The 288,358-nt window shown below is 28.9% G+C and overlaps 20 protein-coding genes, 1 long non-coding RNA gene and 1 pseudogene across 53 annotated transcripts in view; 11 read left to right on the top strand and 11 right to left on the bottom strand.

Moving 5' to 3' along the window:
- LOC132947856 (acyl-CoA Delta-9 desaturase-like) overlaps positions 1–6,116 on the bottom strand; it is a 15,963-nt gene extending 9,847 nt beyond the window's left edge. Inside the window, exon 1 of the mRNA XM_061018090.1 lies at positions 5,631–6,116. The gene's annotated coding sequence lies outside the window, so the exon portion shown is untranslated. The remainder of the gene's footprint in view (positions 1–5,630) is intronic.
- A 19,557-nt stretch (positions 6,117–25,673) lies between these two features.
- On the bottom strand, positions 25,674–32,287 carry LOC132946588 (probable RNA-binding protein 19). 2 transcript variants are annotated; one of them, XM_061016632.1, is made up of 16 exons: positions 32,093–32,287; positions 31,807–32,011; positions 31,555–31,718; positions 30,524–30,688; positions 30,203–30,455; positions 29,934–30,143; positions 29,656–29,838; positions 29,391–29,542; positions 29,205–29,318; positions 28,404–28,539; positions 28,202–28,339; positions 28,015–28,133; positions 27,743–27,945; positions 27,556–27,669; positions 27,262–27,497; positions 25,674–26,545 (listed from the first exon to the last, which is right to left on the bottom strand). In XM_061016632.1, exons 1-16 carry the CDS (start codon positions 32,126–32,128, stop codon positions 26,481–26,483), a joined length of 2,493 nt encoding a protein of 830 aa, XP_060872615.1. In that variant the 5' UTR covers positions 32,129–32,287; the 3' UTR covers positions 25,674–26,480. The 2 variants fall into 2 exon arrangements, with proteins under 2 accessions (XP_060872615.1, XP_060872614.1); XM_061016631.1 differs by having other exon boundaries at positions 25,680–26,545; positions 28,015–28,136; positions 32,093–32,286.
- Positions 26,868–40,255, top strand: LOC132946589 (G-protein coupled receptor 143-like). Of its 4 annotated transcripts, none has more exons than XM_061016634.1 (7): positions 26,868–26,955; positions 36,506–36,658; positions 36,811–36,922; positions 38,237–38,325; positions 38,407–38,585; positions 39,070–39,397; positions 39,533–40,255. In XM_061016634.1, the coding sequence occupies exons 2-7, from the start codon at positions 36,509–36,511 to the stop codon at positions 39,719–39,721; spliced, it is 1,047 nt and encodes a 348-aa protein (XP_060872617.1). In that variant the 5' UTR covers positions 26,868–26,955; positions 36,506–36,508; the 3' UTR covers positions 39,722–40,255. The 4 variants fall into 4 exon arrangements, with proteins under 4 accessions (XP_060872617.1, XP_060872618.1, XP_060872616.1 ...); XM_061016635.1 differs by lacking the exon at positions 26,868–26,955 and adding an exon at positions 35,171–35,216; XM_061016633.1 differs by lacking the exon at positions 26,868–26,955 and adding an exon at positions 36,092–36,300 and having other exon boundaries at positions 39,533–40,254.
- A 14,550-nt stretch (positions 40,256–54,805) lies between these two features.
- Positions 54,806–57,258, bottom strand: LOC132946673 (uncharacterized; annotated as a pseudogene).
- LOC132947458 (rhodanese domain-containing protein CG4456-like) lies at positions 57,132–59,722 on the top strand. Of its 2 annotated transcripts, none has more exons than XM_061017763.1 (5): positions 57,132–57,779; positions 58,493–58,687; positions 58,763–58,922; positions 58,998–59,074; positions 59,218–59,722. In XM_061017763.1, exons 1-4 carry the CDS (start codon positions 57,665–57,667, stop codon positions 59,044–59,046), a joined length of 519 nt encoding a protein of 172 aa, XP_060873746.1. In that variant the 5' UTR covers positions 57,132–57,664; the 3' UTR covers positions 59,047–59,074; positions 59,218–59,722. The 2 variants fall into 2 exon arrangements, with proteins under 2 accessions (XP_060873746.1, XP_060873745.1); XM_061017762.1 differs by having other exon boundaries at positions 57,135–57,779; positions 59,215–59,722.
- On the bottom strand, positions 59,720–64,564 carry LOC132947456 (arylalkylamine N-acetyltransferase 1-like). 6 transcript variants are annotated; one of them, XM_061017757.1, is made up of 4 exons: positions 64,181–64,564; positions 63,834–64,087; positions 62,069–62,360; positions 59,720–59,952 (listed from the first exon to the last, which is right to left on the bottom strand). In XM_061017757.1, exons 2-4 carry the CDS (start codon positions 64,039–64,041, stop codon positions 59,733–59,735), a joined length of 720 nt encoding a protein of 239 aa, XP_060873740.1. In that variant the 5' UTR covers positions 64,042–64,087; positions 64,181–64,564; the 3' UTR covers positions 59,720–59,732. The 6 variants fall into 6 exon arrangements, with proteins under 6 accessions (XP_060873740.1, XP_060873741.1, XP_060873738.1 ...); XM_061017758.1 differs by having other exon boundaries at positions 64,185–64,564; XM_061017755.1 differs by having other exon boundaries at positions 63,834–64,093; positions 64,181–64,563.
- Positions 64,565–69,966: 5,402 nt separating this feature from the next.
- Positions 69,967–72,604, top strand: LOC132947460 (rhodanese domain-containing protein CG4456-like). The gene is made up of 3 exons (XM_061017764.1): positions 69,967–70,527; positions 71,115–71,277; positions 72,247–72,604. The coding sequence occupies exons 1-3, from the start codon at positions 70,395–70,397 to the stop codon at positions 72,305–72,307; spliced, it is 357 nt and encodes a 118-aa protein (XP_060873747.1). The 5' UTR covers positions 69,967–70,394; the 3' UTR covers positions 72,308–72,604.
- Positions 72,605–73,911: 1,307 nt separating this feature from the next.
- Positions 73,912–75,061, bottom strand: LOC132947461 (partner of xrn-2 protein 1-like). Of its 2 annotated transcripts, XM_061017766.1 has the most exons (4): positions 74,898–75,058; positions 74,586–74,763; positions 74,342–74,478; positions 73,912–74,216 (listed from the first exon to the last, which is right to left on the bottom strand). In XM_061017766.1, coding segments are annotated over exons 2-4 (309 nt in total). In that variant the 5' UTR covers positions 74,756–74,763; positions 74,898–75,058; the 3' UTR covers positions 73,912–74,214. The 2 variants fall into 2 exon arrangements, with proteins under 2 accessions (XP_060873749.1, XP_060873748.1); XM_061017765.1 differs by lacking the exon at positions 73,912–74,216 and having other exon boundaries at positions 74,334–74,478; positions 74,898–75,061.
- Positions 75,062–76,048: 987 nt separating this feature from the next.
- Positions 76,049–78,676, top strand: LOC132947463 (uncharacterized). Its single transcript, XM_061017770.1, has 2 exons — positions 76,049–76,165; positions 78,309–78,676. The coding sequence occupies exon 2, from the start codon at positions 78,318–78,320 to the stop codon at positions 78,570–78,572; it is 255 nt and encodes an 84-aa protein (XP_060873753.1). The 5' UTR covers positions 76,049–76,165; positions 78,309–78,317; the 3' UTR covers positions 78,573–78,676.
- A 27-nt stretch (positions 78,677–78,703) lies between these two features.
- Positions 78,704–80,085, bottom strand: LOC132947462 (uncharacterized). 2 transcript variants are annotated; one of them, XM_061017768.1, is made up of 3 exons: positions 79,905–80,085; positions 79,713–79,793; positions 78,704–79,083 (listed from the first exon to the last, which is right to left on the bottom strand). In XM_061017768.1, the coding sequence occupies exons 1-3, from the start codon at positions 79,948–79,950 to the stop codon at positions 78,923–78,925; spliced, it is 288 nt and encodes a 95-aa protein (XP_060873751.1). In that variant the 5' UTR covers positions 79,951–80,085; the 3' UTR covers positions 78,704–78,922. The 2 variants fall into 2 exon arrangements, with proteins under 2 accessions (XP_060873751.1, XP_060873752.1); XM_061017769.1 differs by having other exon boundaries at positions 79,713–79,766.
- A 31-nt stretch (positions 80,086–80,116) lies between these two features.
- LOC132947457 (probable ribosome biogenesis protein RLP24) lies at positions 80,117–82,125 on the bottom strand. Its single transcript, XM_061017761.1, has 4 exons — positions 81,888–82,125; positions 81,616–81,802; positions 81,323–81,472; positions 80,117–80,322 (listed from the first exon to the last, which is right to left on the bottom strand). Exons 1-4 carry the CDS (start codon positions 81,966–81,968, stop codon positions 80,195–80,197), a joined length of 546 nt encoding a protein of 181 aa, XP_060873744.1. The 5' UTR covers positions 81,969–82,125; the 3' UTR covers positions 80,117–80,194.
- A 1,283-nt stretch (positions 82,126–83,408) lies between these two features.
- LOC132946789 (52 kDa repressor of the inhibitor of the protein kinase-like) lies at positions 83,409–84,694 on the top strand. The gene has a single exon (XM_061016867.1). It carries the CDS (start codon positions 83,422–83,424, stop codon positions 84,643–84,645), a length of 1,224 nt encoding a protein of 407 aa, XP_060872850.1. The 5' UTR covers positions 83,409–83,421; the 3' UTR covers positions 84,646–84,694.
- A 4,835-nt stretch (positions 84,695–89,529) lies between these two features.
- Positions 89,530–94,421, top strand: LOC132947455 (m7GpppN-mRNA hydrolase). Its single transcript, XM_061017753.1, has 7 exons — positions 89,530–90,118; positions 90,197–90,353; positions 92,584–92,802; positions 92,869–93,128; positions 93,222–93,504; positions 93,567–93,710; positions 93,775–94,421. The coding sequence occupies exons 1-7, from the start codon at positions 90,027–90,029 to the stop codon at positions 93,955–93,957; spliced, it is 1,338 nt and encodes a 445-aa protein (XP_060873736.1). The 5' UTR covers positions 89,530–90,026; the 3' UTR covers positions 93,958–94,421.
- A 1,911-nt stretch (positions 94,422–96,332) lies between these two features.
- Positions 96,333–114,454, bottom strand: LOC132947454 (putative uncharacterized protein DDB_G0282133). Its single transcript, XM_061017752.1, has 11 exons — positions 114,063–114,454; positions 111,399–111,592; positions 111,190–111,335; positions 111,029–111,128; positions 110,676–110,761; positions 110,539–110,612; positions 108,412–108,479; positions 102,426–107,452; positions 98,998–99,039; positions 98,489–98,530; positions 96,333–96,879 (listed from the first exon to the last, which is right to left on the bottom strand). Exons 2-11 carry the CDS (start codon positions 111,588–111,590, stop codon positions 96,795–96,797), a joined length of 5,862 nt encoding a protein of 1,953 aa, XP_060873735.1. The 5' UTR covers positions 111,591–111,592; positions 114,063–114,454; the 3' UTR covers positions 96,333–96,794.
- A 1,745-nt stretch (positions 114,455–116,199) lies between these two features.
- On the top strand, positions 116,200–126,591 carry LOC132947193 (uncharacterized). 2 transcript variants are annotated; one of them, XM_061017420.1, is made up of 6 exons: positions 116,200–116,648; positions 117,619–117,789; positions 119,714–119,849; positions 121,082–121,230; positions 123,764–123,973; positions 125,507–126,591. In XM_061017420.1, exons 1-6 carry the CDS (start codon positions 116,502–116,504, stop codon positions 125,648–125,650), a joined length of 957 nt encoding a protein of 318 aa, XP_060873403.1. In that variant the 5' UTR covers positions 116,200–116,501; the 3' UTR covers positions 125,651–126,591. The 2 variants fall into 2 exon arrangements, with proteins under 2 accessions (XP_060873403.1, XP_060873402.1); XM_061017419.1 differs by having other exon boundaries at positions 123,746–123,973.
- Positions 126,592–126,685: 94 nt separating this feature from the next.
- LOC132947191 (sorbin and SH3 domain-containing protein 2) lies at positions 126,686–184,590 on the bottom strand. Of its 17 annotated transcripts, XM_061017418.1 has the most exons (27): positions 184,203–184,590; positions 175,388–175,484; positions 165,689–165,840; positions 159,903–159,949; positions 156,437–156,505; positions 154,067–156,118; positions 153,299–153,400; positions 148,016–148,218; positions 147,857–147,947; positions 147,689–147,769; positions 145,475–145,588; positions 144,845–144,981; positions 143,320–143,392; positions 142,035–142,073; positions 141,401–141,530; positions 141,198–141,336; positions 141,066–141,130; positions 140,827–140,999; positions 136,697–139,759; positions 131,411–131,615; positions 131,206–131,343; positions 130,953–131,067; positions 130,746–130,857; positions 130,345–130,467; positions 130,078–130,193; positions 129,908–129,996; positions 126,686–128,503 (listed from the first exon to the last, which is right to left on the bottom strand). In XM_061017418.1, the coding sequence occupies exons 2-27, from the start codon at positions 175,481–175,483 to the stop codon at positions 128,332–128,334; spliced, it is 7,896 nt and encodes a 2,631-aa protein (XP_060873401.1). In that variant the 5' UTR covers position 175,484; positions 184,203–184,590; the 3' UTR covers positions 126,686–128,331. The 17 variants fall into 17 exon arrangements, with proteins under 17 accessions (XP_060873401.1, XP_060873385.1, XP_060873387.1 ...); XM_061017402.1 differs by lacking the exon at positions 153,299–153,400; XM_061017404.1 differs by lacking the exons at positions 153,299–153,400; positions 175,388–175,484; positions 184,203–184,590 and adding an exon at positions 170,041–170,100.
- An 8,737-nt stretch (positions 184,591–193,327) lies between these two features.
- LOC132947398 (cathepsin B-like cysteine proteinase 4) lies at positions 193,328–197,156 on the bottom strand. 2 transcript variants are annotated; one of them, XM_061017674.1, is made up of 6 exons: positions 196,960–197,156; positions 194,942–195,157; positions 194,630–194,833; positions 193,895–194,036; positions 193,687–193,803; positions 193,328–193,574 (listed from the first exon to the last, which is right to left on the bottom strand). In XM_061017674.1, the coding sequence occupies exons 1-6, from the start codon at positions 197,086–197,088 to the stop codon at positions 193,369–193,371; spliced, it is 1,014 nt and encodes a 337-aa protein (XP_060873657.1). In that variant the 5' UTR covers positions 197,089–197,156; the 3' UTR covers positions 193,328–193,368. The 2 variants fall into 2 exon arrangements, with proteins under 2 accessions (XP_060873657.1, XP_060873658.1); XM_061017675.1 differs by lacking the exon at positions 196,960–197,156 and adding an exon at positions 195,727–195,869.
- A 1,670-nt stretch (positions 197,157–198,826) lies between these two features.
- Positions 198,827–200,850, top strand: LOC132946385 (mitochondrial pyruvate carrier 2-like). The gene is made up of 4 exons (XM_061016373.1): positions 198,827–199,156; positions 199,298–199,338; positions 200,032–200,228; positions 200,705–200,850. The coding sequence occupies exons 1-4, from the start codon at positions 199,072–199,074 to the stop codon at positions 200,757–200,759; spliced, it is 378 nt and encodes a 125-aa protein (XP_060872356.1). The 5' UTR covers positions 198,827–199,071; the 3' UTR covers positions 200,760–200,850.
- On the bottom strand, positions 200,738–213,453 carry LOC132946384 (dosage compensation regulator). The gene is made up of 23 exons (XM_061016372.1): positions 212,870–213,453; positions 212,450–212,616; positions 212,195–212,386; positions 212,000–212,130; positions 211,287–211,333; positions 210,987–211,213; positions 210,754–210,927; positions 208,072–208,269; positions 207,787–208,000; positions 207,478–207,717; positions 207,206–207,420; positions 207,020–207,137; positions 206,869–206,963; positions 205,201–205,413; positions 204,761–204,935; positions 203,978–204,154; positions 203,730–203,908; positions 203,473–203,646; positions 202,831–202,938; positions 202,455–202,570; positions 202,089–202,295; positions 201,799–202,025; positions 200,738–201,044 (listed from the first exon to the last, which is right to left on the bottom strand). Exons 1-23 carry the CDS (start codon positions 212,946–212,948, stop codon positions 200,995–200,997), a joined length of 3,723 nt encoding a protein of 1,240 aa, XP_060872355.1. The 5' UTR covers positions 212,949–213,453; the 3' UTR covers positions 200,738–200,994.
- A 14,941-nt stretch (positions 213,454–228,394) lies between these two features.
- LOC132946222 (uncharacterized) lies at positions 228,395–229,448 on the top strand. Its single transcript, XR_009664682.1, has 3 exons — positions 228,395–228,531; positions 228,859–228,959; positions 229,042–229,448. It is a non-coding gene; the product is annotated as an uncharacterized LOC132946222 (long non-coding RNA).
- Positions 229,449–231,801: 2,353 nt separating this feature from the next.
- Positions 231,802–288,137, top strand: LOC132946218 (protein pangolin, isoforms A/H/I/S). Of its 3 annotated transcripts, none has more exons than XM_061016098.1 (13): positions 231,802–232,771; positions 236,080–236,146; positions 241,284–241,384; positions 260,274–260,312; positions 270,164–270,284; positions 271,452–271,542; positions 272,567–272,659; positions 274,438–274,578; positions 279,820–279,902; positions 279,994–280,124; positions 280,316–280,490; positions 282,635–282,707; positions 285,563–288,137. In XM_061016098.1, the coding sequence occupies exons 1-13, from the start codon at positions 232,607–232,609 to the stop codon at positions 286,083–286,085; spliced, it is 1,803 nt and encodes a 600-aa protein (XP_060872081.1). In that variant the 5' UTR covers positions 231,802–232,606; the 3' UTR covers positions 286,086–288,137. The 3 variants fall into 3 exon arrangements, with proteins under 3 accessions (XP_060872081.1, XP_060872082.1, XP_060872083.1); XM_061016099.1 differs by lacking the exon at positions 280,316–280,490 and adding an exon at positions 282,021–282,174 and having other exon boundaries at positions 231,804–232,771; XM_061016100.1 differs by lacking the exons at positions 231,802–232,771; positions 236,080–236,146; positions 241,284–241,384; ... (3 more) ...; positions 272,567–272,659; positions 274,438–274,578 and adding an exon at positions 278,394–279,403.
- On the top strand, positions 268,119–270,110 carry LOC132946219 (uncharacterized). The gene has a single exon (XM_061016101.1). The coding sequence runs from the start codon at positions 268,796–268,798 to the stop codon at positions 270,056–270,058; it is 1,263 nt and encodes a 420-aa protein (XP_060872084.1). The 5' UTR covers positions 268,119–268,795; the 3' UTR covers positions 270,059–270,110.
- Positions 288,138–288,358: the final 221 nt, after the last annotated feature.

Below are 288,358 nucleotides of genomic sequence, written 5' to 3'. Positions count from 1 at the left end.
GTGAAATTTGGATTTTCAAAATCCAGATATGCCCACCACTAGTCAGTATTTATTGCCTGGTAAATATAGGTTATATAGGGTATTTATCAGTAATTAAACTGCTATAATGATAATATAATATTTCAATTACTTATTTTTTTTTTTTTTTTTTTTTTTTTTTTTTTTTTTTTTTTTTTTATTGGGTAACCCGCGGCAACATAGGCCATTGGGGTGTGGGGAGGGCACTGTAGGTTTTATATTGGGTAGGTTGGTACACGTGTGTGTTGTGTTTGGCAGAATTTCTAATGGGGCACCCGTAGGTTTCTGCCGTGCCCCGGGGTGGGGGGATGGCGGCACTTGTTCTCCGGACACCGTGACTTGCACGGAGAAAAATGCCGCCCAGTGGTCGAGGATCGAACTCGGACCGGCTGTGCCGAATCCGTCGCGTTAGACCACTCGGCCACCTCGTCCCCCTCAATTACTTATTATAGTATCACATTTACTAAATACCCGCCAATAAGTATTTGATTATAAATTTGAATATACTATATTTATAACAAAATAATTTCATGGTCATCAGTCATCACAATTATTATAAATATAATACCATTTTTAAACTAATATGTTTAGATTTACCTTGCATATTTAGAAGTGAATTTTAAATATTACATAAATTAGGGCCATAAAATAAATAAATTAATGACTAGACAAGTATTTGAAATATACATTTTTGAAGTATTTAATTTTTTGCAATTTATAAAAATGATTTTGGTACTTATACCCAACAAGATTTTGGAAATATATTAAGCTTTACCTTCCATTGAAAGATTATGGAGAAAATATGTTTTATAAAAAAAAATCGATAAAATACTAAGGATTTTAATACAAATTAATTAATATCAATTGAAATACAGTGAGACCTTTCCTAACAGACACCTTTAAATAGAGGACAAAATTCCACCTACCGAGAGTTTCCAGTATTCATTGTACCAATAAAAACTAGTATAATTAAGTTGGGTATAATATTTTTTTTAATATTACATTTTGAAATTGGTAATTTGAAAAAAATATGTATCAATTATATTTAACATGACAATAGGTTTTATCGTTTTATCTAAGGTCATATGTCTATAATGATGTATTATGTTTAAACCAATGTATTTTTATAAAAATTATTCTATAATTTATCTGTTGATTAATGATAAAGCAGATTAATACCTATTCCATATTTTTGTCATTATTATAACATAATAAAAGGGTAATTTTTTTTTACATTGATATTATACGAATAGCATTGACCAAAAAGATCAAATCATTTTGATACAAAATGTATGTAAAATATATTTATAGTAAAAATAATTTTATTTATTAAATAAAACTAAATGTATGAATGACATTACTATTTCATGTAGTTAAAATATTTGACCTATTAATGAGTTCACAATAAGTGAACATATTGTATCTAATAAATAACAACTACCATATAGGAGAATAGAATAACATAAAATACCTTGAACTACTATTTGATTACTACTTTACCTGAATAGTAAATACCATAATAATCAAGTTTTATTTAATAAAATCATTTCTTTTCCAAAATAATATTATTGGGTAAAATTAATTACATAGGCAATTTTTTAATTCAACTTTAAATAATTACAATACTAAGGGTGGTTTGCAAATGTCCTGTAGCAACTTACCGAACCGTTAATGATTCTGTAAATAAAACTGGGTGTTGCTTGTTAGTGTTAATTGTTCCGTAAACTATCGATTACCGGACCTGTAAACTACAGATCGATGAAATATCATTGATGTTATGAATGTTATTGGTGGATTAATTTATTCGGTAATCAGTAATCACGGTCATCAATAATTTAATATTTCTTTATGCAACACTATAAAGCAAATTTAACACAATCATTAACTTCATAGAATGATTAAATTACAGGGCCAGAAACAAATTTATAATTTGTTCTTCATACATTATTTTACTGAAAGGGCAACCCGCCCTTACAGTTTTACATAAAATTCAAGAATAATTACTTTTAGACCAGTACTCTTGCCAGAAACATTTTTTTCTGGGAAGGAGGGGAGGACTAATTTACTATTGCTAATTTTTAGAATGATAAAGCATGCCTTTAGTTAGTAATACAAATTTATTAGTTAAAATCAAATAAATAGCTTAGAACCAGAAATTAGAATTATATTAAATATTTTATAAAGAGGATAATAATAATAACTAAGATAAATTTTGAAATCTAAACAACTTTTTTTTAGAGGTAAGCTAATCAATATTTATTCCAATGTTGAATGCCACTATGGATTTTAATTGCCAAAATCATTCATATGATAATGCATACTTAAAAAGGTAACAATGTAAGACAGAGTAGTTAGAATGCTTGAACTTGATTCAAACCTTTCATTAATTATATTTTAATATTTAACATATTAATAATTGAATAATTGAGCTTTAATATTATTATGTCTGGTCCCATATAAAGAATTTCTCTCACTATGGAAGTACAGATTACATTAGATGGATACAGACAACCGATAAATATTTCTGTATACTGCCGCCACCGAGAGAGCGTTACTCGTTGGCGCATCCAAATGACCGGGATCCGCGTTCTAGTACCCAAATTTCTCCCACTCTACCATATAGTTTTAGCAACAACAGTGGAAGCGGCCAGCGTAAGGGCAGATTTAGTAATGGAAATGCGTGAGATCGAACGAGTTTTGGTAGCCGCGCAGTAGCAGTTTCTCAGTGGCGGCAGTATTAAAGTATAATTATTTTTAAATTATATTATGTTATTGATAAGGTATAATACCTTAAGGAAGCTTAAGGCAATATACCAACAGAATAATCTAGGGAAAGCAAAACAATATCAAAGAGAGAATATATCTTACCATCTCACCAGTTTAAAAATATTAAAATCATCATGTTTTATATTTTGTTCTCACTATTATTTTTGAAACTTTAGGAAATTCAAAATACCTACACCTTTACAGTAATTTTTCTGGAATAATCATAAATTGATTTAATTTCTACTTTATTCCACAAACTTTTGAAGACAATAGCTGGGAAAATAATTAGATCATAGTTGAACCTGATGTTTTAAAATCTAAAATTAAAAAAATATATATTTCAGAGGGACATGTCCAGTGTCATTGAATGTATTAATTAAAACTATTTTATGCTAAATTGTTTGATAAGTAGGTATAAGTAAAATTTAAATTATTAATATTGCATTTACATAAAATTAAAAATAAATCATAATTCTTTATGTAAAAAAGTAAACAATTTTATGTAAAAATACTTTACCATTATTAATTGTCGTACAAAATTAATGTTCTACAATATACATAATACATTTGAAATGATAAAAGTCTAATCAATCTTAGATTCTTTTAATAATTTATTAATCAACTCTAAAAGTTATTGAAATTATTGTATTTTATATTATTTGAATTCATTACAAAACAACATTTTTATAAACCTATTTTCTTACATACCTAATATTGTAGCTACCATTTTTTTTTGAAATGAGAAAATTTTTAATTTCATATTCCAAAGAATATTTTTTTTGAGAATTATGATACACAAAAATCAAATCTTGAACAAGTAATTATTTAGTTTTAATCTTGTAACTATTTTAAGTTTTGAGCAGAGTAATGTAACATTCTGCAGGTTACCCTGTGCCATTCCACTTCCACCGATCTAAACTTTACTTATAACTATGTAATTAAACTTGTTCAAAATTCAATTGTTATACATCAGTTCTCACTAAAAAAAAAACTAAAATTTATTAATAAAATGTTTCCAAATACTTTTTGAGATTATGTGTGTTAACTCTAAACACTAATTAGTAATTCAATATAAATTACTTAATGTTGGAAAGAAATTTATTTATAAATAGGTACCTAGTTTAACATTTGTAAACAGGCTGACCTTGATTTTCATAAGTTTTAAATTCATCGGAAATGGGTCTCATAAATATTGTAACATATTGTAATTTAAAAAATTGTTTTTATGTTATGTGTATGCAATACAAATATGTGCATTGGTTTACTTAACAATTGTTTCATTCATTTTGTAAATATTTACCAACCAAGAATAAATATTCTAATTCCAATCAATTTTTAGTTTATTCTAACCGATTATAACTATGATCTTAGGTTTAAGTATACTATCAAATCATATCATAATTTATCTAATAAACTTGTGGCCAACAACAATAATTCTGATAAAAAAATAATATTCATTTTTAAAGACGTCATTAGGTAGTTTATTCCATAACAATATGATGACTAGCAACATATTATCATGATACATAAAAGCAAAATTAATACTTATTACATAAAAATTGTATCAAATATTAATTTATGTAAGTACTTTATTTATAAAATACAAATATATATATCACAAGGAGGTACCTTAACTAATCTTCTTAAAATAAAGGCATACCTTATACAATTTTATAAAATTTTAAAATCATTACTTTTAGAAATATTTAATTTAATTTAATAATACCTTAAATCCTACCAATAAGTATAAAACATTATTTAATATCAAGCTAAAAATAGTTATCCTTTGGAATGTAATTAATAAAATAAAATAAAACCTACATAGGTAATTAAAAATCATGAAATAGATACCTAATGCATTTTTTTATTATTTTACTACTTCAACATAATGAACACAAATTATTAATACATAGTATTACCTTAGTATTTTTCCATTTTTCTACAGATGTATGTTTAAAAATAAATTACAATTATTGTACATCTAATATAGTTTATATGTATCTTAAATGGGGTTGCAGCATGATATGCCAAAAATATATTGCATTTAATAATTTATATTAATAATTATTGAATATTATTAAAGTTCTAGAGAAATTCAAAGAATAAGTTAAATTTTTTGATAATTATTTTTCTCTAGGCTTAACAGAAATGCCTTGCTTAAATTATAAATACATAATTAGTATTGTTAAGCTACTTTAATACTTTTAATTTTTTTAAATTTAATTAAATACTACATCAATTAACTCATTATAAAAACAAATTTAAGGTATTTTAAAAGAATAGACATAATTTTGGACATTGCAAGTTATAAATTATAATTTAACAAACAAAAGTTGCTGTTTCAAATGTTTGGTTAAATTAAAAACTTGTTATATCATTACTAAAAATTCATAACTCTAATTATATTTCTGAAATTTGATACAGTTCAAATAGTTTAATACCTACATAATATTATAAATAAGGTCAACCAATAAAGTATTTATTTAACTAATTGACCTGCTAATGTTAGTTAATATCATAGATAGTGATTATCAGTACAAACAATTACTTCAATAATTAGTATGTATAATAACACATAACTACATAAGAACATATTATTTACTTGTAATTTACTATTTTACAAACTAAATAAGTATGCCGTAGAGATCAAACATGAATAGGAACAAGAAATCAATTTAAGATGCAATAATTTATTTGGCAGAAGGTACAACAAATTTGATAACACTCCAAATTAAATTGATTTAAAACAGACGCCCAAAACAGTGGTAAGCAATAATATTATGAGAAAAATAAAAGGAAAAACAAATAAAATCATATTATATTAAGAATTTAGATAAATCATTTACCTGATATTCCGATCCAATTTATTGCAATATTTGAACGCGTATTGAATACACGTATTATAGAAAAATATACTTAATATAAAATATATGTTAACACACGAATTTTTCTATTTTTAAGACAGACCGCAATCAGAACGACAAAGGTCGTGAGACCAAAAACAGTACATATTTATTCCCGAAGTCGAAATAATAACGCCTCCAAGTGCGTCGTACAAAATGACAGGCCGCGCCGAAAATGAAACAAACCGAACGTCGTACGACGTGCGGTAATTTTTTTAATTTTAAATTGTAATTAATTACGTATGCCCTGAGACACCGCGAAATGTAATTGATACACGATATCGATATTACAATATTATAACACGAAAACGAGTTTGGACATAAATAACGGAATAGCGGTTGATACAGTTGCGGGCCGCAACGTCCGCGCAGACGGCAAGAACTGAAAAGAACTATTCTCTCAACTACCTATTAGTTAATAAGCAAATATACCTATGGACATTGGACACGACTGGGAAACGAAAAATTAACGGACGACCCCTTTCTGATAAAAACGTGATAAAAAACATGACGTAATCGCGGTCGTGTCCCCCTCCCTACTACCCCGTTAAAACGGAGCGTAGCATAACGTACCGTCGTACCGGAACAGCTGCTGCTGCTAGCTGCGAGCCACACGGCGCCAAGTCATCAATGTTGTACGATAATATTCAACGGTGGAAAAATGCGCGTAAAAGTGCTATGATTCTCGACCAGGAGGAGGTTTACGACGAAATACGAATGACGATTATCAGCATACGTGGTGTTACGTAGTCGTTTCGACCGCCCCAAAATGGCTAATGCCTAAATGCCTAATACTGGTAATACTTATTCATACTCTGTGCGACTATGCCCTAATGCCCTATGGACCGCCCCGATTTTCGGAATGATATCCAGATTCCAGATATTATGATATTTAATATCTAATAATAACAGTAATTTATGTCCTGATGTGAAAAAAAATTGAGTGTAAAAAATATAATACGTATTATTATTACAGATAGAAAATGGAAACTATGAGTCATATCCTCATATGTTAATAATTAATTCGTGAACGCTTTACGGTAACACGTCATGTTTTAGTACATAATATAATAATTTACATAATATTAAATAGTCAGATAGTCGTACACCACGGCCAAAGTAATTGTTATATTTAAAACGTACTAGGCGCCTTTAAATGGGGATTGCTCACATCAGACATCCACCCATCCACAAACTTATTACATAGTTATACGTAATACCTACAAAGGTCCATTATATAATACAATATTTATATTAATATTAATTATGCCCTTCATAAATTAATTTCTCCTCTAGTAATCCTAAATAAGTAATAAAACCATAATGCATATTCTATCTCTAAAACACCCTCTATAATGTTTTTACTTAAGAGTAAGTTCTGAAAAAGTTTATAATATGAATATTTTAAGAAAAATAATTGAAATAGGCTAACTGAGAATCTGATGATGCACAAAGTATGTAGGTAATTATTATTAATTGTACCAATTTGTATGACTATTGTAGAATAACATTAGTAATAAATTACTATATTAACATATAAGTACATGGCTTATTCTTAGTAGCGTTAAATCAGATATATATTTTTGCTAAATATTGTCTCAAAACAATTTAGACATAATTTAAATATACAAAATTTTTTTTTCTATCAAATACAAAGTAAAATAACAATAAATTTAAAATCTATATGTCATACCCTCAAAAATATTATTCTCTATCTTTTTGGTAATGGGTGATTTTACTCTAAAATTACATAAAACATAGAAAAAATGATTCTGCATTAATGTGTTTTGTCTATGTTGCGAGTGGGCCAGATAGAGAAAACAAATAGTGCGCTGACGTCCTCTTAATACTGAATATAATATGATAACATAAATAAATTATGAATGGAAAAATTGGAAATGATCAGACTCAATGAAGAAAAAAAATTAAAATAAATAGGTATACAATTGTTTATTGATAAGGCTGATCGCTGATGATGGTGGATATTTCAACTGCAATATAATAATTTTCCATGGGATTGAGCATAGTATAAGGTATAAGGAATAAGAAATATACTTAACTCAATTTGGGTTTTCGTTGTATTTTGCACATTCAAGTAGAAAAGTTTACAGTATGCACAAAATTACAAGGCAAAAAGTGCAAACTGTGATTGTGTTAAACATACTCATTACTCCTTAACTATGCTCAATCCTATGACAAATAATTATATTGCAGAACAATAAACAATTGTATACCTAATTGTCCCTCAAAAATATGTTTAGTCGTCTAATCATTATAAGTATACTTTGTATCCTTATGGATTATACTATGAAGATTGAGAATGGTCTGACATGACAAGGTGATAAAACATTATTTTAACAATAATATGTAATAGAACATTTCACTGCTTTTACTGAACATATTAATATAGATAACAATATTAACTATCAGTAACAGTAAATATATTGTTGAATCAAATAATAACATTTTTACAATGAGTTCAACCACCACAGAAGACCACTTTATTTATGATTATTCGTTCATAGAAATGTCAATTGGTTAATAAATTTGTGTAATGAAAAAATGAATTTTTTACTGAATATACATTTTAATATTAATAGAGCACACTAAATTATTAGACAAGTTATGATTGCCTCAGAAATAAGATAATACATAATAGTTAAAAACCAGTTATATGTTTTATAATATGGGTTAAGGATAACCAGTATCAAATTGTAATTTTTTTTTATAAGTTATAACTGAAGTATTGCTTTGTTTTATCTAACTACCCAAAAATATAATAAAAATGTTTAACATTTCAACAAAATCAATGAATTTTTTGAGGATCTATAGATTCTATTAAATAATATTCAAGCATTTGAAGCAAAATATGAGTTTATAGTTTATTATACAATATTATGATATTATTACTAAAATCAAATGTGATAAATAAAGGAAAAAAAATTTCAAATAAGTGCAGGTACATCCAGCTGGCTACTATCATTTAGGTAACCTGATTTATAGTATTTTAGATAACTATTTATTAAACTTGGCTTATATTTGTATATAATATGTAATTGTTTCAACAATCCTCCACATTTATTAAAAACTTTAAACGAGTTATAACAATCTAATGCTAATAATAATTTAATGCAGTAATAAAAACATATCTAAATTCAATTAAAATAATTGCAAATATTTGGTTTTATTGATTAGGTATTAATTTAAAATAATTGACATTCTAAAATTTAAAGTCTGTTTCAGTTTCACACAATGGTTGCGATTGTGTAGTACAGCGTTTCTTAAACTTTATTATCCGTGGAACACTTTTTTATGTCCACTTTTATGGTGGAACCCCTAATTTTTTTTATTTAGTTTTCAACAATAAGTTATTACAGCTTGATAATTAGAACTCTTACTTTGCTTCAATAGTTTTAATGCGTCATTTTATGTAAGGATTAATTGCATTAAAATTTATAACAATTTCATACAATAATAATGTGTATTGAGAATTTAATTCAATTTTATATTTTATATTTTAAATAACAGACAAACATATTTATATACTTCACAAATATAAATCTTACTGAAAGAAAGCACTTTTAGGAACCCTGAAGTGATTTCCAAACACAGTTTATGAAACGCTGGTGTAGTATACTATAGTATAGTATAGTACAATATTATGGTGTGAATAGTTAAGTTAAAATTCTAATACATTAGGTTTCAGCAAATATTTAGAATTAAGTATTTACATTAAGTGGCTCCTGTACATTCTAAATTTTAGTTACATATACCTAATATGTTTTGATGGTCATGATTATTCTATACCTACTCATTTTTTTTTTTTTTTTTTTTTGGTATCTGGTAAGCACTATTTTTATAACAAAATCCTACTACTTATTTCTGATTATCATTATGAAATAGTTAGGGCCAATGAAAAATATAATTTCAACATAATATTAAAATAATATAATAATATAAACTTATAACATAAATCATGATTTATTACAATTTATAACCAAATGATAATTTATCAGGCATTTGTAACGGTATACTGACTTATCTGATACACATAATAGAACTATGGAAATCAAAACTTTATAATTTATACTCAACCTATTTATATTATCGAGAATATTATAGACATTAAACATTATTATAAGATAATATCATAATAACGTGTTTGATGAATGGGTTTGACTAATAAGACTGATGAAATTACCAAAGGTAGGTGACTATAACAGCACTAAGACCAGTGACAACTTAATGGATATTTTTAAATTATATAAAAGCAATTAATTAAATAAAATTAATAAATTTAACAACCATCGTATTGTCGGCTAACATTGTTGAATTTATCACGAATAAGTGTACAAAACTTACCTTTCAAACAATGTATTTATGAATCAAATTCTTTTGAAAACCAACTACACACATCTAAAAATTACGTATGAATTTAGATTATAACACTTTTTGAATAGTTAAGTCCCCGATTAATCATTATTTTAAAAATAATTTGACCATAACTTGATAGAAAAATTCGGCACATCAAAAGAAAGTTTCTAGAAATTGAGGTTACGTGTGTTCATCGATTCCTCTTTAAATCTCCCTGGAATTTTACGCAGCGGTGATAGCATAAAACAATGGTATCACAAAATATGATAATATGATTCTTCTGATACCATCCTCGGGCATCGTCGCGACGTCGCATTGAGCACATATACGTATAATTGTATTACTATATTATATTATACGTCTATGATCGAGCATCATAGCCAAGGTTTATACAGTTTATAGAGCATATAATCTATAAACCTTGCATCATATTCATAGCATCGAGATGATAAACAATAGATTGTTAATGCATTTGAGACTTCAGTAATTGAAGTTCAGTTATAGTAGTTGTGAACTTGTATGCCAGACTATTATATATTAGTATAATTCTGTATTTCTGTTTGCTGTGTCATCAGTGATGACTGAATGACTGATGATACTATCGAGTACTGAATAGTGAATACTGATTATAACTATTAACTACTGGCTACTGCAGTCATGTTAGAAATACTGGAGAGTGGCGAGTGCAGATAACCAACATTTTAAATTTTAATGTCAATAGACAGATACTAAAATAGTGAAATACCAACTATTTATTATTTTGCCAATTTCCATTAATGATTCATCACCTAACAGAGTCAAATAAAAACTAATAAGTATATAAAAAAAATAAAATTCAAGTAAATATTTAATTATTATTTTTAAATTTGAAAATAACTGCTCATAAAATTAAAGTTTAAAAAAAAAATCTAATTTATTTATTTAAACATTTCAGTTTTATTAATAATTGTTGTAAATTATATTATTAATTCTATAATAGTATTCTATATAGTAATGAATGTATTGATTTTACAATGTGTGGTTTTTTTTTTGTGTCTTATTGCCTTTTGGGGCAGTAAAAATGCTTCGATTTTCAACTTCAGTATTGTTTGATGGGAAAGTGTATTTAGTTGGTGAATTGAGGAGGTAAAAATTCTTAGTAGTTTTCAAAAGCAAGATGACCAAAACCAAAAAAAATTAAAGAAAAACAGGAATTTTTAAGAAAAATCGGGTTTTGACAATAGTATATTTCATGAGGGCCGCATTTCGCCCAAGACTGAAATTGCTCACTTCCCGCACGAGACACACATACTATTTTTTGTCACGCCTGCACCGAAAGGTTAGTTTTCGATGACGGTTGAAGCATTGGAAACCGATGTTTTTCCGTCCAGCGGGCGGTAAAGTGGAAATCCCTAAAAGTACCGAGCGGTAAATTGGAATTCCTCAAAAGTACCGGGCGGTAAAATGGAAATCCCCAAGAGTACTGAGTTCAGATATCACGCGTATTTTCTGAATAAACAGACACTAGTACACTACAATTTAAAATAAAAAATACTACGGTCCTCATAAAACATAAACTTTTGGTTACATCTTATATTCATATTATAACCTCCTTGCTTGCATGACGCGTAAACATTTTTCTTTCATGAAATTGTTTTCGTATAATAATTTGGTTGTTGCATAGATCCCCACATAATGCATTACCTTTGCCTTGATTACATTTTTTTTATTCTTGTTTTATTTTAACATAATAATTATTATTTATACTGAAATCTATGCCACGGTCCTTACAAAACATAAACTTTTGGTCATATCTTATATTCATATTATAACCTCCATGCATAACGCTTAAAATAAATAAATCCAAATCGTTTCTTTCATGAAATATTGTTTTCGAAGAATAGTCTGGTTGTTACATAGATCCTAGCCTGAATTACCTTAGCCGTGATGGCGCCATCAATGAACGCAGAGGCGTGACAAAAAATCATTTTCAGTTTCCAATTTTTAAAAAATATATTAATAATTTTCCATATATGATAATAAACAAATAATAATAATTCAACTTAACCGGCTACCGTATTAATAATAATAATATAAATATACTATAAAATATCCTAGGCTGGCAAACCGTCTTTCTGGTGGGAAAATTAATGGTAAGTATCATATAACTTAATATATTTATGTAGTTCATACTGCAGTCTGCAACATAGATTTAAAAAAGAATCATCCTGTTATATAAAATAAATGTACATAATATGCACTAATATATTTAGGGGTAAGACATAAATCTGATGATTGCTAAATGCTAATTGCAATTATTGCTCATAAATATTATTAATTAGTGATTACTGCACAATATTAATGAAAAATGTTTTAATGTTGTACACATAATAAATGACATAAAATTTATTAAAATTTATTGATTTACAATTAATGGTCTCATATTAATACATATTTATGATTCATACATTTTCTTCGAACTGGAAAATATCGAGTAGCGTGCTACGTTTGTCATGTGATTTTTTCGTAGCAATCATCACCCATCAACTTTTGGGGCAGTAAAAACACTTCGGTTTTCAACTTTTAGGGTGGTTTCTGCCTTCTGGAAGCAAATTGAGTTAATAGTATAAGTACTTTGGGGAGTCAAAAGAAAAATTGATAGACAATGAGTGTGTACCGCTCTCGCTCTGCTGTACACCTGTAGCCAGTAGGTGTCGAGTGGATCACTGTAATAGATAATTATATGTTAAATTGAATACGAAAAACGATTCTGAGCGAAGCCGATCTTTCAACCTATATTAGTAACTAGTAACTAGTCAGTACTCAGTGGTACCTACATTTTTAATATTTTATTAAAGTAATTTATTACTATTTTTTGGTTACAGTATGGGCCAGTTATAGGAAAACTTATTTTAAAATTTCAATCCTTAGCCATAAAAAATAGAACATTTCATAGATTTTCACCTACAAAATTATTTAAAAAATACCGTGATTTTTACGGATTTTGTCGACATTAAATTATGATAAAACAAAATTGTTCACACGTATCTTAAATTCTTAAGGACCATTCTTACAATGTCTGGTAAAATTTAACCAACCCTTAACCGGCCGAATTCTGCCGGTATTAAAATCTGTTATATGTCGGTTAGCGTTAAACCGTTAACCGACGCTTTACTGGACATTGTAAGAACGGCCCTAAGTATTTTTAAATTGCAATATTAAAACGTATGAAGTACCTACTATTCAAATTTCAAATTTTATGAACCTGCCGAAAATTTTTTTATCGATATTTTTAAAACAAAAACTTGAATAGCCTAAAACCTAAATAGCTCCAAGCCTCAAACTGAGTCGTAATATTTAGAAACTTCAAAAATGAAAGAAGAAGCTAATATAAACATTTGGTGAAAATTTCAAGTATAATTTCACTTATTCGTTTTGGAATTACAACAAAATAAGATAATAGTTCGATGATAAATCGTTATTCTACGCGACAAAAACAATCCATTGACGTAAAAGTTAGGATTTCAAACGCTCATAAAAATAATAGGTATTTTCGGTAATTTTTTTTTTTGTGTTATTTAGAAAAACTTACTATAATAACCATAAACTTACTATAATAAAACATTCTAAGAACTTCTAAACACAAAACAATTTGCAAATTTTCGTGATTTGAACGTTTTTTGTCAAAGTTCTAACTTTAAACCTTTATAAAAAAAACGCTTGCCAAGCCAGGGAACGGCATGTAAAGTTTCTTGATTTTTAATTTTTAGAAATTTATTAACTGATATCACACCCAAGCGGTATAACAATTTGAATCCAGAAAAATGTCGGTGTGAACAGCACCACAAAAAATCATTTTTATTTTCATTGAATGAGATAGATCTCCGAAACCAGAGAGCGGATTTCGTTGTTTGAGGTCTTGTTAGATTCACATTGGTTAGGAGAACTGCAGTGAAAATTTTCAGAACTTTATCGTTAATAGTTAATTCACTACAGAACATTAAAAAAAATTGGGCGGTTTTTGATGGTTTTTAGCTTTACAGCTTTGTAGCAAATTAACGATTGGAAATCCGTTCTCTAGTTTCGGAAATCTATCTCGCTAAATGAAAATCTAGCGAAAAATAACTCTTTTTTTATCTGTAAAAAATTAAATAATAAAAAATAAAAAAAATTTTATTCCACATTTAGTATCTACTTGATGATTCTTTTTTAATAAATTATCAACCAACTTTCTAGCTATCATAGTTTAGGAGAAAAGTTAAAAATAGAAATTTTGGGACTGTTCACGCCGACGTTTTTATGGATTCAAGTGGTTTAAATACTTTATGGACGTAAATAGTGGAGGAACAGCTTTCGAGTCCAAACTAAATAAATCTTAGGCACCGTGAATTTTTATTTGCCTTGGGGCTCGTTGATCCTAAGCTAGCCTTAGCGGAGATCTATACCTAAATGGTATTAATTTTTAGTATCGTGTGTTGGACACAATCACAATAATATAAACAAACAAGTTATTCAATATTCATAATTAATATTATAATAAAAATAGATATGCTGGTCCATAAAAAATTTGCATTCCACACTACATTCCAACTCATCAAATTCGGATGGCCAGCCCACGCATTCGAAACTTGTATCCAACACTTTTATTCAAATATGCTTTATTATAGACTATTTTCATTAATTTAGGCTTTTTATTAGATTTGGAATTTTGTATTTAACTTTTTTTCTAGATCTATTAATTTTTTTTTTGTAATATTATATTTTTATTAAATCATAGATAACAATAGATAACAAAAATGTTCAAAGCTGTTAAAGTTTGGAGTTGTAACTTTCGAAAAGCGTGTTGCAATAAGTTGCAAGATATTTTTTTGGGGTTTGGAGTGGATTTGGTAAAGTCGGGGACCTAACTTCACAGATGTACCTATACAAATACCAAATTTAATAAAAAGCGTAAATTACTAAAAAAAAATTCTTAATTGAATAAGAAACCTAAATTAATAAAAATATTCTTAATTTTAAAAACGCTTAATTGAATAAAAATGTTTGATACCAGTTTCGAATGCGTGGGAAAAAACGTGGGCAGGCCCACCAACCTTGAAGAATTCGCACAGGTCGTAGTGTAGACTACCAAATTTTTTTTTTGGACTTGTGAGTTGCGATAACTTGCTAATAACAAGTACCTAATCGAACGATACCAATTTTGAACGTGTGGGTGAAATAAGATAGGCTAGGTAAAGTTGGTATCCCCAGGTAAGACATTTTTTCCTGGAAAAACCAAAGCCATGCAAATTCTAAAAACTCCATAGCAAATTCTATAAAATAAGTAGCAAACTTTCTAAAGAGGTTTGAAGTCTCTGGGTTAAAGGGGGGGGGGGCAACTTAACGCTGGAGACTTAGAAATATGACTTTGGTCATTTGATCATTAAATAACTTTGGCGAGCTCTAAATAACTTTGGTTAGGTCTCTAAATAATAATCAATAAAATGTAATATATTATATAATAAAAATGAGTCGCAATATTCCGAAAATGTTATGGTGCATTGTGCATAGAAATTGCTAATATACACATTCAGTGAAAATGTAATCTATATTCGGTTAATTTTTTTTTTTATAGAGTTACACTAAAAACAAAATCGATGACTCTTCAAAAACTGGTTTTGGTCATTAATATCTTTTGTTTGTTTTTCTAGACGCTTTTGAAAAATATTGAGAATTTTTTTACTTTTGACCTGCCAAAGTACGAACTATATATACTATATAGATTCACTTTTCTAGGTACCAGAAAAAATGTTGTTAAAGAAATTTAAAGCATTTTTACTGTTAATTTTTACTAAAAATTAAAAATAAACATCATTGTAAAATCAATACATTCATCGCTCCACCAAGAATTTAAAATATGATAAACATAATAACAATAATATAGTTATAACTATATTAGAATTATAGTTATAACAATATTAGGACGTATTCAATTTTTTTGTAATAATTATTATATTGGTCTGCTAAACTTTTTGAATTTTGACAAAATGTATCAAATTTAAAATTAAAAATTATTTTGTTGTTAAAAATGTATAAAATATTCAACTTTTAAAGCTAAGGATTGAACATTTAAAACAAGGCTCCACGTAAGTAGGTTATTCTGTAATCAAAAAAAATATAAAAACACAGTTTTTTTTATAGTTATTTTGTGTTCAAATTTGGACGAAATTAAATATAAATAACCAAGAATAACGATTTTATTTATTTTTTTGAAGTTTTATAATATTAATTCAACTTCCCGGCTACCGTATTAATAATAAATAATAAAAATATAAGTACAATACAAAATATCCTAGACCATAGACGTATATTATACGTCTATGTCCTAGACTGACAAACAAAACAATATTAACATTCAAAAACGCACTATTGCTGAATTTGCAAAAAAAAACAGCTATAAGTGCGTATTGTAATTTGTAATTAATTGTGAAAATACATTGTGATTTCCGGTTGAAACTTGTATTTGATAGTGAGCCATCAACTTTATTATTGCTTATTTTTTAATTTAAATTTTTTAATATTTACCTATGTTTTTAGTTAAACGGGAACTCTAAGTAAATATGGTGCACAGGGCCTATTTATTTGAATCAGTCTCAGCAGTCTGCACTCAAATTATTTTTAATTTAAACTGTGTTAACAGAATAACAGATAGATACCTATCAATGGATTGTGACAGATTGATGGACAGTTCTTGCTTATACATAGGTTCATCAGCCACAAACATGTTGGGCAAAAAACCATGATTAACTAATGATTAAAGATTACAACGATTACAACGATTACGTAGGTACGGTAAAATATACATCTATATATAATTAAAATGTGTAACTTTAAATAAACACATTCATCAAACTATATATTGACTATGTCAATGGTAAATAATTTGAGTGTGAAATATTATATTGTATTATTGTCTATTGATGTTCAAATAAATAAAATTAAAAAAAAAAAACATGATTAATTGTAATTGTCTATGATTAATTTTATTTAAAATCTTTATTTTTATTTATTATAATTAAATTGATAAATTCCATAAATTTAAAATAATATTATTTTTTGTATAGTGTATATATATATATATATACGAATAAATAATCCTAATATATGGCAGCAGTAGTCAATAGCCATCAGGTACTATATAAATAAAGAATACATATAATATATTTTGCTACATTAGTTTTTATATCTATATAATATATAAATATAATATTGATAGTATATAATATTATATAATATAGGTATTAGAATAGGTAGGACGGTAGGTACTAGCTAGGTTAAACAGTTATTATACGTAACATATAAATAGGTACCTACACATTATACAGATTACAGATACAGTTATTCAATTAGAAAACGACGGATAATATTATATATTATAAGTTATTACTTATTATTAATAATAATGCAAAATAGTATGCATCTATCATATAATTATAAAAATATTTAAAGAATAGGTTGGTATAGTACATAGTCCAAAACAAGAGAACAAAGTTTAAAAAAAATATAACTGAACTAATCGTAAGTAGGTATGTATTGTTATAATTATTTTTCAATACTGTTACGTAATTATAATTAGGTAGGTAGTAAGTAATAAACGCAATAAGACACTTAATTTCCATAATATGTAGGTGTACCTATATTTTATATTAATATGCATGACGCATGTATTACAAATAAAAAGGGTGGCTATAGTGTAGTAGTGTATAAATGTTATACACAACAGTGATTAAAATTTGAATATTTATATAGGTATAATCTATATTATGTGGCTTGTTATACTATTGGAAATATCCCCTATAAAAAATTCCTTATTCCTTTTTTCCTTTCATTGTTATTTATGATAATATAATTAACAATTATAACTAGGTTCTATTTTAACATGGATATGTTTTTGTTACTGGTAAACATTATTTTTTTTTTTTGTGACTGATTTTTGCTTACTAATTTCTTGTAACACTAGCCTAGCGACTAGCACCAAAAAAATATTTAAAATTTTGGCCGTGCTACATAAGGCATTAATGCTATTAATGCATTATATTATAGTAAGTTACTAAACAAAAAAGTGAGTGAGTGAGTAAAAATAATCACATGCAATTTCCACACGTTGGACGTGTGCGATAACGATTAACAAATCCCAAGACAGTACTGCATATTATAAGGTCTAATACAGTCGTGATTACGATTGTAATGACGATCAGCATCTTGTCTAGGTACGTCATATTGGCCATTGATCCGTGATACAACCAGGGGTTAAAGCGGGAGGAAGTAGGGGACTCAATCACACACTTTTTTTTTACTTTGCATAATTTACATATTTAGCTCTTTTTTTCTATAAAAGTGCATATTTTGTTATATATTTGAATTTAAAGTGCATTTTTCACATATTACCATAGACCTTAGGTATACTACTAGACAAGAACTGTGTATGTGTATTAGTGTATAACAACAGCATTGAGAGCGGCCATAGACCTATAAACTCATTTAGTTTATAGGTCTATGCGAGCGGCGTAACAACATCTCGCAGTGATGTAGCCAGTCTTGACGACAAAATACAATAATCTACATATCTATATATATTACCATACTACCATCATATTGAGTAATCAAGTAATCAAAAAGCGCCCTCATTTGTTACGCTTTCCATACACGGATTGCTTGTCTAGTAGTATAAGGTCTATCACAAGTTGGATTGATAAATTTGAAAATAAAAAACCAAACTATAAATCAAAAATATAGACTATATATTTAATTGTATTATAAAAAAAGGCAAAAGCAGTTTAAATTCCCCCCCTCCCATCCACATGCATTGGCACAATTAGGGGGGGGGTGCAAAAGGACTTATTTGCATTTTTATTTTGATTAATCGTATGATAAACTAAGTGAGCACAACATTTGTTTCATAACATAACGATTTAAACTATGAAACATGGTGTATTTTACTTAGTATATATTAACATTTATTACCAAATGTTTTTTTTTATTTTAAAGGCTTTACCTATTTTACGATTTGAATTGCATATATTATTATTTTATCTATTAACTAGTGCATAGTACTAAATTGGTGTTTATCTACAAATATTTTAAATAATTAATATTGTAATACTTATAGAAAAAAAATGTATTATATTTATATAAATTAATATAGGTATACTATCATATATAGCTCATAGCCCATAGGTATAAACGGTTTCACAAATATAATTAGGAACTAATTTTTTTTTATAAATTAAAACTACTAACAAAACACAAATGATTTAGGTACCTAAGTAATTTTATGTAAATTTCTTTTAGGATACATTTTTGATATTAATTGATTCCTATTTTTTTCTTATAGATTAAAATTACCTACAAAACACAGATATTTTAAAGAAAAGTATTTATAGCAGCGTTAAATAATTTTAAATTTATTGTTTTAATTAAATTTTCAGAAAATAAATGTATTTTTTGCTAATTTTTTTCATGCATATTTGAACATTTTAGCGCATAGGTATTTGGTTGGTTTTTAATGCATACAAATCCGGGATCTAATTATTAGTTATTAGGTACCTACCTATTGTTTTCATTTAGTAATTACTGCATTCTACAACATTAAAACTAAAAACCTACATCTATAATAGTGAATTAGTTTTGTACACAAAAAGTCAAAAACCCTTAGGTAAATTATTAAGGCATACAGATTACTGACATGTTCAATTGTAATTTGTAAATGAACATAAATTACAATTTATATTATGCATTTATTATTACTAAGTACTACAAAACTACTCTATAACATGCAAGAACTGCAATAGACAATGACCGTTATAATATATATTTATAAAGGTTATATTACCAAATGCAGTGGCGTGTAACATAGGGTCAAAGTGTTGCTCATGCAACACCTTAAGGGGATTAGATACCGCGATTTTCATTTTTTGTCTAACATACGCGCGACATAAGACTTTAATTGGTTTATCTGGTTCTTTGCTAAACATACCAATTGATCTAATGAAGTGATAAGAATTTTAAAAACAGATTTGAATTTGTCGTTAAGTCTATTTGAAATTAACTCTCCCACATTTTAGATTTTTAAACTTCTACAAAAAATAAAATATGACAATTTTTAAGTACCCTTTTTTAATATGACATTTTCAGGAACTTGGGGGATAATATAAAATATGTGGGAAAGTCGATTTTAAGTATTCAAATCTATTTTCAGAATTCTTATCGCTACAATAGATCAATTGGAATGTTTGGCAAAAAACATGTCTAAAATACTATGTCGCGCATGTGTTAGATAAAAACAGAAAATCACGGTATCGAATTCCCTTAAATATGGGTGGGTGGATATTGATAGAAGAAAAATAGGAAATTTAATAGGTCAGTAGAACAATATTATGAGGGGTAGATCACCTAAAATTATTTGCCACTGTACCTACCTATATTTTTTAGATTCCGAGTGGAGAGAGAAATGTCTGAATATATTGGATTTACACTTTTAATCATTTACTATAATGTGTGTTATTTTTTTTATATCTTTATTAATTTTCGGTCACCTTTAATGCAGTTAATTTTATTCAATGTTCAACCTTCAACATAATTGAGAAATTGGTTTCAGGTATAGTGAATTGTATCGATAGTTGGTGATTACAGATTTAGTGTACGAAATTCCAAGTAAGTATCTACTATTTTTAATACTAAAAATAAAAATATTTAAGAAACACAAGTTTTTGATAAAATAAATTTTATTATCAGTCGTAATTTAAAAAGGAATAAGCGTAGAAAATTGAAATTTTCACATGGTATTTTCTAGAAATAGTATAATTTTTAAAATATTTTCTCTTTTTTTGAGCATTAGGATTTAAAATTTAAGGTAGCTAGTTGTATGTTGGCTTATGTTATAGAATTTTTGTTCATCAATAAAAAAAAAACTTGTAAACGTAATACAAGGTTCTGCACAATAAGTCATACTTACAGCTGCTTTGAAATGAATAAACTTCCTCAAAATGATGAAATTTAGAAATTATTTGGTAGATAGCAGGAACATAGTTATAAAAAAAATCATAAAATGTTCAATATTAATTCCTAAGGATTGAAAATGTTATCCAAGGTTGAAGGTTCATGAAGGACGAAAGTTCATCATAATGCATACATGCGCATGTTTTACAGTAATTTAAAAATATCAAAAATAAATAGGTAGATATGCAATATTTTTTATAATAACGTATAATATTATAAATGTATAATCTGTATTTAGTTAGTAGCTAGTTAAGTAACTGTAGGATAACAACTAATAAACAATTCTTTATAAACATGAATACCTATTGAATAATATAATCAAATTTAGTATTAACCATTATTTTTGTTGTTGGATCATTATAGTAATAGATAATAATTAATAGTATGACAATTGACAATATTGTGAAATTTGTAATTGCGTCGAAATATTTTTGATTAGTTACATTTCGTGATAGGTGACGGTCGGTATACTTGGTACCTAGTGGAAGTCTTATACTCTTACTTCTTAGATCATACCCACACAATATTGTAGCCTGTAGGTATAATATTGTATATAATCTAAAGCAGCGGTTCTCAAACTCTGGTACAAAAAAGGCTGTGTGGTGGAGCACGGGAAATTAATAAATTAATATTTTTACTAATGCGGTGTATCGTAGAAATTTAATATTATTTTATGCCTTGTATAAATAGGTAGTTATTAAATGTATTATTTATATTATTTATTATGTTCCTTAAGTTAAAATTGTTATTTTTTAATAATTTATTTGTAAAATGTATTGACATTTTGAATAGGTAGTTCTATTTTTAGTCATTAGTAGTACATGCTTGAACCACAATTTATACACATGACTACATGAGTGGCACGCGAAAAAAAATGTTGCACATTAAATGTTCTCATTTTTAGAATGTGAAAATTCATTATGTGAAAATTTGGTTGTTTAGCTTAAGAGTACAGCCTGAGTGGTTCTTATACCCGTGCAAAACAGTTTTTCCTATGTTTTACATTTGTTATACGGAGACAACACGTCATGTGGGTGTACCTAGCGTCTTCTCAACAATCATACAGACTATTTGATTCATTGCTATTTACATATTATTGTATACAAGTTTAAAACTAATGTAATGCAGTTTATTATAGTATTAGGACTTAGGCGGGTGTGGAGGGCAAAGCCCCTCACGGACCTGTGTAACATAAATTATTCCAGCACCCCATAAATTCACACCCAATGTGCGCCCATGGCTGGAGAACCAGCATATTATTGAACTTTTTTTTTATTATAAATTACTATGATATTAGTCATAACGTAGAACTAAACTTATTAATTGTAGACTGTAGTAAGTACCAAAAAATATGTTAAATTTGTTTTTATCCCAAAGTTGTTAATGATAATACATTAATGCATCAGTAGCGTATATACGATTTTTCAAGGGGAGGATATATAATTTTAAATAGACATTCAGAATACTTAGGTACATTTATTAATATATTATAATAACCTTGATATGACCCTCATATTCCCTCTCCGTGGACACGCCACTGTAGTGTAATGCATTATTATCAAAATAGGACCCACCATAAAAAAATCCTAGACCCGCCACTGGTGAGGGGGGGACCTACCTATAGTTGTATAAAATGTTATAATAACGTATGTCGTATACAGTTATATTAAATAAAATCTTATACCAGATAGATAATTAATTTAAAGAAAAACAATAATTATATTTCTAACCTTTCAAAGAAATATTGGAAATTTGAACTCATAGTTAATATTGAAAGTAGAAGAGTGCGGTGCTTGGACTATAATAACTATATAATAACTATATCGATAGGTACAATCATTTTTACACTCTATAATGAGAAGTGGTTGATTTCATTATTATGGTTATATTTGCTGCGGCCTGCGATGGTACCTAATTACATTGGAGTAAAAAATAATTCTCGGAATCATTATCGACACTTATGAGTATTGTGATTTATTAATATTACTAATAATGATTATTCATTTAAACTAAAAACCATAACCAAAATGCTGCCAAGTACTAAGTATTCAGTATATTATAGGTAACTGCTACACAGTACATATGGAACAGGTACCTATCTATAGAGTACCTATTCGAGTTGATACACTCATGATGAGTACTGAGTACCTAGTACCGTCATAATGTAGGTTTCTCTTATAGGTGTGAGAATCTATTAGAATTCAATGATAAACAATTGAATACGATTAACGACGCTGAGGAGATTCGCAGACCTCAGGTCCTCAGCAGGTCCGTCAGCTTATAATACTAACTACTATAAGTATATTTTGTCATATATTTACGATTTTCGAGTATATAATATAGGTACCTACAACCTACTGCTATTTTTAGTCATTAGTTTTACTATTAGCAAACAGCAATACAGTACATTTATTATTATATTATTAATTATTAGGACTTAGCCTCCCTAGTTTTATTTAAGCCCCATTATTTTTTAAATATTATATTCATTCTTAAATCTAAAGTCAGTAGGTAGGTACCTAATAAAAAAACAGTCGAATTAAAAATAAAATAATGCCATTATGGGATTTTGTAGGCAACTCGATAATCAGTGAACAAACATGTTATCTATCTAATAATTAGAATCGCGGACGTTTCGTCCCCGTCCATTATTAAGATTTAAGATAGTACGTTTGGTTCACGTGTGTGAATAGTTGGCCCACCCAGCCAATAGGACTTACTTCGAAGCAGCAACAATATTTTGCAAGTAATTTGCAAGCACATTTTTAGAATTTGCAAGTAACCGGGTTTTGAGTAACTTAAGGGTGGGCCAAATTAACTTAGCCCACCCAAGTTGTTCGAAACAGCCCAAATCGATACCAAAGGACAATTTTTGATTTGCAATAATTTGCAAGTTTGATTTTAGAATTTTCAAGTCACTCAGTCTCCGCCCGTGAGCTTTTGAAATTGTGAAATTAGCCTATCCAAGTTGTCTGAAACGGTATTTTAGTGTATATGATTATAATATTGTACACAGTTCTGCATAGGCGCAATTTGGACAATTGATTTAGGGGGCTGAATTTATAATATCAATACAGAGCCGCATCATTTTTTTATTAGGTGGATTTAATTGTGAATATATTTAAAAACTTAGGGGGCTTAAATAAAACTAGGAGGGGCTAAGCCCCCCTAGGCCCCCCCAAACTGCGCCAATGCAGTTCTGTATACACACAATGACATTTTCAAATGCAATTTTTTTGGCAAAAATTAATTTAACGTACCTACAGTATTACCAATGCCTATAACAGTAAAATTAATTAATTTTATCATAATAATATCATACAATTTACTTAGTAATATAGGCAGACAGAACATCTTCACATAAACTTGGGTGGGCTAAGTTCACTAGTTCAAAAGTTTACAAGCGGAGTCTAAGTGACTTGAAAATTCTAAAATCAAACTTGAAAATTCTTGCAAATCAAAAGCTCTCGTTTGGTATCGATTTGGACCGTTTTGGACAACTTGGGTGGACTAAGTGAATTTGGCCCACCCTTGAAACACTCAAAACCAGTTACTGAAAAATTTTAAAAATATGCTTGCAAATTCTTGCAAATTACTTGCAAAATATTGTTGCTGCTTTGAAGTAAATCCTATTATGTGGGTGGACCAACATCACACATGTGTTTGGTCCCCCGGTATTTTAAGTCACTAAATTTATTTTAAATAATCATTATTTTTTTTTTAAATTTTTATTATTTTTATAAAACGTAAAATGTCAGTATAATTTATAGGTATTAATAAAGTAGTTTAGGTAAGTACCTACGTACAATATAAATTTCATCAGTCAAATTTAATTTTTAAATAATATGTTGTATAAGCTATATAAAAATATTATACATTTAGATACAATACAAAATGTACATTTACATAATTATTTATGTTTTTATATTTCATTCACTGTTTATTTTAAATTTCAATTTCAATACCTATCATGTTAAAATTATTTACAATAAAATTACTTATTCTTTTTCAAAAATATAAAATGTCAGTATAATTATTAAATTTAAATTCATTACAATTTAATTTTTATCAGTCAAATTTAATTTTTAAATAATATAATTATAAAACTATACGTCTTGTCTTATGGCTAAATAACATTTTATAACTCCCGGAGGCCAAATGTTCTATCTTAATAATTTTGACGGGGATGAAACGTCCGTGGCAAGGTGGATATCTACCTCGGTTCGTGGACTTGTTTTTTGCATAGTGCATACCTATCATGAACTAAGAAGAGTTCATGACAGCTATTAAAGAATATTATTAATTAATATCGTAAAATAATGTTTTTTTTATGGGGATGAAACGGTGTGAACGAAATGTCCGTTTACGGTTTACCCTAATAACTAATGTCAATACATAATACCTACATACATAATAATATATTATAAGTTATAAACAATTATTATTAATATTATATTTATGAATGTTGTCTATTGTTAGTATTTAAAATCAATGATACAATTGATTTTACTTTGTTAACTTCATTCGTTTAATACATTTATTTATGGTATTAGTATTTTAAAATGTTGTAACAACCATGTTTGAACATTTACACAGTGTAATATAGGCAACCCGATTGACGGGAAATTCACTTTAATGTTGTTCCTCTCTAATTATTTAAATTTGTTGTTTGTGTTTGCTATCTGGCCTACGCTCATTAACAAAATGCATGCAAGAAAAATTATTTATTTATGTTTTGAACAATCTTTAGAGTAAAATCACTTATTACAGCAACTATAGAAAGTAATATTTTTGAAGGTATGACATGTACATATCCATCTAGAAAATTATATAAACACAGTTTTGTTTAATAGATATTTTAACTTCAAATTTGGACAAAATTAGATATTTAAACAGGGAATAATGATTTTAGTTACTTTTTAGTAATTTATAATCGTATAAATGATGTATATATCAATATCATTGAATTCAAATTTAACACAGCCATTACACAGTGATCTTACATTCTACATAAAACCTAATGTATAGCAGAGTGGTATAATTTCAATTTTAACCTCTCAAAAGGATCAACTATAAATTTAACTTTTCATCTAAAAAAATATTGAAGTTGAATGTATCAATTTTTTTTTTTTTTTTATGTTGTATACAATATACATAACAAAACAAAAAACACATTGTAAAATCAATGTATTTATCGTTCTGCTCAGAATCTCAAATATAATGGATGATAATAATTTATTATTCAACTAATCAGTAGTTAAATTATAATTTATATAATAAAATATTGACATATGTGTGTTTGAGGTGAAAATAATATAAATTAATATTACATTTAAAACAATTGTCACTTGTCATTTATTTACTCTAATAAAATTAATATAAAATTATTTTTTTTTGTGATTTTTATTCTTTAATTTCTTCTTCATCAATTTGTATATCAGAAACACCCTTACAGTGTTTTTTTGGTCCTGAAAAAAATTTAATTTTAGTACCAATAATTAATATTTTTTAGTAAATGAACATCAGTGTCATAACTCATAATTTTAAAATGGTTTCTAGTGTTTCTAGTTGGACCTTAGATCATATACTTCAAATGTCCCGATAACTTAAAGTACATATTAACGACAAGTCTCTGACTGAGATTCTGATGTGAAAAGAAATTTCACATGCTTATCTGTATGAATTTATATATATATATAAATATAAACCAACAGCTAAATACCCAACGATTCGCCTCACGCATGCACACTTCAAGTATCTTAGTCAGACTTGTCTCATATATGTGCTTTAAATTGTTTATAAAAACAAATGACAATTGCTCAATCCATAGTATATAATCTAAGGTTTCTACTTAACCCTTTTTCGTCATGTATGTGATGTGAGTATCCCATGTTTTTATTTACTAACATAACAATACCCAGTATGGCATGGTCCAGTAAGTAGCCCATGCCATTCCAAGTTACAGATCAATATAAAAGTATATCTATAAAGTTTTAAAATGTTTTGTACTATTAGTATATGGGCGGACATTTGGTTAAAACTAATCTAAGTAAAGAGGCTGCACCACAATTACTATTTACACTAGATAGAATGTGATCTACGCCTTAACACCTATGACATTGTAAGACATTTTAAAACTTTCTAAACACTCTAAACACTAAATACAACTTCTCAAAAATCTAACCTCCAGGTAACTGATATTGATCTGCAGTTCTTTTACGCATTTCATCAAGATTTTCACCAGCTTGTGCCCATTCAAGCACCAATCGCCTACCATACAAATGAGTGCTTTGGCACATGGACTCCATAGCTGCTTTTGCTTCGGTCTTAGAATTGTATTCAACAAATGCAAATCCTCTATGAGTGCCAGTTCCCACCATTTTCTTTGGCATTCTCAAACCTTTAAGTTCTCCAAAAGTTCTAGAACATTAACAATAATACAATTTCTAACCTAAAAATTATGTTACAAGAAACATACTTAAACAATTCAATAACTTCTTGAATACTCGCTTGGAATGGTATATTACGTACAAGTATTTTGGTGCTTTCTTCATATGATTTACCTTGTTTTCGTTCTGCAACTGCTGCATTTCTGTAAACAATTAATTTATTTATTAAAATGCTTTAAATATAACAATATAACTGTATAACATTATACTACTAACTGTAATGTTCTATTTGAACGTTTAAGTTCAATGGAATGATCATCTAACATTGACAATTGTTTGGTTTTCAATGCTTCATTGACTGATTTCTGTCGGTAAAATTGAATGAAACCATAACCCATTGACAGAAATTGTCCTGGAAGATTAGGGTCTTTTTTTCGAGCAACAGTAACATTCGCAATTTTCCCACAAGGTTCAAAATGCTAAAAATAAATTGAATGATCATGATGGTTTTTTTATTTCTAAAAACTAATAAATTAATTTGTTTATACTTTTGTGATATGTTCTTCTGTAGTATTGAAATTTATGTTTTTAATAAACAATGTGGTATCAGACTCAGGCTCATCAATATCATCTTCAGTATTTTTATTGGTATAATTTGGAAAGGTTTCTTCTAAGGTTAAAATTAAAATAATCAATCATTATTTTCTTAAATGTAATTTTTTAATTGTTATTTACCATGAATGTTCTGAGGAACATCAGTGAACACTTTATCTGGAGCCCACTCTAAATAAAGTGGTAGATGTTTGAATTTAGAATAAGCAAGTTGACGAAATGCTGTTTTTGCTTCTGAGTTTTGTACAAATTCTATTAATCCTATATCAAAATAATGTCATTGTTAAAAGTTAGTTCAAACAATAAATATTTTAACTTAAATTACCAGTGACCCCACTAGGTGGTAATACTACTCTGTTTACTAAGCCGTACTTGGAGAAAATGTCTTTCAACTCAAGTTCAGTTGTGTCAGCAGGCAAATTTTTAACCAATATAACATTTTTGCTTCGATTTATTACAGTCTACAAAAAATAAATATTAATTACAAATTGCTACAACTACATAATCTTACAATAATAATTGTTAATATAAAATCCAAAATTCAAAATTAAAAAAGTATTAATAGGTTACTTAATTACTTAAGTATACTTTTAATTTAGAAAATTCATTAACACAAATTTGTTGTGTGATTAATTTTTTTTCCACAAAAACAAAGAAGAAGGAAGATCAAACAGGATTATTTAAACTTGTTTAATTTGACACTCATTATTTCAAAAATGATAAAGATTTTTAAAATGTTTTTTTACAGTATCATTTTATTACAAAACAAAACATTAACACTATTTTTAGTAATCATTTTTTAAGCTTTTGATATTTTTAAATTACAACATAAATTTAAAAATGTAAATCAAAAAACTTAAAAATTAATATGATAAGTAAAACACATAGTCTAAAAAAAATATTTTTTTACTTCTAGTTTTGGAAAAAAAATTGTAAAATAATCTGCCTACATATAATTGTTGATAAGTCTAAGAAACAAAATTCTCAAAAGCTATAAAATGTATGTTCCTATAGCTTAACCTGACAATTTCACATACCAACACAGGTATATGTGTAATATGTATTTAGAATAATTAATTAATACATTTAAAGAATATTAAAATGGGTAAATTAAAATAAGACTTACTTGATTGAATATATCTAGTTTAACACCATGATTTTCTAGGTAAATTTTTGTATCTGAAACAATTTGTGATTCACCTAGAGCTAATCTGACAGCAGCATTATCACCAGTAAGCACCTGATAACATAAGATGAGATTAGTTAGTAGTTACTTGTGTATACAAATAATAGTTCTTTTTTAGTGTTCTACATTTTCTTTAGTCGTGTTATAAGTCTTAGCAATAATGTCAGCAACAGCGTTTTGGCCTAAAAATAGACTGTTCCAGTTGTGAGATAACCCTGCTTCAGATTTAAGTTTTGCCATTTTTTTCTTTTTGAATGAACTACCTTCGTCAGTCGTTTCTATATGGAAAATTAAACAAATTTATTGAATATTAAAAAAATTAATTAAAATTTTTTTTTAGTCATTACAAACATGAAACAAACAATTTATCATACAATAATAAAATAATTACCATTTTCTAGATTAATTTTGGCCTTTCCGGGTAATAAATGCATCATTCGCCCATGAAATATTGTACCGTCCAATTCAGTATATGCTTTTACAGCATGTTCAGGCATAAGATATGTAATTAAACCATAACCTTTGACTTGACGAGATATTTTATCAATAGGAATTATTACTTCAGTTACAGGACCTATAGAGTATTACAGTATATCAGTTTAAACTAGTGGATATAAGTTATATATATTAAAATAATTACTACATATTTAAAAAACTAAAAAAACAAACCATATTTTTCAAACACTGTTTGTAATTCTTCCTCTGTAGTAATGAATGGTAAATTTCGAATAAATATACGACCAGATTCTGCAATACTTTCTTCATGTATCAAACTATCAGTTTGTTTCTGCCAATCGGGATTTCTTTTATTAAGGTTATTGTTTTCTTCTAGATCATCAGTTTCATTTTTCATTGGGTATAATAGTATTCGTTTTCCATCTAAAATGATCAAATTGTTTAAATATAAAATAAACTAGTCATTGTACATCTGAACATACTTAAGAAACTCTTATTTTTAATGAGACATTGTTCAGCATCACATTTATTTTTGAAACCAATATAAGCCACGCCTTTGATTTTTGGTGGTAAACGTATAGAATCTAATTTCAGTGGCTTGAAAAATTCTTTTAACATGGCCTTTTTTACTTTATATGGTAAACCACGAATTACAATTGTATGATATTCTGTTTTAATTCCTGGATTATTCAAAATCTCTGCCTCAGATTTCTTACCACTTTTTATTTTCAAATACTAAAAAACATTATGTCATATTCAATAATATTATATTATGTATGCATATTTATAATAATTTAACATACTTCAAAGTCAGATATATTGGCATTTGCAATTTTGTTTGTAGGCTCTTCATCTATTTCTTTTTGAGTGGATGACTCTTCAGTTTTATCTTCATTGTTTAGATCCTTAAGAATTTTTTCTTGTCCGTGAGCTTCCAAGAATTCAGTAAACATAGGATCACTTAAGTGCTAAAATGTGTTAATTCATTTAATATTTTAACAAACATAAGATACAATTTTTTTAACATCATTGTAGAAATAGATTTTATAGCACAGATTTATCATTTGTGTACAGTAGAAATTGTTTATAATAATATACCGGATTAAATGGCCTAAAATTTAAACTTTAATTATTTTATTTAATGTTTTAAAATATGAAACTCGTATACAATCATTTAGAAATATGTAACATATATTCATTTTTACCCAAATATGCAAACACAAAAGTATACTATATTTAAGCATAGAATCTGCACATTATAAAACGTCAGAATATTCAACCATCAAAATTAATTTAAATTGTATTTGTTTTTGATATAAAGTTTCAAATTGGGTTGAATAAGGAAATAAAAATAATTAGTATCCTTTTCTATAAATGTTTGATCTATACCTAACGTCTATTAATATGTGTATTTTAGAAGGATTTGCACCGGTATATAATCTGTTCAAAATGAGATCAGTACCGGGTGGCCAAGTTGTGCGCATAGGCGTGGTCTCGTAAAAAGACGCAAACATATGCACCGCCATAGTAAATATCTAATTTTGAACAGAGTATAGCTGTTTTTGATGTGATTTATAAAATAAACTATTACTATATTTTAAACATAACAATACATATTATTTACAATAATTAATGTATTTATTCAAGATTATTAGAAATATTTACTTATAGTTCAGTTGTATTGAAATACAAATTAATAATAGCTTCCAAAATATGTAAATCACCAAGAGGTTTTGATTAGAGATAACTATTTTATTAAACAGTTGATGTAGGTATGAATAACATTCTAAACAGAAATTATCTATGGTAAATTACAACTGTAACCCTATAATACCTGTTTTAATTTTTCTTCTACTTCAGATTTGAGTTTATTTTTTTTTTTAGTCTTGGGTTCTGTTTGGATTATAACTTCTTCCGATTTAGGAGAACTGTGCTCTATTTTATAGGCAGTACTATCAGGCGCATATTTACTCCATGATCTGGGCTTATTATCGTCACCTAGTGTGATCAATTAAAAAACATATGAATATTATAAAACAAGAACAGTAAAGTTATCATAAAATTCATACTTATTTGAAATATTTACCTAATTCGGTACATTTCTCTACCTTTATACGTAAAGAATGGAGAAAGGTATTGTCAAAATAATCTAAAGCTGCTTTAGCTTCTTCTTCGTTTTGAAAACCCACAAAGGCAAAATGACGAAATTTACCAGCTTTTGTATATTTAAGTTGGACATCAGTAATAACTCCTTTTTCACTGAAAATTTCCCTTAATTTGTCATCAGTTATCTAGGAACATTAAGAAATATTAAATGTATACTTAATTATTTAAATTTGATGATCTAGAGCTCTGCTCACTCCTAAACTTACGGCTTTTGGTAAATTTTTTACGATTAAACGAGACATTTTTTTATCAAAACTTTTGCAATAGGTACTTAAGGAAAAAATACTTAATACTTAGTCGTTAATAGTTAATTCTTACAGCATTTCTGCGTATTATTATCCTGCTTTATTTGCAAATTTGCAATAATGGTAATCACGTGTGTTTTGAAGTTTCAATATGATAAAAGAGGCCAAGGTGTGATATGCCAATATAATAATATTGATACCATTGTTAACCGCAACCACGGACCAAGATAATATAATGGACTGGAAACGACATGGTGGGCGGGTGACGGGGGACAGCCCGCAAAAGGTTCCTCTGTTATCATCAACACACATAATTGAATGTTTTCAGCGCTACCAGTGGTTTTATTTAGCGTCAAATTTTGTATCTCAGTCCGTGTTTTATACAGATGGCGCTAAATTAAATTAAATCTCAATTATGATTGCGCATTTGCCTCGACTTGTAGTCTTGTACAATATACTTTCGAGGCCACTGATAAGCTGCTCGTTTCCAGAGGAGCGTTTAAATACAGGAATGCACCGCTCATAGTGCGCATGCGCAATATGGTATCGTCTGCATAACATAGATATTAGATAACATGTTGATTATTGATTATCAGTGATTTAAGCGGCAAACTAAAATTTTGAATAAATACGATATTATGGTGTGGTATTCAAAACTTACCAATTCTTACCCAAACAGGTTTTAGCTATCTTTATGATGCTATTTTATTTAAGGTCACTGGTAAAACACATTTTACCTGACACAGTAACACGCTTATGACATAGGAATTTAGAGTATTTAGACATGTTCTATTTCCAACACATTGATTGAAGTAAGATAATAAAAACGTAATAGGTGGGAATTTCTGAATATGATATACTAAAATTCCATTTATATTAGTTAGTGTAAAACTTTTTTGTACTTTACGATATATTATATCTTTTTACAAATATTACTATTGACTAAAACTATTATATTTCTATATTATTAAAAAATGTTGTACCTACCATAGACTAAATGTACCAAATTGTATCAGTATAACTCAGTTAAAACTTAAAATATACTAAATTCGCAAATTGCAATATTAATAATTTTATTTAAGTTCAATAGGTATAATATCACATTATCAGTTATCACTGAGTTATCAGTTACTATAGTTATGCGGACGATACCATATTGCGCATGCGCACTATGAGCGGTGCATTCCTGTATTTAAACGCTCCTGTTTCCAGTCCGTGACCGCAACCATGATTTAAGATATTATATCGTGACTGCAACCATGGATCTTATGAATACTACTTCATCTATCGTTAATTACTACCACTACTTTCGACCATATAAACCATAGGTATAAAGTTATATAAGTAACTATTTTTTTTATAATAAGTATATAAGGATAATAGTATATACTTTAATACTTAGGGCCCGTATATGACTTAGTTTATATGGTAGAAGACCACTACTATATACTAAATAGTAAATAGCGAATTCAAGAGTTCCAGACATAGAGTACTAGTCAGTGGCCGATTATTTTCAACATTTTTCTGGGGGGGGTGTCCTAAAAAATAATATGGATTTCAAATGTATTATTTTTATTTTTATAAAATTAATTGGTTAATCATATATGTATATATCAGTTTCTTCATCACTCAAAAACTTCTGTGCATGATATCATTTTTTTCTATCATGTTTCTGTGCAAATGAAAACCATCGTTGTTTTATAGGCCTAAAAAGTAAAATTGCATGTTTGGCACGAACTAAGATATCTTAGTGTTAACACAACTATTCACAATTATTTTTCATATGCATTTTATTAATTTTTTTTTAAATTATTAAATTTATTTATCAATTATACAAGTTACAACTTACAAGTACCTATGCTAGGATAACACATAAGAATCGTTTTTCGTATGCGATAATAACTTATCGCATACCTACAACCTACTATATAATTAAGAGGACGCTACACCTGCATTTTTTGTCTCCGTATTACAAATTTACAACCAGAGGGGGGGGGGGGGGGGTCTGTTAGACCTGGATTACAGGGCCCCGGCTATTTTAGGGGCCGTTGAAGTGTATTTTTAATTTTTGAAATGTTGATAAATACTTATTTTATAGTAATTTTTTTAATGCTGTGGGTAACCAATTATTACTTAGAAATCGTGTATAGAACACCCATATCGCTTTTAATGGGTTGTATTTTTTTGGAAGTTTTGTATAGGGTCCGCAAAAATCTTTAGTACAGGGGGCCAAAATTTGATGTGAGAGGCCTATGTACAACAGCAAAAACTGTTTTTTGCAGGCTGTAGTGATAGTTTCTCTGCAATGACTCCAAATTGATACCTATACAATATAGTTGAGAACATTATCTGTGAAACATCGTTTTTATTTTCTTAATATTACTTATACGAAAAAAGTTCTTATTGTTTCAAAATCCATTATTTTTGTGTTTTTCAAACTTTAATAACTTTTTTTGTAGTTTCGTTATCGTAAAAATAAAAACGATATATCACAGCCAAAGTTCTTCTTTTTATGTGGTGAAAATTTCGTTTCTTATAGATATGATTCATAACCATAGCCCATGGGTAAATAAATCTAGTTAGTATAACATAGCACGTGTGTCAATGTAAACAATTGATCAATGTATAATTTTACTTGTTTCTGTTTAAAACCATTTACTGATTATCATTTGGTAGGTGAAAGAACCACAGATCTAACAATAATAATAATAATAATAATTCTGTGAAACAACCATTGAACTATATAATATTATATAGCTATTATATTTAACATAATAGTTCAATGGAAACAACAGTTGTTGTAGAGATTAATAGATTATCAAAAAAAAAGGTTATATAGCTGGTAAATATTGTATAATATGATCAGTGACCTATGGATGCATAACCAACATTATAACCAATATATTACATACATCGATCATCGATGTATATTATAATGACTAGGTAGTTATAATCTTCACTAATTTATTAATTACCTATTTAATAGAAATATTTATAATTTGTTATTTAAGTTGTATGTGGTTTATACACTGTTAAAGATTCCAATTTTTCAAGTAAATTGAGAGTTGTTACTTTTTTGTTATTGGTATGTATCAAATTAAATCATATTCTTATATCCGAATATTTGGTCATGGAAAAATGTACAGTTCGAGATGCGTGGCTCTTAAAAAATGATTATTGTAATAATACAATTTCAACATGGGGGCAAAAGCATTGAAATACACAGGTTTTTTCATCGTTTATGCTAATTTAAATAGTCACTTTTATGTCACCTAAAAAAACAATAAAATTGGTCCACTGGCGTAGCCAGGAATTTTGTATGGTGGGGGGGGAGGGCTAATTCTCATAAAAAAATACAAATACAATATGTCTTTTATTTACACTTTTTATTTTTTATAAAAGTTGATAAAATTCTAAGGTCAACACAGTCAATGCGGGGGGGGGGGGGGCTATAGCCTCCTTAGCCCCTCCCTGGCCTCGCCACTGAATTGGTCACTTTTCTCACTTTTTTATTTCATTTTTTGAGTTGCAACTTGCAGCCTTGTATTATATTACCATTACCTATAGTTAAAATCAATTAAGTAAGAAGTAGAATTAAAAATGTGTCACAATAAGATTTGTCCAGATTATGAACTGATCTATTGACCATATTTCATTACATCGTACTCGAACAAAGCAGCGTGATGTATCCCACAGTTAAATTAAAAGATAAAATAATAATAATTTTATATTTTTATTATGGTATATAGCATAAGAATATAAGATATTAATTCTAAAGAAGTCTTAAAAACAAAGTTGAATTATTATGGAGATTAGATACTTTTAATTATTTTGTGGTATGTTTTGAATGTTTTGATTCTCTTAAATATATAAAAAGTTATGCTCCTATCTTGGATCCGATAGTAATACATATTATTATCTTTAATCTTATTTTCAATTTATATCGCGATGACCGGCAAAAACTGATAACATATTAAGTACTAACATTTTTTTTTATTCGTTTGTTCATTATTGTGACTGCGTTTATGACGTACTAACGTAGTAAAATTAGTTTAAAATTTAAAATTGCTGTTACTAATTAATTTATTATAAATTATAACATATTATGTAAATTAATTAACAAATTCTAATCGCTATTCTGATTAGAAGATAAATTAACCTTATTAATGGTAAGATTAGTATTATAAATTATTATCATGTTGGTTAAGATGTACAATAAAATAAATATAATATATTATGTTATGTAATAACTAATAACCAATAGGCTATAGAGTTTAGGCATGTGTAATCAATTTCTGTCTTGAAAAATAATTTAATATTTATATCCGATCTAATATTTACAATTTGAAATTTGAATTCTTTTCGTGTTTATAGAATATGGCTGACCCATCCATTCAAACTTTTTGTTGCCGGAGAGCTCTTGATTATCATCCGTCTTATAAACTCATGAACGAATTCAATACAGACCGCTTTAACATGGTGTGTTTACTGTCTTCAATAATAGGTATAACTGGTGCAGCATACCAGGTAAATGATTGTTTAAATTTTTTTGTATGTAGTTTAATCAATTTTGATTTGATTACCTTGTTTTCAAATAAAAAGATTAAAGAAATATATTCAAATACCTAGATATATAATATATACATGTAATACCGAATCGTTAATTCATTTTTTTTTAGATATTACCAAAAATCGAGCTAAAAGTTCCAAATAGATTTTATTCCAATATCATGCGGCGAGGAAAATATATTATAATGTGGTTAGCAATAGCAGATATCTGTGCATCATTGGGTAAAATAAATTTTTTATGAATATTTATTTTGGTTAAATCCATCTATATTAACATACAATCCACACATTTTTGTTTTTATTATTGGAATATTTATTATTTACATATCATCTGAAAAACAAATTATAAGACTTATATAATATATTTATTTACCTAATTTTTCGAACTGAAACGCTATGACCAAATTTTTAGGAACCTGGGACTCCTTTTTCTGTGGCAATTAGTGAATTTGATTATTTTTTCAGTTATTATATTGTAAAAAAAAATAGAATCTACAGATTTTTATTTAATATATTTTATATTTATTACCTCAATATTTACGAAATTGACAATCTATAAACTAGGCGCAGATCCAGAAAACTTTAAAAGGGAGTAATAAGAAAAAAAAAATTAGTTTTACCTTTCTATTTTAGATTACATAATTGTTAGTACAAATTTATACCCCCCCCCCTAAATTAGTGCTTGCTGTAAACGATTATGGCCTACATATTGTCTGTAAAATTTACAACAAAATTTGAAGTATCACTTGATCAGAGGCCTGCACTGCACTCTGAACTGGAAATCCGTATATTTTTAAATTTTAATCACAGTTATATCAATAAATGCTTAAGTGCATGATTATGGTAATTAATCACAATGTCCAATTACTGTCTATTAAAATGAATAAAAATCAAATTGCCTATAATTGTTTACAACATTCTTATCAAGACGCCCGGTGCCAATGTAATTGCGTCCACAAAAATACGCTCTTAGAATAATGATCATGTTTTGTAGAATCAACTAAATTTGATAATTTTTTTTTAACTTAGAGTAATATTTTACAGATTGCTTTGAACTCTGTTTTTTAATATTTCAATCTCAAACTTAAGGTATAATATTATGTCTTTAAAAATTATGCAATTATTAATTTTTTGTTACTAATTATATTATATAATTATTTTAAATAAAATAAAAAATTGTAGTTCAATGCAGCCTGTTGGAAGTCTTTTTCTTTCAGATAAAAAAAAAGTTATCAAAATCCGAAAAGTCCTGAAAATTATTCCTGTGTAGTCATTTTTTTCAATACAATAAATTGTATCAACCTTTTTAAATTTTTATAAATTTTGATGGAAATAAAGGCCAAAGAGTCCAAAACTGATCTGTTTTAGCACTGATTTTCCTGTTCTGAATAACTGTTAAATCCAGTTAGAGTATTCTTGAAAAATTGAAATATTGTACATATTTATTATGCATAAACAAAATTTAACTATCTTATTTTAAAGTATAGGAATAATTATATATGTTGGAAAAATACCTCTATCTTGTTTTGATTTTAGGTATACTTTTAAGGTCTTGTTTAAAACTAATGCATCATTTTCAATGGTACGATGGACAACCTTATACAGTTTCTTGTATATTTTTAGCAGTAAGTTTTATTTTTTAACTTTTAAATGATAAAGTTTCTATGTTCGTCAAAAGTTTAATATTATTATCTTATTCATGAAAGGTTTGGATTCAATACTTTTACATTGTAACTTGGTTTTGGACTTTGTCATATGCTGTAGACATGTGGAGAGCATATCAAGATAAACACTCATGTAGAAAATTATACCATATGGTTGCTTGGTCAATTCCTGCCATATTTACATTTATTGGACTTTCTGCTCTTTATAGACCAAATGCAAAGTATAAACTGTTTAGAGGATGTCAGCATACTATTTGTTTTCTGTCTCCGGTCCATAATAGCAAATTTGTGTTCAGCAGAATAAATTCTGTGTTTTTAGCTTTAATATTAAAGTAAATTAACCTATTATTAAATTTACAGGTAAGTATATTGTCTATGTCACCTCGTAAGCTTTTAGTGAGTTATACTAAAATATTAATTTGAAAATTCCCATGACTTGATTTCAAATTAAAATATTAAATATCCCTATAATATAATATATATGATATTATTACCATAGGCCTAGGTCTTTGATTATTGATTATTATCTTTAAGTTTGATAATAGATGAATTAATTAACTAACAACATAAAATTGGATTTGCTGAACAAAATTTACCATAAGTTAGTCAGAAATGAATGTTGTACTGACATCCACTTAAGAAATGTTAATGTTTGTGTAACTTGATATAATTCTAAATGTCTTCTACATTTTTTATTTTTTTTAGTTGTCACAATTTGAGCCTCAAAGAAAATATTGTTATGAAGTTCCTTCCAAATTATTTTTTTACATTTTTGCCAGTGATCGTTGTTATGGTAGTCAATCCAGTGCTCTATTCTTTATCCACTGGATACATATACCACATAATAACTTCATACATGGCACAATACTCAACAAATGAACGGAAAATGTTGGACTTATTTAAACAAAGATTTGCATTAATTAATCTAGCATTTTACTTGTGTTGGGCGCCCAATTTAATCAATGCAGTAATAGTTTGGACATCTTGGGATAATCTACCAAATGGTGTGATGCTTACACTTTGGTATCTAATGGTATCTACATGACTACATACATGTTTATTATAAAAAAAAAATTATAGTTTTGAAACTCATAATATTTTTATATGAATATCTAAACTAAAATTATGGATCATTAATGTCTATGTAAAATATAAATTTTATTTTCAGGCTATTTTGAATCCTATGCAAGCATTTTTCAACAGTTTTCTCTATAACTTACTTGAACATACGGAGCAAATCTGTTGTAAATGTTTTGGTGCCCAAAGTCGAGTTCAAGAAATGGTAGAATGTAGACCTTTATTAATAGCTAATGTAAAAGGTTCGTCAAATTCAAATGGTTATGAAATAATTGAATGATTTAAAATAACAATTAATAACTTAACCAATACAAATATTTATTTTAAAAATGTTCAAGATATATTTTGCATTTATAATATTAGTATGTATTATGTTTTTTTTATTTTACCCTAAAGGTATATTAATAATTTATACCTCTGAACAAAACATTTTTTTGTTTGGTATTTTCATTGTATTAATTTTTTATTATGTATGTAATTAATATATTTTTTAACAATTGCATTTACTATTTTACTATAATATTAGTACACCTCAGACTGAGAATAAAATATATTAGTGTTATTTTTTAAATATATATAGTTCTACCTCTTTATTATATTTTATATATTAGAAATTGATAATCCATCCAAAATATAAGTGTTATATCCATATTTTATTTTATTTCTTGTTTGTATGACTTATTTGAATATGTATGTTTTTTTTATAATTCAATTGAACAAAATTATTATAACCTCAAATATTTAATTAAATTAGACTAATATTTGTAAATGTAACATCTAAAAATAAAACAATTTTGTATTTTATATTCATAAATAAAAATAATTATACATTAAATATAATACAAGTTGTTTTAGAATATTCCAATTGCCTATTTAGTATTTGTTGAAATTATTCTTAATTTGTTTATTTCAATCTATAATGGCTCTAAGGGCTATAATGCTATATAATATGATTGACTATTAAATGATTCTCTAATTTTACAGTAAAATCTAAACAAATGTGTTACTTATATAATAGTCGTTGAAATTATCTCCCCAATGGCATAATTAGGAATTTGTCCTGGGGCGGATATACATTTTTTTACACAAAATATTAAATTTTCAAATACATTGGTGAGTATATTTTAATACAATATATAATATTGTGAAGGCTCTGGGGCGTATCTATCCCTCTCATCACCCCTTAATTACGCCCCTGTACCTCCCACTAAATATAAATGATTGCGGTGTTACCTATTACCTTTTTTCGTCTAGATAATGTTATTAGTTATGACTTATTATAAAATTGATAATTGTAGTATATAATTACATATTAATACTTAAGTTAAAAAATCATTTAAGATGTTAGGATTCATAAACAGGAATACGATTAATTTTAAAAATATTAACTCATTTATAATATAATATTATTTAATTTCAGTATAATATTTGTCAAATTGAGATTCAACTTACTGTACTTTTAATTTTTATTACTAAAGGGTATACCTAGAGAGCCTATATAAGCTTATACAGGGTGTATCTTATATTCTTATATCATTGTATGCGGGGTTTTTTAACGATTATGGATCGATGACATAGGATTTCGTTAAAACAAAAAAGACGTGTTTCTTTATTTTTAACAGGCAATTTTTTTAAACACGCAGGTGAACCAATAGCAAAATCAACTTAATTTTTCCAAATGGCAACTACTATATTTTTAATGGATTATGGTAAAGCTTTATTTTCTGAAAATGTTGACAGTCAAATCATCAATTTTGGTTCGCTAGTTTATTAACTATAGTCCTCTAAAGTTTAGTAAAATCTGCATTAATACTTTTAATTGAAATAATTGGTATAGGTTTAATTGACAAGAGCTAAATAATTTTTTCTTATAACTACCTTTGTATACACTTAAGTACCTAGTTTCATCAGTGTAGTAAACCGACGGTATTACTAATATTCTAAGTACATTCTCACGATAGGACAACAACAACAAGAAGGTTAACTACATCAACGATTCCAGGAACCACGTACAATGTACGTACCTAGAGTTGACAGCGCGATTAAAAAACATTTTGCATTTCCACGATAATACGAAAACAACCTATGAAAATAATCCGTGAGTGACAGCGCAATTTGAGGATTAAGTAAACGGATTATAAATATCTGCAAAACTTAATTAACTTGGTACCAATAAGTGCCAATCATTCGCTCGGGTTGTTTTTGCAATAACAACGTCCAGCCCGGTTCCTTTCAAATATCCACCTCCTGGACTCTACCGTGTACGTTTGTATCCGTATAGATTTTATATAAATATAAGATAGAATCTATAGTAAGATTAGATTTAGTACAGAGTCTGCACTACGCACACGCTGAGTCTCGGGCAGATGCTTTTCGCTCTGTCCTCAAATTTATATATGAAATTAATTACTTTTTAAATAAATTACTTATAACTAACTTGTGCAACTTGTCTCTCTACAACCTTCTCTCCTACATTAAACATCAACGTCGACGAACTCAAAAATATAAGCGAGCAGTGAGGGATCACTACACATCTTTTGGTGTCAGGTGTGGGGTCACCTGAAGGAAGAATTTTGGTATCCAACCCAGAATCAAGTACATCAGCGGACCTCGAGTTCAACCACGTTGCTGAAACCTAGGAAGGAAGGAACGACCGAAGCAAGCCACCAACTACACTCAGCATAGCCAAGCGGAGCATCAACGACGAGCCAGCAGAGCCGCCAGCACGCAGAGCAGACAGGACCAGACAAAATCGCAATGAATACTGCATTGTAAGTTGTTGTTTTAAGCAAATATATATAGTAATGTCTGAGAGCTTTACTAATTCGTAAATATTTTGTATGTCTAAATCAGTAGGTAAATCGGTGCCCCCAGGTAATGACACTTTAATGTCCTTAATGTTTTCTAAAAGTTCGCGTGGAGATATTAAACTGGTATGAATTATTCCTATTTTTGCTTGTTGTATTATTTCAAGTAATGTATTGGTTTCTAACATATGTTTTGTTATTAGCAAATTTATAATTACGAAGTGCTTTAACAAGTAATTTTTTGTTTGTTGTTCCCTAGATATATTAATAGATTCGTTATAAACAAAAGTTGTATTATAGTTTTGTAATCGTCAAACTTGGTTTGTAATTTAACTATTTTTATTTGTTCTTTAACGATTTTTGTTTGTGTCGCGTCGTGCGTTTGTCCTATATTAAAAGTAAATCGTTTTACACATTCCAGATTACATATTCCGTATATTAATCTGGCCTCTTTTGCTATTGTTCCTAACGTTGTACTTCTTTTGGAAATTTTATGTTCTACGGATTCTATTACTAGTTCCCTTATTTTACGTAGTTCCTTTACTATAGTATTATCTGTGTACACTAAGTTTTTACAATTGTTATCGACGTTGTGTGCGATGGTTATACATAGTGTTTCAGTTTGGTTCATAATATCGTCAATATAAACAAACCGTTCCTTATACTAAGCAAGATTAATATATGCAGTTAGGTCCCATTGAGACGTAATAAGTTTCAAAGGTCCCCTGTTCTCGTAGTATAGGCCAGAGTGTCGTGTTAGTTGTTCGTCGGTGTATCGAAAAGTTCCCGACGTGAATGGTATTATCAGAAGTATAAGTCTGAAAATCGTTTCAGCTTATTAGTTAAATATAGTTTTATAATAAAAGTTTTACTTAATAGTACTCAATATACCCGTTCCATTGTTCAGGAAACTACTAATAAGAAGTAATATGATTATGAGTGTAAAATAAATAGAATGATAATAAAATAATATTATAATTAATAAAATCCCGTAACCCTCATAAAATAATTTGATAATAAAATCTTAAATACCGTAGTATATTATAATAATAATAAAATAAGAAAAACATAACTAATATTATTAATTAATAAAAAAAAAAACATAACACTTGTAAACTAATTTATACTATAAATTATATTGGTGCGGACTGCGGGGAGAATATTTCTCTTTTTGTTTTGTTTCGCCCGCACCGCATCGTTAATGATATCCCTATGTATTTTATATAACTGTAAAAACAGGCACCTTGTCCATTGAACGTCTGCTCGGGGGTCGTGAGCCTCAAGCCCCCCGTGAAAAAAGAGATCGCTGCACATAAGAGTGTGTGCCTCGTTGAGTTTAAGTGATCGCCCGTTCTTTTTGTACTTTCCTATCGGAATAGATGCTATGAGTTGGTTGTCCCATAATTGGTTAGTAATAATACAAAGTTGCCATCCATATGGAGATCCCAACCATGTAATGAAAATATGGGTTTGTCTATTTTAAGGAGTTAAAGTATTTGTTTATCTGTACTACCCTCCCAGGTTAATATTGCGTCATATTTGTCTAGATGCTGTTTGATTTGGGGCTGCGTAAGGTTTGGTGAAAGAGTATGGTCAGAATCGTAAAGTTGTGCAAGTATCGGGTATAGTAACTCAAGTCTGTCCCTAAATATAGATTTAAAATGTTTCACTAAGTGTTTCCACTCTTTGTCCGTTATGGATCGATTCTCTTGTAAAAATAATGCGCGCCCCTCTAGTTTTGTGATGATACCCGGCTGGTATCGGCCCATGATGGCGCCCGATATGAGTACTAAGTGGTCTCGGCTGTAGCTGCAAAATTCGAAATCTACGGTTGCGTATTCGGGTATCTTACTGTAAAATAGATTGATTATATAAAAAAAAATTATTTAGAAAAAGAAAACACAAAAAAAAACTTCATGCTTCACAACAGAAACCGTATTAGTCCTATTGTTGCTTTGGATATATATATAGTATTAGATAGTTGCATTTTAGTGATTAAATAGAGATATATATATATAAAATAATTAGGTTGATTAATTATAGAAATGTTAATCGTTTGTAAACAAATATGTCCGTTGGGTCCTCTGTGTTATCAATAAAATCCTTTAGTACTAGGCACATTGGTTTTCTAAGTGATTGATTTCCCTTCATCAGGTCATGTGAAAAGTGATTGAGCGTACGAGTAATTCCCAGTATTTCGGTGGGTGAATACGGTTGAAGTAAGTTTTTGTTTGCTGTGTCGATATGACATATTAAACAACTTGAAATTTCGTCATGATATAAAGCGTTAAGATTATGTTGTTGAAACCCGATTACCGTACTAAGTTCCTTAATGAAAATGTGTTGTTTCACTCTAAAACAATAAAATAGAAATAGAATATAGAAAATAGAGGAAAAGAAAATATAAAGATTTATGATTTATTTATTCATTATCGTCATCGTCGTAATAACGCTTAACGTTATTTTTATGGATACGATATTCGCGACGACCTTTTTGAATAGTTATGTTTTCATTGTCATGTACTAACAGAACTTCGAATGGCCCTAACCAATTTAAACTAAGCGCGTTCTTTTTATTCTGTTCCTTAATTAACACTCTATCGCCCACGTGTAGGTCGATGGCGTTCATAGTTCTATCGTAATATTCTTTGTTAGCTTCCTTCTTTTGAATAAAGTTTTTCCTAGCTATTTTATGCGTTTCTTGCATAATGCGTTTAAGATCGAAAACATAATTATCGTAATTATATTGTGGTTCAGGTTCCTTATGAAACGCTGACGGAATTGTAGGTTTGGTTCCAAATACTAATTCGTATGGTGTAAAGTTTGTAGACGTATGCACTGTCGTGTTATAACAGAAAGTTGCGTAACATAGAAGTTTATCCCAATTACTGTCCTTGTCCACAAAGCTACGTAAGTACGCTTTTAATGTCTTATGGGATCGCTCTAAAAAACCGTTTCCTTGTGGGTGCCATGCAGTCGTCTGAATCTTTTTAACGTCTAACAGTTTACACATGCTTTTAAAAATGTCTGATAAAAAGTTGGTTCCGCAATCGGTTAAAATGGATTTTGGAATTCCGTATGTGCATATACGAAACATTCGACAAAAGCTTGTGCCACGGTTGGAGCGTCAGTCGAAGAGAGTGCGATAGCGAGTATATAACGAGATAACTCGTCCTGTAGTGTTAGTATATACATGTTTCCCATCAGAGTTTTAGGTAGTGGCCCGACAATATCAAGACAAATCCGTTCGAAAGGTTTGACTACTGTACTGGTAATCATCATAGGTTGTTTTGTCTTAACATGGGATTTATTTTTCTGACATAGTTCGCAGCTTTTAATATAACGTTAAACATCTTTTTTAATATTACGCCAGTCGTGATTAAGTTTTAATCGTTTCAATGTGCGCGATATACCGGAGTGTCCGCCCAGAGGTGAATTGTGGTGTTCATAAATAATTTGTTGTTTTTCCTCGTCGGTAAAACGTTCACCTGTATATATTTTTATCACAATTTCGGTCGATCGAAACACGTACCGAAACATTGTTCGAATTCTCAAGTAGTTTGTTAATGAGGTAGGTCCGTCTTTTGACCGTGGAGAAAGATTTAATCTGATTCGAGATGCAATATTACCGAATATTTTGTAACGCTGAATAAATAGTTTCCGCTTTGAGCGGTGTTGTATGTGTTTTGGTGATGCCATATAACACTATTAATTTCGGTCCATCGGCGTGCGTGTAGAACTGGTTATCGTCCGAAAATTGAATTTTACTAAGGTCAATGTTTTTTATGATTTCGCGCAATAACGGTTGTGTAATTATTTTGTCTTCGGAAATCGTGACGATAATATTTTCGCTCTCCGTAACCTTGCTAATGTCTCCCGTAGTTTTGAGAATTTTAGAATTGAATATCGGTTTACTTTCTGCGGCACAGAATTCATCGAACTCAGCGTTGACCTTAGTTGGATCCGTTTGTACTACTCGTATACGCGATAAACAGTCGGCGTTCGAATGTTCGGGTCCCGCCCTATAGGTAATAGTATAATCGTAATCAGCGAGTTGCAGACGCCAGCGCATAAGTTGCGACGACGCGTCCTTAATACCAAACAGGTATGTTAGAGGTCGATAATCGGTAATAATATTGAAATGACGTCCATACAAATATGGTCTAAAATATTTCACGGCCCATACAATGGCTAATAACTCTTTTTGAACCACGCTATAGTTACATTCATCTTTATTTAACGTCCTAATTGCGTATGCGATAGGTTGGTCTTTGGGGACTGCTCCCTGTGATAAAACGGCCCCTATTGCGTATTGACTCGCGTCGGTCATCAAGTTAAACTCCCCGTTTTTCCAATCCGGATAGATTAGTAATGGCGGGTTCATTAAAGCTTTTTTAAGTTCCTCAAAGCTATGTTCACAGTTATCGGTCCAGTTAAATGGTACGTTTTTTTTAAGTAAGTAAGTTAGTGTTTTCGCCGTTTTTGCAAAGTTGTCGACAAAACGTCTGTAATAATTAAGAAGCCCTAGAAATGATTTAATATCTTTTGCGTTTTTCGGTTTTGGGTATTCCCAAATGAATTTTAATTTACTAGGATCAGGCGATACCCCGTTTTCGTTAATTACATGTCCCAAATATATAACCTCTTTCCGTAAGAAAGAGCACTTTTGGGGTTGTAATTTAAGTTTATGTACGCGTAACCTATCGAATACCTGTTCTAGTTTTTTCTGATGGTCATTTAAGCTGGATCCGTGTACCACTATATCATCTAAATATGCGGTGCACATTTCCTCAAGACCCATAAGAACGGATTTCATAGCGCGTGTAAATGTTGCCGGAGCTGAACTTAGTCCAAATGGCATACGTAAATATTCATAATGACCGGACTTAGTAGAGAAGGCGGTCTTGTGGGTATCGGCTGGATTTACATGTAACTGATGATATCCATTTGCCAAATCTAGAGTAGTGAAGTATTTGGAGGATCCTAGGGATTCTAGAATCTCAAGTAAGTTCGGAAGTCCATAGGCTACATTTTCAGTTACTTCGTTAAGTTTACGAAAATCTACGCAAACTCGTAATTTTGGTTTCCCTATCGCGTCTAAATTTTTCTTTTTAACTACTACGAGGGGGAAGTTAAAAGGTGACTTGGAATCGCGAATTATATTGTTCCGTTTCATTTCTTTAATTTGTTTTTCAATTTCTTCCTGGTAAGCCCAAGGTAAACGATACGGTCGTATATTAATTGGTTTAGTGCAACGCGGTGTATTAATTTCGTGTGTCACGATTTCGGTGGCGCTTAAATAGTCCCCCGGTAAGTAAAATAAGTCCGCGTAGCTACAGCATAATTCTAAGATACGTTCGCGCTCCTCGCGATTTAAGTCGTCCGTGTTAATTTCGTTTTTTAATACTGTTATGCGATTGCTACTTTTTATGTCTACGAAAGAAGCGGTTAAGACCGTTTCGAGGTATGGTTCCCACTCAATATGTTGAGTGGTTAACTCATCAATGACAAAAGGTTCCTCGGAAATATTTATTATGTTGCTTATAATTGTATTGCTATTAACAGGGCTAATACTGTTAGCGATAATGACGTTTTCGTTCACGTCTTGTTTTTTTATAGTTATATTTTTACACGTGATGTGTTCGTCATTTTTGATTAATAATACACAGTTACTGCGAGGCGGTAATATAATTTCTTTCGAACAGGTTTGTTCGGGTATGGTCAATAAGTTTTGGCTATAGTCCATAATGACTTTATTTTGTTTTAAGAAGTTACGCCCTATGATTCCTGATTCTGTAATTGGAAAGTCGTTGAACACGACGTCGAATTTTATAAGAACGTCGACTGAGTTAATTTGCTTAGTCGTGACCACCGTTCCTATAGTGAAAATAGGTATTTCATTTATACCTTTAATGGTACGTTTTTCGTATTCGTTTATGACTACCTGTCCGTCGAGTGCCGAAATTTGAATAAGATTCATTTCTGCCCCGGAGTCAATTAATAACTTAATGTTATGCGGATTGAAATTATGTGATCCGCACATTATGTGTTCCTCTTTAAAATCTGTGACCACTCGTACGTGATTTTGATTAATTTCGTTTACCGTACGGGTGCCTGTAGCAGTTTCGTTTTCGTTTTTACTTTTATTTTTTTCGTTGTACATGCGTTTCCTACAATCTTTTATGTTGTGGTTAGTTTTTTTACAGTACGCGCAAAATCGAACTTGACCCTGATATTCACGTTTGACTATACTAGTTTTGTCATCGCGGTTATTTATGGGATTTCTAAAATACGTGTTAGACGCGGTGCCAATGCTACTGCGGCATTCGTTCGCGTAGTGCCCCATTTTATTACATTTATTGCATTTAATGTTTCTTTTACTATTCGTATTATTTTTTCCGTGAATTTTGTCCATGTTAAATCGTCGGTTAATGTGTTGGAGGTCTTGTTCCTCCTCAATCGCGATAGTAATTGCTTGTTCGAGAGAAGCTACGTCACGCGCACGTAAAAATTACCTAATGGCGGGTTTCGCCTTGTTAACAAATGCAGTGAGTGCCCCTGTTTTATGGGATGCGGCCACCGCGGCGGCTGAGCCTGGCTCTAGTCCTAGTGTTAACGCTCCTACCAATTCGTGATAACATTTTTCGGTTCGTCCGGCAAAACTACGTATGTCCTCGTCGGATCGTTGCCTAATATTACTCAGTTATGATTGTAAATAATTAATCGAATGTGGTGCCCCAAAAACGTTACGAAGGTGGTTTTTAAGTTCGGTCCAGTTTGCGAAAATTCGGTAACGTGTAGCCTGATATGCGTCTCCCTTTAATTTAGCTATAATATTATGAAATACTATCGTTTTAATACTTTCATGGATATTATCCATTACATTCTGTTATGTATGAGGACAATTCTCCCTCAGTACCTCCGCTAAAGTTAGGTATGCCGCGCAAGGCGGTGTCTATTCCTAATGTGGTACTCATTATAGTAGTAAGTAATGTTCGCGGATTATATTTTACTACTTCCCAACACCGATTTGGACTCTCAGACATATACTATATACTATGCAGATGACAACTTAGTGTTTATACTTACTTTACCTCTAATCTATCAAAATGATTTTATTTTGTATAATTTAATACCTGTGCCAGTGTGCACCGGAAACGATTGTTATTATATAAAACCTAGTAATAAGTATCTAGCTATAAGTAAGACGAAAGAACACTATGCTCTTTATGACGAATTTTATTACACACATTGTAAACACGCTAGAGACTTCCTTTTGTGTCCTGAAGGTAATCCATTACATCCACGTACTAGTAGACCAGCGTGCGAAGTACAATTACTCCAAGATCCTATAAAAGTTCCAACAAGCTGCGAAATCATGCACGTACAAATGGGTACATCCATTTTTCACAAAAAACGATTCAAAAACGAGTGGATCCACGTCACTAACTATGACATAGTATTCATTACCTGCGACGAAGATAAAGAATCCACCAGCCATACACTAAGAGGTGTAGGTATCTTAAGTTTAAATGAAACTTGTAAAGCGTACGCCGCTAGAAACGTACTCATACCAGGAAAAGTCGATTACAAATCTGAATATATGGATTTCAACCAGAAATCAGTTTTAGAACACATAAAGGATATGCCGTTCACCGACAACAACAACTTAATGGAAGACTACCATGTTAAAACAAATAACATGGAGGACCTACATAAAGTGTCAGGTTCAAACAAACAATTAGAAAAACAACGGAAAGTCGACAACAAAATCGACGAGCTAAAAAACAAGCAGGAACGCAACGATTATATACTATATGTAATAACAAGTAGTATTTTTATGACAGTAATCATATTAATAATAAGTATGGTTAAAGCAAAAACAGTAACAAATCACACGGAAGTAGCACAGTCACAGGAAGAAACAGAAGAACTTGACGCAAACCCAATGATGTCACCAAGAGGAATCGACATGGTCGAGTTTCCACTCGCACCAAGACAGCCCTACCGGCTACCCAACACTTCGAACATTCTTGAATTAGCGGAAGTCAGGGACTTCCATCTTCGAGGGGAGGAATGTAGTAAACCGACGGTATTACTAATATTCTAAATACATTCTCACGATAGGACAACAACAACAAGAAGGTTAACTACATCAACGATTCCAAGAACCACGTACAATGTACGTACTTAGAGTTTGACAGCGCAATTAAAAAACATTTTGCATTTCCACAATAGTGCGAAAACAACCTATGAAAATAATCCGTGAGTGACAGCGCAATTTAAGGACTAAGTAAACGGATTATGAATATCTGCAAAACTTAATTAACTTTGTACCAATAAGTGCCAATTATTCACTCGGGTTGTTTGTGCAATAACAACGTCCATCTCCGGTTCCTTTAAAATATCCACCTCCTGGACTCTACCGTGTACATTTTGTATCCATATAGATTTTATATAAATATAAGATAGAATCTATAGTAAAATTAGATTTAGTACAGAGTCTGCACTACGCACACGCTGAGTCTCGGGCAGATGCTTTTCGCTCTGTCCTCAAAATTATATATGAAATTAATTACTTTTTAAATAAATTACTTATAACTAACTTGTGCAACTTGTCTCTCTACAACCTTCTCTCCTACATTATCCATCAACGTCGACGAACTCAAAAATATAAGCGAGCAGTGAGGGATCACTACATCAGTAATCTAATGACACTCAAAAAATAAAAAACATAAACAAAATTGTTGGCAAACATAGTTCATTATTTTTATTTTAACATACGTCATACAATCATCAAAATAAATATTATTTTAATTTGTTACTATAGGTAATCGTAATTAATTACTTCACAGTTACTTTTCTTACAATATCATAAATTATGATTCTTTATTAGGTGGCTAAAGTAATAATGGTTGATTGGTAAATGGTAATCGATTGTTGAAATTAATATCTTAGGCATGCATGGAAGTTAAAAAAAAATTGTGTAATGAAAAAAGTGTAATGTTTTGTGGTGCTCTTCTCGTAGTGGGATAAACTTGAAATTTGAATCATATAGGTTATACTAGTAAATACTAGTATTTATAATCAATGGTTATACTTATTGGTAGGTATCGCATGCAAAGTATGAATTTAGGAGTTAAAATTCATAACCCTTCTTATTTTTTAGTTTTGGACATTTAAATTTTATTTCATACTTTTCCTATCATAAATTCCTATCATACTTTTTTTTATTTCTGTTATCACCATTTGGGACAGTAAAAACTCTTAAATTTCCTTCAACAGCATATTTTCTTGTAGATAAGTGGTATTTCGTACATTTTGTAAGTAGAACATTGGTGGTTCATAAATAATAAAACAGACTAGAAAAACAAACAAAAAAATTAAAGATAAACTTAGATTCTTACGTACAACCTGTTTTCGAAAAAATGGATTTCGTTTTTTAGTGTACTAGTGTTACTCTAAACATTACCTATAATTTATAAATTGGGCAGTGGACCATTCCGTGAAATTTATTTTTAGGTGTACCGTATACATACATGTGTCCTTAACCTATGGTATTGTTACGTGCTGTCCCTTCAGGGATCCAAAAGATAATTGTTTTAATTAAAAGTAGTCAATTTTGAACATTAAATGAAATGTTGTTTATTATAACAGTATAAATGTATAATATCGACGTTGTTGTGCAGAATATGACTGAGTGTGTGGCAAGTAGCTCTGTTCTTGGTGGCTTTGGTTCATCTAATTATGCTCTGTCTCTAGCGTCCCTATTTACGATGTCGGCTACTTTGATAATGGTCGGCGCGTGGACCCGCAGGTGTCCTCCAAGTGTAGCCGCTCAAAAAGTGGTTGTTTTCGCAAAGATGAAACTGTCGCCTCGTATGCCAATTATGTTATGTTCGGTAATTCTGACTAGTTTGCCAAAATGTCATATTAACTGGATTGCCAAAATGCAGGTACCTTATATGGATGGGATTATAGTTTATTTTATACATTGTGCCAGGTCTATGGACGTATACAAATTAAAATAATCTATAAAAAAAAAAACCATTTTGAATAATAGATAATGAGACTTGTCATTGTCATTTCACATTTGCCAATACGGTTGTATCAATGTATTATTGTATTAAAATTAAAAATTAAACTATTAAAAATATTAACACGGATATTTCAATATTTGTTCTAAAAATAACGTAGTTACATATCAAATTGGTATTTGTGTGGGAGAGTGTATTTCCTCGAAAATAAATCACCTGTATTTTTAAATGTTATATAATTAATATTACATGTAAGTTGTAGATCAAATATGTAGACAGCGCACGATTGACAAATGAGTAATGACAATAATATTGTTAGGAAAATACGTAACAACAAAACATCATTTGCAGAAATGCGGGATACGATAATATAGTTTTATAAATTATTTATTATTATTTTTCAATTGTTCAGGAAAAAACTAGTTTTTATCGTCAAAATCATTTTTTCCGGAAATTTTAAATGAAACCATATTTCACAACTTTTCCTTTTTTTCGGAAATTTTGATCCCTAGCGATTTATGTAAAATAAAACCATACGGAAAGCAGTATGTTTGATTTTAATGCTAATTGACATTTTAGAATTTTTAAACAACTGTGTCTTCTGCAACGACTTTGGCAATTGCCATAGAATATAATTGCGATAGGTATTATAATATATTAATACGTCATTTTGAATCCACAGATATAATATAATGCTACTTTTATACCAAAGAGTTCCGTGTTAAGGAAAAATGTCTTCATTGAAATTTGATATGACAATAATCAAAATAGTTAATAATTTTGAATTTAAATTATAATAATATAAGATATTATAATTTCAATGAATCCCATTGAGGCATTGAATACCGTGATTTTCTGTTTTTGTCTAAAACAAACGCGACATAGGATTTTAGACTAGTTTGTTTGGCAAATGACCAATTGATCTAATGAAGCGATAAGAATTCTAAAAACAGATTTGAATTTGTCGTCAAGTCAATTTGAAATATAATTTCCCAGATTTTTGATTTTTTGATTTTAACTTCTCCAAAAATTAAAATACGACTGTTTTTAAATACTTTTTTTTTAATAAGACATTTTTAAGAATTTTGGGGATAATATCAAACATGTGGGAAAGTCGATTTCAAGTAGACTCAACGGCAAATTCAAATCTGTTTTCATAATTATTATCGCTTTAATAGGAATGTTTGACAAAATACACGTCTAAAATACTATGTCTCCTTATTGTCTCGCATGTGTTAGACAAAACAGAAAATCACGGTATCGAATCCCCGATTAATCTGAAATCGAGTTATGAGCATTAAAAGATGTATAAACAATTTATATTTAGCCAGCAATGTATCATTTAAGGTTTAAACCATTACTGTTCACTCACCTTTTCATAAAAGAAATTCTGACAAAAATTGTTTGAATTCATTGGAGATAAGTACAGTGCTAATTGCAAAGTAATTTATGTTATTATGACATTAAATAAGTGATTTAGTAGATATCTGTATAACAATATAAAATCATATTAATATTATCACATAGACTAATGATGTATAACCCAAAAATGGTGTTTGAATATTTTCAGAACGGAGACATAGGCTTAGGTAATACATAGGCACAATTTTTTTTATAAGCACTTAAAGTTCCAATTTTGACAAAATTTAATAATTATTTTGTTGTTAAAAATTTATAAAATGTTCTACTTTTATAGTTAAGGATTCAAAATTTAAAACAAGGTTAAATATATAAATTACTTTAATTGTTTGTTTTAATAATTTTCAAAACTGCAGAATTACATTAGATTGCACTGAAATTTTATGTGATATTCCTAAATCACTTTTGGTTCAAAAATTAATATATAGTTCCTATAAACACAAAAACACTTTAAAAAGATTAATTGGGGTGGCTCCCAATGGTTGTATAACATATGCAAGTAAATTATATCCTAGGTCTACATCAGACAAAACAATTGTTGATCATTGTGGTGTGTTAACAATATTGCAAGTAGGAGACCTTGTTTTAGCAGATAGAGGTTTTTTAATAGCAGACTTAACTTAATACCACAAGGAACTTCTTTAAATATTCCTCCTTTTTTAATGACACCCCAATTCACTCCAAGTGAAGTTATGAAAACTAAAAGTATAGCTAGAGCCAGGATTCATGTAGAAAGAGTTATGGTTAGACTTAAGAAGTTTAAAATTTTATCATATATTCCAAAGGCACTATACACCACTAAAATACTAAATCATCAGTAGTATTTCAACTATGCGCTACATTGGTGAATTTTCAGAATCCAGTCATAAAAGAAGTACAGCATTTATACCTAAATGGATATCAATTAGAAGCCTAATTTTAATACATATATAATTAGTAGGTACTATATAAATAAACATAGGCTTTTATATTTTGTTTTTTTTATTTATTATATCTTGTACAATTAAACAAAATTGGAATTAAAAACTAATTGTTTGTCAATATTATATAAGGAATAAATTTATCATGATACAAATTTAAAAGTATTTCTATATTTACAAACTAATTAGGATTTCTATCAATTTTAAAAACCACTAATGATTTTAAAGTCCATATAATAAGCATTGCAGATGATACTTTTGTCATATACATTTGACCTTGTATTTGATGGTAATACTGATGATTAGAATTCAGAACAAAATCATTTTTAGTTGTAACAAATGTAACTATATAATCTTTAGTGTTAGAAAGAGCAGTGTTTAAATTTTCATTTCTAAATTTGTAGGGACACTTAACTTCGATACAAAACATAATATCATTCTTAAGTAACAATCCATCTGGACTTGCATCTAAAAATCCAGATTCGTGTAACCAAATCTCTGTTTTTATTACATTACATTTGTATACCTTTTCAAATTCCTGTATTGCAATAATCTCATGTGTTTTACCCCATGCAATACTTTTAACACCTTCTACCACATACTTCCCTAACAACGTTTTAAACAATGAGTTGGGATAACGATTTATTTTTGATGCGTGAATTATTTTATGGAAGTTACTAGAAGTTAACCTAAAGTTACAATATAGACACCACCCACTTAATATTTTCAGCTTGTCCAATAGTTTTTGATGATATGTCTTTAATATTTTCAGCAGATAACTTGCATACCTCTGACAATATAAGTCTGCGATTTTGAGAAATACTTAACTCTTCAGAATGAATAGCATGTTCTAAAATCAAAATATCGCTATAATCTTCAACAAGAGGTTCTGGACTTAGCAACCATGTAAATCCACCAGTTTGCTGTACAGCTAATAGTTTACTTAAGCATAATGTTTTGAAATCTACATTTTGTGTATCCGTGACTGCTTTAAAATTATTGGTATACAAATCATCAATAGTATAAACTTCTTCATTGGCTTGAACATACTTTTTTGACCAGCTGCATGATATATCTGTGACAGATATATTTGTATGTCCACGTAGTAGCAAGGAAACCATATGATGGCATTTAATTTGGCCAGTTGGACAGCTTGCTTGCTCTATTGTTTTATTCTTGAAGAATATCTATAATAGGTAATCGGTTTTGTGAAGAATTTGAAAAATACTTTTTCATGTATTCAATAATTTTTTAAATATTTTCAGTAAGTGTGAAGTAGTATTAGTAAATTTCTACTTTACGGGATACCTTTTTTTTGCAGTTTTATTTTTGAAACTTATGTGGTTACGTATACTGAAAACGATGATGAAGTCAGAAATTAGCACTTGGGCATAGTTTCAAAGTAACAACACTTCAAAGTTAGTATATTAAGAGTAGGGAAAATTATTAGAGTGTATATATGGCGGTTACCCTGTGACCAACTTATTGCATAGCAAGTCGAGGGATATTTTTGATTTTGTCCGAGCGCAGCGCAACGAGCGATTGCAACGAGTGGCAATGTGGGCATCACTGGCATCCCACAAAAAATGTAGAAAAGTTCCAAAGTATTTACTATGAGATTTTAAAATATTTTATTTTTGTATTAAACACTTGTGTTTATTTGAAATATTTTATTTTTATTTGAATATTATTAAGTGAGTATTTAGTGTGAGTAGAGGGAATATGACAAAAAACTAAAACTAACATGTCAAACAATAACCTTGAATAGATCATGTTTCAAAAGTACAAGGAGCAATTTTTTTTAAAAATAAGCTACTAAATACAAATATTATAGAGATACTATATAATGTTAATTACAAACCTATAAAATAAAACTAAAAGTATTTGATAAGTATTCCAAATACTTTACAGTAAAAGTATTTAAGCAGTATTTTAAATAGTTGAGAAAAAAAGGTATTTGAGTATTTGCTATATCAAAACATAAAATAAATAAGAAGGTAAGTAAATACTTCATGATATCAAAAGAAAAAATAATTTATCATATAATCTATTTTTCATACTGGCATGTACTTGACCACTTAATATACCTACATCATGTAAATAATTAAAGTTTACCACATAACAACATTCAAATGAGTTTTCTCCCTTGGAATATATTTTAGTGTATTGAAGATATTTTAATTATGCTATTTGATGTCATATTGATGGCAGTGATATAGCACAATTTGTAATCATCAATTATATGACGAAATAATAGTCTGTTCAACGAGTAATTTGTTTAAAAATAAGTAAAAAATTGTAAACAATACGTTTCCGATACTTAAATTGTTAAAAAATTGACCGGAATACAAAAAAAAAATGTTATTGTACGTCTAGGTATTTTAAACGGAATGAACCGTGATAGCAGTTTGTTTTGAACCGTCGTTCTTATCAATCATTGACGTGACGTCACTACTATTTGTGCCTATTGTATATTATGATCGAAGCCCGAAGGTCATAACTCTTGCTAATGGTAAATGCTAATTGCCTATTGGTATTGAATATTTACTACTTACTGTAGTTACTACTACTAATTGAGTATGAGTATTTTAAATCGTCTACATTCAATAGTCCGAACTCCAAAATTTCATACATTTTGAAACTTTTATTTGACCGATTGTCGACAGACATAATATTATATTCCTGAATCCCGATGTAGCGATTTTCATTAATTGTCGTTGTAGTGTTTGTACATTTATTTCATATTTTTATTTATCAAATTTATTTTTCAATGATTATTATTGCAAGTGCTTACATGAATTTTACGATTGGATAATTTGTATTTTGTTGAAATTAATATCAAATTTTTCTTTTTAGTTAGATAATATCTTCTTATAGATAAAAGATTATCTACTGCACTCTGCAGTATTTATATTAAGATTCAAGATATATACTATATTTTAGTTCATGATTAATATTATATTTTAATTAATATTATAAGACAATTACTACAATTATTATATAAAACAGTAATACATAGTACATAGTAGTAATTTAAATCATGTTGAACATTTTAAGAAGTAGATTTTCTCCTTTCATGGTACAAATGCACTACTTTTCATCTGGGACAGTAGTAAACAAACAGCTCACAAAGACAACGAAACCTATGATACTTTGTAAGTTGGTTAATTTAGTTGATAATGATTTAAGATTATGATAAAAATGCATATAAAATAGATTGACCTGTATTATGTTCAATATGAAATAATTTGTATTCAATCAATTTTATCAGAAAAAATATGAGAACATTATTTTTACCCTATTAAGGCTTTTACTAAACAAATGTTAAGCAAAAATTAACATTAAAATTGTGTTTAAATTCTCATTTTTTATAAAAAAAAAAAACTTAATTTGATATATATAATATTATAGTAAATAATAATACTTTTATCAGATTCCTTGCATGTTTTTCTTTACAACTTTTATCAAATTATTCTTTTTCCTTCGTCTTGTCTTTCTACGGGCCATTTAGGTTCATTTCTACAATAACTAAATGCCTCAATCTTTAATTTCCTTTCTTTACTTCTAACAGTGATTTCTCTTTCATGATCCTTTTCACTACTGACTGGTTCATGGTCGTTTTGTTTCTGGCTTCCTTCTTATATTGTAGCCAACCCAAAACCCTTCTGATCTCCCTACTATGTTTTTGTACTTTTCAGTTTGTTCTAAGTCTAACCTTATATCCATCTTTAATAAAAATTAATATAATATACTACAACAGTACAACCTAATCTATTTTTAAAATTAGGTTCATTACTCTAGTTCTAGTGCAAAAGGGTTGATTATATATAATATTTATAATAACCTGAAAATATTTTTAATGTTCAAGATAATACCAAATCAAACTTATGTTCACTTATTCAAAATCGCAGTTTTGCTGGTACATCTCCACCATTAATTACAGATATTAATTATGAAAGATTTAAAAAGTTTATTAACCAAAATGAAGTGTTAATTATTGATGTACGTACTAAAGAAGAATTAGCTGCGACAGGAGTTTTACCAAATAGCTATAATATTCCACGTGTGTATAAGACATTATTATTTTTGTAATTAATATCATTGTGTGTACCTACCTATATTTTTGTTTTTATTTTAGTCGATGAGTTAAGTACTGCATTTGAATCAACACCAGACAAGTTTTTAGAAATGTACAATATTCCTAAGCCAGATAAAGATCAAAAAATCGTTTTTTCTTGTGCCAAGGGAATAAGAAGTTTAAAAGCATGCCGTTATGTTGCAGACTTGGGTTATAAAAAGTATATATATTTTTGAATGACCTAAATTGTATAGACTTGATAATATGAAACTTATTTTACTTATTTGGTTTTAAGTCTTTTCAATTACACTGAAGGATGGTTTGGATGGGAGTCACACAAATGAATAAAAAATGCCTTTTATATGTGTATGGGTAAGTACTTACTTGTAGTACTTACTACTCAGCCTATATCTTAACAGCCAGTGGACTGTTCTTGTTTTAAAATTGTGTTTTTGTTCTAAAATTAAATAACAATATTCAGCATTATTATAATCCTTATTTTTGTTTTGCAGCAGCCAGCAATGTATCATTTAAGGTTTAAACCATTACTGTTCACTCACCTTTTCATAAAAGAAATTCTGACAAAAATTGTTTAAATTCATTGGAGATAAGTACAGTGCTAATTGCAAAGTAATTTATGTTATTGTGACATTAAATAAGTGATTTAGTAGATATCTGTATAACAATATAAAATCATATTAATATTATCACATAGACTAATGATGTATAACCAAAAATGGTGTTTGAATATTTTCAGAACGGAGACAGTAAATATTGCTTTAGACTAACATCATACTTTAGTCTGTATAAATAATAATTTGTTTGATATAAAACTAACGTTTATTTATATATTTTTAATTTACAGAAGAAAATTATAATAGCATTTATTTGTATGACCGTATCGGTATTGACGTACTGTACTGTAAGGATAAATTAAAGCCTTGCATTAACATAATTATATAATTATTAATTTATATGTATCACAATATTACAATAATAATTTGATTATATTAATATTTATTATATTATATTAATCTGTATGCAAGTATTTTTCAATAGGTAGTACATAAACTTTAAATTGTTTGTGAGGGGGCAAAGTATTAAATATCACTTCACCTTTTTTATTTCTATATTCTTCATAATGCAGAGAATAGATACATTGAAATCCAAGTCTTTCTGCTGCACCAGCAGAAAAATGACTACTACAATCGACCCGAACCATTGAGCATTTGTTTTCCAATGCCAACTGCCTGCAATTTAAATTAAAATACTTACTATTGCTTATTTAAATTTAAAATTGTATATAAGTTAATAACAACAAATAACAATATCACAGTAAAATAATTTAAAATTAATATTTTTTTTATCAATAATAAATATAAAAGCCAAATACCACTTGGCACTCACTCATCACTATTTCTGAAAAATTTCCATGGGCCCCCACCCAGACGGAGACGAGATTCTTAGCGGGGCCCAGTATTCTTGTTACCGAGAAATGAAATAAATAAATATACCTAATTAGGTACCTAGCCAATAATTATTACTTTATTATGTAGCCGTGTAGGTATCTTTGATGGCACTTTAGCAGTAAGAAATAAGAATACCCGTGGCTATAAAATAAGGGTAGATAAAAAATACACCATAGACTATTCAGATAAGCTAGAATTTGGGATAAAACTAAAATAATATTAAACTTATAGTTTTAATACGTCTAATAATGTACCTAATATTGATATCAAGTTTCTGTTGGACGAGTGTTGTTTTTAAATTTCGAGTCGATTTGAGATCAAAATATGAGTACTCGACAAATGACAATTACTAAAAAAATTCGAAAACTAGACAAATGCAGAGTATGAAAAAATTTGAGTACTCGATATTTGAGGTCGAGCATCGGGAATTGCTCGAGTACTTTAAATTGTACTAGAAATAGATTTTCCAAAAATTTTAAATTGTTCTAGAAATAGATTTTTCAACAATTTTAAATTTTCTTTCACACAAACCTTTCCTGACAATTACTTGCGTGAACAAAATTTAAAATACGAAATATTTGTGTTCTTTCGGTTATTTATAGTTTTAACATTTATTTTTTAGTAAAATAATATTAGTCTTTTTAATTTTAAAAATACTATATAGTCTTGAATAGTTGAATCGAGTACTCATAATTACAAGTGTAAAAAAAATTTTTGTCGAGTACTCGAACTTGACTCGAAAATTTGGTGCTAATTCGGTATGCGCTCTACCGGTTTTGGCGTTCTACACTCGGTCTACGTTCGGTACGCGGATATTGGACTGCAATTACTGTATAATATGCGTTATCTGCCTCTCTAATTATCTTTACATTAAATTGGTTTTACTTTTATTACAGTCGTCACATAACGATTAATAACATTATAATTAATAAAATAAATAAAAAATAATAACGCTCAGGAAGGTTGTTCGTTACGAGTATAATATATATTTATTTTTAAATATTTTTGGTATTTTGTGTAATATTTATAAATTGTAATGGCTGTGATGATGTTTCGTGAGTTTTATACTACTGCAGTAGTGCCAAATGAGCCAATTGAGTGTCATCGGTTTTTAATAGAAAAAGGATTGTTGAAAAGTGCCCGAGACAACGACCCCTGTCATAAATGTGGCACAGAAATGCAGGTAAAACGACGAAAATGCCGTAATGTGGAGTAGATATCGATTTTTCGGTGTCCAAAAAAGGCTGTCAGACAACAATAGATCACCGCGAGCTAGTAGCCGCTTTTTTTTCATTATACCGACTTGAACCAACGTTGCAACAGTGGGTTAACACTTAATCGAATTGTTGAACTTGTATTTATGTTTGTATTGGAATTACCCACACAAATGGTAATGGATCGAACAGGAAGAAGTAATGAGTGTGTCACCGACTGATTTAACATGTGCCGAGAAGTATGTACAGGTGTTTTGAAGACTAAAGGAAAAATGGTTGGAAATGTACAAAATCCAATTCAGATTGACGAAGCTCGTTTCGCTGGCCGAAGGAAGTATAATAGGGGTAGATTATTAGCTGGTGACGCTCCTCCCGCCTTGACAGATATAAATGCTGAAGTAATTAATAACCGAAATCACGGTGCAAGGGTAGATGGCCCCTGGGTATTTGGTTTAAAAAATGGAAATGATTGCCGTTATTTTTATGTTCATCGACGCGATCGAAAAACACCCATTTCGGTAGAGCGCATACCGAAACAGAAACTTGTCGGTAGAACGCATACCGAATTAGCACCGAAAATTTTTTCAAAGCCAAGTTCACGACACACTAATGTCAACCATTTTTATATCATTGTGCATATGTAACTATCAATGGAGTTTAAGAACTGTGTATGTGTAACGTACTTGCTTTTATAAAAAAGAGCTTTGCACACCCCTTGGCCTCTAAATGCTTCATTCACAGCGACAACCTTAATATCCATTACTCGATTTACATCTGGGTACCGTTCAAATATATCTGATTCTTGTTCAATTTTTTTAAAAAGTGTCATGAACTCTTTGAACTTAACGCTGCCTTCTTGGTCCTCCGTGATGTCACTGCTACAATTGCTCAGTTCTTCACTATCTCGAGCCATTATTTCGTTGGAAATTACACCAATCAAATCTCCGACCCTAGACACGGCTTTGAAAGTTAAACCTAGATTTATAAACAAGACATTATTTGTTTTTACATACCTATTAATTATTACCTATGGTGCATAAATCATAAAATAATAATAAACATTTAGACAGTGAACACCTAGGATGTACTGAGTACGAATTGGGAAATAAATTAATCGGACGTAGTATAGTCTTAAATCTTTTTAATGGAAAACTGAAATGGGGGGTCATATTTAATCAAAATTAAAAAGTTAAGACGACGTTTCACGGTCATTGGTTGTCTCTATCTTACAAGTGCGTAACATAGCCCATATAGGCACATACCAAATTTACGCTCAGCAGATCACGTTTAGCTTCGTTAGTTTCTAAATTAGAGTTAATCGACCCATTATGAAACTTGATTATAAAAACATTATATGTGTGTTTCTACGATAATTTCGTTTTCAAGAGAGTTATGAGCATTTTTAATTTACGCTATATTATACATGCAAAACTTGCTAAAAATGTAAATATAAAAACCCACAAATAATGTTATTACCATAAAGTTTCACATTAGGTCGAATCACTCTAATTTTTAACTAACGAAGCTAAACGTGATCCGCTGAGCGTTACATTTTCTATCCTACACATGTACGGCATACCAAAAACGTTTTGGCGCGGGAAAAAACCGAGAAGGCTAGTCATAACTAAAAAACGAAATTTTTACCACATAAAATGGAAAACTTTAGCTGTGCAATATCGTTTTTATTTTTCTAATATCACTTATACAAAAAAAATTCTTACTGTTTCAAAATCCATTATTATTTGTGTTTTTCAAACTAATAACTTTTTTTGAAGTTTCGATTTCGAAAAAATAAAAATGATATTGCATAGCCAAAGTTCTCCTTTTTATGTGGTGAAAATGTCGTTTCTTAGTTATGGCTGTAGCTTTCTCGGTTCTTTCTCGCGCAAAACAGTTTTTGCTATGTTGTATATTTGTAAGACGGAAAGAACGCATTCGGGTGCGACGTCCTCTTAAGCAAATTTTAGATTCTGAGTGGAGCGATGAATGTATTGATTATAAAAATGTGTGTTGTTTATTTTTTTTCCCATCCATATTTGAAGTTATAAACAATATTTCTTATCATAGTTAACATTAATTGAACTTTTTGCTGTAAATTGTTAAGCAGATGATTAAAACTCGATGATGTCCCTACTTATACATATACATTGAAATTTTAACAAGTAGTTAGATTCTAAATTATTAAATTTTACTATATTATGTATAGGTACCTACCAAGGATAATAGAATAATTAGAATTCATTGAATGAAAAATTAAGGGTAAGGTTAGATTAGGATATATGCATGTAAGCATGTCTGTTGAATCACCCATCCAACGTGTATACAAAATGTAGGCACTGCAATACAGTCGAAAAAACTAATTACCTATTTGAAATTAATATATAGGTACTGACATACATTTCGCTATTTCAATTTAATATTACCTATAATTTATTTATAATAGCTTACCATTATCCAAAGTTCTGAAAAGATAATTTTGAAGTTTTTCCTCTGATTCGATATCCTTGAATAATTGTGCACACATTATCAATGGTTCGTGTTGAAAGAAATATTTTATTATAAACTCTATAACAATTTGTCTATCATTGGAAGACATTGGCACGATATTGTAGCTGAGAGTGCTGGGACATAGTTGTTCTATGTTGGACTTGTTCATTTTTTCTATTAGTATAAATACCTAGGTACTGAAATGTTTGTACTAGCTGTAACTATAATAATATTAGTTTTGTTTTAATTTATAAAATATTATACATATGTATATATGTAGGTTACACAAAACTTAAACGTTCACTTACCTACCTGTATACACTGAAGTACAATTTATACTATAATGTATAGTAATTATACATTTACCTATATAGCCTATATAATATGGTCAATAAACGAATGTTTAATATAAAATATATTGTCCTATATAATATTATTTCTCAAAAATCAAAATATTATGGTATACTGCAAATATTAAAAAGTATTAATTCCTGTATATTAATTCTTATACATTGCTATTATGATTATAGTAGTAAATACCTACGTACTATGTTGATAGATACCTACTAAACATACTCGCAGTAGGTATATAAAATGTATGTATCTTAATTAACAGCAATGCGCGTATACTTCAAATATTAAAAAATATTGTTGTTATCTATAAGTGACTATAACAAGATTAACACTATGTTTATTGAATTCAACCTATGTCCTATATAATATACGAATATGTTAAATATTATTACGTGTATCTAAAAGTGAACAAATACATTGTTATAAATTATAATATCATCTAATATGAATCATGGATTTCTATATAATATTGTTATTTGTCTCTAAATAACCTTGTAATTAACTATTAGGTATACAGGGTGTAACAGATAGAACTGACTTTTGGAATAACTTTTGTTCTAATCAATATTTTTAAATGTTTTATAATTTATAGTCACATGCGCTACACGTGGAATAAAAAAAAATTATTTTTATTTTTTAAAACTGAAAATGAAAAATTTGATTAAAATAGCTAATTTGTGAATCTCATTATAAGAACGATTTGGATGGTAAAAACATTTATCTAAGTCAAGTAGTTTATTTTTTAGAATTTTTTTAAATATCAAAATTGTTTTGATTAAATTAACTTGGAACGCAATAACTTTTTTAAAATATTATTTTTGGAAATTTGCTAACATGGGTATATTTCTAAATCTATTTACTGATCGTATAATTTTATCAATTTTTGTCATACGTTCAAGTAGAATATTTTTATTTTTTTTTGGTCAGTTCTTTCTGTTACACCCTGTATACTGTATAGTCATATATCACTTATCATATACCTATATGAGAATATTAATTGTTCAGCGGTTGCAGTAAGTAATACAGTAATACCACTAATACCCAATGACTACTTTTATTTGATTTTCTGTATGCACACTTGTATTTGATTTTTATTACTAATGAATAATGATTGTGTAGGTAGTGATGAATGAAAATGGTGAATACAATATCGTATACATTCTTACAAGTTACATTATGTTTATTATTATTACAATTATTATCATAGGCGCACATAGGGGGTTGCTAGGGGGGTTGATTAGTACCCCCCAGGCTTCAAATTAGCATTCCCAGTTCCCTGTAAAATTTGTTTCAGTATTTCACCAATCATTTGTAAATTATTGTGGTATAATTGGTAGGACATTTTTTTTTCCATTACAAATAGACAAGTTCACGAATTCACGATTAAAACAATATTGTATATGAATACCTTCATTGTTATATGCATGATATAATGATATAATAAAATGCAGAATGACAAATATAAATAAATAAATAATTCCAAGATTGGGCATTAATGAGTTAAAAAGTTGAAGTTAAGTTACTTTTGTTTTAGAAGTAATACTTCTAACTTAACGATTCCGGGAACCTTTGATGAATAAATATATGGCTCGCTGGCCGCTGGTAATTTGAGTTTGAGACCACTGACGTATAGATTTCAATAGTGGTCAATGGATATAATAACATAAAGTCATAACCCATAAACAAATAGTCTGCCGACTGTGTCACGTGTGGTTGAAAATCATTTTTCACAATCTTGTTTTTATAATTTTTATTGCCTTCCGAGCTGTGAACTGTGTAACCAATTTATTATATTCTAATAATGCATTTGATTATTATAATATTTTGTATAGACGTATAGTTGAGGACCATTACGTAAACAAATACATAAAAATAATTTAATTATTTTGTTGGATTTCATCATTGATTTAAGTATATAAATATAAGTACCTACAGATAATTAATTTTAATACATATATTTATTTAAAAATTATAAGACATTTATTAAATAAATTACTACGCTATTTGTTAGCTTTAAAAAAGGCATGTATAATTGATTATTTTACATGAAAAAATAAGCCACTGATTTTTAACTCAGTGAAGTTACTTTTATTTTCTAATTAACTTGTAATTTTTATAAGTTAAAAAGAAGTTAAGATAACTTTAAACTTTAAACTTAATTTACAAGTTACATTTTTCTATAATATTAACTTAACTTAACGAGTTAAAAAAATTAGTTAACTTGCCCAGCCTTTGAAATATTAGGACGCTACAAGTTACAACCGCAGTCCTCACGTGTTGTCTCTGTTTTACAAAATTTTAATGTAAGACGGCAAAAACGGGTTTTCGCGAGTAAGAACCACTCAAGCTGTAGTGGACAACCAAATGTTCATACTAGAAAGAGGAGAATATTGACTGTGCAATGTTATTTTTAATTTTTCGATATCAAAAATATAAATAAAGTTCTTATTGTTCAAAAATTTATTATTATTGTATATTTCAAACAAGAATAACTTTTTTAGATTCTGAGTGAAACGATGAATGTATTGATTTTACATGTGTTTTTTTTTGTGTGTCTGTGTACACGATAAGTAGTTGAAATAATGATTGGATTTTCAACTTCAGTATCTTGTTCGATGGGAAAGTGAATATCGTTAATGCATTGCAATGGTGAGGTCAAAATTTAAAATTTTCAAAAGCACCGGGAAAAACTACATAGAAATTAAGGAAAAACTGGAATTTTTACTCAAAATCGGTTTTCCACAAAATCGATTTTGGTTTTTGGTGTAACTCTAAAACAAATGAACGTATACACATGACATTTTCACTGGTCATTTATATTAGCATTTTCTATACACGATAAAATTTTTAAAATATTTTGATTTGTTTTGAGTTAGGAACATTTTCAGTTTCCAATTTAATTAGTTTTTTTTTCTATGGATGTCAATAAAACTTTATTTGTTGGGTAAACAAGTTTGAAAATGTATTACAAGGCTCCTACTATATTGTTACAATAACATTTGAAAAATATTAAAAATCCTTAGTCACAGTTTTTTTTATAAGCATTTAAATTTCAAAAATTGACAAAATATGGAAAAATCACAAAAATTACCAAATTATTTTGAGTAAAGAATTCATAAAAATTTTGCTTTTTAAATCTAAGATTTTAAAATATCATACAAGATTCCTTATAAGATTATCTACCTTTATCAACAAAAAAAATGTCTATAAGAAAGTCAAATTTAATTTTTACGAGCGTTTGAAGTTCATATTTTCCCAATATTGGATATTCACTCGATTTCTCATGTAGCGGTTTTGTTATTTTATTGTTATTCAAAAACGAATATTTTTAGATACATGAAAATTTTACTGAATGTTTATATTTTCATTTGCTATACACCATAAAATGTTGAAAATATTTTGACTTTTTTGAGCTGCTTATAGACATGGTCAGTTTTTTTTGGTTTTTTTTCACATAATTATCAATAACATTTTGTTTGTTGGGTAAAAAAGCGTGAAAATATAATGCAAGGCTCCTGATATGTTTTTACAATAGCAGTTAAAAAATATTAAAAATACATTGGCAAAATTTTTTTTTATAAGGATTTTTTTTTTTTTTTATTCATTTAAGTAATTTACAATCTATACAACGTATGTACAATGAGCAAATAGGATATTTAATATAGTATAAGTAGCAGAATTTAACATTTTTGGGCAGGCACTCAGCAGCACCACCCAACCGAGTACATTTTAGATGTCGTGGTTTTTTTTTTTATTATTTTAGTAGGTCTCTAGGCCACTGTCTTTTGACTCTTCTAATTACATTGCCAGGAAGTGAGGTGGAAGAAAGTTTCTTTATTAATGAATTACTGTGAGAGTTTAAGTTGGAGTGAAATTTAGAGTAATGGGCTTTTGCTAATTGATTGAGTGTAGGCATTTTTAGGTCTTTGTGAAGATTATTGTTTGTGAAATACCAAGGAGAAGATGTTATTAATCGTAGGCAGATAGATTGAAAAGCTTGAAGCGTGTTGGTGTTAGAGGGCTTTGCAGAGCCCCATAACTGGATACCATATGTCCAATCTGGTCGAATTATTGATTTGTATACAGTAAGTTTATTGGAAAGGGAAAGTTTAGATTTTAAGAGTGGTCTGAGGATATGAAGTCTAGAGTTAACAGTTTTACGTTTAAATTTTACGTGTGGGCTCCTGGTTAAGCGTTTGTCGAGAGTTAGCCCTAGGTATTTAACTTCGTTTGCCTTAGGAATTGTTATATTGTTTAACGTAACAGGTGGAGAATCGAGATTACGTAGTGAAAAAGTTACTTGAACAGATTTAGTTTCGTTTATTTTGATTTTCCATCTGTTATAAGGATTTAAAGTTCGAATTTTGACAAAATGTATCAAATTTAAAATTTAATAACTATTTTGTAGTTCAAAATTTATAGCTAAGGATTGAAAATTTAAAACAAGGTTCCACGTAAATAGGTTATGTATAAATTACTTTATTCACAATAATATCATCAAATATACTTGGTAATATCATAGGCTGACTGACCGTTTTCGCTCAGAATCGTTTTTCTTATACAATAATATTATATCATTGAATTCAAATTTAACACCATCATCCATTACAGTGACCCACTTGTATACCTACTGTACAGCAGAACGACATCCACTTACCCACTTTTCTTTTATTTCTGATATCGAAAAAATAAAAACAACGTTGCTCAGTAAATGTTCTCCTCTTTATAGTGTGGAAATTTGGTTGCTTAAATTGGACTACAGCCTGAGCGGTTCTCAGTTCTTACTACTTACCCGCGCAAAATGTTATTTGCTGTTTTAAATTTGTAAAACGGAGATAACACATGCGGGTGTAGAGTCCTCTTAACAATCATACTGAAAATTTGATTCATTGCTATTTACATGTATACAAATTTAAAATTATTGCAATGCAGTTTACTATAGTATTAGGGGGGGTGTGGGGGCCCCATGGAGCTGTGTACCATAAATTATTCCAGCACCCCCTAAATTCACACCCTATGTGCGCCAATCATTGGTGCAACTAGGAGGGCTTATAGCCCTTCAAAAATATTTCTTAGTTCGTGATTTAGATATAAGCCCTCTATGGGTTATTTTAAATAAATAGTTTTGTTAGCCCCCCAGAATCTTAACCCTAGTTGCGCCTATGGTAGATCTTCAAGCCACATTTTTGGTGTCAGTCTATTACCGATATCAATATAAGTTATAACGGTACCTATATACTTATGTATAATATATGTAGGTATACAGTGGCGTACGCAGGGGTATGGTTAAAATCTTATTTACTACCATTTTAATACACAGAGTCGATCAATTGTTGGTCATTTTTAATAGATATAAAATAAATTTTTAAAATTTGACAAAGACGTCGAATAACCATAGTTCCCGTTTTTTGGCTGATTTAGAACAATGCTAAACGTCTGCTATAATCGTCGTATGGTGTATCATCATGTATCATCGTACATCGATTATTACCACGTTTATTACGACCCGAAAAAGCTCTATGGATGACCAGGTGTCCAGGTTAAACACTTTATAGTGTTCTCAATATATACTAAGTTTGAGACTAATTATAATTAATTGTAATCACCAATTATATAAAAACTGTTTAGAAAAAAATTATGTAAATTATTTACTTGGGTAAAATTCTAACCGAAATAAAATCCTACGTACGCTACTGTATTTATATGATGGTATCTACCAATAATTAGTTTTATATTCAAGACTGCAGACTGCAATTAATTTTAATTATTTCATATTATAATATTAAATAAGGATCCATTCTCCGGTCTCCCTCTTCACGACGCGTCGACATTCACTACTCAAACTGTATGTATGTATAACGAATACCTCAGTTATCTGGTCACATTCGAATATTATGGTAAGGTATTACGTGCGATCGTCACTCGTCACGACGCCTTTATAAGAATTATATATCATCGTTAGTGTAAACGTGCGCATGCAAATATTTGGTCTGGCGAGTGTTATTTCATAAATCATAATAGTTACCAATGTTATATTGTTATAAGAGCTGATGCGACACCGTAATAATTGCTTACATATTTATTATTGTATACCTAAACAGTAAACATACGTCGCCACTGGTAATAGTTAATTGATCGTGTAGGTACAATTTAATTAAATCGGTTGTAATGTCGGTTTATGAAAACGTAGACTATGATGGCTTGTTGGCGAAAATGGACCGAAAATCGTTTGTGATCGATGTCCGCGAATGTCACGAACTTGCTGCAACTGGATCGTTACCAAACAGTATAAACGTTCCACGTAATATTGCACATAAATCATAATAATATATTATACAATATGTCAATTTATACATTGTGTATTATCTAACACTTATAACGATTAGCCATGATATCAGACTTAACTATATACTTAAGGAGATTCATCTATATAATATTGCAAAAATGAAAGTTCGTTTTATTTTATATAGGTAGGTAAAAATATTTTCTTGAAATTATTTGCATTTGGGGCGTTGGCGCGTTGTAACCTAAATTAACATTACGCACAAGTCAAGTGTCAACTAAAATATAGCCATATAGGTCATAGCTGGTGACCAACAATTACAAATTACAATTCATATTATTATACTCATGACGAAAAATTATTTATTTAATTAATTTACTGACTATCATTGTAATTTGTTACAAATTATTTGTAGTAGGTTTATTAATAGGTTATGATCGGTACGATATTTTATGTGGAACTAGTGAGTAGTGACCTATTATTTTGTCTTTTTTTAATTAGTGATATTAGTTCATTACCAACCAATTGCCTACAACTAACTAACAGGAAGTTCTCATTTGGGGGACGCAGGATTTGAACAACAATCTAAAAATTGATTATTTCAGTCGGCGAGTTGGAAAACGATTTAAATTTGCCCACTGACGTATTCGAGGAAAAATACAAAGTGCCCAAACCCGACAAAGAAAACGACGAAATCGTATTCTCCTGTGCCCGAGGAAATAGAAGTCGTCGTGCAGCTGAAATCGCTTCCAAACTAGATTATAAAAAGTAAATACCTTTATGGTTAACATAATTACATAAACTGCATCGCATAGGTCCATGATAGGTCCATGGATGGATAGCCTTATACAGTGTTTCACTGTATTCAAAAGTTAAAAAGTGCAATATGCAAGTATTGTATAATTTTTTAGTTTTTATGGATCAAATCCCATTTAGACCACAACAAATGTATAGATTAGGTTACCTATACATTATATTACATATTATTACCATTGATCATACATCTATGATATTTTCAATGATATTACCTACCTACCTTATAGGACAATTTGACTCCCATATTTTTTAAAAATTTATTTGAATATACACTTTTTTTATGTTTAAATGTGTCTCAGTGTGTATTAAATAAAATAGAATACATTTCCAAGTATAATTATAGATGAATATTTTAATTTCATTGTCTTTTCAAAAGTTTGAAACAATAAAAAGTACCTATTATAATAACAAGATAATAATAATAATAGTAGGTAATGTTTAAAACAACTACTTATAATAATGTTATTACTATAATAATGAATAATATTACAATATTTTACCCATTGCAATTATAGTAGGTAGGTTAAGTAGGTACCTACTGTATTAGGTACCATTGAAATTTAAAATTGTGTCCAAACTCCCATCAATTTTTTAAATTATTAAAATAATAATACATTCATGGAAATATTTGGAAACTTATTCTGTTTTATTTTAATATGTGCATAATATTAAAACAAAAAATAAAAATAATTGCATATTAAATTTTTTTAAAAAGTATTTTCATTGTACGGCAATATTCTGTTACACAGAAAATAGCTGGTGTGGAAGGGAGGGGATTGTTCATTTATCTACAGACCACAGCAGCGATACTATATGTTCTATTTTAATACATACAATATAGTAATATGTATAGTATTATGTAGTTATGTATACAGTATAGTCGTATAGATACCCACCTAATCTTATGGTTTGACATTACAGGTTATATAATTACACAGGTGGTTGGACTGAATGGTCGGTGAAATATCCAAGAAGTACATAATATTATTTAATATTGAAATACTAAATAACTAAATAAGTAGTATCATTGGTTTCTATTACAAATACTACCGTCTACTAATGGTACCTACTGCTATATTACAGTATTACCTACCATAGGTACTGTCATATTTTTTTATGTCTCATTCTAATTGTCTTAATGTCAGTAAACATACCTAATACCTATGATTTATCTTCTTATATAATTATTTTGATTTTTAATACCTACACATATTATGATTAAAGTTTATATTTTGTAACTCTTCATAAATTAATGAATAAATACCTACATATATTTTAATTTTGTCTCTTGTAATAGTGAAATGTTTTTTTTTTTTAATTTATCTTTTTACTAATACCTATTGATGGGTAAAAGACCAATTGTCATAACCCTCAGTTTGGTTGAAAATGATATTCGATCAGTATGAGATTTCAACAAAGTAAATCAAGTTTCATGAAAATTTATTTTGTTTTAAGTTTTAATTAAGTGTTATAACTTGTAACAAATTTGATTTTTATCATATCATTTTAGTATTTTTCTTTTTTTTTGAACTTTGTAAGCCATTAGCCAACAGATAGGTACATGGACAAACGCTGCCAAATGTTGTAAGCCAAGGTAGTTGTCACTTGTTATGAACATTAATATGGTGGCCAAATGGCTTATATATATTATATGCTAAGTCTAAGGTCCATGAAGCCACATTGAGATGTTATGGTAAGAACTATTATTCATATAATTGGCTTTTTAATCATTGTAAATCGTAATAAATGTTAAAAGCTTGGTTTTATTTTTTATTATCAACTAATTATTATACATTATTTACATTAACATACCTATACCACAAAATATATGAATTATACATTTATATTATGCAATTGATATTTCATATATCCTGTGCCTATACTAGCTACACTTATCTTAATCTCAAACAACAAAATAGGTTCCTATTGTCTTTACATATTTACTACTTTTGTTAGGTACAAAATGTAGTATTTTCATATAGTTTCAAGTTACGTATTATGAAATATTTATATATTTATTTACGAGGATAACATATACGCATTTATTGTCCCCGTTTTAGTAATACATAACACTGTAAATTTTATGTACAGATAAATTCATTTTACTCCGTTATTTTAAAGATTATAGTGAATTGAAATGACCTATCATCAAAAGGCAAGAGTATTATTTAAGACCTTTGTAGACTTTTTTTTATATTTTAATTTTGAAGCAAGTTATATAATATAGTTATTTTAAAATTGTCGACTAGTACACAATAGTGTAAAATGGATTATTCTGAACTTAAAATTAGGTAGATTTACTGTATTGCTGTGTGTCAGTTAGATGGAGACAATGTTATACATAATTGATAAATGCATATTAATATATTATAGATAATTTTAACCAAAAGACAATAAAATATAAAATAATATTGTATTAACATACATTAATTGTAGCTGATGCCCTATACTCCTATTGATTTCTTTATAAAATACAATGTACCTACAGTCGTATATGTGCCAGAGCTTACTGGCATTAGTCAAAAATAACTTAAATATAATATTATATTGTCTATAAAATCAGATTTACATATAAAACAAACAAAATTTGAAATACAAATTGTAATTATATTACATACCTATTATTATGAGTCTTCAATTTATTAGAAAAAAAAAATTTTACACAATTAATTGATCATAATGCACACAATGATATGTTGCAACACCATTTCAGAATATGAAACCGCCAAATCAAGTAAATCATTTGAATTGATAAATAATTTTTCATTTTAAATCCATTAGTTTTATCATTTTTAATAGTACAGTAATAATAAACATATAAATAATTATATTGGAATTTGTAATTTATTCGGGTGATACTGATCAGACATACATGATTTCATCATAATTTCCTGAAATACATTAATAAAGATGACTTTAAAATTTAGAATAACAGTTAACTATTTAAATGACACTTAGCAATTGTTTCAATATCTTTAGAATTATAGCAATATACATAATATTATTATCTACTTACAGCGTTTAGCTTTAGCTTCGGCAGCATCTGAGGCTGCAACAAAGGTTCTTTGTAATTTTCCTTTACGTTTTTCTCTTAAGTCATCAGCTAAACCTTCAGATAATGTTTCAATAAGATCCATGACTTTTTTAGGGTATCTTGAAAAGTTAAAATTATTAAAAAACAATAAACATACTGTAATTTGCAGCTTGATTAAATATATCAGTATAAGATATTGAGAAGATCAATTAAAATTTGAACTCACTGGCATCCTAAGAACTCAATGTTAAAAAAGACTTGGGCTAAACACACTAATCGATCTTCGGGAAATTTGTCTTGATGAGCAACTAAAAACTGACGCCTAAACTGCCAATGATCTTCATATTCATGTTCAGATCTGTATTTATCAACATCCCAAGATGTGTCAAATGTCATAATTATACCTTTAATAACAAAATAAGAAAATTAAATAGAGGCTATAACATTTAATAGCCGAAATAAATAAATAATAATAGGTAACAAATTCATAAATATTTATAATAACATGAACTCTGGACAATTGATTAAACAAACTTACTATTTTAGAAATCTTCGTGTATCACTTGATCTTCGACCTTTTAAGAAAAATCAACTCAAAATCCCAGTGCCGATCTAAGTCTTAAAATCAAAAAAGTAGCTTCTCTTTAGTTGTTTTTTTTTACGCTGAAGCCTGAAATGCTATAGTATAAAAGTAAACAAATAATAATTGTTGATGTTTTGGTGATAAGCACGATGTGATAACACGTTCATCAACCGGTATATTTTTAAAGCATGTTTTTATATAATAATCATAGACATATTAATATTTATATTTATATGTCTATGATAATAATTAATAAATATGTGCAATGTCTTATGTCGTAGAGCTCAATTTAGAATTTTTGAGGCCGGGGACAAAAGCAAAAAAACGAACCCATTTTTATAAATTGTAAATTAAATTTTTATCAGTAAATTAAACAATATTCGAATGTAGGGCATAGGTATATTACAAAACCAATACAATTGTTATAATTTTTTTTTTAACTTTTGTTATGAAAATGCATCAACAACATTCCCAAAATTAATGTTTGCAAAGATTTAATTATTAATAATTGATTTATTCTGAACTATAATATCTTCAAATAATTATAAGAAAGTTATAATTCTATTCACTATTTTTCTATGTTATTGGGTATTGGCGATTCATGATTACGGAAGCAAGTACGAATAGTATATCTGTATTCTGTATATACATGATAATACATTAATACCTATATGATTGTCAGAAATATGTCATACGTGTGAAGTACCGCGATTAAAGATAATCGTGCACCATTACACACAAGTACACGAATATTGAAAATAAAATACTTACGTTTTCCGATTGATCTAAACAAAACTCTAATCCACATTCCACATTTCAAATCATTGAACCAGATCTCTGGTATTTACAAAAACGTACGAAAAACGAAACACACTCATGCCAATGCCATCAAACTATCAAATGTCAGTAGTCTGTATGAATTTTAAATTGTAGTATTGACGTATTGTACAAATTTTGTACTTATCCGTGACGGAATGTCTGTTCTTCAAATTTCGCGGTAATCATTTTGCTTCATCCCGTCACATATTTCCTCCATAGACATAATTGTATTGATATTTATGGTTTCCTCCATGCTTCATATGTTTTTATAAACATTTTATCTCTGGAAAATTTTTTTATCAAGGTTACAGACAGTTTTTAATTTTCTTTACCTCATCCAGTTGGTCAGATCTATAACGTAAAGTAAAAAAGTCGAAGTTGTGGTCGTAGATCATCCATTAAAAGTAAGTACATTTTTATACATTAATGCATCATACTGAATTTAATACATTTATCACTGTAATAGTATTATAATATTACAAATATATATTTTATTGACAATTTGTTATGTGATCATTTACAATCGAGTTAATATTAAATTATTAAACCAGTAGAACCTACTCCGGTATTACCTATCTAATGTCATGCAAAAAATGTGTTATTATTTATAATTACATTTAATTCAATCTGTTCGTAATATAAAATAATTGGGTACCTATTTGACTTATTCAATAAGTGTGAGATGTGACCTACTCAAAATTGTCTTAGTGTCTAAAAAAAAAATTCGCAAATTTATTGTTTGAATAGGTATATTAATTGCATTTAACATTTTGTTATCTTTAGGTTTTTATCCAATCTATATTCTTAGTACTTGGACAACATCAATGAGTAACCTATATTGAGTTTTATATAAACTATAAAACACAATGTTTTAAAAAATTGACTACAACTGTTGGATTTTCCAAATATATTTTTATTCTATTTAAAGCATTGGGGTACATTAAAATGTATCTACAATAAGCAGCATCTATTCTTCCTGCAGGGTTGCTATGCACTCACTATTTATCAATTTTATCACTTAATGTGTTCATTTATTTCATTGATTTCCTTAAAACACTCACTTTTCTTATATTTTTTAGCTCTTTAAATGCAAATAAATGTTAAAATAATATATTCAACATTTTTATAATTAATTATTTTTTGGAAACTCGATGAAAATTTAAAAAAAAAGAAAACCTTACCATGTGATATAAAATATGATATCTAATATGTCTATAAAACTTGAACATAACACTGTTATTGTAAATATTAAAAATAATTGTTTTTATTAATATTATGTTATAGCTTGTAAATAATAAACAGTTTAAATTACAAGTGAAAATATTAAAAACTGTTGTATTTTTTCTATATTTTTGATTAAAAAAAACTTGCTTAAGAGGACGTACCGGGGAGCAGTATTATGCTTGGTGTTTTATAATAATTTTAACTCTCACTGATTATTATATTATTATTATATATTTACCATTATTAAGAAGACATAACACTGGCATTTGTTGTCTCCGTTTTACGAGTGCGTAACAGCAAATTTAGGCTCAGCAGATCATGTTTAGCTTCGTTAATTTAAAAATTATAGTGAATCAAACCTCTTATTAAACTTGATATGATGAGAGCATTATCTGTGTTTGCAATAATTTAGTTTTTAAGTGAGTTGAAAGCATTTTTAATTTATGCTATATTATATACTCATAACTTGCTAAAAAATTGAACAATCGTAAGAATACCCACACACAAACACAGATAATATTCTTACCATCAAGTTTCATAATAAGTCGATTCACTCTAATTTTTAAACTAACGGAGTTAAACGTGATCGGCTGAGCATAAATTTGCCATGTTACTCACTAGTAAGACAGAGAAAACAAATATGTAGCATCCTCTTAATTAAAAATAATACTCATTATTCTCAATTATTAAAAAAAAGAAAAGGAGTAGCAACCTTTTTCAAGGGGAAATGATGGGGATCAATAAAATCAACAGACTTGTAGAGGCGTAAAGCGGACAAATATTTTTAAAATAAATTTGATTTTTGACGAAGTACCTAATTCTTAAATATTTATAGAAATAATTTATAAAGTAAGATATTATATATTAGAATATTAAAATTTATAGTTAGCATACTTGATAAAATTAATTTACAATGTAGGTAATGAGTACCAAATTTTTTATTTCTTATGGAAAGATCGGATTAGCCTATTCTAAATGAACAGAAGGCCTATAAAAATTAGATGTGATAAATGTGCTCCCTTTGTCTTCCGCTTCCTATAAATACCACTACCTACAATTTAAGTGTTTACCCATTTTTTTTTAATTTTTAAAATATATTATAATCTAGGCAATAGGGATAATATGTATATTTTTTTATTGGATCTGCTGTTGACCCAGTACAAATAATTACTGTTAAATATTTATTATAGTAGATGAGATTTCTATAATAATAATAATAATAGATTTTTATCTTGGTATAATTCATAGCAACTACCTATACAAAGTTATTATATTCCAGCATTATAATAATGAATGTTGATTTATATTTAATTATTGTTTTAGACAAACATAATGTCAATCCGCAAAATATTGGTTGCAACTAAACCGTTGTCCAGAAGTATCCATGGAAGCAAACCTCTATGTGAAGATGCTCGTTTGAAAAATTTAAAGGAATGGCAAACATTATTTCAAAAACCTGATGGTGTACCGGTTTATCTGAAACGTGGAATGACTGATCGCCTTTTGGTTGGTTTTGTAGTCATTGGTACTTTTGCTGGACTTGCAAACTCATTCAAGTTCTTGTACGAAGAAGTAATTAAACCATGAATAATGAACATATGTAGATTTCACAGTTAGTTTTGTAATTATAATAATAATACAGTGAGCAAATGTTATAACTTATAATAAATCATGTATTATTATTCAAAGAATTTTGTACTTTATTATCAACAAAAAAAAAAAATTTATCTTGAATTATATTTTTAAATAAAAAAAAATTTACCATACAAATAATAATAATTCCTAGTTAAAATTGTATTGTACTTCATATATAAAATTATTATAGAATAATATAATTATATCTTTTAGCAAAACTAAAAGATAGATTTAATAGATTTTGTCTTACTTAAAATTATTAAAACTATAAATTTTTTTTGAAGATTAACACTTTAATAGTTCTAAGATGATGTGGTGAGTGGCACCGAGGAAGGCGTTTGCTGTGGAGGTTGATTGTTAACTATAATAAATTTTTGCAATACAGCAAAAATTATTCCTGAAATCCCTAATATGATGAGTCCAGTGAATGTGATTGACAACCAAGCAGGGATTCCTAAAGATTCTAAAAAAAAAAATTACTCTTAATTTATTAATTGGTTGAAAAGAAAAATATTTAATGTACTGATTTTGCTCCTTGATGTAGTTGATAATTCATTATTATTAGTCATTTATTTATATTTGTACGTGTGTGAAATCTAGTTTTTATTTGCTGAAGGCTACAAATGAAAATATTTTTATGAATGTACACTTGCGCAATTAACTATTTAGTATTGAAAAGTTATTTCACAAAGAATATCTTTGTTTGATTACCAAAAAGTTTTGCAATATTATTTCCTACAATAGAAATTGTATTGCAATAGAAAAATTATATTTTATTTAATTTGATGAAATTCAATTGTGCCTGATGAGTAATGGGTAAAGAAATTGATTTTAAAATATCAAATATAAAACCAATGCTACTAAACAATAAATCTTAGATCGATATGAAACTTCACTATCTTAACAAGTTATAATGTGTCATAAATTATAATATTATTTTTTAGTGATAGTAATAATAAATTGAATTATTGGTTATGACAAAAATATATAGGAGTTAATAATTATTAATAATCACAAGATTGAAAATTGTTAGCCACAGCTGCATGTAGATTCATTCAATAATGTTATTATTTACCACTATTTAGTACTTACTGTAATATGTCCTGGTAATTGTTTTTCTTCCCCTAAGGATCTTTCGTCTCGCTTCTGTTTCATTGAGAAATGAGATTATTACTTGAAAATATAACATTAAATTGTGGTTGTTACAATATAATTTGATAATTTACACATAAACAGATTAATATACATGTTATGTTTATTTAAATTACACCAAATATTACTTACCAATCGCCAAAAACAAAATAAATGTATAGAAACGCATTTTGAACATTTTGTATTAGTTTCTTTGAAACAATATTTTTAACTCTAATAAATAATAATACAGTACCTACTAATGAGGTTAAAATATATTTTTTATATCCATTGGGCGGTAAGATGTTTGTATAGTACCTTATCTGTTAGGTTTCACAGTGATGTAATAAATAAGGTTGGGCAGATAGCTTATGTAAATAATTACTCATGTATATATTCATAAAAATTCCATATTACAATACCATTGAACAGCTACAAATATTTTATATTTTTATGTAAGATAATTTACTATGATCAATATTATTCTCGTCTTCTGCAGCAATCATCTCCACATCATTTTCTTCTTCTTCTTCTAGTAGTTTTTCTTCAGTTGCCAAACGTTGTTTAAGTCCTGAAACAAATAAGTAATTTTTAAGCTTACATTATATTTTTCAATCATACATTAACATAAAGATTATTATGGTTCTTCCAACATATAGAACTAAATGTATAATAAATACAATATATTATGTTCATTTTTTAGCTATCTAAAATTGAAAAAAATATGATAAGCTACGTACAGCAAATTAATGATCTTCGACTTATTTAAACACTTTTCTTAATGTAAATACTCTAACTTATACACAGTAAAAATAAACATCATAAATCAATACAATTATAGATTTCTTGATGCTTAGAAAATATTTTCGTACCTCAAATATTCAACTGATGATTAATACAGTTTATAGATAAAGGATCTTGTCATCTTTTCCATTTGTTGAAAATTGAAAAGGTTTATTAAATTGGTTTATCTTTTAACCCACTTATTAATATGATGCAGTAAAGGTAATTGAGTTTTAGACTCAATAAGAAATTATCCCAAATTCACAGGAATTTAATAAAAATAATTATAGATAATCACAAATAAGATTTATTTTTTATAATTTTTTTTTCCTACTAAATAACTTAATAAAATATGGTATATACGATTCTGGCCCGTGAACAATTTGGTTTTATTTATTTATTGGACATAAAAAGGTTGACAACCCCTGCTCTAAAGTGTAATAAATTATGTTAATACGTGTTAATTGATATTTCTAGCCCTCTCCCCACACCCAGATTTTTAACCGTATTTACGTCTGCTCTTCTTGTGGAAGTAATAGTTAATCTATGTTTTTCTTTGACTTTACCGTAGTTCATAAATGAGCATGCATTGATGAATGTTTTAATCGTTATCATTGGTACTAATACAGTTTGATGTTTAATTATTAGTATTGGTAACCCAATCAATCGTTTTTTCAATGACAGTTATGTAAAACAATAGTTAACTCCCCAGAATAAAGACATATGCATGTCAATAAAAATAAGATCTGTGATTGAAATTAATTATGAATGAGTTCATAAATTATCACCTGCAGCAGGCGATCTAATCAGTGACATATCTCTTTGGACTTCTCTGATATCTCTGTGCTGTTCAACTTCACGTCCTTTACGTAATCGCTGCATGACATATGTAGATTGGCGTTTCTTTTGAATTTCAGTGACTTTCTTAATTGCTTCCACTGTTCAAATAAATATTATAAAATTTTATTATTTACAAAATGTATTCATTGTACACTAAAAACAGTTAATGAATGAATTTAGTTTTAGGTGTATACTGTAATTGGTTCATAACTATGTATATTGTATAATAAAGTTTACTTACTTGACATTTGCCAAAACTCTCTGTCATATTTCATGGGTATGTTACGTCGTTTTTCAATCTCAAATGATGGATCGACAGCCAGTTCCTTACCAACAGCCTTGCGGTATGCTTTGGTCCACCGTACACGCCTAGGGTTCTTCTTCTTTTGGAATGCTCTGTGACATTTTGAGCGACAAAATTTAAATACCTAAAACATACCAAAGTAATGAATAAATGTGTTCCAAGGCAGTACGAAATTTATATTAAATATTTTATGTATTTGATATACCTACCTTACAATCATTTCTTACGAAATGCATTCCATGTCCTGGATATATTTTGGACGAACAAAAATAACAAGTGTCAATACGCATTGTTTCGTTTTAGGCATTGGCTAGGTAGTTGGACAAAAAAAACTACAGAAGAGTAGTGACTGTCTATTGAAAATCGCAGATAAAAAGAAATTAAAGAATATTTTATTATTTTGTATTTCAATTCGTTTTTCGTATAATCTAATAAGATTTTTATCATTATTATTGTTATAATTTATAGGTATTATCATTTGAAAGCACGTGTACGTAGACTCCTTGTTGGTTGTTTTCGTGTTTAACCTAATTATACCAAAGCAGATACCATGTTATAAGAATCACTACCTTTTGTTCCACATTTTTTTTCCAAGTCAACTTATTCCAATGATATTAATTTCCAAATTTTACATTTGTTCCAATACCTAATTTTTGTCAAAACTTGAAAGACATTAATTGTTCTAATGGACATTCTTAGAAATTCTTAGAAATTAAAAATAATTATTAGCTCTAAATTGGTCGATTTTCATTAAATTTTAATATTTTTTTTTTTTAAAACTGTTTTAAAAAATATAATCAACAAAACGGAAATTAAAAAAAAATTAATTGCCTAAAAAAATGTTTGGTTATTTTTGAATTTTTAAAAAACAAAAGTTTGATTTAAGCCCCCCTAAGTTTTTAAATATATTCATTCTTAAATCCACCTATTAAAAAAATGATGCGGGTCTTTATTGATTTTATAAATTTAGCCCCCCCCCCCCCAAATCAGTTGTCCAAATTGTGCCTATATGACTGTATAGTAATAACAAATTATTTTTGAGCAGCGGCCCATCGGGAAAGTTCCCGGTATCCCGCCGGCCCAGTCTGCCCGACCGTCAATGGTTCATATTGTAACCAAAAAAATCTAACAAATCTATAAACACAGTTACTTTTTACTGACATTATAAGTTCAAATTTGGACGAAATTAGGTACATATTAAAACTAAAAATTACTATTTTAGTTATTTTGTTGTAATTTAAAAATAGTATATTCGTGGACAGTGGCGGCGTGAATAGCTATTTTATGAGGCAGCCGCCTCATGCAAAAGTGGGGTGGGTGGGTATCCCATTGACTCCTTAGTTTATAATTTACACTCACATAGTCACATACTCACATACGACATACATACCTGGGTAAATATTAGGCACTCTACGTTACATTATCGAGAAATGGATTGGTTAAGTACTGTGTAAGGTACTAAGGTGTAACAACTAACATTAATAAGATAGTTGTACACAGTGCCGTATCCAGGGGGTGGGCTTTTGGGCTTAAGCCCCCCCCGAAATCTCAGGAAAAATATTTTTTTAGTAATGCGTTATGCGTAATGGGTTCATATCACAGAACAATATCATATTATCGTTCATGTCATAGTAATAATGTTGACGACCTTTTAGTATATTATGGTTGTGGTGACGCGGTAGTCTTATCACCACGTCTTACTCACTCCGCTCGCGTTACCGCGGGTATGACGGTGCAGCAAACATGAGGTCTGCATTTAGAGGAGTTCAAGCAGTTATAATGAAACAATTTCCAAAAGCACTATACACGCACTGTTTTGCTCATTGTTTAAACTTATGTCTTAACGATGCATCAAAAGTGCAACAAGTGAGAAATGCTCTGGGTGTTGTACAGGAAGTAAGTGCATGTTTTCGTGCATCAGCTAAACGGTCAACTGTACTACGGAAAAAATTAGAATCTAAATCCTTTTCTGGGTTGAAAAAATTTTGCGAGACTAGATGGGTAGAACGACACGAGTCAATTTTAATTTTGGTTGAAGGTTTTATTGAAATAATTAGTGCATTGGAAGAACTTATGTCAATAGAACATGATAAAGCAGTTTTTCCATTACATAAATCTATGTGTAATTTTAATTTTATTATAACTATCTGTATTTTGGAAAAGGTCCTTGGAATAACTTATTTTATTTCAAAATATCTTCAAACAGAAAATATTGATTTATCCATTGCAATAGAATCTGTAGAATTGACAATTCAAAAATTACAAGATTTACGGACGGAAGAAACTTTTTTTTCTATATTTCATCGTGCTTGTGAAATCGCAAAAGAAGTTGGTACATCACCAACCATACCAAGAGTAGTCGGGACTCAAAAACATCGAGAAAATTATGCCATACTCAATAATGACCATGTCTCTTACTACAGACAATCATTATATTATCCATATTTAGATGATATTTTAGCATCATTTAATGAACGTTTTAAAATGAACTCTAATATTTTTATTTCTTTATCTTCTTTATTACCAAGCAAAATTGGTAATTTATCATTTAGTGATATACAGCCAGCTATTGATTTTTATGAAGAAGATTTAAGATCTAATAACCAAAACATTCACATGGACTTATTAAAAAATGAATTTGAATTTTGGAAGCAAAAATGGTCTAATGAAGAAAATAATTTACCAAAAAATGCATTAGACACATTATCAAAATGCCCCGAAGATTTATTCCCACATATAAATATTTTATTAAAACTTCTTGCTATTTTGCCTGTATCAACGGCATCGGTTGAAAGAAGTTTTTCTTCTTTAAAAAGAATCAAGACCTATTTAAGAAACTCTACCGGTGAGGCAAGATTAAACGGATTAGCTCTTATGAATATCCACAGAGACATACAAATTGACACAGATGCTATTTTAAATATGTTTGCGTCTAAAAAGGAAAGGCGTTTAGATTTTAAATTGTGACAATTTAATAATGAATGCATAATACATTAAAAACTATGTGTATATATTATATGTTTTAAATTTTTTCCTATAAAGTTAAGTATGTTAAAGCCCCCCCCGAAAACAAATCCTGGGTACGGCACTGGTTGTACAACATAGTTAACAAAACAAAAATATTTTTTTGATTATTAGTCATATGTTCATTTGGCTCGGTATTTGAACTGTTAGTTCAGTAATTGTTTCCTTAGATTCATGGTTAGCAAAATAATGATGGTTATCTTAATAATTTATATGAGGTATGAGGAACATAAACATAAGTAATTTTACTATTTTTACTTAAAACCTTAATTTAGAGCCACCATGACAAAGTATATTATTGTTGTAGAATTGTAAATTGGGGGTGTGGGGGCATAGCCCCCACGGGTCTGTGTAATGAAATTTAGGTGGTGGTGGTTAACCTCTAGCTTCTATATTTGCCTCATGAAATAAAATAGTTCACGCCACCACTGTTCGTGGATTTATGAAACTTTTAGAGTATATTATTAATTGTATCAGATATATTTTAGATAAGTATTCGTAATAAAGATTCGATTTGCATATATAATATACGTAATATATATGTAATAATTTGTTTATTTTTAGTTTCATTGTAGGTATTTAATATATAATAAATAATAATATACGAAATTGTGTTTTCGAATAACAATTTATTGTTTGTATTAGTATATTAGTAAGTACCTACGTCCTACACCATAATAAGGAACTAAAATGTTGACGAAATTTAAATTTGGTAGGTGTAATGCATTTATGTTGTACAATTGTAGTTTTGGTGTTTTTAGGCTGCTTTAAGATCAATTTCTGAGAATCCTTGATTAAATTGTTAGGATTTTTTTCATGAATAATCATTTTATAAAAGTTACCTATAGGTACGTCGATCAGAAACTATATTTATACTGAATGTTAATAGTTAAAAGCTATTAAAATATTCAGTAGTTGTATTTATTTGTTAATAATAATTAATATTAGCAGTAATCTTGTTCCTTTCACAAAATGTTTTTTTTATGATTCTTAATTTAATTTACATTTATACTTTTAGCATATAACCAAAAATAATAATTATACTAATAAAATATATAATTTCAAAATATTTAATAGGTTATATCTAGGGTATAAACTGCGCTTAAAAAGGTGTAGGTAAGTAAACTAATAAAATATAAAGATTAATATAATATTATATTGTTTCAAATACTTCGCGCAAACCTAAGGTGATGCCCCGGTACGTATTAAACTTGGCGTAATGGAGTGGTGAAACAAAGAACGGCCTTTGGACTGTTCAGTCTCGCGTATTTTATACATTGCGCTTTTGGGATTAAACATATGAATGCTTCTACGTCACGTCGTCACCCAGTTAACAGATTATATAAATATTTAATTTAAGTCTAAAAAGTAAATTTAAACTATTAATAACATGAAAATAAACTTACGCGTAAACATCGACTCTTCCGGTGAAACCTAGCTGGAGTTTCCGCCGCCGAAGAAACAGCTATCTTCATCCATCTTCATCTCACTCCGAACTGAAACTTGAAAGTATTGAAATATTTTATGAAAATAACCTGATCATAACGAAATGTGTGAGTTTGTGATAAAACTTAGGTATATTATAATATATGCGGCGGTATTATCCACTCCGTATAGGATTTACATATTTAGGGGAATCGTTTATGGATAAGAGGTGGTTATGTGTTGTGACTTGTGGATGTATATTGTTTATGCCTTATTCGATGGTGATTTATAATAGTTTCATCTTTCCTTTTCGGACCTGTATTTTGACATATTTGAATGTAGTTTTTTATTGTATTACGTTTGATATTTTATTTTATCCAATGATTTTGCCATTTGTTGTATTTGTTTGTTTTTTGTGCAAGTGTGCTAGTGACTAGTGTTTAGGATTGGAGTGTCAGAAGAAGTGGAGTAGTATATAAAGTGGCACAATATGAGTTTTACAATAGGGGCCCCTATTTCTGGCACTGGTGCCAACTTTTAAACAGGCCACTTCTTCATCACAGTAAGTAAATGTGCTTTGTGTATGTATGTATGTATGTATATATATTCGATTTCTCATGTAACAAATTTCTATACTTGATACAATTTTCAAATATTTTGACTCGTTTTGAGCTGTTTACGGCCCGGACATTATTTCGTAACGATAATATTATAATAGTATTATAATAATGTTATAATAATATTATTAAACAAAAAATTGCTGGGGGGACAATTTCAAATTTCGATTTCTTAGTTTTTATTTTATAAATGTCAATAAAATTGTATTTGTTGGGTAAAAAAGCGTGAAAATATAATACAAGGCGTCTGATATGTTGCTACAATGTTAGAAATACGTCATACGTGTGAAGTACGAATATTAGTGTCAAGTGTAATGGTATAAATAAGTTAAAAATTAGACGAATAATCGATGTACGATATTATATACACATACACTTTTACTGAATTTCTATAATGGACAATTTTTTTGTAAATGTTGTAAATCACAACTATATTATTACACTGCACCACGATTGAAGATAATCGTGCACTACTGCACACAAGTACACTACTAATGAAAATAAAATACTTACGTTTGATCTAAACAAAACCCTAATCCACATTCCACATTTCAAATCATTGAACCGGAGCTCTAGTATTTACAAAAATGTACGAAAAACGAAATACACTCATGTCAACGCCATCAAACTATCAAAGGTCAGTAGTCCGTATGAATTTTAAACTGTAGTATTGGCGTATTGTACAAATTTTGTACTTGTCCGTGGCGGAATGTATGTTCTTCAAATTTCACGGTAATCATTTTTCTTCATCCCGTCACATATTACCTTGTAATTCAAAAATATTATTGGTGAATATATGAAACTTTTAGAGTATATTATTATATTTTAAACACACAATGACATTTTCAAATGTCATTTTTTTAGCAAAAATGAATTTAACCTACTGTAGTAGATATATACTATTGCTTAATACTAAAATTAATTACTTAAATAACAATAATATCATAAAATATACCTACTTAATAATATTATATGCTGACAGACCGTCTTCGCTCAGAATCGTTTTTCGTATATAATAGTTTTATATCATTGAATTCAAATTTAACACCATCCATTACAGTGACCCACAATTGTAACCTACTGTAAAGCAGAGCTTACCAAACCTTTTTTAATTTATGCATGTATAATTCTATCAATATATTTTAAAAAATGCGTATACCTATTATGATTATTATTTTTATAAATATATCTGATATTATTATGTAAACTATTAATAAATAAATTCATTAAAATGTATGCGCACGGGGGTGGCCAGTTGGGCCATTTCTTACCCTGAGGGCTGTAAGACTTACAGAAAAAATTGGCCTCTTTAATTGTTTACACACCTTAAAAAAAAACTGAAATGGCGCCCCTGCTGTAAGTTGTAGTGTTGTACCATACTTGCAATATATTGAGACTTAGATCATATAGGTACATAGAAGTGGAAGTTATACTTACATAAATAAAAGTATAATAGATATCTATATATGACAGCATAAGAGCTATAATGTCTCCGTTTACTTTGGCTACCACCATACTTTAAATAATATGTCAAACGCTCGAATACAAACACGGGCGGCTCCAGAGACATGATTAGGAGGGGGACTCATAATTTTTAGAAAATTCAAGGATTTTTTTTGTAGTTTTGTTTTTAACAGTATAAAATTGTTTAGAGATACAGCTTGGGGGGAGGGGGGGGGTATACATTTTAAACATTGTATGCAGAGCTTTGTAAAAAGACGTTTTTAATAAACTGACAAGGACCAAAGTGTCAGTGATGCATATATTGTCTTTACATCATACATTAATACATTATAATATATTAGTATTACATCATATCATACTGTAATATATTATAGGTAGGTAGTATTACCTATATAATATTAACATAACATAATAGATCGTTGATACCCCCCTCACGACACATTATTATTCATATACACGAATATACACGACTCCTCTATTATGAACGACAAAAAACAAAACAGTCCAACATCACTTATACGCACAACGCACCGTTGTAATTAAAAAATATTATTCGTGGATAAATGAAACTTTTAAAATACCTATATTATGTCCTATGTTATTATATTTTACATACACAATGACATTTTCAAATGTAAATTTTGGAAACAATGAATTCAACCTACTGTAGTAAATACTAATGCCAAATATTAAAATTAATTATTTTACTTCAATAATATCATAAAAATATATGCTTAGGTACCTATATCTATATAGTAATAATGTAATATTATATAGGTTGTACATAGTCTTAGCTCAGAATCGTTTTTCGTACATAATGATATTATATCATTGGATTAAAATTTAATACCATCCATTACAGGGTGACCCACTTGTAACCTACTGTACAGCAGAGTGACATCCACTTGCCCACCTTTTTCTTATACGTATTTAAAGTTCAAATTTTGACAACATTTATCAAATTTAAAATTTAATAATTATTTTGTACTTAAAAATTTATAAAATATTCAAAGATGTAAAATACCTACTACGGTATTTTACATCTGTGAAAATATTCAACTTTTATAACTTATACCTAAGGATTGAAAATTTTAAAGAAGTTTCCACGTAAATAGTAGTTATTATATATAATATGTCTGTGGTAAAAATATACTTTAAAAATTATATGATGGTACCTTCTATCATCAGTGTGACCGCTGTACGGGAATAATCATGTATGAAAACCATACGTTGAATCAGCTGTTGGCTTTCTCTTTTTACTTGATGCTGATCGTGACGTCAAGAAATTGCGTCGCAACTAACAAGCTGCAGCAGGCCGCCCGAACAGGAGCGCACAACAATAACAATCGCCCGAGTGAGTGACTCTGTCTTCTTCCTGTTGGGAACATTTTCGATCTTAAATGGCCGTGTCGACCATCCTGTGTTTGAAACGTACCGATACCAATGAACATAACGTACACGCGGGGACTTAGTGATTGGAGACACAGTATTAGCTGAAGCATTTAGTCATGTAATTATTAATTATAATTTTAAATTATATTATAATATTAAACCAGTGTGATATTAATGTTACGACACATTTTGTTAATTTTTTAAAAAGACAAGTGCGTATTTTCGTTTTTTTTTTATATATTAAAACCGTTTTGCATTGTGTTTACAAATAAACGTGTTTGTTATTCGATAAGTACTCGCGTAGTCGCGTATATATTTATATTTATATTTATATATATATATATATATATTTGTATTTATTCGTTGAACCTATATAACCGATATACTACAATAGTAGTTTACATATCCGTTTATCCGTTGACAAATATGATCATCGAAATGAAGCCAGTGACCGTAAAAAAAGGAGACCAGATGATACAGAATAAGTTGACTAAGGAAATTCTAGATGACCTTAGCTGGTTCGTATTAGTAACATTTAAACTATATTGCTGGTGATATGACATTTATTTATTCTGTCGTTATTGTTGTTTTTTCAGTCGGTTTATAATCAATGTTCCTGAAGTAGAACGACAAAATTTGATACGGATTTGTTTCCAAATTGAACTGGCCCATTGGTTTTACATCGATTTTTATTGTGATGAACATAACTTAAAACCATATGGTATCAACCAATTTGCATTACATATGTTCCGGGTAAAAATTTACATTATTTTTATTAAAAACTATAATCCTAAAATAATATTCCATTCTAACATAATAATAATTATAATAATATGTATCCATTGCAATTATAAAAAAATTATATGAATTTAATATTTTTCATTTTGTTTATGCTTGATTAGACAATTTACTATTTAGAGCCAAGTATACATTTTGAAATAATAATTTTAAGTAATGTTAATATAGGGTCATTAATTAACTATGTAAATATTGTTTTTTTTTTTTATTTAAGTTAATCGTATAAAATTATTTGTTTACAAGTGACAAATTAATGATGAATACATGTACTAGGTATTTGCCATTTGGAGTTTTCTATGATTTAAATAATAAATATTGATATGTCATAGCTACACTTAACTTAAACTATAGGTTATGTTGATGATTTTAATATAGAACAAAATGATAATTTTGCCTTTCACTATCAAAGAATTTATAATAAATGTTCATAATTTTTACAAAAATAGTAACCATGTAATTAAATTCTTACGAAATTCCCACTATTTTTATATATTTTTAATCAGTCCACAGCATATGTATATAATATTAGGAACACATATCTTTGATATCTTCACATAAGTAAGATAACTAAGATTAGCAAGATTATAGTATAAAATTCATTAATGTATTGCATTTATGATTTATCTAACAGTTTTATTTACAGTTTGATATTCTTTACTCAGCTATCCTGATAAATGATAGTCTATTCTTTGAAAGAAGTATTTAGAATTCAAATTAGATGACTCGTAACAAAGCATTACATTTTATATTTTGTGGTGAATGGGCTATGAGTTATTAGTTTATTACTTATTAGTTTTTACAAACAAGTATCTTACGACTGAATGCAATTGAATTTGAAAATACATTTTTCTATTCTTAGTTTAAATCATTACATTATATAACCATAAGTTTTCAAAAATTAAATGTTAGTATGCTGTTGTTTTTAATTTTAGATTGTGTGTGGAGTGATTTATGTATTGGTTTTACAATGTATTATTTTTTTGTCTCATCACCTTTTGGAACAGTAAAAATGATAAGATTATCAACTTTGGTATCTTGTTCGATGGGAAAGTAAATCTATTTGGTGTATTGGGGAGGCCAAAATTTAAAATTTCCAGTAATTTTCAAAATCCCCGGAAAATACAAAAATTTTTTTCGGAAAAACGGGAATTTTTACGCAAAATCAATTTTGGTTTTTGGTGTAACACTTAAACCTCATAAACGTAGATACATGCAATTTTCACTGAATTTTTATATTTGCTTTATCTGTACACCATGATTTGTTTTGAGCTGTGAAATTGTTAGTTTTTTTTCTATAAATGTAAATAAAATTTTATTCGTTGGGTCAAAAGTTTGAAAATTTAAGACAAGGTTCCTAATATATTATTACAATGGCAGCTGAAAAATATTAAAAATACATTGCTATTTTAGTATAATCATTTAAAGTTCAAAATAAGACAAAATACGTACAAATCACAAAAATGTGCAAATTTTTTTGAGTTAAAAATTCATAAAAACTTATTTTTAAATCTAAGATTTAAAAACATAATAGGTATAAGTTTACTCATATGTTTGTTTACTCTTGTGTTTATCATTAGCAAAAAAAAAAAATTCTGAGCGTTTACATTTTTACAAAATTGGATATTCATTTGATTTTCCATCTAGCAATTTTCTCATTTTCTTATTTTCAACAACATTTATTAAGTTGAAAATTTACAAATTATATAGTAGTTAAATATTTATAAAATATTCAACTTTTATAGCTAAGAATTAAAAATTTAAAACAAGGTTTCTCGTAATTAGGTAAATAAATTATTATTATTAACAATAATATCATTGAACATACTTAGTAATATAACATAGGCCGACTTACCATCTTGGCTCTGAATCATTTTTTGTATACAATGATATTATATCATTGAATTTAAATTTAATACCATTCATTACAGTGATCCACTTGTAACCTACTGTACAGCAGATTGAAATCCACTTGCCCACCTTTTTCATATATTTTTTTAATACCATTATAATATTATATAATTAAATATTAAAGAAAAAATACCTAGATTATATTAGGTACCTATTATATGCCAAGCAATTGTTTAATACAAAGGATATATATCTAAATATATACATTTTGAAATTTTTAATAAACAAAAATGAAAATTGTATTGTATTTTAACTGATAATTTAATATTATTTGCAGCACATACCATTTTTGAGAAGTCGTGAATCCCAGGTTTTGGATGTGCTTAAAGAATGGCGTGAATATAAAAGATCAGTACCAACATATGGTGCTATTCTACTAAATGAAGATATGACTCAAGTATTGTTGGTCCAAAGTTATTGGACCAAAACATCATGGGGATTCCCAAAAGGCAAAGTGAACCAAGACGAGGATCCATTAAACTGTGCAGTTAGAGAAGTAAAAATAATGGTTAACAAAAAATATCTAATTGATTGTTTAATTCAACAAATATAACATTTAAAGGTTTATGAAGAAATTGGTTATGACATTGGTAGTGTGATTAACAAGAATGATTACATTGAAACTGTGTTGAATGATCAGATCAATAGATTATACATAGTGCCTGGAGTCAGCATGAAAACAAAATTTTCTCCTCAAACTCGGAATGAAATTGGATCAATTGAGTGGTTTGCGTTAGATAAATTGCCATCTAACCGTAGAGATCATATAGCTGCCAAAAGTTTAAATAAACATTCCTTTTACATGGTATTACCATTCATCAGGTAATAATTCAATTCAAATTTATTGCACATTTATTTTATTTTGTAACTTCAATCATTTTAACAATAAATATATTTTCATTACTCATTATATAGACAATTGAAGAGTTGGGTGGTTAAAAAAAGAATAAAAGAAAAGCAGAATGCCAAGCCACCCAAAAATTCTAAACATCCTTCCAAGAATTCTAAATTGCCTCCAAAGAGTTCTAAATCGCTGGTGGAAAATCCTAAGTCAGTGGCACAAAAGAATTCTAAATCATTGCCCGAGAATCCTAAATCGGTGCCTGTGATTCCTAAGTTGCCGCCCAATACTTTAGAATTAATTGATCCCGCCATCATTTTTACCCCGGATAAAAAAAAAGAAAATACAAGTTTTCTTGTAAGTATATTCTTGTCAAACTAAAAAAAAATAATTTTGTTAAGTAAAAAAAAAATGTTTAGACTTCTCAGACGCAAGAATTTTTCGCTATGTTTCCGGAACGTTACAGTTCTCCAAAATCTCAAATTATAGCACCTCAACCAAGTACACCTATACAGCAACCTCCTTCTCCTGCAACTATATTAGCTGAACCCAATGCAATTTCGGTTAGTATAAATTATGATTACACTTGTATAATAAATATTAGATAATTAAATTTATTAATTTTAGGAAACCAAACTTAAAGAATTCTTCGCCATGTTCCCTCAATGTTTGGATGTCTCCAAATCCCCAGTTGTGCAAAAGGATACTGTTGCCACAGTTCAGGTGACTGAAAATAAAAGCAGAATCAAGAAAACAAGTCCCTGGCCAGAGTTTAAATTTAACACGGCTGAAATAATGAAATATTTTTAAATACCTTTGACTTTAACTCCTCACCCCACCTATCATCCATTGAAACGTTATTGCTATTGGCAAGCTTTTAACAAAACAACATTTTTATTTTTAAATTCATTAATTTTTTTTTCCTTATCATTTCATTCAATAGTTTTTCTCAGTAAAACTAATAACATTATTCTCTTTTCTTTTCTATTTCTCAAAGTAAATATTATAAAATGATATTTATTTATACAATAGTATATAATAGCAGGTATAACTCATACAATTGTATGGTTGTATAAAATATATTTTTTGTTTATTTAACTATTATTTGAAATCCTTTCATATTGTAGATCCAATTATTTTGTTTTGTATTCTCTTTCTGTAAACGTTAACTCAAACAATTTTTAAATGTACTTTTTGATTTATTGTCACTACATAATTATTATTTTTTGATAAATCTGTTGTGAATCCAATAAACCAAATCACTCTGGCCCGTATTATGTTTAACTTTATTGAGTAAAAAATAAGATGTAGCTCATTGCTTTAATTTGGCTGCATCTATAAATTAGCCATGTCATTGATTTAATTTGCTATCATATTATAAATAAACTTAGATCTCATTATTGCAAGTAATCTATCAATAACTCTTAGGTAGAACTTATAATTCATACCACCTATTATATGGGTAATTAAAAGTTTATGTTTTTGGCCTTCTTGTTAGGGTTTATCATATTTTATATAAGTTACACAGATTTGAATCAAAAGATCATTTTAGTTATAGAGTTTAGTATTATACCAATAGACCTTATACTACTAGACAAGAACTGTGTATAACAACAGCATTACGAGTGGACTAACAACATCTCGCAGTGATGTAGCCTGTCTTGACGACAATAATCTATATATATTACTCTACTACCCCACACATCAACCATCATATTGAGTAATCGATTGATCAGAGAGCATCCTCTATTTTGTTAAACTTTCCGTACACTCATCGCTTGTCTGTAGTATAAGGTCATGGTTATACCGTAGAAGACAGTTGGCTATAAGCAATTACTATGTTTCCTTAAATGCTAATATATCTTATATTTTGTAAAGAAGATAATAGAATTTTGTAGGAATATGAACTGTTAAATAGGTACTACGAGAATTTAAGAAAAACATCATCACCTTAATATAGATTGATTTTATTAATTAAATATTATATAATGCTGATACCCGGGCCGGATTTTCCCGGCAAGTTACCGAGTACAACTTGGTGGGTCACGACAATTTTGGGCCGTTCAAGTCATGAGGGGCCAAGTTGACTGAAAATATGTTAAGAGTTAAAAGTTGATGATATGGAGACTATAAAATAAAAAACTGCACGGAATAAGAACATATACAAGGGCTGCCAGTTTGTAAGTGGGTTGGTAAAGTACGGAAAACTCGGTAGGCCGAATTTGTCCAATCCGGCCCTGGCTGATACTGAATATTTAATTATGACTTGAAAAGTGAGATTGTTACCATTTGGGGTAACCCCCCAGATAATAAAGGCACTATAATAGTTATTAAAATTTCTAAAAGCCTGAAGAACTACTTTATAGCCATTGAAAAAAACTATTCCTTACTTGTAAATGTGTTGTATTCATTTATTATTTATATTAATATTACACATCATTACATAGTTAATGTATACAAATAGACAAATAAAAACAATTTGCTCAATAAGTAAGTTTGATTTGGTGACAAGATTTCTAATCTAAGTTTATGTAAAAATAAAACGATAATTATTAAGGGCACCACATAATAGTGGCAACTAATACATACATTTTTATGACTTGAAAATAATATTTCTTTGATATTATATTAATGCATCATTTTGAATAAATAAATTAGTTTGCTTCTATGCTGTCTACACACCATTGGAAAATGTCTAGGCAGTGTAATAATGATGATGTGTAGATGTCTATCGATGATAACACTATAGTAATATTTCATCAAGGATTCTATATTATATTATACAACTATTGTAAATGAACAAAAATAAAACAATTGAAGGTAGGTAGTAGCCAGTAGGTACTTAAGAAAGTATATTTGGGTTTTACCTTAATATGCAGTTTAGGCTTATATTGTGTATTTTATTATAAAATGTTTATAACAATATTTAATTAAAATTAATTGTGTTTTTGAATGAACTGGGGCCTTGTCTTACACTCAAATGAACGAACCTAACATACATAATATTAAAATAATAAAATTTTATAATTATTTTATTTCAATAATTAGTCACACAGACATTAAGATTTAGTAGTTCATCTACATACTAAATGGCAAATGCAGTTCATAGTTTTGAGAAAAAATTTGTTAAATCACAGTGCCACCCTTTCTATAGTTTGGTTCCATAATAAATATGAACACTGAAATAATTGGTAAATCACAAGTTCTATTAATTGTATACTTAACAAGAATTTATTTTGTGTAGTAACTAAATTTTTTTGAAAAACAAATTCCAAATCACCCAAAATAAATCAAAATTTATACATTTTGTTGACACATAGTATATAATTAATTACATAAACAACCGTTTTATGAATCAACGGAATAATACAAAATTTAAAGAAATATAATAAACCATGATTGAAAAAATTAGTTTAGCTACAATAAATTGAAAGTTAATTAAAATAATTGCTTAAACAAGTTTAGCACTCAATTATATTAATAGTAATAATTAAAAAAAAAATATTCATAGATATTTCTAATCCTAATATCTTGTACAGTAAATATATTAAAAAAAAATCTATCTTTAAGAAAAAAGTCAATTAGTAACACAATATTAAAATTAACATTAACAATATACACGGACAAAAATATTCATGGACATTCGTTCACTTTTTCTTGTCCCTGACTCTTAGTACACGAGGAGAAATAAATGTCTCTTTATCCTTTGAAGCGACTTGTTTTGCTGCTTTTCTAAAATAAAAAAGAAATATATATATTAAAAATGTCATCATTCTAAACATAAACATTGAACAAAGTTAAAATATTTAGCTTAAAAAATAGGGAGCATGAAACACAAAAAATAAGCTTTACATAATTTGAAAGAATGTTAAATTCTAGGAAAAATGGTATAGGTTTAACGTTTCTATTCACATTATACAACGAGTTATGACTTATGAGGAATTGATTGGTGACACGTTAAGTCACTAGGCCAGGTTTACCATGATTGGCATACTTTAGTACCTTTAAAGAATATTTTTTAATTTTTGTTGTACGTATGTGATATGTAAGTTGAAGTGTTTAGTTTTTTTGAAATATTTAATATCTTATAATAGTTATTTTTGTTATGTACTACTCTGTAACCTCAAAACAACATAGCGTAACCGGCCAATATATCTTTTAGTATTTTTAATATTTAAAAAAATCTTGTGGTTTTGTCGAATTATTGATACTTTGATCATCTTTAGCACAGTCTTACAGTTATACGTAAATCAAACATCAAGAATAACATTTTTTAGATAGGTAAACCTAGCAACTTTAACAAATATAAGATAAGCAGCCATACAGAGCCTGCCCATTCTAAATATCCTTAACATTTTTTTTGTTACATTGAATTTTGCCTAAATTGTTTTGAATAGTCCTAACTACAATAATTTAATATCTAATAATTTAAAGAAATCATTTTTTTTTTCGTGTTGTGTGCTCCTTTAAAGTATTATTAATTTTAGATAGTAATTATTTGGCCAGGCATGTAGCTTTAATTTTATGAGACTAATAACAAAATAAATACAAATATTTTTTTATATATTATATTTCTGTTTAAACTTTTTGGTATTTTGGTTTACCTATGAAATCTAATTATTTTGTTTTCAGCTCAGCTCAGAATCTAAAATACATGTTTCAAGAGAGGTTTCTGGTAGCTAGTAATTGCCTAGGATGTACTTTGGGGGGTGAAAAGTAGACATTTTTCAGTAGGTTAGGTTAGGTTTTTGAAACAATCGAGGAAAAAAGGGAAACGGTTTAGTTGCAGTCTTTAAATTTTAATATGGTGTGCCAAGGTAAGTCAACAATCAAGTATCAAACGAGATGATACTTTTTAGTCAGGTATGGTGGGAGAATTTGGGTATCATAGAATTATAGCAAGACATTGTGCTTGTTTATAAGTAAATGTACTAAGTAGTGTGAATTGGTTTGGCTTTATTGACTGAAATAAAAATTTATGAAATTGTTATAAATGATAAATATTTATCATTAGTACCTAATACACAGCAATTATTTTAATTAGAATTATTAATGAATATAGTTGAATTTCCATATCTTTAGTTCACACTTAACATATAATTATAATAATTAATAAAGTAATGAACCAAATTAATAATTTTAACATAAAGCATGAATTCTATTAATAAAAGTTTTTAACACTTAAAATAATAAAGTTGACTAGGCTTTTCGAACAACTGCACGATTTAACATTTTAAAATTTGTCAACAAAACAAATTTCTGTTAAAAATTAAGAAACTGGTATCAACAAATAAGTTAAAAATAATTAATATTATCAACCAGCAAAATTGTAATTTTTTACCTTGTTTTTCTTTGTATGGGTGAAATTGACTTTTCAGCATTCCTGAAACACAAAAACAAATTTATAAAAGTACGGTTTAAACTTTTTTTTAGATTCTTTAGTTAAGTTCATATTGCACTGTGTAATATTATTATTTTTACTTTAATTTATATTTGTTACTTCAATGTAACTGTTATGTTTTTAATTCATAAAATCTTTACGAATAAAAGTGTGTTCTGTTAAAAGTGTCTTGACACTTCTTGTCTCTGGAATTTATTTTATCTATATCTAGATAGTATTTAAAGTAAAATATCCATATGGTATCTTAATGTATCTAATTACAGCACTGTTAATACCTAGGATACCTGAGTAACAAAACAGTATCAATAAGTCGAAAATATTCAACTCTTTTCTCAATTTATATTGATAAAATTTTAAGTTCTGTTTCTCATACGAAATGCATTAAAGGTTCCTTATAAGTTAAATAAATTAAAAAATATCAAAAATACACATATGCACAATTTTTTTACCTTGTTTTTCTTTGTATAGGTAAAATTGACTTTTCAGCATTTCTGAAAAAAATAAAAATAAATTTATAAAAGTACGCTTTAATTTATTATTATAGATTCTGAGCAAAGCAAGAATTGTAAATTGGTTAAAAAATGTGTTTTTTTTTTTTTTTATTATTGCACATTGGAGAAAACCCTCTGATTTAATCGGATTGAGGGTGGTCATAATAGTCAATAAGTTCTGGGTTGGGAAATTTTTGTTTATCAGACAAGATACTTGATAATGTATTATAAGATTTCTTATAAGTTATTCTTAAAGCAATTTAAAAGTACTAAAAATATATAATAGCATAATCTTTTGTTATGCGTTAAAGGTTAACATTTTGATAAAATTGGATTTTTAACAAAAAAATTCTTTTCTTTATATGTTTCATAGTTTTGTAATTCAAAAAATATTAAATATTATTATATAAAAATACTATTTATTATAATAGTTTACTCTGTCTCAAATAAAGTAACCAGCATTCTCGAAAGCATGACATTATTATTCTATTAGCATCTGCTGCAATATGTAACCTATAGTTTTTAAGTCATTTTATTATTTATGTTGTTGTTATTCATTATTATTATTATCTAGCTAGGATTGCTAAGATTAACACGGTAAAGCATTTTTTTTTGGCTATAGCCGATCGTCGGAAACCTATTAAATCGATGAGCATGGTTTGACAGAACCAGACAATAGCTAACCGTCGCCTGGGGTTACTGTTATTATAGACAGAATAGACTTTTTGCCATTATTCATAAAAATTTAAAAACAAAAAGTGTGTATTGCAAGTACGCGCTGAATAAAGTGAAACTTCTTTATAGAGGGTATGAAAAAAGATTATCACCCGCCATAGTCAAATATTAGATTCGTATAGGAAAAATATAAATATTAAATTTTCAATTGAAATTAATTTAGTATATTATCATTATTATACAAAGACTATTTTCTATTACCATAAAAATCAGTGTCATCACGGATGGTAATCCATTTTTATCGTACCCTCTGTAAAGGAATTTCACTTTAGTTTAAGTAATATATTATATTAACACGAATCCCTAAATTAAAGTCCATTAACACCCAAATTTAATACGTACATCAAATTACTGTTTGTTTAATTAAGTAAGTAACTATTTATATATATATATTATATAAACAGTACATTAAAAATTGAAACATAAATATGGCATTTATTTATTCGAGTTATGGTAATCCTTGAGGTAGGAGCTGATAGGGCGAAAATATCTTTAAGTAGCATGGTTTAAACAATAAATAAATTAAAACAACATCATGCTCCAAACATTATGTAAATTCTGAATTAAACGATTTAGTTTTTAACTCAAGTATGGTATAGGGCAGTGGTTCTTAAACTATTTTATCTATGGAATCCCTACTTTTAGATTCTGAGTGGAACGATGAATGTATTAATTACAATGATGTGTGTTTTTTTTTTATTTTTGTGTCTGTCATCACACGGTTTGGGGCAGTAAAACTGCTTCAATTTTCTTTCAAAATAGCTTGTTCGATGGGAGAATGAATCTAGTTGGTGCATTTTGTAAGTCAAATTTTAAAATTCCCAATAATTTTCAAAAGCGCTGGGAAAAACAACTTAAAACTTAAGGAAAACGGGAATTTTTACGCAAAATCGGTTTTGACTATAGGTGTATCTTTAAAACAAATGAAATTTTCACATGATAAAATTTACAAAATATTTTGATTTGTTTCGAACTGTTTAGGAACTTTTTCTTTTTCCAATTTTATTAGTATTTTTTTCTATGAATGTCAATAACTTTATTTGTTGGGTAAAAAAGCTTGAAAATTTAAAACAAGGCTCCTACTATATTGTTACAATGACGTTTGAAAAATATAAAATATCCTTAGTCACAGTTTTTATTCATTTTATAATCATTTAAAAGTTAGAATCTTAACAAAATACAGAAAAACACGAAAATTAGGAAATTATTTTGAGTTGAGAATAATTCATAAATTTTTTTTTTTAAATCTAAGATTTGAAAATGTAATACAAGGTTCCTCATAGGTTGGCTACCTTTATCAAAAAAAAAAATGTTTACAAGCCAATCAAATTAAATTTATATGAGCGTTTCAAGTTCATATTTTTACAATATTAGATATTCACTCGATTTCTCATGTAGTGGTTTCGTAATTTGTTATTTTAATGTTATTCAAAAACGAATAACTGTAAATACATGAAAATTTTACTGAATGTTTACATTTCCATTTTCTATACACCATAAAAAGTTGAAAATATTTTGATTCTTTTAGAGCTGTTTACGGACATTGTTAGTTTTCAATTTGTTTAGTTTTTTTTTCTATAAATATCAATAAAATTTTACTTGTTGGGTAAAAAAGCGTGAAAGTTTTAAAATTTAATACAGGGCTCCTGATATAATGTTGCAATAGCAGTTGAAAAATATTAAAAATACATAGGCACAATTTTTTTTATAAGCATTTAAATTTTAAATTTTAATAAAATTTACCAAATATAAAATTAGATAATTATTTTGTAGTTAAAAATGTATAAAGTGTTCAATTTTTACAGCTAAGGATTGAAAATTTAAAACAAGGTTCCACGTAAATATGTAAATATATAAATTACTTTATCCACAATAATATCATCAAATATATTTAGTAATATCATAGGCTGACTGACCGTTTTCGCTCAGAATCGTTTTTCTTATACAATGGCATTATATATATTATAATTGAATTCAAATTTAACAACATCCATTACAGTGATCTACTTGTAACATACTGTACAGCAGAGCAATATCCACTTAACCCTTTATTTATTTAGCTTTCAACATTAAGTTTTTACAGCTCGACAATTTGAACCCCTTCTTTGTTTCATTTTTAGCTTCATTTTATGTAAGGATTATTTGCAATTATTAGTATAATAATAATGTGTACTTATACTTAAATTAATTCAAAAATATTTTAAATAATAGACAAACAGGACTTCTAAATTTAAATTTTAATGAGAATTTTTGTGGTACCACAGAGTTTAAGAAACACAGGTGTAGGGGATAATTTTAGGATATGGCCAAGTTATAGGCTAAGTCAGGATATATTTAATATTTTATTAATCTAAAGTAAATTAACCTCAATCGTATGGTATTTTAACATGAGCCCCACTCCCGAAACAAATTTATTATAACTTTATGTACAATGTAAAAATATAAGTTAAATGTTGGTTTGAGCACATGTTAATTAAAAATAATAATAGTACCCGTGTAGTTATAATGTAATAACAAATATTGGATATTTTACTACTTTTATTTTTGGACTTTAATTTCATTAGACTTTTAAGTAGAATACCACTGAACATAACCTAGGACCTAGGTACACATTTTTTTTTAATCCTTTTGTGAGATTATTGATTACTTACTTGTTGTATTTCACTTTGAGTGAAGCATTAGACTCAGTAGAATCATCGGTATTCGGAATTTTGGATGTTGTGTATGTAGATGAATCGGACGATTTATTTTCACTTTCTGTTCCTCTGAAAGTTACTTGTCTACTTTTTTTACTGGTAGATGGAGCAGAGTCAAAAGAACAATTATCAGAATTCAGTCGACGTTTTTTGGTTTGTATATTTTCATTTGATTTTGGTTTTACTTTTTCAGTAGATTTTTTTCTTTCTTTTTTAATGACTATTGTAGTTTCAGGAAAAGAATTATCAGAAACTTGTTTAACAGTTAATTTGGACATATTTCGGGTACGTATATTTGGAGAGTTTGAAGCACGAGAAACTGTGTTTGCAACTTTGGATGAAATATCACATTTTTTGCCTTTAGCGTTGGGCTGAGATAAAGGTGATGTATCAGCTGCACGTTTGCGACTTTGTGTCTTTGGTGGCAGCAATGAAACATCTGAAGTTTTACTTTTTTCTCTTAGGTTACGTTTAGTTGATAATGAGGATAAATTATTATCAATACTAACATCCTTTTTCTTAGTTTTTTCTTTGGTAGATTTAGGTGGACAATGAATTGACTGAGGTTTTTGAGTACTTTCTTCGGTTTCAGTTATCAATTCATGCTCTAAAGAATCTTTTATATTTGCTTTAATTGGTTTATAAGATAAGAGACGATTAAGCTGAGAATTCTTTTTTGATTTTAAACCCGCAGATTTCTTTGTAGTTCCAGGTAAAGAATCATCAGGAACTAAATTACTAACTGCTGAATTTTGTTTAGTTACAATATTACTAGCCTTCTTTGGAGAATTTGAAGTTTGAGAAACCAGGTTTGCTACTACTTTGGGTAAAATATTCTTTTTTTTGTCTTTACTGTTTGGAGGTAAAGGTGACGTATTGGCTGCACGTGTGCGAATTTGTGTTCCTGATTGCAATGAAACATCAGACATTTTTGATTTTTCTCTTTGACTACGTCTAGTTGTTAATGAGGATAAATTAATATCAACATCAACATTTTTCTTCCGAGTTTTTTCTTTGATTGATTTAGATGGATGATCAACTGATTGTTGTTTTTGAGTACCCTCTTCAGTTTCACTTGACGATTCATATTCTGAAGAATCTTTTGCACTTGTTTTAATTGGTTTAGAAGGTAAGAGACGTTTTGACCGAGAATTCATATTTGTTCTTAAGTTAGTGGGTTTCTTTGTTTTTACAGTTTTTGAAATTTTGGTAGATTTTGATTTAACATTTTTATTTTTTTTATCTAACTTTATTATACCTGATTCAGATAGTGCATTATTATTGGTGTTAGTACTATATCTCTTAGTAGATGAGGTATTTTTTTGTTTTGATTTTTCTGTTGTTTTTACATTATCAGTATTTAATGTATTTGTCCTGGTTTTAATAGAGGAAGTATTGATACGTTTTCTTCTACGCAATTCTCTTTCAAATGTTTGTACTTCATTTGTAGAACTTGTAGAACAAGACCTTTCATTATCAATACTTGATAGTGAGTCTTTAGTGACTTTTAATTGTACTTTATCTTGTTCTTTTATAATATTATTTGACTCATTTTTATTCACACTCGTTGATGGTGAATTCAGACTATTTTTCTTTGTTAGTTTTTTAGTTCGGCTATATGTTTCTTCTTTTAACGAGTATGCAGTAGTAGAGTTATTCTCACTTTCAGAACATGGAACAAAATTTATTTTTGAATCAGTTTTTAAGACTGGAATTATTGTTTTACTTCTCATTGGACGGTTAGTGTTTGATTGAACAGTTTCATTGATTCTTTTATCAGTAGTTTTTTTATTAATGGATTTTTTTTTTCTTGGCAATATTTCATTACTGTTGCTAGTTTCATCTGAACAATAATTGTCAGTGTGACTGATTTGAGATTTATTAGATCTACTAGATCTTCTAACAATTTTAACAGAAGCCGATTTGTTTCTCAAAGATCTTTTAACATGACCAGATTCATATGAAGTATTATTAGACATACTTGATGACTTCATTGACCCCTGTGTAGAATTATTATTTTTAATTTCTGATGTGTTGTTCTCCATATTTGAGTCTTTTGTAGGAATTTGCGCAGATACTTGAGACAATTTTGATTTTGTAACAAACAATTTTTTTTTACGGTTACTTGTGTTGTTAATATTAACGGAAGCTTTTTTAACAGATTCGTTAAATTCTTTCATCATTTGAGACCATTCTTTTTGACTACCAAATGGTGTAACTGAACGAGAACGACTTTTATCTCTGGGTCTATCTTCATTTTCAGCAGAATCATCTCTTGTGGTTTCATTTGGCTGTATACTTGCAGTAGAATTAAAAGGTGTTTTTGAACTTTTAGAACAATTCCAAGGGGTAGATTCATACCGAGGTTTACCAATAGATGTATCCAATGAATGATCTAAATTTTTTTTTTTTGTATCATTTTCATCATCACTAGATGATAAACATAATTCTGTAATCCTTTTAGTTGAATCAATTTTATGATGCTTGTGTCCAATAGATTCATTTAATGGTGATCGTACAGATTTTTTAAATTCTTTAGAATTATTTGTGCCAAGAGCAGTTCTTAACTGTTCCAAACTGATAAATTTCTTTTTAATTGGTTTTGGAGATTTATTCTTTATAGAAAGATTGTCGGGGGGTATAGTTATACTTGAGTCCTTGTTATTTACATTTATATTCTGCATAGAATTTGTTTCACCAACTGATGTTCTGGCAGGCAATTCAGTAACGTCCGAACAGTCAACATCTGTTAAACAATTGTTACTAAGATTATCTTTTGCTGGGGATTTTTGTTTAGATATAATTTCTGGGGATCCAACAACTGGTAATGTATTTACGAAACTGTTAGATAGATTATCATTTATTTTTAAAGTAAGATTTTCTGTTACTTCAAGATCCAAATTTGATGTTAATGTTTTCTGTTTATTTAAATCTAATGTTGAATCTACCAGAATAATTTCATTTTCATTACAACTAGAGCTTGTATCATTATGACTGTGCATCTTGTCAAGCTGCACCTCAATAGCGTCCATAAGGCTTTTGTTCACAGGTTCAGCTGACAAAACACTGTTTTCACACAAGGTCTTATTACATTTGGCCGGAATAATCTTTTCAAATTCTTTTACCCCCAATGAATTTTGTAGATCATCTTTTCCCATCAATACATACGTTTCTACCAGATTTTCTTTATGTTGTGAATGTGTAGTTTCGTGTTCATCAATACTCGCATTGAACATTTCAGACATACTTTGAACTACTATTGATGGAGTCTCACCATTAAGGGTTTGTTCAACGACCTTTGAAACATAATTTTGTTTGTCAATTTGATCTAAATTCAAATCTGTAGATTTATTGATAAGTCTTACAATATCATTTTTTGATGGTTGGACTTCATTGGTACATACATCATCATCATTCTGTTTTTGAGTATGTTCTTTTTCTATTGATTTATTTTTTTCAGACGATGTTTCAATGTCATCAGTACATATTTCTTCATCTACAGTTTTTTGGTAACGATCAGATTTATCTCTCTGTGTTTCATCAATATTGTTATCATGTGTCGATGTTTTACTTAATTCATGATCTAATGTAGGACGTTCAACATTATGAGTCTTTGTTAGTAATTCATTTGGAGATGTTGAACAGTCTTCTATAATGTGTGATGATTTGTCAAGTTTTGAATTTTTATCAAATTGATTATCAATTATTTCAGTAGGACTAAAATCATTTTCACTATCAACAAAAGCTGAATCACTATCAATTACTGTAATAGAACTAGAATCGATTTTAGGAAGAATTAATGGTAAAGCAAAAGTGTACTCGCATTCAAGATCATTTGTATCATTTTTAGATACATCTTCAGTAAAAACATTGTCTGTAATTTTTTCTGTGTCTGTAATATTAAATGAATTTGTTTTAGGACTTGAAACTATTTCAACACTCTTTACTGGGCTTTCTTTAATTTCTTGAGCTATAGTTTCATTTTCAATATTAGAAGAAGATTTAAGAGAATCTTCGGCCTCAAAAATATCTTCCAAATTAATTCGTCTTGTTGAAGAAACTGATTCTTGCAATAGATTTGCATTATTTTGAGAATCATCATTAGGCGATGTTTCTACATGTTTTGATCCATTCATACTCAGCAGATCGGATGCTCGAATACTATGCTTGGAAGTTTCATTGGGACGCTTTTCAATGGAATTTACAAGACTCATTACTTTGTTACCTCTTGAACCTCGTTTTGACGATTTAATTATACTATTGTCTAAAATTGGCGAATTAATTAGAGATGAAACACTAATATCTAATGGCTGTACACCATCCAAATCATCATCATATTCTTCAACATCGAACTGCGTAGAATTTGTAGTACTTTGATTCAAATCAATCACATTATTTTCATCATCAGTAACAATAAAATTAAATCCCGGATTTAATCGAGTCTTTGTATTTTTAATCTTACTATCTGTTTTTGGTAAACGAGCAAACTGAACCATTCGACAGCTTGATCTCGATCGATTAGGTTTAGTGGTTTTTGAACACTTCAGAATAGAACGTCTTGGGGTAGGTGTAGTATTTTCTTCAATTACTATAGGTCTACTATCAACAGAGTATGTATCTCTTCGAGATGTGCCTGGTTCAGAAACTGATAGTTGATTTATTTCATTTTTATTAAACTGTAAAGTGTCATCATCTTTGTCGTTTAAATCTGATTGGTTATCATCTGGCAAAATGTTATCAGCTAAATCAGTAGTATTTATATCTACAGAATCTTCACTATTCAATACAAGATCGGGTGGATCGGGGGAATCAAATTCGACTTCTTCGTCTTCATAATGATAACTAGAATTAAAGTCAGGAGTAGAATCTCTCTTTAACCTTTCAGTAGATAATCTGTTATGAGCTCCAATTGAAGATGAATTGTCTGATGTATTAGTAACAATCCATGATTTTCTTTGTGTGGTTTTATAATCCCCGAGAAGCTAAAATAAAATTATACATGTTATTAGAATGATAATAGAATAATACTGTAAATACAATATATATAATCAATATTTTCTTTATGCATCAAAATGCCAATATGACAATATATTTATTTAATTTTAACTGAAAAATAATATTGCATCTTTCTGAAAATATAGGAAAATTAATTTAAGTTTTAAATAAACAGAAATAACTAAACTAAAATCAATCAAGACATTAATAAGTATTGGCTAAACTTTTCATTATGCAATATTTATGACTTGGAGAAGCGATAAAAGATAAAAGATATCATGGTTAAATAATAAATTGTGATAAGATTTCCATAATTGTTTTTTTCTAGACTTTGACACAATTCTATACTAATAAAAACTAAATTATTAATTTACTCATTTAAATTTTAAGCAAGATCCTTGGTCATGTATGAATTAGGCAACATAATTTATGTTAAATAATAAAATATATCTTACTAAAATCATTTAGCAAAGAAATTGAACTATTATAAATAATAAAACAAGAACTTTTTAGTTTAATCAATTGGTAACACTGTTATATAAAATCTTCAACTCTGTCGATAAATCCTATCAAGGTGTATTCAAATAAATCCAATGTATTCTATATTTGAGATATACTTTTTGGGTATATACTTATAAATAAATAAATATGAAAGCTTCCTTTATTTTAATTTGTAATAATATTCAGATATCTAAAAAAGAGTAGGAAAAACATGATAAATAATTAATTAACATTAATCAATAACTAATTAACATTCACATATTTTGTTTTATGTTGAGTAAACTATTATGAATTTTTTTTTTAGATTATAGAAATCGATTTGGTAATATCTATAGCAAAATAACTTTAGATATAATACTGATTAAATGTTTTTCAGTTATTTGAAATATGTTTTTTTTTTAAAATAGAAACAATTTAACAAGTATGATTTGTTGTTAACTATTACCGGTATATTTCGGACAGGAGTCATTGAATATGATTTCATAAATTTGGATTCTGCTTGATCAGTAGTAGCTGAAAAATATTAAACAAAAATATACATGATATAAATGATAATACTAAATAGATAAATATAAAGAAATACTATTGCAAAGTATAGCAACCAGCTAAATTGTTCAGGTATTTTTTCATACTGTTTAATAAAACATCAAATATTTAAGTTAATATTTTGATTTTACACAAGCTATACAGAAATAATGTACCCATGATAACTGGAAACACTCAATATCTCAATTAGTGTTCAACAATTGTAGTGTTATTTTGTTCACATAGATATTGTAGAATATTATGTTAGGCTATTGGTTTTTTTTTTTATACACATTAGTTTTGTACAAACGTATGGCTTTTTTTTTTTTTTTTAAGAGGATGTACCCGCAGCATGTGTTATCTGTCTTACACACGTATGACATAGATAAAACACTTTTACACAGTTTGAGTAGAAATCGCTCAATTTTGGTTCTCGAGTAAAAATACCTATCATAAAATTAAATTGTGATAATATTTCTGAAGGCAAGTCGTTACGTTTTTTTATAAAATTAAAATTTTGAAAAGTTTAAGGTATTTTAAAAATGATGATATTTTTGCTATTTCTAAACAATATAATGAACGTTATTTAGGTATAATGAAAAAAATGCAACAACTTTCCCTCAGAAATATTGTCAAAAATCACAATTCAATTTTATAATAGGTATTTTCACTCAAGAACTAAAACTGAGCAAGTTCTATTTAGACTGCACAAACGCGTTTTGTCTAAGTCGCAAGTGTGTAAGACGGAGACAACACATTCGGGCGTGATGTCCTCTTAAGTGACAACTACCCGGTATTTGGACATTCATCCCTGAATCAATATATATTTTTTGCCACATAATAATAGGTTCTCTTGTTTTACCTGATATATACGGTCATCACGTCATCCGCTACATCTATCGACTATCATCATTCACGTTATGGATTTATTAGTTATTACCAAATTTAATGGGTAATGATTGATAAACCAAAGTTATGTGAAAGTATTATTTAGTTAAGAATTATACTTATATATTAATTTAACAATTATTTAATAAAATATTTCATAAATAGTACATATATTTATTGGCATTTGTAATTCGTATATTATTGTTTAATATTTATATTAATGAATTTAGTATTGGCAATAGTGTTATTATGACATATTATTGAATTATATTTATATATTAATTAGGGTATTAATTTAATCATTTGTATATTTATTGATTTGCATTATATATTTTTGTTTAATAAACAATAATAATAATTTAACTTTAAATTTTTTGTCCGGGGGGGGGGGGGGGGCAAAATCCATCAAATCGGGGAGGAAAAGGCACGGGGGGGGGGGGGGGGGGTATGTCTTAAAATTCAACTACCCATTACACAATCAATTTTTTTTCTTTGTAATTTTTAAATTGAATATTTTGTATAGCATAATAGTTACAGATGTTATTTACAGGCTTTTTCAACTATATCGATAGCAAACTTTTTTTCTGAAATTTAGGTATCGATAATCGATGTAAGCTGAACTGATTTTAATGTTAAAGCTCTTGAATAATATATTTTAAAATAATTGTTAACTAATACCTACTAGTTACTACCTAGTAGCTAGTCAATTGAGTATTGACAAATCATGATAGTCATAGAGATATCAGAATATTGATATATCAATACCTAATTTTTTTTTCAATATCGCACAATTCAAAAAGATATCGTTGAAGAAGCCTAATGAGTATTATCAATCTTAAAAGTTATCTATGTTATCATTTATAGAATATAATATATTCATAAACATAGAATTGTTTGTATAGGTAGCATACATTGTAAATAACAATGTCTACTTCTCTCTCAACTACATGATAGGCCTTTCTTGCCTTAGACCTTTATAGAGCTCTGTACTCTATCTCTCTTTTACTGCTATTACAATAATGAAGCTGTAATAATTAAGCAAAACATAAATATACAATCGTATGGTGAACACAACCAGGTAATGCATGTATGATGTATCACATCATCTAAACTTTAACTATGAATACCTACAATTATAAAATATAAAAAAGGAACATACTTGAACTTTGATTCTGAAAGCTATTCTGCACTTCATCAAATGAAGATTTAGACATATTTTCTGTGGTGACAATACTATAGAATATAAATTAATATAAATTTTAATTAAGGTTTAGTAGATTATACATTAATACTTACATTGGTGTTTTATTTAAGCTTATTATTGTTTTTGAGGGAGTTTTGATGTTGCTGTAGGCCGAAGTTGAAAACATTTTGTTGTTGTCCTTGTAATTAAAATTAATTTATAATTAATACACAGAAAATTATCTTTTACAATATATTGGACACTAAATAATTAAGTTAAATATCATAAAAATAAACTATTTCGTAAACCAGGTAGATAAATTCTGAATTTCATAAACAAACACTTAATTTTTAATCTATCAATGGTCCTTTAAATACAATTTGTGACTCATGATTGGTCCATTAAATTAATAATTTTATCATGCATCCTGGCATAAATTAATTGATTTATGTAATAATTTAAGTACCAGTGGGGTGATGACTTGGTTTGGAAAACGTTCTGGTGCTCTTGGTGATAAATAATCATTTCTTAACCCGGACTTTTTGCATGATAAATTATTTAATTCTCTAAAATAAAAGAATATTATAACAATATTTAACGTATGAAAATTATTTAAAGAAAATTTACCCATGTGGCTTTTTAGGATATTTCCAAACAAATTTTCTTCCACAAATATCAATTTCATCTGAATCATGCAATAAAAAATTACTCCTGCCAACTTTCTTCCCATTGACTTTGGTTGAACCAGCAACACTTTTGTCACGAACATATGCCTAGAAAGTTTGAAACTAAAATTAATAACTGTTCATAAAATCATAAAAAGAGTCCACTTTTACTTTATTATCAACACATATTATGATACAATGTAGAGCTGACACTTTTTCTAAAAGAATCCTTATATCACAATTAATATCACGACCTAAAGTGCATTCCTTTTTTGTAACTGGAAAACGTCCACAAACGGCTCCACTAATTTTTTTGACCATTAAAAAACCATAATACATTATTATTGATTTTCGGCTGTCCATATCTAAAAAAAATTAATATTAGGTTAAAAACCAATTAAAGTTTTGGCTAAAACAAAGCAAATTTAATCAAACTAACTAAAGAGTCAAGCCAATATAACCTAATATACCTAGCTATATCTATAAATTTATATCATTGATGTAGATATTTAGAATTTAGATATAGGTAGACCTTAGTAAAATAATATTGATAAGAGATTTCTAAGTAGGTACTAAGAATTAAGATACATTCTGTTATTGATTCTATTGTTATTGTATGTACCAAAAGATGTGACAATGCACTATAGTAACAAAACTAAAACTAAGAGCTTCTATAGATTTGTCTTCCTTAATTTTTATGCTGAGAAAGTAAGATATGCCAAACTAAATTGAACAAATGCCTTGTAACTGACCGAACTTACCTACTTATCATTATAATCAGAACTCTAGTATTTGCATACACTTTGTTTGTACTTGGTAGTACATTAAAAGTTAGCTAATTAAACTATACATTTCTAAAAAGAATTCAATTACAAAGATTATTAGGACTTTCCATTGGCCTGACAGCTGTATTAAATTATTATTTTAAATAATTAGTATTTATTTATACAAACTTGTGTAGTACAATAAGTTTTTGCTTATTACTTATAACCAGAGCCCTACTTGGGGCAGCTCCGGGTCCTGACACAATTAGGGTTTCTATATACTACTATAGTCTGCAATACAGTCATATATTATGATTTATTTATAATCTTAAATTATAAATTGAAAATAAAAAAAACCAAAAACCAAAAAAAAAAGATTGGCCCAGCGAGTTACTGAGTAAAACTCGGTGGGCCGTTCAAGTCATGAGGGGCCAAGCTGATTGAAAATATGTTAAGAGTTTGAAGTTGAGGAAATGGGCCAAGGGCCACCAATTTGTAAGTGGGCTAGTAAAGTACGGAAAACTCAGTGGACCGAATTTGTCCAATCTGGCCCTGCTAAGGGCCCCATCTAAAATTAAGCTCGTACCCCAAAATTCCTAAGTAAGGCTCTGCTAATAAATGTATAATAACTACAATTGCTCATTTAAGATTGGGACTCATAACCACATTATTATTATTGGGTTTGCTTCGTCCAAGAGAATTATGTGATTACTTTGCACATTTTTAGTCAGATTCATTTAATACAGCAATTTTTACAACAATATTCAATGAAACTTGATTAAAATATGATATATATTATAAGCTCAAATGTATATTCTTTTTGGTTTATATTAAGACAACTGGTTACTCTACACCCGCATTTGTTGCCTCCGTCTTAGAAGCACATAACAATTATTAGCAAATTTACGCTCAGCAGTTCACATTAAGCTTCGTTAGTTTAACATTTAGAGTTAATCAACTTATGAGTAACGGAAAAACATAATCTTTTGTTCGTATGTTTGTTTCTTACAATGATTAAATTTTCTAAAAAATTGTGGGTATATAAAATAGCTAAAATTCAAAATACTCATAACTCAATTAAAAAATAAAAATTATTACAAAAAAAAAAAACCGATAGGTATACGAACACAGATAATATTTCTACCATTAAGTTTCACTAATGACAAATGTGGGTATGGCGTCCAATTAAGAGTATAAATTATGAACTGTTATAAAGACTTCAAGCATAAGTATTACATTTGATAAATTGTTAATTAAACATTTATTTTAAAATGTTTATAAGGGAATGTATATTGAAATTAAGAGGGAGTAGTCACATTAAAATGTCGATACTGATAAATGTTTTTTTTTGTAGTCCTCTTACATATAGGCAAACTAAAAGGTTAGATAAAAAAAAAATTATAAAAAATATTACGGCTTGGGGGGGATATAACATATAATTAGCCTCCTCACAACAACTCACCTAGTTACAACATAGGTTTAGAAATGTCAAATGTGGCCTAAATAATACATTTTTCCGGCATGAATTTTAAATATAAACAGAATCCAAACCTTCCAGTTTAAATGCCTCCGACAAATAACTAAAGCTCTATTTTATATATTGAACGATATACTCCACAGGTTTCGCCAGTTAAAAACGTTGCTACTGGTTACTAACTGGTGCCATGACATGCTAGTCGACTAACCACTGTCACCCATGTTATGATGCCTTTTTACAGAATAGTTTCTTCAATCAAGTCAATCAAACCTACATTTATCTCTCCATCTATTTATTTAGCTTATCGTAAAAATATATTATACACAATTTAAAAATTAAAAATATATTATATGGGTACGACAAAAAAAAAATGTGTACCTAACATCTTAAAAGTTATTCTATGTACACTCCATTGCCTCGTGTGTCCATAAATAAATAAATAAATAAAAAAATAAAATATAAACATCATAGTGAAAGTAATTATGATCAATGATCGTGCAACGACCGAAGATGGGTGTGTATGTCAACTTTAGAGTATTCGTCAACGGACAAAAATGATATACACACTAAACGGTATATACAGTATACACTTACTAGTATTATTTATTGTATGCGACTGGCGCGAGGTGTGACGGGACTTTGCTGACAGTAAAGTTTCACCACGGTCAGGCGTTTGGGAAAACACCACCGACCACGAACAATAACAAAAAAAAAAAAATTAACCGCTGCACAAGATTCAAAAGTTTAAGAACGACATGGCCAACGGTCACGCAATATGGATGGACGAGAGGATCAGGGTACACGTATTATACAGTATACCAGTCATTTACGGAAAACGAGGGACCGACGACGAAAACCGTTTTCCGGAAAACGCACGAGCATAACAATGGAGAACGCGACGGTTTACGCGCCAACTTACGACGGTGAACGGTTACACGCGCTATGACTATGCGTATCGGCGTCTCACACTATGACCGTAACCCAGGGCCTTTTAGTGTTTAGCAGTTTATAATGTGTAAATTGAACGCACGAACGATAAGGAATAACCGTTATGACTACAATTCCTCCAATCAGCATCCGCCTGAACTGCAGCAGCTGTGTGCCGGCAGGCTTCCATGAGCAGGGTTTGACGCGGATAACGGTCAATGCACTGGTTATGGTCACACTGGGTCGACAGTTTAAACACCGACCGTAGTTTTTCAAATTGTCAACTGCGGCGGAGCGCGCGAATTTTCCGATTTTCAAAATCACGTTGTCTTATAACACAATAATAAATTACCATCGTTTCCTACGAGCGTCGAGTACTCAAGTGCGCGTCTTTTTTCCAGGATACTGGGTAATGTATGTAATATATACGTATGTATGTATGTATGTATGTATGTATAATGTATGTATGTATGTATGTATGTATGTATGTATGTATATATGTATGTGTATTGTATTTATGTAATATAGGTACTTATATCGAAAATATATATGTATGAGTTATTGAGTTCTAACGTATAATATTGTAAGGACGAATGGACGATTGTAAACTCCGCCAGAATACCGGTAACGAAAAGGTCTTATGTGAACTCAGCCAGTTTTATTTTCTTACCCATAATGAGTATATGGAAACTCCCGTTAGTATTAATGCCTTACTTATGTAAAACTTAATTGTATATTTTAACCAAATAAACTCAAAAATTCAAAAAAAAATATAATATGATAGTGTTCTAGTATGCTATAAATAGTTATAATAATAGTTATATTATTATTTATTATACTTAGAATATCTACAAATTGTACCTATCACGTCATATTCACATCATTTAGTTCACAATTCAAAATATTATAGCATAACGTATACCATTACCCATATATTTTATGATTATTACAATTATTTATTATGATTTTTTGACGTAATACACATTAGAATTTGTAAGATTTGTTCGAATAATTTAAGTTATAAGAAGTTTTATATATTGTTTTGCATATTACGCATACCTAACTATAATAATATAGTAGCTATTATTTAGAAGGGCGATTATTATTAATATTAATATTATTATTATTATTATTATTATTATTATTAGGTATACAAATTAAGATTATTTTTTTAATAATAACATATTATATTAATTTTATATTGTTATTCGATTTTCATCACTGGCGGAGTTCACATCAATTCAATTTTACCTGATTTTATTCACTAGTGGAGTTTACATGAACTCAATTTACCAGTTTTTTTTTCTTGACGGAGCTTACACTAAAAAAAAGGTGCTTTCTTGTGGCAGAGTTTAAATGCGCCCCATTGTATTAGTGTATTACACTCTTACGTGTAAATAGTAGTTAAAACAAAATACATAAAATGTCATGTGATATTCTGTATTTCTGTAGCAATAGTACTATAGTAGGTATAGCCGTATAGGTACAAATGTAGGTACATTAATGCTTTTATCTAACCTTTTAAATTAGTTTTAATAAATTTGTGGTTTGTCTAATAAGGACCTATATATATATCAATATCGTCTCAATACGTGACCGCATAATATACTCCGGTAATTTACCTACCCATCAGATATCATTGATTATATTATCTTTTATAGTTATTGACAGGTATAAACCAACAATTAAATATAATTATTCATTATAATAATATCACCGGAATTATATCTGTTGGGTTTTAACCGTTTATTTATAATACCTTATAATAATGATTATTATTTAAATTGCATATCGTTCATATCTCGAGAACAAAATAATATTATAATATTATACCTATTATACCTCTTATTAACTCCAGCTAATCTTACTAGCACACGGGATTACGGGAATATCTATTTAATACCTTAATTAAAGGTGCGTTGCTAATATTTTCCGTTGCTCGACGTCCGCAGTTACTGTCCGAATTATTCACCCGCGCCAACTAGCTTGACTCAAACCGTCACTTGGGCATAATATCATCGTACCGTTTACAACAAAAAATATTTAATACACCTGTATTATTAATTTAATTGAATTATAATTAAAAAACAATAATAATAATTTAATATGTCCGCCACTGGAACAATAAGCGACGGCGACTCGCGGTTAAATTCGCTGCTGTCCGATTTGATATGTCTGGATCGCGTCAAAACTGAAATACCCGTGATCGGCTTGGGTTGCAAATACTTCACGAAGCTCATTGACGGTCTCAAGGTGAGTTTACCACTACTGTGGATACACGATATTAAAATATTATATTAGTTGTGAACTCGTGTACTTAATTTGAAAGAACTTTCGTCATTTAGCCAGATGATTTTTTTAGGATGGTCGTAATGGGACTCGTGGAGAAATTTTTGAAACTCATATTTTGGTTACAAAAAATATATAGATGATAATATATTCTCTCTATTGAAGTATTATCATTACCTATATTGATATTTTTATTTCGCGGCTGAGTATTGAGGAATGATTGTTTTTTTTTTATTTGTAATATACATTAGTGTTTTTAGTTTTGTACTATAAACATGGTTTTTGTCAGTTAAATTTTTAATGCAGGTATACTTGAAAAAATGAGTAACTCATTATTAATGACATTTCCATGAAATTTTACTTGAATTGTCTTCAGAGACGATGGAGAGCATTCTCGGGTACAGTTTTTGCAGCTAACATACCTACAAGCGAACTTTGGTGATTTAGAAGTGAAGAGTGGTTGCCGCGATATATATGAATCACGGATGGCTGTCGGCTGTGTGCCCGTGTTTTTTTACTGTTTGTATATGGAGAGATCAGAATGAATAGTATGGCTTGTGGCATAAATTGATTTGTTGGAAGAACCCCAAATATTTTAATGCCATACATTCATATCGGTTTCAGGCTTGAGATACTTTTGATACTTTTCCATTTGTACTAAAAGCTGTTATTCTCGAGGGCGAATGAATGATAGCGTAACACTTTTACTATTGCACACTCTTAAAGAGGGAGATTGCAAAATCAAACGATTTTGTACCACGACTATTTCCGTGAAAAAGTTATAAGTGCAGCTATTATGATTTATGATATACTGAAATAGGGAGTAGGGACATAGGGTTTTGGTTGTCGTATTAAACTATATTATAAACATTAAACTATAATATAATCGCCAAGGTTTTATTTTATGTTTTTTTTCGGCTATCGCGTCGTGTAGGAATCCTCCGCCGTCGTTGAGTGGAGTCTGAACAAAGCCACCATCGGCGTGGATCATGTGGTCAGATTTCCGTACGTCAAAGACCAACTGTTGGCCATCGATCGGTTGCTGTGCTCTTCGTTGGACCTGACAGAACTCTCATTACCTGTGTTGACTAGAACGCCGCAAGAAGTATTATACCTATTTCAATTAAACATATTATTCAAATCACCAAAATCACTTTTCAAATAGCCTATGAGTTTCGTGCTTACATTTTTAGATACATTTGACCACGAATCGTGGTTTTTATATATTTTTTAATGTGCGTTCACTTGCTAGTTGCTGTACATAAACACCACGTTATTATTACTTTCATAAATTATCGAAATAAATCAATAAAAATAATATTTTTTTAATTTTTAAAGCATACAGGTAGGTACGACCTGTTCATAGCCACGTGTGCTTTATGCAAGTATAAAATAATATTATTGGGCTTACTGATATGAATGGCGTGCGTTCGTTACACTCGTAAAATACATTAACATATATAGTATCACGCATATAATAATTTAACGTAGTAAAAAAATGACAACGCGTGCTTAAAAGTAATTAATACAAATACAATTCTTTGAATTTATTTGTAAAACGCATGTCTAATAAAAAATTATAAAATACTTAAGTAAATTTAAATAGGTACTTATAATTGATTTTGTTCAAAATAACAATTAAATAAAATTAAATGTTTTTTTCAGTTTATTTGCTAGTTATGTACCTACTTTAGTGATTAAAGTTGTTTTAAAAATAAAACACAACCACTTATCCGTGATTGCAAAAAATAATTATAAATATTGTGTAACGATCCATTAAAGTTTTTACGAAATACCATTTAAAAGTTTACATAGATTTTAGATAGACAATATAATATACAGAGTTTAACAGAAAGACCTGACAAAATGTATACCTACCTACTAGTTAAACGTAAAACAGTTTATTATATGGATAGTAAATAATTAAAGATTTACTTGTGTCTGAAAATTCCCTAAAAGAATATTTTGAAAAAAAATAAACTACTTAGCTTAAAAAACGTAATCACATCAGCATTTTTTTTTAAAATTAGTTTTGTTAATTATGGATATTTTGAATAAAAAACAATTTTATACCGTACTTGTAGCGCAAGCGTCTATACATTATGTATACATTTTTTTTTAAATACCGATTAATAGAACAAAAATTATTTTTTATTTGTCAGATAATTTAATTTTATTTTCTGTTACACATTGTAATTGGCTTGTACCTATATAGAAGTATCTTATGTTGAGTTATGTTGTACACGTGGTTTATAATTGTGGATTCATAATATGGAATTTTAAAAAAACGAAACAAGATGCGTTTATTACGTATCAAGCAATTTTTTATCCAATTTTCAAAATTTTTAAGCAGGCAGTTGTACCAAAAGCAATTTTTTTTTTTAAATGGTATCAACTATATTTTATTTTATTTTAGTGACGAATCGTAAATTTCCCTTTCTGGAGAAGTAAATTCTCAAGTCCAACTCTAATTCTCATGTCTTGAGACAAGGACATACTCAATAGCCCATAAAAGTAAATATCTGAGCTGTCATTTTAGGTGACGATTAAAATGTATAAAAATATATAAAATTGCATAAAAAGATAGCTAAACAAATAATTATTTAGCTCTAGTAAATTATATGTATACCAATTATTTCAACTAAAACTATATTAATGAATTTACTAAACTTAAGAGGATTGTAGCTTATAATCTAGTGAACCAAAATTGAAAATTTTAGTATGTATCAACATTTTCATAAAAAAAGCTCAACCAGAATCTATTAAGTAAAAATAAATAATTGTTAACATTTAAAAAATATAGTTGATTTTGTTGTTTGTACAACTGCTTGCTTAAAAATGTATAAAATTGGAAAGTATTCTTTATTCATATTATTATATATTAGATTACATACTTATGTATTGCGTGTTTGTAACAAAATATGACTTTAATAATTAAAGTTAAAAATTATTTTTATTTTATTTAAAAAAAAAAATGTTAGGGATGGTTAAATAATTAAATTATAATGTTTGTAAAATATAATTTTCAGATGTACGATGGAAGTGTAGAATATGTTATTGGAATAGTAACACCGATTACCAACTGGGTTGACTTGGAGCTTCTGCCTCCAGCAGAATATTATGTCGACCATTATTTGCCGGAATTAGATCTTGATCAACAAATAAGTAAATGTTTGATGCATAACTTTAACTTAAACATTGTGTCTCTATGTAAATCATATAACCAACAAAAATATACGATTAAAATGGGTACCTACCCATATATGTTTAAAAATTAGCTATTAATTAGTCATCTTTAATACAATTCCGAGGATTTTATTATTAAGAAATGGTATAGGTTTATAATATTACATACATTTCATTAGACATTAATTATCAATATTTAGTTTAAAATATGAATAATAATAAACGTATAGGTATCCTATATTCCTATATCTATATATATCGTTTAATGTACCATAGCCATGTAGATTGATTGCTAAGCACTGCATGTTATGGCATATATAATTGATAATGATCGATGTAACGGAATTTACTTTTCATACTTAAAAAGCATTAGTACAATCGCGAAACAAGGTGTTAAATTGATTTTACCTTGCCTTAGGACTCGGACACGATATATCTAATATATAATTAATATCTAGTCGATATTGTATACATAATTGTCTGCTGCAGGATAAAATTGTTCACCAATAATTCATACCTAACGTCCTAATCTAAAGATATACGAATAATAATATTGATTGTATTTATGTAGGTACTTAAGCAGTCACCCAGAGCTAGATTAAGTCTTAAAATATTGGGCGGTGGTCGTTTGGGCGAGTGTAATAATTTTAACCATCAAATAAATAGTCCGTTTGGGTGATTATCATAATATATAGTTTAAATTTTATAACATTTGGGTTTCAGGGTTTGTGTATGGTGTGTATGAAATTATATTTCATACCTGCGTGAGTAATATAGACTTATAATGTATATTGTATTATAACTGTATTTATTAATTTTTAATTGTACATTACTATTTACTACATTAGTTATTTACTACAATTCCTTAGTTTTGGAACAAAACAGTCAAAATAACGCGTAAAACGCAGTGAAAAATTAATAAAATAATTGATGCAAATATTATTTTTTTGTATTTAAAAAGTTCATTGTATTAATTTAATTTAATTTCAAAATGTTTAAATTCTTAAACTAAGTTTTTCGGGGACCATAGGATTTTTGTTTATTTTTTTCCCCTTTAATCTGGCCTTGATGCAGGTTTCTAATAAAATAATGATCACCTTAATACCTTATACAAGCTAAAACTACATAGCTATTTACTCTCATAAAATAATTTGTATTTTTATTTTTTATCGAATATTAACTGAAGTGTACTTATATAAATAATTTTTTAGAGCCTGTAGATAGTGAAAAGGGCCCAAGAGCATGTCAATTATCCGTGAAGCTTGTTCGACGCATCAAACAACATGCTTACGCCGAACCAAAATATTTGGGGAGCTTGATATACAGTTTATATGGAGAATCAATTTTACTGACGAAAATAGTAAGTTGAAAAATGACAATGTCCACTTTTTTTATAAACAACATTGAAAAATAATACATTGGTTTTTATTCAAAAATTTTAATCATGCAACAATATTAAGGGAGATAGTAATTTGCACCAAAATAAAGATATTATGTAATTTACACCATCACAGGTAGCTAAAAATAGTGTTGGTAATTTGCACCAAAATAAGGGTTTTGTAATTTCTATTATCGTAGGTATTCGAAAATAGTGTATTCTGATTATCAAGTATTGAATTATTTCGTCGGTAGTCGATACCTTCGTTGATGTTAAGACCCGACGAATTCGAATGACAATAATAATTTTTCAGGGTTTCCAACTACCCGCCGTGGCCTTAAAAGTTAATCATTACTAAGTTTAAACTTAAAAAAAAAACTTTAACATCAATTGATGTACCGTCGCTCGTCGTAATAATTGCGTTATTACTCAGTATGACATTTATTACAACCAATAATAATTATTACATTATCTTATCTCATGAAATAATTATATAAGCATATACCTTATGATTTTTTAAGCATGCTCTTCTCTATTTTTCCCTTTCATAGTAAATTTATGGTTTTTGGAATTTTCAAGTATACCTTAATTCTTAAGACGCTATTTTAATATTTCTAATATTTTTTGTACTACTTAATGAGTGTCATGTGAATATACAAAATTATATTATATATTTTCAAACGAAAACTCTTCTTCTTTTTGCTATAAATTATTTAGCGTATAATATTTCTGAAAAAGATGAAGTATCAGAATAAGAATTCGAACGAATTCATTTTGAGTTATTTAACTTTGAGTACTAAGGATAATAGGTCAATTATAATGGGTTTGGAAGATATATCGGGTATGGTCAAATGAAAATTGAAGTAACTAAAATTAATATATCAACAATTATAATTTATATACTACTAAGTATATCCAATATTGTATCTATTTTATATTTTCGTAAAATCATTTTTAAGGACTATTGTCCTTATCATAAAAATGTAATAACTTAGAAACTGTTGTAACTAATGAGTAGTTACTCATTCGAATTTTGAACTAGGTAAGTACATCAAAATATTATCAAAATTTTCAAAAATATTATCCACTCATTACTTTACAATTAAAAAAGGGGATTTTCATGGCAAGACGCATTATCCAAGAATAAAATTATTTTTTATTACCTTTTAACCTTTCTTCTTTAATTCTATTTTGATTTTTTAGAGTATCGTAAACCTAAGTTTTTCCACAGTTAAATATATTTTGTAATTGTTTTACTTAATGTCCTTTTGTACTCATATCGATCAGTTGATATTTTTCATTTAATGAAAGACACTTATATTTTGGCATTTTAATATTTAATGCGATGAACGGGAGATAAAATAAAATTAAAAGTGTACGTACGACTGTTGGTGTAAGACTGTGTCACAGTTACAAAGAAGAAATTTCGTATCGTTTAAGATGCGATAGTACATAATACTATTGCAATAATGCATTGTATGTACAATGTACATATATTGTACGAATATGTACCTATAGAACAATTTTATCTTCTTTATCTATCACTATTTAACGATGTACATTGTACATACGCATATCGGCATATCTATATTTTATACCTTATTTTTGGTTTAGATTTGACACGCACGTGTCATTTTTCCGGTTTATGCAAGGTTTTTACTTGCATGGGACTTATAAAATCGTTCCGTTTCCACGTTATGAAGGTTCCGTTGTATTGAGGTTGAGCGTCTATAATCTTTATAAAACTATAGGAACGTGCCGGGACCATAGAAAAATTCCGTATTGGATAGTTTTCCGTTTTATTCAGGGTCCGCTTTAGACAGTTTTCACTGTATATATAAATTCATTTTTTAAGGAAAACATAGGGGTGAGGATGCTTGGTGAATCACCCTGTATAGTGTATACCACATATTGACCATGCTGTCCAAAGAAAGATTATAATATAGTGACAAATTGATTAAACGAAAATTTTAGTTGATAATCATGGAATAAGAAAAATATAAAATAGAGTGACTAGACTTTATTGTATTGTTATAAGTTAAAGGTGAACTTTATAGGTGAACCATTTAAAATGCTAAAAATAAAATCAAACAAATAGTTTTGCCTAATTGTGAATGACTTATTAGTTATTATATATTTTGCATAATGTAAATTAAACAATTTTTGTATTGAACAATTCTAAGGAAATCAAATTCAAACTAATTATATACTTATATAGTCATTAGTCGTATAGGTAATAGGTATAGGCATATATATTCTATATATTATATTATAATTATGATTTGTTATGTATTATATAAGTTAATAAGTTGTTTCCCTTTTCTAAAATTTACTCAGTCCCTACTAGTTATAAGCACAAGTAATACGATTTAAAATAAAATAAAGCTCAAATTTATAGCGCAAATAAAGTGGAAATGAAAAACTTTAAAATTAGTATATGAAAGTATTTTTTTTTAAATTAAAAGTATACATATTATACTCAACTCAAATTTCATAGTTTGTTTTTGAACCAAAGTTGTTGCCAAAGACGTTTCGTCAGATCTGGAAGAAACTCGGTGATGGCGTGACACCGGCTGAGGTAGCTAATAGCTTATTGTTGGTGGAAATGGGCTGTCTGCGATTTAGAGAAGGAGCATCTTTACTTGTCAAGATGATGGAAATCACCGAACAAATGGCCAAATGTTACATAGAAATGTTTATACGATATGTGTACGAAAAAAGAAATGTAAGTATATGTATAATATAATTTATATTTATTATTATATTATAAATCTACGTATTTATAAACTTGATCAAAAATAAAAATGGGGATTATAATAAACACTTGTATTAATATAGAATTGTGAAATATGTGTCATTACTCGTAATAGACTTACTCGATTTAAAAATAAATCAAATTTTAAAATATTTTACATTCATTTTATTAATCCAAACTTAAAATTTATCATTGAACTTTCGAATTAAACAAATTGAAATAATAGCTAATAATATGTAAAAACTACACTATCGTATTGAATATTTTTAGATTTTGACATAGCCATATAATTTCGTTCGTAAATATCAAATATAATTAAAAAATAATTAAAATTATAATTATAATAATAACATAATATAATTATTATTATAATTTTAATATAATATAATTTTGAGTTGATTGTTCATTTTTTCATTGACTTATATCATATTTTATATACGAAAATACAGGACACTGGTATATAAAAACTGGTGAACTATTTCTTATCAAAATATCATTACAATATTGATTGCCCCCCCCCCCCCCCCGAGATTGTTATAATAGTTGCCTATTTTACTCCTTACGAATAACACGGACAATATAGCAAAATATACGCAAATTATATACAATATCGGGGGGGCACTGATAAGAAACTGTTCGCCACTATTTTAATACAGAGTGTCCTGTATTATCGTATATAGAATTTGCTTATATACTATAATTGCAGTTAAAATTAAAAACTGTAGCTAAATAGTACAGGTACCAATAATAAATATTAAATAGGTATATAATATTTTTCATACTCGATGAATTATTTCACAGTAACGCCATGTTTAAATACTAAAGTGGTAACGGTACCTATAAAAAGTATTATGCAAATTGTAAGTTCATCAATTTCGATTCAGTTATATAATATTCAGACCAACAAGTTCGCCACTTACGCGATAGGAATACTTAAAGTTTTCACCGACCCCAATATCAATATGCATATTAGGTATACTGTATGCCCGTCATTATTATACCTACTGCCGTATTAATATATGGGTGTATATAATGCATTTTTAAATATATTATATTATATCTATATATTATTATATCGATAGTGTATATTGAAATTTGCATAGCATATTTCTGTGAATTTGAATACCTACATTTTAAGAAATAATGTTCAATAGTTTTAATATTTCATTAACTTCCACAGTTACATCAAAAGGCATAAGTATTACTATTAATAATACTTTTCGTTTGATTAAGTTTTGAAAAATTGTTATTGAAATAATAAATATATTATAGTATAAATTGCCCAATACAACAATATTATTAGGTATTTACCTACATGTTTTGAATTGTAGACTAATATCATTATAAATTACTATACAGTATAGGTTGATAGGTAAATACATAAATTCGGTGAATTCGGTACAACTTGAGAATGTTATTAATTATTATCCACTTAATATTATATTGATGTTTGTTTTAAACTATTAATTATCTAAAAAATATTATGTTTGTTTATAATTATAGTATGTGGTCAACAACCTATCGAGAGTTGTAAATCCTATGACAAAAAAACAGAAAAGAAACATGGAATCCATGTCTCAACATGAAAAAGTGGAAACTGAAACAATAAACGAGAATACAAATGGTGGTGAATATTCATCATCTTAAAATTTAAAAGATTATAGGGTAGGTAGCTTAATAGTTCAAATTGTACGGACGTACTGAGCTATTTTGGTGGTTTCGTTTTTAATATTAATCGTTTTTATAGTTAAAATTTATTTTATATTTTACTAATTTTTTTTTACATTTTGTGCCTATTTATTTTGAATTTTAAGTTTAAAACAAAGAAATACAGCAATTTATTATTATATAAACTTCAGTTTTTTTTTTGGTTTTTAATTAACAAGGAATTAAAAAAAAAAATGAATTGTAAATTATAATACACCGTATTTAATTGATGGTGTATGTTTAGGCGTGTGAATTTATACTTTTTCTCATAGAATTATTATTATTATTATTTTTTAATTGGTCTTTGAACTACGGCAACTATGGCTATTAGTTTTTTTTGGGAGGTTACGGTTGGTTGATGAACACGTCTTTATATGGCACAAGGACTCGTCACCAAGAACCCGGGTGGTCACCCATCCGGGAGCCAGCGACGCTGGACGGTGCTTGACCTCAGCACACATTAGGCCAGCTGTGCCACACCAGGCCTCTTTTGAATTATTATTTTGTTTTTCTTTGTTCATTTAATAATTTGTGATTACCTGTTGTAACCTATATTCGTTTTACGTCATCGTCTTCATATTCCCATAATACAATATACTTATATACTATTATAATATTTAGGTAGGTATCTACTATAGTCTACAATATTATTATTTAATTAAAAATAAAAATAATTTCCTGACTAGTTATATACACATAATTATATGATATTCATGATGTCTACATTTTGATATAGGTCAATAGATACTTATGTTTGATAATAATACATAAAAAATAAATAACGATGATGATAAATAATAATAATATTACAAACGATAAATATACTGCACTAGTCAATGATGTAATTCAAACACAGTTGTAGGTAACAATGTTAACATAGCAACATATCGATACCAATATAAGAGTTTATAAATTTAGAATATAGTCATATTGTTTAGAAGAAAATAATAAATACAATTGAATATATAGTCAAAATAAATGTGTCGATATTTTTTATATATTAGTTTATTTATCATTCATTAAGCATATTCTGTGCTAAAATGTACGTGTACAAACTGACAAAATAGTATATATAGGTACATTTTACCTCTTAATATAATATTATAATTAATTAACAATGACCATAATATATATTATTATAACATCAAGGATAGATTGCACGAAACAGGTATAAAAATAAATAATAATGCTCTCGATCAACACAGGTGCATAATATTTAACATTTGCATCCTATGATTGAAACAAATATGTATAATATATGAATTATAAATTTAGCCACCTGAGTGAAAAGAAAATTATACACACATTCGAGACATTTTTCTTAAACATATTTAAACTGAGCTTATAAAATAGTTTATAATATAATATATTAAAATATGCGCTATGTGCTTGTGGTCTATCGACATAACATTGGATGGTTAGATGTTTCGTCAATCTATCCGTATAATAGTACCCCTATTAATTAAGGAACACTTGGTGTTACGAGAATACAAATAATAAAAAAGTATGATCATATTATATTAAAACAATTAGTATTTATTTATATATAGGTATGTCGTATGTAAGTGTGTGTGTTGCATGGGCATCCTATAAACGGGAGAGAGGCTTTTGGGGGCTTGGCCCCTCAAATGGAATTATATAGTATGTCCATCCGTGAACCACGTAAGTAGTAATCGGTGTGTGGGCCACTTTACTTTGAACCCCTCCCCAGAAAAAAAAAATGCAATGATATGCCTGTTTAATGTGTTTGAATGAGTTTGTGTAAATGTGTGGGTGTGTGTGTATAGCAATGAGTATAAAATATATTTAATTCGAATGTATAATAGTGGATATTACCCGTGTCTGCATAATTGTTTAAACGGTATTAATGTTTATCGACAATAAAGACGACGATAAATAAATATACCTATAGCTGAGGGAAATCTTAAATACTGCAGTAGTTTAGAATCAAAGCTTGTTTCCAGTCTCCCGTAGGCGAAATAAAATATCATAATAATAATAATATATTCTGGTTTCGTTCAGAGGGGCTAAGATTCTTAGAAAAACAAAGCAGCTTAGGTTTACATACGTGTAACGCCGATCAATCAGAAATGACGTGTAGGTACGTTCAATATGCATAAAAGTATAATATAGTATATTATTATTGTACAAATATTAACAATTCCGTTGGAGTATAATATATTATATTATATTATAGTGTTCTATACCATTAGTATATTGAATAGAGTAGAGTAGGTATATTATATTATATTGTATCTCTAATAGTGATATTGATTGACTAGTGTTTTTTAATTTACAATAATTATAATCGTAATAATAATAATAATAATAATAATAATAATAGTAGTAATATAATGTTACTCGATTATAACACAATATCTAATTACAGACGAAATGTACATTACACATATAATACGTATTATATGATAACAGTGAACGTTTAAAACTATAACCAAAAAAAAAAAAAAAAACAACTTATAGTTAATTAATGCAAAATCCTTTGGTATGTAAAACTATGTATTACTTAGAGAGACAAGTAAGAATCCGGGGACACGGAAAGGAGGACGAGGAGACTCAATGATGATTTTTTAGAAAAATTGTTTTGTTTTGCCGTGAACAGATCAGATACTGCGTTGGACATAATTGCCAGGAAAAGTTCCGAAGCATCCTGTCCGCTTACTCGATCCCACGTACCATCCGTCGTCGCATTTTTCCATCACGAACACTACGTCGCCTTCTCTAAGTTCCAATTCGTCACTGTTCTGTGGCTTATAATTGTATAACGCCCTATAACTGTCAACAACTTGAGTGATAAATCGCTCATTTTGTAATATTATATTATATCATATAAATTAAAAATCAAATATTATGTGACGGATGTTGGTAGGGGATATGTTGGCACGTACGTCAAATGGTTTCAAGAATTTGTTCGCATATTTGATATTATTTTGGTTGCAAATACACATTGAATGGCATGTCCAGTACTGTACACATTGGTCGCAATATTTATATTATACTTATTTTATGGTTAATTCGTTAATATGTAATATTTTTAAATTGTATTTAATTTGAATATGATCTTATAATTATATAGGTACCATGCATCGTTTTGTATACGTAGATATATATTGTTTTCGTAATAAAAAATATATTTAATTAACGTAAAAACTGTTATTGAAGTAAAGTGTAAACGTACATTTTGAATAATATGCAGTCTAGTGTGATAATAGTGAGATAAATATATTTTATAAGTATAAAATAATGAAACACAATATATTATTAGATAAATATTCTTGTATCGTATATTTTGGGTACGAGTACGAGGTAATAAGACATACATTATTTATCAAGTAAAACACATAATAATATATTTTATGATATCGCTACTAGCGTTTGTTGTTTTATTATATACTTTATAATAAGCATAACTATTGCACCATATTAAATTTTGTTTCTTGCATAAACATTTTTTTTATTTTACCGTGGCCAAATTAATACGACCTATGTAAAATGTAAATACAACACATTTGACACATGACCAAATGTTCTGCAACCAAATGTATGCTATCACAATTGACTGTAAATCTGCATAAGTGCAAAAAAATTCGGCCATAGATTTTATACTGATTATCTCTATCAGTTCACGCGCGTGTATGTATTTTCATTGATAACAATTTGATTTTTTTACAAAAAACGATTTTTAGCATTATTGTAATAAAATGTTTTTTTCTACAGTTCTACACAATTATAGATAACATTGGAGTTTTTTTATACTGAAGTACCGATATCATTAGATGCGTAAAAATTTAAAATATAAAATATAAAATTTAAAACAAAATATTGTATTTGACCAGTTTCAGTATTTAATAATTGAGTACCTACCTACCTACATATTTAATCGTGCCACTTTAACAACTATAAGATGCAATCCCTTTCAGCGCCTGTCGTACACAACAATTAACTCTACAATTTTTGGTTATCATGTATTTTATAATAAAATAATATATATTATTTGTGTTGTATAACTGTTACACTATTGTTTATAAAAATAATAATAAATGTACGTAACTAGTAACAGAGTGTAATAAATATTTTGTACACATAAATTATAATATTGTTAAGATAATTAATTTAATAAGCTATTAAACTGTGCACCTATATGGCTATATAGTATGGAAAATGTATTCGTTTACTTACGGCATGGGTTCTGAATGTACGTCAACGTGTAGAGTTTCGTTCATGTTATTTGTTTGTTTCTTCGTTTGGGTCCCGGAACTTCTTGTCGGCTACAATCAATATCATCGACAATAAGTTTCCCTAACTTCATAAAGTATAACAATTTTTTTTTGGTTTAGACGATTTGATACCATAGAAGAATAGCTATCCGGCTGATACATGTGCTGCGTCTTCGGCGGATTACTGGTGATGAGAGAATGAGATGCCGGGGACGCCACGGGCTTGAACGATTCGCTTGTCGACGAGTCTGAAAATAAAACGAACCAATCCGTTTAAGATCGGAATAGTAATATGTATATGATGCATACCTATACTCGACAAACTGATAAGTATCGGAATTATCGAGTGGGCAAACGCATAAATTATGTGCAAATAATAAAGATAATAATTTTAATTACTCGGATGATCGCCTGGTTCCACTAAGACTGTGACGTAAGATATAGGGAATATTCCTTTTTTGCTTCCGATTCTGCCCTCGTACCAATTGTTGTCAACACGCCTAGTCAGAACAACCAGTTCCCCTGAAGACGAAAATAATTCATACATATAGATACATTGTAATATACTATTAAATTTAAATAACGCGTATGTCTGTCTTGACGAATTAATTCCAAATCGAGTAAGGAGTGGTTCATACAACGAACGCGACATGCAGTGTTCAGCGTTCATTGAACGTTAAACGTCATCGTAATCACCCGTCACCGCCGAATGTTATTTGCTCATGATTCATTATTTTATAATATTATTATTATTTATTACCATCGAGTGTAAATGTTTTAATAGCGTTTTTTATTTTTACCTTTGACCAACGACAATTCCATGTTGGTTTGTGCCACAAAATTGAATTTTGCCCTTGCCTGGCCCTCGTAAGGTCTGTGCGGCGTTGTCCTGATGCCATCGTACGGAATTACCTGCCAAAACATAAATTGTTACACTCTTGTGAGTTTTGGTTGCTGCGTGAGCTCTGTGGACCGGAAAACGGAATTTTTAACGACATAATACGCACCTCGACATAGTTGAAAGGGAACAATCCGACCATGGCGTTGTGCTCCCCCTCGTACCAATTCTTGTCGATCTGCTTCCGGACGAATATGATGTCACCTTTCCGGAACGACAGTTCTCTATACACAATCGCATAGAAATTAAAATATAAATAACATACTACCAATATATTTTATAAATTATAGTATATTTATTTCCGGTTATACAATGGCTAGGATCAATGTGATTGGATATATACTATTATTAACGTTTCTTACCTGGAAGTTTGGCCAACAAAATTGTATAAAGCTCTTGCTACGAGCTTTGGTTCCGGAGTACGACTTCTTGGCGGCTGTGGACTCTCGTCTACAAAGTCGTCGTAGCGGTTTAAAGGGATGGGAGATTTTTGAGAGGGCCTAAAAATGTCATTATTATTATTTTTTAAATTTTTCTTCGATATTATAGTCGTGTTTTGTCACTAACAATAAATTGTCTGCGTGTCTCCTATTTGACATGTCTTGAAGTTCTTGAAGGTACTTTCGCCGTCTCTCCTCTTGGTAAATCCTTCTCATAGCTTCTGCCTGCTTGTTAGCTAATTCTTCTTCTGACCATTCTTCTTTGATTTCATTCCGAACCGGTCGGCGATACTGTAGTGTCACTTCCGACTCCGCATATTTGTGCGGTGAATCTAAAAATATTTTGTTAACTTTATTTAAAATGATAAAGCGTTAGCGTTCAACTTAAATGTTATACTAGTAGGTATACCAAGTATACTTCTTTAAATACCATAGTAGGCATTGCATTTTCAGTGAAGCCCGATAATGCACAAATATTTTGTTGCAACTAAAAGTCGGTTATTGCATACACAGTCCCCTCTATATAATATGTCAGTTAAAATTAGGAATCGAATACCATAGGGAACGAACGAATAGCTCTACTGAACAATGAAAAGAACGATGACAAAATCAACAATGAACACAATGAGTTGCGTGCGGTAATTTTCATTCTTTGCTCCCCTTCACTCGCCAACCCTAACATTTATAGTTGCCAGTTCAAACTATCAAAAATATGCCAATGTTTCGATAAAAGCATAATGTGACAAAAAAAAAAAAATAATAAATATCTTTTCATAGTCCTACGTTGATTTTGTTGTATTTTTTCCAGCAACATCGAATAATATATATATAGTATTAAAAGACCTTCAGTCTAGAGAATATTCGAACACGTGCTACCAGTGAATGGAAGATCAATGTAACACGGGTCGTTAAACACGTCCAAACGGCAATATAATTATCGGTTTCTCTTCTTTTGACAATAGGCTCTAGCGAAACATGTTTCATTTTTTCCATTTACGTGAAAGCTGCGCAACTAGAAAAAAAAATCGATTTGTTTGACTTATATTTTTTTGCAATGCTTTTCGTAAGATTTTTGAGCAAAATTAAAAATAGACACGATTTCTAGTCGAAATAGCCAGATGCCAGTATATACGTGGGCCCGAGCGCACCATGTAAAATATTGGGCAATCAGATTTAAAAATTATTATAATCGTGATTGACGTGGTATTACGTCACTACATTTATTATCAAGTACCTATATTATTTTCTAAGGTCTATGGTTTTTTTTACGATAAATAATTTGTGATTAAAGGGAAAAAAGACTATATTGAATAATTGGATAATTAATATTATGCAAGATCGCGATTGCTTATCACGATACTTTCTCCATTGTCAAATTAATAATTTACATAGAGCAAATTGAAAGTGATAGATTTGATTGGAAATCCATAAAATTAGCTGTCATCGGAAAGATTTCTTTTATTAGTAAACATTATAGTAGATACTTCCAATGTAAGTAAAGATTAAACTAAAACGGAGAAAATACCCCAAAGAAAAAAAAGTAAATGTAGTTAAGAAAGTTGCATACTTCACGAAGATGTAGAGAAATATTTCACAGTCTTGTGTTCATACAATGGTAAACCTAGAGCAAATTTAGAAGGCGTTCTAAAAATATAGGTATGTCGAAACGAAATTGATTTTATGTTGTTTTTTTTTGAACCCCGAGTGTATATTATACGTTTAAGAGCTGCAGTCGGTCGTTTCCTTTGATCGACCAGCTGCTACTGATTAAACAAGACCACACTTTTTCCATTATTCACACGGACATTGACAATTTACTACGTACATGCGCACTTAAACATGTTGCTTGTAATTTATAATATAACGCGTTTGTGAGCGCGAGGCTCGTAAAAGTAGACCTACAGGTTTTTTTATTTTATTTTACGAGGCAATTCTTTATTTCCCGGGGACCTTATTCGGAAACCTAATTTTATTATCGAAAGGGTTGAGTTAAAGACACAAACAAAGCGGAGATAGGGTTGAAAGTGCACTATAATCTAATTTAATATCGGCGCCTGGACGCGTGACCTTAAGACGGGAAAAGGGTTGGTGTGGCGATAGTGAGGAGCGCGAAGGGGGGGGGGGGTATTATGTGATGGTATATATCGTATATATAGGTACGACTGAAGTTTTTTTTTTTTTCCCGTGGGCGGAACAAAACTGTTTGACCTATAATGTCCTCGAGCTTGTATTTCTATCTGGAAACAATATTAAATATGTATTTACCAGACGCGTTTAAATATACCTGCGGTTAAACTATTCACGATTGTATTTCATAATATGGTGAAGCGCGCAGATGTACAACTCGGATAGTTATTATTCCGACTTTATTATATAGACAAAACATATTAAGCAGACAAGCGCCCGAACGTTAGTGGTTCGAATACTTTATAGATTATATCTAATTTTTTAATGAAACGGAAAATTATTATAGAGGAAATCAACCGTGGAAAAAATTATGTTCAAGGTAAATGGTTTGTGACTCGACAAATATATTATTTCATATTATTTTTTTTTCAAATGCATTTGCATTTTACACACGGAATAAAGTAGGCACTCCTGTCTACACGACTATATAATATTATGTTTATGGTTTATCATAATATATATTAATAATATACGATTACGAAATGAAGTAATAACATGAAAATATATAGAAAATATTATTTTTATTTTTGTTTATATACAATCATTACACTGACAGCTGTAATAGCCATAGGTAATAGGAACTGCTATTAAAAGTGTATTCTATTGATACTTCAAAACCATGCGTCTATCGCCTACTGTTCAAGTAGGATCTAAGATTTTTATGTTTTATACACTATGCCGGATGAAGTGCTTTTTTATCTCAGCAAAACGTTTTTGCTCCGCGAATAGAAATAATTATGAGTTATAATGGTACATTTGTATATTATTATGATTTATGACCTTTGTTTTGTACATGATATAATACATACACTACGACAATACGTAGATAGATACGTCATAACTGGCTATAACAATAAATTTTGGTATTGGCAGAGTGTGCGATACTACTATAGGTTCTTGATCTGTATCTATTCACCACATAATTTTCTGAATTACGTATGATGTTAAAATGTATTATAATTTAGTGTAAAGTTTGATAATATCACAATATCGACTTCCCATTGGGGATCATTACATATATAGGTATATGAATATAATGATCGATATCTAACGGTCGTCGATATAATACAGATAACAAAATACAGAAAACTACACATGGATAATATTGTATTCTTAAGTCTTAATTTAGTGGTTATACAATTACGGGAGTTTTAAATTCAGACTGAAATTTAGTAATTATGTAGGTATGTACATGTTTTTTCTGAGTTAACATGAATCTTTGACACCTAGGACAATCTAGAACAATTTAAGATCAAATTTTACGTTCTTAAAGACATGAAAGATACTTTTTGTGTCATAAATATAATTTTAGAACGTTACCTATACAATCTTATAAACTTAAAAACAAGTAATTTAATAAAAAATATACGGTAGATCATACACTATACCAAAAAACTGACAGTAAAACACCCACATTACCACAAGCAATTTTAATTTGACCTATTTAGTTTAAAATATAACATATTATCCGTAGGTATATAAATATATTATAATTTGATTATATTGTAGGTACTCACAGCTGTTGGATATTTTTCGAAAAATATAATTTTTAAAAATCACGGTTATAGGAAATTAGTTAAAATTTTGTAAATAAAAATAGTGAATGTTTTAACTACTATTTTGTGAAAGTATTATATACATTTTTAATTCCTAATAAATATATGTCTTAATATTTTATCTGTTAGTGTAAGTAGTAGTAATATAAACGTATAAAGGTATACACGATATTACTACATACATTTGTAAGACTATAGTTATGAATACTTGTCAGTCATGTCGTTATTCGTTGTAAAAATTGGTATTTAAAATAATATATATTTAATTAGTCTTTAAAATATACATAATGTAGTCTGTGAACAAATTATTTCAATGAAAGAACTGGTATAGTACCTATATGGCTATATACAACAAATATAATATCAGTAATTGCACTATCTTGGTCATTATGCCAGTCTATACATTACATATTGACCTCTAAAACCATTTAAGCTCTGTCCTTGCACTTGTGTAAAAACTTTTAGCTCATTTACATTTTAATTCATTTGTAAATTAGCTTTATTGCTACAAGTAGGTAGGTACTAAATTAGTACTTACAGTCACCGTTGACGACGATCCTCCTTAAACTGACTGTTCTAGCTGGCAATAAGAGCGGTTTTTTCATGTCATCGCCAGCCATAACACCCAAAACTCGAATTTATTTCAACGGGATTATCGTACGGTGGGTGGCGGCGATAACTATAAACACGCATTGACCCAACTCAACCCATGACCGAACGAACAACAGTCTACGCCATCCGATGCCGAATATACACTACCACATGTTCGGCGGCAAAACAATCGGAATGGGACAGACCGAGCTACAGGCGATCGCAGCGCTCTCGTCTGCTGGTTGCCGTTTGTAGTTTGTGTATTATGATCGGGGTCAATAACGTGGAAGAATGTCACAATAATGTATTCACTCACCCGTGGTATACAATAATAATATTATATAGGTACAGGAATTTGGGTGTTTTGAATCCTATCTGGATTTTATTATAGTAGCCTTGAACCTTGTCAAGGTTAATTCGTGTACATTAATGGATTGTTTTTTATAACGTGCCGCGAAATGGAGTGTACTTTTCAATACTACTTTCGATTTCTTCAAGAGTTTGTTTAATTAACTTGGTTGCATGTAATGAAACTGTCGGTAAAATTCAATACGAATGGTCATTACAATTATACACGTATACCTAGTTTAAATGTACGGTAATAATATTATATTAGTTAATACATGCAGTCGACTTTCTGAATTGAATATATTGGGGAGTGGTTATTTAGAGTAGGTATCTGGTATACACTATATTATCTACGATCTACCTATTATTGTATAAGCGTTGGGTGGTCTTTGTATTTTACAAATTAATCATCACCTATTCTGTTATTTTTACTACATCAACACTATTTTACGTTAGACAATTTTAACCAACTATAAGTCTATAACACATAATAATAATTATCATGTTAAAGATGAAACAATAAAGCAGGGAAATATTTTTAAAATCGTGTAATAGAAAGTTTATAAAATATATGATATACCAATATTCTACATTTAAAGTAGGTAACCTATAGTTAATTAGTTGGACTTATTTTTGTCATATTTTAAATTTAAGTTTTAAACTTACGTTCTTATTATAAAATGTATGTGCATTTTGAAGGTTATTGTGGATAATTTTACAAAAAATTGCACCTTTAAATTTAACGATTGATGGTTTTGGTGGTAATGTTGGCTGTTGGGTCCATACACCGTTCCAAGATGGCGTCCACCTGTATTTTGGCTTATGAGCTTCCGGATTGTATGGTTGGCTTAAAAATCCATCATGTTTTGAATGTTTCAGAATAGAATGATGATGATGTTTTCTGTTGTATCTGACTGGTGATGCAGATTTAGGTCTCGTTTTTGGTTTGGTAAAAGGTTCTGGTTCCGGATATCTGTGTGCCATCCAATTACAGTCTAAAAATGGTATCATTTTCCTTGCTTCTCTCAAGTCAGGAGTAGAAGTATAAAATTGACCCAACATAAATGCCCTATTTCTATTTTCAAACATGATCCTTATTCTTTCTACTTCACCTTTAGTTAACTTGTCTTGAAGACTTGCCAGTTTACTAATTACATTTATACGGGGCATAAGTCTATTGTCTGGCCTCAACGGACATTTAGGCACTGGACTTTTGCACCGTTCGTATTTGGTTTTCAGATTTTGCACATCACCATATTCATGATATCTAATAATATTCCTGTTAAGTTCGGGGTCACTCTTATACCTTTTTAAAGTATTTGATTCGATTGGAGTATTCAAAAATCTAAGATCATCGAAGCTTTCAAATTTCCTACGGAGCTTTCTTACAACTCCATTTTTAATTAATTTTGAATATTCATAACAACGATCTGGCGATGGAGATAATACTCTTCGCATAGATTCTCTTTCTCCAAAAATACATTTCATAGATGAAAAACTTTGAGATGAATGTAAATTTGTTTTCTTTGTTCCCAGGTGTATAACTGTAGAAGCAGATGAGCTGGATTCACTAACATTTGTGCCATTGGCCCAATCAGAAATCATTTTTTTCTTGTCTTCGTTATCAGCCAAAACCAATAAATAATTTTTATCGTAATTTTTTGCAATAGATTCTTCTTCGGATACGTCTATGGAGTAACAAGTTCTCGGAGAAACACTTTCAGAAATATTACTTTTACATTTTACAGCTGCAACAGCTCCTAAAGTTTCTTTGGGTATTACTACATTTCCTGAATGCTTTTTTTGTTTTTTTTCTAACACTTCATTACTTATATTTTTTGAAATTTTTTTTTTTTCATTTTCACTTAAACATACTGAGCCAATCGAATCAGCTTTTCTGAGGCCTTCTTCTCTATCTTTTTTTCTAGCTGGTCCCATTGAACTTGATCTTATATACAAGGATGAACTGATTTCAGATCTCTTTACCCTGCCATTTACCTCAATTTCATAATCGTTTTTTAATTTGTTTGTCTGTATAGCTCTTGGTATCCTTTCTCCTTTCAGATCAGATATTGTACTATAGACTTCATTAAGTTGTGTCTTGAGTCGATTCAATTGTTCCATAGAAAGACTGCTCCATATTCGGCAACCAATATTAGAAGGACTTCTAGAACTCGATCTTCTAGGTATGGACGTGTAATTTTTTACCCTCTCTTCTGATACAGGACGACCTCTTTTTGATGACGTAATATGTCTTAATGATTCAGCTACATCTTGCACTGAAGTTCCTCTCCAAAGTGGTCTGTAAACGTTCACTTCTGGTTTACGATAAGTATCATTCCCTATAGCATGAAATTTTCGTTTCAAATCAATTACAGAAGTTTCTTTATTTCTCAAGCCACGATCTAAATTTCCTTTCCAACGTATTTCTTCGGGATCTTTTGTCTTGTATAGCACATCTTTTGACTTTTGTACATCTTCAAGTTTTGCATGTAAAGATTTTATTTCAGTTTCAGCTCTTTCCTTGACTCTAATGGTCTTCCATTTATCATAATCTACTAAATCTCCACGTGTTCTAACTTTATTACTCGCCTTTTCTGCAGTTTTTTCTAATTCTCCCAATCTTTCCAAACTACAATAAAAATTATGCAACTCTTTGAAGCGTTCAGATTTCTTACTTGAGTGTCTTAACTCTCTCACATATGTTTGGTATTCATAATCAACTGCAGCATTTTTCACTCTCTCCATAGGTTCTTCAGCACTTTTAGATCGTTGACATCGGCGAATACCAGTTACACTTTCAATTAATTTCACCGGTGCTTGGAAACTTTTAATACGACGAGATGATGGAGACCGTGAAGGTGGTTCACTGACACTTCTGCCTTTTAAAAAATCAACACTTTCATCTCCAAACTGATCCCATTCAGTTACACCGGTAGACTGACATTTATCAAAAGATTTAAATTTAGATTCAGACACAGGCTTTTTATTTGATAAATATATGTCTATTTTGCTTCCTTTACGACATGAATTAGATTTTTCTTTATTCTTGATTGGACTTATTTTAGGAATTTGTTTCTTCTTTTCATCAGTTAAAAGTAATTGTTGAAAAAATTCTTCTCCAAATTGATTTTGTTTTTCATTATTTTTAACAACTTTTTCACTTTTTAAACTCGATTTCACTGATGTTTTGACCATTTCAATTTTTTTACTTTGACGTTTTCCACTATTCGTTTTTACTAAATTACTTTTAAGAACCTTATCTTTTGAAATTGTTTTCTGAGTGGTTTTAGAAACGGGGATGCTTTTAGCTGGAGTTGACAATGATTTTATTTTTTTAGGTAACGATGATTCTGAAGAATTTGTTGATGAAGTATTGGACCTTGGGATCACTTTTCCTTTAGCCGATACTGCAACTGTAATTTTGGGGGACTTATCTTTTTCCTTCTTGATGTCATTAGTATACATTTTTGTAGAACTTTTTAAACTTGAGCTTTTTGATCTTTTTTCTGTTTCGGGTTTTGATTTACGAATTTTTAGTTCGACACTAGATTCTATGTCAACGCCTTTGGTCCATCGCTCAAGTCTAGAATTTTTACGAGATGATTCTCGTCGAGGAGGAGTAGGAGGTGATCCAGTAGAACTAGCAGATGATTTGGCGGTTCTCTTAAAGTTTGAAAAGACTGGGTAACAAGTGACTTCCTTCCAAGGGTGATGAATTACTTCATCATCAAATTTCATAATTTGAATTTTAGTTAAATGAGACGTGATTGGCAAATACTCCAACTCCAAATCTACACATCAAATTTGATTATTTAAAACTATTATCCAGATGCTTCATGATTGTGCAGTACAAGCCAGCCAGGTAGATAATAGCTATTTGTAAGCCCGTTATAAAATATTGCATTGCACTTATCATAATATATCAGTGCTTCCATACATTTTCACAGCATATCCCAAGAACGTAGATGGTGCATCATTATTTAGTGCACCCAAAATTGTTTTTGTTGTGATCATTACATATATACCTTTATATATATAAATGGTAGGTGAATTTTTTTATTTTAATTTAAGAAATTATTTAAACATCTAATACCACGAAAGTGTAAAATGTAATTTAATTCATTATCTATAGGATCGGTATTTTTAAAAGTGCATAAAATTGTCATCATCGTTGCATAATTATTCTGAGATGTATGTTTTTAATTTTGAGTGTACCCATTATTTTTTATGATATTAACTTTTTGTTAACATTAGTGTGCTATTAGTTAATTTATTATTGTGTGATGTTAAGTTTCTAAGACTATTACCTCATAAGTAGTAATAACCAAGCACCAACGCATTATTATTTATTATGTAGTACTACCTATTGTAATTAACGTATTTATAGTTAGAAAATAAAATAACAATAATAACATCGAAGATAAGTGATAACTTTTAGAATATTTTTAGCGTATTTTTGAAATTGTATAACGAAAAACTCTGATTTGGAAATACATTATGTTATATTAACCCATTTACCCACATATAAATAAAATTAGTTGAAACTTCATAAACGCAATTTCATACATAACATGAATACATGAAATACATAAATAACTTCCAATAAAAATATTCCAAAGTTATTACACAGAATCAATAATTTTAAAATTTTAATTTTAACTATTCGTCGACTATATTAAAATTTTTTTTTATAAATTGTTATTGAATCTGCGCAGACCTTTTTTTCTTAAACGAAATGTTAACATGTTGATAAATGTTTGCGTAATTAGTTAATAGTATATTTATGTGCATATTGGTGTTCATAGAGTAACTTAAGCTTATTTTGTATTATTATTTAATTACAACATAATAATCCAACCTTTTGGCCGTTCAGGAAAAGTTTTTCGTAAGCCCTGGAATGGTACTTCACCACCACTTTGAATTACTTTATATGCAGTTTTTTGTTCAGTTGGTGAAAGACATTGCGATTGATTTTCTTGCCTTTTAAATATTAATGTAGAATCGCTATCATATCCAGATTCTTTTAAAGCTCTAAGAATATAACCATTAAATAAAATGTATTAGTTAATTAATAGTAAATCATATTTATTATCTTACTGAGCCAAATTTGACTTTTTTGACGATGACCGATTTTGAGGAGGGGGAATTTTATGTTCTGAATTCTGGAAATTAAGAGAAAATATTTACACGCACACGTTAATGCAAAACGAATCAGGGAGTTTGACTTACCCCGTCAAAAGTATTCATAACCTCGTCCCACCACTGTTTTGTTTCCTTCTCGGCTATCGAAGAATGTCCTGGCTCATAGTTTTCAATTGGTCTTGGCTGGTTCTTGTATCTGTCTTGTCCACATTTTACAGGAGATACTCTTCAAACATATTTACATTAAACATATACAATCATAATAATAATAGACCAATGTTCATGCTTACGATCTTCTCATGGTAACATTTCTTGTGTATTCGCCGTCTAAATTTTGAAACAGTCTGTTTTCACCAAAATCTGATTCATACCCTTTTTCCGGTTCTGATGAATATCCGTCACCTTTTCTGGCTTTGGGTCCTATAAAATTAAATTTACATTATTAATAACCAAAATCACAGATATGAATATTACAAATAAATTTTTAAAATAATAAAATATATAACCTATATTATATTTGTTTTAATAAATAATTAATACTATATACAACATGGTTAATAATACACAAACTTTTACTATTTTATGCAACAGCTGAACAGCCATGGTTGTTTATTATTATGTCGTGTTAGTAATTGTATACCTGCACCAAATATTATGCTAAAATTAGTTAAAAAGTATATCTATTTTAAATCTAAGTAAGCCATAAAAGTTAAACAAAAAGTAGTATTTTATCATTTCATTTAACATTTTTAATAGTTTTTAACAAAATTGTAAATAAAGTATAAACATTTTAACAGATTGTAATTCTGATGCAATTATAACTGATTTTATTAATTGAGATACTTGTTAATGATAAGTCAAGCTAAGCATTTTTCAATATAGTTTTCTACTGAATATAAAACTGTAAATATATAGATTTATCACCTCGCGATAATGTTTTGTATCGTACTGTTACCCCTTCATCTGTAATATTGTCAACTTACAGTTATAATAATATTCAATAATTTAACTAAATGTTTATTATTTTTAACTGTAATAATAAGTAATAATTTAATTAACTTTAAAAATTAAATTCAAATATGTAAATTTTAGATTCTGAGCGGAGCGTGAATGTATTGTTTTAACGTTGGTGTTTTCTTTTTTTGTGTCTACAATCAACTTTAGAGGCAGAACTTCAGTATGTTGTGGAAAGTAAATCTAAATGGTACTTTTGGGAGTCAAAAGTAAAAAATTCCTAGTTTTTTCTTAATAATCTGAATAAATAAACAAAAAATTAAGGAAAAACGGGAATTTTTACGCAAAAAAGGTTTTCGACAAAATCAATTTTGGTTTTTGGTGAAACTTTAAAACAAATGACAGTAGACATATTAAATTTTCACCGAATGTTTATTTTATCATTTTCTATACATCTTACAATTTTCATAATATTTAAACTTGTTTTGAGTTATTTATAGACATTTTCAATTTTCTTTTAGTTTTTTTCTATAAATGTCAATACAGTTTTATTCGTTGGGTCAAAAAGCTTAAAAATGTAATACAAGGTTCTTTTGGTATTTTTTTAGATTTTTTTGTTTTAATAGTCGCGTTTTTTTTTTTATAACTGTTTAAAGTTCAAATGTTGATAACATTTATCAAAATCTTGAAAATTATCAATTATTGTAATTAAAAAATTATAAAATGTTCAATTTTTATGACTAAGAGTTTAAAAATAATAAAAAAATTCTCATTAATAGTTTATACTGTACCAAAAATTCTAAAAAAAATATAAACACGGTTATTTTTTACAGACATATTAAATTCAAATTTGGACGAAATTACGTATTAAAATCAAGAATAACGTTTTTAGTTTTGTTTTAATTTTAAAATATTATTTGGGTAGGTAAATATGAAACTTTTACTGTATATTATTATATTTTATACACATTTTGAAAATGTTATCAAATGTAATGTTTTTGGCAAAAATGAATTTAACCTTCTGTTGTATTGAAATAAATTACTTAAATTACAATAATATCATCAAATATACTTAGTATAATATTATACCTAACATACCGTCTTCGCTCAGAATCGTTAGTAATGATTACAGTGACCCTCTTGTAACCTACTGTACAGTAGAGTGACACTTACCCAATTTTTTTTTATAGTGTATTAATATATGTTTTATATAAATTAAAAATCTAAATTAATAGTTTCAATATTAAATACTTGCCATCGGATTGAAATTTATGTAAAGACTCATACATCTGTTTGTACCATTTTGGTTGATTTGGTTCTTTGATTTCCTAAAAAAAAAAGGAACAAATAAATAATAATCATTATTTAAGGTTTCGAGATAATGTAAATATAAAATGTTTAACATGCAATTAAATACGATAACTTAATTTGTTCCCTTCTTATGCAGTAAAATAGCTATAAAATAAAAAATAGAAATTTGTTTCATTACTTAAAGAATTAAAATTATCAATTTAATATTGCATATTTTTGTATATTTGTTGAATTTTACTGACTTGATCATATTTTTATATTCATCATGCTTTTAGTGCATATTTAAGGTTTTTTGTTATATTTTACATAAAATATTTCTTATACTCATTTAGTTTCTACTTACTAACATAGATATATGTATATTTTAGTCAGATTAGGTAAAAGTTCATAAAGTTTAATTTTAAACATTATTTACTGTTTTATTATTGTAATTAAATAAAATAAAGTTTGAATTAATTAATTAATTTTTATTGGTGCATATTTTAAATGAATTCCAAGCATATTTTTTTAATTGATAGCGCACAAGCGTATTTTTTGATATTTTAGAGCACAAACATTTAGTGTTTACTAATAAGTAATAAGAAACATTTTTAAATTCAAATTATACATCACAAAATAATAATTTGTATCAAATCAGATTTACTTTCCGGACAAATGGCCAATATACATAATGTCAGTGTACAATAATAATTAATAGTGACACAACTTAAAATCGCTATTTTCGAATTTATTATGAACATTTATAGCAAAATTATACTCATATTAATTATATTATGTGCAAGAACGAAATTTTTAATGATTCTAAAAATGACCGCAGGATAGCTATTGAGTTTTTCTCTTATCGCATAAATGCATAATCACTAATTAGTAGTTTATTATTTAATTGTATACTAACAGTTCAAGTGACAACGCCGTGAAGTTTCGGCTAAAGTTATACAAATCAAAATGTACCAGTATTATTGAAAATATTTAAAAAACATTATTTTCAACAGTGTCACAAATAAAATTAGGATATTATTGTTTTGACACTTTTTTTTTAACAATAATAATTGTTTAAACATATTTTATTATTATTGTACATAATAATAGATTATAGACGTCACGATAAAATATCAATATAGTGCGAATATAGGTTTCAGGAAGAACGTCATAACTCTAAAGAGGGATGAAAATTGAAAATCTATAATTTTTTGAGGTTATTCTAAATTTTACTCCCACACAAACTTATTATTTTTAGGATGAAAAGTAAACACTAATGTTATTTCCAAAAAAAAAATTTAATTTTATAAATTCGATATTATAACGAGCATTGCAAGAAACAAAAAATTCTTTATGTAGCTGTATTTACTGGAAAATTTACTTTTTTGAACTGAGTCACTATTCTTGCATAAAATAACAAATCTATGGCACTTTTAAGTTTTACTATCTTAAAAACTATACCTAGAAAACAATAGTTAAATTGTACACACCGATCTTAATACAATTGGAACTCCTTCTTTGGTTGTCGGGCCGATGCCTTCATACTTTTTTTGACTGATTTCGACCATTTTTTTTTGCTTTTTCTCATCCGATTGCAGACTGTCATATTCGCGCCTTGATGCATATTCTAAACATATATCAAAAAAATCAATTATGAAATCGAATAACAATATAGAACTTGTATTTTTACGAACTAAGCTTATGAACATTTATAATAAAGTTTTAAAATAAAAAAAACATACATGCTGCGTATTTATAAGTAGGTATAGTCGTATATACGTGCACTTTTCAACACTCACATGATAAATGGGTCTTATCTTAATAACTTATCACGTGTTCATACAACTGATAAATGTTTTGAATTATCCAGAGTTACAATGTCATTCGAATCACGAATACATGCGTGTTGAACATTAGCGTAAGCATACTTTAATAATATAAAAACTTCGAACTTTTAAGTTTCAGAAATGTTTATATGATAATAATATACTATTCATTTCCCAGAACCCACTCTCCCATGCATGTATATTTATTAATATATTTAACTACAAATAAAAATTATAAAAACATATTGCGATAATTTATTCTGACGTTTATTTTTTTTTCATAATTTTACTTACTTATTTCTTGGGTTTCAACATTACGTTTGACAGTAGAACCTCTAGTTTTATTTTCTTTGTCCATACTATATTCTTCTGAGTTGAGGTATGCAGAGCCTTTTGGTAACTGTCCTTCTGCAAATAAAAATATCAATAATTATTATAATATATTTATTGGTCACTTAATATAAATATTATTCCTCGATGTTCACGGCTAATATAAAAAATTAGACTAATTATACGCATTTGTTCGTTACATCATTACAATTATCTTTAAATACTTCTGTGTTATAACGTATTATATAATCAAATAGAAAAACTTTTCAATGACATACAAATATTGAACACAAACTATTTCATTAAAATTGATGTATGCATAAGTGTGGTGAAATATAAAACGATCAAGTAGATATGTCATCTGTATAATAGTTAAATAGGTACTAGTGAGTACCTGAGTTTAAATTCATAAAAATATCTTTACATAATGATTAATGTTCGTAATATTTATATTATAATTTAATTTAGAATAAAGAAGGTTCACTGCAAGCTATCTAAATGTAATTGAAATAATGAAATGTATTAGGTATGTTTAATATCGAAAAATCAAAATAATATTAAGTATAACTCTCTTATTACTTGATCGTTGATGATTTTAATTAGTTAAATTTTTGTAACTTGTATTTCAAAATAAAATTTTTTTAAAAATATTTCTCTTTTTCCAAAATTATTTTCATGCATAGAATTCAATCAATAACTGAAGTTTAATTTTACACGTAACTAATCTTCTAAATCAGTCTTAGATTGTGCTGATTTATATCGCAGGTATTGATTGAATTATTGAATAAAAAGAAATCAAGTATAAAATGAAAATGGTAAGTCAAGGCTGCCAATAACAAATTACATTTATTAAGAGGATGCTACCCATGTATTTGTTGTATCCGTCTTACACGTACGGCATAGCAAATTTTCGTTCACTAGTTTCAACAGTGTGTGGTTAGTTTTGATATTAGAGTGATTTGACCTATTATCAATTTTTTAGATAATAACATTATCTGTGCCTAAGCGTTGGCTTTTATTCGATATTTTAATTTTTAAGCGAGATATGAACATTTTTAATTGTTGATATTTCACATACCCATATCTTGCTTGAAAATGAAAATTTCGAAAAATCGGCAACGCTTAAGCACAGATAATGTTCTTACCTAAAAGTTTTATAATAGGTCAATTCACTTTAGTATCAAAACTAACAGCACACTATTGAAACTAGTGAACGACAATTTGGTAGGTCGTGCGTTTGGAAGACTGAGACAACAAATGTATGGGTAGAGTCGCTTTAAACTGTTTGGAAAATTTGTGCATCTTGGGCGGAAATTTGGTGTTCTAGTGCTTTTTTAAAAATGCAATTGAAATTTATTATTAAAGTGATTATTTTTATTTGATAACAGTGAATGAGGATATGTACTAAATAACCATATGCTGCAGCATTTACGCAAGTATCTATTCTATACAATATGAATGCCGCATAGGTAACTATAATACAGTTACTTTCTAACATATAGACAGTAATAACATATAAAAAGTTTAAAAGTATTAAAACAAACAATATATTGTATAATATGCATCATGTATGTATATACTGGTATAGAATACATAGTAGATCAACTGACAGGTATTGTATACATATATATATATTAGCACCGTACATCGATGATCAAAATGATAATTTAATATGATTTATTACCTACCTAATTTTAGCTTTAAAAATATTAACAAGTTGAACACAATTACGTTGCTAAAATATTTTATAGAATGCAAGGCCTACTAATTAGAGGAGCTAGTAGGTACTTGGGGACTAAGCTCTCTTAAATATAAAATTCCCTCCAGCTCCTCCAAAAAATGTAATTATCTATATATAATTATATAAATAAAAGGTACCTATATATATATTATATATAAATGTAACAAAGCTAATGGAAAATAGATCTAGGGTTCAGCTCCTCCAAATAAGTTTATCAAGCTCCAATTTTAGACCTACTTGACACTTCTATCTATATAGTAGATTTGTAGCTTTGTATTTCTATATATAGCATATATATTATATATATATATATATAAAAATGTAAGACATTAAAAAAAAATTAAGAGATAAACTATTGTTGGTGTTATCGTCATAATAACTCTTAAGTATTATTATTAAATCATTGATAGGTATTATATAAGTTTTATATGTTATACCTCTTGCTTTCTGAAGGAGTGTAACGGTAGGGCTTTGAACTCTCGGAAGTCTCCTGTCCGTGCTATGAACATTTTCATCGCCTTCCACCAAAATTGTGATAAAGTTAAGTGCCAAGTGCAAGACAATAATGTTCAAAAGAGATAATTAAAATATTTTGTATTTCTTACCTTGTGTTTTCAATGGTAATGATGGAGGAGGGGGAGGAGGTGGTAGCGGAGAGCTCAATACAGGTAAGTCAACTGGTGGTTTTGAAGGTACCTGTAAAATGTTGATGTTTTTAAATTCTTATCTTTATTGATTAATTAATCAAATATTAAAATTAATACTTTTTTAGTATCCACATCAATTATCTTTCGTGATAACGTTGGTGATTCGAACCTGACTGGTTTGTAAGACTTTCTCTCAGGTGTTGGACTGGAGTTGGGTGTCCATACTGGAGGTAGTTCGGTCCGTGGTTGTTTTTTTTCTAATTTTCTTGAAATATTCTCTAAGTCCAATGATTTATGCTTTAGCTCTGGTGACCAGACACCTGAACAAATACAATCATTGTTATTATCAATACGATGAGGTCTTAGGGCCAACACCAACAATGAAATTAATTCTAACAAGTCACACACAATACACATGCTTTAGTTTTTATAATGTAACTATTCAACTATATCGACTTATTTATTGTTAAATAAAATTAACCGTGTACGCACATTTACCATTTAAGGCATTATACATAATACTAAATTGTTTTACTAAAGTTGCACTCGATAGGTGCTAACATTAAAACATATGGTTTTTTCGTACACGCCGAACTTGAATGATTAGGTCACAGCCCGCAGGTGTGTTTTAATTTTTATTTGTATTATAAAATAATGTTGTTTTTTTAAATATTTGTATATGACGAATTTTAAATAGTTGGTACATTATGAATAGTCAGAAATGTAAATGATTTAAATTATAATTCATTATTAGTTGTACAATATTGTATAATTGTATGTAAGAATATAATTAAGTCTGATTAAAGGTAATTTTCTGGACAAAAAACGGTTTTCATTTACAGTTCATAAGATAAATATAACAATGTTTAACTTAGCTAGTTATTTAACTAACGGAATATTATCTAATACTTAGTTTTAATTTGTTTTTTTATATAAATGCATACAATTTACTAAACTGCTATAATAATGTACTTTTTGCATTATAATTATTACATAAACGAAAATACTATTTAAATAATATCTAATACATTAAATTTCAGCTTTTTAAAATATAAATGCAATATACTCAACTGCTAGGTAACTATAAAGTAAGTGTATTTTACTTTTTTTTTGTACGTATTAGATACAGATACTATCAATGTTTGAATTGGGAAAAAAATAAAAGGGGGATACAAAAGTTCAAAGTGTAAAAAATATAAGCGTAACTGAATATTTAAATATTTTATTGATTTGGATATAATTAGAAGGGGTACGCATAAATATTTTCTAAAAATTATAGGGACTCCGTCCCCCCACGTCACTCCTATATTCAAGCACTGAATATTATCTAATATACATAATATTATATACTTTACATTTTTTTTTATAAAAATACACCTTGAGCAAAATTCACAATAATGCTTTTACATTACTTATATTATGTTATAATGTGGTATAAATGGTATATTTACAAAAATATTTTCGAGAAAAGAAGACATTGACTTATGAAACTTTCAGCATATTATTTATAGTAAAATTAAAATAATTTTCATAACTTAATTAGTACATCAACAATTATAATATAATATTGAGAATTAGTGATACATAACTACAAAAACAACATAACTAATTCCATAATGTGAATAATTACACTGTTTTCGTTTAGAAAATCATAAATAGTGTAGTGTAACAATTGATAGTAACGATAGGTATAGCACATAATATAATAGTAATAAGTATTGGTAGCCTGATAACATACTTATTTTTTTTATATATATAAAAACACCCACGCCTCACATAGGTGCACGTTGCACATATAATACTGTAATCTAGAGCCAAAAAGCGCACGAGGCGAAAAAAATGATTCACTTCAGACGAACGGACAGATTAAAGACTGAAAAAAGAAACACATATTGGCAAATGGTCAAACTCATCTGTGCCAGATGGTGAAGTATATTATATTAAAAACAAATATATATACTTATAAGACGAGCCTATATGTAATAATGAAATAATATTAATTATTATCATATGAGATATTTTTTATGTGTTTACTTTGTAATGGAGTCAAAAGGGATTTGGTAATGTCGTTTGGCCATCAAAAAAAAAAAATCAATTTATATATATATATAAACGGAAGTTGAAGTAACAAAATGTATTATTGATAGTTTGATTTCCTGGCATTGGTTTTGGATTTTGGCAATCATACATGAACATTTTTTTATGGTTTAATACATATTTTATGTAATTTATTCTTGCAAAATTTGTCTTAAGAAAACTGAGGTAATAACTAATATGACAACGATATCTAAAATATCGCAACTATGTACTACAGATTGAATCGTAAAAATTAAATTTTCAATTACATATAAAAATAGCTATTACAGAAATATAATATGTTTTAATTAACAAAAAACAATTATATTTAAATTATATTTGTAGAAAGTAGAAGTTATATTAAGTGATTTTGACATTTTGCAACGAATAACTAAATATAATAATAATTACCAGCAGGTAAACATAATATACAGTAATTTTAATTGCTAATATTAATCAATCGACAGTTCCATTGTAAAATATCAACTCATTTTGAAATTATATTATGATTAATATAGTTATAAATAAAATTGACATATAAATGCAATTTATTAAATAAAAGAATGATTTTTATTTTCTAAATTCCATTAAAGTTGGGTTTTATCCCGTTGAAAATTAGCATAACTCAACATTATGTTTTTTTTTCTTCTTAAATAGAATACCTTAATAAAAATTCTTGTTAAAAATAAATGTAGACAAGAATTTTAATGCAATTTGTATATAAAAAAATAAAATGTGTTGTTTGATTTATTTTAAGAAATAATATAAATTTATGAATTATAAGTGTATTTATAATGTATTAATACCATCATAATCGTTTTATTATAAATAGTTATAATAATATATTATGATATTAATTACAAATGCATTTATAAATAAGTAAAACGGCAAATGGTCTAGGCAAATTGACTTACACCATTTTATAAGACTGTTGATATTTTATTGTACCTATTCTATGGTCTATGTAATCTATGTTCTAAAAAATTAAAAAATTAAAATATATTTAGAATGAATAGATAATTTATGTACCATAATAATACAAAACTCAGACAAGTCTGAATAATTTAAAACTCTATATATTCACTCTATTTATTGTATACTAGTTACGGTGGATTGTATTAAAAAATCCAATTATCGACTATATTATAAATTATAATATTTTAATTCAGTACGTAGTCCTACTATTTTATTTGTCTGTATCAAACAAAATAGTCAATAATAAAATATAAATACAATTATTTTAACAAAACCTACTCGTTAAAATTATTATTAGAAACAATATTTATTCACAACATTTATTAGGAACAGGAACAATTTTCGCCTGTTTGTTATTAAATACATTTTGTTATTGTAATTTTTATGAATTTGCGTTATAATTTGTTATAACACATTGCAGTACGCGCTTATTTTAAAGTATAATTCAATCAAAGTATTAATGGTACGGATAGAACATATAATAAACCTATTCCTATATTAGCTATTATAATAACAATATTATAGATAAGCATTTAAAGCTTTAATTCAAATTATATTTGTGAGATTGATTACCAATTTCTTTTTAGTAATAAATTGAATCAATTAAATAGCGTACCTGCTTTTTTAACATCAGCTCTGAACTGTGGACTAATTTTGCTTTTATCTCGCATCATATATAATAATTAATTCATATACACTAACAAAAAATAATTTTTAAACACTTGATATTGGAGTGCAAAAAAACACCGGAAACGAAACTTAACGGTATGCGACGAACATTTTTGCCACGCGCTCGATTCGGCGTCGGTTTGAATAGTGTGCGCGTTACTGTTTTTTTTAAATACCGCGGGAAATCTCCTGTTCGAGTATTGTCGGGTGGGAGTAAAAATGAACATAAAAATATACTGTATAAATAAAAATAATGAAAAAAAAATATTGGCTAATGATCTTTGAAACTCGACGGTGGCCGACTTTCGGGCGGCACCTGTTTTATTATTAGATTTACCGGAGGCTTAATGTAAAATTTTGTTTTTCGTTTATTTACATAATATTTATATAACATGGAAATACAAATATTTTTGGACATAATAGTAAGTATTGTTGAATTTTATTAAAAACAATATTTTAAAAATAAAGTAATAAAGTATGGTACATTGGTACCTATAATAGTACTCTATTAGTCTATATTATACAACCTAATCAACCAAAATATAAAATTATTCATCATATTGAGCTATATATATGTTTAATATTTGTACTTACTCGCTATAATATTTTTTTGCTATGATTAATTATTATTCAGTTAGAAAACAGATACCTACCTTCTTGTTTAAAACTTAAGTATAAAAATTAAGGCAAAATCAATACAATTTACTAAAGTTTATAAACATAGATATGTGTTTAATTTGTTATGAGTACATATTCTTATTATATACTATATTATTAAAGTGATGAAATTTAATAATTAATTTACAAATTAAAAATAGATTCTTAACCAAAATGTATAGTTAGTATCATCGTAGTAATACAATAAATAAGTACTTATTTAAAAATTATTTCAGTATTAGTATTGCATATTAGCTATTATACATTTAAACTTATAGTAAGTTATTATAATCACATATAACTATATAAGTTAGTTTCACCCATACAATTTTAGTATTAGTGTGTACACTGTATCATTGTACACTGTATCATTGTACAAGTCATACTTTACAATCAATTTTGATACTTTTAATTTAATTTTAATAATTTTTAGTTAATGAGTATGTAAATAATAATTTAAATTATATTGTTTATATTTTATTTACAAAAACATTACTGATCAGAATAGTTTGTTTACTGGATGATTTTACAACTGTATTTTATTAAAATATACCTACCTACACATAATATTTTTTTTTTAAGATATTTGAAATGTTAACTAACTAACAATAATATTAATATTATATTTCAGTTTCTTGTCATAATTGTTAGTAGATACTATATAGGTACTTGCCACAACATTTTTTTATCATACGGTACCACAAATATTTAGACAATATAGTCTACAAAATATAACCTATTTTACATTAGGTAATACTAAATACATGATAGTATAATATGGTTTGTCTTAATAGATTATTAATAGTTTTGCAAATCAAATTTATGAACATTGGTTTATTTTATAAAAATGAATTAAAAATATATTTATTACTAGGAGTCAATTAATAAATTTTTCATTATCGTGAATCAACAATACCTAACTTTTATTTGGACCAATCACAAAACGCTACAAACTCGTGCGCACAGACTTGATGCAAAACATTGTGCATGCATGTAGCAATAATTATACGTTTATCAACCAACCTATATTTTTTCTAGTCAAAAATCCGCCAAAAACTTGATCGATTTCGTCAAGAAGTGAGCAATCAGATATCCTTCGTTTAGATATTTTGTTATTTGTCCTGACTAAATTTTAAAAATCAAGTATTAAACAAAATAATATGTATTGTTGTTAGATTACTTTGATGTAATAGAGGTATACATAATAATAAAATAATCATATTTTTAATATTTAAACTGAATGTACAATTAACCATCTTATTTAATCATATTTATTATACTTAAAAGTTTAAATATTATATTGCCCATGTTTAAAAGTTTATTTTGCTATTCCGCCGTATGCAGAAAAATCGTGTAAGGTTTCGTCTCACCTCTCTCTACTCTGTTTTAATTATAGAATCAGAATTTGGTCTGTCCAGTCGTCCGACGTGTCGTATACCATTTATAAAAATAGTGCCACAAAGTTTGTAAGTGTGTGTGTGTGTGTGTGTGTGTGTATATGTGTGTGTGTTTGTGTGTGTGCGCGCGTGAGAGAAGTAGGTACGCATGTATACACGTCTTGAACAAATTGTATCGGCAGCAACTGTTCACAAAACTGACAACTATATGTCTATGAAAACAAAAATCACTGTAAGATGTTCAGAACGATGGACATTTGCAGCTTATTTTAGACATTTCTTCTGCTGATTCGTATCGAAGCAACGTAATTAGACTTGGCCACACTGCAAAAACCGTGTTAGTAAAACAAAATAAAACAAAAACGTACACACACTCTCAATCCACTTGACTCACCATTCATGTGCACTTCTTCGATGCAAACTTCTTCTTCCGGCACAATGTCCACCAAGTGTTTTGGATAATATTCATCCTTCACTTCTATATGCACATCCGCCTCGACGCCCAACTTATCCAACCTCTCTCGGGCTTTGGTTACAAACTCTGCATCGATATCATTTAATGATTGCAGGGTACCTGACGACAACGGTCTACTGGCCTTTGTAATTCTAATAACTTTATTTTGAAGTCTGTTTTCTCTTTCTTTCACTTTTTCCATGTACTCTGCGTACATGAGTTCCCTCGTGTGGTTGTCGGGAAACGACAGCGTGTCCATAAACGTAGGCATTGATGACGGTCGATCGATGACTGATCGATTAAGTTGTTGCTCTTTTTGGATTACATCCAATAATCTAGATCGTGTTTCTCGATACTTGCGCAAAGACACTAGACATTCAGCATCAGATAATGGTTCGTCACTAGTACCGCACATTCGACACGCTTCGTCGAAAACTTCGGAACTATACGACTTTGAAGGTGACTGTGATTGAGATTTGTTATAACTTAAAATATCTACCGTGGGTGTTATATCTTGACGTGGTGATACATTTGGACTTCTTGTTCTATTGAGAAATTTTTTGTGCAGATCAATGATTTCAGATGTTTTAGAAATAGTGGACGGAGCGTGACACGATCTCGACTGACTAGGGGATAGACATAAAGACTTTGACGACTCGCCGTCAGAGAGAGTGAAACTTACCCAATCGGTGTCCACGTCAGCATCAGAACCTATTGAAACACATCTAGAAGTTGTTTGTGATGATTGTATTTCTTCGTAATCATCGGTATCATCCTGAAGTAATCTGGCTATTTGTTTTAATTTATCGTGAATGGAAACTTTGTTTTGTCTACTTGATTTTTGTTTATGGTCATATGTCTTACATTGTTTTATAGTACTATCGTCCGAAGACTCTACATCGTGTTCCGTGTTCTCTTGATGGTTACTAAAAACATTCTTCGAAAATTCATCATTTTTTTTTATGACCGATTCACGTGAAAGTTTGGCTGAAGCAGAGGAATTAATAAGTTGAGTTTTTGTATTTAAAATATCCAAGTGGTTCATTTTTTTATCTTTACAATGAATTTCAATAGGATATTTTTGAAAGTATAAATCTTCATATGATTCTAAATCGAGTAAAGTATTTGTTATGAATTGATTTTTTTTACTATTACCATTTACAATAATACTATTATTTATTATTTTTTCGTGTTGAATTGGGCTTTTGTTAACCTTTGTATATTCCGTAGAGAAATGGTCCTTATATTTTCCACTAATTAAATTATTTTTGTTTGAAATACTTCGTGCTTCCTGGTCAATATATTCATTATTTTCTATATTATATACATCTAATAACCGTTTTAACGGTTCAAGTGTTTCTAAATCACTCACACATTCATTTTCAGTAGTAACGATATCTGCAAATCTGAGAATCTCCGACTCTCTGACTAAAGACGGAGACTCTAGTCTTTCGAGCTGACATTCTGAAGTGATAATTTCACTTGTATTAACTTCTGAAATGATTTCTAAATCATGATGTTTTTCTTCCTCAACATTTGAACCCCAATCTTCAGGAAACTTTTTGAAATTATTCGTGTTTCTATTTTTTTCGGAACATTCCCAAGTTTCTTTTTTTGGATCTTCATCGCTTGCACTTGTTTCCTCTTTAATAACATCTAAGTGACAAAAATCTGGAATAATTTGACAATATTCTGGTACCGAAGGTGTAATTTTTTCAACTCTGACTACTACTTGAATTGGTAAGCCAGCTTGTTGACGTGTTTTTAAGTCAGCTATTAGGAGCGCTTCGTTTTGTTTGATCCATTCTAATTCATCAACTCGTGAATCTGAATTTTCTGGTATTATTTGTATTTTCGGACATTCTGTTATTTGCGTCAGCTCTTGAGTGGGTTCAATTATTTTATCTGGTACAGTTCGCGGATGTTGACCATTTAATTTTTCAGGTGAGTCTGCGCGTTTCTTTTTCCTCCTACGCTTTCGTACTCTTTTACCTATAGGCAATATTATATATTTTGGGCTATCTTTTTTATATTTTTATAAGAGCGCTATAAGATTAATTTTATACTTAGTACTTATTAGTTATTTTATTATTTACTATATAAATGCGTTTAAAATAAAATTAAAATAAAATTATGTTAATCGTTTAGTTTTAAAAATATTTACCAGATATAGGTGTTTGAATAAAATTAAAAATATACCCACTATTGAAGCTACTTGCATTCAATTCTTATATGTATTGCGTTAGTATGTAATTATAATATTATATAAATATATTAAATAACATATTTAAATATTTGTTTTTTACTCACTTTTTTTATTCGGCGTTTCTGCTTCGGTTGATTTTGGTCTTACACTTGTATCTGCACCTGCTTTAGCTTCTGTAATTATAACAATCCGGGATATATTTTATAAAAATATTAGTATATTATTAGATCAACACAACAAAATTAAAAAAATTATTCGTAATATATCTAACATACAATATAGGACTTTATTTAGCGGTTAGTGAGCTATGTTTGTTCAATGGTGTTCAGCATCATCGACTGACTGTGGTAGATCCGCTGCGTGAACACAGATTGGATAGGGCACACCCGCCGAATAGAGGAAGTAACATATAGCATCAAAAACCGGAGATGGGTTAACACACACGAACTCATTATTTACAAACTCACACACGTACAATAGTCATTAATTTATGTACGCGTGTTTTTGTTGGTAACACATGCGCACAATGAAAAGGATGACAGACGAATAGACACAGGTCAACGGAACTGTGCATATGGGGTGGTTAATATATGTATACCTTATGTATATGTATTATATAGGATCAAATATCCTATTATTACAGCTGTATATTATTAATACAATGTAGTGTTGATAAAGTTTAATAGTTAAACTATAACATATTCTAATAAATTTTTTTATAAGCAACAGAAATAATTATAACAATCGTGTACAAAATATATAATATAATCATTGATCATAAATTCTTATTTTTTATTTGTGTAAAAATCTAATAATAAAGAAATTTGGGTACAAAGTTGGATAAGTATAGGATAATTTACATTTTATTATAATACCGTTGACATTTTAAATCATTCTAAGAGTGACACCTTGTATCGTTTTATGATTAAATTACAAATTTTAGCATCCTATATATTTCTATTAATTATTATTATTTTATTGTTTATTTTATAAATATCATTGTTATACTAACTTATGTTTCTTAAAAAAAAATCTTTTAGTGAAAAGTTTTATAATAGGTAAATAAATAATAAAAAACAAACACCTTTGTTATTTTAAGTTCAATAATGCAATATATAGTTAGATTTTAAATAATAAAAACGAATTACACAGTTGCTTACCTATTTTATATTTAGAACTTGCATATTATTTACTATTGAGACTAATCGTCCAATTATGGACAGGATGGGTGTAGTTCCTGTGGGTGGAGTGACGTGCAAGGCCTATTTTTGTATAGTCAAGCTCACTAATAAACAATATTATGAATTCTTTAATTAGAAGTATAAATTAAATTTGAATTTGATTTGATGAAGGTTCTGTAGTAAACTAATCAGTAATCAATGACTTTTCATAATTTACAAGAAATAAACGTATGAACTAAAATAGCCTATGCTAGTATGCTCCGTATATATATTCTAATAATATGTGTATTATTTGTATACAACAGTATTCTTGTTTCCGATAAATAAATAAATAATAATAATATACTACTCCATATATTATATATTATAAGTAAACATTAAACATCCTATTCCAAAAACATAATTTAAATTTTTTTATTAAAAATACGAATACCGTACACCATGGAGGTAAAACAAATATTATGAAAAAGCGAATTTTAATTGTTTCCAAAACTTAAAACTATATATTTTCTTATTGACATTTGCAAATCTTTTCAAATTAAATTTCACTTCGTAATTTTTAAATTTAACATAATACTATACAATTTATTTAATTTAAAAATAAATATGATATTATACAGATTATTGTAGTTTACTTTTCCTAAATTATACGAAACTATTTAAATACGTAAATTAAAATAAGAAATCCTATAGGTAGATGATTATACCTATAATTTGTATTTTACTCAATACTTTATGACAACTTATTATAGGTAATATTATAAACATTAATATATAGGTTTAATAAACAAAAATATTATATTATATATTTTAAAAAATAATCCTTTTGTAAATAAACAGTTATATCACATAATATGTGAAGAGCCTCATAATAAATCTATTGGAAAATAATTTATTTAAACAACATCAATAATAAAAAAATATGCAGATATTATTATTACTATTATTAATTGACGTTAAAATATATAGAAACGCCAATAATAGTGCTGTGAATATTTATTTTGATCAGTAAGTAAAATTCTAATAGGTACCTATCTAATAAATAAAATAAATTTGAAATGATTTTTAAGTTAACAGCAAATGTATAAAGTAATTTTTTTTTATTTGGTTACATTTCAAATATGTTTCTTACCTATTTTTGCTCTTAACTTATTGGGCCTATGGTATTTGTCTTTTAACCTCGACTTTGTACTTTCGTACTCCGGCATTGTAGTGTTATTTATATTGACAGGGCACAGAAAATAAAAATGATCAATACACCAATATCTAAATGCGAATCGCATGTTCACGTATATTATCAAAGAATACAAAACACTAAAGTAAACTGTTCACTTTCATCGGTAAAGATAATCTGAAGGCGCATGTTGGTGCTTGAGAAACAGTACTCCGGTGGGGTGTTACGGTCGACTGGACCGTCGATAACACACTAAAAGACTTGTTGAAAAATCGGCCATACTGATATTAGACAAGGCTGATTTTTTTCTCAAGTACCGAATACTTTAAAGACACGTTTATGGCCTACATTTGTATACATATATGGGGCAGTTAACAAAACAAATATATAACATTATATGATTTATTTTATCTATTCTATACATATTGCCCTTAAATGAAAAACGATGCATAAGTATAAAATATAATTTTGAGTAATATAATGTTTAATTTAATATAATTAAAATAATAATTAAGTTAAATAATACAATTGTATAATAATTACAGTAGATCTCTTCTATACACTTATTGAATTCAGAATTGTATAATTTTCTGAAGTTTTTCAGATCAAGAAAGAGATGAAAATATTATTATTTCAAAATTAATATAACTACCTATTTCTGAAAGTTTTTACTGTAACAATATTTTAAATCACATTCATGATTTTAGTAGGTACTTAATTGCTTGCGTACATTATAGTAACTTCAATACATTAAAATATTAAATATTATAAATGTAATGTATACAATATACCATAATATAGTACACATATATTTTTTATTATATTTAATATTTTGAATTGCACTATTTAATAGTGAATAAAAATGTATAAATTGAGTATTTAAATTACACTCAAATGCCAATTTAATAAAAAAATATAAATATATTTTTTCCTTGAAGTGAAGTTGCGTCATAATTTCCAGTTGTTTATTTTAAATTTAAATTTATTTATAGTAGAAAAAAATGTGATGAAGTAGGTAAAGTTTTCTATTTTTAAAAGTTTGTTAAAAAAATATTTGAACTAGATAGAAATATAGAATGAGACCACGTATAATTAAGTGAAAGGGTATACTTTTTTTTAGTTTCAGAGAAAAATCAATTAGTAAGGTATTAGTTTGGCGTGTTAAATTGTAAATGATAATAACTTATAAGTAATAACATGGGAAAAAAATCTTACCGGCTTCATGTTTTTGATTGTTCTTTTCGATATTGGACTTCGACTGCCTAAAAATAATAGAAATTATCATTACATTTTTGTCATTAAATTAAAAATGTATACTATGTCATCAGCTACCTAAAAAGATGTAATTAAAATTATTTTCAACTATAAATACAATATTTCTAGTAGGTATATATGCAACGCTGCTATTTTCTATATTTTATATCCTATATTCAATAGACTCTAATACTCTATATCTATAATATATATATTATATTACACTAAAATATAATTTGTGAATTATTTAATTCAATGTCGAATACATTTGTTAGTTTTTAAAATATGTCATGGGCTTTTTTTTAAATTTTAACACGCATATGTATATTATTTTATTACGATAAAGAATGATGATATTTTATATATGAAAAAAAGCCTATAGAGTATAGCGTTGTGTACAAAAAAGTAATCACTGCACCGTATATCCTCGTTTCAAATCGGATTTTAACAAGGTGGCAGGTGCATGCTATAATGCCGTGTGTATGTATTTAATATTTATATAATATTATAAATTATAATATAAAATGATCAATTGATTGAAATATTTTTCCTATTATATTCGTATTATGTGTATTATGTTGTTTATAAATTTAGACAATATTATAATAATCGTATTTTCAATAGTAAGAAATATTCTTCACTTTAATAAAATATAATTAGCCGCTGACCTAATTTCAAGTTTAATGATAAATAATAATAATAATATGACTGTCATTGGCATGGCATGGGTAAAAATTATTTTAGACTTTGCAGACTGCAAAATTAAATGAAATACCTAGATAGGTAAACTAAAAACTTAATAACACGTATAAAAACAGAAAAGTTTCTAAATGTATACTAAATTTGATCCTTTACATTTCGATTTAGTTTCCCGTTTTTTTTGCTGCGTGATAACTAATTTCAGTTATTTATCATTTATATAATGTCAATTATTATATTTCATAATAAAATATTTTTATAATAATAAATAATAATACACATTCAAATGTAAAATACATAATAACCATTGGTGTAAATAAGGAGGGTGGCTGTTAAGGATTTATTTGCCCTTCCCAAATATCTGCCCCAAGCCCCCCCTCCAAATCAAGTACCTACTTTATAGTTTATTATTTATTAAATTATAGCCTGCAGTTTAGAAGGCCGTATCCATTTTCCTCTAAAAACAAGATACTGTTTATCGATTGTAGCCAATTTCTAAGTGATCTCACTGTTGGAAGACATAAATACTTGCGCATGAAATAATATGCCTTGGAGGAATTATAATATAATGCAAGTGCTAATGATTTTTGATTTTCCTTATATCTGTGACCATATTTGTTTATATTAGCTAGTTTTAACTGGTTTTTTCAGGTTATTATATTTAATAAAAATAAAATAATAAGATAGTTAATACCTAAAAAATAATTTATACATAGCAAAAAAAAAAAAATAAATTGATTATAATATTATATTTTTTTATAATTATTGGACATTTTAGCAACAAGTGAATACCTGTTTAAACTTTTAAAGAAATGTATGTTATATGTACGTATCTTTATTAGGCTAATTAATCGATAGCTGATATAGATGGTCGATACCAGAATGTAATCATCAACCGATAAGCGCAAAATGTGGTCCTATTTTTACTCTATCTTTATAAAACGGAACATAATACTACAACAAAAATATTTGCTAAAATATTGAAGGAAAATAGATATAACTTAAGTCGAAAATAATTTGGAGGAAAATGGAAACCAACCTTTTTTTTTGTGGAGGAAAATGGAACCACCCGTTTAAAATGTAAAGCCAATAGGTAATAATTACTAAAATATAAAATGTATTTAAAATGTTGTTTATGTGTTATAGGTACTTTATATAAGTGATAGATAATGCTATAGGTAAATGTGAGTTGTGAACTACGATAAATTAAGTTAATTGAGAATAATTATTGTCTTCTAAACAAAACGTGGTCTTACACTTAAAAAATACCTATACAATATATAACTTGATGAATAATGGTTAATAATTATTGTTTATATTTTTATGAATATGGGTATGTGGGCCCCCCCACTCTGTGACTATACCCACCACATAGCTTCCACGTATTTTTTTCAACATTATAGGTAAATCAGCCCCCCCAAAAAAATCGGAAATTTAAGCTTTTGACTATAATAGTATAATTACAAATTTTTATAATATATTCCTTCTCGTATACAAATTACATCTAGTTGTTTAATTTGTATACTAATTTTCCATCCATAGATAAACATCTATACGCTAAGAGTATAGCCATTAGAGCCAATATAGGTAATTCATATCACTTATTTAATAAAATATAACTTTTTTTTTATTTATATATATTTCATGTAATGACGTGTCTAATAGTAAGTAAACATGGAGCACACCCTACAAATCAGCGGCATGTCTAATCAATAATATTCACTACCGGGGTGACCGATCCGATAAACATTTGGTATTAAAAAAAAAATAGTATAGGTACAAAAAATAAAAATATAAGTAGACTAAGGTACTTTTACTATGCTTCAACGGTGTCATGTATATACAGACATACAGTAACATCAAAACCAAAGGAAGAACCTTAAGGTATTATATATTTATTTTTAATGTGCTTATGCTTATATAATATACAAATTTGTTCACCATTACATAATGATTAATGAATGTTTATTTGTATTTCATTATATATATTGTATTTACTTTATTTATTAGTTACACAGGGTGATTCACCACTCATGCAAATCTCCCCTTTTTATTTTTATTATGCAGTTACTCAAAATCTAATTTTTGAAAAATTTTAAATATACTTTCATAGACAATATTTTTTATTACCTACCTACTTAAATAGTATCATTTGGAGATGCAAACTTCTGGTTTTTAAATCGGGAACCCACATTTTCTACTGTAAGTTTTACTGTGAATCATTTTTCTGAAAATTCGTAAGAGTAGTTTTTTATTTATGTAACTTTGTGTAGGTACAAAGGATAATATAAAACTATTGTCCGTACTAGGGCTATTGCCCTAAGGACATATTATTATGTTAATGAAATGGATTTGGGAGATATGGAGATTGGTGGGTTGAAAATTTTAGTGATTAATATTAATCTATCAACATTAATAATTTGTAAAAATTATCCAAGTATAATAAATACCAGATTCAATATTACATCTATTTTATATTTTTTTAAAACCATTTAATTATATTTAAAAAATATAAACATTTTTATAACTGAAATCTAATTGTTTGATTTTTGAAACAAATAAATCAAAATGTTCAGCAAAATTATCCACTAAATAATTTACAGTAAATAAAGAGGCCAGAGGGTGTTCATTTAAAAAGCAGAAGTTTGTATCGCAACAGGACACTCCTTAAGTAGGTAGTACAAAAAAAGCAATAATTTGAAAAATGGTATAGACGTATAGTACAAAGATAACACAGTTGGTATACATTATGTCATTATATGAGTATAGGTATAAGTACGCATGAATTATTCATAAAATATCCACTTTAAATACCTAATCAAATATATTATATTAATGTAATTATAAGCAAATATAAAATGTAATATTTATAGGCATATAAATCTGAAATTCACACGTATTCAACAATATTATAATTTATATGTACCCTCTGTATTACAATGTTAGAACAATAGAACCTATTAAACCTAATAATTATTTGAATTGATTTTAAACTCGGTATATTATTTAAAAAATGTTTGAAAAATCACGAAAGCCTAAAATGAGTATTTTATTTATGTTTTACATACCATTTGATAAATATTCAAAGCCAACAATGGATTAATGCTCGACTATAATATCATTGATCAATAAAGATTAGACAATGTTTATACGTATAGTGTATACCATAGTGAAATTATAATAGGTATAATAGGTATATAATTGAAGTAAAATTAGATATTTTTTTTACCTATTAATTTTTACCTATATGTAAATTTCAGTGGATTTGAAAATTGAGTGTCGTGTGTAGGGTCAAAAAGGTGTGCCTTACTGAAGCATCGAGATTTATCATGGTTATAGTGATTTTATTGTAATGTGGACTAACAGGATGGGCGTGGGGTTAACCGTCCAGAACATAATATATACTTGGTCGACACCCAAAATAATTTTTTTTTTTTTTGAATTTTAACCTGTTGAAAGTATTACTGCTGCATAATAATTCTACTACTGACATGATAAACAATTAGAATAAAATAAACGTCATGTATGATTTTTACTTTGAAGTCTAAATAATGGTTATGTATTTCCATACATATTTCTAATATAGGACATTCACACTTCTGTGGATGTAAATATAAACTTTCAAAATATAATACTTTAGAATAATAATTTTTATAAAGAATTTAAAAATATCATATTCATTGATATGTATTTTAATAGTTCATCATTTTTAGTTTAAATAGATATTTTTGATTCAAACAATGTACTTAAATTTAAAAAATCTATTTAGCCATTATAGAGCCATAGTCATATAGAAGTGTATTATATTACAACATAATGTACAAAGTACAAAATAAAACTAGACTATATTATCAAATGTTACAAGATAGTAAATAAATACTTTATTGTTTTGGAAAATAAATAAATATTTAATAGTAGCTTTTATTAAATAGTATAAAAGTGGTAGTATACAAAATATAATATCACGATAACTATGTTCAAAAGTAAAATGTGTTGTATTAATGTATTTTTCAGGCGCAAAATGTTTTATTCAACAATAATTCTAAAATAGATCATTTTAAATATAAAACAGTAAACCAATAGAAATTCAAATGTTTTAAGCTATTTTTAATAGGGGCGGTGCATCCTATACAAATGTATGCTGGAAAGACAATATTCAATGGAAAAAAAACGCGAAAGAGCAGCTTTGCTACTAATATAAAAACAAGAGTAGCAACTAGTTCAACTATCCATAGTAATGAATGGAGAGCTTACGATTGTGCCACTGATACATACACATACTTAAGTCCAAATAAAAATACTATCTTTGAAGAATCTCTTCCAGACATTTTTATAACATGGTAGGTCACGTCATTGGGGGCTTGAACTTGATTTTCCTTGACTCACATTTAATATTTTTACACCACCAATCCTAAAATTGTTTTCATTCTTCTCCAAATAGTGAATGCATATGTTATTTGTAGTTATAATAGTTAAATAACCTTTAAAAATTGTTCAACCTTTTCAATGATTGGACACTCGCCCATTAATACTTTTGTGAATCAGGTGATTCTAGTTATACTTCCTTTTAAACACTGGGTCAAATATTTACTTTAAATTTAGACGGTAAGCATAGGCGTGCGCAGACTTCAATTTCTGGTCGATCCTGGGCAATTATAGTGCCCCAATATTTGGACAGCGCCTCTATTTTTTTTTTTAACATATATGTTGATGTATTAACCCATTAACGCCGTGCGTTTATAGATTTTTTACAATCATTTTTGCGGTATATCGTATACTTTTTCAACAAAATGTTGGTTACAATTGTAAATAAAAAAACTCCAGCGCTAATGGGTTAATCTATTAATGTCTATATAGTACTATACTACTATAGTTATTGTATTTGTATAAAGGTATAATATTTTTGATTTTATTAATATATACGCATATTTTACCATGCCCCTGGGTTTAACCGGCTCGCCCTGTACGCACGCATATGACGGTAAGTAACATATTGGATTACAAAATCAAAAGTTCCCATATCAATTGATTGTATATTATATACTAACCGATAAACGCCAATGGTTAAAGTATCTCCAGAATTTCTAATTAATGCTTGAGCTTCATTGGATGTAAGATGATCAACCGACGCAGAATTTATTGATTCAATTAAAAATCCTTCTCGAACACCAGATTTTGCCGCTTTTCCTGCATTGTTAACCTGCAAAATAACAATAAAAACTATTTAACTATTCTTTATTTTCTATATACAAAAAGAAATCATTAATTAATAATTGCAGTATTTTGTGTTTGAATACATATAATTTATATAATCTATATAGTATTATAAAAATAATATACTTTGTTCATATTTTTCTACATACTAAGCATCATATTAATATTTTAAAATATATTATACTTTTAGTTGTTCTTACAAATAATTATGTTTAAAATAATATTAAATTAACTTTAACGTGGTTAATTAAACGAAAAAATAATCGAAATCTATAATACAAATAATTAAAATATTTTATATCCATAAAAAGTCAATATTAAGACTGTCGTATATTATTGTTAATGTTATGATTATCAGATTATGTACCGTAGAAATTATTGAATATAATAGGTACTTGTTATGGAATTTAAAATTTGGAAATAAAAAGTTTAAATTCAAGTTACGAAATGATTATTTAACTTGTTCCTTTTTGTTTCGAAATTTGAGCATCATATGTATATTTTCTGCTTTCAACAAACACACAATAATACGCCGTTATTAAATTTACAAACGTTATTGAATCAAACAACAATGAAAAAAAAATACAGTTAATTCAAAATACGTATAATATAATCAATTTTTTATAACTGTCGTGGAAGACGAAACGGAACTGAAGGTATGTAACTATTATAAAGCAACTATAGTGTAAGCTGTCATAATAAACGGATATCATAATCAATATGTTGTGACATTTGACAGATTCCCGGAACGCCCCCATTCCTACAATCTTTAAAAAAATAATTGAATCTACTTTTTTTTTAATTTACCAAGTATAATATGTATGAAATTAATTTTTTTATGGATACAAATTGAATGTTGAAATATGAGTTATATGAAATTGGTTATACGTTGGTAATACGGGAATTAATGTTTTAAGTTTAATAACTATGTGTAACCGTTTAAAGTGCTAAAATGTGGAATTTGTATAGATTTAAACACATTACTATAACTATAATTACTCGTTTAAACAATTATTGCTTTATAGATTTTGTTGTCATATAATATTATAATTTATAACATAACAAAAACCATAGTGTATAGGTATCTCAAATATTCAAATGGTAGTGCTTATGGGCAATGGCATACATAATACGTATGCAACAAGAGTATCGACTGTCAACGTATGTACTCTTTATATATGAGTTAAAAAATTTAAGAAATAAAAATAATATAATATGCCTGTATGTGATTTTACATAAATGATTCGGAACCACCCTTAAACACACCTTATAAAGTGACACGTATCTAGTACAATAATATGTAATAAATATTATATAATAATATGTAAAATTACAGTAAAATATAAAATTTTAATTTTACACAAATATTTAGTTAAAGTAGTTAGTGTTGAAACTATAATAACCTTTTAGTTTTTAAGTCTATAATAATTGTTTTCATATTTATAACTTTTTTGTTTATAGTTGAATTTATTAAGTCGATATAATATTACGATGCATTGTTACTGTGGTTCTTTTTACATTTTTTTCACCTTGAAGATAATCTATAAAAAGGATGAAATATATATTTTTATAATGAAAATGAAACAATAATACATTATAATCAAAACGTTTTTATACGTTGCAACTGTTGCACGTTTGAAACTTTGAACAAAGAAAAACAAAATAATTTTGTTTATTCAATAGGACCCTAATAATTTTATTTATTCAATATAGGTACCTATTTATCATATTGCAATAGATAATTCATCATTATTTTTGTATAAGCTCATTTGCATATCACAGCATCCAGAAGTACGACCAATGATATATCAATGAGCAATGATCCACTTCACGTAAGTATTCAATAACGAGTATCAAGTATATATGATATATATATAACCAGTGGCGTAATTTTGCCACAATAAAATTGTATTTTTAGCAAGGGGGGCATTTGTCCCCCTGAAAATTTTGCAGGGGCAATAAGATATCCTCCTCACAGATATGTCAACAGTAGACATTTTTAAATTTTCTAAGATGCATAGGAAGAATTCAATACCTACATTTAACACAGCTACGTTTGTATAAGATAAAAATATTCTTTTTTCTAATATAATTGCATAAAGTAGCTACATTTATTTCATATTTCTTCTGTTCTATAATAATAATGTATTGTCAACGGTATAAATAGGTATATTGGCTACAAAAATAATCCAATAGTATTATTTTATGAATTATGATTATAGGATTATCATCACATTATTTTCTCCATAGACCTATAATATTATAAGTCTATGATTTTTGCCAAACAACCATAGCATTTTTTTTTAATGAACTCTTATGTACCTATCTGCTTATAATATTATTTAACGACATGGGTACCTACTATTTGTTTCTAAGCCATAAAATGAGTTTTAAGACTATAGTCAAAATAATCAAACCGTTTTTTTATGATTTCGATTAGCGAATTAATTATTTTGCCCTCTCCCTAGTTTTTCACTCAATTAAGCCGCTGTTTAAAACTATGTAAGAATGATAATACCTTATTTTTATTTTGGGTCGCTAAAATGTTAGCCAACAACACGTCTCTGAACCTTCTAGCCGAATAATGAAAATGCACGTGTGCATCGGATACCGTTTCGACAAGCATTTAAAATAGTCGTATGACGTATAAAGCACAGGTAAAACAATATAATAGTAGGTATTCAAAAATAATTAAATTTCACATACGTAATCACGTCACTATATATAAAAATTTGATACAAATATAATAAAATATATCGAAACGCAGTACGATAATAGGTAGTAATAAAACTTTTTTTTTTTCAAACAGGACGGAGAAAATTAAATTTTAAAGTGTAGTATTATGACGACAATTTTATTGTTATAGCGTTCGGGTAAAATCAAAAAAGTCGAAAAACATCGTAGCAGCGTCGTAGGTATATACGGCGGTAATCGTGAAGAAGTACTGATGATGTATAGGTAATAAATATTTCACGTCGGACACAATATCATCTATGGTGGGTCGAGCATAAAACGGCAGAAGGAATAGGAAGGAAGGAAGAATGAAAAATAAAACGGTGGTAGCAGTGGTTGCAGCATCTTAGCCGCGGTATGTATAATAATGACCACAGCGGTGGTATAAGAATGGATTATTTGGGCAAATGAACCGTAGTGGAATGCGACCGGCAGACCTTGAACACCATATCATAATAATATAATATAATCGTATATTAAATGTAGAGGGACTCGACCGCGGCCATAGTATTAGACTATTCACGGAGCCATGGAGACATTACTGGGAATGGTTTTTTGGGGTTTGCTTTTTTTTCAATGCAAATCATTTATTGCAAGAGCCAAGAGGTGCGATCGGAATGCGTATAATATGCGGAACGTTGTATAAGACACATACCAATAACATCTCATATATAATTATTATTTACATAATATACAATAAGTATCATTTTAATTCGCCGTATTTCACACGTGCAGCACTGCAGCTCTGCACTCGATTAGTATGTAATAGACGATATACTATTATATACCTACGTGTGTGCATGTGCAATCCATTGTAAAACGATATCGCAGTGAAAGCCGTAGATAGGTATAGGTACTTATTATATTATAATATTATAATATAGTATAATATAGTCAGTGCTGCAGGATATTCAGCAATATTATAATAATATTATTAAACCAGAAGTATAAATTATACATAATTAAAATTAAATTAAACGGTTATATTTTCACATAAACACTTTTTACTACCTATTCAGTTATTTTGAACTTATAATAGTTATGGTTAAATGTATGTTTTTATGATTATACCCACATAAAACGTACGTTTTTTTAAATCCATGGAAATGGTATATCTTTAAATGAGTCCATTAAAGTACCCTCGATTATCACCATTTATCAATATTGTTTTTTATTGTTTAATGAAATAAGAATGTGAACTATTTTTTATTTAAATATGCTAAACCTATTAAAAAATCTTTACAAAGCTCTATAAAAACTGTAAGTAATGATGAATGAATTATCAGTAAACAAACTAAAATAATATATATAAAGCTGTGGCATAATTAACAAATATAACTTAGCCAGAATACAAACTCGTAAATTATAAGATTTATGTTCGTAACAATAATATTAACAAACACAATACGCAACAAACAAAATAATCATCGAAATATTGTATGTTTTAACTTACGTTTTTGAAGTTTATAAGTTCATCGATGTGCATAGTGTTAGTCATTTTTCTGACTTTTTATTAATAAATAAGAGTATTGAACTATTGAATACTAAACCTTTTATACATTAAAAAAAAAAGTGTCCATCAATAATTTTATATTCGTGCCTCTATCTTCGGTAACTTAATAACTCATAAAATCATCATATTAATCTGCAAATGAAACTGGTAAGATTTTTTTTTTGAAACAAAATTACATAATCATTATTTAATAGGAAATTCAGCAAAAAAATTATATATATATATACATTCATAGTAGTTTTAGTGGCTTTATTTATAACAATATTAATAATTTAAAAACGTTAAATATCACATATAGAATACAATTTATAAGAATAGAAATTTTAAAATACGTTCGTAATTTGTATATTAGTGCACACACTACAGAATTGTACGGACTAACCATATTATTCTGCAATTTTACGTGACATACATAATTTTCTCGAACAAATCTATTTTTAGCTTGTTAAAATACGAAGACCTTCGCCTTAAACGCAGTTAGAAAATATATTTTCAATAGATGCGTAAATATACAGTGTAATTATTATTTTATTATAAGAGATAAACTGTCATAATGTACAATAGTATGCAATAGGGATTTTATATAATTTTATATCAAAATGACACAATGCGAGAACTATAAACTTAAATCAACATTTTCTTATAAACATTAAACAGCAATAACTTTTTTTTGTACATTAATTTAAACAATAATAATTGTAATACAATACAAATATATCTGTTATATATCAAAAACACAAAAAATATATTTACATTTTTCATAGTTAAATGACTTACACGAATATCCGTACATTTTTATATATAACACAAATAACAGTAAATACACTATATGCGTAAGACTATTTTATATATAAATGTAACCAGTTCATCGTAGCAGTTAAGGTTGAAAAAAATAATAATCGTATTATACGTTTATACAGTTGATTATAATTTATATAGCTAGGATGTGACTGAATGGTTCCAAGAACTGTATCACGGTTCCGAATACGTACAATCACTTTTTTTTAACAATTTCTATCCAGCAATACCATATTGTTGTCCATTGATCTTTTACAATTATAATTCTTACTATAAGAATTAAACACAATATTTTGTTACTTTAAACTTGGAACTGACAATTTTATTTCTGGGTACGACTGATGCCAATAATGGCATAAAAAAATATAAATATAATTAACACAAAGATAATTATACGAAACTTATTAATATGTCCTTGATATCTAATATAATATTATAATTATCATCATCATAATATAATATGTATATAATTTAACCTAATATACCAACTACTGTAATGTAATGTATAGCAATGTGTCTGTGAAACACAATAAAAAGACTAGTGTTACTTATACCTACATTGACACATTGTAATTTATATGAAAATTAAGGCTATTGGTTAAATTTTTAATAATTATGATTAGTGTATAATATATAATAATGACTAGAGCTCGGAAGTTGATGACCTAAAAAACATAAATTAATGACTAGAGAAAATATGCAAATATGGTCCAAGCATTTAAAAATGCGCTCGTAAACATTTAAAAGCCTTATAAATATAAAGATATTTTTTTTTATAAGAATATTTTAATAAGAATTAATTTTAATGCATATAATTTTAATTGTTTACATTAAATAGTAAAATACTAGTATAATTCTATTGTTATAAATACATACAGTTTATTAATATTATTTATTATGTTTAAAAAATTCAAATTTTTTGTCAAATAAATACTTTTATGATTTAAATTAAATTAATTTTTGTAAAGTTCGAAATGAATCATAATCGAAAAAATAGTCATGTTAATTAATAGATTGATTAAAATTTAACTGAAATTACAAAAATGATTGGAAAATACCGAGTAAAAATTATTTAAAAGACATTTTTAGCTAGTAAAACATCATCAAAGACAATCTAAAAAAAATTAAAAGTCAACATATTCCTAATTTAATAATAATATGGATCAACATTCAATATTTCAATATACAATCATTTTCAACCAGTGTTTTATACCTATATATTCAATAAAATAAATATTCTAGCAATATGCCAGTATATAATATGCAACCCCTATATTTAAATGAGTATTGTGGGCGATAGGTGGGTTAATCTTAACAGTAAACACTTTACGAATCGAAAAGTACTATTATTTTATTTTATTTTAAATAGTTACAAAACCACTTTTTTCAATTTTTTTTTACGAACGAGTACTTATTTAGATAAACAAGTGGAGTGGTTACTTATAAACTGCTTCTGAGTATAAAATCAAAAATATGTATATTGTTATTTAAAACAGTAAAAATTGTGGAGTGGTTACTTATAAACTGCTTCTGAGTATAAAATCAAAAATATGTATATTGTTATTTAAAACAGTAAAAATTAAAAAAATACATAAGAAGCAATAGCAATAATTTTCTTTCTTTCAAAAATGTTAATAGTTTCTTAATTATAGAGCGTTTTGCATTTAAAGAATCACTAAATCCATATGATACATTTATACGTATGTAGGTAAACCTACATATTATCATTGGGTATAATATACTATATTATATTGTATATTATTATTTTTAACACTGATCTAAAAATGCAAGCACAATACGATATTATGTTCACATATTATATATACGATATTATATCTACGTAGTATCTACTAAAAACTGTTAAATTTTATTCACGTATTTTTTTAAAAATCGTATTCATTAACAAATATTATAATAATTAAACAATTTATTTATTGGCTATTTTTCGCGTGATTTTTGTTAAAAGAGCAGTGACGTTATTATAATTAATATTGTATGCTTATTCGTAAAAACAAATAGTTCTAAGTATATTTTCGTAGAACTAGAAAGACAGAACGGAATCATAACTGATTGATTATAATAAACTTTTTTTTCAAAATTTTTATTTTACAAGATTGTACACAATTATTATTGTCATCAATATGAGACAAACAATGGTTCATCAGAGCGATGATGATGATAGAAAAGGGGTGGAAAATAACAGAAAATCTCGAGTGGCTGTGGGCCACGTGTTTATTGTCGAAAATCCATGACGTCACGCGTTGTCCATATAATACGAATATATATTATGCTTGACTGCAATACACACGATGGTTTTCTGCGACAATATCTTTCGTTTTGTCAGTACTCCAATGTCGATTACGGCGGCAGCGCACCGCACAAGTGAAATATTTTTCTCCGAGTGCTATTTATACTGGGCACAACGAGCTCTTTCTATATAATAATATACGATCTTAACCTATCCCCGACCGCGCGCGGGCGGTCGTAGTTTTACCGCACTCGATACTATATGAAAACATGGCCCGAAGCCAACGTATATATTATCATGGGATTATCGAGGCAGTGTCGTAGTTATGGCAGGCACTATATACGAGCATAGGTGAAAATAGACGGGGGTTTTTGGGGCTTGATCCCCCCCCCCCCAACGTATTAAAAATACCCCTCGATAATGTTTCAGAATGCAATTCAATTATGTACTCACAAATTAAAGTAGATTAAAAATTATTATGGAGCAATTTCTACAAAAAAAATTGAATATAATAAATAAATATATTTTATTACCCGATGGTTATTGTCTTCCGATGATATGATTATAAATTATTAACTTTACCATGATAGCATATAGAGCAATATTGTAAACATTTTCAGAAACTGAAAGAATTTTAGAATAATTATTATAATTTATAACTGTCTAAGTTTATAGTGGTACCTATTATACACCATTTTCGCTTACCTATGTAGGTACCTATATGGAGATGTGGAAATATGTTTACAATTAACAAACAGCAAACTTACCATAAAGACTGCTGCAAATTCAGAATAAAAACTACACCATAGTATTTTGATCATATATACATTGCATATAATATATACCCCAGTAAAACCTATACATTAACTGAGAAAAAAAAAAACCTACACCGAATTGTCGAACCAGAAAATAGGTACCAAAAGTGTGCTACTTGTTGGAAAGACTATACGTCACATTCGCTAAAATTCGGAGACGATTTGCTTACAAAATACATCAGTCGAAGTTATGATTTCGTGGTCACATATGGACCACGCGTTATCGTTATTCGTTTATCGAACGATGTCAGACAATTTTTTTATTTAATTCACGCCGTCATGGATCATCCTCTTCAACTGGTTTATTTACAATAGGGAATAGTAATAACTAATAATATACCTATTGTCCAATGATAATTAATGATTTCAGATTTGTTTTGAAGGATTATGAAGTGTTTGATTGATTATAATAATATACCGTGGTTGAAATTAATCTCGAATCTGTAAACAAACAATTCTCACATCGGACTCACCTATTTAAAAACGATAATAATATTATTACACATGTATAAGCATACGATAGGTACAAAGGTGTTTTGGCGCGCAGGAAGTAAATGTATTTTAGTGGTATAAACTATTGAAAAAATAACAATAAATTACCACGGGAAAATATTCAAACGTTAACCTATATTTCAACAAATAATTATGAATAGTATTTTTAGCTCTGTTTTATTTTTAGTTTGCTATGTAATATTTTAAAATTGGACATAACGTTGCGGTACCATAATTAAAATTTTAAATGAATTATAGTATTCAATAATAATTTTAAGTAGGTAGGTACATTCTTTTAAAATCTAAAAATAATTCAAAACACTTACCTATTTTTTATCCACAATAAAGTTTTCTTTCATAAGGCAATTAACTGATAGTTTCCTGTTATTCGATATTGTGTTTATACTTTTACCAGGTATTATACATATAAATGATATTTTAATAAATATCCAACTATTTAATACAATTAATATTAAAATACTCATTACTCGTACCAAAACATAATCTGTAGCACGTCATTCGTCGCGGACACACATACTGACATACACAATTTTAACCGATATAATGTATTTAAATAAGTATTATTTCACTTGTCATATATTATAAATGATTATATTTTATACCTATGAAGATATGAATTCGATACCAATTGCCAGTATGAGATTTGTGTTGTAGGGACTAGGGAGATACGTAAATAGTACCAACGTGGGTAACATAATATGTTATCATATTATGATTTTTTAAAATATATTTTGTTGGTAAACACTTTTGCGGGGCTTCAACATTGTAAACTCGAGTAACCAACTTAGGGAGATTAAAGTAATTTACAGTAGCTTAGTTAATTAGTTAGTTAACAGTTAGTTCGATATAAAATGATAGGTTTAGTGTCGCTAATAGATTATAGACTAGTAAAAATTATAAATTTCTGTATTACCCTTGATATTTTCAATGGCGATCCTGTATTTTTTCCTCCAGTCATTCGGAATCCCCACGGTGGTCCTTCGTTCAAAATTATCACTTTATCTGGCATCCTGTAACATTACATTTATATATTAAAACATAATATGAATATAACATTGTTTTACTTAATGCATGCAATATGGTTATTTAACTAAATAATACAAACGATGAAAATAAAAAAACAAGTTGATTAAATGTCGGTTACATTCATCATTATCGCAAGACATTAATTAATGTTTAATAGAAATAATTAATTGATAACAACATAATATGTTGCGTGTAAGTGTACAACTATACTTAATATATTTTATTATCATAACATAGTATAATCTATTTTTATTAATAATTTCAAGTCTTTTTTATATCTAAATGCTCACCTATATCATTCAATCAAAAATGTGTAAAAAGATAATTAAGGTTAAAAGTTATAGGTAGCTGGTAATCGGTAGATACATCATTTAGATAAACCGTAATAGTGGACAATATAAAAATCACTTTGTACGTAGTTAATTCTATAGTTACTAAAACGAGTAATATAGTGTATAAATAGGATACAGTCATACAAATAACTCTACTTAAAAAAAAAAAAAAAATGATTTTAGTTTATCTACCTAATAATTACGAAAGATCATAATATAATTATCAAACTTCATGTTTTATTAAAAAAAAATACAAAATTTAATTTATATAATTATTAATTATATACTTATTTAAATTAAACCTATAATTTACCAATAATTTTATTGTTTTCCAGACGTTTCCAGAATTCAAGATAATCATACAATTAAAATAACAGATATCACACTGACATAGGTAAAAAAATCTTCTCAAATAAATGCAATTGAAGTGTTTGTCTGTTTGTCCGTGCTAATCTTTGAAACAACTATACCGATTTTGACGGGATTTATATAAACTGGTAGAAGACTTGGCAAGAAATGATCCGAGCTACTTTTCATCTCAGAAATATTTATGTTTCCCGCGTAAAAATTTAAAAACTGTTGAAATTAGAGGCAACTTTTTTACAATAATTGTCATCATACCAAGTACCTATCAACTTATATTTTTTCACTGGTTATTTCCCGTATCACTTATCCAATCTCGGGAATTATGTTAATTTTTAGGCCGAACTATGGAGCAGGTTAGGTTTTAAGCATAGTTTTACAGACCAAACTCCTATCTCCGGAAAATTGAGGAAGAAAATAGGAATACACCATCTATCCTGTTTTTACAGTGACATTTTAAAAACATTTCTACGGAACCACTCATTTGACTATATATTTAATATATTATGTTAAAAATGTGTTATTTACATATTTTGTTCTTCATTTTTGCGGGTGAAAGTATACTTAGCTAGGTTGATTTGATCATGAAGTTTATACACTTAAATCAAAATACACTGAGTGGCAAACACCTTATTTTATAATTTATTATAAAGTTTTTCTAGTGAAGTCAGAGTAATATAGCTAGTTAACAATAAAATATTAATACCTAATAATCAAAAAACAAAAATAAATTTGATATGTAGAATGGGCTTGTGGCTATAGGTACTTTATATTTTAAAGGGGTACATGTCCCAGAAAATGTTACGAAACCTAGTCAAGTGTTGTATTGAAATGTGTATATCCTATATATATGTTGAAATTTGACATGTCTATTAATAATTATAGTAAATCGATAAATGCTGTATTCTTAAGTAACGGAAAAAAAATTTCAATTATTTAAACTTTAAAGTTTAACTACCTAGTTTGTCATCAAAGTAAATAATATTTATCATTAATTAGGTACCTATATTACATTCAACATTTTATCAAATGAAAATAATAAGCTCCAAATATAACAGAAAGAGTTGAAACAAAAATTGAAAAATATACTTGTGTATAAAACATTAAAATAGTAGGTATAAGTGATTTATATTATTTCTCTTTAATTTTAATTTACATGGTCTATTGCAATATTATCAGTTTATTTTAATACGGAGATTCTTTATAATAAATTAAAATATATAATAGTAAACACTACCTATTAATTAATATTAATACTATGAAAGGAAAACGCAAAATTATTATATGGACACTATAGTCCAGAGTGTAAATATGTTGCACAACAGATAAATACAATTTTCCTTGAATATTTGTCATATTTTACTAAGTGTTTAATTTGGCAAATCCGCAAATACCACAATATTTAGCAAGATCAAAAATATATAGGTAACTCTTAGACATTTTAGATAAATAATTATTAATACTAACCAATCTAGGTACTTAATTTGTATATTTCGAAGGCTGACAACTGTTTTTTTACCACTTGAGTTAACCAATTTGAATTCGTAGTACAAAATAAATACAGTTATATTCTAAATAATTAATTATAAAAATTGTAAGTACGCATTAAACTGTTTAAACTATTGTACTTGTGTAATTTGGTATATACCTATAGGTACTGTTAAAAGAATATAAATTATTTTTCCTCTAATAGTATTTCATATTTATTTTATGTTTAATAACACATATATTATGGTGGATTTAAAAAGTAACTGTCAAGAATTTGTTATTTTATTAATTTAAACGAATTATTTAACATAATTTATTTTAATAGGTAAATAGGTATCTTGTATCTATATTGAGGTGATAAAACAATAAACTAGTATTTTTTATTAGATATAATATACTTTTGTAATTTGTCATATTATTATAGTTTCTAAGTTGTAAGGCGTAGAATTTGATGCAAATATGGCCATATGGTTTTATAACTAAAATAATAAATTCTGTATAAAAGTTTAATATTTTAAAACAATGTGACCTTTGAAAATAGTATCACTGACCTTTACCTCTAGAGTCCCCAGATACGAGACATTATAGTTCCATGAAACTAATCAAGTTGATATACATATAAACTATACAGACAGTATAACAAATAACACATTTAAAACAGTGGCGTAGACATGATTTCTGAAAAGGGGGGGGGGAATAAAAAAAGAAAACGACATAGCTAAAAGGGAGGGGGAAATTGGAAAATCCCCCACCCTCTCAAAACTTTTTACTTAGGTAGTAAAATATTTTACTATAAGGAACAATGAATATAATTTGAATTGGTTCAAAATTCACATCAAACACAATATGGATGATTATTGACTCCAAAGCCAATGGGGGAGAGATCTGATTCCCCCCTTGTATACGCCACTGATTTAAAACGATCTAGACGATCCTTTTATCCATTATAAATAAAATAAGAAATGTTTAGGTACGTAATGCAAATTCCATTAAAAAAAAGAATGGCCAAATAGGTATCAAAATTAATAAACAATAGCTAAATATTTAATTTTCCATAACAGATCATTAGTTAAATCCTATTTAATGTTGCCACTTTTGTCTTATTATAAACGCTTAAAATATATGCTGTACCATTAAACATTTAACATAAATATAGATCAAATGACTTAAAAAAATCTACGAGTTAACTTAAATAGATTTCATCGTATTGAATTATGTTTAATTCTAAGAAAAATTCTATTATTTTCTTCCTGAATTTTAGTTTTTAATAAATTAAAATTGGAACTATAATATGTTGAATTAAGACACGCAAATCAACATGTATTTAGAATTTACAAATTCATTAATGATTCTATTAATAATTAATTACAAGTAATAATAATTATTAATTACCCACTTCTTTAACTTGGATCTTAATATTCCTTGTTATTCGTTTAAGTAAAACAATTTGTTTTTTGAAAAGTTCAAAGTTAAAAAATGTACAATTAATAGTTAATTTTTATAGATCATATTGAATATTATTATTCACAACATTTTATCCAATATTGTAAAAATATGAACTTCAAACGCTCATAAAATTTAATTTGATTTGCTTGTGGACATTTTATTTTTGATAAAGGTAGACAAACTTATGAATAATCTTGTATTACATTTTCAAATCTTAGATTTAAAAAGAAAATTTTTATGAATTCTTAACTCAAAATAATTTGCAAATCTTCGTGATTTTTTCAAGATTTGAACTTTAAATGGTTATAAAAAAAAACTGTGACTAAGGACTTTTAATATTTTTTAAATCTCATTGTAACAATGTAGAAGGAGCTTTGTATTAAATATGCAAGCTTTTTTACACAACAAATAAAGTTTTATTGACATTCATAGGAAAAAAACCTAAAAAAGTTGGAAACAGAATAAATCCGTAACAGCTCAAAACAAGTAAAAATATTTTGAAAACTTTTTCATGTATAGAAAAGGCTAATTTAAACATTCAGTGAAAATTTCATGTATTTACGATCATTTGATTTAGAGTAACACCAAAAGCCAAAATCGATTTTGTCAAAAACTGATTTTGTGTAAAAATTCCCGTATTTCCGGGCGTTTTTGAAAACTATTGGGAATTTTAAATTTTGACCTCCTAAAAGTACCAACTAGATAACTTTCCCATTGAACAAGATACTGAAGTTGAAAATCGACACAAAAATAAAAAAACACAACATTGTAAAACTTAATACATTCATCGCTCCGCTCAGAATCTAAATCTCAAACTAAAACAATTTTATAGAGTTACATCTTTATTACTTAATTATTAAATATTGTGAGTAGTATTTAAATTAACTAGTAAGGTATAGATACTATATATTTTAAAGAACACACTTACATACTTAAATAGTTCAATGACTGTCATTAATGTAATGAATTGAAATATAAGAACAAAAGTATTGAAAAGCAAAAAAAAATAATATTAAATCTATTAGAACTGACTTTCATAAGTGAAAATAAATAAAACTTGATTTATTTATTATTTTAAAAAGACTAATGTCGTAATGCACCAATATCAAACATAATATTATTATAACAATATGAAAATATTCTAGTAGGTGTCTACTAAATACTGTTTTAAAATAAAGTATAAATCTATAAATATAAGACAATAGTAGTTGAATAAAAAGCATCTGAAATTAAACTCATGTGTAACACTAATGGACAATGGTTATACTTCAAACACTAAACGACGCGGGCGTAGGTTACAACATATAATATTTTGATTTACTTTTATAAAAATGTATACATATGTAAATATATTATATTGTCCAATTAAATATTTTTTAAATTTCAATTAATCCCAAATGTTTATTTGCTAAAATTTAATTTATAAAAAGAGAACATTATTTACGCTCTAATTACAAAGATATTCACTCGATTTCTCATGTAGCGATTTTGTTATTTTGTTGTAATTCAAAAACTAATAACTTTAGATACATGAAAATTTTACCGAATATTTATATTCTCATTTTCTATACACCATAAAATTTTTAAAATTTTTTGACTCTTTTTGAGCTGTTTACGGGACTAACAATATTTTGGTTTTTTTCATAATTTTTCAATAAAATTGTATTTGTTGGGAAAAAAAGCAAGAAAATTTAATACAAGGCTCCTGATATATTGTTTAAATGGCAGTTGAAAAATATTAAAAATATATAGGCACAATTTTTTTTTTTGATAAGCATTTAAGGTTAGGTTAGGAATTTTGACAAAATTTATCAAATTTAAAATTTAATAATTATTCTATCGTTAAAAATTTATAAAACGTTCAACTTTTATTGCTAAGGATTGAAAATTTAAAACAAGGTTCTACGTAAATAGGTAAATATATAAATTACTTTATTCACAATAATATCAACAAATATACTTAGTAATATCATAGGCTGACTGACTGTTTTCGCTCTGTTTTTCTTATACAATAGATTATATCATTGAATTCAAATTTAACACCATCCATTACAATGATCCACTTGTAACCTACTGTACAGCAGTGCGACATCCACTTACCCGCTTTTTTTTACACAATTACTTAAACATTTATTTGGGTTAATTTAGAATCTTTTAATGACATATTTGTAATTGACGTTTATATACACAAAAATAATCATCAATATATTTAGAATTTTTGTTGTATGATGAAACAGATTAGAATATTAAATATTCAAATATTCGAATACATAGTTGTATGTAATTATTAATTATATCTACCATGAATAATCAAATAAGAAGTAAATACGAAAGTATAAATTTGTATGTGAGTTGTATATATACTAGTTTACTGTAGGTTATATAAAACTAGCGGGTGGTGACCTATACGATAACAAATCTATCCGAACACAGACTTTCTTCGAAATATTATCATTTATATGTACAATGTACATTGTACAAGAATCCTATTTTAATTTTAGTTGATTATAATAAGGAATAAAGATTGTAAAATTGTATGGTTCTATACTTCTATGTAACGAATTCGAATGTTGTTAAATTCATGATTTTGATAACTCTTATTTTTTTGTAAATATGATATATTAAATTTTTTTCCAATATAAGTGAGAATTGACAAAATGTAGTGCACTGACCTATAATATGTATAATAACTGATGTTTAGCAAAATAGATTCAAAAAAGTTTATCCCTTTTAATAACTACACATGTTAAATTTAACGCAGCGTATGGTTTCAACACTATAGGTACTAGGTACTCGTGTATATCATATACTTAATATGTATACGTATTGAATTTGTATGCAATAAGAAATATATAAATATATATAATGCAAGCCTCCTATACATAGGTTTTACGAAATGAGGAACAATATTACAACAATTATCATCGTTGTTTGATGTTTTCCATGAATTAATACGAAATCATATTATCCTTATTTTTCGGTAAATCGTATCTACTTATATAATAGGTACTTATAATTTGGTACATCATACACAAATGAGTATATGACATGTTATAATCTATAGTGTCTGGTTTATTTTGTAACGCGTGGTCCTAGGGTATCATAGAGATTGAAGAATCTAGACCCTATGCCCCTATAGAGTACACCTTTAGTATACCTATAGAGTATCTACAGTCACCAAAGACTGCCAGAGGTATTCTGAATTTACGTGGCATGGTTGCTAATTGTCTCCCCCCCCCATCACCGCTAATTTCAAGATAAAATTTAATGTATTTTATAGATTTTATAAAATTAAATATATGAATAACTAATTCAAAAAATAAAAACGTACAATTATTATTAACTAAATTGCAATAAACAATCATTGCAGAAATCCATACCTATGCAATAAAATAACTTGTAAAATAAGAATAAGTCAGTAAGTTCAATATATTAAAAATTATTTTTTAACGATTAGACAATAATGAACTTGATTTGTGATTTTGATATTGATAATATACATTGAATAACAACTAATGTTATTAATTATTATATTTGATATTAATATTTACAATTATAATATTTCAAATGCGTATGACATACGACATACCCCAACAAAAATGCTACCAGGAAAAACCACCAGGCACTGCAGGCAGCCACTATAATACTATAGCAACTTATACTAGTATCTATACTTTGGTAGCATGGGTAAATACATATATTATAGGTAAATTACTATATCATATCTGATAATATTTAATATGTATAATGTATATAGTATAAAATATAATATAATGGCTTCAGTCACATTTCCCTGTCGTGGTTACGTGCGGTACAATCGTCGACTTGGCAGCTTGGCCCAACGTCGGAGGAAACAAAACCGTCGACGGACCTGAAGTGGGGGGGGGGGTAAGGAAAATGGGAACCTTAACTAAATATTCAGATCTTTTAGTGTACCCCTACTATTTTTTCTACTAGTTTACAAAGTTAATAATTTTTTTTTTATATAAATAAAAACTAATTACACAATATATTATGTATGTAAGTATTGATATCACAATAGCAGGTACAGACGTACAGTGATAAATGATGATTATGTAATAATTACGTACCTATAGTATTTGGGTAGAATGTGATAAGTAACCACGGTTGTAGCTATATTTATAACCGTGTAACCCATAGGTGCAAATATGGGGGAATTTAGGGCTAAGCCCCCCAAAAATGTCCATAACCCCCCAAAACACTTCCTATATTTTAATTTTAAGCTTATTCAATATTATCAAAGTACAGCTTTAGCCCCCCCCCCCCCCAAATCCCAAATGCTATTTACGCCTATGTTGTAACCGCAAACGATAAAATACAAGAAGACAATATTAAAAATAACAAATATTCTCATTTACGGAGCATTGATCAAATCCAGATTAATAAAAAATGTTTGTTTACAGTGTTAAATGTATTTTGTTGATAAACGTTGAAAGGTTAGTTTAGGAAAGGGCAAAGGCATCTCCTGCGGTATCAACTCAGTTCTTACATTCTTTCTTGCTATAATATTATGATTAAAATTTGAGACTCATTTTAGATCATTCAGACAAAAAATGTATGTATGTTATGTACCTATCTATGAATATAGGTGTAATGTACCTATATATTTATATATAGAATATATTATTATAACTAACCTAATAAAAATATTTAAAACTATAAGTAATTCATTAATAATTTATTTAAAAAAATTGCCAGTATTACTTGCAAAAATCCAACCGCCTACCGTGCTTATACGTTACAACGGTTGAAACTCTTCAGTAAGGCCGCGTATTATTATAAGGTTAAGATATAAAATGTTTGTTGGTTTGTTTGATAATAATATGTTTGAGGGTGTAATAAGAGGGAGTGCGGCGGGAAGGGGCGCGAAGCCTTTCATGGGCATTTTACGTATATTCAATATTAATTACAGGTTGTGACGAAAAATGTTTTTTTGTGTCATCAGAGAACCTCCGATATTAATTTTCCAAGTCAAGCTCTGTCGACAGACCAACTAAAGACCTACGAATCACCGTTATCAATTATTATATTATACAGCATCATTATACGTACACTCGTGGTGAACCGATTACGCGATCGTCGTCGCCGCCGTCTTCGTCGTCCTCGTCCCGGTGGCACACGCGGTGTTCTTATGCTGCAGCCGCGATATTAAATACCTACACGTTTAAATATTTCGGAAATAGAGTTGCGCTCTCGTCGTATGTGACTGCAGCTTAACGTACGTAGGTACGGCGAGGCGCAGCTCCGTTTGGCGCACAAAAGTCACGCGCGCGTACACGGCAGTGAGGCCGGCGGACCGCGTTTCTTCGGACTCGGTGCCAGAAAGCTGCGGCGGCGGTCTGCCGATCGTTGGCGGGGCGGGACAGGCGGGCGGTTGACGCGCGCCGCACAGCTGCTGACTCGGCGGCGCCTCCGCGCGGCCGATCGGTCGCCCCCTCCGAGACCGTGTGGTAGTCGACGTCGTCGGCGACTGCTGCACGACCCGGCGCGCCGAAATTTCAAGGGTTGACCGACGAATTTTCGCGTAGTGGACACCCCACCGCGTAACCGGGGTCGTGGTCGACACACGGCGCGACAGGGTCAGGGCGTATTTCGCGTACAATTCCACGTGATAGCTAGAAATAGGTACTGCCTTCATACTACGGTTTAATATTATATAATAATATATTGTACAGAACTCGTTGCGGAATAGTTAATTTTGAAATATGAACTAGTTCGTTCAACTAATTTTTGCTAAAAGGGACTTGTTTCGTCCAAGTTTTTTTTAGTAAATCAACTTGAAAGTTAATTTTTCTTTTATAAAATCAACTTGTTTTCAATCACCCCACAATGATTCTAATAAATATCATGTTATGACGTATAAGTATTAGTTATTTTATTGTATTTTTATACTTAAATACTTGTTTACCGGCAACTATAATATATCCCTTGTTGGCCATATTATACAAATAATTTAACAATAATCACGCAATACCGAGGAAGTAAGTGTTAACACGTTAACTAATTTAATTGTTTTAATCAATAGTATAGAATACCTAACACATTGTTATTTCATATGCTCTTTATTATTTATTTAACCCTTTGCAGTCCTTTGTGTGAATGTGTCAAAATATTGTATTTTTTTTCAATTATTAAATATACATCTTTATAGTCCGATATTCATATTGTGAAATATTATTCATATTGATGCAAAATTAAGTAGTTAATGTTCAAGTTTCTCCAAATTATGAACCAAGTTCGAAATAATTTGGTTTAAACGAAACAGGTTTACATTTTCACACAAGTCGAACGAGTGAACGAGTTCAATATAATTAATTCATAATGTGGCCTGTATTTATATTATAATGTATATTAGAAGTATACCTAGATCGATTAATTTACTCATTTAGAGTTCACCCAATCACCCCAATGACATGATAATGTACAGTGCCGTAGTGGTGAATTAGAGAGTATATATATATTATAATATATAAAATACATTATACATACTTAAATCTGCAAATCTATTTTTTAAATTTTTTGTCCGTTAATTAATATTTTACTAATGAAAATTCGGTATTATCACTTGGTTACTCTAGGTGGGTATATGAATATATGATAATAACCATAACAACATTGAATTGCACCTTTTAAAATTATTTTGGTAAGTTCCGATTTATTCTGGTTTGGGTACTTTTATTTTATTTTTTAACACAAGAAATCATTGTATGATCATATAGTAGATACTGTATTGTCATAAATTCCAATTTATTTCTACATCTTTTTAATATTTCTAATTTTAAGGGTCTATAAAAACATTTATAGTTAATCCATAGGCCATAGCTTTGGTCTATATTTTGTACACCATTTAAGGAATGTCATGTGGATGTGCAAACTTTTTTTCCAAATGAAAACCAACCTTTTTTACTGCACATTGTTAAGTAGATGAGTATTTTGAAAATCTAAATTAATGAAATGTAAAGGAATTCCTGAGTTATTACATTTTATATATTAAATATACTATATAGTAATCATTAATAATATATCTGCCTAATATTTTCTCAAATTATAAAATATAATTCTAGTATATTAATATTAATTATTATAATTTCCAAGTTATCATAGCCATTATAGCCCCCATATCCTATTATCATGCGGCCAGCTGTCCTCTATAATATTTTGGGCAAAGTACTAAAATCCCATCCTTAGTACATGAAGCTTAATAATTCAGAAACTAATCGTTCAAATTTTGATTTATATGAATTAACGTTGAAAAACAATCATCTGCCTAACTATTTATGGTAAGAAAGGTAGGTATAGTTTGAAAAAAAAAAGAAGTTTGTATTGCCTACAGCCCACAGCACACTGTATAAAGGGCCTAAAAAATAAAGTAGTAATTTATTAAAATATAATTATTTGAAAATATTGTATTTTAGTAGATAATTATTGGTACTTAAAAATTCCAAAAATTTGAATTTTAATAAATTCTTTACGAATGGGAAAAGAGGGTGACTGGGTGAGCATGTCTAATGAATCTACTACCACGTGCATCCTTATATAGTTACAGGCTTTGTCATAGTATATACGATGTACCATGTACTATACTACTATATACATAAATATTTGTATCTGTTATTTTTATTTTTTTACGAACAGAATAAAATGTCACATTGACACTTTATTCCGACGATGGACATTTTTTCAAGTGTCCTAATACGTTATCGTTTTTTTAGTATCGTTTTTTATGGACTCTGAGCGCTACATAAACGAATCGATTATAATGGGTTATCAGTTTTACATCCGATAAATATGTATATCATTGAATCGGATATCGAAAAAAAGTGGTACGGCCCAGCTCTATAAATTAAAAATACGCCCATTATAACCATGCATTTATATTGTATTATACAAATTACAAATATATACGTAATTATATACATGCAGCGGTAAAAGAGACGCCTGCGGTAGACGAGAAGCAAATCGTTTAACGGTAGGTATTTGTTTTATTCCATTCGCATGTACCTACCTAACATAACCTGCAGTATTGAGATGTAGTTGTGTTGTGTTTCACGTTTCGCGTTTCGCTTACCTTTCAAAATTTGTACCGTTTTTTGTTGTTTTTTTTTTTTTACATCGTAACGTTATTTATTATCTAGTTAGTTACACGCTTTATGGATAAGTATATTGTATATATATATATATGGGCTCAGAAAAATTTCGCCCTACAACTATCGTACCCAAATTACATAACTCGTAACTACGCCGTATAGAACATATTATACCTGGTCATAATATACTCTTAATCTTGAAAATAAATCTTATATATACATTGCACAATTTTATGAGATAATAACTGGTATATACTCATTGCTTTTAAGTTATAAGTAACCTATGCATAACTCGTTTTGTTCACGAAATAATCAATATTACGACGATTATTATACGCAGTGTTTTATGGACGGCTAAGCAGCGCATTATAGGTTATAACTGAACAATTCATATCGACGACTGATCGCCGTCGTAAAAATGCGTTTGAGTAAAAAAGAAAACGAAAGTAGGTACTTGCTTAAAAATATACAAAATTATTTATTATTTCATGTCTTATATGGGTAGGTCACTTTAAATTATTTTCTAAAATATTTGTAAGTTGTCAATTACAATTATGGCGGTTAGAAATTAGTAATTATACACAAAATTATAAAATTATATACCTATACTGCTTGTGTGGTGTATTGTGAAACAATAAAATAAATAATGAACGTTCGTGTATAACTGCGGTATAATATCTTCGACGCATTCGATCGATATCAATAATAAGTAAACCAACCACTCTCCCTTCGGCTCAAATGCCCTTGACCATCGTGATTCTTAAATCGTTTGTTTACACATTAAACCATTCCACGTTCCTGATTCCTTATTCTACTATAGAACTTTAGACACCACAGAAACGTACTTTTAACACATGTTTATTTGTTAATTGTTTATATTATGAACAAAATATTGTGATCAATATTGTAATGTACTCAGTTTTATTTTCATTTTGTAGGTTCATGCATAAATATAGTAAAGGGTCATAAATCATAATAAATCTATAGGAATCGACATTTACCAACCCTATATAAGAGTTATTGATTGGTGGTGCACATTTGTATTTATTTCAGAAACATATAATGTAATATTTGTATTATTTTATAATTAGATATACAGGTTGTAACAGGAAGACCTGACAAAAAAAAAAAAAAAAAATATTATACCTACATTACCTATATAATATGTGATACAAGTTTATATTTTAACGATATCAAGAATCACAAATTACAAATGGCAAAAGTCCAATAAATTATATTTAATATTTTCAATAAAATTAAAAAAAAATAACCAATAAATATATAATATTTAGTTTTACTAGTTGTAACAACACATAAATAAACGAAGTATTGTAAAAGAAAGATACTCATTACTCGTATCTATACAAAAATCCTGTGTCGAGTAATAGAAAGAAAATACTCATATTTTTAATTTAAAACTGTTGGACCACATTTAAGTTTTAGAACACTTTTTAATGTTATGAGTACTATAACTTCCCAATTATATTAAACCGCATAATATTATTCACTTAAAAATGTAAATGAAACCAAAAGTCTATATAAACCTTGCCTTAATTAACAATGTATTTTATTTCGCGAGAAATCTTGACCGTTTATAGTCTATCGATCTATGTGACTATATTTAAATATACCTTAACGTATACGCTGATAGTTTATCAATCGTATTCGTCACTCGAAATAGTTTCTGATTTTTATATGATTATGATTTATGCGAGTGAACTGAGTAATGTATTTGTGGTTTTATTGTTTTATATTATTTACAATGATCGCGCGTCTGAACGATTTATTATTGTTTTCTAATACTGGTTCAAATAATCAAATAGTTTGCACATCCAACAAAACTAACGGACATTTGTCTATTACAAAAATTATAATAACTAGGTAAATGTAAAATGTTTAACATTCGGCCTATAGCTAGGTTTAGAGTGAAACATTTTTTATCGTAGAACTTGATTAATTGTTCTCGATGTACCTATACACTTACGAGAAAAACCGAAAACATTAAAAAAATAAACATATTTAATACCTACATATTATTAATATAGGTACATAAAAATATTATATAATATTTGCTTACCCTTTGGATTTTACGTTGAACGTTATGCTGTTAACAAAATAAAATAATTTATGGACACAGCAGCTACACGCACGAGACTGAATGCGGAAAAATAGTGAAATGACTAATATGTATCACACTATCATCTACATTATCATAGACGGGAAGTTTATACAAATTAATACCTAATTACAACTATCAGATGTATCAGAACATTGACCAAAGCGCGAGAAAGTGTTATATAGGTAGTTTATTTTGTTCGCGATAACCGGTTATGTATTCGCAAAATATAATATTACACTGGTATTATATATACATATAAATTATAAACATATTAAGCTTTAAGATATATTCCCATAGACCGTAGACGAGATTGAAGGATCTGTTTTCACAGAGGGTAAAAATAATTACTAAATACTATAAATATTATTTATTTTAATTTTCAACTGCCAATAATCATCGACACGACGCATAGGTATACCGTGGAAGTCATGCATCCTAACCTCCTATATTATGGATATATGCCTAAAATCATTAGTATAATCTCCATTGGCCATAACACTATTGGCTTTTATCGAAATGTAGGCATAAGTGCTTACTGCTTGCATATAAATGGTGATGTTATAACAGTTGTATAACACTATATAGCACTTGCCACTATTGGTAATGGAAACATATCATTATGTCAAGGTTAGGTTAAATTTGTATTCAAAAGTGTCCATCGTGACCGTTTTGATATAGAGTAAAATTTAGAGCCGTGAATAGTGTGGGATTTAAATTTGTATTTATTTACCTACTATTTCATTATTTCAGTTATGTCTACTTAATGGTTATCCCCAAAATAATCTATTAAATTATAAAATAGGTAAGTATATATTATCTAATATATAAAATTCTCGTATCACAATGTTAGTTGCCGTACTCCTCCAAAACGGCTTGACCGATTTTTATGAAATTTTATATGCATATTCAGTAGATCTGAGAATCGGCTACTATCTATTTTTCATACCCCTAAGTGATAAGGGTTGTCCAGAAAAAAATAAAAATAAAAAAAATAATAGTGTATTATATATTGGTTGCTATTGGTTAATCGGGCATGTTTGTTGATTTGTATTATTATTTTTTGTCAATATATAAATATAAATGAATGTTTGTGTGTAGATTAGACCTCTGGGAAGAAGATAGGCTAAAAGGTGGTATTAAGGAAAAACGACAAACTTAGTATACTTAGTATACTTACTTTGATACTTTAGAGTTAAATCATACACTTAGGTATAAACAGCACGGGGTCCGCGATCTACCGCAGGTAGATTGCAGCCTACCTGATAATATACTGCTGCGAATCAGAATTCTTATTCGGGGCAACAGAAAAGTTAAGATAAGTCTAGAACTCTAGAACATCATACACCGAATATTAAATAACGCATTGAACAAAGTTTGAATCAAAATATATATGCAGTCGCAGTCTGTACATTTAACGGGTAACGGAGTGCCCGGGATCAGCTAATAATAATATAATATACGATATACATTTTGCTTACAGTGCACACATAGACCTAATTATTTGAAAATATGACTGTTCAACATTGACGGAAATCGGTGGAAGGCCTTGTTTGTGAGTGTTAATTTTTTTGAAGAAAATCATAGGGTATTTCAGTTGATTTGCTATGTATTTCTGTGAAATTTTACAATATCAAAATACTGAAAATTCTTTATTTTATAAACAACATAGTTTTTGAAATAATATAGGTACCTACATAATTTCATAATTAAACATATATTTATAGTGAATTTGACTGTAATTTCAACTTGAAAGAAAAATACATAATATACACATTTTATACAACTATTTATATATTAGAGATATAAGTAGTAAAAATTAACAGATCTAATAATTATGCATTGGCGATTGAAAGTTTATCAATTATCAGGCCAGCGAGGGGTGGATCTATAACGGGGAACTGGTAAAATTCGGAATTCCATATAAATGATACACAGCGTCCTCGTTACATCTTATCACTTTCAATCACCAGTATGTACCTTTATTTGTGTACATTACTTGTTGATAATTTAAAATATTACCAACAACAATACTTATAATAAAACAATTTTCATTAAACCGATTTTTTTTAACTACCTATTTTTAAAATCGCATACTTTAACTTTATGTGATCGAATCCTAAAGAAGTCATATTTACTGACTTGACGTAATAGGTAGGTACATACCTACTAAGTTTTTGACCATTTCAAATAAATTGCTTTAATAAAATATGTAAATTGCAGGGTTAAAATATTTTTATAACTGTACCTATGAATTTTAGTAAAATCAACAAAGAACTATAGCAATAATGCTTATTTTACAGCCTGAGTGATTCAGTAAAATTAAAATTTTTCTCTGAAAGCACATATTATTATGTAACGTCATGAGGATAAGGTTTGGGATTAATATTAATGGGTATCTACTTATCGGTTAAATATAACAGGAATACAATTTAAATTTGAAGATTAAAAACAGAATGCTGTCGCACTTACTCAATAGTCATTGTTTAATATTTTATGTGGGTTTTGCAGATTGTAAATAATTAAGAAAAAAAACTTAGATGATTAGATATTATATCTATATAGATTAAAATACAAGATGTTTTGGATGAGGTACGGCGTATACAAGCATTGTTGAAAAATAAATAAACAATAGTAGGTATATATGGCTATATATACTATATAGTCACTTAAATTAGATGCGTTAAATTATAACTACAGTAAACTACCTATATCTACCTATTGTTGATATAATAATTATATTGTATTCATATTTTTCGTATAGATATAGGTATCCGGTAAAGATTTATTATGTTTTAATTATTTTCTACACGTGTAAGCATATTCGATTAAAATTTATAATGTCATTAACCAGTACGATTCATTACATTATTATGACCGGACGTGACTACGTGAGTAGCAAGAGACCTACCTATTTTAAAATTTTCATATATTAAATAAGTAACTACTAGGTAGTAGATACCTATTATAGGCTATAGGCTATAATTATAATTTATAATATGAAAATAACACTACCTACATAAAATATGATATTTTATACTGCAGTCTCTATTATACACGTTCAGTTCTCGGTACTTACTACTTCCAAATCAGTTTCAAAAGCGTAGTCTGAATTGATTTCCTGATATAATAATTATTATTTCGGTATTTTTTTTAAAAACAAAAACTATATTTTATTTAAATTTTGAATGCCTTTTTTCTGTTTAAAAACAAGGAACTAGCGGGAAACTGGGATTAAACTGTGGTTTAGGCAGAGAACCACCATGAAAAGTGGCCTTTCGGCTCAAATTTTGAATACCTACCTAACTATGATTCTGTAACCAGAAATAAATATAAATATTTATTAGATACTATTATAGCTTGATTATGTTAGTAATTTTATATTCATCTATAGTGTTATAGGAAGACCTATTCGGATAATGTCAGTTGTTTAGGTAACTTCAACATAAATATGTTTTTGGGCTGGGTACAGGTTTTTTGTTTCTGACCAATTGTTCGTAATGTTTTCGTTGTCATGGTTATTACCATTGTACTTATTACCAAAAACATATTAATTATGATTCATAGATTTCCCTTGTAGTTCAAAAATATCGAGTAGCATGCTATGTTTTTCTTTTATCTAAGTACCCACCAATACTATGCAATTAACCACATTGCACCTGCGGGTAGTGGGTACATTAAGATTAAACTAGATCTTGATAGTTGATAATCGACTTATACATAAATACATTACACATATTACATGACAGACAATTGGTTGAGTTTTTTTTTTTGGGTGGGGCTAGTTTATCCCAAGTAAATTTATGGATGCACCCCATATTTTATACATACATTTCCATATGGGGGCGAGGGGGCTATTAAAACTAAAGCCTTAAAAATCCCCCTGAAGACCACTTACGATTATCTGTTTTACTGTTATAGTGTTATATGTAACGTATAGGCGGCAAGATGATTTTACAAAAAAAAAAAAAAACGTTTTTAGCGATAAAGGTCATTCAATCATCTTATTTTGTTTTTACACTTTCGGTAATCCACCAGTTATACGGTTTTCAATTCCGCATTCATTTCTGCCTCTTCGGATTTTAAACATTCCACCCATGCCCCAAGAATTGCCCCATGTATTAGCACATAACCAGTAATCTATTCCGTCATCTTGACCCCATCCCATTATTTTGACAGCGTGGTCGCCTTTTAATCCACCGGTCGTATACTGATATATTCCTAAAAATATTATATAAATTAAATTTTATACTACTAAATTATCATAGATGTATGCAATAGACACTAGTGATAGTGGTAACTGTTATTCATTAGTAGGATTATAAGTACTTGCCTCCTTTATAGCATAAGAAATCATCATAGACTTTCATTGCTGCAACAACAGGTCCATTTTTAAATACTTCACTCATGATTATTTCCGGTTTTGGTTTAACGGAATACACTTTATAGGCTACAAAAATAAAATAAAACAACAACAAAAATAGGTATATTGACAATTTGTTAAACATAATTTAAATTCAATATAGGTATTTAGTAATTACCATAGTACAGATCTGAATCTAATGGAGTCTCATAATTATTATTGGTACACTGATATTTGTAACACTGGGGAGTATCTTCATTTTCCTTGGAGCAGGAATTTGCATTTCTTGGACAAGGAACTATACTATATGGCTGACATCCCTATAAATTAAAGCATTTTTAAAGAAAAAGTACCTAGGTAGGTAAAAAGAGCAAAAAAAAATGCATAATAATATTAAGTTATGTTAGGGATAAAGATTTGAGTATTCGTTTATTTTCTATAGATGGATACATATTTTATCAAATCAATACCTATATGATCTATTCACTTTAATTTTTTATCTATAATTTACAGTATATACATTTTTAGATTCTGAAATGAGCGGTAAGATTATTGGTTCAATACAATGATCTGTATGTTCTATTTGTATGTCTGTTTTCACGATTTACAGAAATAAAACTGCTTTAAACCTCAATATTGAGGGTGGATCCAATTTTTGTTGATTTCATACATTGTTACCTACCAATCTATCATACATTTTTGAATAATATGATATAATTATGTTAAAAATGCTCGTAGAGGGTTGCATTCAATATTTACTTTTAAGTTTTGTTATTTAAAATATTAATAGTTATTAGACGAACATTAAAAGTTTTAATATAACATATTATCTGATGTGTTTTTTTTAAAAAAAAAGATACTTCAGTTTTATATTAACACAAAAATTAAAAACTTTGTTACATATGACACTAACCTCATTAGAACCGTATTCACCTCCTGTGCACAACCCGTTTTTCTTTATGTACTTCCATGCTTTTTCTGGATGACCACCGTTACATCCGTCACCACATTTACCATTGCAACACGAATTTATGTATTCGCCAGATAAGACTTTATTAACACTCATGTTTGAGGTGATACATATACGGTCACTAAATGCAGAAGCAGTTGATAGGGCCTATATGCACAAATATGTTATATACTTACTTAAATATGTATTGCGATGGCTGATTGAGCTTTTTTAGTTGTTAGAAAGCGAATGATAAAAAATGGTGAAACCCCTCACCCAACAAGACCCGCAATTTGATTGATCCCTGATTGAAACAACCGATTTACATTCAGACCATGTTTGTGTAACATCATAACTCTCCGGTAGAGATTCCATGTCAATGGATACATCGTATGTAAGGAGAATGTCCTTTTCACTTAGTTTATTCCATGGTAGAACTCCCATGAGATGTGAAATGTTCGTCAAAAGACTTGGATGGAAATTTATTCCAGCCTAAATAATATATTGATAAATTCATTATTAATATCAATGTGTAAAAGTAATGTATGTGTGCACTGTGTATACTCAATACTACGTAGTGCATATCATTATGTATACCTATATGTGTAAATAAGTATCAACCTCAAATTTCGTGATACAAACTCGTTTTAAAATACACATAATTTGGACTTGGAATTTTCGGAAATCCCTTTATATTGTATCTATAGTGTATAGATACAGCGATGAACAAGTTACTTACTCGATTATTTTTAACTGGTTACAAGTTAGGGACACTAAAATATTGTTTAAATACCTATGTAGTTCATCAGTGGGTGATTTCCTTCCTCGTGTGTTCATTTTATTATTTGTTATATTTATTGTATATGTATATAATACTATAGCTATTATTAATTATTAAAAATTGGTTATAAAATATAACAAAATGTAATAATTATAGGTTAATCAAATAAATAAGCAGCAAATGGCAAACTGCAAATTGCAATAATACTTAATATCCAATAGGTATATATTATATTGATACAAAATATGGAATATGGATAACTATAACACATGTCACTTACGTCTTACACACACAACACACGCAGTGGCGTTCACAGCTTTTTCTAATGGAGGGGGGAGGATATTTTCTAAAAATTGTGAAACTGCTTTCATTAAAACAAAGATCGATTCAGTCAATTTTCTATAATATTTTGATATAGTATGATATGATTAAGCAAATAAAAATAGAGGTTATTATATATATATATATATATGTATAGTATCATAGAATGGTTAGTGATTTTTTTTAAAATCAATGGGGGGGGGGGGGGGATATGACACCCTCGTCCACCGTGAGCACGCCCATGGACACACAGTCAGTATGCTTGTCAGTGTTATGCGTATACGGTATACCTACAACAATATTATAAAATAAAATAATATATTTACCACTTATAAGTTATAATATACTAATAGTTATCTTTTTAATATTACTAATATGAAAAGTGAAGACTAAAGATAAAGAACATACCTAGTTCAGTGCATGACATATTGGTAACACGTATGATAATATGATTCTATTAAAATTTCAATTCAATAGGTAGAGGTATGCAATAGTTATATCGATATTTTTTTGAAAAAACGTTGATTTTCATAATAAACAATCTATATCAAAATATTTTAAAATGACAACATAAACTTTAAAACATCCAATTATTATTTGAATGTAGCTTTAGATAAGGGATGTGTATTTTTTACTTAGAGTTCCAACACAAATATAACGATTACAGTTTACAGTACGTTTACTGTTTAAAGTTACTTAAAAATTAACGTGGGTATAGGTAACAGATTATTATAATTTACATTTTGTTACAATTTATTATTTATGTAACTCGATTATATAATTTTTACACTTGCGACTGGTTAGATACTCAGATATCTGATGTTTACTAAAGCTCAACCCTGCCTATTTAGATTATTAAATTGTTTTCAGAGTCCAATTATTTTTATTTTTAAGGTAGGTAAATAAACAAAATAATTTACAGTTGCGAGTTGTAGCGAGTAGGTATTCAGACTGTAATAAATTTTAACGATTCTCCTATTGACCTAACTCGTACCATTTATAGACATATAGTATAATAATTAATATTATAGACGTTGTACTTCAACTTGTTCAAGAATCATTTTCAGGTTAAATCAAATGGGGGCCGGATATTTCAATTGAAAAAGCATAGGCACCTGCATGATTTTTTAAAGACATTGAGACACCTTATCTGAAAACCGTTCTTAAGTTAGGTAATTCAAATATGTCTTACCTTCCATGTGTGTTTTGGAATGTCATTCACTAGTTGTATGATTTGATTTACTTTAAACAAAGGTGTACTACTAATAACATCAATATATAAAATAAAGCCTATAATAACCCGCGTGAAACCAATAAACATTGTCAAGAAGTGACTATTTCAATTCGTATTGTACAAGTTCAATTGCCAAGTATAAAGTGACCGAATTTCACTACGAATGATATATATATAAGTACCTATATCGGCATTGAGTATTAGGTACACTCAATGATGTTATGATATTTTCGCTATTATAATATTATACACTTGGTCGTTGGATAAGAAACCACCTGTAGGGAATATTCTTGAAAGATAATGTTAATAAGTATTTAATTTTATAACTCATTTATTGATTTCCAAGTTATTGAAATAAGTACTTTAATATTTGTACATGTAATTCACAATAATTAAAAGATATAATACATAATGCGTAGGTAATTAGTTAGATAAAAATTTAAAAATTGGTGTGACTAAAGAACAATAATTTTTCTCAGTTATTTATATAATTAGTCAGTATACCTACCTATACTGCTAAAGTCATTGAAGACAATGAGTCATTTAGGTATAAAAGGATACAAATTGTACATAAGTAGGTACCTAATTGGTATCGTAAATCGTTAAATTATTATCATGTATACAAAAATATATGTTACATACACTGTACAAAATATCTAAAAACAGATAACAAAACTATTTTTCTATTTTTTATTTTAAATAAGTAATATAGGTACAATCTGAGTCAGTTGACACAATGAGCATATAGGCTAAGAGGTAAAAAAAAAACATGAGTATATTTGAAGAAAGAAGCCACCCAATACTGACACTTTCAATTGAGGAGCTTAGGCATAGCTAGTTATTAAAATAATATAAAATATTAATCGAGTATTATCAAATAATACCGCGGACCCAATTCGAGTACTATCGAATAACACCGTGGACCCAACTCATGTTTTTTTTAAAAGATCAAATATCACGGGACCCAACTCGCCTTTTCCCCTCAACGACTCTTATTTGGAACTATATTTTTCTATTTCTTTAAGAATGAATCGTAAATATAAAACAATGATCACATTTTAAAATCGAAAATTTATACCATTAAATACTCATTGTACCTATATTGTAACCAAAATTAATGTGCAAAAGAATTATTTATTAGTGGCTAAATTGGTCACGTTAAATATTCCCTATCAATAATAAATATGTCGCGTATTTGGTATTTGTGTCGGTTGGCTCTGAAGTTGGTAAATTCACAGATTTCTATATAGTAGGTAATATAGGTATGTAGTATAATTATAGAAGTCTATGGATAAATTAGATGAAAATAAAACAAAAATTATTATATATTACAGCGCTATCTAACGACGAACCCGACATTCATTCGCAGTCTGTTTTACGCAGTTCAAGTTTAAAATAACGGCACGGATATGATTATTGATTGCAAAATGCCAAAATGTATCATTTTAAAACCAAAGTTTTCGTCTTTTGGGTTATTTGATTTTGCGTTGTAAATTCCAACATTCACTAGTAACAAAACTAAGTTTAACTCAGCCACCAAAATGAACAACAATAAAATATGAATCAGTTTCAACGGAAGGAGGGTATAAAATATATTATGATTTATGACGAAAGCCTTTGACTTTCTTACTTTTTTCCGAGGATTACATATAATAAGTATACAATAATATAGTATATTGAAGTTATATCGGGCCACGGTTTAAAACTTTGAAATATGAAAAATATAATATCTTAACCATGTTTCAGCCTACGGGCCGTGCATTGATAAAAAATATATTGTTTTCAAAGTATATTGATAAACCTTATCACTTAGTCAATAACTAATTATTTTGTATTTCTTACCATAATCTGAATAATATCGTCAAGACGTCGACCTTGTTGGCCTGTTCCATATCCCGGAGGGCACTTCAAGTTCATATTATAACTAATAAATTGACCAGTGACAATTATTACAATAATTATTACTCTATTTATCAATAATTTCTGTGGCCTGTGACACAGTTATTAATCAAATAATACGTCCTGTTGCTTAAAGAGTGATCGTTGACGAAAATCCTTATTTCCTAAATCATGTCGGTCGTCTACAAAGCCGTAATTTCAGCAGCTGACAAAGTTGTACCACGGGGCTTGAGGCCACTTTGGGAACATCCGGCGGGTAATTTACTAAGTACATTTTATGACTGACTATACACTACAGTCTTAAGTCTATAACCGATCTAACCTTTTTAGTCCGAATTTATGTGAGAAACATTATGAAATAATCACTACATTTAATTTTAAAATTATATTTTCACAGGTCCAAAGACTATTTTCTTCTGGGCACCCGCATTTAAATGGGTAATAATTAATAATGATGAGTAGAGCTCTGATGTTAATGACCAAAATTTCATTAAAATATATATTTAGAAATGTCAAAATATGTAATTATATGCCTTAAAATATATTAAATATACCTATTTTTTCCTACAAATGTATGCAAAAAGAGTTAATATTAATATTAATTAAAAAAAAATTATATACTCTTGAATGTGTATTTAAAATTAATTAGTTAGTGACTGATCTATTAAAGTTAAATTGTATATAGGTTAAGCACTTATAATATCAGAATTATTTCACTGTATAACAATTATTTTGCTGATATTTTTAAATTTAAAGACCTTTTACAATCTGGCAGTATGTTTTTATAAATATTTAATCTCCTAATTGTCTATTCATAAACACAAATAACGATGATAATTCATAATAATATGGACAATTTTTAATATTATACTTATAATTTATAAAACATAATATGCTACTTAATCTAGAAATCATCAAGTTATGCATTTATATGCTCAAAAATGTAAAATACGTAAACATATGCAAAATCAGTTTGCATAATTGTAAACTAAACTTCATGAATCAAATTGATATCATACTAAAATATAATTCTGGTCGCACAAAAAAATATGCAATCATAAACATCCGAGTTCTAATGATGAGCGTTTCTATTTAATCGATCTTATTAATTGTAATCATGTAACTTTCTAGGGCTTAGTTATAGCTGGCATTGGAGACATAACTCGTCCAGCAGAAAAAATTAGCATATCTCAATGCTCAGCATTAGCTGCTACCGGTATCGTGTGGTCACGATATTCACTTGTCATCATACCGAAAAACTGGAGCTTATTTAGCGTTAATGTTTTTGTGGGTGCTACAAATTTATATCACTTGATCAGAGCTTTTATGTAAGTTATATGTAAATATATATCTATAATAATTTAAACATTCTTACAGTTAAGTTTAAAAATGTATAGAATATTAAAAACGTGTTAAAAAAAGCAATCTTATAAAATATCCAGGGAAGGGACCTAAGAGACATGCCCTCTCCCACCATCATTGATGGTTAATTAGTAATTGATTTTTATTATTTATGAAATTATGTATTATAGTTTATTCATATGCTTGCCCCTCACGGCCTCACCATAATTAAAATTCTTGATACACTACTGCTTGTAGACTCTAAAAAAGATTATCAGTTAAACTTTTCACTTGTTACATTAATTTTATCATATTGTTTCTATTTGAAACCAATAAAAGTTTGCATTAATTTAAAACTATTAGATTTTCTAAAATTTTCTAATTTGAATTATAGTTTAGTTAAACAAATTAGTTTAATAATTATAGACATTTTAACAAACTAATATATTAATTAATGTTTCAGGTACCAGCAAGAACAAAAGAAGGCATTGGAAAATGGCAGTAAAAGTGATAATTAGATTTAATGTGCATTAAAATGTATAATTAAATGATAAAATAATTTTAATATGTTTTTGTTGTATAAATAAAAAGATTATTATTCAATTTAAATTAGGATGAATATATTATGCAATATTATAATATAATATTAGTTGTCCAATTGAAATAATAATAAAATCGCTATCATAATGAAATAAATCACAAATTCTAATAATGACATAGATAAATGACACATTTGTTGTACAACCATCTGATTCAGAAACTTCTTTTAAAGCCTTCCCCGCTATAACCTCTGAAACCTTGCCCTAAAAACAAATAAAAAGTATACTTAGATTATTATTTCTTAGAACTACATTAGATACAAGCAACATTTTATAATAATATTGTTAACTGTTATCTATAATTGTATAATGCATATTATATTATATTTTATATAATTAATATTATTAGTATGACAGTATACGTAATATGACTAGCTTGTAGTATGATAGCATTATTATTTGAAAATTGAAAATTATGTTAAAGAGAATTTTATAATAATATGTACGTTTAAAGGTATAGAGTGGTTAGTGGTTAAAACAACCCAAAAAGTTATTGAAACAAAACTTAATATTATTTACGACTATCTTGTCAATAATGTCTGCACGTGCACACTGCAATCACATATGACAGTGATAATGGTAGTAACTTACGTATTAAGGTAAACAAATATATAATAATAACATAAATAAATAATTTTATTGTTGTTAAATGTTGATAACTTTGAATAATATATTTGAAATTCAAAACACCTAATCATGAGATAGCCGACACCCCCATGGCCTATATAGTATAATATTATAAATAAATGTTGTCAAAGGTACTATTCAATTCTACTAATTCAAACTAATTGTATTTTAAATGCTTTAAATATTTAAAAAAATGTATTATTCAATGAAAACAGTTTATAATTTAACTAAAATAAATAAATGTATTAAAAAATTTATTTTATTTTATGAGTAAAACTTTTTATATTATAACTTAATAAAAATTATAAAAAAATCTTAATATGTTCCATACCTCTTACAGAGCGACCACCGCCATAATAACCTCTTTGATTATATCCACCACGAAATGACGAAGAATTTCCATGGTAACCTCTTCCTCGACTATAAGTTCCTCTACCACCTCTTTGAAAATTATTATTATTAGAGTAAGAATGATTAATATGTTGAACTTTAGCATCTGAGGTATCACCACTTTCATTAAATGTTTGGTTAAACTGTCTTTTGTAAATTGATCTATCACTATACATTTAAATAAAATGTATACGTTTTATTTAATTAATAAATTTAAAAATAATAACTTACCCTTGAACAAACGATATAGGAGAAAGGTTGTATCTACCACAGTTAAAATTACATAGTTCTTTTAGAAGATTTATAAGTTTAATATCTGTTTCACTTAACGTTGCAATAGATTCTGGTTCTTCAGATGCATGTACAATTAAACTTTCAATAGCTGGTCTTAAAGCTACAATTGCAGAAGCAGCTGTTGCATCCATTTTTAAAGTTATCCTATAAAGTATAAGATGATTCATAGCTTTGTTAAAAGAATATTACATTTTAATATAAATTTATAATACTGAGCATATTTTTCTCAAAGAAATTGAAAAACATTTTTTTAAACTTCTTTATATATTTGATTCTTTTTTTAAGTTGACAACCATTACATACCAGTTATCTAATTGGACTAATTCTTTGGTATATTCAATTTTGCGAGCACCAAACAATAGAAGATGAATAGGAGTTACCATGGTCATTTGCTTGCAAGATACAGCTCTAGTACGTACCTAAATAAAAAAAATTGTATTCAAAAAAATATTATTTTATAATATATACTTTATGCTTCTAATAGTTTTACATAAATTATTAACATTTAGAATTTTAGGGAAGTTTAAACCATAGGTATCATAATTATTAATTTCAATAACTGAAAAACACACCTAACTACTTATTAGGATTATTTTGTAGAATTACTATTTATTAAGTCATAGTACCATACAATTTTAACAAGTTAGATTAATTTAGACTAGAGTATGTCATATCTTACCTTCTCTGCAAATACAAAGAATGGTGATTGGAAAGAACCAGTCATGATATTATTACAATTAACAGATGTCTTATGAATAAGTGCAGCCTTTCCTTCTGTTGTGTATACCTATAAATAAACAAATTAATATATTTAATTAGATGTAATATCTACATTATCAAATGATCCTCAATGAGACTAAAACAGTAAATTCATTGGAATAAAATCAATATTTAGTATTTACTGCGCATAGTGATATAATATTATTTGCCATGTAAATACAATTAAAAATATAACAATATATTACATTTAATGTTTATTTCATTGGAATAAAAATGTCACTATGAAATATGCTTAACATATTTTGTTTTTAATTTGAATTCCAACAAAATGATATGACTCTAAACTCAATTCTAAATAAAAAGACACCAGTTATGTGCAGTCTTTAAAACACGATCATCAAAGTTAAAAGGTATAGGAAGGATGGATGTGTCAATATGAATAAGAGTCACTATCTGGTGTATTCCAATATTAAATTACTAGTCCAATAAGCTTTCAAAAAAGTTTTTTTTCAGAATTTCCAGTTCCAAAACTCAATTTCTGTATCGATACATTTTTATCATTTTTATTATAAATAATAAATATATAAAAATAAAAAGTAACCTTTCGTTTTTCTTTATGATAACACACATTAGGATAAAATCCCATTGTTAAAATGGCAGATACTATATCTAATATTGGTTCTTCGTGCATTCCAGTTTTTCCAAAATCAAATCTCTGCCTTTCAAAACATATTTCAGGAAATCCGATTTTGATAAATAGATCTTTCAGTTGTTCCTGAAAAAAATGCATTTTTAATATTATAAATGTACGATTATTATTATTTTAAATATTATAAATAACTTTAAATAAGTAGATACCATAACATCTGCTGTTGTAGTCAATGATGGTTGCGACAACATTTTACGTTCACAGTATTCTGTTGTATCAATATTACGATAGACTAAAGATTGCCATTGATGAAAAGCATTTAGTACAGTCAAATGATCAGAACAACGGTTACCAGAGAATGCACGCTGTGCTGGTGTCATTCTATGATCTAAAAACATATAAATGAGAAAAAATATTGATTTGAAACAAACAATTTTACATATATAAAATTAGTTACCAAATACGAATATATCTGTCATGTTTGAACAGATAGCAGCTATAATAGCTAGAGCGTCACCTAGCATTAAGATATTTCCCAACACCATCATGCGACCAATCTGTGGCTCGATTGGTAATTTTGCTAAAATACGACCAAGTGACGTTAACTCTTCATTTATTCCAAGACATTTCATCTCTAAAATGTTTGAATATAAAATAATAGTACATTAATAAAACTATAATAGAATATTTAGAAACATTTATGCAGTAAAACATTTATTTTTGCATAAGTTTTAAAGTAATTAGAAATTAAGAGCAAAATTTAAAAAAAAATTCAGTAGAGTCTAAAAATATCTATAAGTATTTATAGAATTATTCTTAATAAAAAAGATTTTTACTAGAGAACAAACAAGAGAAAACGTTTAATTATTAATAAGGGTTGTAAGTTACAATGTAAATCTAATGTAAACTCTAATATTAGTTAATAACCATATAGATAGTTGATGCTTAAAGAATAAAACAAAAACATGGTGATATTTTAAGTAATTCAAATTGCTGCTTACTATGATATTCAAATAAAATACAGTTCCCCAATATAATTGGTAATGTTTGCAAACCAAATTGAAGAAATACATTAATCAACTCAATGTAGATCTTCATTGTTTATTAGTTAAAAGTATATGTTAGAAACATAACTAACCAGTAAAACAATATTATTTGTTTCATTGATTAATTTAGTTTGCATTTAAGAACCAATAATTTTCTTCTTATTTATTTGAATAACACAATAGCAACATTTTACCTTTGAGCATCACTTGGGCTTCAATTACAGCATCAATAGGAGGAGGTTCAATAGCCTTGCTAAGAAATTGTCCAATATCTCCAAGTCGTAACAATTTAATAGATAAAGCTATTTCATGTAAAGGTGTACGGAAAATTTCTGGTGTTATGTGATCATCCATTTTATCATAACGTGCCTTTAAAATTTAGTATTTAAAATAAAAAATAAAAAACCATAGAAAGTATACATAATGAAAAGTACCAAAACTCGTATACTATTAAATTAATCAAATTTAATATGTAATTAAAAATTATCATACGGCAAAATATAATTTTATTCAATTTAAAATTGTATTCAATCATTATAGTTCATACCTTGGTCATATTAAATAAATGTATTTATTTTAAAATTTAAATTAATTATTTTCTTTTTTTTTTATATAATATATAATCTTTGATTACCTTTGAGCATAAGTGAAAACAGAAACCATCTTTAACACGGCCCGCTCGACCTTTTCTTTGCTGCATGTTTGTCTTAGACGCCCAAACCGTTGCATAATGAGTCATATTATTATGTGTAGTAAATAATTTTATCTTTGCTTTGCCATAATTAATTACAAATACTACATCATTAATAGTTATTGATGTTTCGGCTATATTAGTAGATAAAATCACCTGAAAAAAATTAGATTTTTTTAAATAATTAGATAATTTATAACTAAAATTTCAAAGTGGTTTGCTTTTGAAATTTTTCCATTGGTCTAATATAAAACTATATTAGTTGTATATTTGATTTATACTAAGTAGCTAATATTGTTCATTGCTAATAACTATTATTAGGGTTACAATATGTCCCGGTTTAGCAGGGACTTTACCTGTTTTGAATATAGCTTTCCAGTGTCCCAATAGTTTTGGAAATGTCAATTGTCCCAGGATTAAACTTCTTTAATTTATGTTAACATTTTTGTCTTTTACTAAACATTTCTAGTAGAGAAATAATATTGTTTTGATACATGATAAAATAATCAAGTTGATTACTTGATTAACTAACAAAATCTATTTTTAAATTATTTCACCAGCTTAGTGACTACAATTATTGATCAATTAGTTGTTTTGAATATGATTCATTGTTTTCACATCTCTGACATCAAATGTTGACTATCACTAATCAGTTATCGTTAATTGATAATTTTGTCGGATATTTATTTCAATTTGTAACATTAAGTTAGCTTAAACCTTAAAAACATAATATAGTGTAGAGTGCTGACCATAGTGTGTGGTATTCCAGTTACGAAAAAATGTTAAATGTGGTGGTTGATAGTGGAGGAATGGCAAGATTTTTCCCATAAAAATTATACAAAAAATGTTTAGCCCAATTTAAGTAAAATAAAATTTGACAACCCTAACTATCCTATGTATAATTATTTATACACATTAAAAAAATAAATAGTTTGCTGTATCAATTAGATAATCAATTAACAACATAATTCAGAATTTTAACTAGTTAACCTGTAGTTATAATAGCATCAAAGTATATCAAATATTGGATTTTTATTTAAAAATGTGCTTTTATTAAGATTTTCAATATTGTTTTTGCTTTATTTTAACTTTAAAGTGTTTTCATTAGTTTAATAGATCTATAACAGTACTTTCCTGTTATACGAGACTACAGATATTATCGAGACTACCACCAAAGATAGTAATCGGTCAAAAAGTCCGGAATGAAAAAAGTTGGACATAAAGTCGAAGTACATTTTTACTGTCGGACAAAAAGGTCCGAAAATACAAAATTGTCTATTAAATTTATTTTTATATTCCTATTACCACAGACTACCTTATATTTATTAATCATATTTAATTCTTTTATATATTTTTTAATATGTAGGTATTATGGAGAATGGAGATGGCCAAATTCAAATTTATTATACATGTAAAAAAAAAATTAAATAAAGAAAAGATTTTAATATCCAGTAATTATTTGTAATATATTTTACACGGTAAACGCCACACTTGGCGTACGGGCACTCAAAACAATAAAACAATAATAAAACTATTGTTATAGTCATAATACAATTAAAATATAAAATTTTTAAACATTCAATATAATATTATATAATGTTTTTTTTTTACCTTTCGTACTCCAGATGGAACAGGTTCAAAAACTCTACGTTGATCTGCACACGGAATTTGTGAATGGAGTGGTAGTATACAAAACTTTGAAGATGCTAAAAAAAAAAAAAGATAAGTATTCTATATTGAAAGTAAATATCATTTAACAAACCAAAAAATTGTTTCTGATTTAAATATTTTTGGAGTGCAAAAATTAAATTCCAACCAGGTAAAAATATTAGAACCGCTCCAGGTGTATTCATCTCTACTTCAATGTGCGTTAATAATGCCTAAAACATGAATTATATTAAATTTTATTATTACTGTTATTGTTAGCTTATATTCGAAAAATACTCGCTTCAATAATTTCAAAATCAACATCTTTTTCACTTATCATGGCCACTTTAGATTTAATCTCAGGAGGATAGTCATCAGATACAAGTAAATTACAATTTTCTTCCTGATCTTGTGCTGCAATGACAGACTCTTCTTCTTTATCTTTATTTTTACGTTTTCTAATATCTGGAGTTGGCTGATAGTTTAACACTTGAACAATATCTTCGAGAAAATATTCTGAAAATAAAGATTGTAAATAATATTTTCAATCGATATCATAAATGATCAATTTACCCTTCACAGGATAGCATCTCCCTTCTACATCAATGACTGGACAACAATTAAAGTATTTAGAAAACATATCAGTATTTATGGTTGCCGACATAAAAATAACTTTTAGGTCAGGATAGTTATATACCATATCTTTGAGTACAACCATGAGGAAATCACTATTTACATCACGTTCATGTATTTCATCAACAATTATATGTGATATGCCACGCATACCATTTTCCAATTTACGTAATAATACACCTACACACGTTTTTTTAAATTGTAGATCATTACTTCAATATAAAAATATTTAGAACAAAAAATATTTACCAACTGTACAAAACAAAATTGCCCCATAAGGTCTCGGAAATATGCTATCAAATCTAACACTATAACCAACACTTAAACCTATATCTTCTTTTCTTTCAAAAGCCACTCTATCAGCAACAGAGATGGCAGATATTTTTCTTGGTTGCGTACAAATTATATTACAGTATGCTCCTTGGTCATTTTTCAGGTACTCATCAAGTATAAATTGACAAACCTAAATTATCAAATTATGTATAGGTAAGAGTAAAATACATTAAAACAAAATATTTTACAATCATAACTAACCTGAGTAGTTTTACCACAACCAGTACTACCTTGAATAATAACTATAGAGTTTTTTTTTATTACATCTAATATATCATTTTTTTTAGCAAATACTGGAAGTTGGCTACGCATTGCAATACTTTCTTTAAAACCTTCTGAAGAATTTAATTTTATAGCATAATCTTTAGCTAGTTCTTCACTTAATTGATCTAAAGTAGCCTGTAAATATCAATATGTATTTTAATAAATTGATTAACACATTTCGTAACTATAAATACTCGTTTGTATAATATCTCATTATTCATTAATATTATCATTACTCTTTGCATATTATGTCATCAATATTTTAAAATTAAAATTATAAAAAAATATATGCAGGGTAATCACCAAGCATGTTAACTCCTATTATTTAAATTTAATAATAAAAGTATTCTAAACATTTTATTTAAAATTATTAAATATTTTTGTAGTACTTTGTAGAGCAGCATTTCTCAAACTGTGGGTCGTGAAATATTTTTTGAATTATATAGATTTCAAGAAATTTATGTTAAATTAATATTAAATATACTTATTAAATATATTATTATGTTATTAAATATACTTATATTATTATAGTAATACAGTGTGTCCCGTTTTAAATGTACCACTAAATATCTCAGCCCGATAATCTTAGATTGAAATACGGTTTGCTGCAATAGCTAAGGGGTACTGAAGTACACATTTAAGGGCAAATTTCAAATTTTTAACTCTTGTAGTATGCGCATGCGCAATACAAACTTTTTTTTTTAAATTGCAACACCTATTTTTTTCACCAGATATGGATAGACTATTTTATTTTAAGTAATTTTGATCCATTGACCATAGTTCTAAACCTAAAATTGAATGAGTTACAGCTTTTGGAAATTTTAAAATAATTAATTTTTTTCGATTTTACCTAAAACATACCTGTTTCATACAAAAGTAAATCATTTTTGAACTAAAATGAAATGCATTTAAATAATTTATTACAAAATTACCTAAAAAAAAATTTATAGCTAATTTAAATTTAATTAATTTAAAAATAAATTTACCAACTAAATTGACAATGACGTTGTAATTTGCGTTATTATTGTGCGATAAAAGTTATTGAATTATTTCCAGTTTTATTATTAGTACTTTGATAATAGTACTAAGAATAAAATGAGAAACAATGTACTATTATCAAAGTACTAATAATAAAACTGGAAATAATTCAATAACTTTTATCGCACAATAATAACGCAAATTACGTCATTGTCAATTTAGTTGGTAAATTTATTTTTAAATTAATTAAATTTAAATTAGCTATACATTTTTTTTAGGTAATTTTGTATTAAATTATTTAAATGCTTTTCATTTTAGTTTAAAAATGATTTACTTTTGTATGAAATTCAAGCGTGTAATGTTTTAGGTAAAATCGAAAAAATTTAATTATTTTAAAATTTCCAAAAGCTGTAACTCATTCAATTTTAGGTTTAGAACTATGGTCAATGGATCAAAATTACTTAGAATAAAATAATCTATCCATATCCGGGGACAAAAATAGGTGTTGCAATTTAAAAAAAAAATTTGTATTGCGCATGCCATACTACAAGAGTTAAAAAATTGAAATTTGTCCTTAAATGTGTACTTCAGTACCCCTTAGCTATTGCAGCAAACCGTATTTCAATCTAAGATTATCGGGCTAAGATATTTAGTGGTACATTTAAAACGGGACACACTGTATAGTACCGTGGGTAATAAATAATTATTCATCGTATATTTATTTATTACGACGGGTATTAATACGCCTCATTATTAAAAGTACATTATTTTGTAAAAATATATTGATTATAAACCTATAAAATACCCAATAAAAGTAATAAACAAATTTTGTTTTTTATAACTAATTTTTGAAAAGTTAAACCACGTGGGTCGTGAATGATTTTTCTATGGAAATTTGGGTCGCGGTACAAAAAAGATTGAGAAGCACTGTTTTAGAGTATTTTGTTGCGATACAAACTTCTGTTTTCAAATGAGAACCCCCTTTTTACTATTATTTATTTAGTAGATAATTTTTTGAAAATGTTGATATACCTAATTTAAAAACCAAATTAATAGTTTTTATACTAAGGAACAGGTTTTAAAATCCTCAAAAATGGTTTTACAAAAATATAAAATAGATGTAATGTTGAATCTAATGTTTATTTATATTTTTCCAAAACTAAAATGTTGATTGATTAATATTAATTACTATAATTTTCAAACCACTATAGTACCTATATTATCTTCCAAACCTATTATCATGGACCTATTATCCTTGGAAAACAATGTTATATAACTTAAAACTACTAGTTCAAAGTGTAATATTGATGTCATACATTTTCAAAAAATTATCGGCTAAATAGTTTACAATAGAAAAGTGAATTTCAATTGAAAAACAGAAGTTTGTATCTCTACAGGGCACAGCACACTTCTTATATAGTACAAAAACCTTGAACATTTGAAAATATAGTCTTTAAGTATATTTAAAAATTCCAAAAATCAGATTTTGAATAACTGCGTTATTGAAAAAAAATAGGATGAGCATGCTTGGTGAATCACTATGTATACGAAAAATTAATATAACTATACTATGTAACTTTTGACAATTTTTAAAACTAAATTTATGAGAAATACAGTCTTAATTTTTAACTTCAAACTTACAGTAGCCAAAGGACCTTCATCAATATTTATAGCCAACCAGGGATTCCAATTTGGTTTAGGTGGTGACCACGGAATAACTCCTGTTAATCTAACTGGTTTTGTCTCATTAAATTCCGCAAGTACTTGATTAGAAATTAATGAAATTGTAGTTTCTGGTTCAATGACAGTATCATTCTTCAAACAATAAATATACACATATAATAAATATTTATTGTCTTAACTATATAATTTACCTTAATCACAGGTTCAATATTTAACTCTTGAAGTATATTATATACTTTGTTTAATATTAAAGGATCAACATTTACTTCATATGGTTCTACTATGTTTAAAATAGTTTTTTTCAAAGATCCTGAGAATGCTTCAATAACACCTAAATGGTATAGTTGACGAATCAAGGAAAGTGCACAACTTTTGGATGCTGATTGTTTGTTTGAACCACTTTCATGAGCAGTTACATCTAAATCAAATAAATACAATTGTGTTGTGAGTTATAGAAAAAAAACTTATCATATTTTTAAGCAATAATTTACTTCTTCCAAGTTTAGCTACATATATTGACATTTCTGCAACAAAACTCCTGAAAATTATATAAACTAGATTAGTTTGTTTACTTGAATATTAATTATTTAAAATAATAAAACAGCCGGTCAAGTAGGTAACTGCTTTGCTGTACAGTAGATAAACCCTACATACTATATTCTAACCAAAATCCTTTAGGACGTTACAGTGACATGTCTCCGTTTTACAAATGCGTAACATAGCAACTTTTAGGCTCAGCAGGACACATTTATCTCCGTTAGCTTAAAAATTAGAGGGAATTGACCTATTATAAAATTTAAACACAATATAATTATCTATACAATGACATAGGCATTTTATTATATTTTAATTATAAAGCGAGTTATGTGTATTTTAAAATTGTAAACTGTTTGTACATCTTAAAACCTCACAACTCGCTTTAAAATTAAAATATAATTAAAAGCCTATGTCATTGTCTAGATAACAATCTTACCTTTAAATTTTATGAGAAGTCAATTTGCAGTAATTCTTAAACTAACGGAGATAAACATGTTCTGCTAAGCGTAAAATTTGCTGTGTTACGCACTTGTAAGACAGAGACAACAAATGTCACTGTAACGTCCCCTTAACTAGTTTAAAGAGTGGGTATATATTTTTATTTGTATAAACAATATTAGTACAATTGTACAAATTATAGGAGATATAATAAGAGTATGTTACTTACTTTCCCATGAAACTATATTTGTAATCGATGTTTTTTAACTTATTAGATTGAATAAATTGATTTAAACGTGATTTGGCATTATCAATTGTCCAATTACCATGCACAGCAGCATTCACATCTAAACTTTCTGCCTATTAATACAATTTAAAAAATATATTAACAAATAGTAATAATTAAAAGTAAAAACGATTTTACCTCTTCAACTTTATTTTCGTCATTCAAAAAATCTTTAAACTGAAAATTTGTCTTTCCAATTGGTCGATAAGCTTCACCAAGCATATTTGGAGTTTGGCCTTGTTGATACACAGATTTTGGCGGCACATTATTCATTAATCTTTGGGATGCATTAACCATTGAATCATTTGAAGCAGGACCAGAAATACAATTCTAGTAAAACCCATACTTAATTATAATAACAATAAGTTTAGCATATTAGATTAATAAACTTACAGTTGGTAACGAATCAGTAGATACCAATCCTTGCCTTGTCAAGTATAAGAGATAGTCTTTTGATGCATTTCCTTGAGCATCTTTTTTATTAGTTGAATTTCCTACACCTACATAGTTATGTCCACCAACAGTAACTTCACATATAAACCGTAGATTAAACTTTGAACCTAGAATAAAATATTCAGTTTCTATAATTTCTTATAAAGTATAAACATTATTGTTAATTTATTTTTTGGTTATCATACTCTTGTAAAATCCCAAATGGGGATGTTACAAAAATCATATGACCCAACTATAACAATGTTTGCAAAATGTATTGTGTTTATATTCTATACTCAATAGCAAACAGAAAACATAAATATCACAAAATAAGATTAAACATTGCAAATTTTTTACTAATAAAAAGTTCATCAATTTTACCGGCTTGCTTGATTTCGAACTGTGGTTCCAAATTATTTTTTGCACACCATTCATGTAGAAAAGCTTTTGGATTAGCCATTCTGAGGTGTACCTATTTCTTAGGTAATTGAGCCTTATAATACGGTATAATTAGTAATAAGTAATAACTAATAACTAATACTTTGCAAATAACAAATTCACGTTAATAGTTGTGTATGTTGTTATGTATATAGGTATCAGTTATGTTATTAGATAATAAATAACATTTTTAAATTTTATTTTGAGTTGTGTTATTATTTGTTTAGCATCATAGTATGATAGTACAATCACTTAATCTGTTGTACAATCATACTCTATGGGTAAAAATGCACAATTAATGTACAATCTTAGAATATAGTTAGATCATAATATTATTACACTTTTCTTTGTGGAGTTCAAACACAGTATACACGAGTTCGGAATTATAACTTATTTTAGTTAAATTGTAACTAAAAAGCAAAAACTTATATGGATTTGTGTTAAAAAGAATACAAATTTTAATAATAATTTATTTTATAAAATCACGAAAAGTATATTATAGAATAAGGCGACAACTAAACACTCCGACACTCGTCCGACGTACGGCCCGATAAAAAAACGTCCGATTTCCGAACTACCGATCATGACGATAAGACGTTGTCATGGTCCCGAAATGAGTAGTACAATTAAACGGCCACAGGCTGAGCTGCGATCGCTAGGGTTGCTATTTCAACCCGCGTAGAATAGGGGTTATTTATGTTTTTTGCGTTTATGCCTTTAGGGAAAATATATGCATTATTGAAAACCATGACCCTTTTAAAATTGTATAGCTTGCAGAATTATGCATCAGGGCCTAAAATTACGATATTTTGCTACTGCACACCTAATTCCACACAAAAATATTTTAAAATAATGAACATGCCATATTATATAACTTCATTGCACAATTGTTTTTGCTATTTATTAATAATTAGGTAGTTATAATAAATACAATCTAAGACAATCTTCCATAAAAGTCCTTGATACCTATATGACTAAACATTTTAAATTAAAAACGAAATAGCTTGGGTGCATAAGGTAACAAAAAAAATTAATTAATAACATTTAATAATATACATACACATTAATTTAATTTCAGTTTTTTATAAGTAAAACTGCAAGTGTTCAGAATAATTCTCTGAAATAATAATTGCATGTATTTTTACCAATATTGTTATTTTACATTGTCAATGAAGCCTGGATGTTTAGACTTTAAATCACTACATCGTATTTGTTTATCGACTATCATTATTTCTTAAATTATATTCAATGTTATTTTTGTTGACGCGAAAACTTCGGTATAATTATAGTGGTGGACGCCAGACGGTGATAAACTGATAACTATTTTCATCGAAAAAATATTGCCTTTCCACGAAAACCGACACCGCGCTGATATCGATGGTTAAGAAATAATACTTTGGTAGTTCAAGTTTGGTATTTCGTTTAACGTGATATCGTAATTCGAGCAACTCACAGACATCATAATTTATATTATTGTTAACTTTGTGGAAAACACGTAACAGGAATTAACTATGTCGATCAGGAATTAACGGTTTATGTTGAAGCTTCTGAAGTTATAAAAAATTCAAAAGTTTTGTGCCATTTCAAAGGCGATTGTTATTATAAAATATAAGGTAGGTAATACAATAAATTTGTATCATAAAGAAATTATACTAGTTTTGTTTCAGTTTATTTAGTAATAAATATAAAACAATGATTTATAAATTAATATATTATAAGATTAAACAATAAATTATCATAAGTAATACCTACTTACATATTACATAAAGTATTATTTTATATTATATTTATCAGCCAATAGCCATATAGATAAATATTATATTATACAATAGGTTATAGTATTGATTAGTGAACAAGGGACGGATACTTAAAATATATTATTAACTTTAGTTTATTGTATATACCGTCTTATGGAAGAAAATTATGAGCTAAAAAAAATCATATTGCGGGTTAATTTGTCTATACACTCAGCTCTGTATTATAAAAAAAAAAACTAGAAAAAAAGGCCGGGCACACTCAAATGTAAAACTCTGGGTCCACCTATGCTTGGGTTAATAAACTTATTAGTTATTATATTATAAGCCACCCAGAATATATAGTATAGTCAGTACATATTATTTTTAGTGTTAAAAATTTTAAACGAATACAATATGCTAATTAGTAATTTTCAATAATTTAATTGAATATTAATCAAATAAAAATGTATAAAAGCCGAAAATAAGTACTGCGCACTTTTAAATTTGCTGCCGCACATTTAATATTAGCTACTGCACATAGTGTGTGCTACTGCATACAATTTTAGGTCCTGTTATGCATTTATACATGTGTATATGTATATATTTCATAAATATTATTTTATTATTGTGTGAATTGTAAATTATAAAACGCTATAATTATCTAGTTATATTTTACTTTAGTTAAAGGCTTGAAAGTTTAGAGTCAAAAATATATCTCAGCAGAACGGCAATTAAAAAAAAAAAATAATAATGTACAATATATTCCTTTGAATCACGAACTAAGATACCTATTATATTATTAGTCCGTGTTCCGTGCTTTTAATATTATTAGCAATACGACGCTGCTATCTAGTGGTGGGTATTGTTATAAGATTCCTTCTAACGTAAAACGCTCGACATCATAGCTGAAATCATGATTCATGGACATTCACTATCGTTTATAATCCAAGAGTCTAAGACATGGCTGTGGTAGTAAGGCGTTTAATGACGGCGTGTTTATATCTCCCTCATAGATCTATTGATCTATGAAGACATGAAGTATGAATTATGATCTAAATGGCCAAAGATAAAAACAACACAATAAATAGAAAAATCACTAGATAGCGCTTCAATTTAACTTTTAGATTTTGAGCGGAGCTAGGAAGCTAGTGGTTGTACATGGTGTTTATTTTTTTTTATCCTGTAGACACAATTTCTACTAGAAGGAGTGTTTCGATTTCAACATATAGTATCTTATCTTTTGGCAAATTGGATCAGAGTGGTACTTTAGAGAGGTATTTTTTTCGGTTTTCTCAATAGATATTTAATGTCACGGGAAAAACCACCGACAAATTACGAAAAACCGCTAAAAACGGGATTTTAAGAGGACATCACACCCGAATGTATTGTCTCCGTCTTACAAATGTACAACATAAAATCTGTTTTGCGTGGGTCAATTTTTCTCGCACCATATTTGTTGTAGAACTACCAAATGTTCACAACACGTAAAAAAGAACTTTATCTGTGCAACAACATAATTTTTTTTTTTAATAGCACTATCCAATCATTTTTTATTAGTAAATTAAAAAAACAAAAAACGAAATGTTTAGAAGCAAAGAACTTTTATTTTATTTATGTTATCTAAAATATAAGCTTTAAATATTTATATTAACTGTTGAATATTTATTTATAAATAAATAATAATATAATTATAATATGCAATATGCTATGCTTTATAATGATGTATCATTAATCATAATAATATTATTATACCTATTAATACAAATATTGTTGTAATAATTACGTATATAGTATAATATAACCACAATATTTAGTAACTAGAAAGGTATTCTAAAATAAAACTGTTCAAACTAAAAATTAAAATCAATTGTTTTAAAAATATAATACAAGGTTAATATTTTATATAAAATTAGGTATTCCTGTAATAGTATATTAGTATACACTATACCTACGTCCTACATACAGATTTGGGTAGTATTCCGAATACTTTTTAAATACTATGTTTTGAAAGTATTCAATACGGTATTTTGAATACTTTTTACAAGTATTCTGAGTACAGTATTCGGAATACTTTTTTTCTTATATAGGTATTAGGTATACTCTTATATATTACTAATTTTACTTATTAATTATATTAATTTGAATATAATTTATAACTAATAGATAGCCAGATAGGTGTTTCGAGATTATAATAATGTTTATTTATAAACACAAAATTGAAAAAATAATATTTTTGCTATTGAAATCTAAATCTACTGAAAAAAAGTATTCGAAAAATATTTGTAATACTTTTTGTGAAGTATTCCAAATACTTAGAAATATTATTATCATAAAGTATTTTACCCTGCAAGTCTGCCTACATAATATATAATATTATACTAATATATTAATAAGGTAAAAATGAAAATAATACCGTATATTATATTGTGTGATGAACAGTGGCGCAATTCACAGGGCTCCTCGGTTTTTTTTGGGGGGGGGGGGGGAGCCAAGATCTCATATACGATATTCTTACTATAATAGTATAATCTATAGTATTCTTATACTATATTATTTTTTTAATTTAATAACAATAAATAATAATGTCTACTCTTTTATGCTTAGAGAATTCGAATTACGAGTACCTATGATAAAAAATCTGTCTAAAATTAGGTATATATAAGATATAACTAATAATTATTAACTATGAAACGTGATAAAACGATATTTTTTAGAGTTATAATAAGGTATGACTGTTTTTAATTTTTATTATCAGGTAAGGGTCTTACTGCCCCAGTCTAGAAATTTTCACATGGGCCCTTTATTATCAAGTTGTGCCACTGGTGATGATGTGGTCAATGACCAATATAACACGCATTTTATAAACTATAAAGTTGTATTATTTTTATTTAATCAATAATTAAACAATATTAATTGTTTAACTAACTACTCAATAGGTATATAAGTACATCTTATTAAAATCATATGTTTTTAAAAATGTAAGTAGATATACTATAAAAAATTGGTATACTTTTAAAATTAAAAAAATCGCAAGTACTCAAATAATTTAGAAATGTAGGTACTTGAAACCTGAAGGACTTTTTAAGTAGAAAAAATTGATTTTATAATTATATATAGGTACCTGCTTGCCTGTTTTAATTCTAAGTGTGTTATTTTATTTTAATATTATGTCAGAAGCAGTAAGAAATAAGTGGAATTAGTTATGTACTCTTTTGTCGATTATAAATACAATATTATGCTTTAGATTAGATAATATGTTAATTGCGATATAAAAGCAAACTATGCGTCCATGCTACCAAATATGAATTTAATTTTGTAATAATAATAATAAAATATACTTCAATACCTAAGACCTTAATTATAATTAATAATTGAAATACACAATATTCCTTCTAATAAATTAAGTTGGATCTTGATTCACAAATCACAAATAAAAGTGTTTGATATCAATAATTTAATAATTGCCAATAGGCCACATATTTTATTCATATTATTATTGTTTTTATTAATCTGAATCATTAAATAAATTTTCCATTTTAAATAGTCAATTGCCAATCATCGTGTGTAAGTTGTAGTGAATCGGTAAAATATATAATTCATGCTTATTATACGAATACAAACGAAGAAATGCGTTTATATCATGTTATTACTTTTATCTGTGAATTAAAATGTTTATAGTTTCACGCGGTCAATAGTAAATTAAAATGATAAATGACTGTTATCGCCGATAAAAATTGTATGACTTTATGTTTTGAATCTATAAATCTGTATGATATTGAGTAATTGGCATTGTAGTTTATTATTAGCTGAATACTATAACCAATACTTCCATTTCCTAAGTTCCAAGTTAGGCATATACAACGAAAATTGTCATATATCGAAATTATTATTAGGTATTTAAAAACAGTTGTCTTTACCACCTAAGGTCTGAATGCAGAATACACAATAGGTGCAGCTATTGTATATTTTGTATAGGTACTACTGTACTAGGTAGTCGCGCTATATATTTCACAGATAATATTCGTCCATTTCGTTTTTAAGTGCTGCCAAGTGCGTTTTTTGTCGTCGCCGTCCCAAATTAACAAACCATCGTAATAAATTATTATTATTTATTTCCCTAAAAATAACAAGTTACCTATATAATATAATACACCTATTCTATTTACATAAAGTATAAATACGTGAAACTTAATTCTAGAATAACCGGGCGTAGTTCTCTTGTCGTCAAGACATACAATTAACGCCAAATTAGAGGCATGCTCAGGAATATTCAATGGTGATGGGAAGGCCTGACGAGAGCGGGGAAAATGGGAATTCCCAGTTTTTAAGAGGGCCCGGGAATTTGAAACTACTAAATTTTTTCTAAATTAAAGAAAAATTGAAAGTAAGAATTGAGAAAACACAGCAAAAAAAATTAACTCCTAACAGTTACCTGACAAAGCTAATTTCACCGATTTATATCAATGACATTCATTCTAAAAAAAAATCGTGCCATATGTATCTTTAATAATTTTAATTGCTATAATAACTTATGAATTATGAGAAACCTTGTATTAATTTGTTATACCTTAACAATTTTTTTCTTTTTCCCTATTATTATTAAGAAAAATATACTTTAATTTTTACTTCTCAAAAGTACCAACTCACTAATCAGAATCTAAAATGATAGGTATTATGATTATTATGTTCTGATGTGCGATTACCTATGATAAAAAATTATAAAAGTGATAATATTTTATATTAATAGGTCAATATGAAAATCACAATTACATTTACCTGAACCATATAGATAACAATAATTCTTGGAGGCTAACCCCCCCCCCCCCCCCCCAAAAAAATAAAAAAATACTCCTTTCTAAATACATTTACATATATATAAACAAACACACGTCATAAAAAGATGCACTTGTTCCGCGAATGGGTAAACATATATTATAAAAATATAATATTTTTAGAATATTGCGGAAGTCAGAAGTTAATATGATTAAAGATGAAATCGTTGTCAAATTACGTATTCACCAAGCATAAAGGTGGTGTGAAATTTAATGGCTGGATTTCGATTTTCGTTAATTGTATCAGCCACCCGCCGTACATTTTACAATCGTATATAATATTATATATTTATTTATCTGTTTTACTTCTAGTTTTTGTATGCACAATTGATATCGTCAAAATGCTCGGTGCAATAATTATAATTATGATAAACGATGACAATAATATATTATATTAAATATTAACTATATAATAATTAGAGGACAGAATTTTATGATTTTACATTTTCATTCCCTATGAATCTTCCATAATATTGAAATGTATATGCCAATACTGCAACAACCTATACAAAAAAAAAATCACAATGACAAAAAAAAAACACTATTCCTATTAAGTATTACAGAATACTATATATTGATTCGTCAATAATGTGAAATATGGGGTTTTATGCCCTTTTATAGTTTGACAGGTACATAAGTAGGTATTTTAGTTTGTTTATTAATATTATGTTTGTTAGTGTATTTTCAAATCTTCAAAATCAAAAAACTAAATTTGTACTATACTTTGTTATTTTGCTTTCCATAATTTTATAAGTGTTATCTACATTTTCCTTATTGGCGATTATCGCAAAAAGTCCGTTCTTATCAATTATCAAATTAATATTTAGTAAACGGTAAAAAAGTCAGGGGAAAAATGTCCAAGGAAAAAGTATTGACAAAAAGACGAAAATTCAAAAAAATATAATGTTTCAGCGATTTGTGTCTGATGAATAGTGGAGGTCATATATCGAACATTTACTGAACATGTGTTCTACACTTATAAGTATAAATATAAATATATTTATACCAAAAACTCCCGATTCTCTTGTTAGTTGTTTACAATGGTTGGTGAACTTGTAGATAAGGCAATTTTTTTAAGTAAATATTATTCCTGTATTTCTATTATAGATATCATTTCATACAGATGCAACATTACAAATACAAATACCATCTTATCCTAAGTCCATATAAAAAAAAATCCACTTATTGGCGCTATGGCAATTGTTTCCGGCGGGGACGGGGGCCAAAATAAATAAATATATATATGTCTACAATTTTCTCACTGCAAAAATAATAAAAGGTCCACTCGGAATCGGCGATTACTCTAGCGCGAAATCCGAATGTCGATTAGAAATTATGCGTAACATATTATTATAAAACAACGTTAAAATGATCCCCCCGGCGATAATACGACACTCACGCCAATCACCTGTAATATGGCAGTATATATAATATATATATTCATATATAGATGTATGTAATATGTATGTATGCGCAACCATAGGCGTGCGCAGACTTCAGTTTCAGGGGCAGCAAGAGATTAATCCGGCCCATCCCCCAAATTCACCGTCAAACCGCCCGTATTTTTTTTTACAATAGGGTATCGAATTAAAATAATTGTATTGATTTTTTGTTTCTTTTGTTTTTACTTTTTTTATCATAAATGGTAATAATATTTACAATTTAATTTTTATAGTAGACAGGTCGATCTGTTTTATACTGGTAAATTCTATAATTATAAAATATTTATCTATAGTTTACGTTTGCCCAAAAAAAAATAAAAATGTATGTAATTGTTTTATCTATAATAATGGTCATCATTTGTGGAAATATAATTTTACCGACGACCATCATTCAATATTTTCCAGCGACGGCAGCCCCAAAAATAGTTTAGGGGCAGCATATCATACTGCCTTTGTTGTCCTCATGCGCATGCCTATGTGCGCAAAAAATATAGATTTAATAAACAGATAAATTAATAGATAAATAAATAGATTTTTATAATCTATATCTGTGATATCCGCCGTCGTGTGTATACAGCTAATGTACCTACTTATCACCTATGATAATGAAAGTCAAAGCGTATTTATTATCAATACGCGTACCTATATGAAATGCGCGGTATATAACTAGGAATCGGAAGTTGATGACCTATAAAAATGCAAATTTGACCTAAAAATGCCCTTAATAAAAATTTAATAGCTATAATAAATACCAAGATAAATAATACTTATTCTAATCAATTTTAATGCATTGCATTGTAAGAATCAATTATATTTTACATTAAATAATAATATGCAACAAAATTCGTAGTATAGTTTTATTTTTATGGAAAAGTTTATAAATATTTATTTGTTAGGTATCTGGTACCTATATATATATATAAAAAGTGTAAATAGTTTGTCAATATAATAGATCTAAAATGTAATCAAAATTATTTGATTTTTAAATTATTAAAATTTGATTTAGGATTTCTTTTCAATTAGTTGGAATTGGTTAAAATTATAGTAAATTGTTGAAAAATGCAATATTACCTAGTTATTTAGGTTCGTGTGTTATTAAAATTTAAAACACACTTTCGGCTAGGAAAGCTAGTCTAAGACGTTTCGAAAAAAAAAATTATAAAGTCATCGACTTGAAACTTCACAGCCTTAACCATAGCTATAAACCATATATTATGTCGTATACCTACAGTCACGCAGACGACCATCCTCGACGCTACGTGCGGTATACATATACGTGTTTTTACTTTTTAGAACACGTCCGTATAATACAGTAACGTACGAAGCGGTAATAGTATAGACCATATAGGTATGTCGTAAATAATATTATTATTATACGAGGTGCAGTGCTATGTATCTGCAGGGGATGTTGCAGCGACGATTCTCGGAATGGCCTATACATTGTACTCCACTCGAACGCCTCAATATAATAATAATAATATACAATACATGTGTAATGTATTATATTATTTATATGTATATAACGTGTATAGTGTGTATACAATATAATCATAATACACTTATATACATAGCCTCATATAGGTATGATATATAATATATTATATTTATATACGTGTTCACCACTCCCACCCTTATCCGTGCGATCCATGTAGGCGGATTTGGGGTCCGAATTCTGCGAAGCGAAAATGTAGTGAGTCTGCGACAGCCTGCCTATATATATAATATACACTCTGCAGTGATGGTATATAAATCTAATATTATTATAGTATATAAGAGCTCGGAGCCGTATATATTTGTTTTCCTTTTAAACCACGGCGATAAACTCGAGTCTTTTTCGAGACTTAGCTGTGGTTTAGCCCGCGCTTATTCCCCCGTTATAATATGATGACATTATACTTATACGTGCTATGTAAATCCCGCGAACCACCGTTTCCACGCGCAAGAAGAAGAGCTTGTTTTTTTATAGCGCATGTTTTGTACTGTTGGCTCATAGCTAATTTTACAACAACATTTTTAATATCAAAATGAATTGATCAATCATCAAATTTTAAGGTAAGAATATTATCCAGGGCACTATGAAAAGTTTTTTTTTCATATATTAATTTTGAATCAAGTTATGAGCATTATAAAATTGTACATTCTTTGTAAATTTAAAAATTTTAAATGCTCATTACTCAATTCCAAATTACAATATTAAAAAAAAACTCTTGAAGTGCCACAAGGACTATTCTCACCATAACAGAGTACTTACAACGGAATATTGTAACGTACAATTTGCTGTAGTAAGACGGAGACAACACATGCGAGTATCGTCCTCTTAGAATCTGTAGGTATCAGCGCGGTTCCGTTATGGTAATACATAGTTATACAACTATATAATATATTATAGGCGGTATATTATAATGATACATATATTGATATTTGATACCCATGTCCATGTGGTCATATTGTAGACGCCGTGTCCGTGTGTATATTATTAAATTGTATTTATTAATAATTGATAATATTATAATAATTATAACAATTTATTATTGTTATAATTCGCGGGACATGATATCATCAATACTATCAATATACATTGCAGGTACCTAGAGTGCACCGCCACGCCATGGTCCAACGTTGGCTGTTATCGCGATTTTTGTGTAGGAAAAAAAAGTCGGTACTGCTCTTTGAGCGAGATTAAGTAAGTCCGGACATAAAAATAAATAATAATAATAACAGTTTATAGTATAATATTATGCACTAAGTAGATTGTAGGTAGGTTCATATCATAATATCTGTGCGCGTACAACAGTTGTTAATGTAAATATGTAACGCGGCGGAATCTCCTTATAATAATAATATTTAAAATATAATAATATTGTGTGCACCGACGATGCGTCGCGGCCGCAGCGCCCAATATACCTATATTATTATTATAATAATATAACCATGTCGTGCCGCACGTTAACAACCCGTGAAATGTTGTACGGAGCGTTCGCGCGCGCGTGAGTGTGTAATCGCACTACGTATATTGTATACCTATAATGCGTTATTATACTCATTATATTGTGTGTGCGGTGCACATACGCCACTCGTCCGCAGCCTTTTTCGCATCGAACCATAAGGAAATATCGGCGGTATGCCGGTATATATATATTTAATTTAATTATGATATAGGTATACCGCATGCGGTGCTAGTTTCATTATGATATATTTTATTATTATAACACTGGACAATGTTGTTGTCGTGTGGGTATAATATACAACACCCTACTACACGCATAAAGCATTAACGCCCAGTGGCGCAACCGTTTTTAGAGGGGATGTGGGCTACAACCGTACCTAAATATTTTTTTTTCTCATTAGAGTTATAGCCGCACTATTATACATATATAATTGTGTATAAAAAAACTAAACCCAATAAATATGATCATATATATTATACAATATACGAATGTTATTGAATTTATTCAAATATAATTACAAGCCCTCTCACAAACCAGTGGTGATTTATATTATTGTTGGCTCCTCCCTTTCATTATATATACCGTTATTATTATGGCTGTAGGTATAGTATAAAAAATATTTTCCCGCCAAAATTGGGAGTCCTCGTTGAGATAAGAAAACTTCAAGAGTGTAAATCAGTTAATTGCTTAACGTATCGCGTATGGTCATGTTAATGTTTTCAAAAAATAGGTACCTAGGATATCACCAAAATAGTCCAACCTAACTAATCTAAGTGTGGCTACGTACCTATACGTTAAGAAACAGCTGTGTCCGACTATTGTGTTCTGTTCGTCGGAACTGTACGTCTGTATACCCATAATATATTTAAAATTATATTAACAGATTTGAAGAGGAATACGATTTCGAATTCTATACACGCGGAACGTATATTATACCAAAAATTTTTTTCCCAGTTCCCCCAACAATAATTCAGTGGCGGACTAGGAATAAAAATTGACCCCGGGTAAACAGAAAATTCAGCCTACTTTTGGGCTAATAATAACATATTTATAAGTTATCCGAGTTATTGGCCAAAATGTATACAAGCAGCCAAAATTGTCGCCAGACCCAGGCGGGGATCGCCCACCCGCTACCCTGGACAGTTCGCCACTGAACAATATACGATAGTAGCGAAAAAAAGTTACATTTTATAATTGTATTAGGTACCTATACATCGTATCACGCACACGTCACACGTACGCTTACACTACTATTGCTATATATTATGTATACACTATACACGTATATTATACTTTGACACTTCGTATATATACTTACGCTTATATAGTTATATCAACTTTATACCATTATAAACCATTATATTATAGATAAACAAACGCAATTTTTTCTCTCTATAGATTCGAGGTGGTTATAGGTTAGGTACGCACATCGCGTGTACATTGTTTTTTTTTTTAACGCAACAATTATGTAGGTATATATGTATAGGTATTATGTGCGGTCATCGCTAAGTGTCGGTCGTTTGACGGGACATGGAAAAAATACAATAACGATTATATATATAATGTTACTGACTACTGGGTCAAATAATTATCATTACTGTAATGATGTAGGTATAATGTATATAGCAGTCCATCGTCGTCGGCCAACTTTTGAATCAGTATACATTATGTAAATATGTATTCTAAATTCAACATCGTACGTAATATTTAATATACCTATATATTAATCATTATTATCATAATATAATATAATGTACACGGTACACCAGACGGCGTTTGCCGCTTTGCAAATTTTGATCGTTTACGCTCATATTTGCAAATAGTTTGCTCACAACTTATTAATATTAAATGTAAAAAAAATACTTTGCGTTGGGTTAAATAATATAATACAATAATTCACGTAAAATCTAAATTTTGAGATGATTTAATAAAATATGATTATATTTATTCACAATAAAATGTATACATAATATAATTAATAACGCTTAAAATATGAATTCAATATAAATTGTTGAATGGAATGTTTGAATTTTCGTTAATAGTAAAAGTCCTGTCCAAATATATTATGTATTCGCGCTCTGTAAATATTGAATAATGAAAGTTGAAAGCTAAAATATATAAGCTGGTGTGTTAAAAATACATAATTATTTTCCATAGGTAGCTATAATTTTATATTAATTTACACAGTCACAATCTGATCACAATATTACTAACACAAATGTTTGCCAAGTCTGGTGGCCGTAAACGAAACGTGCTTTTCGCTATTTAGGTTAGGTTCCGAGTATAAAATATAATTCTATTTACCCATACCTATATCTATACCTATGTACCTAAACGCTATACGGCTGTACCTAAACCTAATTGTATACGTAAAGAAATTTATGTTTGTACTTTCGACAGATATATGAGAAAATTTTAAATTATATACGATTTTTGAGTAACTATTTTATTATATTCGGTAAACAAATCAGAGCAGTTAACAATAAACAAATTAAGTTAATAATAGCCGAAGTGCCTTCACTGAATGGTTCTTCCCTCGAGCCACTCAAGCCGCCATATTATAATTAAATTAAAACACTTAATACCTATAACCTATATGCTTATTATACTATTTTTTTTGTATAGATTGTATAGTTTCTAATCTTAAATAATTGTGACTTATATATGGTCGTGCTAAAACTAGATAAATTTAATTTGTAATAACTAATAACTAATAACTACTTATAAGAAGCAGTTAATGTAAATTATGGAATAACACAAACAATAAATTACAAATAATGAAACAATTAATTAATGTGGGGAAACGTTTATAATAAACTTAGCATTTATACTGAAGTAAAAATACAAATTGTTTAACAATAGATAAAAATGCACATTTATTACCGAGATAAATTAATTTGGATTTTCTATATTATTTTTAATAGTATAATATTAAAATGAATAGAATACAAACTAATACAAGTACACAGTTTTAAATATAATTATGTAGGTTAAACATACTATAGCAATAGCAATATAATATCAAGGAATTTTTTATTTGATAAGAAATTATAAAATTTTCATAACTTACGCGCTCGTTTTTTTGTTCTCTGTTAGCCCCCTATATATGTTCCTAGAAATTATCCACAACCCCCCCCCCCAATTGAACATTTTTTAATAATATTAAATTCGATTCCTATAGGTACTGGATAAAATTTTCAAAATATTTTGACTTATTTTGAGCTGTTTATACGGATATTTTCAATTTTTTTAGTTTTTTTTTTCTACAAATTTCAATAAAATTTTATTTTTTGGGTCAAAAAGCCTGAAAATTTAATACAAGGCTCTTGTTATATTGTTACAATAGCAGTTGAAAAATATTGAGAATATATAGGCACACATTTTTTTTACAAGCATTTAAAGTTCGAATTTCGAATTTCAACAAAATTGATCAAATTTAAAATTAAAAAATTATCTTTTAGTTAAAAATTTATAAAATGTTGAACTTTTATAGATAAGGATTGAAAATTTAAAACAAGGTCCCGTATAAATAGGTAAATAAATTACTTTATTCATAATATCATAAAATATACTGAGTAATATATCATGGCTGCATATTGAATATACGTTATAAACATAATTAAGTACTAAGTTACAACAAACTTTCAATCAAAATTGTACAATATTATAGATCATTATAATAATCGTATAAGCTGGTAACGATCTGCTATTCATTAGGTGTCTATAGAGTATAGACTCTTTAAATATATAATAATATTAGGCAAATATATTTTAAGGCAAGGGATACTTTATAGCATCCCAGTCAGTCCACGCCTGCTATCACCCCCTGTCGCACCACAGCTGCTTCGAACATATTTATGAGAAACCTGCAGATGCCCTGATGGTATTTAGTCACATTTAGACGATTATATTTACAAAAAAAACCTACTACCGTACTACTCATAATAACGATAACATTAAAATTTTCATTTTCAAAATATTGTTTTATAGTTTCTACATTAGGAAATAGGATTGTCTACTCAATATAAAATCGCGTCTCAAGACATAGTTAACACACGTCGAAAATCGAAATAATATATATCTTAAAGCGATTGATTTGGAAAATAAAAAAGAGAGACTTGAAACAAATCAGCATACCTTGTACGATTGAAGTCAACCTAACCTGTATTAGGTTGTGAGGCTTTGCTCCTTACCACCCACATGAAGAGATCTATATACGCTACCCCTCATCCCCTTTACATCACTTTTAAATAACCATAAGGCTTATACATATGTAATCCAATCTGGGCGTATACACCAAATAAAATAATACAATCTATAAAATACAAATTGTACCCACACAGGAAAAGTATTTTTTTATCTTATATATTGAATTAACTGTGGACGACTTGGGTTTAATATATTTTATAACGAAATAAGGTTTTAATCTTTATATAAGAATTATAACTTCAAAATATTCCTTAACTCTTAATGGTTCTCTTCATTTTATTTATTGTTTTAGAAATAAGAGGACATTAACGTATATTATGTGTTGACAACGTCATATAATAATGCATACCATTGCAAATATCACGTTCAGAAGAATCCATCTTAGTTTGTTATTTTTAATATTATAGAGTGAAGTTTTACTTATCATCAAATTCTAAGGTAAGATTTTATCCAAAATCCACGTAAGCTTTTTTGATATTTTAATGTTAAAGTAATGAGGATTTTTTTAATTTACAATACGTTAAAAAAATTGTAAGAGGAGACCTCCTGTGTCACTCTAAATTAAGCTCTGGTAAATGGTAATACATATATATTATATCTTGCAATATGTCAACATATATGTTAAATAATAATGATATATCATTATTATTCGTCATATATTACAGTGGACTCATGCAATGTATTCATTAAATCATCGGAAAAATGATTGATTATATTATATATATAACTGTTTGTATAACAGTTAAATGGTTTTGTTAACTTTAGTAGACAATAGTCGCACGTGGCAGCAGAATGTATAAATTATTGATATGCATGTATGTGTGCAGACTTTAAATGTATACGCAGCATCAACAAGTTTAGTAATAGTAAGTATAATACCCACATTATTTATCATTGGCGAACATTTTATAATCAAATTGTCATGAGTCCCGTAAAATTGTTCTTCAGTAGTTCAAGTTCAACCGTTGAGGACGTTTGTATGCGAATTTTAAATTTGGTATCTCGGATTTCCGGTTATGTTTAGTCTTCAGTTTTCAATTTCCTGTAATCTATGGCTGACGAAAGGTAAGCGCTTTTCGTATATTATGTTATTATTAGAATATCTATTGGTTATTACTTATTAAGTATATTAGCTTTTATTATAAATTTATAAATTATTTTAAAATACGATGTTTCATAATTTCATATAAAGAAAGACTTTTCCCTCACTACATAATTTTATTTAAATCTATTTTTCCTTCGAGGTTATTTAAACTTTACTCGTCATGAATGTATTGCAAACATTGAGATTTTCAATTATTTTAATGTACCTATCGATTATCGGCTATCGCACATATACCAATTGACTGCACAGAGAACTTTGTATATTTTATCACAGTTATCATTTTCTGGTGAAAAATTCAGTATCAAACATAATATTATATTAGCGAAATATCAATTTGTTGTCTATATAGACTCAATATGTATATTATATGATTTATAATAAAATATGTCGAGAAAAAAATATACTACATGAACTAATAAATTGTCTCTTTTTATGAATTAAAGTAATTGTTGCAAAGGATTTATTGTAAATAAATAATAAAACTAAATCTAACCCCTAAAATAGTTTGGTTGCATTTCAATAATAGTTACGTTCACTGCCAATATCATCTATTGAAATCTATAGTCCTACACTCCTATAAGTTATGACTTAGGAATTTTGAAAAGTGGTGCGTAATTCGTAGGTATTAGGTATACCTAGTTGAGTAGTAGGTATACATACTGTGTTAAATCGAAACAAAAACCAACACAATCCTAAAAGTAAGAATAGTCCCACATACAATAATTAATGGTATCTCCCGATATGTAGTCTTCTAATAAAGTATGCGTTTAAATGACTACCAATGTATAAACCATGTTCTAACATAATAATACTATTACAATATAGAACCTAATTCAACCTATCAGTGGCGTATCCAGTATTTTAAAATGGGGGTGGGGGTAGGGCAAAGACATAATATTTTTAAAAAAATACTCAACAATATAGGTATTAGATATTAACAATAATAATTTATTTTTATGTTGTTTCAATGTTTTTATACAGCCAATGGTGAGGGGGCATGGATACTGCCCCCCATGGCTACGCCACTGGTACCTATAGTATAGCTTAAATATTAGACCGTATTATTTATTAGTTATTTTCCATCCAGAAATTTTAAATTTGTATAAATACAAAAGTTACGTTAAGTTTATACTGACTTACTAATTAAAATATCAGTAAACGCGTATATGTATATAGTATAATGCCTTTAAGTTTGATTTTAAGTCGATTTACTCTAATATTAAAGCTGTAACAACACAACTTTTTGTTCGGCTGAATAAAAAATTTGATACCTTGGTGTTACTTGGTAGCCGGTATGTATATCTATGATGTATAGACTAAAGGTATTTGTTTGTATTTTAACCCATTTAAAAATGGTTTTGCAAATAAGTTGTCGGGACCTTTATAAAAACTTATTTTGCTGTCCTATAACTTATATGTATTCAATATAGGTCTAATTTTTTTATATAGTTTAAGGCATATATATTATATAGCTTACTTTAATATATAAATCAATTATTATTATAATATTGTTAATATGTACCTACAGTAGTATATGAGAATATATATAAGTAACCAGTGTTTCAGAGTTTTCCATTTCACTGATTAATGCCGGTGATATAACGATGGTACCATTGTTTGGGAATTCTGTATATATAGTAAGAGTAATTATTATTGAAATAATCGTTCTGTGATAGGACTCTGCAGTTTCACATCAATACATTTTTTCACTCACTATGCATTATTGTATATTTTCCAGACAAGCAAATTCAGTTTAATCGTTGATATTATTTTTTTTGTTTTAATGGTACATCTTAGATCATGTTTGGACATTATTACAATTTATTACATTTTTTTTCACATATTTCCATAATATATAAAAATGTATTATTAACGCATTTTTTAGTCGTTTATGGTCGGACATTGTTATGGTGGTAGGGGGATATTATTGCGTATATTATGTAATAACAAGCGTATGTCTCTAAATCGTGGCAACAAGCACCGGACGGTCGGTGGTATACTTTTTGTTGTTGGGGTGGTGGGGGCGGGGGAGGACGTAGTCGGGTCTCCCGTAGTGTCGGTCAACGCACGAAACCACTACGACCATAGGCGACTTTAGGCGGTAAAACTGACCACCGAAGACATTACGACCGTGACGGTTACGAACGAGTTTCGCGCTGAGACCGTACAATACAACGACAATAATAATGACTAACGACAACGCAACACAACAACAACAACAATATTATAACACTTCAATACATATATATATAATATATGGCAACTATAATAATATATTATATTGAGAATCCCTGCGCTATAGTTAACGCGTTAGTAGCGTCCGTGTTTGTGTGTGTACTGAGTGTACGTGTGCTTGTGTGCGTTTGCATATGTGTGCGTGCGTGAGCTAGCAACGCAGAGTTTAATATAATACGTGTGCGCTAGTGTGTACGCGACGTGTGCATGTGCGTTTGTGTGTGTATGGTGCGGCGCTTGTGCGTGTGTGCGCGGAGTGGCACGGCGCATTGCGAGCCCGGTTGTGGCGCGGGGACTGCGGGCGGCGGGGGAGGTTATCCGCGTGTCGATTGGTCGGCTCCCTGCTCTGCCCCGTGTGGTATGCGGCCGACCGGACGACGAGTCGAGAAGTCCGCCGCGCGTGTTCGCATCGTCGGCATTAGTGTACCGTCCGGTTCAAAAATACGTTCGTCGTCGCCGGCGCACAGTACGCCAGTTCACGCACAACGCGCGCGCTTATGCGCCAGACAGTAATACACATACGTACACACACACACCAGCGCGCGCGCGCGCTCCCGTGTACTTATGCGTCTACGACTGCGACACGAGTGTAATAATATTTTAATACTACGCGACACGAGTGCGCGCCGTTAACAAGTGTCGAATGTAACGATAAACGAATATATAAAATAATTATCGCGATGGTGGTTAATAGGTATCGTTATTAAATATTAATTATTATCGCTGTAATCCGCGGTCGAACGCCAGTCTCGAGTAAAAGACGCCGAGCAAACCGTTAATACCCAAAATATTTATATTATTATCGTGCGAGTTTTTCATCGTTGTGTCGTTCGTTTGCGTTTTCCGTCCGGTCGTGTCGTCTCCGGATTTTTGGATATCGTTTAGTGTCGCTGCAGTGTCTTCTCGTGTGATGGTGCGTTATCGGTGCGCGGACAAAGGTAGTGTTCCGGCGGCGCCGGCCGCCGTATGCCGGCCGCCGCGATAGGTGCGCCGATCCCACAGTGATGACGATGTGCCGCCGGTAGGGTTGTCGCCAAGCACAATAGTAATAATACCACCGTCGTTAACCGCGTGTGGACCGCCGTTACCCGAGTGGTCGGCGTTTGTCTCCTCTGCGAACCCCCGCCCACCAAAACGAGCGTAGCGGTTACTACCGCGCGAGCCGCCGAGGTGATGCCCCATGCGAGCGAAGACGGAGGCGCGGCCGGCGAGGACGCGTGCAGCTCGGACGAGCTGATCGTGTTCAAGGACGAGAACGGCGGCGAAGACGTAGTCAAGCGTTCTTCCGATAAAGTCACCGAGGAGAAGTCCGACCTGATCGACTTGTCAGAATCTGAGGTAAACAGCGTCACCCTGTATTATATAATAATAATATAGTAGTTCGCTATCCATTATTTTTTTACCTTCCAGGTAACCGACCGTTTGTTTGTATTTGAACACGGGTAGCGGTAGCCCCATACCAATTATTATACTAAACAATATTATAATTATTATTTAATGGTTTTGTTTGTTTTAATTCCGAGTGATTCGAGAATCGAAACAATGCCCATAGAACTCGAACGCGGGCGTTTGAGTTTGACGATTGCTAAAATCCCAGATTATTGTTTATCTTATCCGTGGCAAGTCCAATTACAATCCCGAGGGGTTGTTTCACGACGAACAGGTGAAAACAGGTGTAACACCATTGTTAAACCCCTCTCGCCTCTGTCCCGAAACCCGTGATTATAATAATAGCCCTCTGTTGAGTATACATACACACATACACACACGTACGTTAACTAGGCGTAAAAAAATTCATATTCGATAATTTTATGTTTCCTTGGTATATTCTTCTCTCCGTCTCTCCTCTAACACTCATACTCTCATACTCTCTCTCTCTCTCTCTCTCTCTCTCTCTTATTCTTTCCTTCCTTTCTTTCTTTGGCGTGTTTCTTTCTCGTCGTTTGCGTGAGGATTTATTTGTTTCCGTAGACGTTTTGCGCACCAGACCGAGACGCTGTTAATTACGGGGCCTGCGGGTATCGCGTTACCCATCGGCGTCGTAATGAATTCAATTAACTGTTCGGAATAATATAATATACGCCATATATAAGCGCTCAAAAATACAAACACAAACACGCTCACCAACACCTAGACGCCCCGTCAATCATAAACACTTAATCAGGCGACAACTACCGACAAGGTCGTTACTAAAAATTTATTTTTAATAACCGGGCTCTCCGCGAACAAGGAAGACACGTGCAACTGCACACGTAATTATGTTGTGACCGTGTGCGTACAATGTTCATTTAAATAATATCCTCGTCGCGGTTGATTTTTACCTGTATTATTTATACATTTTCTTCTTTCGATCAATTAGAAACGTTGCTTATTTAGTACTATATAGTGTTTATTCATTATTATATAGGCACTATGTATACATTATACAGTATACACGTGATTCGAATTATTGCTCGTGTGCGTTAATAAATAATACGCAGTGTAGTATGTACATACTGCAACTGCAGCCTGCTCTTTCCCGACATCCTGGTATTCGGAGAAATATCGAATATCTCTAGTGTTATAATCTAAAGGATAATAAAGCGTGTAATAAGCGAATTTCCATAGGATGGCGGTTATACTTTGCCGTGATTGTAACCCAGCCACCCACGGCGGCACACGTAACTTGTAAAAAAAATGCACTAAACGCATCGTCGTACATAATGTTTTATTATGTTGCATACGTCTTATTATTAGGCCACCGCCGCCTAGCACTCCCCCCGCGGAGTGTTCAGTGTGTGTGTAAATGCCGAAAATGTATTTATTTATATTTTTTCTCTGAAATTTCGATTTACTTTTGTGTTGTCGTTTTGATCACCGGGGACCCTTTGACACAATAGTAAACACAATAAATGCGCACCTCCTGGGATTGAGAGATTCGTGGTGTGCCCTCTCGGTCCTTGTTTAATAATATTTTGTGCGGTCACAAAAAAAAAAAGAAAAAAAGAAAGACGGGGCGAAGAAGGTTTCAATACGTTTGTATTGAGAGAACACATAACATTATATTATAAAGAATGCTGGGGAAATATCAACCCTACAAGTGTTTGAAACCTGTTCCGTTTGTTGTGTGCACAGGGATTACGACGAGAAACGGACCCACGGTGTGTTTCGGTATTGTGTCCCGCTGTCAAGGAATTACTATAAATTATTATCGCATGTGATCGTTTTCGGAATTGCACCACCCACACGAAAATTTGGAAGGGGGGTAGTATATATATATATATATATATATATATATATATTGTATAAAAATAGGAATTTAATGTAAGGTTATTTTCAAATGAAACAAAAAAAAAAGGAACACGAATAAAATAAATAACGATAAACCAACAATAGCTAAAATGGCGATATTTCGGGTGCACGTTCTTGTTATATAGTCTTTTAAGACATTATTATTATTATTGTTGATGGGCGCGCTCAGCAAAATATACTTACCCGTACCATGTATATACATAATATAATAATTTTAAGTATATGGTTATAATATTATGTACACGAGTAACAATAACCGGTACCATTAGAAGTATTTGATGATTGATAGTAATTACGAGCACTTGTATAGATGATTGGCGCGAGCTACTTTAATTTACTCGGTGGTGGTAATGGCGTAATCTGGTTACGTTGCGTAATTCCAAGAATATGCCTATATATACTAAGTCCGCATGATGATGGACCACTACAGCTATAGTACCGTCGTCTCACCTCCTCTCCACGTACACAAAGAAGAAAAAAGTATTAAATTCCTTTTTTGGATATAAAAACTATACGGGATAATGACCCTATAGTGCGAGACTTGCAATCGGGCACCTTTATACTATACTCCTGCTAATTTCACAAGCCCGATTCTCTCGTGTGTGTGTAACATTATTATTCGATAGAATTTCAGAAGCTTTTTCGTAATGGAATTACATATTATATATTTATATATATATTATACCGAGTTAAAATATTAAAATAATATAACATTTTGGAGTACCTATACTCATGTCGATGTATTGGTGGGTTGTGGAGGGGTGAGGGAGTGGCGTGCACATCATATTATTATACACTCTGTAAAATTGTTCGAAAATAAAAAACGGAGAACATGACCGGTTTAATTGGCGTTCAGGTATAAAATTGGATAACAATTGGCGTGGTGGCGCTCCGCAGGGGCGCCACGGCCCATTGCATTTTAGCGTTATTAGGCGCCATCCCAGCATGATGAGGTTAAGCATTCGTCCGTCTCGCATTTAAATATAATATATATGTATATATTGTGTATACACCGTATTACATTACCGAACTTAGGCGTATCATCGTCGGCCGTTACTCGTGTACCTATATACACAAGAAGCGCGTTCTAGCGTACTTATTATATTATATTATAAAATATAACTGTCGTTAGAGGTACCTATAGAATGTAATATGTGTGACCTATACACCACTGGCCAACATCAGTATAAATGCGATTATATGAGTAATAATATTATATATTATTCATAGTTATTTTTAATCCGAAGAGATTGTGCTTTAAATTATCTATAAGGCTGTAAAAATTGTTTTATATAAATCGACGTCGTATACCAACAACAATAATTATTAATATTATGTTTTTTTTTCAATTTCAGAAAGTCAGTTCAAACCATCGATGTTCTCCTGTAAAAACCAGCAGTTCTACTCCTGATCTCAACCGAAGTAAGTTCCCGACAGTTTTTCTTTTTATTTAACAAGCACGCGTTTTACAATGACTTGGTTTTTTTTTTGGGGGGGGGGGGGCGGGGGAGTTAAAACCAAGATCTGGTCACGTATTTATGGTTGATAAAAATATAATAAATAATAATTATTTTTATGCCCCATAGGCAGATAGTGCAGTAAATAAATAATATTACAATCATGCTCACACATAACAATAATTTGAATATTAATATAATATTGTTTATACTATAGTATTACAATAAATATGATTATTGATTATAATATTATAATGACTAATGACATAACAGTAAAACAATATATAACATTTATTAGTATGGAAATAATTTTGGCTGTTGAAATTATGTCAAAATATTTATTTTATTATACATTAATGATCATTTAACTTTGAGGGCCAAAATGGCTGAAATTTTGTTGGGGACATTATTATTATGGACTTGTGTTTTCATCCCATCGATTTTCGTTCGCTTTTGTCGAAAAACAAACTTTTCTCCGCACGTATTTAATAATAATTAGTGATCCGCCGCCGCGGTAGTGTATATATAATAGTCACACCGGATCGGGCCCGTAATTAGGAGGTACCTGAACAGCCGCGAGCGACAACTATACCAGCGCAATAGGTCCGGCACCTTATATATTTCTCTTCTCCGTCCCACACGTTTCGAACCGGCGAGCGCGCGCGCGCACAGTCTGACCGGATAACCGGTGTAAATTTACATTATTTTCCTATATTTATAAAGACCGTGCGTAATTTATCGCGGTACATTAACGAGACCGGTGCGTGTATAACAAACAATAAATTTAATAAACAAAACGACGCGTCATTCATTCGCGGAGAGGGAAAAAAACGTACACATATAATATTTTACGGTATACAATACCCGCGCGCAGGGACCCGTCAGACAAAAACCAAACGGCTTATATTGCGTGGTGGATGGCGTGGGGATTGTATTAAACAAAAAAATTACACCACGTGGCGTGGTCGTTGTTATGTGTGTGCGTGTATTAATTTCGAGCAAGAAAAAATGTATACCCAAATCCTATTCCCGCTGCACAGGTAACGCGCACACCGAACATGTGTTGAACACACTCGACGGGTGGCGGTTCTCGGAATCTGACCGAAAGAATGTCATTCTGGGTGGTGACGATGGTGGTGGGGGTGGTGGCGGCGGCAGCAGACGTGGTGGGGGTCGTTGACGCAAAAAAAATAATATAATATAATATAATATATAAATCTTAAAACCTTCGCACTCTTTCGTGTTTCCTCTGTAGTCTGTACATTATATTATTATGTATGTATAGGCACAGGCTCCAAAGCCTTACGCCTTTCGTTTGTATACTCCACATTTAAACAGCCGTGTATACGACCTTGAACGTTATATTGTCCACCGAGGAGAAGCGCGTATAATGACAGAATAGCTAATAACAATAATATAATAGTAATAATAATAACAACAACAATAAAAGAATAAAAGAGGTGGTCGAACCGAGAGCATTATAATAACCCGAGAGCAGACGACGCTGTGGTCGTAATAATTCTCCAGCGCGTGCATGCGTATTTACGTACGTGTGTGTATATACTATATATGTATATATTTTCATGTATGCGTAGGTATATAATATACAATTTATATTATATATATATATACCTATACAAGTATATAAAGTATATAACGTACATATATATGAGCAATGTGAGGCATAGCCATAGTAGTCTCTGGGCAGGGCTCCGCACACGGTCTCGGGGCGGGGTAACGCAAGGCTTCCTAAACGAGGCTCGTTTTGTTTTTTGACACCGGACTCCCTCCCCGCGCCGCGCGTCCGCCCCTGGCCTCAGTAGGTTCTTACGCTTTCTTCGCACCCCCTCCCAGCCCGCTGCCTCCCGCACACCACCGTCGTAAACCTGGCGGCGACGACGACGACGACGACGGATCTTTGTTAGCCGTGTGTGAGTGTGCTCTGTGTGCCAGTGCTATCTCAAGCGGTGCTCGTTAACCAAAACTGTACACGACTACTGCACGCGAGAGAGGAGAACCGTCGCCGCCGTCGTTGCGACGTTGCCGATGTGTTCATGAGATAGAGAGAGAGCGAGTGAGTGAGAGAGAAGCAGATCGAGAGAGGAGAATCTTCGGAGATTTATTATATTATGCCGCACGCACGGTGGGTGACGCGCCGTGTATATCACATGGTCTCTCCTGACGACGACGACGACGTCACACGCCGCAGCAGCAGCCGGCTTATTATTATGCATTTTATTATTATTATTATCATCATTATCATTATTACATGTAAGGCAATGGTGTGAGTGTATGTGTATTGTGCGCGCAAACCGGAGATGACGGTTGCGGCCGTGTTGAGAAGTCGAGTTTGGGTAAAAATCGTAAACATAATAGGCATAATATTTAGAAACCCGAGCGAGCGGCTATCATAAAAAGGTTTTTTTACTTGCATGTCGTCGACGGTCGTAAAACATCAACATAATATAATAATATACGTCGTCGTCGGGACTTTGCCGATCGGTATCACAGCGCGAACATACGCAATAATTTTATATATTATGAACATTAAATGCTAATATTATGACGTATTATAATAATGCCCCTTGCACAGTGCACAAACAACCACGGTAAGCAGTTTTCCAAAATAACTTCATTGGTTCCTACACCATATCATGAGTCAAAGCGTTTACGGCTAACTTAAAAGAAAGAAAAAATATACACACCCGAATTGAAATGTCTAAGTGGATAACAGTTTTATATTGTTGGTGCCTACATATTATTATATAACATAATATTAATCTATACGAACTAGAATGATACGATTTGTATATACTATAATAGTTTCAACTTGTAGTGAACATTAAAACCATTTTGTTTTAAGTATTTTAACTAAAGATATAGATTTGGCGTGTTATGTAATCATATTAATTTTTATTTAATAGTTGATACGCTATTTTAATTAACATCTACATTTGAACTGGTTAAATATTCTTGTATATATGTATAAGTATATTATTATATGATGTGTAATGTGTATACTTTATAAAAATTTAATTTTTTATCCAGTTACAACTGCTTTACTGCATTTTATATCATATTTTAACTACTGAACCGTAGTGTCACTTTCTGATCATTTGTTGTTTTAAATCACTGTGTAATTCGCGTTTCTCGGAAAAATATCGTATAATATGTGTGATAATTATACCAACCAGTCCGTGCTGTACGCATTTTAATATTTATCAATTGTTAAAAATTTGGCCTTAAAACCATTTTAAATCTCCGGGTAACAAGTACATAATCCACGAATGAAAGAGTTTTATTAAAAAAAAATAAACCTTGGTTGTCAGTGTTGCTACTACTAAGTTTTTACAATTCATACTAAGTCCTATCATTTTATTTTATCATTTAAACACAGCGGCAAAGGTGAACCTGTTGCCGTTATCAGTCAATTACACCAATTAAAAGTCCTAAACCATCCAATGACCATTGACCATCATTATTTTCTGATTAAATCATAATATTATAATATTCCTTCTCACCTTCTCATAATATCTATGTTGTATATTATTATGTTAAGTATTTTGAAATACCAAACTTAATGCTCATATCACACGTCTTGTATATTATTATTATTATTTTTAATATTAAATTATATTATTATTGTTATGAATCTAAAGTGTAACTTAAAAAAGTTTAATTTATATTCTAATTTAATTTTCTTTGTTTGACTATAAAACTGTATTCCTAACAATAATTTTTAATTTTTCTGTAGAATAATATTGTATTTACGTTATGTCATAAAAATGACCACAACTAACATTTCGAGGACCCTTTCTGTATCGTCATATTTTATTTAGTTGTCTTTATTTTTAGTCTTGAAATATTTTTGTCACGAATCACCAATAAATTAATATTTAGAAAAACATTAAATATTCCAAATACTATTTCTTTTTGTACACCAATCAAAATATATTTTTGTTTAATATTTCATTTATTTTTTTAAAAATACTAAATAGGAGGTATGATGGTAGTTGTATATTTATTATTTGGTTATACTATAAGTTTGTCAAGGATCACTTGATCCTCGCAAACCTAAGTGTATGAGGTTTTTTAAAATTAAGTTTTTGGCTAATAATTATAATAATAACATTACAATTAATACGTAACTCATATAATGAGGCGGTCATCCATTCAATATATAGTTAACGGCTATTGTTAACATTTCTTGTTTTCGGTGTTGACAGCATTCGCCGACAGATCTATATTTTTCTGGTTTTTAGAAAAGTGATTAACTCACTATGTTCGTGTTAAACGCATAATCAACACGCGCTGTTCAAACAAAGTAAAGTGGTGTGCTCTCGTCGTAGACTCTTAATGATAATTTGGTTCATAACTTCGCATGTAGGTATATTACATTATATTATGTATAATATTTTTGTACGTATTATTACACATTTCGCTAATATTTTTTTTCACTTGGCTGATAATAATCTTTAATCATAAAACATAGTTTATTTATAAATATTGTCATTTGTTGCTAATTTACTATTATGAAATATACAAACTGAAATATTATAAGGTAAACAAAAACAAAGAATATATATTTTTTGTTTTGTTAAAAATTTGTATTCACTTTCAAGTATGGAATGGGTATGAAAATTGAAAATACAATCTGTTAAGAGGGCGCTACATCCGCATGCGTTCTCTCTGTCTTACAAACGAATAGCAAACTGTACGCTCAGCAGATCACGTTTAGCTCTGTTAGTTTAAAAATTAGAGTGAATTGACCTCGTATAAAATTTAGAAGTAAGAATATTATTATCTAGTGAACCTTATAGGGTTTTTTTATATTTTAATTTTAAAGCAAGTTATGAGTATTTTAAAATTGTACATTTCTTAACTGAAATAACAAAAAAAGTATTTAGGGTAGGCCTTTTTTAGATATATTTAATAATTCTATAACAATACAATAAAATAAAGTAGTCTTTTGATGCCAAAAATATAATTGGCATTTTGCAGTAAATGGTATATTCCTTGAAACCTTCAATACATCTGTGTTTCATATCTGCAGGGATAATCTTATTTTCAATTGATTAAAGATAATATTTGTTTTTTTTTAGGTAAACCAGGTCCAACTCCCCACCCACCTGCTTTCAACATGGGCTATCTCGTTGCACCTTATCCATCGCCCTACACGAACGGCACTACGTCTGTGTCAATGGTAAGTCTTAAACTTTTATATTTAACTTTATTCTAATTTACACATTTGTCTACGAATAGGTTTATTCTTGTGTCTATAATAAGAATCACCATAATACATTATCCGATAGTACACATTACACGTCAATACGTCATGTATTAAAATTATCCTATAATATGTTTAAATTAACTGTCATATTGTTGATTGATATAATAGATAGATAGAGAGGTACGGGTACCTGCCAATATTTGTATGTTCTGTATATTTTAAGGGAAGTTATGGACGTTTGATGAGTAGTATTTTATCAATAAAACTCTGCACCTTTTATTTCTTTTGTGGTCTTATATGAATGTTATGGTAGGCGGGCAAAATACCAAATAATTTTGACCAAGTCGCTTACAAAGACATGGTCTAAATGGATTGTAAAAATCTACTGAACTGCGTAAAATGTTGTATGCCCATAACCAGAAGTTTTGACTCAACAAGAGGCCGACGCCCGTCGAGATTTTTTGCTAAACAGGGAAAAATTGAATGGAAGGATTAATATGTACATACGTCTAATGCTGAGCAATTAATGCCTTGGGATTTTAAATAAAAAGACATTTCTCAATTAATTATGCTGGTAGAAGATAATAATAAAATATACCGAATTATTTATAAGATATCAGATTTGAGTTCAATAAATGGGTCTACTAGCCATGGATTTAACATAAACTATTCACAAAATAATATAGGTAGTTATTAAAAATTTCAACATAATACTGGAGCCGGGTGTTAGGTATTCGCCTCTCCGCTTGCATATAAACATTTTCTACTAGGAAAAATGATTAAAAACAACAAGAAATTGTAAGACCAACAATGATTGTATACGATTCTAAACAACAGGATATTGAGTTTCTTTGGCCAAAAAAACAAACAGTTTCGATATGACACTATATTATTACGACTTGGGATATACATTGATTTATTTACATATGTTATACACAGATTTTCTGTGTACGCGTATAATAAATCGACGTATGGCGTACAGTTTAAACTTTAAACGTATAAATATTTATTCTAGTTTCGAAACATCCGAAGACGCGTAAGCGTAACTGTAATTTTATTGTTTACATCGCGCCAGCGTTGTAAAGTTAATATTTCGTGTAAACCGAGCTTCGTGTCGCGACGATGGTCGTTAGATAAAAAATATATCATTTTTTATCTAGATATGTTGCCTTTCGGCAAAGGCAAACACGACGTTGCGCGGTTATGCCACTTATGCCCAATGCCTCCTTACGTTGCGGCGCGCGCTATAGGCGGAATTGTTCACACTTGTATTGACGACATGTGTGCGAAGTTAACACTACTATTACTACTACTCGTACTACTATTACTACTGTCTACTACCACTACTACTAATATAGTTATAGTAGTATTACTACTGCACCGCCACTATAAATAATAATAATATAGCGAGCGATAGGCGACGAAGACGACGACGCCGACGACGACAGTTAATTCGCGTCAAACATAATAACACCGTCTCTGTTTGTGTGTTCTTCGGAATCATTAAAAATTACAATAATTATATTTAATGAGAACGGCGGTAATTTTATTTAAACCGGCGGCGGCGTATGAAACAACAACGGCGTCGTAGTCGTCGTCGTCGGCGGGTCAACGCGTGTAGGTGTGTGCGTATGTTTTCGTGTGTGTGCGTATGTAATCATATGTGTGTGTGTGTGTGCCCAGTGCGCGAGCGCGCGCCTGAGTCTGGTTAATGCGGTTACGACGGACGCGTTCGGTATCGCGGGCTACAAACAAGGCGGGTAATTTGCCGATGACAAGGGGCCACCGGTGACGGGCGGGGCGGCGGCTTCGGCGGCGCTTGACACACACACGCGCGGGCGCGTTGCGGCCGCCGCCGCGAGCGCTCCCACCACGATAGCCGCCGCCGTCACCGCGCGTAGAGTCGTATAGGTCGAAAACTGGTTTGCCTGCCGCCGTCGCGTCGTCGTCGTCGTCGTCCGTTCGTATCAATGCGAGTCGTGTGCGTGTGTGTAAGTGTACATGTGAGTGTGTGTTTTTGTGTGTGGCTGTGGTGGTAGTGGTGCGCCGGGGTGGACGACACTGGTTTTTCGGATCGGACCGACGGACTGGACGCGCGCGCGCGCGAGGTGTGGCATACCTGTTGAGAGAGAACGCGCGCGTCGTGTACGACGTCGACGCGGCGGCGGCATTAGGAGCTCTGGTATATAGCCTTGAAGAAGAACAACCGCCGCGGCGCGCCGGCCACTTACTATACAGCCATTGTGTGTGCGTGTGTGGACGGTGTTGCCGGACTTCCGACAATCGGAGGAGCCCCGGCTCTAACCATGTTACTTGCGCGCGCGCACACACACACACACACACACACATACGTACACGACGCACACGTTCGGTCTAGCGCGTACTCCGCACCTCGTTGCCTGTAATCGGACGTGATTGACCCGAACTCGGGCTCTCTTCTCTCGGTCCGTCCGTCCGTCCGTCGCCCGTACGCTATTATAATATTAACAACCGAGTAAATCGCCGCCGCCGCCCGTCGCTCTATGCGGTGTCTAGTCGTCGTTACGAAACGCACGCGGCGTGAGAACGATTATATTATACACAATATATTATAATGTATACATATGTGTGTATGATATACGTTATACGTACAATACGTGTACGTAGAGAGACGGTTGGCGGAATAATAATAATAATAATAATAATAATAAAAAATTACGGACGGATGAGGTTTGTTGTGGTTTTTTTTTCTATCCTCGTCTACTGCATTATGCGCGCTGTGCACGCGGTATGATACCGGTCAGTCCGCGTGTGCCGGAGCGCCGAATTTCGTCCCGTAACGGACGGGGGACAGCCGTGTCGCGACAACTATACTACGACCCCCACGACGCCTTACAATCGGGCGCGACATTTTTTTAATTGTTAGTTCCAAAATGTTTGTAGGCCATTTCAAAATCATTACTAGGCCACAAGATACTCCGATATAGTTATAGTATAACTGGATAAATATACCTGTAATAATATATTATAAACGATGAGATTTAAAATGTTCTGTTGTTGTAATCAGTATAGATATACAACGTTCATCTTTTTATTATTATTTGTTCTTTATAATTTAATAAAATATTAATAGATATATAATATTACAAGTCAAACCATTAAATACCTACTTGTCAAATAAATCTGTTATGTTTTTTTTATGTATAGAAAATACTTTTTCATAATATAGGGGTTTTGACTACCTATACAATAATTAGATATTATATTAATAGGTAAATAAAACTATATAAGCCGTAAACTATAGTGAGCCAATACTTCATAGCTATGCTTATTCGCCTTATTCTATGTAAAAAAATATTTAAAAATTTACAAATTATAATTTTATTCGACAAAAACAAAACAAAGTCAATTCATGACAAAAACACTCCATAGATATATATAGTTAATCATCTTTTGGAAAAATAAATAAATACGCTTTTTGTATAGAGAGTCGTTGGTTGTGGTGAAATCCGAACCAGTCATTTTTGACTGTCTCCACTATATAGTTACAGCCCGTGAGCTATAGCAGCCCATCTCGAAAATTGATGGCTCTTGACGCCTGTTCCGATCTACCCACCACATTATCGCCACACCGTTAATCGAGCCTGTTTTCCACGTCACCTGTCCCTAAGCCTCTACCACAGTACCACACCGTTACCGATGCCAAAGACGTAAGACGGAAGACGGCCTCGATCAACGGTGTGGCGACAATTTGATTAGAGATCAGGACAGGCTTTGAGCACCATCAAATTTCAAGATGGGCTGCTATCGCCCTCGCTCACGGGCTGTAACTATATAGTGGAGACAGTCAGAGTTGACAGGTTCGGATTTCACCACAACGATTCAGTAATCTCTACAAGAAGTGTGTTTATTTATTTTTCCTCTACGCTGCTTCGGCGACAACAGACGTGGGTAGACACTTCCACCACGACGACTTTGCAAGCAACGGTGTCCATTATGGTTTGGCTACAACGATCGGCGCCGGTTCCCGTTTCCACCTCGATGATTTGGCGAGTATGGGTCTCCAATAGGGTTTGACGACCATCGGCGATACTCCGTCCATAGTATAGATATTTTGTTTGAAAATGACAAGCGAGGATATTTGTGTATTTCGAAGATATGTTTGACGAAGATTGACAAATAAATAAAATGAATAAATAAAAACCAAATTTAACCCTTTTTAAATTAGCCTATCTTCTTCCCAAAGGTCTAAATTACACACAAAAATTAAATTATATATATTTACTAATATATAAAATTGTATATAATACAAATCAACAAACATGCCTGATTAAAAAATAGCAACTAATATATAATACACTATTATTATTTTTATTTTTATTTTTTCTGGACAACCGTTATCACTTAGGTATATGAAAAATAGATAGTGGCCGATTCTCAGGCCTACTGAATATGCATATAAAATTTCATAAAAATCGGTCTAGCCGTTTTGGAGGAGTACCGGTAACTAACATTGTGACACGAAAATCGTGGTAGTTAAGTAGTTGGTCAATGGTTGAACCACAGGATAAATGTATATTTGAAATTTTGAAAAGTACAAAAAAAACGAATTCTCACTCAGTTTTAGCTTTTGGAATACATAATATCTGTGATTTAGCTGTATAATTAACAGGTCAGAGAAGTTTTCTTACAACAAAATAGGTGCAAATTATTGTATTTGCAGCAATTTACGCACTCAAATGACGCGACTATTTTGTCGGTTTCGAATGTTTTGGTCACAAAATGTCGGTGTACCGTGTAGTTGTGTATGATAAACGGTATAATACCTATTTATTATTGTGTCGGAAAAAAAATAACTCAGTCATTTTTCCCTTTTATTTCGTTCAAAACATCTCTACGCATGCACACGATGACTGTTGATTTTTGAAGTATAATAATATAAATATAATAATATAATATGCTTTGGAATTCGATACGTATATATATATATGTATATTGTATATATACCTATATAGAATGATATAAAATTATATTAATGGTTTTTATTTCTATAATGCACATAAAAACGGATGGTTGTTCGACCGTTATTATTCAAACAATCTGTTGTTGAAAAATATTAGTAATGCTTTAGTCATAATGTGATCGATCATGTAACCAAAATTAAGGCGACAATATTTACTTAATTTATAATTTGTTGTGGTGAAGTTGGTGTCGTAAAAGCAGTAAAATTTTGTTTTATAAAATATCAGTGTTAACTGTGAATTGGATCGAAATTGTACGTACATTTGTACATTTTATAAATAGCTAATGAAAACCTATTATTTTTATTCTAATTTCGAAGAGCTAACTCCGAACTATATAGACGATGTAGAGTATTTGAAAATGTAATTATTTACCTAATTATTTATGATAAATAATATATTTCATGGAAGTTTGACTAGGTATACGATTTATATTATGAAGTCTAGTAATTCATCATAGGCGACTGCCCGTGATAAAGTAACTTCAATGAATAATAATAATTCACTTAAGTATAAATGTATAATAATACTTCCTGTCTGAGGAGACAATTCAGTATTGGAGGTTGCCGTTCATAAAAAAATTAATTCTTTTTTATGAAATTCAAAAAGTTTTGTCAACCTATACCTATTTACCTTGAAAAATACTCGTTATACGCACGGGGTAAATATTTAAATACACGAGTGCCTCAATGTTAAGTATAGTAGGTAGTCTATGGTAAATACCCAATTATCCTTTAAATACACATACCTACTAATTACTAATGAGTAATGGGTAACGAATCTTTTTTTTATCGTTTTTATCGTTGGGACTATGTTATTTTTTAATTTATAATAATGTTTTTATGTACCTATATAAAAAGATTTAAATGTACGTTCAGTATAAATAATAGTGTGGCTATTTTCCGTTTATCATAAGTTATAATCTAGGCGGCACCGAGTAGATCGGAGTAAATACAAATTATGCTGAGTACGAATAAGTTTTAGTACTAGGTGGTATGTCAGTTACTATATTAGCCATAACATGTTTTTTTTTTATATTTCATAACACAAACTATTCTGAACCTCAAAAACATATTCACTGTATTACAATTTTAAGCAGCTTATGTAGAACGTAGTTACCTACTATAGTGATTTTTATAAGAGTTAACGCTAACGTGTTATTAGAATATTAGATGAAATTATAATGATCCTAACATAATACCATTGATTGATTATACATTGATGGCAATATACTCATATATCATCAATGATATGACGTAGCCACGTTGGTATATAATCGGTGTAGACATTTTAATACCAAGTTGTTATATTTCTATGTATTCATTATACTATATATTTTAATACACCAACAAATTCCTCTGTACTTTTATAGTTATATCACAGATTAATAATCTGTGCTTATAAAGTTATATATAATAGTAATTTTGGGACAACTAAACAACTGAAAAGTTTCACGTAGGTACACTATTAAACACCAATCTTTGTTTTAAAAATATGTACATACTACCATAGCACAATGTTTTACAATACACTGGCTTTTGTCGAGAAGAGCAAACCGAGATGATCGTTCTGCACCCAGAGTACCTATTTGTTATGACTTATAAGTATAAAAACGCTAATGAAAATATTTAGGAAAATATTAAAAGTTACTGGACAGCTATACAATTTAAGATTAAAAAAAAAAATTCCCCAACAATAAATCGTAATCTTGATCATATATTGATACTACTCTGTAATTATTATAATATTATCCACACAATATTCGAGTAATGTGTTTGCTTTGAAACGCTGATTATATGGCGCTCGAAGCGAATAAAAAAATGCATACACTTTTTCTTGTGCACACGATGAATGAGAGACCACTGATTTTTTAACCACAGTGCGAAAATAACACTGCTTCCCAAGTAGTTTTTCGACAGCAAGAAAAAAAAATAATAAAACCAACCTATTGAATAGCCATCGACATCATGCAAAAACTACTACACGCCCGGCGGCCATACACCGCCTATATATGCCTTTTTATAATTATTATTATACTTGTTGAAGATTGGTCCTATAACCAGTTTCGTCACAGCTGTCAATGTTGTTCAAACACTATTATAAATATAAAATTCACGGCGGCCGTTTAAAATGTTGTTTAGTCATTTTGGAGATGTTTATGACGTTGACCTTCACCATATGCTTAGCCCACCCCTTTATAGGATATCCTTTTTTCCAAAATAAAACGTACAATTTTTCCATTCAGATGTCAACACGTTATATTAAATTATAACCTATAAATTCCACGGTGAACAATTATTAAATACGCTAAAATGTTTAATTCAGTTTGATACGAATAATGCATATTATTGCTTATTAACGTAAGTAATTACATTTACGCAGAATAATGAACTACCTAGTACAAAAATAATAAAGTTAAAAATGTTTTTTTTCCATTAAAATTATCATGTTGACATTTCGAATGTGTGGTTGTACAACTTAAATAAAAAAAAACTTTTCCTAGATAATGTTTGTCAATATTATTGGTTTAACGATAAGTTTACCTGCAGAATGACGACATTTTCGTAAACCATTTATTATATTATGAACCTATGATGTGACAAAGACGTGGCGTGAGGTGTGCAGAAGAATTTTAGTAGGGGTAATTCTTTATGGATTTAATATTACACCACTTGTTATTTTTTTTTATACAACCATACTGCAGGATAATTATTTATTATATATTATGTAAAAATGTGTTTTATATTTTACCGAAATTAATGATTATAATAATATTTGTAAATAAATCAAAAATTCAAAGTAATGTAGAATTGTTTGCAAGGTTCGCAGCTGTGTATGTCGACTCTTGGCAATACAATTATCCATTTTAAATGTACAATCATTGAGTTTTCGTTTTAAGTTCTAACATAAGGTAGTTCACTGTTGTTCACATAGAAGGCAAACAGACAGGTGTACGAAAGGTTGAGATTAAATAAAAATGCGTGTCGGCAAATACGATCAGTAATGTACTAATGTGGTATTACAGTAGTTGAGGTGGGTCGCGGGTGATCCAATAAAACGATAAAAATAAAATGAAAACGACAACAGTTTAAACACAAAGATTGGTAGTATTGAGAGTACAAAAATATGTGATATTAATTAAATATAATAAATTGTTTAGGTACATTTTAATTAATGCAATTTAAAATCATTTAAATATAAATCAAAATATACTATGACTAAAGTTTTAACTTTTATATAGTGAATTTGTGAATCTTAATATTTTAGTAATTATTGGATCTGAACTCTGGATAATTTCCAACTGAAGACATTGTTTCTATGAACTATATTCATATAGTATATCAACGATAAGCTAACGCCGCACGTTGCTTCCTGTCGTTGTATGACAAAGAGCTTCGTTTATTGCGTGCAAAACGATAACACGCTGATAGACGGGATTTAACGGGAACAAATACATTTTTTTTTAAGTATATGGAGAACAATTCGAATCTTGTTATAAAAACAGCATGCAAAAAACGGTTGTAAAAATAGAAAAGTGTCTTATTACCAATTTTCTAGGACCGTACTCGGATGTAGAACAAAAGCATGTAAGATTCGCTTTAGGCTGTTTTAATTATTATTCACAAAAAAATAGAATGGAAACTCTCCTATGGATCTAAGAATTCCACATAGTATTGTTGTTTTTCATTTTCCATCGTCGTCCCCCACTTTCGACCCTTTGGGTCTGTTCTTATAAACAGGATACTGCTTTCCTGTCGTCCATTGGCCGTCGGGGCTGTTTCTGGATTAAAGCATCCCCTTGTTCTGTCTATTATATATTGTATACCGCACATACATTATATTATGTACACATAAAACATAATATCTATAGGTACAGTGTATTTTCAATGGTTCCCAAACTTCCAATGCTATTTTGTACATCACTATTAATTTGTATTCCTTTTATCGTTTTTGTTCATTGCGTAAATCGACAATCGACATCGAATATCCTCTCTAATTTTTAGTTTCTCATTTATCACCTGTGTCATAATATTGATAATTGATAAGCACCTGCAATGGTTTCAGATTACAGAGGGTGGGGATCCGGTTTTATATTTCAATATATTATGCTTATAAATATAATATAATATTGTTATTACGGCGGAGACGGAGTATGTTTACATATGGATCAATTCCGATTGTTTGTTATGAGTTCTTACTTATGATCATAACATATTATCTGTGATTTGTAATGCACTCATGAGCCGTGACACACATTTAATGTTTACAAAATTTCACTATTTTATGACCATGTCCAATCCCTTATACCTATTGTGTCTACAATTTTGTTTTTACCTACTAGAGGGACATGTAGTTAAAGTGTTTTTGATCAATAATCACGTATTGACGTTACCAATTAAAAATTGTACTCACGTATATTATCGGGTCGTTAGTCGGCCATCCATGTCCGTCATATATCGCAATCGACGCCACAGCAACAATTATTTCCGATAAAATTGCCTGACAATAATTTGAATGAAATACAAGAAGGACGTTATAGATTTTACAGACATGTCGGTTTCAATTTTTTTTGCACCATTACTTTCCATTTGTCATTTTTGTTTTTCCTTTTTTACTGTGTTGGATATCTATTTTTATTTTTGAATTTAATACTTGTAATTATGTATAAAAAATTGTCAATTTGACTTTTTTATAACTGTTTAAACAAATTTAATAAGTATAAATCATATTATATATTTTATTGTCTTCTTAAATGCAAGTATTATGTGTATATTATGTACCTATCTATTTCAAGAGTTTATATAATATCTTAGTGACAGGCGACAGCGTATCCAGAGTGCCATGGTGTTATTGCGTGTAGATGTTGTATTTTAAAACATAATTCTTTCAAATATGTTACTTTAAATGTCATGCAACGGTACCTATATAAATTTATTATGTACCTATTGTACCTACTATTAGGGTTCCATCGGCCTTACATTGTCCCCGTATATACTATGTAGTATACTTATTAAGTATTCACATAAAAACAAGGAAAAAATGGATTGTATCAATAACGTTGTCTATTAAATTCTAACTTATAACTAAAATAACACAGAAAAAAACTTTAATATACGTACGATATGTATAATACATAATATAAATTTATTTATATATATGATGGATTGTATCAATTAGTTATTTGAAATATCATAAAAAATATTGAAGTATAAATTATGTTCAATTGTCTCGAGCCTATTATACTTTCCTTATTAGTGCAGAAATAATGACCAAGTAAAATATGTTTTGATGAATATTATGAAAGTATGAGTCTTAACCAAAAAAAGTATAATATCCAATATTCCAATAATAAAAATAATCTTGTTATACAATATTACACATTTACACTATATTTATAACATGTTATTATTCTCTGATTTATGTGCGTAGTTTGTATTTCGGTTTACACTGTGTATGTTTATTGTGTGTTTTGGAGTGGTCGGTTCGGTCAATATATCTTCAGGGTTGTTTTTCAATTTAAGGGTATGTCCGACCTCTTTCTGATGGGATTTTAGTATTTGCTCTCTGGTCCTTTTATATCCTTCAAGGCTGTTTTGATATTCCCTACATTCCCCACGTGCACGTAACTTTTGTACATTTTTATTCAAACACGAACATTTTTTTTATAATATAATGTAGGAGGTACCTACCTACTTTAGTGTTTATAATTTTAACGTTAGATTGAAATGAATGTAGCTCGGTAATAATTTATAATTGTATTTATAGGTTCAACTTATAGTTTCTATATGTATAAAGGTGCCATAATTAATAATGTGAATTTTTTTATCTTTTAAAATATAAAACATTTATGAATTATAGATAATATTTAATGTTGAACTATATACCTGTGCAGTACCTATGCAATATACATATATTACAATATAGGTACAATATAAATTATTTAGTAGAATGGATTTTTGTTTTGTTTTTAAATGTTTTTGCACAATATTATATTGTACCTAAGTATAAGTTATATTAATGGTGATATAAGGCTATATTATGCCTTAGGTATTTTAGTTAGCTATAAAAGATAAATGGGTAATTAATAAGTAATATTATTTTTTCGCTGATACTAGTACAAATTATTTTTGATGGTCATATCACTTGAATATTCACGCACACTCATATTTCGCTTATGCCAAATGATAAACACTTGCTGACGAGTGACGAGTATAGTTTTATGTGTACGTTTTCGTTATTTTACAAATTATTCTCGCTCTTAAACTTGAGTGGTTGATGATAAATCGATAAAAATAATTCATCATAAAATATAATATTTGTCGTGTCTGCTGTCTGGTATTCTACAGTTACACCGAAATGTTTTTGTTATTAACGAAATAAAATTAAAGTTTTACATTAAAATTATAATATATACTTTTAATATATTCTTGAGACGTATATATTATGGGACGCTTTGGTCGTTAACTGTTTATCTTTTAATATCATAGTAAATAGATACGAATCTGATACACCTGAAATTTAATTTTAACATACCCAATATCAAGTTAATAATATTTTATCACCACGTCAATTTTTCTCTACATTATGTCTATAGTTAATTTTTTATTCATTATTTTTAATTATTATTTACTCAAATACATATACTATTTAAGAATAACCACAAAATATACTGCTGGAGTTATATAAAAATCCTCATAATATTGGGGAATCATCTTAAAATGCGTGTGACTCACGACGCCCACCATCAGCGAGACATGTTTTTTCAAGCTCTGTTTAAGCTCCATTTAAATTCCGTCGGGTCCGCAGTCAAAATAAGCGAAGGAAAAAAAGAAAGAAACCAGTATAAACACGACCATAAACAACCCGGCGTTTATAATGGTAAGCGGACCGGTCGTTAAAAATGTGAATAAAAAAAGTTAAATAAAATACTTAGAACGCACCCAGTAGCAGTTACACAAAAAAAAAACCTATAAAAAATATAGAGAAACCAGTTTGGAAGGAAATTATTAGGATTTTGTTTGTTTTTTTTCGTCTCCTTCCCTTAAATTAAACTAAATTGAAAAATCTGAATTTCTGAACTACTATAAGCATAAAATTATCGACCACCATTCATGTCACTTTAACTGAGGTATAATTGTCTTTAAAAATGTATGAGGATATTTTTTTTAGTAGGTTAAGTGGTCGGTCACGCAAACCTTCATCGTCCTTTCAGCTTTTTTTGTTATATAAAAATTATGTACAATGAATGTATATTATCTTCTTGCATGCAATAGAGTTTAGCTTGTTTATTTTATTACGCATTTGTCCACATTATTAGGTATGTATATAATTGGTATCATTATTTCCAAGTTGAATTATAGGATTCTTTTCAAATATTTATAAATTCAAAAACTATTGTTTTGCTGATAATTTTATAACCTAATTATAAATGAACAATTTAAATGGTTTGAAAAGTGTAAACTCAATTAATAATTAGTACCTTGGCAATTCAAGTTATTTTTAGTGTATATTTGAAAGCAAAATTCGTTTATTATTAATTTAAGTATAGTGTTGTTTTATAGGGGTGTTGGCACAGACAAATTTTATATAGGAGGGGGAGGGTATAATAATCAATTTATTTTAATCGAGACATTTTTAATAATTAATAAGCGAGTAAAAAAATTAAGGTAGGTGCCTACTAATCATAAGTTGAAAACAATAACACTTTGTTTAGGTATCGAACCATATTAAATTTGATAACATAACAGTAAAAATATTTATTTTTTCCTAGACACTTCTATTATAAGATTTGCTTTTAGTTAAAGAAATTGTTTTCTTTATATTAGAGAGAATATTGACCTATAATTCAAACTTAAAGGTAAGAATATTATCAAGGCACCTATTAATAAGTTTTAATTTATATTTCAAAGTAAAATATTATAATTTTAAAATACTCATAACTCGTTTGAAAATTTAAATATCAATAAAATCCTATGAAATAATTGTCTTATATATGAACTTGATATTTAGAAAATTCACGCTAATATTATCTTACAAATTTACAACATAAACTTGGTTTTGCTGAACGCAGATTTGCTATTTTGTAGTACTTGACGAGGCTGTGAGACGAAGACAACACTTTCGGGTCGGTGTCTTTTTGAATGAGAAAGTACTTTGCACTGTTTATTAACAATAAAATAGATCACTTGCAAATTAGTATACTTATCCAAGTTAAACTTATGTAAAACCTTAGTGTCGTCTATACATTTGGTCATTACGCATTTTAAAATTATCGAAAATTATTAACCTAAAAGTTAAAAATAACAGAAAAAAAATATAAAAATGGTTTTTTTGTTGGGGCCTTGGGAGGAGGGGGGCATGAAGGGTAGGCTCCTGTCGTTACCCTTCACGAGTTCACGAGTCCATGACTGGTTTTATATTAATATTTAAAAAAGTAAAGCTATATTTCAGTGGTTTCGTCTTTATAGTGGGAATAGCTATAGGGTGAATAAATAACTCTAAAGACGATGTACATTTTCAACGTGTTTTTTCATATTCGTATGGGTGGCTTGTCTTGTATAACGTAAGGCACCAAAGAATATTGATCGTCATATAATTTTATGACACGGTATTCAGTAGTTTTGGTATTATATTATTATCTGTCTCATTGCGATGGATTGTTTTCTTAGTGAAGAGGCAGGGGAATAGGTACATAGTTGAAGTTTATTTATTACATGTCTACGGGTAAAATACCCAAGGTGTGGCAGTAAGAATTTTTGTACTGTATATTATGGTATGTATATGTAGATATCTTTATGTAAGTCACGCATGTAACGTCGAATTAAACACCAACAATTATTTAGACAAATATATTGTAAGACGTACAAAAAATACACCTATACGAATAACGTACCTGTTACAGTTTTAATATTTTTTTAAGAACATTCCTGCAGATCTATACTGTCATTAACAGCCGCACCACACACAACACCGCGGTAGTCGCACACATCATGGTTTTGATTGATATAAATAATATATAATATACATAGAAGTTCACGTTTCGCGCGTGTGCTCTATGTTTAGACGTTTAGCAAGGATAAAAAATACTCGGAGAGGGGGTTTGCATTATTTATTCGCTTCCCCGTCGGGCGTTTTCTCCACATCAAATATTCTGTTTGCACTGCGACCCGCGCGCGCACATAGCAGCTGCGGTGTAACCGCCGCCTCTATACGTCACACATGGTAAGTGGCATGCTAAACAGGGTACTTCACCACGAACGGTTCTATGCTACAGAAAACAGACCGTAGGCGTCGCTCACTCGAAATTGGATGCGATGCGTGTGTATATTTTTATGCACGAAAATATTATTATTATACTATTTTGATTTTTTTTCTCCGTCCTTTTTAAAACCGGTACCGTGTATACAATATCGGATGGTATTGTGTCCGTTTTTATTAACCGTGAAATATTCTCACGTCTTTAAAAAAGCGAAAAAAATGATAAATAATAAATAAAATGGCAGACAATATAATATATTGTACTTAGTTTCTTATTTTTTTCGTGCGTCTCATTTCATACAATATAAACGTATACTGATATAATATATAACGTGCGTACGTCCACGCATAATATGTATAATATTGTATAATATAGGCATTTAGACGTAACGATGCGTCTTAATGCTACATTTGCACATTTTCGACGATTGATTAGTTAATTATTTCGAACCACCATTGTACTTTCGTATTCACTCTGCGCTTACTTTCATATAATAATTATTCATATTGCGCATCGGTTCTATACCATTATGCGTGTAGCGAGGGTAGAATACTAGGATATGTTTCAATTTGTAACGTACAAAACAATATTCATAATATTATGTGCTATGTATAATAGGGGAAAATACTGTATCAGTCAATATCATTGTATTCACACTGTGTCAAGTGTCAAAACAATAAATAAGGGATTGGGGATTACAGTATGAAATTGATATAATATAATTTGTTGACTTTCACGTATAAACACTTTTGAAACCAATCAAAACAAATGGAAACAAATTAGTTTAAAATACATATGTACGCCCTTTACATACCTACATATAATTATGATAAATTATAATTTTCTACTTGACACGATACATTTTAACAATAAATAGTGGACTCAAAATATATAATATATTAATATTAATGCTTATAGTTGTATAAACATTTATTGGATTATCGGTTTTCGTTCAAATTACAATATTAATTTAAAACTGATTTTTTTACGTAAGTAATTGTAGAAAATGAAAAAATTAGTTTCTGATTGTTTAACAATTTATTTACGGCATTATATAAAATATCTCTTATTAATTTTTTAGAATCGTTTTGATAACGTTTTTTTTTTAAAAATAATACCATATATTAATGAAAATGTTTATTAATAATTATTATTTAATACACTTTAGTAATATACTTAAATTAACGTAATATTTTAAAGTTGTTATAAATTATTATCCTTATACCTCAAATCTACACAAGGAGTCTTTACTCTTGACTATAAAAAACAGCATCCTTTTCCGTTGTATGAACATGTGGTCGTTGCACCAGACTTTATAAAAGTATAAATTTAGATTTTGAAAACATTCCAATTCGACAAACTGGCCAGATATACAACTTTTGAAAATATTAATATTAAAAAACTTATAGTTATTTTCGCATCATCGTTTCCGTTGACCTATGTGAATAAAGGAGTCCTCGTCGGACATAGATGCAATAATTCGTTTATGGTTCATTACACTATAATTATAGACGAAAATGGGTTGACTTAATTTAAATTGCATATCCTTTAATTTATTTAATTAGGTATTAATTAAATTAGATAATTTAAAATAAGTAGTTTAATTTTAATTTTAAGCTAATATCATTCTATTATAAAAATATTTTACTATTGTTTCCCAAGAATGTTTTAATTTCTTTAATAGGTATTATTTTTTTTTAGAAACAATAAGCTATGTATAAAAATATTGTTTTATCAATATTTTATTTCTATTCAAACTCATTTATATAAATTAAATACAATCATCAAATAGTACTGCACAAAAAATGTAAATTAAGACAATTAAAAAAAAAAACAAAATTATAATTTTTATAAAAAAGTATTGTCCTAAGTAGGTGTATGAAATGAAAATCGTTATTCATCAATTTCTTAGTCTGTGTCAGAGTTGGTGTAGTCTGTTGATTCATCATTTTTATCTTCTGCAGCTAATGAAAATATATCAGTAGGTTTTACCATACGAAAAGCCATCTCAAAATCGTTTTTCTGCCAGGGGGTCAAAGAATTAGCTAACGGATCCATGTACAACAGCATTTCGTAGCGACTCAGATAATCTATTGGCGCAATCAGAACAAAAATATAACGTGGTATTAACTGTTTTAAAGATTATACCTACAATAATTTAAAAAATTTAAATTTACGGTTAAGGGGGTTTGGAATGTAATGTGCTTAATTTGCTTAATTTTAATCATATTATTTACTTAAGTTCTTTAAATAGCTGTAATTAAAATTTCTTTTTCTATTTACTTGTATTGTAATTGTTTATCTTTATTTGTATAATATATTGCAAGTATTTGTACTCCGTGCCCTACGAACGTTTATTACTCAATAAATAAATAAATAAAATTTATCTTTATTTTCACGTAATTAAGGCGTTCCCTGACTCATTACATGGTTTATTTGAATTAAAAAAATTTCGTTTTTTAGTTAATTGTAAGGAAATGGTTATTACATTTAAGACTACAATGGTGTGTAAATTTCTACAAATTTATTTTTAGACTTCTAATATAGTTTTTATAGAACTAACCATTACTCGCCATCCCAGTACCTCTTGTATCAATACATGACAATGGAAGATCAAGTTGTTTTCGTTTTTTTGTTGACGATTTCGGAGTTTTTAATTTTTTCCGATATTTACGCTTAGGTTTTTCCCCGGCAACACATCTTTTAGATTTGAAACATTGATAGAGACATTTGTCCCAAAACGATCTTAATGTTTCTCTTTCACCTAAGTATACACATTTACTGGAGCCAGTTCCTTTGTTGTCTTCCGATGTTTCTGATGACGTGTCATTATCCGTATAATTTGGATGAGATTTATCGAATATCAATGGTAAAGGTTTTCTGTCCTTTCTAGAACTTCCTTTTTCTTCTGACGAAATGTCACTATCATCAGTATTTGTTGTTGGAGACTTTTGGTCTTTGATATTGGAAATCGCCTTTGTTACGTCTTTTACCTTGAACAAAATATTGATTCTAGTTTTAAATCGACTATTTGGTAATAATTGTAGATAATATAATATACTAGAGTATATAGTATATACCAGATACCTACATCAACTTTATCAAATATAAACTTATCCAGATCATGGTTGTCTTCTGTATTAGAAGTTGATGTACTTTGGATATTCGACATTGGTAATTGAATATTTGTTTTTTTCCTTTTTGACATAATTGGCGAATCTTCTAAAAATGTATATAGACTATATTCAAAACTGTGCTTTATTTGTTTTAAATTAATAACAATTACATTAAGTACCTAATTACATTTTTAAATTATGACTAGGTATATACTTGCAATACGAAAAAACGATTAAATTTACATAATGTGCATTTTCAGTATACAATTATGGTTTATACTTTAATTTTTAAAAGTAGGTAGGTACTTATGCTACTTATAACTTATAGTTTACAATTATTAAAGTATCAAATATAATAATATAAAAGTAAATTAATTCAAAAATAATTATATTATAGGTTGGGTTTACTAGACTAACCTGTAATAGTTATATTATGGCCATTATGTACAGATATACGTACTAAAATATAATTGTATCAAATATTTAATATGTTGATGTCCCACATGTACATGTATTATCCCATTTATCTATATTATTTGTTATTATTATATAAAGATATTGTTTTACCTTTATTAATTATTTTTCTCTTTTTTTCCTTTTTTCTGATAACTTTTTTAGTTGTGGAATGATTAATTAAGTCCATTTTTTAAATAATTAATATTATCGGCAGTACAAGGAAAGTTCGATATTTAAAAATTCGTCTACTAATAAATATAATTGTATACTAATAAATGTGTTCATACAAAAAACGAATATTAATGAACATACATGAACATTATTATTGTTATATCTTATATTATTAACTGATAAATAATTATAATCGTCCGTGTTCCTCTATGGATACAAATGTTATACATTTTTATGATTTTATTCCAAAGAGAATATTGATGATATTGATGATGTATTTGTATGTTCAGAAGATGCGCGCGTTTATTTAAATCGTTTATTCAGTTTTATTAGTATTATCCCTTGAAATTTTTTTCATACTTTCAAAAATGTATTGATTTATTTGTTATAAAATATTTTTCACATTGGTTTAAACTGCGTGGTTCAGCGTCTAAGTGAATATATGTTAGTGAAATTACTTATATATGAATAATTTAAAATAATATTTGATTTTATTACGAAATTAAACATGTAAACGTAATCTTAATGTAAACATTTTATAAGGAATTTTTTTTTTTTTATTAAACATGCTATCCGCGGCATCTGTGGCCATTGGACGTTACAATACATTTTACAATATTCATGCATTACATAATATTAAAAATTGAAGGAACATATAGGTATTAGTAATAATAGATCATAAGAGAAAAAGTAAATAAAATAAAATAAAAAATATTACTTAATTAAACTGGAAATATATGTTAATTATTATATACAAGGAAATTATTTTTCAATGTATGTGAAATATCCTCATAATTCCCTCTATTCATAGTTATTTAAGATGATAATGATAGTAATAATAACGATATTTTTTTTTTCAGATGAGTTCCTATCTCGAATCTCAAAGGGATCCTTTAACCGTAAGTCCACATTTTTTATATTGCTTATTTAAAAACGGATATTTTCTCGTACAAACTATTTTAATCTTGGTGTTTATTTTCTCCTGTATCCCTTGTGCAATCAGAAGAGGACTTGGTTGGTGGGGTATAGGGGAGCGGCTCGACGTCGCCCATCTTGAAATCGATGGTGTAAGCACAACCGAGAGGAGGGCGAAAGGGGTTTTCCATTTTTGCGCACGCGCCCAACCCTTTGAAAATCCCAAAACCTAATCATCATACTGCCGTATCCTTCGCTGCGATGGTCGTAGTGACATTTTAAGATCAATAGATACCTTTATAACTAGACACATGTATTAATTGTAATTTAAATTGGTCTACTCGTATATAATAAACTAATATAACTGCTTAGAACAAAATATTATAAAATATTTTTCACCAATGGTAACCGTGTTAAATATTTCTCGTTAAGGTTTTTCTCATACGGTGCAGATTATATTATAGTAAAGTTCAAAAATGATAAGTTATAGTGTAACGTAAGCAAACAAAAAGGGCGTTATTTTAAGGTAATTTCTGAGTATAAAACAAAGGAATGATGGAAGTTAAAGGCGGTGAATGGGGGAAAAGATACGTGGTGTGGTGTTGACGCAATTTCGCCGCGAGATCAAAGGCCCCCACGTACTTTTTGCAGAAAAGGTCCCGGTGTTTCCAAGGGTGCAAATCAAATTTTCGCTTCAATTCCCTTGCGACCAGCCTCTTGATAAAATTCCAATGCCATTCCTCGGTCTCTTTTTTTTGTTAAAAATAAATAAGAAAAAAGAATCAACAAAATGTGGCGGACTATTCAAGACTATAGCTTTAAATATCGTTCGATTTATGTTAAACTTGGAAGTTTGAAATGTATTTTATGTAATGCGATATTGTTGCTATATCCATAATTGAAATTTGATATGTATATATTTTTTGTTGATCTACAAGTTTTTTTTAACAAGTTTCACATAACATAGCCTAACACAATAAATCTGTGTTTTTAAAGATATACCTACCTATTATTTTAGTGTCTGAGATGAATGTATTGGTTTTACAACAATTTGCCACTTTATTTTTTTTTGTGTCTCATCACTTTTTGGAGCAGATTTTCTTCAAACTTCAACATTGAGACAGTATACAATGTGTAACTAGGTCAAAAGTGGGCATTTCTAGTTTTTTTTTTTATTAACTAAAAAATACTAATAAAAACAGCGAAACAATAAGAATCTTTACGCAACACCAAATTAAAACACAATCAATATAAATTTTTTTTTTTTTTTATAATTCATAAAGGAATATAACCATATTGAAACTAAGTAGTAAAGTTCATAAAATATTTTTATTACCATTTTCTTGACATGATATAATTTTAAAAAATTGTTTCCACTTTTTGAATTAGATTCATACAATTTTCAATTTTAATATCTAAGGATTAACAGAATTTAGTACAAGATTATTCCTCATACGTTTTTTTTTATATAGCAACTTAAAAATACCAAAATACATAATCTCAATTTGTTTATAAACTTTGAAGATCAAATTTTGGATGAATTCAGATTTGGATATTCAGATGTAAAATATGTACTTCCATCATATATTTATTTGTATGTATAATAATTGGATGTTTTTTAAACGGAACATTTATTTTCGTTATTGGTATTATTTAAGTTATTAAAAATATACTGCATTCAATATTAATATTAATTGTTTCGAATTTTTTCTAAATTATTTATTAAATTTCATAAATCATTCAAACGATACACTTCATAAATCAAAGGTTCTTACTTAAAATTACGTATTTATATACCTACCTAGTATACCTACAAGCTTTAGTATTTAATTCGCTTTATTATTTTATTAATTTATAAAATAATGAATATTAGACAAGTTTATATACCTAGTAGTATGACTACGTTTTTTTCAATAGTTAATAATTATTTTAAAACATTCATTTTAAGTTTCGTAACTAACACTATATGGTATCATTCTATTAATTTATTACAGATAAAATAAATTAATGTACATTTTATTCAATTTTATTTTTATGTTTAATGAAAACTATTTAGGTGTAACATTGTTTATTTGATATATTTTTGTCGTTTTTTAATTAACTATACAACAGACTATAACCTGCATATGAGAACATGATGAAGTCCAGTTGCAAATGTCACGTACCTTAAATTTCAAAGAGACCTTTGTTCAAAAGCCATGGGCAGAAAGGGGGTGGAATAAAGGACAAATTGCCGTTGTCAACCCTTTATGTATGTTACAGTCCTCCCTACATACCTCCCTCGGACACCACGCGCTATTTAAACCAAACAATCGGTCCCCATCAGATTAAAATCTATTAATACTCAGAGAGGACATTCTAGTTTAATCTAATGATTTTTTTTTAACATGTATACGATGAAGTACCAATGACAATAAAGGGTAGCCGATGAGCAAATATTGGTACTGAAATTCCATGTACACCGTATAGTTTCGATTACTACCACCGGTCCCGAATTAGTTACAGACGAGATAATAAGGTGAATGGGTACCGAGGGAAAATAATAAATATGAAAAGCAAATATGAATTTGCGATTAGGGTAGACACACGATGGATATATACGGAGTTCAGATTTATCTCTAACATTTTTAGTTCTATGTGAAAAGTAAACTGATCATCAGTTTCAACTGTCAATATATAACATAGACATTAGTGTCATAGACTGTACCTATTTAGTTTTGAACTTTAATAGTAAATATTCGCGGTTCAAAGCGAAAATATAATATTTTTTGGTCATATTGGTGTATGTTGGTTAAAAGTAATTTGGAAATTATACTTTATTATATTTAAGTAACTAATTACATTTTTGATAAATTTAGCCGTATTCATAATGCACATAGCGTATTGTATTAGGAATGAGTTACAATTAAATATATAATTTTATAACTTTCGTATTTATCATCCTATATTTTCTCATATTTTCATGATGAAAAAATATACAAGTAATATCTATATTATTATAATTTTTCAAGCATTTAAATTCATAATCTTTTTTAAGTTTGTACACCACATCACATACCTGTAATGGGGGCTTATTAATTTAACAAAAACCCCTAATTTATAAATCAACCTACATAAGTTTAAACCAAATAAACGTTTATGCGAGTATCAAACATAATCTAGGACTTCTCTCACTGTAAGTCAAACGATAATTTATACTTGCATGTTATTCGAACAGTACTAACCCACCACGGTCAAATTACAAACCAATTGGTGCAATCATAATAAATCTATTAACCAACCCTTTTTCAATACCCCCATGCGGCCGATCATAATCCATATTTCACGGCCTGCTGGGCTTGTAAACCACTTACAGTGGTCATTCCCTTTTATATGTTTGCACTATACGATCATGTACAACCCGCACTTGACTTTTTTTCGTAGCCCTTTCCGATAGATTTTCCCCTTTTTATATATACATGGTGTATATTTTTTATTTTGATGTAGTCCGGAAACATTGGGAAATGCCTGAGACGAAGAAACTGCGCCGTAGAGGCGAGTAACAGGATTAAGGGAGACATCAAAGGGATGAAAATTGCACTCGTCAGTCTCCCAGTCCTAACTATATGCACGTCATTAACATACAAATGCCCAGGGGAGGGATAGTCATCATATTCGGTCCACTTGTCTTGTAACCAATCAACCCTATCCCATTACATCCCCCTGATGACAGTCCCAGTGATCAAGAAGGATGAGCTCTCCTATGGCACTAAATTACTATCGAAAATATATGCGTGTGTATAGTTTATATTATATTTGCACGAGTTGTGTAGTTTATAGGATAGGAAAGTAACTATTTTATGTAAAAATTAATTTTGGAATAACTGAATTAAAATTAACTTTAATCTGATGTTATACTATATTAGAGTGAAAATTAAAATGTTATATAACATTGTGTTATTGTATGTACCATTTATAGGTTTTATTAATTTTGGTCATAATGATGCAATAATATTTTGGTACAGTTTACGAGTCACCGTGTATATTTTACACATCTAACATTTTTCCTATATTTTTTTTATTTCCAGTTAGTATTATTACTATAAGTTTTCCTTTTGTGTTTGAAGATGAAAAGAAATCGTTGGGGATTTATACTTTATTATTATTCAGCCATTCACCCTCTGGTGCATTAGTAAAATGGGAAAACGATTGTAAAATAAACAAGGAAATTTACCCATAGAGTCCTATTTTCTGTAATTTAATGATTTTAAAAAGCCGCTCAAATGATTATTACTTATTAATATTATTAATCTTGATTAAACTATAACTAAAATAATAAATTGTATAATATAGTGTTGTATGTAAAAATTCAAAATGTATGATGTCCTGGTACATATAGGTACTGACTTGTGTATGTATCAAAAATCATATATTTATATTAGAAGGTATTATCGTAATTATAATGTATTATATATATTAATAAATAAATATTTTTTAACTGTATTAAGTATAAAGAATTTTATTGTTAAAATAACTTTATTATTTATTTATTTATATTTAATTTTTAACTTATTAAATATACTTTTATTTCATAACTCACAACCTTTTCTAGTTATCTGCATTAATAAGCTTTTAAATTTTAAACATACACACTACAATACATACAAATATACCATAGAATTTTTTTTTTAAATTTTACATAAAGAATATGTATTTACATCGTTTAAATATATCGGTGAAATATAAGAAAAACAGCATAAAAAAAGTAATAATAGCAAAAATAAAATGAATAAAGAGAAAATTTAAATTCCAGACATTTGGTGGCCCTTTGCGTTCCTGCCAAAAGGCTAAAATACCCATTCGACTATTTTTTTACATACCTAAAAAAGTCGAAGTCTTTGAACCGTATACGACAGCGGGTTCTTATGAAAAAAAGTATCCCACGTTTTTTTCCAAAGGGTCTTTTTTCTTATGGATACCGGACACTTTAATTTCCGTCCCTATAAAAAAAAATCTGCTCATGCAAAAAAAAAAAAAGAGGCACGCGTATTTTCTTATATAATAACACAACCAATCATTCTTGTTGTTTATTCATTATACGATTCGAAAAATTATATAATGATCCTGTGCATTTTCGTCCTCGTGAGTGTAGTTGAGTGACCCTGTGACGACGTCCAATTAAATATTAAAAAAATATGTTAGTGAATAAGTCAAGTACTATTGAAAGGTATGATAATTATAATGTTATTCTACTAGATATTCAAGTATTGGAGGGACAAAATATATAATTTTATTTAATGACTTCAATATACGTACATAATATTATAAAACTATTGGACATTTACATTTTAAAAATTTCTCTGGTATTGTCGGTATTGGTAATTTGAACGTTTCATGTATGATTTTAGGAGCTTTAATGAGTAAATGGAAAATAAACCTTTAATATAACCTATGAACCTCAAATTAATAACCTTTCAACATTGCATTATTGAATTAAATAGTATATATTATTTTAAATAAGTATTGTCAACATCCTCAAGTAGTTTATAATTTATGTATCAGCATAGTTATTTTATTTTGCAGCCAATATGAAAAAATATTATTATCGGGAAATTAAATATTATCTGTAATACAACTGTCTTACTGTTGTATCCAGTCTACAATTTAAATAGTCAATTAATATTAATACATTTTTAAAACTATTAGGTATGTTATATTCTGTACAAATATGCTAAATGCTCGTAAAACATTTCACAAAACGTTTACCTTCTTGGAACCAGCTATAAAATATCATTATATTATTTAATAGCCACATTTGTATAACATGCATACTTACGTCAAAATGTATATTTTACAGATTTTTACTCCAATGTTTTAATTACAGAATTTTAAAATGTTAAACAGTGTTTACATCATCATATGTCCTTAAAATATTATAAATATTGTTGCTATGAAATAAAAGAAAATACAATATAGGTACAGTATGATTTGAATAACAAATGTTTTTATTGCCGGCATAATATATTAGGCATAATATATTAAAGATACTACCGCTATTAATAATAGGCGATAGTTATATAGTTATACTTATATCGTATATAATAGTATAGGAAACTATAGTTTATTTTTCGTATTGTACCTACTTTTATCTAGTAAAATACTATTTAATTTTCCCGTAGGTAAATTTCGTATCAAAGTTGATTGACAGCTTAATTTTTATCACAGAGTATGTCACAGCCCAGATTTATTCCGAGTTTTGACAATGCACTTAACCGTGGTATTACTTGCGCAAATGATAAGAATCATCGTGCATATGGGCTTTATATATTACAACTGCACCCTCATATTATCCAACCCTCTCTATTATGGAGCTTTCCGTTAAGATATTCATCGGTCCACATTGTTCCCGGAAACCTTTCACTGATCTGCAATCAGATCCTGATTGAAAAAGCGTGTGGGCGTGGTCCAACGGCTTTAAAAAATATGAATGTTATTGAGAAATTGTTTAGTATGGCTTGTTTTTGTACCCACGTATTATTTTTGGGGGGTTATTTTTTTTTAATTTTTTTTTTTTTTTTTTAATGCACAAAAGGACCATAAATACGTTGTCACAGGGATTTTGGCATGTCCCCATTTACGTGTCTATTATTTAAGGATTAGTTGGGTAGATAATGGTAATGTTATTCTATGCATGGCGAGGACTTTGGTGTAAATCCTCGCAGCAGGGCCACTTCGGCCGCAGGGAGTCCTAATGTTATTCTAATGAGACGTTATGTAAAATATACACAAATTGGTATTACAATTTATGATGAATATGTGGTTGAATAAAATATATTCAATTTATTATATAGTTATATTCACAACACCCACGCTGCATATTATTCGCTAGGTAGTAAAATAGCAATTAATTTATATCCTATAAATATATAAATATGAAAAGTAATAAAATGTACACATGGCCAAATATAGGAATATTACTGAAACTGACAGGAAGTATGAAAAAAATTTAATATTGATACAATATTTAATAAACGTGTGTAATAAACACGAACGGAAAATACCGTGCCCTTATTATGTCGTGTGCTCGTTTATATTGAGGTACGCGTGCCATCCAAGATATAACAATTATAAAAAATTGATGGGGGACGATGACAAGATAAAAGGGACTTTACAATTGTATTTAAAAAAAGCCCCTCTATATGTTTCACTAAATCCTCACTAGTGTGTGTATACAATGACAACATTTTTCAAATTAATACATAATATAGTTCGGGCGAGTGAATACTGAACAAAATAATAACGTTAATAATTAAAAATCAAAGTTTGAATATACATTTAATAAAAATTAATGTTTAATATTATTATTTGTTACTTTGTTAGATATCGTCTTAAATTAAACGTAGAAGATAATTAAAGTATGTTCTAACATCTAATAAAACAAATTATACGTAACGTAGGTAATTTAAAACAATAACACAAAAATACAACGTTTAAAATATTATAGAATATAATAATTTTACGTTTATATTTTCTAACTACGTATAAATTCTGTTCTATAATAAATAATAACAATAATAATAAATCAAATAAAGTTTCCTTAATAGATATTATTTTAATTTTAACGAGTTCCTTGTTAATAATAAAATTGTATCAATAATAATAATAATAATAATAGTACGAAGTATAAATAGTGAACAATTTCGTTCTTTCAAATTTAACTAAAATTTATTTCATCTATGTATTTATTTAATAAGGAAATCGGTATTAGTGTGTGGTGTGAATTGCGAATTGACCAACTTGGCGTGAGATCGAAGGACATATCCGGAAGCTATCGAGCTTAGGGTCCTAAACTTGATTATGTTGGAATTGACTTTATGAAACTTATATTGATTAAATTACAGAATTACACACGTCATTGGATTAGTTTGGTAAATGTTATTGTATTTGAAACTCCCACTTACAAAATAAATAAAGGTTGCTATATTCCTGGTATACGTTATTATTTCATAGAAATAAAATTATATACCTATTTAGATTATTTATTTAGGAAAATGTAAACCAACCAAGTTTTCTTCTGATATATTATTTTATAAAACATAACGGAATATTAAAAAAAAAAGCTCTTTGAAGTTTAAAAAATAATCGTTATTAAAAGCGAATCAAATATGCCTTTGAGTCAAAGAGCTCTTTGTAACGGGGTAAAGTGCATTTATCTGTCGGGGGCGGAGGCATTGCAACATCAAAGGGACATACATCAAAGGTCCTGCTCTCCTACCATAATATATATAATGCGGTGTCGACTGTGGAGTTCTCTGTCAAAGTTGCTTTGTTCTTTGGCCTTTCCAAAAGCTATCTCCGTTGTTGGTCTTTGATGTCCGTCCATCTCCTTTTACTTATATATTTGGAGTGAGCCAGCCCGCCAGTTTCAGTCGCGTCACAGTCGTCGTTCGTGCGATATGTCCGCCGCGCCGCTAGGAAGTAACCGACGATGAAGATGAAAACTAGAAGGCAAGTCCGTATAAAAAAACCAGCCAAAGTTCGAATCGCTAGCGAAGCTGATATTATTAAAAAGCTGGAAATTTGGTACACACGATGGACGAAGAGTATTGGGCGACCTCTTACTCCCTTAAACTTGAAGAAAAAAACCATAATGATATTGAAAACGCTCAAAGTTTCTGCAGATGTCATATCTATAATCACGCTAGATTGGATTAAAAAGTTCATGAAGAATCGAGGTAACTTGGAAGGATACAATGATGACGAAACTTATGCTGGACTATTAATTCCTTTTGATGTCAATGGTATTCCTGATGTTACATTGGACACCACCGTAAATCCAGACCGAAAAGTGTGGCTACTAATGGCCGGCAACAAAAGTGGAAGACACAGGACCAGAGTATTAGTTATAGGTAAGAGATGGAGACCTCCTTGTATGGAAACTGTGAATATGTTGGGGCAACCTGTGGTATACGCAGGAGGAGGTGATGGTTTTCCTACACAAGATTTGTTCAAATGGTGGTTTGAGACAGAATTTTGTCCAGCTGCTCTGTCTATCAATTCAAAAGCCGTATTGGTTATGGATAAAGCATCTTTTATTCCAGAAAAATGCGAATATAACGGAGTTTCTTTACAAAACCACGACGGAGATTCAATTTCTAAATCTACATTATTTATTGAATTCAAAGCTACATACACAGCTCTACTTCTTACTCAGGCGTCTTTAGATCAACAATCTGAAAGATCGATTCAAAGATTTTTAGGAAAATATACATTAAAAGACGCGTTCATTTTATTACATAGAGCTTGGTTACAAGTCACCACAGAATCGTTTTCGACTTGTTGGAAAAATTGTACATATACATCAGCAATGAAAGGTATTATTTTGGGTGTACAGTGGTTAGCTCATGATCTTGGACTGGAAGTATCAGATGACGACATGCTGGTTTGGATTTTATCTAATCCTGTGGAAGTCACTGAGCCGGAAAATTTATCTACAGACTCCGAGGACATTGAAATTCCACCTTCTGCTACGCAAACCGTGGATTATCTAAAAAAGGCGTTATTATGGGTCGAGACTCAACCACTTGAACCGTCGTTTGTTATTGCGATAAGGGACTTGATAACTTATGCTAAACAGGCACGTATTGTATGCGCTATCACTACATCTTACAATTTCAAAACGAGCAAAAAATGTATTTTCAAACGATGCTGGCACGTAAAATGGTTTATTATTTTTTATATTAAAATATAAATCAAACTTTTTTTGACAAATATCGTTTTTGGTTGAAAGATTTGTCTGTTTAGTACTAATATACATTTTTACTAAGTTAATTTTTTTTATCTTATTATGTTACAGGCAAGCAAGATTGGTTTAGGACCAGCCCATCCATTCTTTTGCCACAACGGCGAGCAGCTGGGTACCCAACCACCACCCGCCCATATGGGCATACCTCCTTACCAACTTGACAAAGCACCCGGTGAGTACATTTTTTTTTAAATATCGATTTTTATTCTCACCCTTTAAAGCTAAAGAACCCCTAAATATGAATGCGTGTAGACATTGACGAAGCCAATCCTTTAAAAAGGCCTGCGGTGAAAACAATACCGTTATGCCATGATAATTACGGTGACACAAAAAAAGGGGTTTAGAAAAAAAGTCCTCGACTCTTTAACAATTATTTTGCTCACCCCTATGGCTATGCATAACGAACCTCCTGGTCAAATTTTAATCGGTCCCTCATTTGTATGGTTTATATATTTTAATTGAAGTAAAGTTCTGCGTAAAAGTATACTACTTTTTTCTCGTATATAAGCCCAAGTGTATATCTAGAGTGTGAAACGTTCGAGTATGTTGAGCTCAACATAATAGTACTCTCGACCTAATTTTTCTACGTATTTTACGTAATTTGTATTATTTTAAACTATGTGTCTAATACATGCGTGCCATACATATTATGTGTGTGCATTATATAAAATATTTTTTGTAGAATACAACTCTTATAAGATTATTAATATATCTTATACAATTTGTTCGTAATGTATATTGTATTTCCATCATTTATAATTGGACCACTGCGCCGTCTATTTAAAATACATTTTCTTCAAAACCACGCTAAACGCACACATATACATAACAATTCAAAATAATATATATTATACACCTATGTTATGCTATTTTTAACATGACATTATTTATTACGAATACCTAACAAAAAAATAAAAAATAAATAATTTATGGATATAATATGAATAACAGTAGATGGTTTTTTTTTATAAAACATTGTGGAAGGTTTTATTGTTCAAGTATTAACATTACCAAAGTGGAAAAATCCATAATGTACAGAATCGATACATACCCTTTGTTTTTAGTCGAGTGCGCTTTCAAAAATCTAAACGCATTTTAAGACCCTTTCGTTTACACCGCCCGAGTGGTTTTTATATTATACCAAAAATTTGGATGGAACCAAATGGTACATTTATTCGGTTCAGTGAAATAAAAAATATTCAATTATAGGTACAAATATTATAATACAATTCGAATGTAATTATTAAATAAAATATTCAACGTTTAAATTAATTAAAAAAATTAAATATTGTATTTAAAAAATCTGATAGGTATATTAACTATTGTTTATTTTATTTAGGACTCCCGAGGCCTTCAATGTACCCATTCCCCACAGGCCAGTACCCTTATCCGTTATTAAGTCCGGACATGTCACAAGTTGCAGCCTCATGGTAAGTACTTTAAAAATGTTACTATTTTTAATTATTTCCCCCCTGAATTTATTACTAATATAGTTTAATAATTGAATTATAAATATTATGGAAAGTCCTCGAAAATTAAAAGAAAAACTTAGTTCGCGTGCATACCTACGTTATTTATATTTGTATTAATTACTATGATAAAAAGCATTTAGAAATTATCAGAGTATGTTCTCAAATAATAGATTTCCTCATAAAATGTAATATATTTAATTAAATAAATGTGGAAATCAAACTAAAATAATTATTTCAGTAACACTGAGTCAATTAAAGTATAGTGTATACTATTATAAGTTAAATAGTTACAATATATTGTTTAAATTTTGATATTGTTTATTTATTTTCTTATTTATTTATTATATTATTTAGTTATTACTGAATTAAAAAAAAATAAATGAGTGATCACATTTTATTTTTTGTAAGAGTGATTATAATATTATTATCAACTTTAAGCTTACTACCAGTATAGGTGGTTATAATTCATAAATACAACAGTATAGCAGTCATTTTTACCTACATATAATTCCATCAAAATATTTTTGTTAATAATTCAAATTGTAAACTCATAACTCTTAAGTAATCATTAAATACGGTGAATTATTAAAAAAAGTTGTTAATTTTTAAAATCATTTAAACGCCAAACTATTGCGTGTGAACTATCGAAAGTAGTGGGGCGTGGTCAGTTGACGCCCCGTAAAAACCTCTAATCTAGTTTGTCCACCACACTGACCCTTGTTTGTTCTTATTCCGGTCAATTTGTTACCAGGAAAATCGGTTTTCTCCCCTATTTTTTTTTCTCAGTTTGAGAAATCAATCGGCTTTTCGTAGCCGACGGCTTCCGTAATTCACCAGAAACGATCTCTTTACTCCCTCGCAAAACTTATCTAAGCCGCTTTTCTTCCACTATGCTTTCCGTCCTTTATACTTTCAAATAACAAGGGTTTAGCTTTTTGATTATACAATTTTTATACTGTGTTTGTTTTTATTTTTTTTTTAGGCACACACCGGCCAGTATGTACCATCAGATCTCATCGGCTGGAACTGGTTTCAGAGGATCCTACCCACCTTCATTAGGCACGAGCCTAACTAGGTGAGTTAAAACCATCATATAAGTATTAATATACGTTTTACTCGTACAATTTTAAGCTGCCTAAGTTATCTATTCAAGTAAAGTATTTTACTACTGTTAGCTATATTATAAAGAAAATATTCTTATCCACACGTTTAATAAACTTCAAAAACTTATACAATTATATAGGTAAACGATAAACTTAAGTTATAACATTAAAACTAAAATTGTAATATAGGTAGTTTATAGACTTATATTAGTGTTTCGTCACTTTTATTGATTTGTTATTATAAATAACTTGGAACATTTTACTCTTAACTTAAGTTATCATTGTATTCTTCAAAATGTTTAAATTAATTTAAAATAGGTAATGTATAGACGTGGGATACCTATCCAGACAAAAATAACGATTTTAGTTATTTTGTTGTAATTCAAAAAATAATATTCGTAGAGACTTGAAAGTTTTACCAATTTACATAATAATAAGATATATAATTAATTAATATTATAATAGTTCTGTGGTTTATTTTTGGAAAAATTTGATCAATCTACAGTGTTATTAATATAAATATAGGCTGATACACTGCTGTCTTAGACCAGAATTATTTTACATATGCAATGATTTATTATACATAAATATTAACTTTAACACATCCATTACAATGATCTATACTACAATTACCTATTGATTCAATTTTGATACACTCAAACAACACCTACTACCTATATACAGCAGAGTGATTTTCCCGTTTTTTAAACTTATTTTTCTATAATATTATCTATTGTAGATGTATATTTATTATATTATGTGTTATTAGAAATATACATACACTACTTTAACTTTGTGTGCATTAGGTATATAACATTTTAACAACATATTTAAAATAAGTTCATTATTTGAGTTCATTCTATAATTGATCAATTAGAATTATATCATACATTTGATGTTGTTATACGTTATACCTATTATATGTGATTATATAGAGGAATTCTAGAATAATATTATTTTTTTATATTATAAAATATGTTTTTATCAATGACATAATATGTTAGACTTTTGTTTGGTTTTGGTGGGAAGTATAGTAGTCTAGTAAATATTACATATCAACAGAATCGTTTCCAATAAATTTAAGAATAAAAATAAATCTATTTTATAAAGTTTATTTAGACTTTTAAACTTAACTTTAAATTTTAATATAATATAATTGTATACATTATATATTAGATGGTAAATACTTTAATGTAGATGGACTAAAATAATAGCATGTGTAGTAAAAAAAAAATCAGCATAATAACTAAATAGTACTAAAAAAGTAATAATTATCTATAAAAAAAAATAGTATTACTCGTAAAACGTGTATATTTAATTTAAAAAGTCAGAAGTAAATGTTAAATATACGTTTATTTGGCTGTAGCGAAAAATTAAGTCGCTAATGACTTATGAGTAACTATTCCACATGAGGAAAAATTACAAAGCCTTTTTTAATGGTACTCTTTCTTTTATTGAATATATTTTGAAACATGATGGATTATCATTGAAAATATAAAAGATAACAATTATTTATAAATTATAATGCTTATGAACTTATAATTTATTATAATATATCCTATTTAACGTAGTATAAATTTATTGTATTTCGGTTATATTTTTACTATGATATACTTATTTTTTTAATTTGGTAGACGTACTAAATGGGCGGAAAAATACGCTTCACTTGGGCGGAACTTCTTTAAATGCACCTTTGTCATTTATATATAAATATTATATTCATAACAAAATATTGCGTATTTTTATTTAGTGAGCTGTATAGGTTTTCACCGACGGGACTGATGGGTGGTCCATCACCTCATCACCATTTATCCCACCATACCCATCATTCTCATCCTGCGATTGTAACTCCAGGAGTGAGACAAGACCTGCATACGGATTCTAATCACAGGTATTTTTCAGAATTTTATGTTGATTAATCTTTCTTTTAGTTTTACAAATGAAAATAAAGAGGAATTTGCTTTTAAGCTGCCTCGAGGAAGGGGTTTTTGCTGGTTGAATAAGCTCTTTAATTGCAGTCATACTACGATATAGTGGGAATAAAAGAGGGATGGCGAGGGGGGAATTTGCATGTGGATTACAAACTGTAGGGAGCTTTTTTTAAAACGCTCCCATTGGTAGTTTTCCGAGAGATGGTATCCATGGTTACGAATTTATCGAACGCGCCCCTTGTTTCAGTCAGGGATTCCCCGTCTCTACTTGTATGTACTCTTTTATTTATTTTTATACTTTACCCTTTTGAAAATGTCCAAATGATTCAACTTGAGCGCTTAAATCGTACTTCGTTAATTTTGACGTACATATTCTATTTACGTTTTTGAAGTACTTAAAACATTTGAGGGAGATGTGCTTTCAATTATACGATTAAAAGTTATATTTTTACTTCCTTATTCAGAATGTGCATCATTGAATTTAGTTATATAGCTTTTACCGTTCGATATAGACATGGTAAATTATAAATTGTGTTTGACTAATTATTGAGAATATTTGGTAAACCTTACTGCTTAAAAGTTATTTTACAATGATTCCTTAAAGGGTTCTCGATATAATCGTTGTATACGTACTATAAAATTATATAAATATTGAATGTATAAGATTCGTTCAACTCAATCAATACACATAAAATAACAGTCATAATTAGTCGTATTGTCTTTTAAAAATTATGAATTCGTTTGTTTATCTTTGACGGGCACACGCATTCTCTTTGGATTTTGTTTAATTTATTACATCATAATTAAAATTCGAACGTACCTGCTGTAAATTATAGCCACTATTTACAATTAATGGCTAACAAGAGTGAATATCATCATAATCTTTATTATAATATATATTATTATGTCCTCATCTATACATAAATTATTTCTTCGGCTCGGACGACACCAGCAGTCTCCCTGCGTCTGTCTCCGGCTGTGGTTACTATGTAATGGTTACATAGTAGACCTATATTAATGTGTCATATTTTTAAATAATATTAATATATTCTGTTTAATAATTATAATATTATATAAGTTATATTCTTGTCTAATATTAAATTATGAATAGTTAATAATAATTAAATTATTTGACATTACTATATACTACTGGTCAGTACAAAATAAAAATAAAATCTTATTCAATCACTTGCATACGAGGTCTATAGAATTTGAATTTTCAATAAACAATGCTTAATAATAATAATTAACATTATAGATAAGTTTTATAATATTACGCGCAGTACGTTTATACCTACAATAAATTACCTGCATAATATCAGTGAATTTTACATATTGCTATGATTTATGAAATGGATACAATATAATAAAACTTTTATCAAAATAATTTTGTTTGTTACATTTCAACTTTAATTTATTATTAGATGTATATACAAAAAAATATGTATATGTTATGTTAATATAATTCTTTAATTGCAATAAATACTCTATATTAATTTTTATCTTAAAATATTGATTTATTTATAATGTAAATAATATTTTTAATTTTGATCACAACTATACCTACTGTATAGTAATTATTAAACTTAATATTTCAAACTTTCAATTACCTACTGAAATAGTTAACCACTTGCGAGTTTTAAGTCATCAATATTTTCCTATTATTATTTATTTAATTTTATTCTACCCAACGATATCATCAATAATCATTACAACCTTGATAAAAGTCCTGTATTCGTATCAATTATTGAATTTAATTTATATTACTATTTTAAGTATTTAATACTATACCTAGTAAGTAATATAATAGGTACCTTTAATATATAAAATACGTAAAATTGTTTGTATTCTATAAATATTAAATACTAATCATCAGTAAAAATTAAATCAATAGTACCTATAGTCAATAGTCAATGATAAAATATATAAGTACCTATTAATTTTAATTTGTCTATACAACTCAACTACCTATATGAGCTTTTAAAAAAAATTATTATTGTGGTGATTATATTTCATGGATATAAAATATGAACACCAGAATTCCCGTGGAGGTATGGAGAACTGTATTATGTATATTATTTTACAAGTGGTCAAAATATTGATTATGATATTTATTAAGTTTATAATCTTGCAACCTATTTAAAAATATATATATAAAAAACCATTTTTGATATATTAAACGTAACAAATAATAAAAAATATTAATTTGATAAGTACCTACATATTATTTTTTGCAATCATATTATATTCTGATATTTACCAAAAAATTGGTCCATGATTTTTAATTAAAATTTAAATAATTGTATTTATATTTCCCATGCATTTAAAATATAATGACATAACTTTATACTTCTAAATGTATTATTCTGGATTTACTTTTCTTGAATTCTTATTTGCGTATTAGGCTACTTATTACTATAACCCACAGTAATAATTGATAAATAATAACTCTAAATTCTCGTTTTAGTAACAGTATTGTAGAATTTTAGTCGCTAGGATATAATATACAACGGTGGACGGCGGTACTTAAGTATTAAGAGGATGCTACACAGCCATTATTTGTTGTTTCCGCCTTACAATTTCGTAACATATCAAATTTACGCTCAGCAGATCACGTTTTGCCCCGTTAGTTTAAAAATTAGAGTGAATCGACTTATTATGAAACTTGATGTTAAGAACATTATCTAGGGTTTTTTACGATAGTTCAATTTTTTAGCAAATTATGCATGTATAATATGGCGTAAATTAAGAATGCTCATTACTCACTGAAAAACTAAGTTATTGAAAAAAACCCACAGACTAGCACAGATAATATTCTTACCATCGGGTTTCATAATAGTTCGATTCACTCTAGCTTTTAAGCTAACGGAGCTAAACGTGATCTGCTGAGCGTAAATTCGGTATGTTACGCACTTGTAAGACGGAAACAACAAATATCTGTGTAGCGTTTTCTTAACGATGTTTCTTAGTTTCTTACTCGTCCGATTGTACGTACTATGCCGCCCAATGTAGTCGTTGTAAAATATTATTATAGTTACATTTTGAAAAATCATGTATACACCACTCCATCTGGTAACCAAACTCACCCTCTGATAAAAATAATTTTTTAAATCGTACGTGCCATCTGTCGGTGACAACGACATCCCCTAAAATGTCGCCCTCTCGGAGAATAATGTCGAATGACTTTTAGTGAAACCCCGCGCTCTGTGCCGACGACATTTTACTGGTGTGAATACATTTAGTCGGAAACTACTGCATTTGTTTGATATGGGTGATTGGTAGGGAAACAAGAAGAAAATATTTCGACAGATGCCGCTAAATCGCAACGAACCGATCAAAAGCTCAGTGCCAAATTCTCAAATATTATCAACGGAAAGCATTCGATAGTATTTTGTAGGTACACAACATAATTATCTACATCGTGATAGAAGCCGTGGTACAAAACTTACTCGTACCATTGATTAAATATAAAAATTAAATATTTAATCAATAATCGTACTATGTAAGTTAAAAAACCGTGTTTCGCGTGTGTGGTACACTTGCACGGTGGCAGTCTTGTTGTTGTTGTTGTTGTTGTTGTCGTCGGGATTTTTTTTTTCGTACACCAAAGGGTGGTATGAATGACGTAACGCCGTCGGCATTCCATCATTATTGACGTTTATGGGCAGAGCTCAGTGACCCCGCCGGGCTTTTGCGGGGGTGGTGGGTTGGGGTGGTTTTGCCGAGTGAGGGTGTGGCGTCGTCGGCGGAGCGGTAGAGGGGAAAGAGGGGGAAAGACAAATGTCACGACGACGACGGCGGCGGCGGCGACGACGGGACTGCGCGAAAATATATATAATATAATAATATCGTTGTTCGTGTTTTTCCATCGTTCCGGCGAATATTATTTGTCCTCCCGGTGCCATCGGTCATTGTGTTTTACAACCGTGCTGCGTGCGAGCGCGAGTGAGTGTGTTACGTGTGTTATTCAAAAGATAGTCGGCCACCAGCGCGACGTGTTTTCGCCCGCAGCGTTCGCCCGTTTGTTCGTCCGACGACGAGTACCACGGTGCTGCCTGTCATGTCGCCGCCCGTACGCCGTCCACGAACGGTGGCCGGCACGCGTCGTTCGCGCCGTTGTGCCGTGTCGTCGTCGCCGTTTACCCGTCCGCTCAAAACACAGTCATAACGACACAACAATAATATTATTATTATAATATCGTTTACGTGCCGTTTTTAACGGACGACGGTCTCTTCGGTCTCGTCACACATGGAACCGCTGAACCTAGTGAAACGCAAAAACCGACCGGTGGCGGTGGTCGCACCGTCCACGGTGTTGTCGCCACCCGTCATGGCGGCAGCCACGGCTCCCGTGTTCCCGTCCGGGCTGCTGTCCAGCCTGTACATGAACAGCATGCTCAACGATCAACTGTTCCAGCGGGCCGCCGCGGCCGCACAGTACGGTACCACGGGCACCGCAGCCTCATCGTTCTGGACACCGGCTAACAGGTTTTGGCAGGTGATGCAGCAGCACAACTCGGCCGCACAACAGTACGCGGCTGCCGCTGCAGCCGCTGCCGCGGTCGTTGCGGCCGCCGCCACCACTACCACCACCACTGCCACCGCTACCATCACCACCACCACGACCACCGCATACTCTTCCTCCTGCTCGTCCTCGTCCACATCATCTTCCTGCACCGCCACCGCCACCTCGACGACAATCGTCCCATCGTCGTCCGCCGCGAAAAAGGACGATAGAAAGAGATCGGTTTCGCCCGCCAACTCGTGCAGCGGCTCCGCAGCTCGGTTGGTCTTTTGGTCGCCACTATAAAAAACATAATCCTAAACGGTCCCGAATCGGTTTTCGCGTGAATTGGACATACACTAGCTATTAAGGCGCATTTTGGAAAAATAATACAATTATAACCTAATATAATAGTTATGGGGCTGCGTGTAGGTATATAGGTTTCTTAATTTTTTTCTTCAACAATTGGGTTGAGACGGTAAATTATTACCTATGAACTATCATTGCACACTCGAATAGTCGGGTTTATTGATTTGTTTCGATTTGCTGGTTGAAATCGAATTAGTATGCAGTGCATATTATTATATATATATGTATACAAAACTTGACCGTTAATGTTATTACTTACTTACAATATTATATACCACGTACGTGATACAACATATTTCGCCTTATCAACGAACGTTATATTTTTCAGGCCGCAAAACGACCATAGTAAAAACTCTTCGTGCTCAGACGGCTCCAAGCACCATGATACTGTCCAAAACAGTAATAACCAAGGTAATGTTTTTTTTTATAGTGCTGCACATAGTTTCGTGACCTATGTCCCTACCTGACTTAAATATTTTTCTCTCATTTTCGAATCGTATAGATAAGAAGAAGCCTCACATAAAGAAACCTCTGAATGCGTTCATGTTGTATATGAAAGAAATGAGGGCAAAGGTGGTGGCGGAGTGTACGCTCAAAGAGAGTGCAGCGATCAACCAGATATTAGGGCGACGGGTAAGTGTCCATTAAACACTTTTTACAGTATATATTGGTGTATACTTATATGTTTATTTTGAAATAATAATAAAGATATGGAGAATTTGTTTAAAAAAAAAAAAGGATAATAATAATAATTAAAAAGATAATAATAACAATAATATAAGTGGGAAAAAACCGAACTGAAAAAGTGGTTTTGTGTAATATAGTGGCACTCTCTGTCGCGAGACGAGCAGGCCAAGTACTACGAGAAAGCGCGCCAGGAACGACAACTCCATATGGAACTGTATCCTGGTTGGAGCGCTCGGGATAACTATGGATACGGCGCCAAGAAGAAGAAACGGAAGAAAGAGCGCGTACCGGTCATAGATGCTGGCTCAGGAGGTAGTCCCTCGTTATTAATCGGCATTATATTTTTTATTTATTTATTTTTTGTTTTTCGTGTCCACGTGCAAATAGCAGCATGCAGTACCGATCCAGGCTAAAGATTTTTTATACCTTCGTTTTTGTCATATTTATTTTTTATATTCCCATCATAATATATAATATATAGGATCACTTTTGTTTTTCTTTATACCTTTGGTTATAGCTCCTGCGGTGCTTAGTAAATGGTTCTTAATCAATTCAAAAGTACTCTCAGGCTGGCTGGCTGGCTGACTGCCTTTTATGGACATAATGGTTTTTATTATGCTGTAGTTAAGACCTAGATAACGTTATTCCCGAGCCTGTACCAGTGTACCCACAACACAAACTTATATATTCTAATAACAACTCTTATTTAGAATATTTTAAAATGTATAGTTACCATATTATTTTATCCGTGGTGTAAAAATAACAACACATTTTCCGGGACTATATAATACAATGTAACGTGTCATATCGTTTGGCGTGTGCAGGACGCTAAGTAAAAATACTAACATTCACACTAAAATCCATTTATATAATATTATAATATAATATAATCATACATAACATTTATACTAATATTCGTACATCGATTATAACCATTTGTCTAAAGAAAAATGTTTTTTAAACGTCCCTGCAGTTTAATTAATAATTATATAATATACTCGCTATTCATTCAGCCACTCAGAACTATATACATATCTACTTATCATATCTTATATACATCTGTAAATTTCAACCATTTCACAATAAATTAAATTACGTTAAATATATTTTAGCCGCATGTTAGACGATATATTGTGGTCGACATAAATTGTGTCCGTATGTGCATCTAACCCGAGCGATGTTTTTATTCATATTTATATATATATATATATATATTATACACGTTTATATACATATTATATACGCATATATGATATATCGTATGTGTATAAACACTACGAATCGCCATAATATACTAACTATATATACCTATTTATTAACAATCTTATAGCCTGGTCGTAGCTCGAGCATAATGGTCAAAACGAAATGCGTGCTTGCCGGTGGTCGTACACCAAACAAGATATAATATAATGTTATATAATATATATAGTTTGGGATGTTTTTTTCGAAAAACAACTTTTTTGGTAGCTTGCTTTTAACGTTTGTTTTATCCAAGAGATTTGTTTCACAAGAACTTTGCCGTACAAACACACGTTTAGCTCCAAATAATTGAACAGAAGGTTTTTTTTATTTATTTTTTTTAATCTTACTTTTATGAGGAGAAACGATAAATAATAATAATGATAATAATAATATAGAATCACACAATAAAATCATTTTTTTTTTTGTTCTTTTGTAACCAACTAGGTGATACTCTTTCTTCCGTTTTAATTCTTGGTGGTAATAATTTGTACGAAACAAATGTATACCTAGTGTTAATCTTTTTTTTTTTTATTTTTATTTTTTTTTTAACTCATTACGATTTGTCACCTTACATTTGTGTATCTGTGTGTGGCAATATAGTGGCACGCGTTAGGTCGCGAAGAACAGGCCAAGTACTATGAGCTGGCGCGTCGTGAGAGACAGATACACATGCAGCTCTATCCAGACTGGTCGTCGCGCACTAATGCGACACGGGCCAAGAAGAGGAAGCGCAAACAAGAAACCCATGACGGAGGTAGAACCCAAAAAAAAAAAAACAAATAAAACAAAAAAAAATAATAATAATAATGTCGAATAAATAAAATTGACATATTTTATTTATTTTCTATCTTCATACTTTTTTTTTATTAATTTTACGCTAATGCGTTCGTTTCCTGAACATTAGACGCTTTTTTGATGCACGTTCCCCCTATATATATATATATTTTACCGAAATCAGAAAAGAAAGCGAACACATAATTTGTTTATTTGTTGTTGTTTAATTTTGGAGTTTAACGAGGTGTTTGTCTGGCGCAATTATGTATGCATGGTACCCAAAATAAGGCTATTTTTTGAAAATAACGGTTGTTGTATTTTTTTTGTATTTTGCTTATGAACGCCTATGCTTTAAAAATAAATAAATAAATAATAATTATATTGGTATTCTACAAAACCAAAACGATCTTATTTCTAATTAACTTTTTTTTATCAAATAGGTAATAACAGCATGAAAAAATGCCGTGCGAGATACGGACTTGACCAGCAGAGCCAATGGTGTAAACCTTGCAGGTAATTATACTCATACAACGATAATATTTTGCTATAATCAAATAATTAATGTAGAATAATTTCACGAGTAATTGTCTAATAAAAATACTTGTTCTGGCTCCTGTGATATCCTCGTTTTTAAATACATTTTAGTATTTTTAATATTTACAAGAATTGCTCCACCGAAACATACATCTATTACGGCTTTCTAAATTGTCCATAGAACTGTGTAGAGCCAACTTCTTTTAGAATAACATTGTTTTTGTAATGTAGTCCACTACAACTCTGTTAAAACAACTGCAGGTATTTGATATACCTATTGTTTTAAAAAAAATTCTTACTTATTTAAGATTTATAGATTCAGTTTCAACGTTTTATTTTTTTCGCATATTTCTTATATTTACAATATACATATTAATATATTACATAATATGTTTACATCATATATTCTTTACAACGTTCGTGTAATAGGTACTAGGTACTTGTTCATATTTTTTTTCAATTCATTTCCAGTGATTTTAATTCCTCATCAGTATAATATTGTTATTTAAAACAAGCGACTTACGTTGATCATCTGTATTTATTGCCGCAAACCTATTCAGAAAATGTGTCTTGCCAGAAAAAAGTAATCTTAATGATAAAGCTTTAAGCCTATTAGCTTAATCCTTAATACAAAGCTTTTTAACCATATCAGTCTGAAGCACGGAAATACTTTGTTTAAAAAAATATATATATTGCCCACTTTTTTGAGTAATTTTAGAGCATGTAGACACATTTTCTGAATATATTTAGTAAAATATATATATACTTTGATTTGTATATTTAAAAAAAAAATTTTTAGCAAGACATCCAGAAATACGATATCAAAACGACTTTGTGTCTTACAAGTTGATTTTTTTTTGTCTAAAATTCTGGATGTCCTTGTGTAGTGTTATTTTACCATTATATGTATGTAAAAAATTAGGATACCTATAATATTTTTGTGGAATTTTGTACTATACCTATATGTATTGTGTGTATGACGACTGATATGGTTTGTAGCCCTGACGGAGCAGGCGGAGGAAGCATCTTAGCACAACACGTTCACGGCCCTTCCAACGCTGCTTCCCCACAGGGGCCCACATATGTTAATCTGTAAAAAAAAAACAAAAAACAAAAAACAAAAAAAACAAATCCAAATATAAATAACCCAAATAATCATCAATTTCGTGAGTTCATTTTCCCTATATGTTAATGCGTGTGTTTATATATTTTTTTTATTAGTAATGAGTTGACGATGTATTATGTTGTTGTATGCGCTTCGTCCATATCAGTTTTACTCGTTTTTTAACTTTTAGTTTGTTGTTGTTGTTTTTGATTTTGTCACTTGTTATTATTTCTATTGCATTAACGTTTTTTTTTTTTTTAAACATTTTATTACCTATACTAATTATAGTTAGCTACCTAATTATTGTAGGATTTGTTTGTATTTATTTTTGGATTACGACTATATAGTTTAGCGTAGACATTTATTGCGTGTGATCCCTTGTTGTTTTAGCTAGCAATTTTAAAAACATTTCAAACTCCTCTCATAAGAAAATAAAAGATCGCTTACGTTCCACTTAATTATACGGATAACTGTATAGCAACTGTATTAAAATCGTATTATCGCTACTATTTTCCAACTAGAACGTTTCGATCGATATTAATAAATAATAATGACCAAGAAAACAGAATCATTTTGATACCCACAATTATTTTCTCATAAATTTTGTTTGCAATCATTATTAATTTTCACGGCTTAAGAAAGCTTTGAGATTCGCGAATATGTATTTCCACCGTATCATGCTCGTTTGCTAAGTATGAACCTATCACTAGGTATTAGACTAATCGGTCTGTACATAGTTTTATAATTTAATAAAAGTGAGGGGAATTTGAATATGAGTTTATTTCTTAGTTTATTTAAAAATATGTATATCATTTTATTGTTATTATTATGATTGAATAAAACCCACATTTTCTGAGGGTTGTGCGTGCGTTATATTTTACCGCTAATATTTGTACGATTTTTATTTTTAATTTTAATTTTTGCCTATCGGTTATATTATAATATTACATCATGCGTGTATAAAATATTATATTTAGGACAGAGTTGCGTACGCGTGTATAGCTTAGAAGATTTTATGATTAGTGATTACCATATTGCTTATCATTAAATCGTCAAATGCTCCACGGATACATAATATTTAGGGCAGAGGCATGATATTATTATGGTCCTAAAAAAGCACTTTATAACTATGCTATAATTATGCTATAAAACTTAACTTTAAGCAAGCACTAATGCACTAAAAAAAATTTTCCTAGCGGCAAAAATATTAGATATTACAAATAAATTAACTAATTAAGACCCAAGTTAAATATAAGACATGGACAATACCTAGATGGATATAAAAGTGTACACATAAATACACGATAGACCAGCAGCCACTGCGACTACAGTGCGTGGAAACTTAAATAATCAAACAGTCAAGAACTGATTTTTGCTTAAAAAAATGTGTAAAAATATCCCACAAAACAATAATATGCTTCAAAAACAAAAAATATCTATAAATATTATGCGATATCAAATTACAAATTCGTATTTGTCGCTCTATATTACAAAATATATCTAGCTGTAAGCTAGCCTTAAAAGTTTAAACGATTGCGCAATAAAAATATACAAATGTTAAAAGTCATCTGCCCTAAATTAATATATATTATTATGCGTACACTCATGTATAACATTATAATATATTATATTATAATATTATATTCTTCTGATATTTTATTGTAACAACGACGATGACAGATGGTAAAATTATTTATGTACTAATGGTTGCTTGTACGCGGTTTTCTAGGCGCAAAAAACGTTGCATACGGTACATAGAGAGCGGCGGCGACTCGGGCAACCAGTCGGACGACAACCAGTCGACGGGCAGCTTGGGCCACTCGGACAACGAGGAGGCCGACTCCGCGTCCAGCCCCGGTGGCCTGAGCGCCCTGTCCAGCCTGACCAGCCCGGGAATGTTGACGCAGGCCAGCCTGTCCCCGGCCACGCCGCTCACGCCGCACGTGTCCGAGTACGATTGCCCGCCGATGTCCGTTCGCATGCCGTTGGCCGTAGTGGTGCCCACCAGGCACCACCAGCCGGTTGGCACCAACCCGCACGACATCAACAACCCGCTCAGCGTCAACCAGCTGACGGGTGGCGTCGTCAACAACAAGTGCCATAACAACCCCAGGGACCAGCAGCAGCAGCAGCAGCAGCAACATCAGCAGCAGAACGATCTGAAAACCGGCGGTGGCCCGAACAACCAGCCCGAACAACAACAGCGCCCCAACAACAGTAACCGGGCGCTGCCCGCCATCAGCGTGACGTAGCGAAGCTAAACAGCAGTACATAATAATAATGATAATAATAATAATATAATTGTGACGATGACGATGATGTCGCGTGTAGGATATGATATTATTGTTGTTGCGTACCATGTTTATTATTATTGACCCACCCGCTCAATTTATCGTAATTTTTTTTATTCTCCACGCAACGATGATGCATTCGCAGTACTAACGAAATATATTTTTAATATTTATATTATATTCGTAACTGTATTGTGAATGTATTAGACGGATAGTTATGACGTGTTATAATCGGAGATAATTGTAGGCAAATAAACAAAAAAAAAAATACACGATACGGTCGAGGCGGACGTTCGCCATTCGGGACTTACCTACTTACATTTGACCGTAAAATTCGTTCAAAATTATAATGTTATTACTATTATTGATATTATTTTATTGCCATTTTGAGAATCTTTATATAGAATCCCTTTGTGTACCTCAAAGACTAAACGCAATTGTTTTAATTAGTTCTTAATCATGTTGTGTGTGTAATTCATGAAATATAAATGTTGTTTGTTTGCCACTAAAAATTAAAATAAATATTTAAAAAACAAACCCTCCCCCCCACAAAAAAATTCACATTGCTTCGTTATTATTATTATTATTATTTTAATTTGTGCGACCATCAAATCAAAACGTTATTTTGAATAATATTGTTATTTCACATGATTTTTAATAATATTTTATAATAATGACGCGATGTATAACACAAACAAAATAATATTTTAATCAACGCGTATGACGACGGTTCGTTCGTATTTATATACTTGTATAAACGTATAGGGCTGTATTAGTATTGGACATAGTGAGATGCGTTTTGTTGTATTTTCGTGGTCCATATTTCCAAAATTATTATCTCCAGTCGATGTGCAAATATTACACATGCCATTGAAATCACTTGTTATTTTTTAATATGTTCCTATATCTTACATGCATTATGTTAACGTTCATGAATATTACCGTAGGTACCAAACAAATATGTAATATATAAATATATTATATATTAATTATATCCGATACACAGCCCTATATAATTGTGTTTCTACCTCCTTAATTGATTGTGCCAGTTATGAAAACTAATAATTTGTAAAAATTAAAATTAAAATGAAGTCGCGAATAAATCATTAATTTTGTCGTACCTTCAGAAATACTCTTGATATTTTAGCGAGTAGAGATGTAATTCAGATTAATTGGAAAAATTGTACTTATAGATTTTTTTAAAGTTATATGTAATTTAAAAATGTATATATATAATATATATATATGTATATATATATATATATGTGTGTGCATATAATTATATGTGTATAAATATATATATATATTATTATTATTATTATATTTTATTATTATTTTTTTATTTTTTTTTGGCAAAACGCTAGTCATTTTTGCCAGATTTATTAACGTACAGAACCCACTTATAAACATTATTGTTTCAAATTTCAAATGAGACTGAAGACAGTTAAGATAATTTGATTTCAGATATAAATTTTAAAATGTATGTTTGTAATACATGTGTTTTTTTTAAATTTTTGTGCCAAATTTTCATAATTTTATTTTTCGCCATAAAGTATATAATTTGTAAATGTTTTAATAATGCAAAAATATTATGCACATTCCAAAATTGTCTACCATATAGAAATATCGTTAAGTTTTTTTTATTTTAATTTACTGTGAATTTAAAAAACAAATTGGGACTGTTACTGTTGCTAATATTATTTTGTAATATTTAATAACTATCTAGGTACATAAAATATATATATATACATTGTAATAAGTTATAATGTCTATAAATTGTTTTTATACTTAATTTTATTTAAAATGAAAAATGTGCAATTTGTTTTATATAATTTTATTTGTTTTCATGTCTTGAGTTTTATCCCTCCAAAATGTTCATTTCAACAATTTTGTACACTTTTTTTGTTGTTTTACCGTCTATTTTACTATAAGTGTTTTAGTAACTTGAACAAAATATTCTGTTGTTTCTAATTTCCTCTGTAATATATAGATAAAAAACATTTTATGCATAAACATGTATGTATTTTATGAATCTCATCAGTCCTTGTCAAATTAATTTTAAATCACATCTCATTGGGGCCCTAAATATATTGGCAAAAGCCAAATACAAATAAACATCAATAATAATAATAGTCTATGTAGGTAAATATTTTCTTTTTTTTAAGATCTCCATTTCAGACAAATAGAAACTTAATTTATTATAATATTCCATATATATTTTCACATAAAAATAC

Source organism: Metopolophium dirhodum, chromosome 6 (genome assembly GCF_019925205.1).
Source record: "Metopolophium dirhodum isolate CAU chromosome 6, ASM1992520v1, whole genome shotgun sequence".
Taxonomy (NCBI): Eukaryota; Metazoa; Arthropoda; class Insecta; order Hemiptera; family Aphididae; genus Metopolophium; species Metopolophium dirhodum.
The sequence above is the reverse complement of the archived record's forward strand: the minus strand, read 5'-3'. Positions and strand labels throughout refer to the sequence as shown.

What these genes read in the sequence shown, in the direction of transcription:
- LOC132946219 (XM_061016101.1), top strand. Translation starts at nt 268,796, where the DNA reads ATGAAGATGAAAACTAGAAGGCAAGTCCGTATAAAAAAACCAGCCAAA.
- LOC132946384 (XM_061016372.1), bottom strand. Translation starts at nt 212,948, where the DNA reads ATGGCTAATCCAAAAGCTTTTCTACATGAATGGTGTGCAAAAAATAAT. An exon ending in ATCATAAAGAAAAACGAAAG is followed by an intron (nt 202,939 to 203,472) that starts GTTACTTTTTAT and finishes GTTTATTTATAG; the next exon opens with GTATACACAACAGAAGGAAA. An exon ending in CCTATATCGTTTGTTCAAGG is followed by an intron (nt 202,026 to 202,088) that starts GTAAGTTATTAT and finishes TTAAATGTATAG; the next exon opens with TGATAGATCAATTTACAAAA.
- LOC132947460 (XM_061017764.1), top strand. Translation starts at nt 70,395, where the DNA reads ATGTCGGTTTATGAAAACGTAGACTATGATGGCTTGTTGGCGAAAATG. An exon ending in AAACAGTATAAACGTTCCAC is followed by an intron (nt 70,528 to 71,114) that starts GTAATATTGCAC and finishes TGATTATTTCAG; the next exon opens with TCGGCGAGTTGGAAAACGAT. An exon ending in TCCAAACTAGATTATAAAAA is followed by an intron (nt 71,278 to 72,246) that starts GTAAATACCTTT and finishes TTGACATTACAG; the next exon opens with GTTATATAATTACACAGGTG.
- LOC132946588 (XM_061016631.1), bottom strand. Translation starts at nt 32,128, where the DNA reads ATGTCTCGTTTAATCGTAAAAAATTTACCAAAAGCC. An exon ending in AGAGAAATGTACCGAATTAG is followed by an intron (nt 31,719 to 31,806) that starts GTAAATATTTCA and finishes TGATCACACTAG; the next exon opens with GTGACGATAATAAGCCCAGA. An exon ending in ACCACCTAGTGGGGTCACTG is followed by an intron (nt 28,340 to 28,403) that starts GTAATTTAAGTT and finishes ATTTTGATATAG; the next exon opens with GATTAATAGAATTTGTACAA.
- LOC132946385 (XM_061016373.1), top strand. Translation starts at nt 199,072, where the DNA reads ATGTCGGTCGTCTACAAAGCCGTAATTTCAGCAGCTGACAAAGTTGTA. An exon ending in GGGCACCCGCATTTAAATGG is followed by an intron (nt 199,339 to 200,031) that starts GTAATAATTAAT and finishes GTAACTTTCTAG; the next exon opens with GGCTTAGTTATAGCTGGCAT. An exon ending in CACTTGATCAGAGCTTTTAT is followed by an intron (nt 200,229 to 200,704) that starts GTAAGTTATATG and finishes TTAATGTTTCAG; the next exon opens with GTACCAGCAAGAACAAAAGA.
- LOC132947462 (XM_061017768.1), bottom strand. Translation starts at nt 79,950, where the DNA reads ATGTTCAAAATGCGTTTCTATACATTTATTTTGTTTTTGGCGATTG. An exon ending in TATTTTGTTTTTGGCGATTG is followed by an intron (nt 79,794 to 79,904) that starts GTAAGTAATATT and finishes TATATTTTCAAG; the next exon opens with TAATAATCTCATTTCTCAAT. An exon ending in AATTACCAGGACATATTACA is followed by an intron (nt 79,084 to 79,712) that starts GTAAGTACTAAA and finishes TTTTTTTTTTAG; the next exon opens with AATCTTTAGGAATCCCTGCT.
- LOC132947457 (XM_061017761.1), bottom strand. Translation starts at nt 81,968, where the DNA reads ATGCGTATTGACACTTGTTATTTTTGTTCGTCCAAAATATATCCAGGA. An exon ending in TCGTAAGAAATGATTGTAAG is followed by an intron (nt 81,803 to 81,887) that starts GTAGGTATATCA and finishes GGTATGTTTTAG; the next exon opens with GTATTTAAATTTTGTCGCTC. An exon ending in GATTAGATCGCCTGCTGCAG is followed by an intron (nt 80,323 to 81,322) that starts GTGATAATTTAT and finishes TATTTGTTTCAG; the next exon opens with GACTTAAACAACGTTTGGCA.
- LOC132947455 (XM_061017753.1), top strand. Translation starts at nt 90,027, where the DNA reads ATGATCATCGAAATGAAGCCAGTGACCGTAAAAAAAGGAGACCAGATG. An exon ending in ATGGTATTACCATTCATCAG is followed by an intron (nt 93,129 to 93,221) that starts GTAATAATTCAA and finishes CTCATTATATAG; the next exon opens with ACAATTGAAGAGTTGGGTGG. An exon ending in AAGAAAATACAAGTTTTCTT is followed by an intron (nt 93,505 to 93,566) that starts GTAAGTATATTC and finishes AAAAATGTTTAG; the next exon opens with ACTTCTCAGACGCAAGAATT.
- LOC132947193 (XM_061017419.1), top strand. Translation starts at nt 116,502, where the DNA reads ATGTCCGCCACTGGAACAATAAGCGACGGCGACTCGCGGTTAAATTCG. An exon ending in AGCTCATTGACGGTCTCAAG is followed by an intron (nt 116,649 to 117,618) that starts GTGAGTTTACCA and finishes CGCGTCGTGTAG; the next exon opens with GAATCCTCCGCCGTCGTTGA. An exon ending in AGATCTTGATCAACAAATAA is followed by an intron (nt 119,850 to 121,081) that starts GTAAATGTTTGA and finishes ATAATTTTTTAG; the next exon opens with AGCCTGTAGATAGTGAAAAG.
- LOC132947454 (XM_061017752.1), bottom strand. Translation starts at nt 111,590, where the DNA reads ATGGACAGCCGAAAATCAATAATAATGTATTATGGTTTTTTAATGGTC. An exon ending in TATCCTAAAAAGCCACATGG is followed by an intron (nt 111,129 to 111,189) that starts GTAAATTTTCTT and finishes CTTTTATTTTAG; the next exon opens with AGAATTAAATAATTTATCAT. An exon ending in CCTATACAAAGAAAAACAAG is followed by an intron (nt 98,531 to 98,997) that starts GTAAAAAAATTG and finishes TTTGTGTTTCAG; the next exon opens with GAATGCTGAAAAGTCAATTT.
- LOC132947461 (XM_061017765.1), bottom strand. Translation starts at nt 74,755, where the DNA reads ATGACATTTGACACATCTTGGGATGTTGATAAATACAGATCTGAACAT. An exon ending in ATTGAGTTCTTAGGATGCCA is followed by an intron (nt 74,479 to 74,585) that starts GTGAGTTCAAAT and finishes TAACTTTTCAAG; the next exon opens with ATACCCTAAAAAAGTCATGG.
- LOC132947456 (XM_061017757.1), bottom strand. Translation starts at nt 64,041, where the DNA reads ATGAACAAGTCCAACATAGAACAACTATGTCCCAGCACTCTCAGCTAC. An exon ending in TTTCAGAACTTTGGATAATG is followed by an intron (nt 62,361 to 63,833) that starts GTAAGCTATTAT and finishes TTATAAATCTAG; the next exon opens with GTTTAACTTTCAAAGCCGTG. An exon ending in GCTCTTTTTTATAAAAGCAA is followed by an intron (nt 59,953 to 62,068) that starts GTACGTTACACA and finishes TTTAAATTGCAG; the next exon opens with GCAGTTGGCATTGGAAAACA.
- LOC132947191 (XM_061017418.1), bottom strand. Translation starts at nt 175,483, where the DNA reads ATGCCAGATAAAGTGATAATTTTGAACGAAGGACCACCGTGGGGATTC. An exon ending in TTCCAATTGTATTAAGATCG is followed by an intron (nt 143,393 to 144,844) that starts GTGTGTACAATT and finishes TTTTTTTTTTAG; the next exon opens with GAAATCAAAGAACCAAATCA. An exon ending in ATCAATCGTTAAATTTAAAG is followed by an intron (nt 131,616 to 136,696) that starts GTGCAATTTTTT and finishes AAATATTTTTAG; the next exon opens with ATTCACCGCACAAATATGCG.
- LOC132947463 (XM_061017770.1), top strand. Translation starts at nt 78,318, where the DNA reads ATGTCAATCCGCAAAATATTGGTTGCAACTAAACCGTTGTCCAGAAGT.
- LOC132947398 (XM_061017674.1), bottom strand. Translation starts at nt 197,088, where the DNA reads ATGTTTATTGGTTTCACGCGGGTTATTATAGGCTTTATTTTATATATT. An exon ending in TTCCAAAACACACATGGAAG is followed by an intron (nt 195,158 to 196,959) that starts GTAAGACATATT and finishes TATATTATTTAG; the next exon opens with GCTGGAATAAATTTCCATCC. An exon ending in AGATTCAGATCTGTACTATG is followed by an intron (nt 193,804 to 193,894) that starts GTAATTACTAAA and finishes TTATTTTTGTAG; the next exon opens with CCTATAAAGTGTATTCCGTT.
- LOC132946789 (XM_061016867.1), top strand. Translation starts at nt 83,422, where the DNA reads ATGAGGTCTGCATTTAGAGGAGTTCAAGCAGTTATAATGAAACAATTT.
- LOC132946218 (XM_061016098.1), top strand. Translation starts at nt 232,607, where the DNA reads ATGCCCCATGCGAGCGAAGACGGAGGCGCGGCCGGCGAGGACGCGTGC. An exon ending in TACTCCTGATCTCAACCGAA is followed by an intron (nt 236,147 to 241,283) that starts GTAAGTTCCCGA and finishes GTTTTTTTTTAG; the next exon opens with GTAAACCAGGTCCAACTCCC. An exon ending in CATAGATGCTGGCTCAGGAG is followed by an intron (nt 280,491 to 282,634) that starts GTAGTCCCTCGT and finishes TTTATCAAATAG; the next exon opens with GTAATAACAGCATGAAAAAA.
- LOC132947458 (XM_061017763.1), top strand. Translation starts at nt 57,665, where the DNA reads ATGTTGAACATTTTAAGAAGTAGATTTTCTCCTTTCATGGTACAAATG. An exon ending in AAATAGCTATAATATTCCAC is followed by an intron (nt 58,688 to 58,762) that starts GTGTGTATAAGA and finishes TTTTTATTTTAG; the next exon opens with TCGATGAGTTAAGTACTGCA. An exon ending in GCAGACTTGGGTTATAAAAA is followed by an intron (nt 58,923 to 58,997) that starts GTATATATATTT and finishes TTTGGTTTTAAG; the next exon opens with TCTTTTCAATTACACTGAAG.
- LOC132946589 (XM_061016633.1), top strand. An exon ending in CTTTATAGACCAAATGCAAA is followed by an intron (nt 38,586 to 39,069) that starts GTATAAACTGTT and finishes TATTTTTTTTAG; the next exon opens with TTGTCACAATTTGAGCCTCA. An exon ending in TTACACTTTGGTATCTAATG is followed by an intron (nt 39,398 to 39,532) that starts GTATCTACATGA and finishes TTTTATTTTCAG; the next exon opens with GCTATTTTGAATCCTATGCA.